General features: G+C 37.7%; 5 protein-coding genes and 1 pseudogene across 8 annotated transcripts; 3 read left to right on the forward strand and 3 right to left on the reverse strand.

Annotated features, from left to right (window-relative positions):
• Positions 1 to 16,566: 16,566 nt before the first annotated feature.
• LOC132151934 (phosphoinositide 3-kinase regulatory subunit 6-like) lies at positions 16,567 to 29,584 on the reverse strand. The gene is made up of 20 exons (XM_059560487.1): positions 29,476 to 29,584; positions 29,233 to 29,334; positions 28,730 to 28,819; positions 28,331 to 28,422; positions 27,767 to 27,835; positions 27,185 to 27,317; positions 26,959 to 27,028; positions 26,000 to 26,183; positions 24,798 to 24,942; positions 24,463 to 24,549; positions 23,021 to 23,474; positions 21,726 to 21,825; positions 21,478 to 21,600; positions 19,517 to 19,624; positions 19,001 to 19,103; positions 18,832 to 18,899; positions 18,514 to 18,604; positions 18,343 to 18,395; positions 17,991 to 18,097; positions 16,567 to 17,388 (listed from the first exon to the last, which is right to left on the reverse strand). The coding sequence occupies exons 2-20, from the start codon at positions 29,276 to 29,278 to the stop codon at positions 17,232 to 17,234; spliced, it is 2,280 nt and encodes a 759-aa protein (XP_059416470.1). The 5' UTR covers positions 29,279 to 29,334; positions 29,476 to 29,584; the 3' UTR covers positions 16,567 to 17,231.
• A 9,115-nt stretch (positions 29,585 to 38,699) lies between these two features.
• LOC132151935 (phosphoinositide 3-kinase regulatory subunit 5-like) lies at positions 38,700 to 60,374 on the reverse strand. Of its 3 annotated transcripts, none has more exons than XM_059560490.1 (18): positions 60,143 to 60,374; positions 50,956 to 51,066; positions 49,675 to 49,775; positions 49,300 to 49,368; positions 48,534 to 48,672; positions 48,112 to 48,181; positions 47,196 to 47,370; positions 46,583 to 46,751; positions 45,529 to 45,597; positions 44,446 to 45,305; positions 43,899 to 44,024; positions 43,502 to 43,633; positions 42,994 to 43,087; positions 42,645 to 42,721; positions 42,457 to 42,550; positions 42,063 to 42,145; positions 41,389 to 41,504; positions 38,700 to 40,311 (listed from the first exon to the last, which is right to left on the reverse strand). In XM_059560490.1, the coding sequence occupies exons 2-18, from the start codon at positions 51,053 to 51,055 to the stop codon at positions 40,164 to 40,166; spliced, it is 2,622 nt and encodes an 873-aa protein (XP_059416473.1). In that variant the 5' UTR covers positions 51,056 to 51,066; positions 60,143 to 60,374; the 3' UTR covers positions 38,700 to 40,163. The 3 variants fall into 3 exon arrangements, with proteins under 3 accessions (XP_059416473.1, XP_059416471.1, XP_059416474.1); XM_059560488.1 differs by lacking the exon at positions 60,143 to 60,374 and adding an exon at positions 53,987 to 54,108; XM_059560491.1 differs by lacking the exon at positions 60,143 to 60,374 and adding an exon at positions 51,297 to 51,529.
• Positions 60,375 to 66,561: 6,187 nt separating this feature from the next.
• Positions 66,562 to 122,509, forward strand: LOC132151936 (netrin-1-like). Its single transcript, XM_059560492.1, has 6 exons — positions 66,562 to 68,048; positions 97,989 to 98,177; positions 106,662 to 106,811; positions 108,595 to 108,648; positions 114,945 to 115,019; positions 119,693 to 122,509. The coding sequence occupies exons 1-6, from the start codon at positions 67,034 to 67,036 to the stop codon at positions 120,019 to 120,021; spliced, it is 1,812 nt and encodes a 603-aa protein (XP_059416475.1). The 5' UTR covers positions 66,562 to 67,033; the 3' UTR covers positions 120,022 to 122,509.
• A 126-nt stretch (positions 122,510 to 122,635) lies between these two features.
• Positions 122,636 to 194,236, reverse strand: LOC132151937 (syntaxin-8-like). The gene is made up of 8 exons (XM_059560493.1): positions 194,088 to 194,236; positions 193,606 to 193,705; positions 193,411 to 193,505; positions 192,487 to 192,597; positions 184,126 to 184,253; positions 183,432 to 183,524; positions 131,106 to 131,207; positions 122,636 to 123,297 (listed from the first exon to the last, which is right to left on the reverse strand). Exons 1-8 carry the CDS (start codon positions 194,102 to 194,104, stop codon positions 123,233 to 123,235), a joined length of 711 nt encoding a protein of 236 aa, XP_059416476.1. The 5' UTR covers positions 194,105 to 194,236; the 3' UTR covers positions 122,636 to 123,232.
• An 11,571-nt stretch (positions 194,237 to 205,807) lies between these two features.
• Positions 205,808 to 210,912, forward strand: LOC132151314 (TBC1 domain family member 24-like). Of its 2 annotated transcripts, XM_059559420.1 has the most exons (7): positions 205,808 to 206,225; positions 207,722 to 208,751; positions 208,892 to 209,044; positions 209,575 to 209,638; positions 209,747 to 209,842; positions 209,973 to 210,201; positions 210,469 to 210,912. In XM_059559420.1, the coding sequence occupies exons 1-7, from the start codon at positions 205,883 to 205,885 to the stop codon at positions 210,639 to 210,641; spliced, it is 2,088 nt and encodes a 695-aa protein (XP_059415403.1). In that variant the 5' UTR covers positions 205,808 to 205,882; the 3' UTR covers positions 210,642 to 210,912. The 2 variants fall into 2 exon arrangements, with proteins under 2 accessions (XP_059415403.1, XP_059415405.1); XM_059559422.1 differs by lacking the exon at positions 210,469 to 210,912 and having other exon boundaries at positions 209,747 to 209,846; positions 209,973 to 210,160.
• Positions 210,913 to 213,851: 2,939 nt separating this feature from the next.
• LOC132152310 (cilia- and flagella-associated protein 52-like) lies at positions 213,852 to 227,491 on the forward strand (annotated as a pseudogene).
• The last annotated feature ends 2,581 nt before the right edge of the window (positions 227,492 to 230,072 follow it).

Genomic DNA, 230,072 nt, shown 5'->3' on the forward strand with positions numbered 1-230,072 from the left:
TATTGAGACAAACAACAAGTTTGCAGTATTGCTAATATGTCAATATTTAGTTTAATTATATTTTATTTTAGAAAGCACAGTGCATTTAGTTTTTGCTTGTTTCGAGATTTGAGTTGAGCAATACACATTTCATGCAAATCATGCACCCATATACATAGTATACCCAACGTACTTTATGTCTTGCCAATCTTCATCATGAATGTTCAATGCCATGCAGCAGAGGAATCATGACAGAGCCATTGTTGAAAGGAAGGCAGGCTACTTTTCGACCAAGGTCTTTTTCCTTGACTTCTTTTCTTCTAAGTCTTCGGCCATTCCCTATGTAGGCAATGTTCAAGAGGTTTGACGGACATGGTTTGTCAAACAGGTCGACAGTGTGTCTCTGTTTTACCACATCGCAAACAACTGTACCATCTCCCCTCCTCTCTTGAACAAAAGCAAAGCTCTCATCTTCCAGAAGGAAACAGCTGTCTCTCCTTTTTGATGAAATGTACATTTGGGGCTTTGCTTTAGGCTGTGCAGTGGAATTCCCCTGGGCATGTTCAATTTCGACCAGGCGTTTGGACACCTGCGTTAAGGGATTTTGGCCAGTCCTGACCAATCTTTTAATCTGCTGCAAATAGTTCTCATATGGAAAACAACATATGTCATTTAAAGAGCACCTGAAACGAGAGACATCTTCATGGATGTGTAACAGGGCATGCACATTGTACACCGTAAATGTTTTTCCATAGAGTGCAGGGCAGCTAGACACAAAGTGCCTCATCAGTTCAGCAGAAAAATCCAAATAGGCAGCTCTTTTCCTCTCATCTGAGTCCAGCATGATGGATACTGCCACGGTCAATGTCACAAAATGAGCATACAGCTGTGAGGAGACTGTATTTTTGAGTACTATGGGTCCCGTGTACAGAAGAAACTGACGGAACTCTGTGGCTTTCCACCTGTCCAACTCCTGAAGGCCACGGGGCTGTCGCGCAAACTCACTGGGCATCTGGCCTCGTAGCAGGTTTAGTTTTTGTGAGATTTCATTTTTCTGTCTCACAGAAAGCCTACACAGTTTTGGGCCTCTAGTCAGATACACCAACAGCCGCCTAACAACACCCAAGCAAACCGTATGCATATAATCCAACACAAAGGCACTGACACAGGGAATCCCAGCAGCTATTAAAGGGCTAGACCCATTTTGATGACGGGAATACTCTAACTGACTAAATCCTTCATCTGTGCGCAAGGTGGATGTCAGCTGATTGAAGACACCTCTTCTTTCAACATACTGACCTTTCACTTGGCACCTCTCACAGCTGTCATATGCAGTATGACCTTTAATGCATTTTAAATATGCTCTTGCCGGTGCATCACAGATAAAGGTACGAACATTTACGGCATACTTTTTCTCACGAAACACCAGGCCATTCTGTTGGAGATTATTGAACTCCTCCAAAAAGTCATGGAGATACGCATCAAGGGGCTCAGGCTTGCTTTCCCCACAGTATAATGCCACAATAAATGGACTGAAATTGCTAAATGTAACCAGTATTGGCCAGAACTGGACTTTACTACTTTTGAAGATTGGTAGTCCATCAATGTTCACATCCAAACTGACTGTACTGTGTTGTTGTCTAAAAGCATCATTTTGAGACAGTACACGGGAAATGCCCCCCTCCAAGCCATAGTAAATATACTGTCCATTGCATTTAGAATGGCTGTCAATGACTTGAGGAGTGGCTAGTAATGTGCGTGCATCTTTGGGGAGTACATGTCCATGATCCCTTAGAATCTGCAACAATTCATTTAGGGACCTATTAGTAATTTGATGTCTTGTACTCCACTCTCGCAAGTCATCGCCGATGTTTCTAACTTGGACCTCTGGTTCGGGGTTCAAAATCTCCACATCTGAGTCACACATTCCGATGTCAGTGTCAAAGTCTGAACCATCAGTGGTCACACTGATGCTGTGGTCATCAGTATTGCTTCCACCATCATCATTGGTTGTTTCCTCTCTGTCATTTGTGGTTACTGCGTCATCAATTGTCACCGCAGTGTCATCGTCAGATTGGAGAAGTTCATTGATGTCTGCTCTACGTTTCCTCCACATTCTTAAATAAGCCATCTTTAACCCTTAAGTTGAAAGTGTCAAAACAAAATTCAGTAAAATTAAATATTTTGCGTGTGCATACACACACACACTGGAGATGATGCCTTGTCCGGTTTTTATATATAAATACGGATCACGTGTTCAGTTACAAATAAGTTAGATAGTATTGGATTGCGGGCTCTCTTTGGCGTTTTTTTTTTTTTTTTCAACAGACAAAAAAAAAATAACTTTTGGGTTTAAAACAACGTGAGAGAGTAAATTATGACAATTAAAATTTTTGGGGGAACTATCCCTTTAATGTTAATAAAACAACAAAACACAAGAGAAAATCTCACTAACAAAGATTTTTATCTTTGCCACTTTGGCCTAAATGTCTGCTATTCTATTTTATTCTTCTACAGGGGTGTATGTCTACCATATGCATACACATTAAGGGTGTCACGATTTTGATTTTTAATCGAAATTGATCGAAATTAAATCACAATCTCGATCATCGAATTAAAAAACGTCCGGTCTACTACAGCTTACTAATACTCTGAGAGTTAAAGGAGAACTCCGGTCAATTTTAACATTGAGCTAATTTTTTTGTACATTTGGAGTGCTGTCAGTACAGAGAACAACGACAAAAATCGGTGTTGCCTACACCGAGTTATTCTATTTTTAAAATTTGCACCCTGTTGACTTCAATGGGGCAAGTACTAAACCTGCTTTTAGCCTCTTAACATCCTTGATGTGTCATTACAAGTGCACAGAAAATGTGAGTGATTCCTTCTGAGTGAACACGAGTGAATCTGACTGCAGTAGATGTGAAAGATATGTATAAAAATTATGTTAAGCCAGCGCAAATACCTGTGTTTACATCCTGTTTTTCGGTTGAAGTCCAAAGTAGTCGATTGCCGAGTTCACGCGCATAGTTTTAGTTACCTATGATCACGCGTGTGAACTCGGCAATCGACAAATGAATTAAATAAAAAATAAGGAACATCCTGGATCTGTTTTTTCGCTCTTCTTTATTCTTTTTTTATGTAATAAGTATCGGATCGGGACTCGGTATCGGCAGATACTCAAAATCAAATGACTCGGACTCGGACTCGAGGGCAAAAAAACCTGATCGGGACATCCCTACTTGTAATGACACATCAAGGATGTTAAGAGGCTAAAAGCAGGTTTAGTACTTGCCCCATTGAAGTCAACAGGGTGCAAATTTTAAAAATAGAATAACTTGGTGTAGGCAGCACCGATTTTTGTCATTGTTCTCTGTATTGACAGCACTCCAAATGTACAAAAAAATGAGCTCAATGTTAGAATTGACCGGAGTTCTCCTTTAACTTAGTTGACATGTAGCTGCTAGTTGAAAAGTTACTAGTTAGTAGACTGTCTAAAGTGGACTATCAAAATAAAGTGTAACCAAAAAAACTTTATGATATTTTGAAAAACACTCACTATTGGTATTACCCTATTATAACAATGTTATACTTACAAAGTCCTTGATGGGACGTTGACTCAAGTGCAACACCGTCAAACAGCGACACGAGGAGCCTTCCTTGGCAACTAAGCTAGCTTAAGTAGCTAGCACGTCCTTTTAGAGGGAAAAAAACATTTGAATTACTTAGCTGAACCAACTTGGACTAACGAAAAAAACTTTATGATATCATTTCTGGAATCACTCACTATTAGTATAACCAATATTTTAACATACTTACAAAGTCCTTGATGGGGACGTAGACTCAAGTGCAACACTGTGAGACAGCGACACGAGGAGCTAGCTTAAGTAGCTAGCGCGTCCATTTATAGGGAAAACAAATTGAATTACTTAACGTTAGCTGAACCGGGACTAACGAAAAAAAACTTTGATAACATTTCGAAAAACACTCACTATTAGTATTACCATATTATAACATAATGTTACTTACAAATTCCTTGATGGGGACGTCGACTCAAGTGCAACACAGTGAGACAGCGGCACGGAGACTAACGTTAAGCGCTCTTAAACGTTCGTCCATTTAGAGGGAAAAAAAACACTTGAATTACTTAGCTGAACCAACTGGGACTAACGAAATAAAAACATTATAATAACATTTCGGGAATCGCTCACTATTAGTATTATCAATAGTATAACATACTTACAAAGTTCTTGATGGGGACGTCAAGTGTAACACGATACAGCTAAAAGCCTTGGTGCAGAATGCGGCGGAGCATGCTGCGCGGACTGCAGTCACATATATCCGTCCGCCACAGAACTGATAAACTTGTATTCCGAGCATGTTTGATCATTATATAAATCATGTTATAAAAGTAAAAAAAAAAAATCAAAGTAATTGACACAGTTTGTATTTTTTATTATCACTATAAAGGTAGAACTATTTTTCACATGGGATCTAGGGAATCTTCTTGAAACCGGAAGGTGTACCCAATAAAACCGCCTTTTCCACCACACTTTTAAGAACAAAAACGAAAGGAAAAAAAAAACACTCTTATCCGAAAAACATCTATGCTTATCACTTTTAAAAATATATAATTTTACTAATTAGCATACACGTCATAAAAAAACACCAAAACAATAAACTATAAAATAAATTGACATTTGTAGGAGTATGGGTGAAATTTATTTTATATTTGGGCTTGCCCATGTTGCTGAAGGGGTCAAGGTGGTCAGAACAGCGCTCTTTTGGAACCCCAGGCCTTTAAAAATAACTTAAGGCCAAATATGTGGAAATTTACCCATCACCCTCAAACAAAGACAATGACAAATGGAAAAAATACAATAAATAAATAACTTTTTCTAGAATAAATAATTTAAAAACTTTAGAATAATAGTCGGACTGGAAGTATTTGTGTCAACGTCTACCATTCCCACTTCCCAAAAATCATGTGGTTATAACTCACATTATCAGTTATTGTTTGGTTTATTCCTCGCCTTGAATTTGAGGGACCAGATCTGTCAATTTGTGCCAACCTGCCTGTATCCTATAGGCCTACCTCTCAGAGATGATCAGATCATAAAAAATCATTAGTCATCCTGCCACTGCTTTCCCCATTGTGACTGACCTGCCTAAGTTTAAAAGAGCAAGGTGACCAAAATAATAAAATTATGTAGAGGGTTGAATGCAATACAATTGTGATATTGACAAGGAACTAGCGTCAACTATGGCGTCGCTCCTACAGTGTTGTGACCGTTTCGGAGTGATATATGATAAGTCTGATTTTGAAGATCTAATTTCAAAATGTTACTGCATATTGTAGTGTTTTTTTGCAAATTCAGTGACTACTCCACACAGCTGATCAACACAGGACCAGTTGACCATGTTCTTGGCCTCCGTCACCTTGACACGAATTAGGGTTACTCATTTTTGGAGGTGCACACCAAAGGAGAAGCTTGTTTATTTTGGAACTGTCTTTCACGTGGATATTTTGGTGGTACATTTTGTAAATTTTTATAAAATATTATGTGAATCCTAACTTTGAATTTAAATGTTTTCATGAATGTAAAAAGAAAATTGATAATTTTTAAATCTGAAAAAATTCTGTTAGCTAAATGTATTCACAAATGTAAATTTTATGCAGCCCTTTTTTTAAAGATTTAAACATGAAATGAAAATATATTTTGAGTATTGAGTTCTATAAGAAAAACTTAAAAGCCATACAGGCTGCGCAGTGTTTAAGGACCTTAATCTGGAATGAAAGACTTTAGGAAATTGGACTGAGGGACTCTGGAAATGTTATAACAATGATGATGGTTGTTTTTTTTAACAGCCTTTTGATTATAGTGGGCAGGCCACAGTGGCCGGCCTTTAACATATTTTCAATCATTAAATCTGGATGTTTACGAATGTTTAGATTGTGGCAAAATTGGATATCTTTATTCACATAATTTGTCGAATAATTCTGGATGTCAACGTACAGATTATAACCATATGAACGTATTTCCTCAACTAGTTCTGGCTGTCAGTGGACGTTTAGATTATGGCCAGATTGAACATCTTTATTCACATTTATGGACCGTTTCTGGATTTTGTTGTAGTTTCAGTCTTTCAATCAATCTTTCAGGCAAAATGACTTCAGAGATCTTTGATGCCAGAAACAATTAGACTTTATTTGAACAAACAAAGCCGAGCGCCTCCTGCAGAAAGGACACTCCAGTTCTGTGGGGTTTCACAGATAATATACCCACATCCCTTCCAAATATGGTCACCTCCTTTAGATTATTTTTGGGTGAGACTTTGTACCAGGTGTCTTTACTGAAATAACATTCTCAGGCCTTGGTTTTCAGGCCTTTGCTACCAAAGTCAACCAAAGTCATACACACAAAGGGAATAAATAATAGTGTACAAATGTAGGCCTATAAGTAAATTGCTTATTTTCTAAATAATAAAATCTTCAACATTGTCAACGGACGTCCAGATTATAGCCTATGAACGTCTGTTCAGTGGACGTTTAGATTATGGCCGGATTGGACATCTTTATTCACGTCATTTATGGACTGTTTCTGGATGTCAACGGACGTCCAGATTATAGCCAGTATGAACGTCTTTTCTGAACTAGTTCTGGCTGTCAGTGGACGTTTAGATTATGGCCAGATTGGACATCTTTATTTGCGTCATTTATGGACTGTTTCTGGATGTCAACGGACGTCCAGATTATAGTCAGAATGAACGTCTTTTCTGAACTAGTTCTGGCTGTCAGTGGACGTTTAGATTATGGCCGGATTGGACATCTTTATTTGCGTCATTTATGGACTGTTTCTGGATGTCAACGGACGTCCAGATTATAGTCAGAATGAACGTCTTTTCTGAACTAGTTCTGGCTGTCAGTGGACGTTTAGATTATGGCCGGATTGGACATCTTTATTTGCGTCATTTATGGACTGTTTCTGGATGTCAACGGACGTCCAGATTATAGTCAGAATGAACGTCTTTTCTGAACTAGTTCTGGCTGTCAGTGGACGTTTAGATTATGGCCGGATTGGACATCTTTATTTGCGTCATTTATGGACTGTTTCTGGATGTCAACGGACGTCCAGATTATAGTCAGTATGAACGTCTTTTCTGAACTACTTCTGGCTGTCAGTGGACGTTTAAATTATGGCCAGATTGGACATAAATTCACAGTGTCATGAATCGACTAATTCTGGCTGTCAATGGACGTTCAAATCATGGCCTGGACGGACGGACGTGATATCAACCTGTTTTGTACGTCCACAGACGTCGCTTGCTCAGTGGGACCAATTTCACTGTTCAACCCAGAGAAATATGTTAATTCCTGGGCAAGACATCATCGCACTGCAAATGACCCTCAGTCACGTCAATGTAAATCTGTAACAAAAAATAGTAAATCTGTTTGGAACGTACTGTAAAAAAAAATGCATAATAGATAAATGTAAATAAAAAAAACGCCAGATTGTAAATGTAGTTTTAAATGTATATATTCCTAATTAACAAAAAAACAATGACTTGTAAATTGATATAAATGTATATGAATTGATATATACCTAATCAACCAAATAAACAATGACTTCTGACATGTTTTTGCCTTTAATTATTTTTTTCTCTGGGGGGGTGTAGTAAACCACTTTTTTTTTTAGGACTACACCACTGGTGCAAATGTGTTAGTGGCTCCACACTGGCCTGCAAGGGCATGGTTTCACACATACACAAGCATATCCACACAAAAGTTGTACACTTGTAAGTGGAAAGTGTTGTGTGACTGGTGTTCTAGCCACACTGTCTTTTGGAAATTGGTCATCCAAATTTCACATTAAAGGTGTATGTGGCAGCATTAGCGGCTCATCGATCTGAGTTTAGTAATTCTTGGCTTGGGTCTGATGGGTTATACCTTCCTGAAAGGAGCTAATTATTTGTGTCCTCCATGTGATGTGAGTCTGATCTGGGATTTTAATATTGTTATCTATTTGTATCAGCCCCTATTGAGCCAATTTCTTAATATTAGAGCGTAATATTAATTGGCTGTCAATTAAAAATTAGTTCTCTTGACCATCACAACAGTGATGGTCAAGAGATGTTAATGTTGACTGAACTCCAAGGTTTATAATTGAGTACTCCCTGTCTGCGCTAAAGTAATGGATTCAGTATGTAAGTGTCTCATTGTTGCCCAATCCAGCATTTCTACCCAAGGTTTTGTCCTTGCATTTTATGAACCAGCCTGTTGTGTTGGCTTTACTGCCAGCAGATCAAACTGAAATACGATTGGATTTATGTCCAGTTAAATCTTTGAGGGCTTGCATTGATAAGACAGCAGACCAATTGTTTGTTTGTTTTAGCGATGTGCGCAGAGGTGCTGCACTTTCCAAATACACTGGGTTACACAAGTAATTTCTCATGTGTATGAGTCTGTGAGGCTGTCTGTGCCTTTATCTGTTAACTGGCACTCTGCTCTACTTCTGCTTTGGCAACATCTTGGGCAGCATTAAAGGAAGTGTCACTTTCTGAAATTTGTGCTGCAGCAATTTGATTGGAGCGGAATCATGAGTGGCAAATCCTTTACATATGTATCTACATAATGTAGTCTTCTCTCCCAGGGTCAGGAAACAGTCCTCCATAAAATGTGCTGCACACTAAATATTTGGGTTGAACTGTTCTGGCACAGTGTTGTAAATAAAACTTAACCACTGATTTCTAGTTGTGTCCTCTTTTGGATGGCCAAACAAATAATTTACACTTTCACAATGAAACAAAAATGGTGCCGGCAGCAACAGCAAGAACCAAAGTTCCTTCTTTCTTTGCGTGAACATTTGGGCGGCGTTATGTAAATCTTCCCACATCGTGTGGGAAGATGTTTTAGAACGAGCTATTTTGGGGGGTGTGGTTGACTCTTAACTTTTATAAAGAATATCTCTTTGGGTTTGAGCCTTACTCTTTACAACTTAACAGATCTTCTTTATGCACTAAAAACGTGTAACACTCCAAAGAGAAACTTCATATGACCCCTTTAATGGGTGGAATGAATCTGTACTTGACTGTCAAAAGAGTTCACTTCCTAACCATATAATTCAGTCCAGAAGGTAAAGCTTATTTGTGTTAATATAATATAGTATAATATGTGCTTTTACCAATTTATCAGCTAGAATTTATCTATTTGAATGCTGACCTATTCAAAATAATAACCAAATATTTCAGAATCCACAAAATAGAGTAAAGGCAGGAGAGGGCAGGGCCAGCAGCCAAAAAAAGTTGTTAATTAGGCTGTAAATATAGTGTTTTATTGTTTTTTTTATTGTTATTATGCATTTTATCACATTAACAAATTAATGTTGTACTAGGTGTTGACATTAAAGTTTGGCAATAAAGTTGCCAGTAAGGACTGGAAGATTGTGATCTATGTGTGTTTGAGTAAGTATATATATGTCACTAGTGTGTCTCTTGAGATCGGGGAGTGAGGTTTACCTGCACAACACTACTCACTGGCCTCCGTTACACTCACCCCCCTAAACCTCACTCGCATCCGGGTCACAGCACCAATGTAACCCCTCTCTCCCGGGTCCTTGCCGCCGCACCTCGCACTCACTCCGAGCGGGCCTCGAACCCAGATCTCTGGCATGGGAGGCAGACGCACTAACAGGAAGGCTAAATGGCTATAGCCACTAGTGTCTGTCGCTAGTGTGTCTCTTGAGATCGGGGTTAACCAAAGTGAACATTAAATCATCATAAACATTACTTTTGTTCTTCCAGCTGTAAAAGAATGACTTACTCTTTGTTTGAGAGATTTTTGGTAGTTTGGATTTAAGAAATTCAGCCATCTCTTTGTCCTCCTCCTGTTCCCTGTATAGCTTAGGTAATCATGGTGAATATGAGGCAATGCATTATGGGAAGTCGTGGCCTAGTGATTAAAGAGTTTGACTCCTAACACTAGGGTTGGGGGTTTGAATCCCTGGCCCGCAATAACACGACTTAGGTGACCTTTAGCAAGGCATCGAACCCCCAACTGCTCCCCGGGTGCCACAGCATAAATGGCTTCCCACTGCTCCGGGTGTGTGTTCACTGCTCTGTGTGTGTGCACTTTGGATGGGTTAAATGCAGAGCACGAATTCTGAGTATAGGTCACCATACTTGGCTGAATGTCATGTCACTTATCATTTACTATTTATGCTTGGTCTTCACATCCTTTAGTTAACACAAGGTTTTCATATTATTGCTGGGAAATGAAATCTAAAAATATGAGTTCATGTATCATATCTCTTTATATGTTCATGGTATTCTCCTGGATTTAAAAAAGACTTCAGCTCAGCAGAAGTAAATGGTTTGCTGATAATTGTTAATATGGAGCTGCAATATTGTTATTATTTCTTTGCACTGATTATATAAATGTACTAAAACTGAAACAATAGATAAAAAACTAATACATAAAATATTTGAAGCTTTTTTGGGGTCAAACGCTTTTATATTATGTTAATATGAGCACTCTGCAATGTCCGAACTGATTAGGCTTGTTGCGATAGTCGGTGTTACCGGTGATACACGGTGTTTAACCCACCTACCGGTCATAGCACTTGACCACCGGCACCGTCCCCATCGTGTTGAAGTTTTAGCCTATAGCAATAAAGCACTTAATTCAGTTAGTGACTACGTGCCTTCGTAATTTAGCGTAAGCGGAACGAGCGCCGCAGTAAAGCAGCAGGTGTCCGATTTCATTTATCATTTGAGGAGAGTGAGGCGAGCTAACTGGCAAAGGATGGCGGAAGATCTGGTTTCAAAGCGAACTGTTGCAATTTAAAATGAAGGTTTTTCATTTATTGTTTCTCATTTAGCCTATTTATAATTTTTTTTTTGTACGGTGTATGCAGTTAATAGGCCTACCTCTTTTTTTTTAACAGCTTAACGTGAGTTTAATTTTTATATTAGTTTTTTTTTTGCACTTAAGTGTCCAGTGATTATTCGGGTAGGCTACCTTATTTAACGAAGTTTTTGATGTTCGTTCGTTTCATATTCGATGGTTGTGCGGTGTTTTTTTTTTTTTTTTGCTGAAAAAGGCAGGCACTTTATTTAACGAATATTTATAATTATTTAACGAGTCTTGTTTGATACTTGCACGATGTGTGCAGTGGTTCGTTTTGTTAATAAATGCACTTTAAAGGTGTTTCATAAGTGCTTTCGTTTAGTTTTTGCATGGTGTGTTAAGTTATTATTCATTTTGCAATAAAGATGTGTGTAATACAAGCGAGTGTCTTATTGTTTTGTGTATTTTTATTAAGAATAAAATAAATTAACCCATGATTAATTCAAACAAATGCTACTGAATTGCCGCTAATTAAAGTGAAATAAAAATTGAGACGTGTGCACGTCTGCACGACCGCATTTTCGGCCTCCCGAAATCCCCGACACGCAACCCCGGTGACACCGGGATTACCGTTTTTTTTACACGTCGATTAACCGGTGGAAAAAATCCGTCACCGCAACATCCCTAGAACTGATTGCACTATATTTTCACCTTTTTTTTCGGCTTACCTTGATATTTTAGTGCAGATGTATACCTAGCCGAATCTGTGGTGGGGGGGGGGGGGGGGATTGAACGAGTCTTTAAACCTGTGTGTATGCCTACTGTGAAATTACCACATCAAACGTGACGTGCTAACATGGATGCAGCTAAGATGCCGCCGGGTTTGCTTCAGGGAATTTTTTTTTTTAAAGAAGCTTCCCAATGGAAACCTCAAGGCAAATAAATAAGTGTATAAACAATTGTGCTATAAATGATAATGGAATAGGATTGAGTAAGATGCAGGGATGTACTAGGATGGAGGGGTAACAAATAAATATAAGGTTATTGCACATTTTTATTGCATAAGCATAAGTGGGGAACATTTAACTTTTCATGAGGTAGATTTCCTGGGGGAAGAAACTGTTCTTGTGCCTGAATGTTCTGGTATTTGCGGCTCTTAGGCGCCGGCCAGATGGCAAAAGTTCAAAGATGGGGTAACTTGGATGTTAGGGGTTCCAGAGTGAATTTCTGAGCCCTTTTCCTCACTCTGAATGTATACAGTTCTTGAAGGGTGGGCAGGGGAGCACCAATAACCCTTTCAGCAGTCCGAACAGTCCTCCGTAGTCTTCTGATGTCTGATTTTGTTGCTGAACCAAACCAGACAGTTATTGAAGTACACGTGCACTGTGCAGACACACCGCTCCTGGAACACACTGATGGACCGCAACCGCGTGAATGCTGGAATCCGTTAACATGGGTGTGTAAAAAAAATACGCAACGCATACGCACTGCAGACGGACTATGTGTGTAACCGGCGTAAGGTTGTTTGCACCCTGTGCAATGTGGAATTAGTTTACAGCTTTCTCAAGCAGTTTGTGATGCATTTTGGAAACAGGAGATGAGCCCCTGGTCTAATGCTAATCTAACCACCTGGCTTGAGAAACCCGTTCTCAAAGACTTAACGTTACTTTTAGTTATTATTTTATTTGGGTAGCACACATATTCTGAATGCCTTCAGCAGAATTCAGATTTAAAGCCATTTTAAAATTAAATAAAATGTAAATATATATATCTATATATAGATCATATATATATATATATATGCAATTTTGCAGCATGGATTTCTCCTTTTTATTAGTTCTTTTATATACCTATTTAACTGCATTTACATTTTATTTAATTTTAGTTATCAATAACAACACTTATTTCTTAATTTTTCCTATGGCAGCAGTAAAATTTAATCTAAATTCTTATTCTGTAGACTTTTTTTTTTTTTAACTGATTAAGAAAAATATGGGATTCCTTTTTTTCCTTTTCTTATTCATCACATGACCTTAATCATCCCCAAACCATCAATAAGTATCTTCAGGTACTGACCTAAGATGACACTAGCACATTTAAATCACAAATGGTTGCCAAAAGAGCTGTTCAAAAAAAATCAATGCCAGTAGAGGCATGTTGCTCCTTTATTTGTAAGTTAACACTGAAGCACTGAGGCTTTTTATGTCAAGTTAGGCATTCATAAAGAAAAATCATTCAAATACATTTTCTCTATTGATTGAGAAAGCAGTACAATTAAAGTGGTACAGTATAGAAAATAACTTGTTAATAACGGTTAGACATGTAATAAAACAAGTAAAGAAACAAAACTATTTAAATAAAATATGTGATGATTCCTTTTACTGCTTTCCGCCATGAATGATTTGTAAAAAACAAATGTTACATGTATGCCTTGTTTTCTGTTCTCTCCATTGTAATCTAGTTTTTCCTGTCTATTATGTCATTCAGTTATCCTGAAACTGTAAACAAAACCACAAGTGTGCTTGAGGTCATCCATTCATTGGTTCATCCATTCAGCTGTACCAGAGTTAGTTTGGAAGCTGACGGAAACTACCTCTTCAGCTGGGTCTTGGTATGGTTGTTTGGTCGTGCGATTGCTGTATTCACACCTGCCCAAAAGGTCCACACCAAGGAGGGAAACAAACTTGAGTTCGATTCAATTGAACCAAACAAGACAGGTGGACTGACTAAAGTTTTGTTCCCTTTTTTCCCCACTCCTCTGTCACCATGGACATTACTGCTGTGACCCTGCTATGCCTGGAGCAGGGTGACTGTCTGCTGGAAGACCACATAAGGGACTTTTTACATTTCGTGTACCTGACTCATTACCCTGATCGCTCGCTCTGTGTTTTTTACCACGCCAGTCTGAGCGAAAGGTTGAAGGCATGTGTTCCAGCGGGCATTCCCAGGGTCACGTCGCTGCTATTGTGGAGCAGTTTGTTTTCTTGGAAGTTTTTCTCCATTTGCCCTGCCGATGAGGACATCTCCAGCCCTACCAGGTATCGCCTAACCCCACCACAGACTGAGAGCCTAAGCCTGCCACAACACGTGAGCCAGCGCAGAAACCCGCGACTGAGCAGCTCTTTGCCCCGAAGCCTGAGTCTCGAGAGTCATCTGACCATGGACATGAGCCGGCAACACTGCACGAGCCTGAGGGAGTGCACGAAGAGATCGAGGGCTAGGAGGGCGCTGAAGGTGAGCTGCTACTGGTCACTGGACATTATATTGAGGAACTAATGGATGTGTTACGTTCATGGATTTCTGTTCCCTTATTTGGTCACCTTCCTTTTCTTGTTTTGGTTAATTGATTATTTCCCACCTGTCTCCAGTTCCCTCATTACCTCCCGTGTGTTTAAATACCCGGTCTGTTCAGTTCCTCCTGGTCCATGATTATCGTATTGTAAATGCTGTTGTTAATGCTGTTATTTTAACCCAACCGGATGTAGTGTTAATGTGTTGTATGTTATCTGTTATTCTCCTTCGTTATCCAGTAAACTCCTCATTTGTTCCAGATCCTCCTCAAGCTCTTTATTCTATACTAGCACACACGCCTACTTGTAACAGAATCACGGACCCAAAACAAAATAATTTATTTAGCGGCGTTTTTTCTTTCTTTTGATTTTATATTTTCCTCCCTCTCCCGGAATGGCCATTCCAGCAGTCCATCTCCTATGCCTGGAGCAACTGGACCATTCGCTGGAGGACCATACCAGGGACTTTCTAGATCTGGCGTGCCTTACCCACTTCTTCTACACCGGCCTGAGCCAGCGAACGGTCTCCGAGAGGATTTTGCTGCTTTCGTGGACTGGGTGCTGGAGAATAATGGATCTTCATGGACCATCTGCACCGCTGAAGAGGATATCTCCAGCCCCACTCCCGACCCAGAGACCAGCCAGCCACCATCACGCCGCACGGAGCCAGAGCCCACCGCAGCCGCAGAACCCGAGCCATTCACGGACAAGAAGCAGGACCTCGAGAGCACGACTTAGGTGTGTGAGCCGGCAACACCGTGCGTCGTGGGAGTCTTAGTGGAGATCGAGGGCATGGAGGAAAGCCCTGCCCACACTTCCGCGACTGAGGGTAAGCTGTATTCGATCTCGGAAAATGATATGGAGCAACTATTGGATCTAATGGGCTGGTCTATGGAGGTAATTCCTGAATCCCCTGTTTCTCCGCTGGTTCCGCCCAGCTCTGAATTTTCCATTTCTCCGCTGGTTCCATCCAGCCCTGAATTTTCTGTTTCTCCGCTGGTTCCGCCCAGCTCTGAATTTTCCGTTTCTGCGCTGGTTCCGCCCAGCCCTAAATTTTCTGTTTCTCCGCTGGTTCTGCCCTGGCTCTTAGCTCCCTCGTCTCCACCGTGGCCTGGCATCCCACCTGCTCCACCGGGCTCCCTCGTCCCTCCGGCTCCACCTTGGTCAGTCATTGACCATCCGCCGCCTCGGGACTCCATTCCTCTGGCTTCACCTCGTCACTCCATCCCTCCGGCTCTGTCAGGCTCCTCCTTCCCTCTGGTTCCACCTCCTTCCTCAGTCACTCCGGCTCCACAGCGGTCTTGCAGGACCTTGCAGGACTACGCTGCTCCATCTTGGGCTCCTCACTCACCGGTGCAATCTCTGCCTGTCGGCCCCCTGGTGTCGTCGGCTCATTATCCACCATGGCTTCTCCCGCCGTCGATGTTTTTCAAGAGGACTTAATACACTGGATTGGGGAGGTAATACACAGTGCTCTTGAGTCTCCTATGTCTCATGTGTCTCTGCTGGTTCCGTCCAGCTGTGAATCTCCTGTGTCTCCACTGGTTCTTACCAGCTCTGAATCTCCTGTGTCTCTGCTGGTTCCGTCCAGCTGTGAATCTCCTGTGCCTCTGCTTGTTCTGCCCAGCCCTGAATCTCCTGCATCTCCGCTGGTTCTACCCAGCTCCTGTTCTCCTGTGTTCCCTCCCAGCCTCACTCTCCCACCTCCTCTCCTCTCAGCCATATCTCCGCTGGTGCCTTTCAGTCCCTCAGCTCACCCTCAGTCAGCTCCATCTGGGCGCTCTGATCCACCTCGGGACTTCCAGTCTCAAACTCCTTCTAGGAGTGAGGATCCCCAGTCAAGAGGACTTAATATACCTTATTTGAATGGACCTATTTGTACATGCTTTACTCTGATGATCTCCATAACTTTTTTCACTATAATAATGCAGCGGATCCAGCGGTTCTCGTTGCTGAGGAAAATAGTGGCAGCAGTTGCATTGATGTTCCTGACTCCTTGACGACATCTTGTGGTCATCATCAACAACAACAACAACAACAACAATTTTTGTGCGGGTTAGGGACCTTCAAGTTTATTTTATGCTTCATCACCATCACAACCATCATCATCAAAATAAATAAATAAATACAAATTTGCAGTTGTGTGAATAAATCTGGGCCCAAGTTTTTTTTTTTCAGTTTGAAAGTGCATTTATTTAACACAATTATTTACAAAATCAAATCACAATATTTACAAAACCAAAGCTTGAATCATTTGTGTAAAAATAGTGCTGTTGTTGTACACATGTAAATCACATAGACAGTAATAAAAATTAAAATCCTTTATGCTTTTTAATTAATTATATATATATATATATATATATATATATATAATTAATATATGTGTTAATATATATATATATATGTGTGTGTGTGTATATATATATATATATATATATATATATATATAATTATTATTATTATTTTTTTTTTTTTTGATGCTATGAAAACTTATTATGGAAGGTCCCAAATGTAAACATGTATAGTGGGATAATAATAAAAGCATAAAACAAAGAATGTATCAAAGAAGTGCAAATCATTAAGGTAATGTCAGTTTTTTCTGAAACACTTGGTCATATGGCATGTATTTTATGTCATACAGACATACTAATCACTGTACATTATTCCTGCATTATACTGTAATAAACAGCTACTCAGTTTTTCTGGTGGAAAATCCAGATGAAGTACTGCAAAATCTGTTGGCAGTGTGTGGAGAATTCTCTCCTTAACATGCACTAAAAGTGCACATATTAAAGAACAGGTTGATTGTTAAAGCAGAAAACAAGTTCAAGTAAATTCTAAGTCTTTGAGAAGCTCAATACCATAACTGTATTAGTGTTAGTAAGTTAGTTGCGTTAACATTACATTTCTTCCTAGATGATCATCTTGTGATTCACAGATAAATGTATTTATTGCAGTAAAACATGCTTGTGAAGTGTCTTTGCTGATCAACTGATCACACTGTGACACTACTGCATAATGCATTATTTAAAAAACAATACACATAACATACTGCAAAAGTCCAGAACTGGCCTTTATATTGACAGCAAGCATCATCCATCCAGATCCTTGATGGTTTAGTCGATTATTCCAGCAAAAGTGTTAATGGCCAGAGTCAGTCCTGTGCTCATGTATTTACTCAGTCCAGCATCACTGTCACCTCCTGCCATGAACTTTGACTTTAAGGATTTTTGAACATAATATCCAGGGTCTCGACATGGAGCAACCTCAATGCTGTGTTAGAAAATATAATACAATGCAAAGAAATTATTTTTTTCAACCAGTATTATTTCTAATCAGTATCACTCTAAGAAAAAGGTGTTATTTATTCTAAGGGTTATTAAAGGTGTTAATTATATCTTAATTATTCTTTAAATCAAGTAAATCTTGGCTTCAAATTGTTTAAGAATGCACAACTATTCAGGCAGTATAGATTTTTTTTTCTTCTTGTGTATATATATATATCTATATTACAAATCAATGCTGTTCTTTTGAACAGTGAAAATAATAAGAAATGTTAATTGAGCACCAAATATATTATAACGATTTCTGCAGGATCATATGACACTGAAGACTGGAGTAACGGCTGCTTACAATTCAGCTTTGCCATCAAAAGAATAAAGGAATATATAGTTATAGTTATTTTTACTACTACTGTACTCTACTACTGTTTTCACTGTATTTCTGATCTAATAAATGCAGCCTTGGTGAGCATATGAGACCTCATTCAAAAATACTAAACAATCTTACCGAGCCCACACTTTTGAATGGTAGAGTAGATAATGATCTTCTTAATTAAAAGTTAACATGAGAGAAAAAACTCCTTGATTTCTCACCTCTCAACATTCATAAATGTTCTCCGAAAGTCTTTGTCCAAACGCACTGTGAAAGGTGATCTGTCTGGTGTCTTCAATTTAAAATTGCATGTTCTGATCTTTGTCTCCTAAAGAAAAAAAATAAAAGAAAAGAAAAAATAAACAGCATAAATATCTTAACTTAATCAGATATAAGTTGTATTTACTTCTTATGACAGCCAAGCTCAAAATACTTCACAGTTAAACATAAACAACATTAAACCAGAAAGTTAAAAAATCATACATACATTATCTATCTATCTAAAAGAATGCAAGAAAGAAAGAAAGAAAAGAAAGGTATGTTGTTTTCTCAGTTTGGCCTAGTCAGACCTACCATGAAACTCTTTGCCTTTGTGTCATTGAAAGTGACCATGAGACAGTTGAGATCTACAAAGTGGGAAGTAAAACACTAATATATTTAAAATTGTTCAGGTTAAAGGTATTGTTAATCTAAATTAATTTAAACGAAAAGAAATACCTTTTTATTCATATAATTTAACTTTACCTTCAGTTTTGTTTTGTGGTATTGCTGAAATCTGAGCACCTGTGGTTCTGAGTGAGAACCCTCTCTCAAACTCCCTGTTGCTTAGCGACACCTAAAAGGAATGTGAAGGGCCATAAGAGGTCAACGATGATTTTCTGGTCACCAAATTTTTAATTCCAGAAAAAAAAAAAAAACACAGAATGTTTCTTTGTGACTAAAGAATGTCACTGACCGGAAAACCGACCAATCAGCAACACCAGTCATTTTGTATGTGACTATTGTACATAAAAGTACTGTATAAATACTCTAATAACAAAAGACAGCAGAAGTGATACTCACTTTTAAGTAGCTAAACGAGATCAGTGACCCACACAGCTCGGCAGGCATCTTCCTCTGTTTAAAAGTGTCTAAGTGAAGAATTTGGGCTGTAAATATTGGCTGAATGAACTGCTGGCATAAATAAAATGTGTCACTGGCTGTTCTTATCACAAATTTTGATAATGAATACCTTTGTGTGTAGCTTGGGCCATTCTGTACTCTGGAAAATCCACTTCCAGGTCTGTGACAAAAACTTCTTCCAAGGCTTCTTTGGACTTGTCAGAAAAGTAAATCTGGAAAAATAGAACAGAGCATAAAAACAAGAGCAGTCTGTTTTTATTTCAGAAAGGTGTTTTGTAGATCTTTTAACAGCTTAATAAGCAACTAAATAACTTGACCTTATTAGCTTGACCTGTAGCTCAATATGGAGTATCAGTATGCTTTTACATCTTTTATGTTTGTTTTGTATATTATATAGTTATTGCAAACTTCAGAGTAACTAGCTAACTAACTAACAACAACAACAAAAGGTTTCTTCTACATGTAAACATACTTTTTTAAAACATACTGATTAAAGTACACCTGAATCTCATGCCATCAGCTGAAAAATAAATAAATAATAATAATAATAATAATAATTGTATAATAATATGTATATATACTGTATATTACTGTATATTACTGTATAAGTGTCATTCATTCTCACCTTAACATAGTAAATGTTGAAGTACACCGGCTGCTGTCCCATGCGCACATAGTATGAGATAATGTCAGCTATGAAAAGGTCAGATTCTTGTGATTTGCCAGTACTGGACTGGAAGATTAAAAATAAGACAAGGCAGAACAATTTTATGTTAATTATAGGTCCTACTGACATCATTCATTGGGAGTGATGACTCTCGAATGTGCACTTGTTCTTCAAATCTTAAAAGCATACATTTTAAAACATCAACTTGCAGATAATATACATTAAGAAATAAAAGGCCACTTAAGTGTACTTAAAGAGAGTGCACCTTCATGACTATGTTTAGTAGCACACTTCAATACAATTTTAAAAAGTGCACTTTGAAATTAAGTCAAAAAGATCATCATTACAAATGTGTAATTACAAATTTGAGTACAAACCCAATTTCTGAAAAGATGGGACGTTTTGCCGAAATGCCATAAAATCAAGAAAAAATGTTATTCTGTCAGGAGAACTATCGTCAAAGATAATTGACAATTTGATGGTATGGTTCTGTTCTGGGCAAGAACTCAAAGAAGATCAGCAATAATCCCCTTAGAGTAAACAGAACAGAACCAACATAAATGTTATGCAGATGTCATTAATATAGATGTCATATCCCTATTGGTAGATGTAGATCAGCTGAAAGTCAGCTGATGTGAGCTTGACTAACGTGACCTGCCAGAACGCTACGCTTGATTTTGTTCATTCTCTTTAAACTCTGTTTAATTTACCAAAGTGCATAGAAAAAAAATTCCAATATTTCACTGCCCAGCTTAATTTTATTTTGTAGCTATAAACAAATTTTGATTTTGATGGCTGCAACACACAGTCCAAAAATGTTGGGACAGAGGCATGTTTAACACTGTGTGACATCAACTTTCCTTTTCATTACAATGTTTAATTGTTTGGGAATTGAGGATACCAGTTGTTAACGTTCTGCAAGCAAAATTTTTGTCTAATCTCATTTGATACTAGACATCAGATGCTCAGTAGTCCATGGTTGTCATTGTCTGATTCTCCTTTTCATGATTGGTCAGACATTTTCCATCTGAGACGGAACTGATCTGCAGGCAGGCAATTCTAGCACATTAACTCTGTGTAGCACATGTAGAATGAGATCTGGCAATGTCTTGATCTAATAACCATGGACTTCTCATGAAAGACATCACCTTGATAGCAGCATGTCTCTGTACAATTCCAATATACACTTCACACATACGCCAGCAACCATGTCGTTTACTCTGCTGCACCCATATACCAGATATGTGCTTTTATATCTATCGCTGATGAAAATCTGGATGGTCCTGAGAAATCAGGACTGAGAAATAGGACTGAGAAATAAGACTGAGAAATTGATGTCCATTTTTTCCAGAAACAAGTTGAAATGTGGACTCATCTGAACACAGCATCTATTTTAATGTTTAGTGATTTAATATACATTTAAATTATGAAACATTTTCATTTAATTGCAATTAAGATGCAATTAAGTAATTGAAAATATTACATTAAGTTTGCACTTTTATTCTTTTGAAGTATAATATTTCTGTAATGTGTACTCTTAAGTATTTTAAAAGTATGTTAAAGTATACTTGTTTTTCACTAGGGGATATCTGTATACTGTATATGCCATGAGCATATGGATTAAACATTTATTCACAAACATCTTAATATATAAAGCAATAAACAGGCTAAGAAATTTGGTGAAAAAAATGAATGTGTAAGCCAAAATGGCAAGAGGAACATGTTTTTCACAATGAACAGTTACTAACTTTGCATATACACAAGGAAATTATTGAGAGAGAGAGAGGAAAAAAAAAAGAAACCTGAAAGAGAAACCTTCAAACTTCCTCATTCCATACTGACTGACATAATCTGCTAAGAACACATTCCCACACTACTTACCCAAGTATGGCTAATAAGATAAATATCTTTTGACATACCGTTCTTGCAAGATCAGGAATCATCTGGCCAAGACTACAGACATTGCATCCATACCATGGATCCACCATTCCAAGATAAGAGCCCAGAGAACAGGTGTTACTGCTTGTAGAGGGCACATTCTCCTAAAACAGATATTGTGTAAGATCATGCATTTTCTTTTTTAAATGAACACAACGCATAAGTATTTACCACAGTACACTTGCTGAAGTTACCATATAAAGGGAAGGAAATGGTCTACCCTTTTTACCTTTACAGGAGAGGCTGTAGATGGCTGGCGAGCAACAGGGATGTAATACATCTGTAGGTTGACTTTCATAGTAAGAAACCGTCTTCTGGCTTCTCGTTTCCTGTAAAGCAAGGCCAAAACATTGCAATCGAAACTTAATTCAATCAGAGCAGAACCTTAAGCACAGTGGTCTGAAAGCATTTATTGATCTGCTTTTCTTAGAATAAGGAAACATACAAAAAAACGTGCTTATTACAGAGAATTAAGAGTATTCTTCTACAGACATACATGAACTGAAATGACTGAAAAGAGAATCCTTATTAAGTGGACTAAATCTTTTATTATAATTTCTTAGAAGAGAAACCCCTAAATTACTCTTATTAAAATAAAAAAAAGTCATTTGGTAAAGCCAATAAAATCATGTGGTGCAGAAAGCATGCAAAAAAGTATAAACAAGAAAACAATATAAAAAGAACCCTAATGACTGTGTCATATTCAATAATTCTATTACAATATCAGATAATTTAATGTTAATGTGATATGTTAAGGTTATAAAATGTCATGAGATGCAACTTCCTAAAATGTAATGACCTTTCTGAATTAATAATTAAGAATATTGGTAATATACAGTACAGACCAAAAGTTTGGACACATCTTCTCATTCAAAGAGTTTTCTTTATTTTCATGACTATGAAAATTGTAGAGTCACACTGAAGGCATCAAGGGCTATTTGATCAAGAAGGAGAGTGATGGGGTGCTGTGCCAGATGACTTGGCCTCCACAGTCACCGGACCTGAACCCAATCGAGATGGTTTAGGGGTGAGCTGGACCGCAGACAGAAGGCAAAAGGGCCAACAAGTGCTAAACATCTCTCGGGGAACTCCTTCAAGACTGTTGGAAGACCATTTCAGATGACTACCTCTTGAAGCTCATCAAGAGAATGCCAAGAGTGTGCAAAGCAGTAATCAAAGCAAAAGGTGGCTACTTTGAAGAACCTAGAATATGACATATTTTCAGTTGTTTCACACTTTTTTGTTATGTATATAATTCCATATATAATTCCACATTAATTCATGGTTTTGATGCCTTGTGTGAATCTACAATTTTCATAGTCATGAAAATAAAGAAAACTTTTTGAATGAGAATGTGTGTCCAAACTTTTGGTCTGTACTGTACATCTTTTAATGTATTCAATCTTTCAGTAATAAATAGTATGTTATTACTTTTTACTTGATGGTTACACCAGATCATAGACACTCTCATTTGTCTTTGAGTCAGTTAATAACAAATATCACAGATGACATAATGTCTCATACCTTAACCAGTAGCATGCCCTGGCTAGCCTCCCCACTGCCCGGTCATCTCCCATCACCACTATTTTAGCAGTGTAGTCCCGTTCTTCCCTGGGCAAGCTGTTACTACTATTTCCTGCTCTCCTCTGCAGTGTGCCACTGCTGCTAGCTGTGCCCGACTCCTCCAGTACATCTTGCATCAAAGCCATGCTGTCTGTGACCGATGGCTTCACCTTTATTCCTCCACGCCGTGAGAGCCGCCCACTGGTAATTTCAGGCTTTAAGGTTCTTCCTCCAGTAAATTCCACGTCACAAGCCTCAGTTCCCTGAATGTCACGCTCTATACCACTGTCTGTCGATATGACCGAGTGCCGTGGCATGTCTGAGTTGAGGTCTGTGGGGAGGTCAGACATATAGAACTCCTCCGAACTGCTTTCACTAAATGATCCGGAACGGATGAATTTGGCCAGTTCTCTCCCTGTGACAGAGAGGATGAAAAGATATGTTGTATTTCAGTGAATAACCTCATCATAGTAACTCTCTTGATTTTAGATGAACTCATGTAAGATCTATTTCTATGTGATCTAACACTGAAAAATCCATTAAATGCTGTAATCTAATGTCTCACTTTTGATTTGAATAAAAGGCACTTTGTAAATGTCGAAGTTACTATAATAAGCACTTTTTATGTTTCCTGAAAGAAGAATATATATTTATTTATTTATTATTATTAATATTATTATTATTTTATTTTTTTTTACTGTGTAGTAATTTTACTAGTATCTTCTTTAGTATATTAGAATGGATCTCAACAATGTCATAAATTATGCTCAGATTCACCATATACCATAGTCTTCAATCATTCAATCAGTGCATTCAATGCAATCAGTAAATCATTGTCAAAGGCTTTAACAGTAGTTTATATGCACACTAACAAATAAAGCAAATCAGTAGCTGGGACAAAAGCATGGAGAATTAAGGACACTCGATTTCACTGTTGGCGCAGTGACTCAAGTACGAATCTACCTTTTTCCAGTATCAAACTTATCCTTTTTCTCCATCTCATATCAGCTTGTTTATATTAATTTAAAGAGAAGAACATATTCAAAAAATGCTAAAAGAAGCACTAACAGGTATTTAATAATGGGAATAAAGTGTTTAACAGGCGTTTAATAGGCCTATAAGTCCTTCCAGGGCCTGTGAAGACACCTAGGTTAGTATAGGGTGGGCTTTTAGGGATAGGGACAAGAAGTGAAACATTCATTTATTATTTGAATAAATAAACACTAAGTAGGTTGATATTATTGAATACTGTTTTATGATGTACTACAATACAATGACGTGCAAATAATTTATGACACTTTTTGCATTAAGCTTAAATAGCATCTAATTAACACTGTTATCTTGCAACGCTATTATTACAAGTAGCCCCTGCCAAAATATTTTAGCAAATGAATCCCACTTACAGAGCTCCTCCTCATCCCACCACAGATGGAAACTCATCTCCGGATTGGGAAGCGGAACATCGCACAGGGAGCCGCTGGACAATAGACCTGAAACCCAAAACTGTCACAATCACACCACAAACAAATCCTGCTGCCTGATCCGGCTACACAAGTTGAATATCAAAAGTGGAGGAAAAAAAAATCTAGGTCTTTTATTAAAGAAATAAAGTTATTTTGGTACAGATGGATTTGCTCAAGAGTGTTTGTTTATGAGATAGTATAGATAAGAATATAAACACCATGCAAAATAGAATAGAATAGAATAGAATAGAATAGAATAGTTTTGTAGTGCATACCTTTCTTGGTGTCACGGAGGATCTGTAAGTATAACTCTTGTAGTTTCTGTCTGATCTGCCCCCGATCACCTCTGTTGCCGTCTGTGCTTTGGTCCACTGTTGCAAGCACTTCATTAAAGTACGACTCCACGTCCTGGTCCGAGTCCTGACATATGCACAGACAAATAATCAGACACACAAACATCTACACAGAAAGCCACATGAAATCACACATGCAGATGCACACACAAACATACAGCCCTAATTCAGGCAGACACATATGGGATGTCCTGTGGATGTCCTGTCCTTGTCCTGTTGCTTTGAGTTTTCTGAAAATAAACTTCAGACAGTTGACGTGTGGACAGAGACAGAGAGATGCTGACCTGCAATAAATACTCGCCCTTTGTCTCCATCATTGTTTAGTCTCAAAACTAAAGTTATAGAATAGCCTCATTAGACAGTTATACACAGGTTAAATATAAGTACAGGTCATTTCTCATTCATTTAAAATAATTAATCCCTTTCTCTTGCATAAACTTTTCAGCAGAGGGACAGTTTTACTAGGTAAGAGCAAAATGACATGTTGCACTATGTCCCAGGGCTCATTTCTGATTTACAGTTGGTTGCTGATTTGAATATTTCACTCTTGACCTATACTTATAGAAACCTGTGATAAATGATGCTGCCTAGAAACACCAATTCTGAGACATAATACAAAAATAATAAGACCTAAACTACCATTCAAAAATTTGGGGCCGGTATGCATTTTATTGTTCGATTGTCTCTTATGCCCACCTTATGCATTTTGATGAATAATAGTAAAAACACCAATGTTCTGAATTTTTTATTACAGTTTTAAAAAGCTGTTTTCTAATTTAATATATTTTAAACTATAATTTATTCCTGTGATGGTAAAGCTAAATTCAGCATTATAACAGCTGAAAAAAATAGTGCATCATTGCATTCTTCTAAATAAAACTTTTTTTTTTTTTTTTTTTTTTGATCCCAAACTTCTTCAGTTGCACCTAAATTATTTTATTTTGTTTGTTTTACCAGATTTGCACAACAAACAATGAAAAAAGGTGCATCATAAAGTTTAAACTCTGTATGCATTATTTACTTCTGTTGAACACAAAAGGAGATAACAGTCAGTTTCAGGATTTGCTAGTGAACTCATTGGTTATGCTAGTCCAAAACTAGCTTTTCTAGATAACATTACTGACCTGCAATGCATCACTGAGAGAGGGCCCGTGACAATCCTCTCCCAGTACCGCCTGAAGACTGTGCTGCACTAAACAGCGCATCAAGCTCAACGGGTTCTGGAACATTCCTTGAGCTTCAATGTCAGCCTTCAGAACAGTGCTGAGAGACTCTGAAAATACTGCAGGATCCGCAAACACAAACACCCTGAACACAGCACACACAGAACACAGCCATCAAAAACTCACAATTATTCACAGAGAGAGAGAGAGAAAACACTGATCTGATTCACTTTTAACTGGGCTGACATGAGGTTTAGTTGATAAAGCTTCCTGCTGACTTTAGCAGCCATATCAACCTTAAAATGTAGACTGGAAGCAATTCATTACCAGTTCAAAACAATCAAAACATATTGATAACGGGCTTCTATATTTGGACGCACAACATATTAAAAAGGTTGATTTCAGAAATAATTACTGTGGTTTTCCCCATCTACTCCTATGTTAAGTTGTGCTGCAGTAGAAAAGGGCACACCTAGACTAACTAAACAAATTAGTTTTGGTTTTTTTCATAAATAACCCTGTCAACAATGTCTTCCTGGTTCCCTTCTATAATTATAGCTTTAGATAAATAGAAAATCCCCATTGTAAAGTATTCCAAAACTGCAAAATCTGGTAGTACAGGTTCAGCAATTCCTAAGCAAATGCTACAGTAATATAAACAGCACTTTAAAAAGAAACATTAGGGTCCTGATTGCTCCAAAAACACAAACGGCACTAGACCTTTTGTATAAATAATCATCTTCACATACAATAGGTGTCCTAGTAGAGAAATCACAGGTGTGTAGTGCATATTTATTTATACAGACATGCTCCACTAATGTTTGACAACCAGAAAATGTGTTATTGGTATTTTTTAAACATTTTTAAATAAGACTTAATTGTACACAACTTTCTGAGATCACAGTGACACACTGACTCACCTCTCCTGCTGAGGGTAGTGTTCATTTTTCAGATTTTGTTCTGATATTATCCTTTTCTGATACAAAAGGCCTATGAGAAAAAAAACAAACAAAAACAATGCAGAGTCAAAGCAGTACAAAGCAGACTCACGACTATCATGTTTTCTTGGCTTCAAGCCAATAGAAATCTAAAACCAGGAGAGATGCTTGTCATGTTTATTTTGAGGAAAGTAACAAGGAATCAAACCTGGAGCAAATCGTTCTGCTTTCATTTGGCCAGCGTAACTAAGACCCACAGTGCAGTACGGCTGAGGCAGAGTCAACAACCTCTTGCAGAAGTCATAAACTCTTTTATAGAGGTAATCGGGTATGTATACAGTCTGCAAAGAAACACAAGGATGTCATGCAGGATGTTAGTGACTTCTACTGTTTTTGTTTATCATACAAAGGGTCCTGGGTTCAGATTTAAATTTCTAAAAATTGTGTTGTATGGCAAAGAGCAGCTTAGAAGATGACAACATTTTCATTTTAAAACAAATGTTGCAGAAAATGCAAACTGATTGAACTGACCAACATTTTTCTGGAAATTATACTTCTCTGTGTATACAAGTGAACAAACCCCCAGACTCCTCCTCCTCTCCAAGATATGTTAACCAAGCGAATGTGGCAATGTCTAAAACAGTGCTTTTCAACTGGTTGCTCTGTTCGGATATATTTTGCTAAATACATTACCACCTGATGAAATGTCTGGATCCTGAGTCTCATCACTAGACTAAAAGTAAAATTAAGGAAAGTTCACAAGTGTAAGAGCAGCCCTCCTTTCTCTTACCTGCATGACAGCATAGATGAGTGTATTTAGCAGAGGAATGAGATGTTCCTTGCAGTCAGTTCTTTCGGCCTATGTATGAAAAGGAGGAAAATCATGTTTATTATCTTTCTATCCATTATTCGCTAATTCATATAAATCTTTCTATAAAACCTCATAGCCTATCTTTGTCCTTTTCGTATTGAAATTATGTTAATCATCATTAATTGTGAGTTAATTAACTGTTATTAAATATTCCATTATAATTAACAGTTTTAACCACTTGAGCTGTTATTTTGATTTTTTGAGAATTAGGCATATGCAATATTGGACCCACCGGTGGGTCCCCAGAGTTGATGTGGTTAACTGTAGTAAATTAACTCTTTTTATATTGACAGTAGCGACAGATAATCATCTGCAGTTTTTCAGGCGAGTACCTTTAAGTAACGTTGTCATAATAAACACTAGGCTTTTAAAAACAGTAAAAGCATTTGGGTCACACTAACTGAACATGCTATTTTTGTCAATCACCGAAATGAGTAATGTTTTATTTTTATTAGCATTATGCCATAGAAACTAGTGACTCACTCTTTCTAGTTCCTTGATGGCCACCCTCACCAAAGCCAGACTCTTGAGAGAATTGCCCTGCACTTTCTTATGTAACGTCCATCTCAGCATCCCTGCAGAATGAACAGAAATGAACAGCTTTTATATCCACCAAACTAGAATATGTAGGCAACCAATTTTGTGCATTGATATAGCTACTTGAAATTGACATCTACTTGTTTACATGCCCTTTATATGTAAGATCAACAAATGGCATAATGATTATATTGCAGATCGTGGTTCTTAAAGAAACCATGTCTTTTATAGCCTGCCTTTTTCTTTACATAGCATGCAAGGAGATTAACTGTATCTGGGTTTGGCCTTCAGGTGTACAGTATGTGTGTTACTTTGTTGTGTGTAATCTGTAGGTGTGAGTCATACCTTTGTTGACAACTGGTTGCTCAGTGTCCACTTCTCTTATAATGGTTAGCAGGCAACGGTAGATTTCCGATTCAACGACAGCATATTCAGCTTTTTAAAAGAGAAGCCAACAACATAGCATTTGAATGCTGCTATAAATCAATTAATATGTGTGTGATACTCTATCATTCAAAAGTTTAGGGTCAGATAGAAAATACTGTTGTCATTAAAGTCACTGAAGATGCAAGTAATGGCTGCTGAAAATTCGGCTTTGCCATCACTGGAATAAATTACACTTTAAAATGTATTAAAATATAAATCAGTTATTTAAAATTGTAATAATATTTCACAATATGTTTGACAGCCTTGGCGAGCATAAGAGATTTCTTATAAAAAAAATGATTGGCACTGTAAATTTTAAAAGTATCAAATGGATAATCAAATGTTAAAATAGTGATTTGTCAAAAAGCACCTTTTGTTATTTATAATTTACCAGAAGTTTCTACAAAAGGTGTAACTCTCACCTGACTCCATAACATTAATACTGCTAGAATTTATCCAGGATGCCATACTGTGGCTTGGTCCTTACATAATGAGTTTAGCGGAAATAATCATCACTGTGACCTCTGACAAAAAGACGAAAAAAAAAGAGAAAGATACAGGACATTGTTACATAAAAATCAAGAGAAAATAAAAAGACACGACTTTGCATTTACAATTTACTAAAGAACATTCAGAAAAGATTAATTCTGTGATCATTTACTTACTCTCATGCTGTTCCATTTCTTTATCTTACAGAACACCATATAACAAAACTTGTGGAACATTCGGGTCCAAACAACATTGGTAATAAATTTCACTGAAGAAAAAAAAAAAATGCACAGAAACATTATTTCAAAATAAATTATTTTGTGTTCCACAGAAGAAAGAAATTCAAATGGGTTGGGAAAGACATTTAAACGTTTTTCTGAAATATCCCTTTAATCTGCTGGTCACATTAATCTGACTCGCTCTTCTATTTTCTTCTTCATGATGCTGAAACTTAATCTCACTTAAATTGCATACAGTATGTTGAGCTTAGAAAACACAGAAGATAATATCAAGTTATTTGGGGCATGGTTATGTGCACTCATGACACTTTTACCCACTACTGATTTCACAAGAAAACCGATATGGTTTATAACTGACCAGCGACACAATGCAACTAACTGCTCCGTTGCTAAGACACTTTTAAGTCACAGAATCTTAGTAACAGAATCTACTTTTAAGTACAGTAACAGAGTACTTTCAAGAAACTAAAGAGAGGAAGGAGAAAAGGAGAGCAAAAAAACAATACCACAAAAATCCAAAAAAGCCAGAACGAGGGCGAAAAACTGCAAACCAGAGAAGTGAAACAAAAGAGACCTTTTCAGTGACCGACATAGCTCGTAATTATACAACTCTCCGATAGTGCTGAACTCAGAATCACATTTCACAGGATACCTCCAGCAAGCTGCAACTGTCTGAATAAAATGTTGAAGTCTAAGAAAAAGAAGTATACTGTCTTACCTTTCGTCCTTGTGAGACTATCAATGGACTACATCATATGGCACATGTATAAAACCTTGTGCTGGCCAAACAGTCAGAGTGAGAGCGGCACACTGTGTTACACTTCCTCTAACTGCTGTGGCTGTTACTGAGGACAACTGCAGCTCTGACTCAAAGCTGAGTGAATGTGAGGGAGGGACAAGGAAGAGAGAGAGAGTTTGACAGAGGCATGACAGAGAGAAGTTTAGCAGGAGGAATGGTGAGAAAGAGACACTGAATGTGTGAAAGAAGTGTGCAGAGTGGACACACTGAAGTGTGAATATGTTTCTTTAACATATCTCTCTAATTCTAAACAAAACCCTGATACAGATTTTGAACGAGTTCAGCATGAGCTTTTTTATCTAGCCAAACAACGTGACTCACACGGATGTGTGGTCTGCATAAGCCTAGTGTTGCAGAACGGCAGAACTAGCATGCAAAGATTAAGCCCCTAATCCTGCACAAAAAGGCTTTCAACAAGTGAAAAGAAACAGGGTCAAGAGCGCTGTATCAGCACCGAAAGCAGCTCGCTGAACCACAGGCTTCCTGTCGCTCACTTGGCCCTCACTCTCAGAGAGACAGTATGACAGGCCTCGACACATATCCTGTCCCAATAAATGTGGGGGTGGACCACACACACAACTGTGATATATTTAGTACCAGTCAAGAGAGAAAACATTATGCTAAGTAACTTTTACGTTCTAACTTTAGGTTCAGTCTTTACTGGGGGTGGGGTGTGTAGCGGGGGGGGGGGGGGGGGGGGGGGATTTTGGGGTGTAAAAACATACAGGCCCAGTTTATAGAAAAGTATTTTTTCTGTAATAATGTTGCTTCATATGGCTTTGGAAAAACTTCCAAATCAATTTTAGGAGTTTACTTGTAATGACTAAAAATGTCATGTGGTGTAACATCAAGTAAACTTAATTTTATATTGTACTTTCTCTCTCAATGTATGTGTACATATTTTAATCGTTTTCTAATCAATATATATATATTTTTTTGTAAAAACTTAATATATAATATTGTTTGTAATATGTCACCACATGAAATATTGCAAGCTGAACTAACCTTTTTTGGTCTTTTGTATCAAGTTCGTGAAGTATGCTACATTTTTTGCACTTTTATCAGCACAGCTTCTAAGTTTGATGGTCTTGACATCTTTATCTAACAGCAGTGTCGCTCTTGTGGTTGATGGATAGGCATGTGAGGTTGCCAGGTCCCTGTAAAATGTCCAACTCAAAGCAGACTCAAAACCCTCCCAAAAGGAATGAAAACTAGCCCAATTTTTCCTCCATCCAATCACTGTTGACAACTACTTATAAAGGGCCCTAAAGTCTTTATTAAAATTTTGCTTATTTTGTTTAAAAATCTTATTTAGATGTAGGCATGTTTACACGTAGAGTGCATATTTAATAAATTAAAATTAAAAAGCTGGCATCATTTACTCAATCTTATGCTGTTCTAAACCTGATTGAGTTTCTTTCTTCTGCTGAAGATATTTTGAACAATACATGTACAAAACAGTTGTTGGTCCCCGTATGTGTATGTATTTATATTTCCATACTATGAAAGTCAACGGGACCAGCAACTGTTACCCATTATTCAAAATATCTTCTTTTCATGTTCAACAAAAGAAAGAAACTAATATATGTTTGGAACAACTTGAGGATGAGTAAATTCTGACAACTTTTGGGTGAACTATCTCTTCAATACTTCTTTCACTCTGATTTAAATTTTTAGCACTTTGCATGCTAAATTGTTTAAAATGTAACATATAAATATGAATTAGATCAATCTGAGATGCTGCCACAGCCATTCATAAAAGCAGCTTTGGAAATAATCATGTTAAATCATAATATGTGGCCTACCTTTATGCCTTTTACTATTGTTTTGTCCATAATTAATCTATGATGCCAATCTCAATTAACACAAATTACTGCCAAAATCATATAACTCCTGGATTTGGAAAGTGACAACAAATGTGCCCCTCATACCATCTTACCTCCACATGCTCATTCAGCAGTCCCTAGGTTGCCATGTATTCATTTAATGGATCAACACAAATTCGTAAAGGCATGTATTTTCATTTTATTTGTTCTACAGATACACACATCTATATTTCTACATATATTTTTCTACTGATAAACTGTTGTGACCTCCTGATTGACTAAAGCTTACACTTTATTTTGATGGTCCGCAACAGACTAATGACTTTGTTTACAAGCAAAAACAACTGAACAAAAATCTTTGTGTAGTAGCAAACTGCACACAAGTTAACTATTGTCTGGTACAAGACAAAATCAAGATAAACTGAAAATGATCACTGTCACTGTCTTTCTTTGCAGCTGTGTGTGTGTGTGTGTGTGTGTGTGTGTGTGTGTGTTTGTGTTTGTGTGTGTGTGTGTGTGTGTGTGTGTGTGTGTGTGTTTGTGTGTGTGTGTGTGTGTGTGTGTGTGTGTGTGTGTGTGTGTGTGTGTGTGTGTGCAGTACCTGTCTATAATTATTGCATACACAGTCAAGCTTAAGTGCTGGGGACTTTTCAGCATCTCAGGAGATAAAAAATTCACAGAACTCATAATAAGATCAGTCCTGCATTGCCTATAGTACTCAACTCAAAAAGCTGACGTATGCAGACAGTTCTTTTGAAAGAGTGGGTTCTTCTGGACTAGAGACACTGAGTTCTAAGTACTGTAACAGGAACAACAACCACTTCCTCTGCATGCTATTTTTAGTTGCTGTACCCAGCTATGTAAGTCCTATGGATTATGCTGTGTATGTTTGGTAAAGTGAAATATAAGATTGCCATTTGTTGTGTTTGGATCTAGCATCTATTATTTTAAAGACATATTTTTGTGACAGGCCTGTTATTTAGCTAAATAATCAAAGGTTATTCATTTTGAAAGTGGCAGGTGAACAGCTAAAACTTGTGATGAACTTGAACACTAAAAGATGAACTTGTGGTGCATGAGTTTGCACTTCCTCCAAGACATATTTTAACTAATTGTACTGCCTCTGGTAACCGATGCGGCTAGTGAAGTCTAAGTCTGAGACCACTAGTGAAATGCTATTATTTAGCAGCTTCTAATTTAATACTGTTGCTTTATAGTGTCAGCAAGTCAATTTGCCTGAAAAGCTGAATTAAAAAAGGTTCCATAAATATCAAAATGTTTTAGTATCTGTCCCTCTTTAATGACAGCAGCACTTGAGCTGGCATGAAATTTGCACTTTTGTGCAAAACCTGATGATGATGTTATCCAACGAGGAAATAATTATTTTCATTTTCTACAAAGGAATCCACACGATTAACATTCATACATTTGCTTCCTTTCTGGTGACCTTAAAACAGTATCTGCAAGTGTCTTTAAAAAATTCCAGGTTTAAAATAGATTTTAATTGCAGAATTTCAGTAGTCTTAGACTGTTTAACCTAACACCCTTTTAAGAACATTTTACATAAATGTGACACCTAATATAAAAGGCCATAATATTATAATTAACAGTTAGATGGCAGACATAAATGAAGAATATTTCATAATTAATTAACATGACTGTAAAGTTAAGACATGAATGCAAAAAAATATATATAAATAAACAGTGGGAAAGAAAACAGGGACTTCCGATTGTGTGTCTCCACTACAAACTTCTCACAAAACAGGATATCTCTCTGAAACACACCTTCAGATGGAAATCCCCACAGGACAGTGGCAGCACCTCCCCATTACACACTTCACTCTCACCAACGGAAGAAGCCTTCCAGTCTGCACGCGCCACATTGGACAATGATCCAATGTGATCTCATGAGAATACGTGTGAATTTTTACGTTAAGTGTGGTTCTATCACAGATACATTTACTTACGTTTTCATACACACAAAAACGTACAACATTGACGTATTTATAGCACTAAAACGTACAAATACTTACGTATTAGCAGCTAAAAAACGTAAATCATCTAATGTAAAGTGTGTCCATATGTTTGCAAGGAACAGATCCAAATTCAGCCCTCTATCAATTGATCTTCATCTTCATTCCCAGCAACACGGAGAGAAGATAGATTCATAATTTCACAGATTAATAAATTAAATTCTGCTCTGTAACTTACGCTATAAAACAATTACCACCAGGAACTCATCGTCACTTGAACTCTTTTTGGTACCGCTTTTGACATTTTCGCAAAAAAAAAAAAAAGTTTGTGATTAACATTACGCTTGTTTGTCTGCTATTCATTTATTTATAACAGTATGTAGTTTAAGGAAATGGTTATGGGTAGGTTTAGAGGTAAGTGTAGGATTAGTGGCTCAAAATATCATTTTAATGCTATATTTTTACTAAAATTTTCATTTTCCTACACATTTCTGTCTATTATGTTTTAATCTTTTTACATTCTGTATAAAATGGGTAGGTTTAGGTTTGGGCTGGGGTTTAGGGATCTTATGTTTATAAAAAAAAATGATAAAAAGGGAAAATATACATATATTTTTATGACATGAAAGATTCGTAAATATTTTATGTTTTATTCGCAGTAAAAATGTAAGTATTTTTATGTTTTGGTGCCATAATTATGTCAGTATTGTAAGATTTAGTACCTTTCAAAATGTACAAAAATGTATTTTTTTTTTTATTTGTGTCTTTTAAAGTTACATATTAATAACTATGTATTAACAATGAGACCAGACAGCAAGATATTTGGAACAGATAACAGACAAACAAATCTGAGGAAAACCTTTTGCAACTCCTTGCATACGTATAATATACTATAAATACCAAAACACAGGAAAGTCCAAACAAAATTTAAAATGCTGCCATCATTGCAAACATCATTGCAAACATCATTGCAAACCTGCATGACTTTTACTCCTTTTTTTTTGCTCATACAGTGGTGTTCATGGTGTGCAATGTTGCCTTATACTTTTTTTTTTTTGACTATTTATTATAGAAAACAAGGCCAAAGCTTTATGATAAGGTCCCATTATTTGACACATAATATTAGTGTTAATTAATATAAACTAACAATTAGCAATACATTTTTAGCAGTATTTATAATTTTTTGTTAACATTTGTTAACAAAATTTAATTGGTAGTTTAGGTTTATTAAATAATATGATCAGATACAACGTTCAGTTTTAATTTTGCATAAGTAAATTTACACTTAATAAGACTAATACATGCTTTAGAAGTATTTTCATTGTTCATGCTTACAAATGCAGTTAACTAATGTTAAATGTGTTTTCCATTTTTGGGGTGAACTGTACCTTTAAGTGTAAACCTAAACAAGACAATAAAAAAGTTATATATTATTATATTGAAATAAACATTAGGCCCCAGAAAGTTGTTTTCCAGTTATGAAGTATTAATTAGTCAGATATCCTGCATTCACTGCTAGACAATATAAGGAAGCGGTCTATGTCTCTGGGCTTGGGAAATGTGTTTGTGTAAGGGGACGGAGGTCTACCTTAAATGATCCTGGCCAAATGCAGTCGAGCCAAAAGCAGATTTATGCACTGACAGGAATATTTAGTAAACCTGCCAAAAGACAAGGCAAGTCTGCAGAAAGAAGTGTGAAGTGGGTCAGTCGCTCAATATTAAAGTCATCGATTGTCTCAGATCATTTAGAGTACTGTATTTTCTGGACTATAAGTCACACTTTTTTTCATAGTTTGGCTGGTCCTGCGACTTATAGTCAGGAGCGACTTATTTATCAAAATTAATTTGACATGAACCAAGAGAAAACATTACCGTCTCCAGCCGCGAGAGAGCGCTCTATTGCTGCTCAGTGCTCCTGTGGTCTACACTGAAAACATAGAGAGCCCTCTCGCGGCTGTAGACGGTAATGTTTTCTCTTGGTTCTAAATAAATGCGACTTATAGTCCAGTGCGACTTTTATATGTTTTTTTCCTCATCATGATGTATTTTTGGATTGATGCGACTTATACTCAGGTGCGACTTATAGTCCCAAAAATATGGTACACAGTGACATGATAGTTGCTAATATAGAATGACCTTGACAAACAAAACCAAATTTTATATATTTGGTTGTGTAGACTTTCCAAGAGAATATGAAAAATATATTGGAAATTTGAAACATTTACTCACCCTCGTGTTGTTTGAAAACCTGTATGAGCTTCTTTTTTCTGAGATATTTTGGAGAATACTGGTAAAATAAATCACTCCAGATGAATTGTACCAGAAAACATATATGAATCACAGTTGCTTGACTAATACAAAACAGCTATTGGTTTATATACTGAGATATTTCATGATGTGTCAGGTTTAACAAAGACTCTGTGACGTAATAAACTCTATTTTTATACACAATGAAGTTGGCCACTCAATAGCAAAAATATGCCTTTGGACAAAACGTCACAGCTTTAGCACAGACATTCCTGACCTGAATAAGAAACAAACCACAGGCATCTGAGGCATGAAGCATGATGCAGGCCTATAAATCCACTAACAAAAACAAGTCTGCTGGTTTCAGTCTTCCTCCCTTCATTCACTTCTACACGTATTTGAAACTGTATAAGCATTAACAATAGCACATGATTTTATCTGCTATATCAAGATTATCACAACTACTTCACATCCAGGTAAGAAATAAACCATGGCAAAAAAAAATGTCACTGAAAGATTTTTTTTAAAATGAATAATTCAGTTGTTTACCAAGTACCAAATCGTTCACTAGTGTCTTCCACACAAGTAATAGAAACCCGGAAACATTGGCTCAAAACATGGGAGGAGACTATTAACGTGGTCTTTTTTTAGCATCAGTGTTATTGTAATTATTTGACCACACAGAGAAAAAAAATCTAACTAGATATTGTTTCTTCCTGAGAACGGGTGTGTGTTACAGCAGCAGGAATTAGAGCACTGAGTAACTTCCCGCAAAAAATTTGGTTCCCCATTCCATTACAGTCCATTCGAAAAGAGTAACATTAACACTAAAACCACACTTTTTTAACAAACAGAATTAAATGAACTGAAACATTGAGACTTGTTTTATGGTACATTTTAAGGTGGTACCTTTACAATATATATAATTTGTGTATATATATATATATATATATATATATATTTTTTTTTTTTTTTGCTATGAAATGACTGAAGCTCTGAAGTCGTATTCACGTAAAGAAAAAATAAATTGGTTCTTGCATGTATAGTATCTGATTATTCCACAACATTTTTCACTGATCATTTTCATTTTTACATATGAAGATGAAGGATAAAAAGAAAATAAGCTTGTTTTTAAGGAGTTCTTATCAGATCAGTTCTGTTTCTTGTATGCAGCCCATGACGCTGACACAACGACAAAAGAACTACCAACTTGGACCTGAAGACTTGAAAGGCAAACTATTCATGTCTGCATTCTTGTATAGAACATAAGCCACAGATATCGATACGTAGATAACGCATCTGAATGTTCCAAACAACATATCAGAAGCTGTTTTTTTTCACATAATCTAACACACAATCAATGTATTGGATTCTCTAATCAATAATATTTATAAGTGCTTTAAATAATATTCTTCTTTTATTTACCATATGCATAATTATCTAACAGGATATAATAATAATCGAAATCCTGTACAAATCAGCTGCTATTGCAGATATAGATATTAATACATGTGAATAAGTATGATTGCAGGTGCACAGTGAACTTGCCCTCTTTGACCTTTCCAGTTTGGAGGATGGCAGCTCATAGAAGCAGCCGCTAAAGAGACATCGATCTATACGATGTCTAATCTAATTTATCCTAAAATGAGCTTCAATATCTTTAAGCAAATTTTGTTCTTGATAGGTTTTGTGATGTACTAGTTTAGTATTATTATTACTTTTAATAAGAACAGACATGCTGACGACTACATGAGGGTTAGGGTGAAGACAGGCATCCAGAGCCAACTATTAAAAATCACTTTAGAATCATTCTATTTATATTTCTTATTGACAAAGAAACTATTTATTCAAGAAGAACTTGGAACATAACTGACATAATCCAAGTTTATATGCTCCTAACACATTTCAAGCTTTTCCTCAATGGTTGTTTTTAATAGGCACAGTCATCTTGTGACATTTTTTAACACTATTTGATAACATCTCGGACAGGCTAATAGTTCATGAATACCGAGCGAAACTGCCCTCCTCAAGGAACATTGTTTTAGCATACAGAGATGTCATTGTTTAGCGATTAGCCTGACATCTGATCATGAGAATGCCTCTACAAAATGCAGAACTATAGTTTCCACTGTAGTGGAAAAACCAAAAGTAAGCATTTAAAGTTTATGCTAAAAGCAATTATTGTCTCATTAAAAAATAACCTCCATGAAATGTGTTAAAATAAGTTGGTGACTAGGGCATACTTTTGAAACTTGCCAAAAATATTATTGTTAGCCATTAAGTAACCATATATACACACTGGCTTGTAAGTAGTAATTTAATTTGAAAGTGTTTTTATTTAATATATATTTTAATTTGACAAGTTACAGTGTACAAACATAAAGCCACTGAATGCACTTTATTAATACAAGCCAGATGGAAAGTACCGCTTTAGTTCTCTGGGATGCCAGGATGACAAAAATGTTAAAAAAAGACATTTTGCATAACAGTGTACAGTACATTTCAGTAGCACTGGTCATTAGTCTGTACCCACAACATTCCTTCCATCAAGTTGTCACAAAACAAAATGTAGTATTATCACAAATAGAATGTATTTACAAAGTTTAACAAATATTATTTAAAAACAATCTGCCCTGAGAAAGAGTAAAATCCCTCAACTTGCTCAAAATATAATTTTTTTTAATAAAAACACATAAATATGTACATTGTACTCCTGTTTCTTAATCATTTTAAATTATATACAACATTAAAGTGTTTCAAAAACAACCAGAGGAGAAAACGATTGTTTCGACAGTAACTCAGATCATTCTAGAGGACAGATATAAACATGTTAGAAAGAAAGAAAGAAATGAAAAGAAAAGATTCAGTTTGTTGCACGTGCAAACTGTGCCAGTATTATGGCACATTTTCTGAACTGTTTGGGGTTTTTTCTGCCAGTGATGTAGGTGTTTATTTTATTCACCACTGTTCAGCCTCCAGCAGCCACAAGATAAAACTCAATAACTAGTTTATAAGGACCTCTGCTGGCAAACAGACCAAACTACAATAAGAGGTATTAAAAGCAGACAGGTTTCAGACTGTTTTAAAGTCACAATACAGCAAACATTTCACCTCAGAGAGGATATACAAATATATACAAAAAAAAATCACAGAATACATTAGATTTTAAGGACTAAAATCTGAGGCACCACTTTGTAAAGGAATGTGTGTGTGTGTGTGTGTGTGTGAGACACATATATATATCCTGAGAATTTCGATTATAGCTACATAAAATAATTATGTCATACATACAAACATATTTTTACATCGTCCACAGTGCTTATTTAAATGGTGGTTAATATGTTCATTAACAAGAGTATTTTGCTGGTTGTATAAAAGCCAGGAAAAGCTCAGTTCCAGATCAATCCAGTAATAACATCCCTCTCAAAGTTCCAAACCTTTAATTAAGGATGACTCAGGTTTTGATTCATAACCTGATTTAGATGTTGGTCATAAGTCCACAAGGATTGTCTCAGCTTGTCCACTGAATTATATTCAGCAGGATGTACCTCAGGCTAAACAGCCAGTTATCCTTATCTCAGAAATTTGAAGCAAACAACACCCACTGTACATACATATGATGCTCACAAGCATAATAAAAGAGCACTTTAACCCAAAAGTGTATCTTAGCTTTTTTTTGCGAGTCGATATGCAGAGTTGTTGTTTACAAGAGGAAGTGGTAAACTATGTAGATGAACGTCTATTAGGCTGGACTCCTAGGGTCAAGCATAGTCTCTAGGTTCAGGGCTGAGGTCCACTGAAAGTGGCAACAGGGAGACAAAGCAGAGAGCAGAAGGTTGACTGCAGAGGCTGAGTCTGAGAGGAGAACGCCCTTCCTTTCGTCCAGTCAGTCAAACTATCCGGTTTATAGCAAACTGATACCTCACACCTGCAAAGAGAAAAGGTTTTGGGTTGTTCAAGTCAGTGTATTCAGTGGAGTTTACATCCTAATAGTAACTGCCAATGGCAGATGCATTGAAAAAAAAAATGACCAGTTGTTGGCTACACAACTGTACTTTTAGAACAAATATTTTCATTGTCTCTTTGACAACTCTATGACAGAATTGACCTTTTTTTTTTCTTTGTGACAAACAGCAGTGGTCACTGAGTAAATTTCAGTCTCATTTACATCTCACAGGAAAGCATGATGACGACATTTCATGATTTTGTTCCTCTTTTTTTGTTTTTGTTTTGCTGGCTTAATGCAAGGAATATTCCACGTTAAAACACAAAATTAAAAAGTACTTAAAAAAAATATTGTGTTCACAAAGGCTGTATTTATTTCATAGTAAAAACAGCAACAATGTGAAATATTAAAATATAAAATAATGGTTTACTATTTTAATGGATTTTTTAAATGTCAATTAAAATGGCGAAGCTGAATTTTCAACAGCCTTCAGTGTCACGTGATCCTTCAGAAATCATTCGCTCATTTGGTGCACAAGGAATGTTTCTTATCAAAGTTGAAAAACAGTTTAATATTGCTTAATATTTTTGTGGAAATAGTGATTTAAACTTTTTCAGTAAATTTGAATAGAAAGTTCAAAAGAAACAGCATTTATTTCAAATAATTATAACAATGTGTTAAATGCACACATTGTTTTTTAAATGCACGGTCACTTTTGATCAATTTAATGTATCCTTGCTGAATAAATGTTAGATATATAACTGAAAAATAATGAATTTACACTGGACAGCAGTGGTAAACAAAGCACACAAATGTATTGATGTATTACTCCAGTAAAAGTGAATGCGATTTTATATGTTCTTGTCAGTCATCTGGTAGAGCATGGTTCTACCAGTGCCAAGGTCATGGGTTCAACTGACACAGAACAGGTGTAAAAACCCGTCTGACTTGTCTGTCAACCACTGCTAGGCAAGAAATAAATATATTTCCTTTTTTGCAAAATATAAACATAACCCCCCCCCCCAAAAAAAAAATTATAAAAGAAAAAAAAACCCATACCTGGTCACACTCTGTAAAATTTTCTTCTCATCTTGGTCCAGACAAACTGCGAAGGTGGTGCTGCAAGTTCCACTAACCTGAACCTTATCCACCTTTACCTGTGTGGTGGTCAGTTGCTGGAATACAAACAACAGTTTTATAGTTTCTGAAAAATACTGCAACTTGAATCACTCAAATGACTTTCATATTCAGAAACATTTGGGCTTAATCTAAGCAATTATATTAACAATGTTATCATCTTTTAAATCGTTCTTGTCACAAGACATATGCATATTTCCATATGAAATTCAGGATTTTCTCTATTCTCCATTTATTTCAAACATCTGTTTAACAAATTTGTAACCAACAGTATTTTTTCTGTTCAAACTATACAAAACAAGATGAAGTACAGTCAGTGTGTGGTGTAACTGAACCGAAGAGCAACCACGGACACTGTAAAAATGAAAGTACGACTGACACCAAAGTGTAAAAACATGAGCCGTATCAAGTAAACTGGTACAGAAACAGGTAAATAAAACCAAAATGTTTGCTCTTGGTAAAAAAATGTGTTGTTTGTCGACTGCTACACATTGCTGCAGAAACCACATGAGAGTACCTGTAGGTGTTTGCGCTAAGTTTGTGTTGGGCTCTTTAAACCGCATCTCAGTTTACTCCCATACTTCCTTCCTGCTCACCTGATTGTAGCCTTTCTTTGATTTAGAGTTTTGTCTCTTCAGCACTTCTGTCATTGTCAAATGAAGGCACTCCATTTTAGAATCTAAACGAGAAAAGATTGATTATAATATTTTGTTAATACCCCTGCGATAATTTTTTCACATTAAGAACATTCACATGGTTCTTTTGAGTTGAGAAGGTTCTATATTTATTCTTTTGAGCGTGTGCAAATATGTTTATGGTGTTAAGTCCCTGTTAAAAAAGCTAATGTTGAATATGTTGATTGTAAATTTAATGCCATCTTCTTGTTTTGTTATTAAAAAAAACATGCAATTTATTACATTTAAATTTAAACAGTTGACAGCCCTAATCTAAATGAGTGCTGTCTATAATAGGATCAAAGTTCTTTTCTACCTAGTTCCTCAAGAGTCCTGCAGGCCTTTAGCAGGTTTATAGAGGTGCAGGACTTCTCTGTCCTCGTCTTCTGACTTCTGCCACTGATACGTATCTTCAGGTAAATTAAAAAAATGAGAGGGGATGAATGAGAAATGCATGCTTGTGCCATCAATAATTCATCAATACACTGGAATGGTTCATCTTACTTGGTTGTAAGTAACTTCAAGTGATAAAGGAACAGCTTCACGGTCTCCATCAATGCCAAATCGCTTACTGGCAGCACCTGAAAAATAAGAACAGATTTGATTTTTTTTGTTTTTCAGAAAACAAGCGAGTCACCATAACAATACAACACAATACAGAACAGGATCTGAAATGTTCCTTCTTCCTTATATATGTACACACACACACACACACACACACACAAGAAAGGAAAATTATACTTGTGATTGCTTCAATATACTCCCCCAACCCACCCCACATGAGATGATGTGAAAAGACCATTCAAAGACAAAACTAATTTGATCTGATGAGCTGGTGTTTGTCTGTACTCACCCATGGCCTTGATGGCTCTTGTACCAGCTGTGTGTCCGAGCTCCAGAGAGTGAATAAACACTTCAGTCCGTCTCTCTCCTCCAGCTAGTGTCAACTACAGCCAAGAGTAAGATTACAACTTTTATGAAACCACTGGATTGCATCATGGCAGTATAAGATGCAAGACAAGTTACAAAACAGTGCAGAAAAGATGAATGAAACACTGGAATCATTAGTTAACACCAAGCAACATCTACAAATTTGTGTAAATTTCACAGAGCTCTGAAATAATTCAGACATCTGTTTTTTTTTTTTTTTGCAGGGAAACTAACAAATCTGAATGAAAGGACACTTTTTAAACACAATCCACAGCACATTGGAGAAAGGAGCCCCATATATTGCCTGACACGCTGTAAGAAATAATACATTTATAACTCAAAAGTCTATGTAACTTTTCTGGTACAGTTTTAAAGTCGATGACTGAAACTGCCACAGATTGAGGAAATGGCATGTTTTATTTTTGATTCACCTCTGCTTGATAGAGCTGAATGAGGGCAGGGCGGGCGGCATGACGACAGTAATAGAGCACCAGGTCAGCAAATATCGGTAAACGCCCCTCACCAGCACCTTCAGACAAGTCCGACTCAATCCTGGATGTTTGCTGTTATGGACAGAACATTTGTACATATGTAATTTGATAAGGACATTTTTTTGGCCATGGTGTGAAAAACACTTTCACACAAGCAAGTTCCTCAAATGAGTGATTTTATGGATTTTGTTTTTTAGTGTGTGCATGTATGCCACATGTGTCAAAAGCTTGCCATATAACAAAAGATTTACTGTTCTTCGTACTGATTGTTTAGATACTGTATGTATGCACTCTCTGTTCATGTGAATGAGTCTGTGTGTGGATATGAAAGAATCACCTGGCACACCACATTAACCGGAAGCTCCAGCAGGCTCAGAGTGTTACGCTCATACCAGGGATCCAGCATTCCCAGGAGATTAGCTATATCATTAGTGCTGTCCTCCGTCCCATTCACACTGAGATCCTGTTGACAAATTAATACCAATGTTTCTGCATCAAAATATTACATAAGTATTTCAAGAACGTCTGGAATAACAATCAATGAGAACAAAATCATCTTTGTTTTGACTTCAAAGTGTGTGTAAGTAATGTAGGTCTATATTAGAGATCTAAAGTTAGCTCAGACCAGCAGCAAGAATCCGCATCCATTAGGTTGTCTTAATTTAAAGATTTTGCCCAAAACCACACTAAAACCCCCCTTCTATCCAGTTTTGCCAGGCTGGGATACATGGATTTGATTTAACTGGTTTGAAATTCAATTAAACAATGCAGCCAAACTGAGCTATGCATGTACAGTGCTGGTGACGACATTTATGTTCAGGCACTAGAGAATACCAGCAAAAACTGAAGTATACTTTAGGCTCAAGTGTTGTGATTTCACTCACAGTGTTAGAGACGGCTGACTTCAGTGGACTCACTGACAATTGCAGAGAAGAACCAGAGTTCCTTGTGGAGAAATTGGCTGGAGTTGTATCCCTTCTTACAGGCACAAAGAAAAACTTCATCCTGAAAGCCTTGGTCAGGTGTGGACAGTCTCCTTCTCTTTTTCTTAGGTTGCCATAGGCACGGGCAACTCTTCCTGCCACATGATCTGCACCAAACACCACCACTCTGAGAATTGTGGCCCCTGGAGGCCCTTCCACATCGTCAGTACTCAGAATGGGTCTTCTTCTATAGCAAACATACTGCAGCTGTGACAGGGGGGGCACTGGGAACCCTATCTCAGAGCTCCGCAGTCGCACTTGCTGTGGCAGAGAATTGGATCTCTTCGAGCGGACAGCTATAACTAATTCTTTAGCCTCAGGGCTGCCCAGGCTTTTAGCTCGACATAGAGAGTTGCCGCGAGGTTTGAAGAGTCGTGAGAGGCGCTTGGAAAGTCGTGCACTTGTTTTGGACTTGGGCACAGACGCTGTGCTCAGACTGTCCTCCTCTGCGTCCTCACAGAAGTCACTGTCGGTGCCTGAAGCTTGAGATGAGGATGAGAGTGTGGAGAGGGGAGAGTATTCGGAGGAAGTGACTGACAGAGTGGAGAACATGGAGTCTTTGGAGGCCGTGGAAAGCGAGGAGACAGTGGAAAAGGTTGAGGCCCGATAGTCAGTGCAACCGTTTAATACAAACCCTTCCTCCATGTCATCATATTCATCATCTTCCACATCAACGTTGTCAACATCATCCTCCTCCATACCCTCAGATGTTTGAGATAAGGTCAATTCAGACTCCATTTCTAGAAGGTCGTTTAGAACATCTAGCAAATAACAAAAAAAAAAAACACAAGATGGAAATCGTGACTCGTGAGAGTGTTATTGTTAGCTGGAGGATTAACTTCCAACTCATGAAACCCCCTCATGACATTTTCCATTAAATGGAAAGCAATCTTCGAATGTTTATAATTCCAAAATAGCCAAACAAATGTTTGAATAAGCCCATGGCAGAAAAGAAATGGGACTGGCTTGGAATCAGAGTCTTACCAAAATTATCCTTGTCCCAATGGAAGGTGTAGCACTTGGCTGCTGGGAGGCCGAGCATCTGAAGAACCCCTAATGGCACAAACACAACAAAGTCTTTGTCATTAATCACTAGCTTACTCCAAACCCAACACACCACTGTTTCCCAAGAGGAAAAATCATGCCTTTAGCTTTATTGCTTCATGTCGGCCATCCATCTTTGTTAAGTTTCTAGGACTTGGTGCCAGGTATTATGTACTACTGCTGCCCAGACAAACAGTGTAGTATGTCACCAAGCAACAACCATGAAACTCTATAAGACATAGACCACCAATTCACATGGCCAAAAGGTTGTTGACAACTAAATATTTCAAAGCCATTGGCTTTAATCGGTTTATAATAGCTTTCATTCTTCTGGGAAACATGGCTACAGGGATTTGATCCCTTTTAGTCAACAAAATATAAGTGAGGTCTGGTGATTAGTGATGGAGCCTGGTTTATACCTGAGGTTTCAAATTAATTTAACAGGTGGTGAATGAACTAGAGCATTGTGCAGGCCAGTCAAGCTCTTCCCCATCAGAATCTGTAAATTGTTTCAATATAGACCTTGATTTGTGAACATGCCCTATTCTACAAAAAAAAAAAATGTCAGCCATATAGTCTATAATGCTTTATATTCCTTGTGTGTATGTATTAACGTATTCTTTTTCATATCACTGATTGCTTGTGAACAGTAATTGATGGTATAATGTAGTAATTGTTAATTTTACTATAAGAATGACACTGATGGTCATTTTGGTCTCCATGAAGCACCGTTTGTCCAAGACAAAATTTGAAGGCCCTATCTAATCTGATATGTACCTCTGGTACTCCTTTTGTAATAAAAATAAAGTCAAAAATATTCAGCCATTTTTTAAGCATTTCAATCATTATTATTCTAAATGGAGCCACCTGGAAGTTTGCTAATACCCCTTTGAGGGTCCTGTCCCTTGGTTGAGAACCACTGATTTAGAAAGTGAAATGGAATTTTAAAAAATATGAATGTGAGTTGGGCTATAAGTAGGAAGTGAGGCTATACCATCTGAAGTCTTGCCATTGGAGGCTGGTATGCCAAGTTTTTCTCGCAGCGCCTCCAGACCACCCTTGGCATGTTCTTGAGCTTTAGCTATATCCGTCATGACTGCTGCAGACTCTAGAAGATCACTCACTGTGGACAGGATCTGTGCCAACTCATCATCACTAAGGCACTGAAAAGGAACCAACTTAGTCACGTATTGTAACCTCTTCAGTTTTTGCAAGTCATTCAAAGTCAGAATTCAATGTTTATCAGTGTTTCAAATGAAGCTACCACTGATTCCAAGTAATCTCACATAATTACAACAAATTTTACCATTTGCAAGCAAAACTATTATAACAACCTCAACCCCTCTTCATTACTCCCACTCAAATTAATCTATTTCTTCCCCATTAGCCACCCATCAACCCACGTATGAGTCATTTTGGTCTCACATCCCGTTATCACCCCACTCCCACCAATCAGATCACACACTTCCTGACACCCACAAAGTGATACAACCACACATCCACACAAACTCAGTATGACGCACAAATGCTCTGTATCAAGGCAAGTTTTTTGGAGCACATTAAAGCAGGAAACATCATCTCAGGCGTCGTGGAACAGTGTGGTGTACCTGTAGAGCACTGCTGATGGTCTGTAGTGGGTATTTAGTTCTGAGCACTGCCTGGAAGCTGTGTTTAATGAGTGTAATGCTACTCTCTCTCTGTGAGACCTCTGCTCCACTGAGCTGCTCCGCCACAGACAGGAACTCAGCAGGCACCTCAGCCGGGTTCATTAACAACACCGTACTGCAACAGAGAAAACAACAGACAACATCACTGTGGTGTAGCAGCAACACAGATAAAACACTTTACTTGTGAAGTTTACATTTGTTATGAATGTCTTTGGTTAGGGTTAAAGCTAAACTTGGCTGAGACAGGACGTCCAGGACTGGAGCTGAAGATCCCTGCTTTTACATTATCATTTTAATAGTTTGGGGTCAATGAGATTCAAATGTTTTTGAAAGAATGCTCACCAATGCAAAAGGACAGCAAAATTGTAATACTGGAAGATATTATTAGAATTTAAAATGACCGTTTCATATAATAAAATGACATTTATTCCTGTGATGGCAAAACTGAATTTTGAGTTACTCAGTATTACATGATCCTTCAGAAATCATAATATTTTGCTGATTTGGTGCTCTAGAAACATTTGTTATTATTATTTCTTATTTACACCTATTATTAATAGGAATTTATTTTGAAATATTGTCTAAAATTAAACAATTCCTTATAATTAAACATGAATAGGTTAATTAAACACTAGGCTAAAGATTGTGTTCATACGACAAATAAATTACAAGCAAACAATTTTATTTGCAATAAATTTGACTGGACCCAACCTATGATGCCAAGTAATCTCATAAGGTAAATTCTGAATATCCAAGAACTGACAAAGGAAGCGAGAGGTGAAAACTGCGATCACAAAGGGCTGAGCAATAACTGACACAACAGGATTTCCTCCTGCTTCTGTGGAAACACACTCACATGATCTTAGAACGCTGACTGGAGGTGGCAAGGCCTTGTTCCTCTCTTACCAACCTGTGGTACGAAATACCTGACACAAGCAAATGCACACGAGAACATTATTTCATCAGATTGCAACATTATGTAACAAAACAAAAATCTTAGTGAAAGCACTGAAGTTAGAGTGGAAGTTAAGTAATCCTTAAGGTACTACTCATGCTCTTAAAACTGATAAACAAGAGCAGCACTTCTTTTGAAAAACAGCTGCAATGCTTCTTGAAACCACTGAGAAGAAGTATGCCACAGTACTTTTCTGTTTAATGCTATGAATAAGTAGATTGGGGCTCAGGTTAACAAGCTGTTCGTTATTAAGGGTCTAAGCTGCATGATGGTGACTGATGAAAGTTTATCCTGTGTTTATTGATGGGAATGTGCTACTGTACCTGGAGCTCTAAGCTCTTGATGTAAAGTAGAGAGCAGGTTACGACACACACTACAGTAGGGTTCAGGCCATGCTAGAAAGTCATGAAACACTTCACAAGCTTCTGTCAGAATCTCTCCTTCAGATGGACAAAGAGGCATCTGCAAAGAGAAAACAGACACATTTGTGATTTCATTAACATTAGCTTCTGGGTGAACGAGATAAGTCTCAAACTGAGAGGCTTAAAGCTATTTTTGTGGGGTTTAAAAGTCCACTGAATGATGCTTTTCAAATTGAAATGAAAATCTGAAAATGTGCATGAATTTCTATAATGTACTACAAAATAAAGCTGTAGATTGGAAATATTGTAAATACATAAAATATATAAAATTTTCGTATTTACATACATTTTTATAGAATTGTATAAACACATAAAATATATAGATATATATATTTCTTCTCCTATCTTAAGTAAGGTTTTAATGTTTTACTTTTTTCAAAACCCTACCACTTTTATTTCCCTATTTGAATAACAAAAATGAAGACGAAAATTTCACACAATTTAATTTCAATTTGATCAGAATTCTTGCAAAAAGAAGAATTATTTGTGAGAATTAACACTGAAGAGCATTCAATATTTGCTAATAGGTGCACACAAATAGTAAATACACTTTCCCTGTCCTCAATATTAGATCAGTAAAATTAGATACACGATTATTAGTTTCTGATTATCAAAGCTTTGGTAAAATTGTTCTTGAATAATCAACCCAGTGTCCATGAAAATGTACCTGCAGAAGTGTGGACTCAAACATGAGAGCCAAGGGGGCCACAAGCTCATACCGACACTCCTGCTGAACCTAAAAGAAGCAGAGAAAGATATACAGCATTACCACTTACCAACAGACAAACTTAAAATACATAATAGAAGATAAACCCTAAAATACATTAAAATACGTTTTTGCTGAACTTAATTTAATTATGTACAAAACCAATAACCAAAAACCTTAGCATAGAACAGATGCAATCTAATCTGTCATAGCCTGCAAAGCCCACAAGGGGGCAGAGTGAGCTCAACACAGAGGGCATTGATCACAAAAGTATCACTTCTAAGCTGTGGGTTTAGCTTTATGTTTAATTAGCGGTATGTCTATATGCGTACTCACCTCCCTGGCTTTTCTGAGAATTTGCTGAAGCAGAATTAGAAAATTTTCTGGGTCCCTCTTAACCAGCTCTTCTAGACTCCAGCGGTTCATACACCAGCCAGCTGCACGAACATGCATAAACATACCAGCATTAGAACCCTAATTGCGAAACTGGGACAAATGTACGTGCCTTATACCTCAAATAAACATGATATCTAGTAAACAAATCCCCGGCCTATGATATGCATGTAACCACTGCACAACCCCAATAACACCAAATGAGTCAAACAGACATTAATGGCGGGAATTAATCTGAACACACACATCAGACATGAAAGGGCTGCTTAAATACACGATAGCTTGAGTATTCCCCTGAAATCCCTGATGTGTAGATGTCAAAGGGTTCCCTGCTTTAAACCATGTTGTGCAGATCTGGTTAGAATTTTGAGAAAGAACATACTGTAGTGTATAATTTAAAAGCAGATCACACTGGTTAGGTGACAGAACTGTGTGTAACCTCAAAACTACACAAATTTAGAATGACGCTGAACTGGATATTTAAGGCAAACTGCAGCTTTACTACTAAAATGATATGCAGTGGTCGATAACAACTGCTTTACTCGAAGGACATCTTAACTTCCTGCCTAATTGAAGGTGTCAAACAATACATTTCCTTTCGAACACTCTTTGAAAATAACACCTTCTCTCTGCATCTATCAACAGTGTCACGCTCTGTACACAAGCAACATTCTAATGCTCATCAGAGTGTGATCTTTTGTTTGTCAGTGCCCTGATTCATAAAAATAACTAAAGCAAATACACAACTACAGTGATAAAGATTCTATATATGACCTTTCCATTTTTTGTTTAAAACCTGAATTTGTGCATATGTACTGTTTGTATTGTTGTTTTAAGAGATTCTGACCTTGCAACACAGTCATGAGGGTCTGCAGGAATCCTCTTTTTAATGTTATTTCCTGTTTTGTGTTATTTCTGCATATTGTTATTACTGAGCATGAATAAATTAATGGATGCATACAAAAACAAAGAGTGTTGCATCACTGACCCATAAGTGTATCATGCATACAGTATAATTACTTGTGTGAATTAACACTGAGAAGCCCATTTCAGAGGCAAATTTCCCTGTCTGCAGCATTAGGTCAATTGAAAACCAATGAGAAAAATGATAAAGGAAAAACACACGTACAAATTGTACAAAACAAAAGTAGAAAATTGAAACGAAAACCAGCAATGCCAAACAAAAGCGTTCCATCGGCAGTAGAGGTCAGTGGGGGGCCTTACCATTCCAGGATTGTGACAGGATTTCTGACGGCCGGAGTCCATCCAGGCATCTCTCCAGAGCGTGCTGGATCCGGTCCTCTGTGCACGAGGTGTGCTGCATCTTGATTGTAACTGTGAAACAAAAGAACTAAATTCATATAAAGGAAGCTGTAAAATTCTACCTGTTACTGAAACAGTGGGTTAAAAATAAAAGATACTAATACACAATGCCTCTTTCATATGATCTGTAAATATGACACTTAAAAACTATTACATAAGATGACAGAACTGCTTGTTCATATTTAAAATCCAATCAGTCAAGAAAAATGTTAACCTATGTTGCTATGCGTGGTTTCAGTCACCCTCTATCTAATAACACAGTTGGTGTAACCTGAATGAAGTCCCATAATGTGTCAATAAAATTCCAGGTAATGTTATCTACACAGACAAACAAATGCTAGTCTCTCTTCAGGGAAGTAAACATACAGCATCCTTTGCATGTCTGTAAATGATATTGAGGTTTAGGAAAATGTTCTGCCTCGTGTCAGAGAATTTCAAGAGAACTATCTGGTTTAGGGATTATTAAGGGGATGCCACAGCTGCTAACTGTTTGTTTTTCTTCCTGATAACATTTCAAGTTCCTGACCTTTACTGCTAGATGTACTGTATGGCACCTGCCACCTAGCAACAAACACCACCACATACAGGTGCATCTCAATCAATGAGGATGTCGTGGAAAAGTTCATTTCAGTAATTCAACTCAAATTGTGAAACTCGTGTATTAAATAAATTCAATGCACACAGACTGAAGGTAGTTTAAGTCTTTGGTTCTTTTAATTGTGATGATTTTGGCTCACATTTAACAAAAACAGAACAGACATAGAGTAACAATATGCAACGCTGAGATCAAGGATAATGGAACAAACATCATAGATAGAATGCATAAATGTGCATACATTATATAAGTTGTAAATCCAAATAGCAATGATAAAGATGTGCATACATTATATAAGTTGTAAATCCAAATAGCAATGATAAAGATGTGCATACATTATATAAGTTGTAAATCCAAATAGCAATAATAAAGATGCGCATATATTATATAAGTTGTAATTCCAAACAGCAAAAAAAAAAAAAAAAAAAAAAAAAAAAAAACAATAATAATAATAATAATACTAAAAGGACGTTACAGTGAGTCACTGACCAAAGTAACTAAGTTTTAAATACTAGTTCTGCTAAAAGTTTGGCTGATATTAGCAGTTTATAAAGTGCAGCTGTGAAAGAGATATAGATAGAATAATTAAAAATATTAAGCCACTTTTAAAACACATTTTTGCATTGCGCTGTTTTTCCATTGTTTTTCTGTGTAAATAACTTTAACGCGTCGTTTTTGTCTCCCCAGTTTTAAATGAAATATATATAAAACTGCATATATATATATATATATATATATATATATATATATATATATATATATATATATATATATATATATATATATATATGCAGTTTGTGGACCACTTGTTATTTTTTTCCCCCTTCAAATTAAGGTCTTTAGGTTATTATATCAGTAAATCAAGCTGAATGTAATGTGTGGCTCATATAGAGATCGGGATCGTTGCGTCACGTTGCAATGCATTGTGGGAATCGTGGTACGGAAATAGATGTACTGTATAGTACGCATTAGGTAATGTTGGTCATTTGGTCATTAATTTGGATTATTTTTGGGAAAATGGTTCAGTATTGCTGTATTGTGAACTGCTGTAATCGGTCTCATGATCGACAGGGCAAATGCCTCGTGAATCATATTAGTTTTCATCATTTTCCTACTTGGAAAAAAAAACACAAGGTGTCTGAAATCACCAAGAGGCATCAGATGGCTTGGATCGCCGCTGTACGGAGGAAAACCATCACCTTCGATAATATTATAATACATAGTTATGATGAGACATGTTGTGTATGGTCTCTCTCTCTCTCTTTCTTTCTCTCTCTCTCTCTCTCTTTCTCTCTCACACACACACACATTACGTTTTCTCTAGTTTTTGGCCAGTAAGGGAGTCAGTTTAGTGTCTGTATTTTTTGTTAAAAAAATTTCTTTTGACCCAATCCTGAACTTAATTTGCTTTTTGATATTTTTGTGCTGACTGTATTTACAAATTTGAACAACTTGTTTAAAAATAAATAAATAAAAAAACTGGAACGAACTTCAAAATAGGAAGTTAAGCGTCTTGTTTTGGTAAACGGTGTGTTGTGTCTGAGGTGAATGTTCGTCAATATACCAGATTACAGAACTACCGGATGAAAACAGTGGATTTTTGCCCGTATGACAGGTGAGTAATTACTCCTGAAGTGTAACAAACCCGCAGACAAGCTTCATAGCTCGCAGAATCTGAGAAGTGTGTGTGTGTCACCACTGATGCTTGGTTAATGTTAACATTTCCTTAGTGAGAACGATTGTTTTCTCCACGTTTAATTTGCAGATCCATTTGTGAACTGCAGGTGAGCCTCCAGTGACTTAAATTTTTTAATTGATCGGAGGTGTAAGCGCTCACTCCACAGACCCAGTAGGAGAAATTATCAGGGAAACTGAGGCTTGGTAAACTTTCATCTGTTCATAGGGATCGATTCCGCCTACAACCTCTTTTTTTTAAGTAGCGTTGTTTGGCTTCATTATTAAGTTTGTCCGTATAGGTATAGGCAACTTTTTTTGTCACGTTCTATAACTTTTTCTGGAGACCGGCTATTATCTTATTACAAACCGGCTTTGCGTTGCCTCTAAAATGGCCGCCGTTACCCACAATGCACCATTCCATGACGTCTACGCCCGAGCTCTATTAGACGCTGTATTATGTTGTTAGTGTCTCTCTCAAAACTTCCCCAATATCAAAACAAAAATCCCCAAAACCATGAAACAAACACACACAGAGATATTAAGTCTGAGTCATTAAACCCAAAACTCAAGCGACCAATAGTATAGATTATACACTAAAGTTAAGCTTTTTGCTTGACAGAGCTTCTTGTAAACAACTTATATACAAGACTCATCACTCACCAAACATCACGTTGCATTAACACGCCGAGCGCGCGGCCCATTGACCATCATGCGTCATCAAGCGAATTAGCATAAACATAAACACATACGATCTGTTGCTTCTACAAACTATTTTAACGGGGAATTAATAGGTCCACGTAGATTTCATCATGAAACAAGCAACGCCAAGATATACCATATCAATTCAAAGTGTTTTATTAATTGTTTTTTTATTTAAAATGTGTTTTGTGAGTTGATGATTCGATTGAAGCTTTTCCGAAAATAAATAAATAAATACATGTTAATATTAATAATAATAAGATTTCAATGTAAGTTTTGATAACTCCATAAGTATATGGTCAGATAATTATTTGGCATATCTTTCAATATTTCAATTTATAAAAAGCAGAACAGTGTTGAAAATATTAAGCTGATTGTTTATCTGATGTCAGGAGCTTTTTCTGATCTAATAAAACAGAGGGGATATCCATGCTAGGTTTGTCAATGTAACTCCTAATCCAATCATTATCCACCACAAGATTTTTCTTCTTCTTCTTTTTTATTTTAATTTTGTATATTTCACTGTGGTCACTAAGGGGGATTTTCTGACGTAACTATAAAGTCTACAAAACCCACATTGGTTCTGTCAGTCATTGAGCAAGTTAAAAACACAAAGGAAAACTCAAACCAAATACAGCAAGTTGCCAAAAATTACACCTAAAGGAGTAATAATAATGGCCTCACTCTGATTAACTCTATAAGGTTATCCTTAAAGTGTTATGCTGGTCACTTGTTTTAAGCACAACAATAGGCCTGCAAGCAAAGTAGTGGAAACAGCCTGATATTAGCCTTAATGACTTTATGGAGCTCTATTATGGCCTTGCCAGGTTGCCTGGAAGGAACTAATTCATCACTGATCTTATGACTGCTGTTTCCATTATAAAGGCGAACAAAAAATCTGATCAGTATTGCAAAACTGTTGAAAACTTTGTTGATATTATATCGACAAAACTAATTTAATAGAAAGTGGCACCAGGTGGCAACAGGTGCCAGGTGCAAATGAAATTACAACCCAGAAGTGAAATGTTGACTCTTTATTTATATCTTAACTTTGCTTTAAATCCTTTATATTTGTACAGCGAGCGTGATTTCACCAAGTACAACACGTTCCTGGATCAACATCCCAATCAACAAATCAGAATTGAGATATAACTTTTCAGGAAATATCTGTTTTAGGCTCACAATCAGGGGTGCTTCTACACCCTTGTCAATCAGTTATCATTTCCCTCTGATTTTAGGAATAAATTATGGGTAGGGTTAGGTTTCGGGGTAGGGATTGGGTCTATATTTTTTAACAATAATGTTGATCCAGGATCATCAATAGATATTGATCCAGGAACATGTCTAACTTGGCAAAACCATGGCGAATGCATTTGTACACAGAGACAGTGGTAGTTAATTCCTCTATCTAATTTCTAAGTTAAACTTACTGCGTAACAACTCCTCATGGAACCATCCTCAGTCAAACCCACTGAAATTCAGTTCGGGTTAAAAAAAAAGAAAAAGAGAAAAAATATACCTTGTGATCTTGTCACATATTTGTATGAATTTTTGAAAAGTTTTGACTCTCCACTAAAATAGTCTCAACACAAAACTTGAATATATGTATTCATGGATTGAGAAGGTGGGTTTGCCTTTTTTACTCTTTATTAAAGCTCCTATTTAAAAACATGACTTCAACATATTTTCTTATTATTATTATTATTATTTTGACTCAAAGACCCCATTTTCACAATATTCCTAACTGTATAGACTAAGAAACTGGGAGTATTGATATTCAATATTCAAAAAAAAAAAATCTATTAAAACGCAGTGGGGTAAAATATGATTTCCTTTGAATTGATCTGTTTTCAACATTTTATATTATTTAATATATTAATAATAATTCATTAATGAAACTATTTTAGACATCCTGCGGCCCCTGTGAAAATTAGATTAGGCCCTTGGTTTAAAGCCACTGTTCTACATCAGTTCTGCATCAATGGTCTGAGTGGCAAAATATAGGAATAAACTGGCGCAAACAAAGTGACCAGCAGCTGTCAGTCAGTCAGACGCCTGTAGACTTTTGTTCATTTTGCAACCTCTGAAAATGTGGAAGTGACATTGTTGACACGTAAAAGGATGTGTTCACATCCTCTTATGTGAGAGGATGATTTCATCTGGGCAACACAAACACAATCCCAGCAAACTTCCTATGTGAAGCAAAGACGCATTTGAGGTGCACAGACTACGAACAAAATCAGTGAAATGCAACCATGGCCTTTACAGTACATTATCCTGAGTCAGCAATGCTGCATTCAAAATTTGCATCCCACTATTTTTATTCTAAAAAAATAGCATTACTTTATCACAATGCCACACACAGTATAAAACCTCAGACTTCCAAAACTGGACACTAAATTCCATATCAAAGACCAGACGTATAAAACCTCAGATCCTAACTGTGTCTGATGAGATGCTCCCTTCATCTCAGCTGATTCAAGTTCACACTGCGACCCGGCATGAAGTTTCATCTCAGCTCCTTCTCCTGAACATATTTCCAACAGCCCTGTACAGGAAGGTTGCTCCCGAGCTTTGCCGAGGAAACAGGTGTTGCTCCATTGTTGTGGTGCGATCGGCCGCTATTATAGACTCCCACACCGCGAGGGGGTCGAAGCTCATTGTGTGGAGTCTCTGATTGATGGGACCAATATCCCCCATGCGCCTTCTCCTCTGAGCCCAGAGTCTTCTCATCCACATCCCTCCCTCCCATAACAATAAGGCCAACCCCCCCGCCGTGATCATTTTAGGAAATAACAGCAGGCGAACAATAGTGACAACATTCAATGGTAAGTGCTTCCTTTTTAAATGTTGCTGCTGACACAGTGGCCCAGTTAAACAGATACAGTAGGATGCAGGGGATCTATCACAGAGCAATATTTACCAGAACCAGGATGCTGATTTTCTCCTGTCTAGGCGGAAATGAGGAACTCTATTCTTTCCTTTTAGCCTCCAATGGTACAGTACCTGTGGGAACTTCACACTCACCTCAATTTCAGCTTATTTTGTGTAAAACAAAATGAAGGTTAAGTGTGTTCTATAAACCAAGGAAACAAGAAACCCTGATAAGCTTGCATGCATAAAAAAAAATCATGCATGAACAGCAATTAAGGACTTTTAATTATTGGTTAATTAGTGGTCTACATTTGTAAATGATTTTTTTTTTTTTTTGTAATAAAAATGTTTCTACATTATTTAACCCCTTAAAAAATATCATATATATATATATATATATATATATATATATATTTATATATATATATATATATATATATATATATATATATATATATTGTTTCCTTGGTGGAAAAAAATTTCTATTTATCAAGTGAAAATATGGATATCCCCATATTGTGAAATTTACAAGTGCCCATGTAAAGATGTAATGCTGTAAATATTTTGAATATCCGAATGTTGCTGTTCTGAAACCATTGTGTTTAAAACTGAATTTCTGTTTTCTGAGTTCATTTCACCATCAATAACTGATATGATGCTGCCAAAAGCATGTCAAGTATTTGATTCTATGCTGTATTTAGCATATAAATGAGTGTGTCATTGGAATATAAATATGTAGAATAAATAAAGCACATTCTATAATTGGAAAGGTGGACATGCAGGTGTGATGAGCTCACAGGTAAAAACAATGAGGAATATGAATTTAAATAGAATATATATGAACCCTGCCGTCATACAAACAGGAAGAGGTTTAATACAAAACAGCTACAGTGTGCCTTCCATCTCAGTCACAACCAACGCTCTGATTACAAAGGAGCCACTTTCACTTCAAATTATGACTCAAACCTAACGATTTCTGAACAAAGATAAGTTGGCTGACAAAATATGGCCTGTTTAAATATGAGCAGTGCTTGATTGTATTTGGTTCTATTTATAGTGAATGTAAAAGCCCTTTTGCACCAAAAAGTGTAATTAATAAACCTCAGGCTGAAGGAAAAGTAAATTCACGTCTGTACAGTAGAACACAGGAGAAGAAGGTTCAACACTCCTCAGCACAAAAAAATGAAGCACAATTGTTAGTTTATCTAAAGTCATTTTTGCTTATTAGTATGTTTGAACTGAATCATCAAAGGTCAGCAGCAAAGACACTGGTTAATAAAATGGGATTAGATAGATTTGCGTTAATATATTTAATTATTACAGGTTTGTGTCATATTCTGAGTTTGCATTTTCCCTTTTTAATTCATTTTGATGAATACTAAATCTGTTTTTCATGTTCACACAGTACACACAACACAATTTCTCCTATTATGGGGACAGGAGACTTGTCAGTCAATAAATGGGAAAAAAAGTACCTGCCATTACGTTTTTTGAAAAGGTAACTCAGATATTTTCTTGTGAATTAAAAAGTAATGCATTACTTTACTAGTTACTTGAAAAAAAGTAATCTGATTACATAACTCGCATTACTTTAATGCATGACCCCCAACACTGAAAATCACTGTGCCTGAAAATGACTTTTGGGAATCTACATTAGCGCTACTTAGGAAGTGCACTGAAATACATTAATATAAGCACAAATATTCTTTGTCCGGTGACATTTTATGGGCTGACCACAGTGTTCAAAAGCAAAAATAAACACACTGATGAACATCACCACTGAAACTTTGATCCAGTTTCATTTCCAGTCTCTAGTTGCACAATCTTCCAGCAGATTTTTAGATCAACTGGAATTCAAAATGAGAGGAACCTCATTTCACTCAGCTGAAAGTTTGTGACAAGGAGTTACAACTTACAGTTGCATCAACTGTGTGATGTTGCTTGCTTGTTTATTTATTTATAGACTGACTGACGGTTTGGTTGATTGTACTATATTGTGCTGAGATATTCACAAGTATGTCCATGTAAAATCTATTTAATCTTTCTGCTAAAATGAACCAATCCTACCATCTCTTGGTTTTAACTAAGCAGAAACATAACGATTAATCTCCCTTAAGTTGCTAACAGACAAACACAAGAATGCCTAAAAAAATGAACTTCCTTATGTACGTATTATTAGAGTTTCTGTCGGATGTTGTTTGTGCATGAAAAGGAGAAGTGCAGTATCTCTCTGCTTAAGAGCTGTTCTATAACACTTGCTCCTGTCAACTATACACTGAAGGCCACTTCTTGCAGAGTGAATATGAACTTGAACTATGCACTATGTTATGGTGGAAATGAAACCAAATATATAATTTGAATATTATAGACATTATTAAAAAGAAAACTAATTTGCAAGTAAAATTCATCTGCCTGTATAAGATATTTGCACATATACTCCATCTTTATTTGGAAATATGTGTCCAATGCATCAACTATTACGAATATATGACAGTAAACGGGTCTTTAACTAAATCCAAACTATATGACTCTGCAGAGAAGGAACATCAGCTGTATTTGTGGGATCGACTGTATTTTGCAACCAGACTACAATCTGCAGACCTCATGTTTATATGTGCATGTATGAAGAAAAGTATTTTCTGTCATGTTAAGTCCACATTATTTTAGGGGCTTTTTGTGAGAACTAGAGCGGCTGCTATAAGTCTGCTGCTTGGATGTGATAAGATCTGTGACTTAGCCACTGTTTTTACATGTGACCGTTCACCACAGAGGAAGCCCATGTGAATGTCTTGCAGTTGTTTGTTAAAAGGTTTCTGTGTACTGTATAAAATTCTAAATCGTTTAACCATGTAAAATAACAGAACACCGATGCTGACAAATAACTGTGTGTATTTCAAAGATTAATATCATTCAACAAATTACAGATTCAGAACGACTATATCGTGCATGCCTCACTGCTCAAAATCTGTGAATAGTAAAGTCTCCACCCGACATCCTCAGCTATGAACATCATCTGTCTTAAAACTGGATTTTATGGAGCATTGCGAGTCTTCACATGTGAACATGTGAGGAAGCAAAACGTTTCTGATTCTAGCTAAAGCAAATCACAAGCTTGCTTTGACCGACCTGCACATCATGTCCACAGACTTGGCCTTGTCATTCTGCGTTTAATTCTTTACCTAGGCTAGATGAGCTCAGATTAAAATGAACACGATACAGGAATACACCACAGGCAGCTCTTACCTGGAGTTCTTATCCTCTTCCCATGATTTATTTGCCTCTTATCAATGTGTGGGCTGAGATGGAACCGATGTCCTTGCAGTGTAATCCTGCGCTTAAGATGAATAGAGGTGGAAATGTCACCACATCCTTCAGCATCAAGTTCTATCAGCCTAGACTGAACAACGGCAGAAACAACAGGAGTAGTCTTCAGCACGCCTGCCGTGCTTTGGTGCGACTAAACAGGAACTCAGAGAGAGAAGGTACAGAAGAACTCAAAGAGGAAGGCATGAGCTACATGTGTTCATGAGTGGGAGGAGGTTTAACTTACACACACAGGCTTTGTTCTTTGACAGACGTCTTAGCTGACATGAATGGCCTTAGTTGGTCTTAGAAATTACGTTTTTTTTTTATTACTGAACATGTAGATATATTCACAAGAGTACCCACACTCCATTATCAAAATCAAAACAATTTAAGGTTTTTACTTTCTTTTTATTTTTATTTTCAAAAGTTAACTAAGGTCCTCGTTAAGTACACACCATTTATTGTGTTGTTTTATTGGTTGATATTGTTCTTAAGCCATTCAAATGATAAAATGACGTATTTTTTGTTTGTTTTTTCAGACTTATCTCTAGTCTAATTGCAGACTCAGCCTTTATACTCAGCATAAGATCAACCCTTAGCTTCCCCAGAGGTCAAAATTTGCATTTTGTACGAAAGAGTGTCTTTCTGTCTGTCACCCTCTGTCTCTTCCTTTCTCAAAACTTAAACATATTAGTCGGCTTATCTGTTAAATAGCCTTCACGATGAGTGGAACTCATTGAATGGTTTGTGAGTAATTCTAAAGAAGGAACTTATGTGTGCTTCCAATCAGAGGGATCAGGCCAGCGCAGGACAGGAAGCTTTGTATAGGCTATAGATATGTAAGGGTAAATCCACAATAGCAAAAGATGTGACTGTGACGGGGGTTGCTTAGTTTATAGGCGACACGGTTTGGATGAGCTTGGTTTAGTGGAAATTAAATACTGCCATCTAGTGGTCAAACTCCGTTAGGTTGCAGTGGATTAGTGTTGTACGAATAATAACCTATTAAACAATGTGTTTAGCACCCACTGGCAGGTGAGCCACGAGCAAATTACAAATATACAAATTAAGAGAAGACAGCACACTGTGTAATAATTTCATACTTCATTGTAGATGTTTTGATAAGAATGTGGACTCCCTCACTCTCTGATCCTGCTACTGCCTACATCTTCAATGGAAGTAGGGGAGAGTGGGGTAAGTTGAGCCAGTGGGTAAGTTGAGCCACCCCTTGTTTCTTGGCAGCTATACACTTTTACTGTCAGGGTGACCATGTATTTTGGAAGCACCCATCATTTCTGCCAGACTGTGAAAAGGAGAAACAGATGGGAATGGAAGGCACCCATTTACTTTAAAAACTGTTATTGGCTTCTCAAAGTTATAACAATGCAATGGTTGTTACATCAAAGAAAATTGATCCAGGTCTAAAAATATTTATGATACAGATTTAGCAACATATAAAACCATGCAAATCATTTAGATAAATATTAGTTTGAACTAGTTAGCAACAGTAGCTATTTTTTCCAAAATGGCCTATGAGGCAAAGTGAGCCAGCATTTTAACTTACCCCACCATAAAGCACTGTAGTTAAGTTAAATCTCTTAAGTATAAACTGGGATTTTAATGTGATATTACTGGTTTAGTTTATCATATATGCATATTTTGTAGTTTATTTGATAAGGACAGTGTATAGGTGCACCAAATCCTTCTCCGATAAGAACCACAGAATGTTTTTCATCACATTATAAACAGATATATCTTTCCACCTGTAGTAACTAATGGCCAACAAACTCTCTGTTTAGTCTATTTTTAGGAAGCTACAACTTTAGTGTCCAACATGTTGTTTCAGAAATGCATCAATTTAATATTGAAATTTAAACTTAAATTGGTTGGTTTTATGTTGTTAAAGTTAACTTCATGAAAAGAAATATGGCTGTTTGAAAAAGGAAATTATTAAATTAGTTTTTTCAACTATTATTTATTTCACATTGGTTTGAGTCAGATTTGGTCAGTTGGTCATTTTACACCCAGATGGGGCATCTTACCCACTGACTCGACTCGGGTCAACTTACCCCAAACCACAGGCAAACTGAGTGGGAACACTTTTGTTTATAAGAAACCATATTTTTAGAACCCTTTGTCATAGATACATTCTGAACATCTAAAATAATAGGAATACTTTCATTAGGATAGATACTTTCATTATATTTCTGCATCATTTTAACTGGCTAATCTTACCCCATTCTCCCCTATAAGACATGTAACTTAATATTTTACAGCACAAATCTATATTATATACTAATAAACAACTCGTTTAGAACATTTATATAATTTTTTTTACTATTTATAGGCCTACTATTAATATGGTTTTAATAAAATGTGTTATAGATTACTAGTATCAAGACAAGTGATTATAATGGGAAATATACTTACAGTAAATACAAGAATTAAAGTGTCAAACAGCTAAATATTCTATATGATGTTTTACCTGCTGTCTTGCTGGAGCTTTGTATTCATGTTTGCCAGGGTAAACTGCCTTTAGCAGCCTCCCTTTGCTCCTTCTCTCTGTCTGTCTTCTTTTTTCCGAAGGCTTTTTTTTTCTACAAAGTGTGCCATCAACAGTGGATTTTTTGTTATTTATAATAGATCTGATCGGGTACAATAATTTGATTAGTCATTCTAATTGTAACACCATGGATATTTTGTTATCACTTTTCAAATACAGAGAGCAAATAATTAACGCCAGAAATACAAAAACAAACTACCAAATTACTAATTCAGCGAATCATCCACTGACTATAATGTGGATTGTAATGTATCTACCTGTTAAATGCAACGGTAACTGTGGTCTCCACTCCAGAGAGCAGCACACACACAGATGTGAGCTGAACAATTCTGAGTTAAAATCAGGACTGGTGCCAGAGGGGCTGGTGGGGCAGGCTTGAGGGTCATGGGCAGCTTTTACTTCTAAAACCATCTTAAAGCAATTTAAGTACAAGTAAGACTATTATTCAACACTTCCTTTGACAACAGTTTCCTCCGTGTCTCCCCGCATCACTCAAACTGTCTATGCTCTTCTGTGTCAGCCGCGCCACAAGGATGCGCTGTTTTCTTTCAAATCAAAGCATACATAACCATAGAAACAGTGCATCTTTGTGGCGCGGCTGACACAGAAGAGGCAGTTTGAGTGATGTGGGGAGACAAAAGGAGACTGTTGACAAAGGAATTGTTGAATAAAGTTGTTTGTTTTCTTCGCTTACAAGCAGTATTCTCATTGCTTCATAATGTTACGGTTGAACCACTGATGGCAGATGGACTATTCTTATGATGTTTTTCATACTTTACTGGACCTTGACAGTGTTACAGTCTATGGGACAGTCTTATACCTCCCTTTTTTATTTCAAAATATCTAAAATTGTGTTCCGAAGACGAAGTATTTATGGGTTTGGAACCACATGGGGGTAAGTGATTAATGACAAAATTTTCATTTTGGGGTGGAGTATCTCTTTAAGAATCATGAGTCGTGGCTAGCATGATTGTGCTTCAGTGTCAAATTAATTTATCCCAAATGTAGCCTATACTTATTCAATCCACTAAAATAAGATAGTACAAATAAAATGAGAAAATATTAATTATTTTATTTTATTTGTAGCTCAGACAAAGTCATGATTGGCTCTTGTCTGGAGGGTGGGGGAGAAGCAAATTGTAATATTAATTTAATAATAAAAGTAACTTTATATTAATAGGCCTAATAATCATAAGAATGTAACAAGCCCGCATTCATTTAAAATGGCAAATTATATGTAGCCTAACTAAATTGTATAAAATTGTTTTATTCAGAAATGCCATGTTTGGGATTTTTATTATTATTATCTGTTAATTCGTTATTTAAATTAAGAGGGAACAGGTGCAGTTAATCGCCGTCGTCAGTCACAAAATGTATAGCTAAAGATCCGTAAAGAGGACGACTGGCAACAGCTGGTCTCAAATCCTTTAGATACCGCGCACCAAACGACTTTGAACATCGACTGAAAACACTGACTGAGCTCAAATTACATAATCGGCCTGACAGTAGGCTAGTGTTTCCCGGATTCACAGAATGAATGGTGAACCGGTGCGCGCGTGGAACTGAAAGTCTTACCGTTACTTGCGGACTGATGGACGGGCTTTCTCTCTCTCTTCAGTGCAAGTTTTTATAAGTCTTTTTATAGAATTATGATTGCTGCTGTTTTCCAAAAATTTTCTAACACACAGTTGCAAATTACAGCCCAACGTTGGTGAACGCACGAATTCATGCGCAACATGCCCGAAACAGCCTAACAATGGGCAAACACTGCTGTCAGCCAAACTCATTAAGAATTATGCAAAAACACATTTTATTTATTTTCGCTATTTGATATGTTATTAATAGTTCTCTAATTGTGTTAAAATTGATTCAACAGTAATTATATATAAAAAATTGTAGAATAAACTGGTGGTGGGGGGGGGGGGGGGGGGTCTCTTTGATCTCTTTTAAAATAAAACCTTGGTTTAATTTACATTCACACAGATAATCTAATTTTCAGACTTCAGCTAAAACGCATTCTGACACCCATGCTATGTGTGTCTTTCATCACCCTGTTCAGTCTGCGTCTCGCTCGAATCAGCCATGTACATTCAGACGGTGCTGTACGAAAGTCTCTAATATAGATAACCAGTGAATTTGAATGTCCGTTTGATTAATTAATTTATCAGATGGTTGGCCTAAAGCTGATTGTTATTCCTGAAATGTTTGGAGGCGGTAGTTGGAGCATTTAATGTCCTTCCCTTATGAAAATTAACCATGGTTTTACTACAAATAAAACCAAAAAAACATGGTTACTATAGTTAAACCATGGTAACCACAAATTAACCATGGTTTTGCTAAATTAACCATAGTTTAACCATGGTATTTGTAGTAAATTTGTGGTTATACAAATGGTAGCCAACACGCCAAAAAACCATGGGTTACTACAGTTTTACTATAGTAAAACCATGGTTATTTTTCGTAAGGGTTTGTTATAGACCTATGTGAGAAAATGTTGTATTTAAATAAATAAACACTCTTTATCCACACTCAGGGTGAGAATTACCGGAAGTGGCTCGAAAGAGTCTAACCCGTCATATGAAAAGAGTTAACTGTATCTTCTGTCTGCTTACAGTTCTATTTCAAAGGTACGTTATACAACTCTGTTTAATATGACGAATCCTCACTCCAAATTCTTTAATCGTCTACGCCCCCAACCCTCCTCTCTATCTCTAAAAACGAAGTTGAGTATAGTATTAATAACAAAATAACCATGATGATGATTTTTCCAGAGCATGGAATTTTCCGGCGCCAAAAGTATCGTTCTTCTTTTTAGGTTACTAAGCAACGTTATACTGTTCGTGTGCTTTCCACTGAATCAGTAGACAATGAAAATGATCATCAGATATTGACAAATATTATTGTTAATATTGTCATTGCTTTCTTTTTGTATAACAATGTATTATATACATATATATATCGCAAAATTGTTTTTATTTCTAAATAAAAATATGAATAAAACATAATAGGCCTACTTTTATATTTAGGCTATGTACACTGTAGGCTACATATCATAAAATATGATATACAGCAAATAAGCTGTTATGGTTATAACCAAAAGTGGTTTGTTGTCGCGGTCTGCCTTTAATAAGAGGAAACTTATTCAATTGGTTGGGCTACTAATGAATTGGTTGCTAATCATTTCTATTAATCAAACACGTAAATCAATTAAGGAAGTCGTTTACTTTGGATGCTTTTTAAAATAAAGAGGCACTAACCGAGAACCTTTATCACAAAAAAAAAACTCATTAAAGACTAAATAAATTTTCGAACACCCAATGACCAAATAATAATGATAAATTCATATTTTATGCAAGTCTTCCTGAAATAAGCATTAATATTATTGAACTCGACTTACTGAATCTAATGCTGCTATAAAAAATTGCATTATTTTTATATTTTCTCTAAAGACTCTCTACCCTTTATTTTATAAATGAAATAAATGATACGAGACCATTTTAGCGCAAGACACGGAATGTGTTTAAGTAGCCTAACTAAATGATAAATTACACTTCTGTTGTATTCTGTTCAAACCTGTCTGCTCTGGTTTTATTGATAATCTACCAGTGGATGTCGTTGTTCTCTCGAGTGTCACTGCTGGAAATGAATGAGCTCAAACCTCCGAGTAAAAAGACGTCCGGCTCTTTCTCCATAGAGCAGAGAGAGAGAGAGAGAGAGAGAGAGAGAGAGAGAGAGAGAGAGAGAGAGAGAGAGAGAGAGAGAGAGAGAGAGAGAGAGAGAGAGAGAGTCTCACTAGAGCTCAAACTAACGGGATCTTCTTATATCATCTACATGCGCAGAGACTGAAGAACCAGACAAGTGAAAGCGCGTGTCCAATACTACTCACGGAAAAAGAGAGCCAGCACGAACTGAGATTGTTTTGTGACTTTTCTGCTTTTGTTTAACTGTTTGACGGAGGTTGAGTGACCTGTGTGGGATTTCTTCAATTGCGATTTTCTTTAATTGAGAAATCATATTTAGCCTACTGTCGGACCTTCCGTGATGGTTTAGATCCAGGAGTTTGTCCATATAGGCTACTGGAGTCAGATTTAGATTCGCATTAGTTTCTACTTTGGCACCGGTTTGACCGCGGTGCCATACCGGCTTGTGGATTGATCACGATCAGACTGTCAGCTGATTTCTCGTTTGCAAAGAGTGAACGCATCTTCTCTCATAAGGACACGGCTCTGTTTCAGCACAGGAGAGACCGAGGAAGGCGCGTGACGATGCTGAGGGTCTCGGATGCTTTGGTCACTTTGGTGACCCTCTACTGTGTATTCAAAGGGACTGTCGGGGGATACGGCATGAGCATGTTCGCCGCTCAGACTTCCCCACCGGATCCGTGTTACGAAGAGAACGGTCTCCCCAGAAGATGCATCCCCGATTTCGTGAACGCGGCGTTCGGGAAGGAAGTGCGCGCGTCCAGCACCTGCGGGAAAACACCGAGTCGGTACTGTGTGGTGACTGAGAAAGGGGATGAAAGGCACAGAAACTGCCACACGTGCGACACGTCGGACCCAAAGAGATATCACCCACCTGCTTACCTGACCGACCTGAACAATCCTCATAATCTCACATGCTGGCAGTCGGACAATTACATCCAGTATCCTCAAAACGTCACTTTAACATTATCTCTGGACAAGAAATTCGAGGTTACCTACGTGAGTCTGCAGTTCTGCTCACCAAGACCAGAGTCCATGGCTATATTTAAATCAATGGACTATGGAAAGTCTTGGGTGCCTTTCCAGTACTACTCGACCCAGTGTAGAAAGATGTACAACAAGCCCAGCAAAGCCTCGATCACTAAGCAAAACGAGCAAGAGGCCATCTGCACAGATTCACACACCGACATGCACCCTCTCTCCGGCGGGTTGATCGCGTTCAGCACCCTGGACGGGCGACCCTCTGCGCACGACTTTGACAATTCACCCGTACTTCAGGACTGGGTGACTGCCACTGACATTAGGGTGACTTTCAGCCGACTGCACACTTTCGGAGACGAAAACGAGGATGACTCGGAGCTGGCCAGAGATTCTTATTTTTACGCCGTGTCAGACCTGCAGGTCGGAGGCAGATGTAAGTGTAATGGCCACGCGTCACGGTGCGTCAAAGACCGGGATGAAAACCTAGTGTGCGAGTGCAAGCACAATACAGCCGGACCAGAGTGTGACAGATGCAAACCTTTTCACTATGACCGACCCTGGCAGCGCGCAACCGCCAGAGAAGCCAACGAGTGTGTCGGTAGGTCCAACATTTTTTTTCTTTATCATTTTTGGAAAGCGCGACTACATATCATCAAAGGCACATCGTTGATCTTTCTTCGCACATACAATTTGTTTGAGATGAGTTCGAAACCATCCATGACTGCCAAGTGAAGAGTGGGGGTGTTTTCTTTTTAAATGCAAGCGTTTCGCATCTAGCGAAGGGAACTTTAAGGACCAATACAGTACGCTATAACGAAATAAGTATGGGAAATTCAAGCATTGATATGGAAAATTAAACAAAGCAAAAAAAAAAATTATATTTTTTAAAACTTGAAATAATGGTTTAAGAGGTAAGCATCAATCAGATTTTTTTTTTTACCAAGCAGCTTTTATCGAGCAGCTTAAAGTTGGAACAAATGTCTCAGGGACATATTTAATGAATCTATAGCTTCACTTGAATGTCTGTTCTGCAAACGATTTTATGCATTATTGAATAAAAGTTTAGGTAAAAAAATGTAATATGAGAGTTTAGAAACTTATTTCGGCTCACATGTTTCATGTACGTTGCATTTTATCAAAAAATATTAATAATAATAATAATTGAACAAAATAGTGTAGCCTAATCTTTTGTCCAACACAGCTGGTTAAGATGCGTGTTAATGTATGTTAATGTATAATGATTATTATTATTACATTAGTTTATATTCGGCATCATAATGTAGCCTATAATGAAAAAAAAAAAAAAATCGGAAAAAATGGGAACATGTGTCTGAACCGAGAAAGATAAAAAGTATAGGCTATATTTTGTCGCCTCCGGTTTTGGCCCGTGCGCTCACTTCCATCTATGTCATTAAAATTAAAATTTTCAGACATTCAGTAGGCCTAATTAATAATACTTTCTTTATTATGATGATTATTATTATTATTATTATTACTTTCTCTCTTTATTCGCGTGATATTGCAAACAAAATACAAATAAAAGACTAAAATAAAATATTATCGAATGAAGTTATATCAAACAGAGCTGGTATGACTGACAAATATTTATTTACATATCATTATTGTTGTTGTTATAATTTATTTTATTGCCGATTTGTAAAAATAATAATAATCATAATAAATTGTCATACACATATATGTGAAATACACAATATCACTACATGAAAAACTTAGCTGGGGGAACATGAATATTTAGCCTATTGCTTACGCCAGAGGTACAGAAATAAATCCCATGGCGCTTAATTTAATGGGCTAGGAACCTCATTCATAAACGAAATGAACTGCCATAATTTGCACTGAATTGTCTGGCCATTCTTAAGATGCCTAAACCTAGCTGAATCACTCTAAAGCACACTGTCCAGCGGTCGGATAGATAATATAACTCTCTGGGTTATTAAAAGTCCTTATGGGTGCAGCTGATGCATATAATTCCTGTTGATTCCTTCAAATAAAATGGCATTAACACTGTCCTTGTCAGTATTTCTGTGATTTCACTTACACTGTATTAAATTGAATATCTGAAAGAAAAAAGCATGCACCTCTGTGGGTGAAACTGTCTGCATCTTAAAACATGATAAAGAATTAATATCAATATTAATAGCAGAATGACTTCAGGAGTCTGGGGGTGCACTGTCATTTAGACATGCAAATAATGTCTGGCTCTGAATCATAACTATAAATAAAAAGAACCTGATAATCATCAGGTTAATCATCACGTCATTAATCACACATTTTGTAGCTAATTTTGCCTGTCCAGCTAGTTTTTTTTAATGACTCTTTTGACCCATCTTAGAAAAAAAAGAGCTCGTTCTTTTTCTCTTCTATCTGTTCACTGTAAATGTAAATAAACCAGTTTAAATGCCACTGTGGCACAGGAGAAATAAATTGCTCCCCTGTATCCTTGACACTTTATTTTTACCGGGCCTGCATGTGTGAGTCTTGCATGGGGCACAAAAGATCCTCACTCACAGCATCCATCTTGCTGTCAGCAGGCCGACGCTTTTGCCGAACATTCCTCGGCTGTGTGTTTCCTGAGCGCAGTGCCATCATATCTAGTGCAGAAATAAAAAGAAAGAGCGAGAGAATGAAAAGAAGTGAAGAAGTGAAAAGAGAGGAGTGAAGGGGTGGGCAACGTCAAAGCAAACAGAGCTTAAACAGGAGAAGAAAGAGCCGTGTGACACCTCTGAGCAAGGGCAGAACCCAAGGGAAAATCTTTGTGTGTGTGAGAGAGAGAGAGGCCGAAATGCAACCAAACTCCTATGGAAACACTATGGAAACCTCTCATTCATAACCAAAACTGAAATATGAAAATGTATGTTGTAAATGATCTGACTGAGGGCTTGGTCATCTTTCAGCACTACTGTATGTAGGAGAAACATTCCAGCTTGGATATTTCCATATATTGTGTCTTTGTTGGTCCTAATATGTGTTCATTTACTAGACCAAACTCTTACTAAAAGGATATTTCACCAAGGAGCTTGAGTTGAGCTGTGATGCTGTGCTATGAATTTCACTTACTAAATATGATAAGAATAAATATAGTATAGATGGATTTGAAACTGAGATAATAAGGGAGGTTTTAAAGTGAGTGAAACATAGGATAAGAAATAGTGTTGAGAGAGAGTGTTTAATAGATAGCGATCAATAACCGGGAATGCAAAGAGACCTAGGTATCACTTGAACTGCACTTAACTGATTGGATCTTTGAGTGGAAAAGGACCCCTATAAAGCCCTGAGTGCCCTGTTAATGTGGCCTTATGATATTGATCAGCTTATGCCATTGAGAGGCATAATTCTTTAATGCATTGAGCCACAGTCTGAAGCCTGTCAAAAATACAAATTGATGAGAGGAAGGCCACCCAATGAAATGTGGAATGTCACTCCATACTTGGAGAGAAAAAGAATCATGGAAATCATTACATTCCATAAAAATCCTTTTCAAGTCGAGGCACAGTTGTTTGTATCACTTTATAGCAATACAAGATCATTTTAAAGCAACTTCACAGCAAGCAATAAACAGGAAAGGAACAGTGTTAATGTAAATGTAAAGTTCATCAGCTATGAAACAACTTCAATTTCAGCTGTTAAGCATGTCTATAAAAGACAATAACACAATTATTCAGATCAGTTTAGTTCAGTTTTGATTCAGTTTGTAACAATGTCCGTGTTCATCAATTATATAACAAATTGAATTTGGCTATACAGCAGCTCTACAAAAGGCAATAGTGTATTTATCCAGTTCAAGTCAGTTCATCCTTTTTCCGATTCAGTTCAGCAAGTGTTTAGGTTGCAACGTTTTTATTTTCTTGCTACATATTTTGCATTTTTATTTTCTACTGCATTCTTGTCATGAAGTGCACATGGTTTACATGCACCTTAAAAATGTAATTTCCACTGGACTGAAACAACAGTTTGCCATTTAAAAATGTCATTAGTCCTGAAATCATACCAGTGTGTTTTGTGCAAGGTCATATTAACAGACCTGAATAAAGCAGCTGTAGCTTGGCTTCGTCCAGTATGTGGGTTACAGTTTGCCTTGCAAGTGTACACCCAGGGTGAAAAACAGATTCAATTTTGCATTGTGTTAAATTATAACTGAGCATGTAAACATACTTATAGAAGAGGATTTCTTACAAGTTCTGCTGGAGCATGATAGATGAGGCAGCAAAAATGAACGGTTTAGTAAAGAGAAGGAGATGTTTAAGAGGAATGTAATCTTGATGACAGAAGGATGTGTTGAATCTCAGACTGTGGTTTTACATGTATTAGAGATGTTTCCCTGTCCTTTATTGTTGGAAGTAAAGCAAATCGCTTCTCTTTTATTTCCCACATGTGCTTGTTTCTCTGTCACAAAGTTAAGTTTAACTCCCTCTAGCATCCCTATCACATGCCAAACCACAACATGATTCTGCCATTTTGAACATATTGTCTCACATAGTTACTGCATGATCGCCTTGTACATTAAATGTGGACTTGGAAGTGTTTTAGAGCTCTCTTGGGCCTGAATCTGAAATTCTTGAATGGCAGTGCAGGTCAGTATGCTCAACTCATGAATTGGTTGACCCCATCGGGCTAATCTCCCAGGACATTTTATTCACGATTTAGAAGAAAATTAAGTACTGTTTGTTTGCTCTTCTTAAATGTATGTTCTTAAATGAATAGTTCACTCAGAAACTGTAATTCTGCCATCATTTACTTTCCTTCGTATTGTTTTTAAATATGACTGTCTTTTTTTTCTGCAGGACAAAAAACTAAATTTGAAGAAAGTTTTACTTGTTTTGCCCATACAAAAAAGTGACTGGAGTTTCAAGTTCTACAACTAGTGTAACCCATGCTCCAGTGGTTTAATACAATCACTTGCTGAACATGACTGAAACTTAAAGAGTTAGTTGACCCAAAAGTGACAATTTTGACACTTCAAAAAGTTCATAAAGAGACTGTAAACATATCAATATGTAGGCTATTGAGTGGTTTAATCCAAGTCTTGTAAAGAGACATGATTGCTTTATATGATGAACTGAACTTTTATTCAAATACTGATCAATACCTATACATAGAACAATTTATGGTAAACGGAAACCTAAGCTTGTGTTTTAAAAATGAACAAAAGTCTTGAACGTGAGGGAGCGTAAATGAGAGGAACCTTAAATTTTGGATAGAGATCCACTCTTAAATAATATCAAATCATTAATCAACTCATTTTAGTCGTACCCAAATCAAATGTAGCAACACGTCAGTTACATCAAACCTCACTGGTACTTGTGTCATGACGTTAAGTCAGGTGACATAGAGGAACCACTGAGGCTGAATGTTACTGACACATCGCCATTTGATTTGGACTCAGACATGCATTAAATCACTGGAGCCTAACAGTTGTGCACCCCACTGAATTTCATTGTATGGACAAAAACTGAAAAAATCTTCAAACATCTTTTTTTTTTCCTTCTTCCATGTTTGTGTTCAGCAGAGAAAATCATACTAGTTACATGCTGTACAACAAATATAAATATAATTTTCATTTTTGGGTGAACAATATTTCATATTAAAAAGTGATTTTAACATATAAATCCTTTAGTTCAGTAGTACAGAAGGGTGATGAATTTGTTTCTCAAATATCATCTTAGTATAGTAATCTTAGTGTTTGTGTGTTTGTCTATGCCAGAAACAGTAAAAGGCGCTAGTTAATGTTTTAGCTGCCACGTGGCTTTTATAAATCAGCGTCTCTAATCTTCAAAGCTGCTGATGGATCAAATAGTCCCACCTATGAAGCAAAAGAGGGTGAGATGTGAGATGAGAAAACCTGACTGAGCTTTTGCACTTTGCTCTGCTACCTCACTATTCTACCTCACTACTGTTCAAAGGCAAAGAATTGCCATCGTAGGCTTCCAGCGGTTAATTTCTCTAATCCAGTGACTGCATTTCCCAGCACGCTTATCAGTGTTTACTGGTGTTCATTCTTGTTTTGTAAACCACAGACGAACAAGACCTTCTCATACGCATGTGATTCTTGTGGAGGAATTTAGAAAATAATAGTCATCATCTGCAGATGCATCGAACAAATACAGAAAACACCTAGAAGTTCTGAACCACCTGTTTGTGATTTTATAACATGAATGTTTTCCACTAGAAAGTGAGCAAGTTCATTAGCTCTTTCATGTTACTCCATACCGGCTGGCAGCTTTTTTAGACTTTTTCTGACATGAAGGCTGATCAAAAACAATGTTTCTGAGAATTTGGACTCGGACTGTGATGCACAATCACAGCCTCTTCAGGAGAACCAGAGAGATAAGTGTACATTTGCTGGCTGTTGTAAACCTGTTGGGCAGGCTGTGTGTTTTTGAGAAGGCCCAGACCTCCTGGCGAGATCAGTGCTGGCGGAAAGCCCACGTTTGGGGCTCTGCTGCAGGGGGGTGAGTATATTTCCAGAGGACAGCCTGGCTCTAGAGCCGAAATCTCTGCAGCAAACTCAACCTGATGCCTGCCAGGTTCCAGCGCACTGGGCCCAAACCAGCCATCTGCATCTCGTTTAACTAGACGCCACCACACACACACACCCGGGCTCGGAAACATGAGCATTAGGACACATATCGCGCTCACGTGGGATGGTACAGTATGTGTATGATAATGCTGCTTTGAATTCAAAGGAGTGGATATGTTCAGTATGCCTCTCCATTGGGATGCTTAGAATTGATGGAGCAGTACTGTGCCCAGTTTGTGAGAGTATCCTATTAAAGTGTCTGACATCATTTTTTTTTTTTTTATCATTTAATTTTAGAATGCTAGAATGTCAAGTTTTAAAAAAAAATAACTGGACACCAATGCTGATTTTAAATGGGAGTCAAAACAATTTATTCATCAGTCTAAAAATGTTTAACAATGTCCAAAGTTCTGTCTTCCCATCTTACCACATGTGGTCAGAGCGCCTGAGCATTGTTTTGAAATACAATGATGTGCTTGTTATGCAAGGACACATTGACATATTCAGGCGAATATATGAAAAGTTTATATCGACAGGATAGAAATATTTCAGGCAGAATGATGGCACATGAACAGAGAATAGCAAGCCACGCTCATTTCAAGAGCTAAAGCCTGCTGGGACTGGCATTTAAAGCATTTTTTTTCATGACTCAATTCCAACTCTGAAGTGCAATAAGCTTTATATTTTATGTTCCTATTGTTGCTATTTTATCAACCAGCTGAGTTGGACTTGGTTGATTGTTTGTTCAAATATGACACCTGATAATTCTCACATATTGAAGATAAAATCATCAAGAGCAGTGAAATGACACACTGAAGAAGGCTTTCATTCTGTGATGAAATTCTGAAATTTCTGGAGTAACTAAAATGTCATTCAGAGTCATGCAAATGTACCAAACAACTGCATTTTTTTATTTTGTTTGTTGGGTGTGGAACAATATCTGCACTGCTTATTCCCACAGGGGACTGAAAAGAGAATAAAAAGCGATCTTAAAAAAAACAAAAAAAAAAAACATGCACAGTACAAATACACTGCACAGGACTCTCTTACATTCAAGGCAAAAAAATGGCATGGTTAAGACTTTATATTGGCCATCTCAGTGGACATTCTCAGCTTCCCTCAGGTAAAACATTAATTTTTGAGGCTTTTGGATGATAATACTTGTCTGATACATAATGGAACACAGATTCCTTTTACAAACCCAAGAAAAGAAAACCTTGAGCTCGTTTCTGAAAGGAGACTTTAAAAGTTTCATAGATGGAGATATGTTCTTTTGAGTGTTTTGGTGGAAGCTGGTTTGCTTCTGCTCCCGCTCTCCTTCTCCTACACACTCTACAGCTTCCCATAACTTATTATGACTCCATTTTAAAATTTCAGACAGGTTCATGTTATCTCTTCGCAGATTCAAAGTGGTTTCTTAGGGACATGGGGAATGTCATCCCTTATTCTCCTCATTGTTAGTGTGATACAGAAATAAAGCAGTCTCCCCATCACTGACGGGAACCAGCTGAGGATAAATTGGCTGACTTTAACAACACAAACTTTGTATCTCCTGCCTAGAAGTCTGATAGCATTCAAAGACAGTTACTCAGATTTGAGATTTGTTTACTAAAAGGAATAAGATTAAAAAAAGGAGGAGGAATGGGACAGAGAATATACCTTGTGGTGCCCACATGAGCATCAAACATGCTGCTAACCACCGGGTCACACTCCAACATAACCACTTTTTACACTATTCAATCAATAACGTAATTGCAACCATTGCAATAGGTGTGTCTTATTCATTTCTAGCTGGTTCTTGGCTGTGAATTTTAGTACTATAAGGATAGCTTTCTCATATAGCATGCAATTGTGTGATTTATTGGCTATTTCTGCATGAGCCTTGAGGGGAAGACACAGATGACTTCACTCTTGATGGCATTAACACCTCTCTTAAATCACAGCGCTGCAGTGCTGTTCAGACTCACCCTTGTTGATACCTGTTTCCTCAGTCAGCGCCAGTCGGCGTTGTTTATAGTATGGCACAGAAGAGGATTGTCTGCTTGCCGATTGATGTCTAGCCCTCGAAGCGAAGAAACAGCGAAATGAATTAATTGAGTCTTTTATTCTGTAGTGAAAGCTTGTGTCAGCCTCTCTCAGCCGTGGTTTGGCAAAACACAGGAATAAATGAGGGATGTTAAGAAGATTCAGTGAGACAGATGATTGTGAGCAATTGAGCAATTTTTCTTTTCTGCACGAAGTAACAGTAAAGTTTTACCTTTTACAGCTGGAAATTAAAATGTATAGTTTGATTGTTATTGATTGTATATATTAGTATATATTGAGTTATTTTATTACAAATCTACTGGCAGTTATTTTGAAAGTAATTCTGTTATATGTATTTAGGTCCTACTACGTCATTTACAGTATATTTTTATACGTATGTACTTCACACTCTGTCACTATAGACCTGTCATAGTGACACTGAAGAACGAAATCAATGACAGGTAACGTGTACTCACAAGAAAGAAATTTTCTTAGCTCTATCACCACAGTCTGTCAGAAGAAACATCAGACGGATATTTTCCATTTAGTCTGCCAGGAGAATGTTACAGTCAGGTATGAGACAGCTGAATAGAGCATGAGTGAAGAGCTCTTCACAAACATCTCTACCTCTCTAAAACCAAATTCTTGTGATCCGAGAAAGAGAATGTCCTTTACTGAAGATGCATTTTCTCATGTTCTGTTTGAGGTCCGGGAAAACATGAATCACTTTTTAATAGACTGAAAATATGCACTACTATACACACATCAATTTTGGGCTCTGTAAGGTTTTTTTATTTATTTTCTTTTATGTTTTTGTTTTTGAAATCAGTCTATTATTTGACCAAAAACACAGTAAAGTGTTAAAGTACATTGTGTAATATTATTACAATTTAAACTGACTGTTTTTCTATTAAAAATCATTTATTCCTGTGATGGCAAAGTGGAATTTTCAGCAGCCAGCATCATAGTCCTGTCACACGATCCTTCTTAAATGATTTGGTAACATTTATTTATGTGTATGCGCATGTATGAATATATGTATTTATTTATTTAGTAAGTAAGAACAACAACAACAACAAAAACATACAAACAGTTGTACTGCATAATTTTTGTGGAAAACATGATTGTCTTTACTGTCATGACAGATAAATGTATGCGTTTTTGCTGAATAAAAATTTGAAATTCTTACAAAATAGGAAAAAAGAAAAGAAAATATATATTTTTTCTGTAATCTGTTCTTGTTGAGGTCATATTGACCAATGAACATTATTAAAATTGTCCAATTTCTTAAAAGTCAATGCTTTCATTGTGCCAAAAAGGAGGGAAAAATACCAGTTTACTAGGTTTTGATTACATCAGATGAACATAAGAATAAGAATTTGATGAAACAATAAGATTAATTTGGTATCTACAAGTATATTTTTGTCTTTTATAGTTCTTACTGTCCATTTTTTTTTAACATAAGCAGTTGCATCAATGACAGCGTCTGGAAGGAGGTATTCCTTGCTCTTTCCTTATGAGGTGAAACGCAGGTCTTCTGCCGCCCTAGATTCATGGCCCTCATGTTGGCGGCTGTTTTGAAGCCAGTTAAAGTGTCAGTACACTGTTAACACAGATCATAAACAGAGCTGTAAACAGTGCAGAAACACTGACACATTCCATGTGCACTGCTCAGCCGTTCCTCTCGCCGTCTGTTCTCCTCGATGAGTTAAACACCGTTGCCCGGGGTATAGGTTCAGAATTGATGACCTCAGCTCAGGGTGGTTTCTGTGTGAAGGGCAAGTGTTAGGGCTGGATTCTGAGCCAAGCCAAACATACAGTGAAGACAAAAAGGAAATGAGAAGAGAAAGATAGAGGTTGTTCAAATGTGGTACAGTTCAAGCATGAAGTAAAAATATGTAAAAATACCCTGGTATATAATGTAACCAAGATACAATTACACCTCTGGTTTGGTTAATATAAATTTGAGTTCTCAAAGTCTCAAAGTTTATTGTTATGTAAAAAGAATAATATACATTTGAAAATTGGCCTATTATTATTATTATTTTTATTTATTTTTCTCTAATCAAATCAATACATAGTAAGCAGATTTGACTGACACTTTAGGTAAGCATGTGCTCTTTAAGAAAGGTGATTTTTATCCAATATAGTAATGCATCTGTTGTCAGGGCCTGTATCCTCGTGGTTAGTGGTTTGTGGTCATTTGCCGATCCAAAACCTCTCTTTCCACCCAATGCTTTCCTGTGAACTCTAATTTGTCCAATCAAATTAGAGCAAAACCTAACTGCTTATAATGTTTGATTAGCTTGTCCTGCTCACCTGCATGCTAACTATTCATGTCTGATAGCACTTCTAGAGAATAAAGGAGCAACATAGAGCTGGCAGTACCCACAGATCTGCATCTCTCTCGCTCCTTGTTTCTATTTTACCACCTGAGGAGCAACCCTTGGCACTTAAGGCTTGATGGGTTCAGTAGGTCTGTCGACAGGACCACCAGCGGTGAGCATGAGCGCATCGTCCCCGAGGCAACAGTTCCCACAGCAACTGGCTCTCTGTGATTAATTGCTGTATGAAATGACATGTTTTTAGCCATACACTTTGTCCCAGACCTCCTAGCCAGACCCCCTCACACACCCCAGCAGAGCTTCTGCCCTATCTCAGAGGAAAGTTATGAAGTATGTAGTAGTGTTAAATATACTAAAGGATTTAAGGTAAACACTAACTAATGACAGGTTTTATAAGGTGCTGTGGCAAATATTGAGATAGCACAGGAGAGACTAGAAGATGTTGTGACTATGCAAGTTTGATAAATGAGATACCTCTATTTGCATTTATATAGAAGGAAGGAGCCAAAATCCTGCGGACCCTCTTTTGAGAGATGGTGAGCTTTGGTCTGAGGTAAACCGAGCTCTTCTCGCCTCATTTGAAGCAAATTTGTCTTTATTTACCCAATCTGTGGTACTTGAACATGACCATGTTTTGAATTGTAACTGTTTGTGGTTTGGAACTGCAGAGGCTTGTTCAAGATTCAACTGTACACAGAGCCATTGCTTAAGGGTATTGACTCAGATTAATACTCGACACTGTGAATGTATGTACTGGCATCAGAATGCTTAAACAAGGCTGATAGGTAAGTTTAGATAAGATTTAAGAAAAACCTAGAAAACAGAATGAATCTGGTGCTTTGGACCAAGCTTTAGAGTATTCAGTCCAATACTACACAAAATACCAATCCAGGTTCATTGAAAAAACATGCCTGAGGCCACGTTTCTGCAAAATTATGATATTATTACATAGCTTTTTGCATGTTTTGATATGCAAAGTGAAATGTCCAGTGAGTGGCACTAAAAGCATGTTCAGTTGTATCAGAAACAGATGGATGTGAATCTTGTTGTTTCGTGGTATGGATCAGAATTGAAATGTCTGTAGTCTTGTTGAAAATAACGTACAGCGTACACTAAACCCTACCATAAACCGGATCAATTGTTTTACTAAAAGCAAATGTGAGACAAAAATGCTTTTTCTGAAGGAACCATGGGACATTATCTTGTTTCTGCAAGTCTTTTAAGCCCCTTTAAATTGACTTTTGTTTCGCTGGACTCATACTAGATTTGCATTACAAGTGTTGTATCAGGTGGGTGACTACGTCATGGTTATGTAATGCAGATGTCAAAATGTATTAGTTTACATCATGATCTATGGTAAAAGCATTGTGAGGTCTTAACATAGTACTATATAATTGTAATAATTATTTATTAATCAATACTCTGCATCTGTCATCATAATTTGTTTACTGACACTAGTAATTTTAGCTGAAAACTGTTAAATATACTTTAAAATATATAATACACAAAGCAATCAGATATTTAGGAATTCAATAAGTTGAATTTCTGACAATGTCAATGATTTTTGGGAATGTTAATGAGCACAATTTATTGTTAATGAGCACAAGTTAAAGACTTTTTTTGTGAGATAGGGTTTGCCAGGTCATCTGAATTAACCAGACTTGATCCCACTTTAATCCAGGATTCCCAAAGTCTGTGAAAAAAGGCCATGCTGTGGTCAGATAGTGCATCTGCCCCCTGACCTCTTTGAACACCAGGCTGTGAGAAAGTAATGGGGAAATCCAGGGATGTGGTAATGAGTTTGCAATGTACAGTACATGGTGTTGCTGTTGTGGATATGGATCTGGACCTAGTCGAAATAAAGTGCAAAATCTTGCAAAAATAGCATTAAATGGTGAAACAGAATAGAATTAAAGGTTACTTCATCATATAAAAAAATGTCCACACTAATATGCAGATATGATCATCTTACTGTTTTCTTCCTCTTAAGAGATTAATTTTTAGAATCAATAATAGATTCATTTTGTTGAGCACATTTACCTAAATGCATTCATTGATCAAGTTCTATTCTCATTCAACATTAATTACAGAAAAAGCATTTCATGCCCAATACAGTGTATTATTGTAATTGGATTTAGTGAAATATATTCAAATTATATTCTGAATAACTAAAACATTCATTCAGCTATTCTGTTCTGGTTGCTCTGCATATTTTGCTATATTTTAGTAATTTAGTTATTCATTTTTGTGAGGCTCTTGTGTACTGTTATTGTTGCCATCTGTTTATTGATTTATGTCTGCTTGACAAATTGCAACTGGCTGTTATCTCATACGACTCAAAATTACTTTCTTATGGGCATGCACAATTGAAATGACATCTTCTGTTACAGTTCAATTAAACGATAAGCTGTCTATATTGCAAATATGACTTTATTTTTTGATCATGAGAATATTTTTGTACATCTCTTATTTCTTTATTTAAAATCAGTTTCAATATTTGTATTGGTCTTTCTTATTTTTATTATTATTTATTTTTTACAGAATATTATGTTATCTGATATTTACCTTAGAATTTAAGCTACAGTTCAAAGTTACTTCAATAAAACAATTCTAAATATACAGCATAATATTTGATGAAATGAAGAAATGTGAGAAGGATTCTGACGTGGGGGGAAAAACTCATTTTTGCTCAAGCGTGACTACTTGGGTATATTTTTGTTCTTCATTAAAATGTGGAAAATCAAATAAACCAAAACAGTTTTTTTTTTCTCTGATAAGGAAATTGAGGTATCACAAGCTGTTTGTGTTATGACTTGATATTCCAAGATTCTATTTCTGTCCGGAAATAAAATTGTGAAGAGGTCATACTCTACTAGTGATAATTTCTTTCTTTCTTTTTTTAAAAAGACCACCACGTACTGTGTGTGGTAAAACATAGGATAGTGGTTAGACAAGGCTAGAGCAGTTATGCTTTTTCAACCAGACTATGGGGCTCCTTTTCTGGCCTCAATAGACAGTTATTCCAATCACAGCAGATATCACTGGGCAGTCAGTTCAGTTCATCTTAGATGTGTTGGTGCTTCTTTTCCAGATCTTTTCACTGAAGCTCCATATGTTATACTGTTCAGTGGACAGGCTCTGGCTTTGGATAAAAGACATGTTTTGGATGATCAGTCCGATAGCCCTCTTTATTTATTTCCTCCTGTGTGTTAGGGCTGGAGGGAGTCCAGCAGTATAACCGTAAGCTCTGCTCCAAACGTTCCTCCGAATTTTTCTATGCTAGTTTGATAAGTGTAACGGTAATGTGACAGCATACTCCAACATGGAACGTTATTTTTAAACTATTTAGATGGGATGTGGACATCTAAGGTGCAGACTTGAGACTGTTTAATTTCAGAATTTGGTTAGTTTGTTTAGCAAGCATATAGCAGTGGTGAATCCAAGGCGAGACCAATACATGAAGGAGTTTTTCAGGCTCAATATCAAAATGCTGATTTGTCTTTAAAGAAAACAAAAAACTGGTTTAAAGTGAGACACTTAATAATTAAGACTAAAATAAGACTATTCTATTGCCATTGTTAGACTGTAACTGTTTTTTTCTCTATAAAGAGAATAAAATACATATTAGTCGTGTTAATTATACTAATGTACCATGTGCATAATGCAAATGTGCTACTGTACTGTATGTTGAAACAAATTAATGAACTGAATAAAAAGAGCAACTCTTTAGGAAATGACCCCTAAAGTAGCTGGTGGCTCCAGTTGATCTCTTTTCCTCGTGGTCAAGATCAGTAGAGATGTTTACTGCCCGGGGCACAGCTGCATTTTGAGAGTGTGATAAGGATCACAACGCCTGATGCTTTTCACAGCTGCCTGGCCCTGCCACGCTACCTCCTCCCTGATCTCCCTCTGCCCGCACTCCTCCCGCGGCCTCACGGTAAACGTTTATTTATCGGTTGAGAGAGTGAGCTGTTTCCACAGGATAGCCCTGGCTGAGATACAGTATCTGGTTTCCATAGTAATGGTTGGGAAATGGAGGGATTGCAAAGTCTTGAAAACAAACAGAGTGAGGACAAAAAAAGAAGAGAGGAGTTAGATGAAGGAGAATGGTAACAGCAGCCATGTTTGCAGTTTTTTATGAGCCTAGTGTAGACAGTTGGTCGGAAATTGCACCTCAGCTTTGTTTTTCTTGGTTACTCTAACTGGACACACATATAGATATGTCACTCTTATGAACTTTTATTACGTCTACAGAGATTTGTTTTGTTCTTAGTAATATTCTGAAGTCTGTTCTGTCCATTGGACTGGAGTAATTTACATCTAGTTAGACTTAAGTAGATCTTTAGTCAGTATTTCAGTTTATTTTTAAATGTGGTTAAACTGCACTGCTGCATGCATTGAGATTTATGGTAAACTAAATAATACCTTAATTTTATTTCTATATAAACCTTAACTTCATGCATTTAAATATATTTGTAATGACATGTTTGTAATGATGAAGGTGCAATTTAATACATTTAAAATATATTAACTTTTAATATAATAACACATAACACTATTTTTTGTTTTGTTTTCCCCCCTGTGCTTATGTCTTATTCAACACGTGAAAATAACTGTACTGATTTAAAACATGACAAACGATTATTAAAACATAATGATTTGTTATTTTTACTAAAGTAAAACTTTGAATTTAACATTATTATAAAGTACACTTTGAAGAGTGTGCTTAAGTGTGTGTATAGTCATGAAAGTGCACTCTCATTAAGTACTTACTGTATATGGATTTTTATTTTATTATATTATCTGCAAGTTAATTTTTAAAGAGATTTAAAGTATGCTACAAATGCACATTTGATAATATTAAGCCCTCTTTCACTGTCGGGGAAGTTATGATGCACAAGAACATGGTGAAAATTTAGTAAGTGTGAATTCATTAAATCTTGTGTGTTAATGTTGACTACATGATTTTTACCTGATGTACTACACTGAAGTGAAACACAGGCAATAGATCTGAGACAATTCAACCTCTATAGAATATGATTTTCCTTAAAACATATTTAAAGTGACATTATCTCATCTCTCTCTTGCTTATCTACAGCTCAGGGGACTAACAGAGCTTACCTATAGAGATAGCAGAGCTTACCTTTGACCTCACTTGTGTCTGGGCTTTAATGAAGTAATATGCATAGGAAATGGAATCAAGAAACACAACTGAAATCGTTTACATTTTTGTGCAACTTTTTGTATGAAGCAAGTCAACAAATTCTGTGTTCCTGAACACACCATCACCGTGGCTTTTATTTTAGGTAGCTCACGTTGCTTAAGGCTACCTTTTTTCCCAGTGTTGTCTGCTCAAGAGACATCAAAATCTCATTAAGCCTTGTGGTGCAGTAATTATCATTTAATGACAGTTACAGTGGCACCGCCTGCACCTTCTGCCGTTATCAGCGAGAGGCCCCTGCATTATCCAATCCTTTGCCAGATAATAAAACCTGCACCTGCCTCTGCAGCTCACAGTTTGGTTTTGCTAATGGCTCTCAGCAGGTGGATATCTGGACAGAATGTGTCTTGTGTTTCTGTCTTTGACAACAGGTGGAAAGTTTTTTCCCCTCTCTGCTCTTTTTGAGTTATTATAAGTGTTTCAAGGTAACAGACCAAGTGGTTTTCCTCCATGCAGTATATACTGGAATGCCAGTTGGAACTGGGACAGTATAATGGGCATTTTTGTTTTTGTGGTAATTATGGTTATGGAACCTGTACAGTAACAATAACTAAATTCATTCATTGTCTGAAGTCATTTAAGTGGAACAAACCAGCTGATGAAATATGTTTAAATTTCTGACTTGGGCGATAGTTATTGTTGGATAAACTAATTTCCCCTAAAGAAAGTAATTACAATCACTGTGGCATTTGCCAGGCTCCCAATTTTCCCTTTTTACCCAGAGTTAAATACACTTGGAAACTTTAGATAATGATGTTTAATTGTGGTTATCATTGTGCTGCGGCACTTATAAGGGTTAAAGCAGGTTATGGTGCACTTTGTTTATCGTTTACTGAAAATTAACATAGAAAATGACCTTGTTAGACTTGGAAAATATGTTAGAAAAATGATTTAACAGCTTTGTGATTTGGTTTGACCATCTGTCTTGTGGAAGATATCTTGAGGGAAAGCGTGGCCGGTGGCAATGGAGGTGCTTTCTTCACACGCAATTAGCCACTCTGAAAGCTCATGCTGAGTGTCTGATGACTTTAACATGCTGAAAAATTCTGGTTACACCACAACGAGCTTTTCAAGAAAGCCGCTAAGTGATTCTGGAGTCGTAGAGAGCGAATAGCGGCATCCAAAACAATGGCGGAGGAGTGAGGACAACGGTTAGAAAAAGAACAATAAACATGTCATAGCAGGATGAATCGGCAACCTGGGCTTTAGATTTACAGTTTTAGGGACTTCCTGTCTGCTTCCCGCTCACACTGGGAGAGACGGTGTGCAGAACATGTGGCGGGGAGGAGAAAAAACACAGCCTGCTGTTGATGAAGGTTTGGACAACTGCCCATTTGAGGATTTATTAGCACGTCTGAGAACAATGGAAATGGATGGAAGACAAGTTAGACTCGTTATATTTGTATTCTGGCTGTGATGTGTTTCTACCGTCCTGGGCAATGCACCTAGACCTTGGCGGGTGCGTGTATATGTGGTCTATGTGTTCATTTATCATCTTTAGATGGAAATTTTACCTTAATTTTCAGAATTCAAATGGAGGAGGAGACCAATCAAATCAAATATTTCCCAATGAACACTTGGTTTGGGGTAAAATCTCCCATGAGAATCCTTCCACTAATTAACGTCCTGTTAAAACACTCACACAGGTCAATGCACTGAGAGAGCTGATCCTTGAAAAATGTTTGAAGTGCTCCCCCTCTCACTGGCTGATGGACACTGGGGTCATTTCCAGGCAATCTGTCCTGATCGGCCAACAGATTTCCCATGGTCTATCCAGCATCTCAAACCCTTTCTCTCCCCTGTTCCACTGCAGTCCCTGCTTGCCCAACTGAGGTCATTTTCATGCTCTATAAATTGTATTGAAAAATCTGCTGCAGTGGAGTTGTATTCCAATAAAACAGCGTGAATGCTTGTTAACTTCGAGCGAGGACGGTAAATCGGAGAGGTGACACGCGCTAATGACATCTGCTCCAGAGGATTTGACCTCCCTGAGACCTTCCCACCATATTGGTGTGAATGAACTCTGAGAAGGTATGTGTGTGGGGGCGTAAATGAAAAAGAGAGGCTTAAAGTCCTGATGTGACAGCCACAATGTAATTACTAACGAGGCTAATAGAGGGAGAAAAGGTCAGATAGTAAATCGCATAGAATAGAGACAAAAGCAATATTACCATCCTATCTGTGCTCGTAGACTGGGAATAATCAGTGAAAAATATCACATTTAGCTCTAAACTTGTTAATATGTGATTTCGTGGGCTTAATGATTCTAAAAAGTGTCAATTCCAAATGTGGTATCCCAGAAGCCATTTCCAGAAAATGCCAGAGATGTTTGAGTTATAGGGAACTTGCACAGCTATGGAGATTCTACAGCGGGTGGTAAACTGGATGTAGACTCGCAGAGTTGCTGCCCAAGACAACAGTCGACTTCTCATGGATAGGCTTTCATTCCTTTGGCGTCATCTGTGTTACAAACTTTGCGAATCATCCTTAAATCCGGAGGGTGTGGAAACATAACCGATCCGATTCCTCCTCCATTTGGGTTGAGTCACCACTGTTTGTAGGGATGGATTTTCCTTTCTTTAGTGTAAAAGGCTCTGTCTCAAAGTACTTCTATGGCGAAACATTTTGGAAAAAAGTTGTTTCATGTGTGGAGAAAGCTTACATTATGTGCAGCAGCTCTGTTTCCGCCAAAGATGAATTTAGTTCATTTAAAAAAAAATAAAAAATTCTGAAAGCATATTTGTGTATAAAGCATCCCTCCTATTCCATGTCCAAGAGAATGGAAATTGTAGGCACTGGGAAAGCAATTTTTATCTAATGTAATGCAGTATATTAAGGCTTAGAGTGCACAGACAAAACGCTTGATTGACAGCAGATGCCTTATGTCTGGTTAAGGTTATTTGATGATAATCTTTGGCACTTGCATGTCAGAATGTCCAGAGAAGCTTAACAAGTCACTTGATTTTTATTTTTTTTTGATGATGATGATGGCAATATGTAATAGATTCTTTGTTTTAAACATTTTGAAAACTTAATTGTTGTTTAATTATTTTTTTTTTATCCAACATCCCAAAACCTTGTTCATAAAATGGATGGAAACACATTTAAGCCTGTGATTTGACATAAAGTATCAATTAAGGAACAGTGACAGCAATACAATATGACTCAGGAGGGCTTTCCTTGGCCTGAGGGGAAGAATTAACACTGTAATCTTCAAACATGGTTATTTTCTCATAAAACTGCCACACCAACAGCTCTGCAACATTATCGATGACTTCAGTGACTAATTTGACAAGATAATGTCTTCATAAAGAGATCCCCTTTCCACACAGTGCCAATAGAGCTGTGCATGTTTAATGCGGTGGCTCAGATTTCCCACATTCCAAACGAATGTGATAGCTGTGTCAAGGAATTGAGCAATCACAGAACTAAGCCCAAAAAGACACTTTAGTGTTTTAATGCTGGGTGCCTTTTGACATCATTCTATTTTGGCTGGAAGTTTTTGCAGGTTCTCTGTTGGCTGGTTTTACTCAATGGTCTACGGTACCATTACAGTTACACAATAACCTTTTCAGAGAGGAGGATGAATATATTATTGTTGTTGGCAATATAACAGGACTGCTGCTAAGTTGATTTTATTTAATGCCTCAGATCTTGCAGTGACTGGCCTTAAGTGTTGCTGCTCATGATCGTAGCTCAAGATGATTTTTACGATGTTTAAAGCATTGAACCAAGACAGACCAGGTAATCAAGTACATTTCCTTTTAACATTTACCTTGAACAATGGAATCATGTTCAGCGTCACGCTTCACCCATTAGCAACTATCTAATGGAATATATAGCAATTTTTTTCATCATTTGTAACCTGCTTATGTGGCAAAAAATGGTTCAGATACTGAATAGATCTTTAGAGGAGAAAGCTTGTTTGCCAGATGTGGGGCACATGTGCAGTGGAATGGCAGCATTGTGGTGTTTAAACGCTGCGTTCTGTGCTGTCGTAGCCCGAAAGCTGGATCTTTTCTCATCTTTGTGTGTCTGGCTTTGCGCAGTCTGGGGAATCTACATAAATCCCAGAAGGGATCCTGGGATGAATAGAGGTGGCCGTTTCAGTCTGCTTCTGTATAATTCTTACAACGCGAATCACACAAAACAGACATCTTCGAAAGTTCATTCAAGGCAAAGAAACAAACCGGAACATTCTCTCGTGTTTATCTCTTTTGTTTATGTCTTGCCGTTCTCTCTCTTTTCCCCTTTTCCGTCCTCGCAGAATCTTTATCTCTCTGCTATTGTCGGCTTTCTTTCTCTTTGTCCACACACACAAACACACACACTCATACAAAAGGCCTTCATTAGCAAGGAAATAGATGCACTCTTCTTTTTAACACACTATTTATTCCTGCATCACAGCGTGTCGTTGGCGTATTTCTTCTGATGCAAGTGATGGTACACGCTTTGGAACAGCTGATCACCCCTAACGAGGGGGCAAGCTGGTCATTAAATGGGTGCTTATAATGGAAAGTGGAGGTCTTTGTTGTGGTTGTAAAACCCTTAGGAGCCTTTAGACCTGAAACCCTTTTTAGTTTCAAAGTTTTCAGAGTCATCTAATTAAGATCTTCATAACAAAAGAATAGACAGAAAGAAAGAGAAGTGAGTGAGATAAGGATAGAGGGAACATTATACAGAATGAATAAAGAGCCTCTGACACTTACATTATTATATCAGTAACAGAAAGGAAGGTTCTGTACTGCACATACTGGATCAGCTGAAAATAAAATTACTATCAAGTAAACTAAGCATTGCCAACATGACCATAAGATGCATTTTAAAGTGGATGAAAAATACTAAGTTTAGAAGGAAGTCATGTTTCTATTGCCACCCTTGGCATTCTTATTGAAGACTAAACTAAGCTTTAAAACAGCAACAAACTACAGAAAAAAGGTGTCTCTGTATTACTGTGATGATTTTCTTATTAATACCCCTGCCTATCATATTCACAGCTGTTTCCAGTCACTGCTGGAAATGGAAAGACTAATTACAAAGTAAAAAACTCACCCACTCAGACATAACCACTTTTGCTGATGTATAAAATGAGCTTCAAGTTAACTTGAAATGAGCTGAATTTGTGTAAGCGCATCTCATGCTTGCAATCATACACCGTAAAAAGAGTTAACTGCAATTGTGACATTAAAGAGATTATTCTACAATAGCTTACCTATAAATATAGTTTTCTTGGTTAAATCTGATTTATTCAGCTTGATTCAGTGGGTTTAAATAATATTTGCCATATTTGCCAAGACTTGAATACCATGAGAACATTTAGACTTTGCCTCATAAAGTAAATTTTTAGGTTGACATTTTTCAATATATATATATATATAATTGATTTATTGCTGATAAGGGATTAGAGACTTTTAGACTTAGAATTAGAGAGGAGACCTTTCCTCTTTATTTTCGCTCACCTCATCTTTTTGGCGGTTGTAAGACTTTGATATGATATGTTAAGCCAGCGGCTGGAAGCGTATTAAAGCATATGTTTTTGTATGCACTGTGGTTTCAAAGAGGGAGCCACTCCAAAACTTCCCAAATCCACATATTCTTAAATTCACTGCCAAAACCGATCATGTTTTATTACTAACCAACAGCAGTCATGCACAGCAGTGCTCTTGGGCTCCCGTGTGGATGAATATATAATTAGGAAGAACCGGAGAGACACACAAGTCATAATCCAAGCGTTCTTCAGCCAGTGATGAATAATGCAGCAGATATCATCCCAGGAGTTGGCCTGAAATTAAAGGTTATGTGGTGTGGTTGTCAATAAAAATATTCACATTTACAGCTTATTCGTTTAAAGGTCAGAGTGCTACTGATCTGGGAGTTGATGTTGATGAACATATAGGTCAAACCCAATTAGAACTACTTGTAAAGTTCATGCCATAATTTAACAAGCGGCATACAGATACATGTTTTTTGCCTATATTTTGTTTTGTTTGTGTCTTAATAAACAGGGTACATATGCTTCCTGAAATTCCTTAAAATCTGTTCATTTACTGTAACACCACAAATTCTTTCTCTTCTTCTTCTTCTTAATTTTTGTTTGTAGTTCTACATCACCAAGAGCAAACAGATCAAAATTAATCATAACATTATGACCACCTATTTTTGTCTGTTTTAACTGTTTTGGGTGCGTGGGCATATGAGAGTTTTGTTCGTGTTGAGTGATTCTCTGTTTGACGGCACTCACATTTGTCTTGAATTAGGACTCAAAGGACTTGAGTCAGATCTGTTTGACTCTGGGGTTCACATACAGGTGGAAACAAAAGCTTCAGCGCTCTTCAGCTCTCTCAGCATGCTGGCTGGAGAAGAGATGCACTGCCTGAAATGTGCGTCCTGTTAAAAGTATACTGTTGACATATGGGACGTGATCCCCCCGCTGTTATTCTCCAGTGTGTCCACACCAGTTCATCTGATCAAAGACTCAGCTGGTAATATGCTTTTTTCCTGGCTGCCTCAACTGCTCTAACATTTTATTTGTTAATTTCATGCCAAGGTGATAGTTTGGAAATCTAATACTCGTTCACTCCGGAATTGGAGGAGAGGAGAGGTGGGAACTCACTCTCTAAACGTGATTTGTAAAGGTTTTCATTTTTTCAAGACTCATTAAAAGCATTCCAGATTTGAGTCATGAGTCGGCTAATAGCTGTTTATATTTTTAAGAGGTATTTTTAATGTTTACATTTTGCTTCACAAAGGTGCAGACAGCTGTCTACATAAAGAATAAATAATCTCAGACAGGTATGTTTCTTGTCGACAAAATGACAGTGTGACTGACAAAATGTCAGGGGCTTGGGAAAAATCCAGTACTGCTTTTAATTCACCTTGATATATTCGTATATATTGTGAACTATTGTGCAATAAGATTTTATAGTTTTACATGATATTTTATGACTCAATATACCTACTTAATTAAATTTTCTGGGTATATATTTGAAGCACATTAGAGTAGAGTTTCATGAGTGAGATTTTCTCCATATATTGTTCTACTCTAAGTTTCCTACAGCAGTTATATGAAGGCATGGTCTGCATCAACAACATATTGTTGTGATCTTTAATAATAATGGTATAGTGTTCAATTCCATTCTGTTGTTATTAAACTTTAAATATGAAAATGTAATTGTAAAAAAAAAAAAAACACAGCAATATTAATGAAGTGATTTATGAGGTTTTCTGGCTGCTGTCATAACCCTAACCCTAATGAATTAATCATTTCCCAATGAAAGAGTTTTCAACAACCCTAACCCTATGTGAATCAGATAATATGTTCCGGTGTGGTCTTTTCATTTTTTTATATGAGAGCAGCAAATGAAACTGACACAAACAAAATATATAACCATCACCAAGCAATATGTCAACAATGCATTCATATAGCAGCAGCTAGAGAGCCTCAAAAGTCAGAACTACAAATACAGTGGACATAAAAAGAGGTGAAGATAAATCTTACTATAATTATGCAACTTTATTGATCCACGTGCTGTCTTTTATAGTATAAGTTTATAGTAATGTTAATGGCAATAGTCTGTTCAGTTTAGAAATACAATTAGATCAATCAATGAGGCATTATTTATTTATTTATTTTTATCTGTGCAAATATGGATAAGTGATTGCAAGTTACATGTACACTTCAAGGAATAATTCACCCCAAAATGAAAATTCTGTCATCATTTACTCACCCTCATGTTGTTCCAAATCTATATGACTTTCTATATTTCATGAAACACAAAAGGAGAAAATTGCTATTACTACAAATGGGATTTGGAGCTTTAAGCTTCAAAAAGGACACAAAAGCATCATAAAGGAATCATAAAAGTCTTTGATAGAAGTTGTATAACAACTATATTCCAAATCCTTTAAAATCATATAATATAATTTATATTAATATAATATAATTTTATATAATTTAAACTATGAGAAACTATAAACAACAGGACTGATATTAAGATTTTCAGTGAAGAATGATTTACATTTTAGCCTGTTTCTCCCGCCAAACTATTATAATTATTACAATATAATATATAATATTTGAATGGACAACTTTATAAAAATTTTCTTCAAAATTTCTACTTTTTTTGTTTCACTTTCAGAAACTGATTTGAATTAATTCATTCCATATGCCATCAATTCATTCATTTCTCTCAGTTCAAACCACTGAATATCTTTGGCTGACCACAGAACCACAATGCAAACATTCATCATTGTCTCAGTGATGAAGAAAACGCATATGCTCCTTGGGGAAACTGTTTTACCAGTGTTGATTTAAGGCCCAGAGCAAAAGACTTGAACTGATGCAACATCCGAAAAACGCATGTGCAGGCACACACAGGCACTCTTACATTCCACTTATACACACACACACTTCATGTCATACAACCACCTAAGCACACTCCCCACACTTAACTTTGCTGAAACCAAAACATGACTGATGTGGTGATATCTAATATTTTCTCATTAAGTCTTACGGGGCTTGGGGGCCTAATTGCATTACACACAAAGATTAAAACTAAACTAGACATGGATGGGTCCTTTTCCATGTTTGTTTAAAAGCAGAGTAAGGATAGCACCCCTCCGCATAGCTTCTTCTTTGATTGGCCGGTGTTAGGTGTTGGTATTGAGTCTGGTGGCATCGTCCCCCGTTAACGGAAAGGTCTCACGCCCTGGGGTTCATGACATATGACGGGTGATTTTTGACACTGAAGGTCAGGACTCACACCTGAGATGGTGTCGGAGCTGACAGACATCAAGTTTCTCTCCTGAAGAATGTATGAGCTGTGAGTGGATTCTTTAACTCTTAAGTCACGGAATGTGGGTTTGTTTTTACCCCCATTTGATTTAGTGCACCACCATTTTGGTAATGCTTCACCAAGCATGTTGTTTCATTCATTCATAAAAATTGAAAAAAGTGTACAATAGTGTAATCACCCCCTTATTCTGCTTGATTCAAACTTTTTATTTTGTCTTTTTTCAAGTCTGTGCTTGGATCAGTTTTTAAATCAAATGTATTACAGTAAGCTGAAAATCATTGAAATCTGATATGTTCTACTCTCTTTTCACCCTTTACTCAAATTGTTAAACAACAGCTGTAATCTCTGAATTAAGGGGTGACGTCTTTTTATCTTCGCTCTGTCTGACAGGCTCAGTGAAAAAAGGCCAATAGTGTTGAGTGTTGGACTGATATCCCTGATAACTGAGGAGAATTACCAATGGCCTCTAGTCTGACACTGTTTATACAGCAAGCTTTTACAAAGAGTGTAAGAGTTCGCATTCATTTCCTCACTTATTGGAATGTTCAGACAGTTCAGGAAAAGAAGACTAAATAGTTTAGTTTAGTTTAGTTTAGTTTAGTTTAGTTTATTAATTTATAGAGCACATTTCAAAACAACAGAAGTTGCAAACAAAGTGCAGTACAGAGGTAAGACAAAAATTAAAACAATACTAAAACAGAATTAACACACAGGATCAAAACCTTGAAAACGTAAAAATTTAAACACCATCATTCAAAATATCAAGAATACAGATACGTTTTTAATGAAGGGGAGGGAGGATCTAATACAGAGGAGGAGACTGTTCCACAATGCCACTGATAAGGCCCGGTCACCTTTAGTTTTGTAACTTGAGCGAGGAACAGAGAGAAGTAGTTGATTGGAAGAACATAAGGATCTTTAAGCATTGTACGGGACAAGAAGATCACTAATATACTGAGGGGCAAGACCATGTAAAGCTTTACAAACAAAAAGCAAAGTTTTCAAATCAATCTGGGACCTAACCAGTGGAGAGAGGCAAGCACAGGAGTTATGTGCTGACAGTTTTTAGTGCCAATCAAAAGCCTGACTGCTGCGTTTTGAACAATCTGCAGATGATTTACAGTTGAATTAGGCAAACCAAGGTATAAAGAGTTGCAATAATCTGACTTTGAGGAAATAAAAGCATGAATAACAGTTCCAAGATCATTCTTAGATAGCATAATCTCTTTTAGCAATAGATCTTAGCTGAAAGAAACTACTTTTAACAATAGCAATAATCTGCTTATCGAAACTCAAATTAGAATAAAAAATAACACCAAGATTTTCGACGCAGTCATGAACATTTGAGGATGAAGACCCAAAATGATTAACTATGATGTAAATACTATGATTTAACTGTAGGAAGTTCATGTCCATCCAACATTTTATGTCACACAGGCCAGACAAAGAACCATTATTATTTTTAATAGGAAAGTAGAGCTGAGTCTCATCAGCATAAAAGTGGTAAGATATATTGTGTCTGTATATATTATGACCAAGTGGAAGCATATATAATGCAAACAAAAGAGGGCCCAGGATGGAGCCCTGGGGTACACCGTGATGTATTGGGGCCTAAAATAGCCAAAACAACTCTGGATAATTTGTGAGTTCACTAACGTTTGTTGAAATAAGGTCAAGTTAACAAAAATATAATCCTAAATACACTCACACCTAATAAATGAAGTTATTCACACCTATGCCAACTAATCAAGCACTAAGTGAGTGTTTGAGGAAATTATCATATTTGCAGAGGAAGGAAATGAGTGGTCATCAGAATTGTACACAACAGATTTCAACACTAATAATAATAATAATAATAAATGTTCCATCGCCAGCAAATCTGCATATTAGAATGATTTCTGAAGGATCATGTGACTGGAATAATGATGCTGAAAATTCAGCTTTGCCAACACAGGATTAATAGCTTTTCTTTTTTTAAATATATTCTAATAGAAAAAAAAGAAAAAAAGTTGTTGTAAAAATATTTCACAATATTACAGTTTTTGCTGTATTTTGGATCAAATGAATGCAGCCTTGATTAGCAGAAGAGACTTCTTTTAAAAACATAAAAAAAATCTTACTGATCTAAAACCTTTGAACTGTAGTTTGTGTGTGTTTTCTTATTTTGAAATTTATTATAACTATAATATAACTAACTTGATATTTGTTAGCAAAATTTCCATGGTCACAAATAAAATGTGGGGGAAAAAGTGCTAACAAAAAACAAGCACAACAAAATCAAGATTCTAATACCGTCTTTTAAGAAAATTCTTAAGTCAGTAAAAAACCAATTAGCTGCACTCAAAAGCTATCACTTTACACTCTTTCCTCATGGCTGAACGTGTTTATCAACCTCTCAGTGAGCTGAGCCAAACTAAAGAGGGGACAGAGACAAAACGCATCTGGTTTGGCTTTCTCCTCAAACCAGCCAATCAGAAGAGTCATCTACCCTCCTTATCTCTGCCTGGGGTTTATCGGCTAAGTAGATGTGTACCTGCAAGTGTGAATAGCTTGTTTTGTTGGCTTCACTGATGAGGTTTTTCATCCTCTGCAAGTATTCTGCATTCACCAGCCTTGTAGGACATCTAGGTAATCTTTCATTCTGTTAAGACAGATACTGTTCTATTCTGTGGTTAGGAAGTACCACCAGAGGGATGAGCTTTTCCTCCCCTCTCCAAAAGCTGCCGTAATCTTGTTCCGTCCCATAAGGCAACATTTAAATTATGATCATGCTTTTAAGGCAGATTAAATGTAAAGATTAATGAGTCTGAAAGCACTTCAAAGATACGGGGAAACATGCAGGACGAACAAGGTGTGAGAGTGGGTGTCAAAGGTCTAAATGAGCAGATCTCAAGCTGTAGAAGTGAAACAAAATGTGTTTGACAGTGAGTTGATTGTGAGGGACGGCATAATGTAAAGCCGCTTTGTATTTGCTCCCATTGAGAGGCAAACACCCTGAATCGTGCTTGCCTGTAAAAGAGCAGGTGTGAGGACACCGTATGCTGTGTGTGTGTTTGTGTGTCACAACAATCAAAATCTCTATCATGAGGAAACCAGATGAGGTACTGAAACAGCTTTTCCCAGCTGCACTATGTGTGTTGAGGAAGCAGTGTGAGCCAAATACTACGAATAGACTCCCATGTTGACAGCGCAATTTCCTTTTAGTGGAGCTCTTTTATAGGTGCATACTATAGTGATGCTACAACAGTGTTCTCCAGCAGTTATGCTCATGAAATGCACATATATATATATATATATATATATATATATATATATATATATATATATATATATATATATATATATATATATATATAAAATCAAATTAAATTGATAGTCTAAAACTAAAACCAGTAAATAATAAATTAAACCAAATATTGGTTAATTTAACCTTTTAATAAGATGCATTGATTCTTGGTAGCAAATTACAATCTAAGAAAGTGCATGCTGCCCAAACCATATAAAACATAACTTCTTTTAGCACAGATTGTTTTAAATAAAGGAAGAACGAATACAGCTGAAAGGTTTTCGGGTGATGTCATTGTAGTAACAGATTTTTCTCATTACTTCGGTAAAACATACTGTTGTGATTAGTTTACTCAGTTTTATGTCCGTCCAATAGCAATATAAGGAATTGTTGTGCCTTGAAAAGTAATAAAATGTTCAAATGTGGTACAATATTTATATATTTTTTTAATTTTCAGAGAAAACAAGTTGGATTTTCTGTTTATCAATAAGTTCAGAAAGTCTGTTGAAATTTAAAGAAGCTGGGAGCTGAACAGTGGATTGCACTTGCCTTATTAGCAAAAGTGAATAATCCATACCTGGAGGGTAGGAAGGATCAGTTTCCACTGGGATTCAATATTATGCCTGTTTGAGAGCAAACTAGCCATGCATGGAGTAAGTTTGAAGAGGAGAGACTTCTAGAACAGGCCAAATTATCATTTTTTATGTCCTGAAGGCATCTCAAAAGACCAAGTCCAAGTTTAATTTTCTTTTTATTTTGCCCTTTTCGGGCAGCAAGTGGAAAATCTGTGGAGATGAGCCAAGAGCATTTAGGGTGATACTAAATGTGAATATTTTAATTAAACGAAGTGTAAAAAAAAAAAAAAAAAAAAAAAAAAAAAATAGACTAAATAAATAAAAACCTTGAAAGCCATTGTTGTAGTTTCAGTCTTGCTATAGTGACTGCAATTGCTTTTGTTAGTTGTTATGCCCTCTCATCAAAATGCTTATTTTTTCATGACGTTTCCTAGCATACATAAGACCAAATAAACACTCTGCTGAAGTTGCTCAGAGAATGTGCATTAGCTATGTCTTGCCAACAGTTGTCTGCACTTGAAAAGCCCAAAGCATTTTGGTAGGACCGTAGGAGGGTTGGGATTTAACGCTGAATAATACATAAGGAGGAGCCACACCAATGTCTCACCCAGACTTAATGAAAGAGAACATTTCTGCACACAAATCAGTCATGAATAAACATCAGATAGTAATTAAACTTGGTGACAGAAACTTAGTTCATTAGCAAACAAGCAGGAGCAGAGCTTCCTGTGCATGGTGGGGAATGGGAATGGAATGGTAATTGGAGGCCTTGTCTGATATTGTTTGGCATCATTGGGAAAGAGCAGGCCTGGTCAGAGACAAAGCTCAGAAGCTGACCTCATTATCAGAAGTTAATTTCCTGGCAATTCATTTGCTGCAGTTGGTAAAGACATAACTGTCAAACTGAGGCCTGGATCTCTACTGCATAATGATTAAGGAACTTCTCTTAATTTCTTGATTTAGATGGTCTCATGACTTTCAAAAGTTGCACGTGAAGTGCCTACAGTTGGTACACATAAATATTACAGAAACATTTGTATAATTTACTTTTTTATGTTTAATAGAGCTCTGTGTGTCTAAATCATAATAGCTTACCCAGAAAATAATGTTTCTGAAAATGTGCATGTGGTGTGGTAAAATTAGTTCATCTAAATTTTATAATAATATTTATGTGTTTGGATATTGGATATACACTACCACTCAAAAGTTGGGGCCAGTATGATTATTATTATTTATTTATTTTTAAGAAATTAATACTTTTATTCAGCAAGGATGCATTAAATTGGTCCAAAGTTCCAATAAAGACATTTTCAATGTTACAAAAGATTTAAATTTCAAATAAATGCTGTGCTTTTGAAATTTCTATTTAACAAAGAATCAAAAGCAGCACACATATTTGAACACTGAAATTATGCAAAATGGTCCTTAACCAAAATCAGCATCTTAGAATGATTTCTTAAGGATCATGTGACATTGAAGACTGGAGTAATGGCTGCTGAAAATTCAGCTTTGCCATCACAAATGGACATTAATTAGTATATTAATTATATGTTATCAATAAAAATATATTTTTAATTCATGTAGCATGATTAGCTCAAACCAAATGGAAAAAAGGGACAAAAGCCAAACCAGGACATGCGATTACTTGGTGTTTGGATGTTCTTCTGTACTTGGCTTGAAATGTTTGAGAACCGCTCTGACAGAGGATATGCTGTTTAAAAAAAATCTTCTGTTTTTTTTTTCTTTTCCGCAGCCTGCAATTGTAACCTCCATGCGAGGCGCTGTCGTTTCAACATGGAGCTTTACAAACTCTCTGGGAGGAAAAGCGGAGGAGTCTGTCTGAACTGTCGCCACAATACGGCAGGTCGCCACTGCCACTACTGCAAGGAGGGCTACTACAGAGACATGTCTAAGCCCATCTCTCACAGAAAAGCCTGCAAAGGTATGAAGGGTACTGAATCTACACACCATGGGCAAAAAGGGTGACTGGGTTTGGTCTCAAGGGCCCAAAGTCTCCAACTTATTACTTGACGCATCCTTAGGAAAGCAGAAAACGTTAAGGCTAAGTGATTAGCCGGCTGTTTTCTACACAAAGAAATTCACATAGTAGCACAAAGGAACCAATTAGATGAGCCGGTGACTATTCTTAATGCATTACCCCTCAAATGAAGGAGTCAGCAGGTCCGAAGAAAGAATTCTCACATTCCTGTGCTCCTCCACCCCCATGAGTCTCTGTCAGCATGCAGCCCAAGGACAGGGATGTGGGTAGGGGAGGGGTGGAGGAGGAAGGTTACATCTTTCTGAGTTATTGGGATTCATTTGGGGGATGGTTTGACAATAGAAGTCAAACAAACAGAGCAGAGGTGTGAACTGATGCTTGTTACAGGTCAGATGAGTGAGAGGAATTGAGGTTAGGGGGAGGACGGACAGGAAGAGAAGATACGCAGGAGGGAATAAGCGAGCAGCTTTCCACAGGTGTGCAACTGCCTGGCGACAGCACACTTACCTGGGAGCTGTCCAGAAGAAAAGAGAAAAAAAGGACAGGCTATTCTCACTTAACTTTGCCGCAGGGCAAGAGGACAGGAGCAAAAGCTTTGTGCAAACAAGCCCACCGTCACACCTTAGCATATCCTCATAACAAGGTCCATTCTGCTGCTGTCCGTGACGGCTTAGGATCATTTACTTCCAGCTTTAGCTCTGGGTAAAATATTAGGTCTTTGCTGAAAGTTAAAGGCTCTGTTTTCCCAAACAGATAAATAGGTAAATAAATAAAAGCATCCATCAAACTGACAAAGAAAGCAGTGGGGAATATTTTTGCATCATGTGAGAATGTTAGACTTCAAGGCATGCATGAGTTCTCATTTACAACATCCACACAACAAAGCTATTAACCCTATTCCCGCTGTTATATAGAAGCAGTTCAGGTTGTAAAGATTATGATTTACTGTATATATAGTTTTAGACATATATGAGATTTAACACAGTTAATTTTGTGGCATACTTTGTTTTGAATTTACACTTTTTTAATGAAATTTTAGACATGGAATATACCCATATTTGTGGAATATTTCGTAGTTTTGAAATATTTTTAATATATTTATAAAATTTTATGGCATATTTTTAAACCAATTTAATTGTTTTGTGGTGTATTTTATATATTAGTATAAACTATAGTATAAACAGCAGATTTTTAAATAAAATAGCACCTTACCTGGTTGATTTAAACATACAGTTTACAACTGATTTAGGCACACATTTTTCATGCAAAATCAAACATATTTAATTAATGTAAAAAAGTTTTGTTTTTTTTTGTTCACATTCCACCTGATGAATATGAAAAAGATTAATGTGCATATAATAATATTCTCTGCATGGAAAGGCATTACAAGAATGCATAACCTAACCAACATATGCATTTTACCACACTCCAAACTGACATTTACCCCTCTCTGGGCTCTCGTCTGATTCTCCTGTCGATGTGGAATGCAAACAGACATTCATCATCCGACTGTGTGTTCCGCTAACCCCCATGCTATGTGTCTTAGTGAGGGAAGAGAACTTCTTTTTGTTTTCACTTCCTTTCTCCTGTGGACAAGACTTGATTCTTTCAGCATCCCATTACTCTCTCCGGTGAGGTTTGCTCTGTTGGGATATGTTGGCTGGTCCAATGATGCATTTGAGAATTTTGTACACACTTTCATAATACAGTGTGCAAAAGGAAAAGTCTGAAAATGCCAAAGGTCAGCTGTGAGCTTGAATATGTTGTTTTAAAGTGAAATATTTCGAGATAGAAATTCTTATCAGATTCACAGGATGTGACAGTCAAGCTGGCATTAGATCACTCTTCTGTTTCATTTTTTTCTGCTTTCGAAAGGCTTCTGTAGTTAAAATCAAGGGTGAATAATCCTGCAGGTCTCTGATGACCCTGGGCCTCTTTTCCAAAGTTTTATTAAAATGATCTGCTTTGCTTGGAAAATTAATGAACTCTTCTGTTTCCCTGAGATTTGAGACAGAGGCCATGGAGGATTTCCCAGGCACTTGGAATTACGGTCAACAAACCAAATGGAATTCACTAATGGTTCAAGGAAAACTTTGAAAAGAATAACAGACTAAAAATAGCCATAATACCCTTTTGATTGTTAAAGAATTAGTAATAAACCTTTCAAAATTTTCATGTACTACTATGAATGGATGAAATATTGGGGACAAATCAATTCTGGATTAAAATGCATCATTGTGACCCACAACCATTGAGAACTTTTTTTTTTTTTAATGCATAAACTTCATTGTAAAGGAGATTTACAGCAATTCTTCCAAACTTTTTGATTAACTGAAAATTCCCAGTGCTGAATGCTTGCTGTTGCTTTCATCTGTTTGCATGCTTTTGTCAGTCTCTGTACATTTCTCAATGCTTTCATTCTTTCGCAACAGTCATCCATATTTCTTCTGTTTTTGGTCAAGTCATTTATCTTCAGGTTCAACTGCCTAATCAGGCTTTGGTGTTAGTTTATGCTAGGAACATTTATCAGCACTGCTAGCATCATCACAATAGGCACAAGCTCAGTATTAGTGTTTATATATAGGCTATATATTTATATATTTGAGTATTCTAATATTTTACTTGGATATTTATGTGGGTTCACTCTGGGTCTCCTACTCTTGATGTTTAAACACAGGAAAACACTGGCACTTTTCAAATGAGAGAGAGAGACCTCATGTTAATCTCAGCTGACTACATCAAATCAAAAGTTGCTTCATTTTAAATTGTTCTGAAAACACAGTTAGAGCCCCTAATGTAATTACAATCAAACACTGTCCAAGTTATACAGCTGTATTAGGTTACATCAAAACAGATGTACAAACAAGGATGTGTGGTAATTATAGAAAGGTGACAAATGATATGAAGCATGATATTTAATTCCCGCCAAAGAAAACATTTTCACAAGCTAAATATGTGAAGTATCGCAAGTTAATGGAAATAGGTGCAAGTATGTTGTAATATAAAGCAGCCAACTCCTCTCATGCTCATTAATTTGATGAGTTCACCGCATGCTTTCTCTTTTCCTTTTGACAAGTCCTCACACTCTTAATCAGAGCAATGAAATAGTGGCAACTATAACTATAACAATTTACTTCAGGAGAAACAATTACAGTATGTTCTGCTCTTGTACAGAGCTTCAAAACAGAGGCTCCCTGTTTCATGTTCAATTTTCATGTTTCAATGTTCAATGTTCACCCAAACTTGTTCTTAACATTTACTCACCCTCATGTCATTCTATATGACTTTATTTCTGATGTGGAACACGAAAGAAGATATTTTTTAAGTATGTCGGTAACCAAACCATGTGTTTTATACCCACAAATGACTGGTAGAACCACCCAAGGTGAACTAAACTAAATAAAAATGTCAAACATCTAATTTATTTTGGTCTCACTTTATATTAAGGTCCAATTCTCGCTATTACCAAACCAGTAACTAAAAATGTTGCCTTAATAAATTCCTAGTTTTCTGCTTTTTAATAGTTAGTGAGATAATTTTATGTATTGGGTAGGATTAGAGATGTAGAATATGGTCATGCAGAATATGTGCTTTATAAGTACTAATAAACAGCCATTTTGTTAAAGGGTTAGTTCACCCAGATAGCAAAATGATGTAATTAATAACTTACCCTCATGTCGTTCCAAACCCGTTATCTTTGGAACACAGTTTAAGATATTTTAGATTTAGTCCGAGAGCTCTCAGTCCGTCCATTGAAACTGTGTGTACGGTATACTGTCCATGTCCAGAAAGGTAAGAAAAACATCATCAAAGTAGTCCATGTGACATCAGAGGGTCAGTTAGAATTTTTTGAAGCATCGAAAATACATTTTGGTCCAAAAATAGCAAAAACTACGACTTTATTCAGCATTGTCTTCTCTTCCGTGTCTGTTGTGAGAGAAAGTTCAAAACAAAGCAGTCTGGATATCTGGTTCGCGAACGAATCATTCAGTTCACCAAATCGAACTGAATCGTTTTAAACAGTTCCCATCTCTAATACGCATTAATCCACAAATGACTTAAGCTGTTAACTTTTTTAATGTGGCTGACACTCCCTCTGAGTTCAAACAAACCAATATCCCGGAGTAATTAATGTACTCAAACAGTACACTGACTGAACTGCTGTGAAGAGAGAACTGAAGATGAACACCGAGCCGAGCCAGATAACGAACAACACATAAGACATGGAAGAGAAGACAATGCTGAATAAAGTCGTTGTTTTTACTATTTTTGGACCAAAATGTATTTTCGATGCTTCAAAAAATTCTAACCGACCCTATGATGCCACATGGACTACTTTGATGATGTTTTTCTTACCTTTCTGGACATGGACAGTAGACCGTACACACAGCTTCAATGGAGGGACTGAGAGCTCTCGGACTAAATCTAAAATATCTTAAACTGTGTTCCGAAGATAAACGGAGGTCTTACGGGTTTGGAACGACATGAGGGTAAGTTATTAATTACATAATTTTGCTATCTGGGTGAACTAACCCTTTAATAAGCATGCTAACAAGCAACTAGTCAATAGTGAGTTATGATCCCTGTACTAAAGTGTTACTTATTTTATATTTACTGTAAATTCATATATATATATATATATATATATATATATATATATAAACACTTGTTCAATTGGACAACTTGAACATTTCCTTTAAAATTCATAAAGAATGATGTGAAGAGTCTGCCCCACTCTGCTTCTGATGAAACTACAACCATCTGATTTGTGGCTTCACCCTTCATAAACCACACTGTAAACACATAAAGTGAAGGCAGCTTTGCTTTGCAAGGTGCATCTTGTTTTACTCTTTAAGTTGTTTGTTCCATAAGATTCATTTATTCTTAGGAAACATGTGCTTCATCATTTCTCCTGCCCACTGGAGTGAGCGGCTCCTTTGAAGATTTGATTTGTTAAATGAGCCATTTCGTTTTAATACAGTAAACCACACTTAGATCATGTAAGTGTGTGGCGCTCCGCAAACTGTCAGCCACACCAGACCGTCGTCACCCCATTGGGTGGGCTGTTAATAGATCAGACATTTTTGGTTAGCTTGGAATCTTGGTTCAGTATTATATGAATGTTTCAGTTTATATGGATTGCTACGAACTAGCAAGCTAAAGAGAATGACATCAGTCTCTTATGGGATCCCAGGCAGCAAAACTTTAGCCAGTCAATCTAACTGTGCCTTCAATGTGTGGTTGCCATGGGTTTATATACAAATAGACAAAATAAAAGGCTCATTTTCTCCCCATCCTCATTAGGGTTCTGGCAAAAGCTAAGGAAGTTAGTACTGAGTTTGCTAGTAGAGATTAAGCTTGCAGTGAGAGCTGTGTAGTGTCTCTGGTCACACTATTAAGCCTTCCACTTGAACATGTGTCTTGCATTGTCACAAAACTGTACTATTATTAACCACAAATAACCTCTTTTTTTGGGGATTTGAAAATATTGTTTTACATTACCTCACTTTTCTCATTAAATTTCCAAAAAACTACTACTTTTGCGGCTGGCTTCAATTAGAAGAGAATGTAGTGCATAAAAAGGACAACTTGGCAAAACGTTTGTTGACAAGAAGACTTGGAGTGACATTCATAATTTCATCAAATGATAATGCTAATGGCTGCTATTGCGAAAAAAGAAGAAGAAGAAAAACAAGAATATTTGTCTCAAAACTCCCTAACATGAATTTAAGCAAAAACAGACACTCAAAAGATATCAGAAAAACACTCAGTGGTGTTTATAGTAAAGTTGCTCTCATTTTCTCTTCCCTTTATTAGCTTCAGAGCAGAAACTAAGCATTACAAAACTGAGCCTGGGCTGAGCTGGCCATCCTCCAACAACACACAAATTACCCCACCGACTCTCAACGTGATGTTTTTAATGGAGGAGAGGAGCTCAGACTTCAAACAGCAGCTTTATGGTAAACTATTGGCAGGGATCTAAACTTCTCACATTGTGCAATCTGCTCTAGTAAAGCTGCCGTGTGCAGATCTCTTTCAAAATGGAATAAATGCTCTCATCAAGCACTTCATTTTTGGCCTTTACTCTTTATTTTGTTTTTCGATAAATGTACACAAAGGTATATATTATATGTGTATAAATATACAGAATGTTCCAATAATGCTCTAAAAATTACACAAAAAACATCATGTAAGTCCATACTTGTATTATTGTTTCGAAATGTGGAAGTGGAGTGACCAGGATATTCTATAAAAAGTCAACTTTTGCTTTCCACGGGAAAAAAAGAAGGTCATACAGGTTTGAAATGACATTATGGTGAATAAATAACAAAAAAATGTAATGTATTTGGTACTTTTCAAGTTTTCTATGAAATCAGAACAACAACAAAAAAAACCTTCTGGTTTGTATATTAATAAACTCTTAGTTTGGTACTTATTTTACCAGGGACATGGCAGTGTTGAGAGTGAGTGAATGAGGAGGATAGGAAACAGTAGATCCATATCTACTCCAGGAATCTGGTGTAGTGCCACCACTTCACTGCTAAGTGGACAACCACTTAAACACTCTCCAGACAGGCTCTTATCAGACAGCAGAAGCTCAAACATTTGAGAGACATACACCTGCACTCCATGTGTTTTACGTTATTTACTTGTTGGCCCAGTCTATCTGATTTGGGCAGTTGTTGGGAAGATGCCATTCTCTCCAAGAAAAAGTATTTTCTGTAAAGTACCATTGTACTGTAACAATTTTTTTAAGGCTTAAGTTGCAATACATTTTTAAGGTAATCAATATTATGCCAGATATTCTGTCCAGTAAACCTAACTTTTACCGAACCTATAATTGCTTGAGCAGGCAACCACTGCAACGAGATCAATGAGTCATGAGTACCCTCAATTAATGATCCGGTTACAAAGTTTCATATTATATTATATATATATATATATATTGCAGCCGAAACCTCAGTATTTAGTTCTTTTTACGACTCTTGATCATCCATTTCCACAAAGAGAGAAAATCATTTCTGAAAATGACCTGCGCCACATTTAAGGGTGTGAAGCTGTTTCATTTATTAAGAATTAGTCAGCTGAGCTGTTTATTGAATCTTTAGGGCGTTTTAATGCACATTTATAATGAGGAAAAAAATGTGGCAATTTTCTGCATAATGGAATCTCTGAAGACAAGACATAAACTTGGCTTTAATGACAAGAGAGTGACAAGAGACAGACATGTAGGGAGTAGCTGTCTCTCTGCAGCGTTCCAACCGTGGGACTGGAACCTCACTTCACTGTTCTTAGCACAGGCTATAAAGAAATAAAGAAAGCACAACTCTCTGTGCTTCATTACTCATACATATATAGAGCCAATTTACTCATTTAATGTGTTAAACATTTGACAGTGTATCACTTCTACAGTGCTGGGGGGGGGGGGGGGGGGGGGTTTAAATAAGTAGCATTGGACTCTGCAAATGTAGCTTTAATGTAACCACCCATGGTGGGAATTTAAGAAAACGTACTTGAAAGGAGTTTTGACACAAAGGCAATACAATCAGTTCACAAGCTTTAAGAAGCAGAGAGAGACGCTGAGCCATATGTTAGAGAAAGACCTCCCAAGAGGAAGGAAATGTGACAGACATTATTGGCAAAAGCACAATATTCTGATGAAAGCACATGTTATGGAAACATATTTTAAGGAAATGTGTTTTTTTTTACAGATATTTATTTTGATATAGATATTTAGATATTTTTGCCACTTTGAATATTTATCGTAATACAGTGGTTCCAAAGGAATTGTAAAAGGAATCATTTCTTTCAACATAATTCACAAGAAAAATAATATATATTGTGTTAATAAAAGACACAAAAAAAAGAGTGACAGTTTTTGGTTAGAAAATATTAGCAAAAAATTACTAGTTGATGTGACACCTGTGTGAACTCTAGAAAAATCACACATAAAAAATAACTTAAATGTGAAGTCAAATCTGAAAAAAGGTTTGATATTTTTTTAGTTTGATATTTTTAGCGAGTATGGTGACATTTTTAAGGTAGACTTGAGTGTCCAAAACTGTCCAGATACATTTAGGTGCTGTTCAGAGAGACTTTATCTTGATGCGCCCTGTCTTTATGTGCTTATGGTCAGAGTTAAATGCATACCAAGGAAAATATTCTCAAGCCATTCTTTCTGTAAGATCACTGACTATCATACCAAGGTTTTGTGTTTTGAATTTGTATGTGTATGTGCATGCTCTTGTCACGAGACTGGTCACCACTTTCACAAAACACACAATGTCAACTGCTTCACCAATCTTCCCCCTCTTATTTCCCCAGACTTGGGCACTTAAAGCTACTTTTATAGTTTATCTGTGCTTTTGTATGTATGTACTGTTTGTATGTGCTTTTCTTTTATCTCTTTTCTTCTGTTCCTCACAGCCTGTGATTGCCATCCTGTGGGGGCCGCGGGCAAAACCTGTAACCAAACCACAGGCCAATGCCCCTGTAAAGACGGTGTGACGGGTATCACATGCAACCGTTGTGCTAAAGGCTACCAGCAGAGCCGATCACCCATTGCCCCCTGCATAAGTATGTGGATCACTCAATGTCAAGATCTCTATTTTTTTCCACTTCAATCCCCAATGAGCCATAATGCACTTACAAAGGTTTCTGTCCATGGAATGCTTGAAATACTGAGCTGAAACTCTTTTAAAGGACTGTAGGATCTATTTTTTATGGTCAAACATGAAAATCTGTAATGAAGTCACAGTGGAAAGACTTTGAAACCATGTCTTGTTAAGGTCATTCCACAGGATTCTCACCTGCCATTCTTTAAAGAGTCTTAAAGCAACACTAAGTCAACTTTGGCGATCTAGCGATTAATAAACAGAACTGCATGCATCCATTTTGAAAACAGAAAAAGTTAAATAGTGTTGCTATAAGATTGCTTTTAAAGATTGCAAAAGTAAGTTAAAAGTATATTCACTGCATGGTCATGAATGAAGCAAACATATAATTTGGATTTGGAGTCAAACTGTTTAATTGGTGCTTTTATCGACGAAACAACACTTGGATATTAAAACCTTTGGAAGAAAAGAAATAGCGCTGAAGAATTAATTTTTTCCCGGGGAGTTTAGCAGAGTAAATTCAATTTATAACTTTTTGGAATCATAGGCAGTATCTTTGATTTTCCTGCGAAAGTCACAAGAACTGATGTGTGAAACTGGAAAAGGTGGACACTGTGGTAATTAAACTGAAAATATTTAGTTTCTCTCATAATTGTGAAAAAAATTTTTTCAATAGCCCATATCATTTAAGCAGTATCTGAATCAATGCCAAGCTCAGTTTAACATGAGGAAGTCTTGGTTACACATAGCCTACTATTATGTCATCTTATTCTGAAGACCATAAATCAATAGGATTAAAATATTTATAACTCGTTCCCATGTCTAATCTAATGGTAATTCTTTATTGAACTCTACATTAAAGCACTTGATATGGTGTGTGTGCTTTTGTCCAAAGCCTAAAAGATTAAATACTGGGTTTTGAATTATTTTAAGATTTGATAAGTCATCCAAAATAAATAACATTACAGAGTGATATCATTATTTAAGCCTTGTTTACTGGCCAAAACACCATAAAAGTAACAACAACAAAAAACATATTTTGGCTCCGTGCAATTTCATAGGGTCACAGTTCAACAAGAGCAAAAAAACATTTTTGAACCCCACCACGCGATGAAGATCATTCATGATTTATTTTATTAATTTCTTTTTAAATTCTTTTTTTAAATCAGAAGACTTGATTCTTTCTTCCTTCAAATGGCTCTTTTTTTGTATACTTGTCCACCAGCTCACAGGGCACATGAGCACTCTTATCACCTTCTTCATATTTCTCTTAGTATGCTCAAACTGTTTCAGTCCTCTTTTTGTTCTGTCCTCATGGCAGTAACTGCCTTTTCTTCTTGAATATTTATGTTCCAATATAGCAAAAGACCATTCTTATTTTATTTTTTTTACCACTTTTATGAATGCAATCACTTCGTTGAAAAGGTCTTTCATTACACATGGTTTTACTGAGTGTAAACTTCCCTCCATTCATAAAAAAATCATGGAAGAAAGAATGAAAGAATCAAGTCTTGGACATGTATCTCACTGTATTTCATAACGGCAAAAGAGGGATGGATTTCTAATGTTAAACCAGTATCTTCAGAGTTTAAATGATTCAAATTAGTAGCAATAAATTGTCTGTATAATCTAATATTTATTTTTATATTGATCCTAAATTGTATTTATTGTTTAATTTTAATTTAACTTATGTTTATGTATTTATTTATTTTGTTAACTGTGCTCTCTTTTTTTTTTCGGAACAGAAATTCCTATTGCTCCACCAACTACTACTGCAAGCAGCACAGAGGGACCTTCAGGTTAGTTAACTGATCTTAGTCTCTTATGAAAAAAATATTGTTAAAGCAAGAATACATCTGATGTCAGACACTACAGTAGATCTTAGACTGAATTGCTCACTATTCAAAAAATGCTAGCGGTTTATAAAGGTTCCTTTTGAATCATGTTTGGATAGGCCACTTATATGTGTCTTATAGTGATGACTGAGAACTCATTTTTATTGGGGGCTCAGTCTTTATTGATTTACTGATTGTAAGAATTATTATTATTATTATTTTTTTTTTGAGTAGGGTTTGATTCACCCTTAACTAATTATGGAAGAGGGATTGCAGAAAGTCTTTTTAGGGGCATCTATTTTTACAGTTACATCCCTAGACATGTTCGTTCTTGCCGCAGATGTTTTATAAATATGTCTAAAAGTAAACAGAATGTCAGACTTAACTTCCATGCCTGCCAAACTTGGCATCAGACAGTAAAACACTGTCTGCAAATATACAAATGCTGCCCTAAAATTTCTTGCAGTTACGAACTGTCTCCTGATCAGATGTTTAATTTCCTACGTTGTCTTCCCTGAGCCATCAGTTTCCTTTTTCTTTTCTTTTTTACATCGAGAGTGAACATGCTTTAGTTTGCCCGTATGGACAAGATTTTGTTGATTTTGTCATTCTCACAGACAGAGGAATTCTGGCGTGCTAGAAAACTTTGCAGCTGTTGGTTGATCGCCGTAGACCTCTAATGCTTTACTGACAGATAAGATTGACAGCAGAGCTGCTGGTATTCTCTCTGTCGTGGACCTCATTTAATTCTTCTCTGGGATATTTTCTCTACCCCCACATTTTTCTTCTACCATCTTTTTATCCTCTCTAAATTTTTTTGTCCTAAAATACCTACTCACTCTCACTAGCCCATCTGAAACCAATTCTGTGTTTCATGGTAGTTTGGCTCTTGTCAAATGTCAGAACTGCACTGTGAAAATGGGCTTTCTTTAACGGACTATCAATGATTTGAGATAGAGGTTGTTATGACCCATGCAAAATAAACAAATAGGCAAAGCGGAGGGAAAGACATGCAAGCTGCATTATGCCGGTCTCTGTTTTTGAAGATCAGAAAGAGTGCAGAACAATTATTAAAGGGATCATATGACATTGCTAAAAAGAACATTATATTGTGTATTTGCTGTAATAAAAAAAAACAAAAAAAACAAAAAAAAACAAACATTATTTTACATATACTGCACATTATTGTTCTTACTCTATGTCCTGTCTTTCTGAAAGGCGTCGGTTTTTACAAAACTCATCGTTCTGAAAAGCACAGTGTGCTCTGATTGGCCAGTTATCCAGTGCGTTGTGATTGGACGAATACCTCAAGTGTGTGAAGGAAATGTCACGCCCCTTACCATACTCTGATGCCTTGTCCCAGTGCGATGAGACAAAACCAATAAAACCCATTTGAAACAAGGCATTTGTTGCGTCCAGTGGGGACATAATTATGGATTATAATGACTTATATTGTCTTTCTACACATTGCGTTGCATCATGCCATGTAAACACAAAACCATGTCTGCATTGTGATTGGAGAAACGATAAAGAACAAGCGCTACTCTACACTGCTTAAAACTCGCATTTGAATCATCAGTAGCAAATCTATATAATCATATCTATTTCAAAAATATGAAAACGTACTTACAGTCAGCATTATTTGTCAGAACACTGGCATTGTAGGCTGCTCTAAAATGCATTGCATACATCTGAATATTTGGGTTGAACTGTTCTCGAACAGTGTTGTAAATACAACGTAACCACTGATTTCTAGTTGTGTCCTCTTTTGGAAGACCAAAGAAAATATTTTTACTTTCACAACGAAACACACAGCGTCTCCACGACATGGCGGCAATGGCAATAATACTACAGCGAGTATAAAAGTTAAGCTTTCTTTCTTTGTGTGAACATTTGGGCAGTGTTATGCAAATCTTCCCACACAGTGATGTAGACATGTGGGGGCATGTTTAAACGAGGCGTTTTAGGAGGGCGTGGACGAGTCTTAACTTTTAAATAGAATATCTCTTTGGGTTTGAGAGTTTAGTCTTTGCAACTTTAGGGATCTTATCTATTCACAAACAGCTTGTAACACCCAAAGAGAAAGGAAAACTTGAAATTGCATCATATGACCCCTTAAAAAAACGATATACTATATAATTTGTTTATATGTAATATTAACATAAAAATAATGATTTATTCGTTTGTTTTATCACCACCAGTTGTCACATTTTAGCTGTTTTTTTATTTATGGAAATACTAAAATGATGCAGCTATCATGTTTGTTTGCTTGCTTGTTGTTTCTGTACGACTAAAATTAGAAATAATTTCTAAAGTTTAGTTCAAACTATAAAGGTGAAATTAATTCAATTGTCAGACAATTTATAAAATATACCCTTTCTTATCACTTAATGGAATATGTTTGCCCAGTTATATTTCAAAATCAACATATTTTTAAAAACGTAATTTATTTGCAAAGATGGCATGACCTTTAATTCAGTCAGCAGGGGCGCTGCTGATTTTGACCACTTAAACGCTCGACCCATCTGGTTTTGAGAGTTAACCCTCCATGAAAAAAACAGCATTCCAAATCAAGCTGATGGAGAGGTGGAGCACAGGACAGACATATATGAGTGCCCCCATCAAAATGGATGCTGCAGACCACCCACACATTTTTCTATGGGACCGCATATATTATACCTTCACTCCAGGCCCAAAGCACACCTCGGGATAGCGCAATACAGCAGAAAAATATGACCTCATCCAATAGATGATTGCAAACAGATATGCTTATCAGGGCACCTCCACCCTTCTCTTTAGCAGTTGCCCACTCAGACGGAGAAAGACTGCGAATGAGAGAGAGAACCTGTATGTTCTTGTACAGAAGGGTGGGGCAGGCAGCTGTATAGCAGGTGTCTATGAGAATGAAACAGGGGAATGGCAAGAGGACAGAAGAAAAGTCGAGGGAGGAGACGAGAAGAAGGATATTAATATGTCTTCAACACTGCCACATGGAGGGGAGGAATGCATTGCGAATACCTCCGATTGCTCGGCTCAGACAAAACACATATTGTGTGGCAAGGTCATGCATGGTGTGAGTCACCACTCCCAAGACCCCCGCATAATCCCTCAGACACACACTCATCTACGACTGACTGATGTCTCTACAAACCTGCATTAGGAGATCAGCGCCTGTTGTTTTATTTGCATGGATGTGTAGATGTTCAGATGTTTTACCGTGGGGACCGCTGAAAAAATATATATCACATAACCAGTTAAAAGGATAAGTCTGTATTTACTCACCGTCATGATGTTTCAAATGTATATTATCGTATAAAAAAAAGTTTGAATAATAAAATGAAAGTGATTAGGAACCGTCAAACTCCAAAAATGGCAAAAAGCATTATGACTACTGTATGTGCATTATAATAGATTTGTTTGTAAATAGTTTTGCATGGAAAAACAAAACAGAAATTTATCACTGAAATCAAATTGCATTCACTGAAAACTGGCCTTTATATCCCTGAATGGTATATTCGTACCTTAACTATGAGACAGTAGTTTTACCCGATGCCATGCTATTTTTTCTGACAGGAAAGAAAGATAGTCGTACAGTGACACAGGGATGAGTAAATAATGACAGAATTTTCATTTTTAGGTGAACTATCCCTTTAAAAATGTCACCCTTTTAAGACCGAATGGTCCTCATAGAATTCAACGAGGCTCCTAGTGATCATGAAAGGAATGAACAAAAAAGGGGAGAGAAAGATTGGAATTGGAGAGAGACAGAAAGAGAGTGAATAGTGTTGAATCAGTGTCTCATCAGGAATGCAAAGCTCTCGTCTAATTTAAAGCTGGCCTGTCCTCTCTCCGATTTCGCATTGTCAGATTTCGAGTGTTGTCGCTGGTCCCCACACATTTCCAGGCTTCATTTACAGTAATGAAGTTGATTTCTACTCATTCTCTCCCTATCAAAGCGATGCTACCGTGACCAAAACAAACCCTGATTTAAAACTGCACGCACTGTCTGGTCTGTTTCTTTAAACCATTGTCAGAGTTCGAAGACAGCTATTTTTCTCTCAAAGTCCTGAATAGAATTTAAAGAACGAGAAGGATATTTTGAGAGGTTGGAAGGAGAAAAAAAAGCAGTTCCCTTTGGAACAGACCCAGCTTGCCCATAGAGTCCCTGCCCCAGTGGGAGCTTGGGGCTCTGGCTATAATCTAATTACATGCTTTATTTGCAGCAATTTGTTTCTCAATCAGTCTCATTCGCACAGAGAAAGCCTTCCCCCTGTGCGCTCATTCACACCACATTTTTACAGTTCCCAGACCTGAGATGCACCCGTTAGCATTGTCCATCCCATCAGAGGTCCGACTGGAAGTAGACCTCAGGTCAGCTTTAGGCTTCTTTTTGCTAACAACAGAGTACAGTGTCTGGCCGTCCTCAAGCGCCAAAAGACCCAGCAGGTTAGATTGTCAGTGTTAGATGTCAAGGCTTTTCAGAAGTGCTGAGTGACGCTGAATAGCACAGACTCATTAGGCGAAAAGTTGTTCTCCGCTGAATCTCCAGACCAACAACTTCCCTCGACATCTAGCGACGGAGAGAATTCCCCAAATGTTTCCCCACAGGGGTCCCCACAGTCAGCGTGTAACCGGTGCCCTCCACTCATTCTTCAGTGTCAAACAAGCTTCACATTCAAACTTACACGCAGCTTTCTTTTAGTCACTGGCACCGCTAAGAGCGCCACTGGACGTGGTGCCAAAATCTCTCGTACACAGCTTTCGCTTGAAAAGACGGCAGGAAAAACATCCATTAAGGTGACACTGGTCTCTGTGGGAGCATCATGACGGGACGGCAAGCTAACCCTACTTCCCCTAACTCAAGAGGGGGCACAATGAGAACATTTGTCCTTGTTGCGGGGGACGAGATGTTTAAATAGGAATCTCAGGGTGCTCATCACCTCCTTAAAGGAGAGCTAATGAGAAATGATGGCTTTCAAAGGGAAGTATCGTGATGGCATTAAACAGGGTTATAGGAAAACAAAGCAGTTGCTCTATAGTCTTCATTTAAATGCAAATGAGGATGCCACACTATGGACTCTCAATTTCATTTCGGTTACAGATTCTCTGCCATTTCCAATCTACAGTGTGCACGCTTTGACTCGCCCAACCCCACCTCGGAGTCCCTCGTGCAACCACTTCGGTGCAACTACTTTCACGGGCATTCTTTGCTGATTCCTTCGTTGCCCGGGCAACCTCATTCACACGGAGAGAATAGCGAGTCCAAAAGAAAGTAAAAGGCAGGCATGGAGCGAGGGTCGGCCGAAACAATGAAGTTTGTTCATATGCAGGCGAGCTGAAAGGGTTTTTTTCTCCCCCTCCTCTGTCTTCTCATTCCATCCATCCACTAAAGAAGGCCATGACAGTGTGTGGGGCGTAAGGGGAACGGCAAGAGAAATCTTCTCTATTTAAACATCTGCATGCTGGAAAGAGTTTTTAGTTTTTTAATTAATTAATCATGTCCGTGTACAGCAACTGAAGGTGCAACTTGCTTTCGGTTGAATTCTTTATCTAGATTTGCCAAAAGTCCTGCAATCTGAACCAAGTCTCTTGCGCTTCTTGACTGAAACGCCACATTTCTTCTTTATTTTTAAACACAACAAGCTTTTTAAATGCTTTATGCACTGCTAATTTCCCCCCTGACCTCCCTTTATCCTCGGACAACCCTTGCTCCCCCTTAACTGCCACCTCCCTGAGTGCTGAACCAATAAATGCCAAAGGTTGAAATGGTCTTTAGGGGTTGCGGTGGGGGAGGGCGGCATTAGGGCAGACGTACAGGGTGAGTTGACAGGACCGGGAGGGAAGAGTCGTGATTCAAAAAACCCTAATCAGGCCCATCATGGCACTGACAGTGGAGACAAGGGTGAGAAATTAGCATGGAGCTGAAAAAGATTTTTTTTTTTTTGCTGGGTGGCACAATACGCTTGGCCTCAGAAGGCTCCCATCAGAGCATGGGAGGGTCCAGACATCCAGAGAGCAGAACGAGAGGGACCTTTTGTCTCCTGCTTTTCTAAGGAGCAAAAGACACTTGAGGCTGAATGCCTCACAAGCACTATTACAGCCTCACAATGAAACTGGGCAGATGGGTGTCACAACAGGCCGGGGCGTTAGGATAGATGTGTAGTTTGCAGAAGTGTCTCTTTTTTGACAATGTTCCCTCTTTTACATTCTTTAATTGTGCTGTTTTGCCCTTCCTTTCTTCTCTCAACTTCCAATTTTAGACTGTGAATCCTACTGCAAGGCTTCCAAAGGCAAGCTGAAGATCAATATGAAGAAGTACTGCAAGAAAGATTACGGTGAGTGAGAAAAGTGCGCTCCCACATTTATGCAGGTGGCTCAAATCCTTGCCCTCCAAAACATTTTTATTCTTCGTCCAAAGCCCAATTCCCTTGAGCCCCTTCAGTGTTGGTATATTGTAGTGATGGCTTACTTAGGGCTTTCAAGAAGAAAGTCAAAGGATCAAACAGGAGGAAAGGCTATCAGTGAGGGGTTTAGTGGAGGCTGCGTTGACGGACAGCCCAGCAGGTATTTGAGCCCAAAGCGGATCAAGCTATGGCAGTGTGACGGGCAGAAGGGACTGGAGTGCTCACAGATATCCTCATTAAGGGAAGCGCATGTCCCTGTCCTGCATTCCTTGGGGCAGCAGGCCCTCTCTTGTCCATGAAAAGGAGCAGATGTGCAGCCCCTCTCCTACAGAGGTGGGCCGTTTCATCAGTCAAGCGAGACCCCGTGGAACTTAAAGAGCTTAGCAGATTTAATGACAGCCAGAGCATTTCAACAGCTCTTTTGATTCATTTCAGGCAGCATAGGTAATTTATTGATGGGGAATAAAACACGATATAGATGATATGAGTATAGGTATAATTGTAATATTTATGTTATCTTTGTATTAATGTTTGTTTCCTATGGTTTAATTTTTTTTTTATTATTTTCAAGAAAAGTTTGAATGTTAATGACTTAAATGAAATATGTAATATTTTACTCACACACTGAATAGATGCGAGGGTACACATATTAATCGTAAATATATCTTCAATATGAGAAGTTTTTACAGATATTGTATTTTATGAATTTATAAATATCATGTTTTTTTTAAAATGTTAGCATATGACACTTTACAAACTGAACTAAGCTCATAATAATAATAATAATAATAATAATAATAAAGAAATCTGATATTCTTAGAGACTTAATATAATTTTGTTCAACATTATTTTGTTTTTCAAGCATTAATAAGCATCGTAGCTTCCCCCCCCCCAAAAAAAATAACAAAACAAGCCAAAAAAAAGAAAGAAAAAAAGAAAATGCATTTTGATAAGACCTTTGTTGTGTTACATTATGTTACAGTATGTTTATAACAGAAATTCATTATGATATCAGGAAAGTTGTATCACCCTGATGCTTTTTACTTTATGCTGTCCAAAATATCTAAATTATTTTAAATTTAGAAAAAAAAAAAAAAAACATCATAGAAGAGGCTTCATGGACAGGCTGTGTACTTGTAAAAATGCGATGTGATAAATGCAACAATAATTGAAAACTGCATTTCACCTAAAGACGTGATTTGATACATAAAAGGAACTGTAGCCTTGAAGAACACTTTTATATATTAAAAATATTATATAGTAAGTGTTTATGCTCAATAGACCTCTCAAAAAAATCAGTTACACTGGAGGTAAAAACACAGGGGATCCCTGCAGTGTAGAGAAGAGGTCTGGCACACATTGGAAGCTGCATCTTACGTGATGAATACTCAATGCCATCACCTCCTGCAGACCGGCTTTACATGTTCTCCTTTCTACACCACCATAACTCATTTAAGACTCATTTAAGAATTTATCCAGATAATATGGTCCCCTGCTGACTTCAATTTACAGTTGTTCTCAGTTATGGAGAGCTGGCCAGCTCCCTCTTTACACAAAAGTGAACAATCTAGGATAAACTCCCACATTCTGAGCATTAAACCTAATCCACTTTCCTTCTGCCTTCTCAAGCATCAGGGGGGCTTTATGCTATAGCAGCATGGGGGGAAATGGCTGGAAATGGTATTGAACTTGAAGATGGGAGTCATTTAACAGACTTATAGTGAATCGGGCCCTTCGTGGCATGATATTTACAGCCTCGTGCCTCACTGCCACATTACCCATAAAACACCACATGAATCCTGAGTACAGCTTGGCCTCCACAGGCTGTGACATGTTCCAGTCACTGGAATGACTTCCACCTATCCAAATGGTGACAGTGACATAAAGGTTTATGCATTCGATTTCATTTGTTGGTGTAAGTAAAGGAATTAAAAAAAAAATCTGTCAACATTTACAATACTCACCCTTCAATGAATTTTTGTAGAACACAAAAGGTGAAAGACCCGTTCACACCAAGCACGATAACTATAAAGATAACTATAAAGATATAGTTCTAAAAATCGTTCTCAATATTAAAGAATAGCAGAGTCCACACTATAACTATAACGATAAAGGCATAGAGAAACGGTATTGTTGGAATCATTTTCAGAACGATTTTTTCCAGCTGATGAACGATACAAACATTGACATCCAATCAGAATCCATCCTGCTATAACGAGCTCGACGATTTAAAGCTGCAGATGCACGTGTGCTCAGAATAAACAGACGATATTGTTCGCTGGTGTGGACGCTAATAACGTTATCTTTATAGTTATATTTATAGTTATCGTTCTTGGTGTGAACGGGGCTTTAAAAACAAAAATCACTCAAAGTGTTTCTCTGTTCTATATTTTAGGCTTTCTGAAGTCATATAACAATTTAGAGTGGGAAACTGATAAACATTTGGTCTTTTCTGGTAACCTTCCTCTCCAGTAAGCTGTGAACTAGGGTTGCGCAATTAATCAAATTTCTAATCGCGATTACAATTATGGATGCCACAACTGTAATCGTTCAAAGCAGTAATTAATCTTTCAAAGTCCACTTGTTATTTTGCACGCTTAAGATATGTTTTTTCTTTCTACGTTATCTTAAGGGTTTTTCCATTGTTTTAGTATAACATTATAATACCATTCATATTTTAACTTTAAATTATAAAAAAATAAACCAATCCGATCTGAGGCTTAATGCTATAGAAAAGCACTAAAGTTTTTTCAGTTAGAGTGTTTTCAGCTTGTTTATTTTCATATAAAAATACAGCATGCAGTTCAATCAATGGTATAAACATCATTCAGTGTTAATTGTAATTAATTGTAAATAGTAATTGATAATCGCAATTACAATTTCAAGGGAATAATCAACAATTATGATTTTTCTCATAATCGTGCAGCCCCTGTGTGAACTGCTGTGAATCACTGAGGAAGTGAGCTTGAGAGACAGAAGGTGCTTTTCTAGAACAATTCATGCAGAACGGTCGTGTGAACTGCATTAAGCATTTTGTTGAAAAGATCTGAGCCAAAAGAATGAGCAGCTCATGAGTTGCACATTGCTGTGTCTCTTAGGAACAAGCTGAGGAGAGCTAGACTGGATATCAAGAATTTTTATGAAGTATTTAAATTTCATTTACTTCCACAAAGCAATTGTTCGGCATCAGACGATTTTAAATATTATTAACAGTTCAGATGAACCACTTTAAATCACTCATTTACATTCATTATATGGAAGAGAACTGCAAGAATATTCTTCAAAAATCTGTGTTCCATAGTAGAAACAAAGTCATACAGTTACAGAAGCATTTAGTTTGTTCTAATCTCTTTTTTTTGGGGGGGGGGGGGGGGGGGGGGTTCCTGGCACCTGATACAAATGAGAAGTTGAAACTTAGTCTAGTAGTAAGCTGTGTGGTGCAAGTTATAAACTGATATCTGTAAATGTGAAAAGGGATCCTTGTAATGGTAATTAAGGAAACTTGTGGAAAAACATTAATTCTAACCATAAAATAAAAGTATGCAAAGAGACAGATAAATAGATAAATGCATCACCTGCAATTAACTTGCATGATACAGCCTCAGTCTGTCTAGTGCAAAGAATTACGCAGACCAAATTAAATCTGCCTGTTTTGCAGGGTTTTTTTTGTCATAGTCTCCTTACAAAGCACCTTGAAGGCTATTAATAATGAAAGGGGAACAGCATGAGTCTACAGGCAGTTTAAGCAGATTTTGAGGATTCACACTTCCGAGGAATCTCAAATCTCAAATCTCGAATCTGTGGCGAGGTTTGAGTTACATGATTTATTTGAAAGCACTTTAAACTGAAGGTTGACCTGCATTGCTGAGGCAACTGAGACGATACAAACGACTTAATCAGAATCAGAGCCAGACTCTGAACATGCAGGAGAACTATCATTTCAGTCGTGGCTGCTCGTTTAGGCACACGGCACATTTTACGATACAGTGTATTTTTGCAGTAAAGATTTTAGGATAAAATTTACATGTGCAGTGGAGACTAAAAATGTAAAACAAAGGCAGTAACAAAAAAGAGATTGAAAGTGAAAAAGAGGAATTAGTTCAGACTTATAGATCTAGGTCACTAATCAAGACCTAATACTAAAGAATTCTGAAATGAATTGGCCTTATTCAGTTGCTGATAATATATTTTGTAATATAATTATTTGCATTAAATTGTATTAAATAAAAATTGTATTAAATAAAAAATTAAAGAGAAACACTAGTTGTCTCAGGCATCATTATGTATATTAAAGTACATGTACAATTGTATATGTTGTGCAAATGGCCAAATGTAATTTAATTATAAGTATTTTTTTGGTCAATTTACAGAAATAATTTCAGGGTTCCTGCTATATTACAAGTGAGTTTTAAAAAGTACCAAAATAATTTGATGTATTTTCTCAATTCATATTTATAAAATTTTGAACGTTTTCATTTGAATTAAATGAAGTAATTTTAAACACACGGGACACTGCTGAAACCGCTTAAAATAAAATGTCGCCCAATTGAATTAATACAGGAAAAGTAGCTAATTCTGTTTTGCATTTTCTGTTATCCTACCAGCTGTTCAGGTCCACATCCTAAAGGCAGAAAAAGCCGGCGAGTGGTGGAAGTTCACCGTCAACATCATCTCGGTCTACAAACAGGGTGAAAGCCGAATCCGCAGAGGAGATCAGTTTTTGTGGGTCAGAGCAAAGGATGTTGCCTGCAAGTGCCCGAAGATCAAGCCTGGAAAAAAGTACCTGCTGCTGGGCAACGATGAGGATTCCCCTGGACAAAGCGGTGTGGTGGCAGACAAGGGCAGTCTGGTCATTCAGTGGAGGGACACTTGGGCTCGAAGACTACGGAAGTTCCAGCAGCGGGAGAAGAAAGGCAAATGCAAGAAAGCATAGTGAGGGGGGAAAGGAAAGAGGTTGCCATCAAGAGCTGGACAGAGAAACAACAGACGAGTGGCGGATGAAAAGATGATAAGGGAAAGGAAGAGAAGAAACAAGAGTGACTGAACATCGCTGCTTTGAATAAAGGCATGAAGAGAATTTGAACTTTTTTTTTTTTTTTTAAATAGGAACGTGTGAAGGAGTTCACGATGCAGTTTTAAATTCTTCTTTGTTTCCTTCAAGATTTGTTTGCTGTTTGCCAATTTTGCACCTGTGTCCAGCATAAAGAAAGGTATTTTATGTTAAATGGCTTTCGGATCAATTTTGGACCGTTTCAGTCTGGTTGAGAATCAGATTAAGCCATATTTAATATTTCTAAAAACAACCTGGGGATTGAGGAATGATACATCAAAAATCAAAAAAACATTTTTAGTGCAAAATAAATAAAAAGTAATGCATGCCTCTTCATTACAAAAATAAAACCTTTTAATTAATGAGCTTTAGCGTTTAAAAATGTATCTGCTCTAACTTATGCATAATGCATAATGGCATCTGAGATGCCAACATTTCAGAAATTTCAATGGAATTTCAGGAATTTTTAATATGACAGATATCAAAACTAATTTGCTCTTCTTAAGCCAATTAAAAATAATCTTTTTTTTTCAAGGTCTGAAAAGTATCACTTTGTAACATCCTGCATAAAAAACACAATTTTATGCATACATTTGTGCATATTGTTATTCTAATTATTCATTCAATTATTGTTGCAATTCTCGATGAGCGAATGGAACCGAATGAAAAGGACAACATAGAAAAGCTCTTGTACAGTGTAACACGTATATTTCAAATAACACTACTAATCTTTGAAGACTGGTGCTGCTGGGTTTTAGCCAGATCATGACAGGCGCTGAAACTGTCCCAGCAAATGTACAACAAAAGCAAATCAAGGTTTCTGTTCAATGTACATGTTTCTGACTGCCTTTTTGTTGGTGGTGGCCCAAAGTTTGCTAAATCAAAGGTTAAAGAACCATCTAACAATTGCTGAAAAGAAGCTTTGTACATTTTTTAAGTAGTGCCCTTTCTCGTCAACAGAGACAAATATTTGGTAGAATTATAATTATTCTTTTATATTTTTATTTTCTGTTTAAGTCGTGAGTCATGCCACATTTCTTCACACAAATCTGCACCCATAAGTGTTGAAAACTGATTTAAGATCTATAAAAATGTAATAGCATGCTTGCATAATTCCTAAATCTATTAGCATGCATTTACAATTATTTTTGAACTTGGAATAAAACCGCCATGTATATTTTTGTATAAGACATGATGACTGAGGCAGATCATCATTTGATGCTCTGATTCAGTTGTTTATGGTCCAGACATGGATGATGGCATCCTTTTGTTAAAACGAGTCCACTGTATAAACAGGCCTTTCCGTAAGTCCTGAAAGTGTTGGTAGAATGGTGTGTACAGTTAATATTTTTCCTTGTGTGTAAACGGTATTTAGAAGTGTACGAATTACCTTTAACTAGTATTCATTAACTAGCATTTAGTTTTGTAAAGCAACAGCATCTCTTCTTTAAAATGTCCATGTTCATTAGGGTCTGTGAATGTAGGAATGCATGTACAGTAATGTTTCACTACAATAGAAAATTCTCTTCACTGTGAGAAATGCTGCTCATACACACACACACACACACACTTCTTGTTAATAATGAGTCTAATATTGAGCTGGATGTTCTGTACAGCTTTTGCACTGATCTTTGAGCGTCACTTGACGTTTTCTTGTGTGGTCAGTACTTCACAGATCAGTCAAAAAGTAAACTGCAAACTGACTGTTTCAGCATCTAATAAAAAGAGAGTGCGAGAGAGAGAAATAGATTTGATGAACAGTTTACGTGTGCAGTACTTATCATCTTTACTCAATGATTACTTCTTGTAAATGTACACAATGTTTGACAAACAGATATTTATACATATGCTGTATTTACCGGTAATATTCGTAATACCACATGTAAATGTATTTTGTTTGGCACTCAGTATCTTAGTGCGCACTCATTTTTATTTCAAGGTATTCCAATGATGTAAATTTATGTTCAGTTTTGACTTGTCGCAGCAGTGGAAAGATGGCTCCTGTATTTGACATTACCAGCAGACATTACATACATTGCTTCTTGTTCATATTATGAATTGTAAATTTAGCTATGGCAAATACAAGACGTCTGCAATATTGTTTTACAATGCATACTAATATATTATGGTTATTATAAAAAAATATTTAATGACAAATTGTGATTTTTTTTTTTTAATTTTTATGTCTTTATAATTGTTTTTTTTTTTTTTTTTTTTATACAGTTTGTGGTTGTTTAGATGGTTGAGATTAAAATCCAAAGGGGAAAATAACTACTGAACACCATCCTGGTAGAACTACATTCAGCATTCATTTGGAATAAAATCTCAAAACATTATTAGTGTGCCTTTGCATTTTTGCCCATGCATATAATTGTAGATTTAATAAAGTCTCATCAGCACTAACATTTTTGACAACAAATATAAGATTTTACAAGATTTTACTCCATGCCACCACCAAAAAAAGAAGAAGAAAAAAAAAAAAAACAACCGAGCCATGCTGTGTTAACTACATTTATTAGAATTTCTAACCGTCACATTTCCAGGCTTAAAACTATTTACAGAAAAGTGTTAATGAACAAAAAAAAAAAAAAAAAAAATACAACAAAAAAAAATTAATTCCCTTCGAAAGAAGAAAATTCATTTGAATTATACTGTATGTACATATAATTTTGTATTGCTTTGTGAATCACAGGCCTTGTTTCCAAGATGGATATGGATAATTTTCTTCACTGCCAACTAAAGAATTTAAATAAGTTTTCCCCCCTTGGAGCATCTCGAGCTCATGGTTATATTCATAGTATTCCAAACTTCTCAAAGCACTTTTCTATTTTTCTTTCTATTCTGAATCCTACTTTGATCATTATCTGAGGAGCAAGACATTTTAGTTCTTCATAGTGGTCAATTTCTTGGCTTTAACCCAGTCATTATTTTCATAAATGTAAAAGAGGACAGGAGAGGGGTTTAGAGATGTGTGTTCATATATACAGCCTGCTTGAAAGCGGAGTATCTCGCGTTCACCTCAGACGGCTTTTCTAACAGTCTCTGCAGTCCGTGTTCTGTATGTGCCGTCTTCTCTTCATAAACATACTCCTCATTAAGTCTGCCAAGAAGCCACGACAACGATGGCGATGAGGAGAAGAACAATCACCACCAGCATTCCTGATTCAAAAACACACACAAAACATTTGAATGAACAAACAGCTTCACGCTCTGTGAGTAGAAGATGCCAACAGTTCTGTGTGCACATTTAAATTCATCATTTGCATTGCAAAAACACGACTGATCTTTAGCACATGTGCATCCCTTACCAGCTGCAATCCAAAAACGTAAAAAAAAAAAAAAATCTGTTGTTTATCCTCTGCGACTACAATCTGTTTTTCAGAGAAACAATGTAATCTAAATTTTTGACTTGTTTCAAAAATGCCTAGCTATAATTGAAATGGTTTATTCATTTTATCCCATTCAGTATTTGCATTTTTCAATGATCACTCATTAAAATAAACACAGTAATGACTCCTAGATGGGGATTCTCAGCCCTGTGTTTGCATCAAACTCAAGATCAACACTAACCGATGGTGAGAATGACAAAGGAAATGTGGTGAAACTTTCAAGCGATGCATCTGCCTTTCATTAATCCTTCCGATAGTCAGATTTCTCATATACTCCGTGTCACTAAAAGAATTCCATGAAGGTGTCGGAGAGGATGTCTCATCTCCTGTGAGTCACTGACATCAGCCAGAACATTCTTACATGTGTTACAGATCGGCTTCTACAAAGCTGATAGTTCAGACTCTAAAATGAGACGCGTTTGAAGTTGTGAAATGCCAATAAAACCACAACTATGAACCGTGACTGAACATTTTACATTGTTGCCATTTATAAGCCATGCCTACAGTTAAACAGTTAGGCTTCTAACAAAAGCCTTTTATAATTATTGAATTTAATGATATATGGGCGTGTTTTATTAGCTCTTTAATAAAATTATACTCTGTTTGGGTGCTGTCCACTGCCTTTCATTCCCTGGGAGGTATCAACACTGGTTAGGACTTCTATAATATACACAGTCTCATTTTAACTGTCATTATACTTAATGGAAGGGTGATTCTTTAATATAATCTGATATTTTGAAATTGTTAAAACAATTTTTCAATCAATGTTAAAATATTTATCCCGTCTTGACTTCATATCCTCAACCAAGCCTATAGTATAACACAAATGAAGTAGGCCTATCAGTTTAAACAGTAAAAATTATTATTATTATTATTATTATTTTAAATTAAAATGTACAAATAATGACTGGTTTGCTAATGACTTCTTATATAGTATCTATACCCCAGATTGTGATGTAAAAATCTTAAAATTACATTTCTGATTTTTTTTTTTTTTGACTTTTTCTAAAATGTTTGGCATGACAGAAACTTTAGAAATAGCAGTGTTATTAATCAAAAACAAAACACTGTAAATATAAATAACAAATTAACTGAAAATATTAAATGCTGATATGAAAAAAAAGCTATTAAAATTATGAATTTAACGTAACATTTTATAATAACTGATGAACTCAAAACTTGTTATAACACATTTAATAAAATGATCAATTTGGGGAAATTATACCTTTCTTATTCTTAATTCATTTACAGGTACTGTATTAAAATGTATCCTTTAAAACTAGAACACAATATATATATATATATATATATATATATATATATATATATATATATATATATACCTTTAAAATCAGTTCCTCTATTTTCATTTCCCTATACATTTTTTCAATAAACAGCATTTGTTAATTTTTCTTTTTTACTATGCTTGTCTCAAGTGTATCTAACTTCAGTGCTCCCTTTGTTTATGCACGCTCTCTTACAGCAGACGCGCCATCATCTGTCACGTCATTTCAAAACATGCTTATCTCGGCTAATCAGGCAGGATTTTTGCACTGTTCGTCATGGACACTGGCTTGTACTGTATTTGCAGCCGGATTCAGAACTTTAGTTTACATTTCTCTCATAGTTTGGCTCGGTGGATGTGTGTTCCCACTGGAGATCAGAGCGCCAGCTGGCCTGCAATCAGGCAGAGGGCAAAAGGAAGCTGTGCTGAACTACCTTACACTTGTGTTATGAAATAGCAACCTACCAAAGCCTGCTGCGGGTATAGTGCGAGTTAGAAAATCATTTTGACTGTGACTAGGAACAATGTCAGATTTTTAGTGAACAGACCCATATCCCACTGGACAATTTCACATTTATTTAACAGAAAACTGGCAAGAGAAGTGAAATATCAAACATCAAAAAAGAAAAAGAAAAAAAAAAGGTACTTTAATTTCCATTGAGCTTGTAAACCCATAGAAAGACATTTTACAACATAGGGGAAAAAGTTTTACTCTCTAATGAACATGATATTTTCTGTATAAAATGTCAAATGGCGAAATCTCATTCAGATTTAAAGCAGCCTAAACCAACATTCTCACTGTCCAGACTTCTGTGCTTTAAAGTGAGCTTCACACCCAGGCTTGTCTGTTTGCTCCTCTTTTTCACCTCTGCAAAACTGCCAAAGTCCTATAAGTAATCAAATAAGCTCTGTAACCCAATCACGCTGCCCCAATGACAACAATAATATTTGCTAGACAAATAGATTGCTGTGCACAGAGGGCAGAAGACCTGTGTGGCCACCCAGGGAGCAGAACAAAGGACACACATTCTTCCCAAGTGTCCTTTATTTATTTAAAATCAAAGCCGAGGGAAAAAGAGAGATCTGTGAGGATCTAAGGCTGCGTTTACAGGACAACGATGTAGTCAAAAATGAAAAAGTTTTTCACTTGCATTTTTTAAAAGTTTCACTTATACACAACGTTTTCAAAATGATTTGCATTTTCAAATATCCACTTCATTACCTATGCCAGGCCAGTAGTTGGGAGGTGAGGATTATATGTTGTATATGATGTGTCTCCACTGTTATATTGGTGTAGTAAATCCACACTATGCTAAAGAAGCGTTAGCAAACTCTTGAGCAGCAACAGCAGTACCATGTACTCTGCCACTGTTGTTTATGTTTGTTCGCACTTGCCTTTAAAATCGACACGTACTGCACATGTCTACATACCGAACGCATATTATGCACGCGCATGACGTCACCATTTTAAAAGATTCCCGTTTTGGGTGTTTACATGGAAACGATAACGGTGGGCATTTTCAAAAACTTGCATTTTGAAACCCATTTCAATAAATATAAAAGTTTTCAGTCCCCAAAACGCTGCTGTCGAGTATATGAACAGGCGAAACACATACAATTTTCCCAGTTTTGCCTGAAAACATTGTTGTGTAAACAGCCCCCAAACTTCAGCTCTTCATAACCAGGGGCCTGAACACTGAACAAAACATAAGATGGGCCTGAACTTTATTTTACTCAATAATTCTCTGACCAGATCATTTTCATCTGCCTGTCAATGCTGTTCCTAATAGCCCTTTTTTTCTTTTTCGTCTTTCCAAAGAGGATGGTTGTAAAGTATTTGGCTGTAGAATTTAAACAAATTAAAAACTAATTACACAAATGAAATAACATCAGACTTCATACATTACAATATGATGACTCGTTCGGACAATTTTTAATTTGTAATTTTTTTTTGCATTTGACTGCAGTACTAAAGTCCACATTTCTGATGTAAAAATGTTTTGCTTGTATTCTAAGCTGAAGCCATATGGTCTATATCTATACACTAACATTCAAATGTTTAGGGTATAGATATAACACACCAAAACCTTGGAATAAACAGGAATAAACTAATCTCAAATAGACAATAGAAAGAAAATTAGTAGACACTTACAGATACAACAGAACAACTGATCCTCTTCTAGGACATTCAGCATAAAGCCAACCATACAGTCCGAAAAACAAGACAAATACAGCAGAGACATAATGTATAAACCTTGTGTGGCCACAGGAGACAATGATCAGACGATCATAGAAAGATTTAAAAAATGTTGAGGCATGTTATTTTTCAACATTTTCTGTCCACAAGACAAAGAAAAGTGTCAAACAGAGTTGGGAAACGTGAGTAGCGAAGTGAGTCAGGGAACACAAGCTGAAAGACAAAAAAAAGAAAGAAAAAAAAGTGGGGTACGGACGACAAGGCAGTGAGGAATTTTTCCATTCATCAACCCCTCCTTCACCCCCCTCACAGAATACATGAATATGGTTAAGTGTTAAAAGCAGACGCGGGACGAGAAGAAGAGGGGTAGAGAAATAAAGGAGCGAGAAAGTGAAGCAATGCAAAACTCTACAAATTTGGCCTCAAGCTCTGGGATCTGCAAACAAAGTCCTCTGGACAAACAAATGGAATTATGTGTGACATTAGAGGAGCAGGACCAATCGCAGCAATGCATTTATTTCCCAGAAAAAGTCAAGATGGATCTTTATAGGACAATTAGGAGTGATGTAGTCAAACTTGCTCCCACTGTAGAGAAGTTAATGGTTTTATTATACACACCCTTCACATGCAAATGAACATAAAAAATAATTCACGATCAATTCCACATCTTCTATAAAGAGCAAATTTAATAAATAACGCCTTGAAAATTTGAGCTACAGAAAATTCCTGTAAATAAAAGTTCTTCTGTCAACAGTAATGACAAAATGAAAATTATGCCATGTTCAGGAGTATAAACAGTGACACCAAAAAGGTTTGTAGAGAGAGTAGATTTGTGGAACATCTTGCGTCCCCCAAAGACACCAGCATTACAGGGTTAGCTCACCCAAAATTGAGCATATGCCAACATTTACTCACCATCATGTTGCTTCAAATAATTATGACATACTCTCCTCCATGGAACAAAACAGGAGATGAATCATGACTTGATTACTTCTGCGGAAAATTGGGATCTTTAGCAGAATGTTTAAGCTGCTCTTTGAATACTATACAATATATATAGAATACTGTGAACAGGAGCTGTCAAGATCCAGAAAAAAAAGAAATGCAAACAGCTACAGTATGTACAGTAAGGCTTGGAAGCCATATGAAAGCTGTGTGTGTAAAATTTCAGTTATTCAAAAAATATTTTATAAATAAAATCCTGTGCTACAGTTCAGACGCATCAGGTTTGACAACCCCTGATCACTGTTCACTTTTGCAGGGAAGAAAAGAGCAACTTAATACTAACATGAAGGTGAGTAAATAATCAAAGGATTTTTGGGGGGAGTATTCCTTTAATGAAGAGCTTAATGAAGACAGATATTTTGTGTCTGCTGCTCGAGTATGCAGACATGCTTCAACATTTACCACTTGTGAAATTATTTAAGCGTTCCTGGCATGGTTGGCATGCACAAAACTTGAGAAATCTGAACGGCTGCAGTCATTGATTTAATTAAAGGAACAATTCACCCGTGAATGAAATTTCTGTCATTATTTCATTGTTGTTCCAAACACATATACAAGGCAATTTAAATACTGTGCTGGTCGTTCTTTTTCCTCCATTTACAATAAATGCAGACTGGAGCTTTCGAAGCTTCAAAAAGAAATAAATGATATATAATAACTCCTCCTCTAAACAGAATCCTGGGTTATCTTGCTTCACGTTTCACAATGCTCCTTATTTACCCGGAGTTAACAAATAATCCGGAATGTTCATAAACCCTGGCTTAACGTACTTATTTGCATATTCGAGACAAATGCAGCACACATCTGGCTCACATAAAGGCTCTAGCATTGCACATCCTCATATCATATACTGCTGACTGTACTGTCAAGTTTTTCCTGAATGGATTTTTCTGCCTATAAATAGAAGAATGAATCAGTCTCTTTGTCACTCCAATTGACACATTTTCTGTCACCTTTTGGCATTTTCCCCCACAAACACGGACTGTGAAGACACACAGTGTTTCTGTGACTGTCCAAAGCATGTGAATGTGAGGTACGTGGTTGGGTGTCTGTTGCTAAGCACCTAGCCATAACATTCTAACACTGCTTCTAAATTACAAGTGTGAAACGTACCTTTACCTGGGGTTAAAAGCAGGGTTTAGAATGATGATAACCCAGGGTTAAGTGCAGTGTGAAAAGCCCTTCGGAGCAGGGCTTGGTGGTATATCAAGTTTCAATATTTTTATAAACAATATAGAATGAAGCAATACAGCTTATATCGATACAGAGTAGTTAAATGTTACTATTTACTTTCCAAATTGAACTGAAACAAATGGAGCACAAACAGATAGAGTGCAATAGAATAGGAGTGCACTAATTCTGAATAAATTATACAGTTTGTTAAAATATTTATATAATATATGTACCATATGTAGAATTTTAAACCTGCAAGTGTATTTTATAATAGCTGTAAATGTAAAGGGACATTCGAAATGGGGCAAAAATCTATCAAATATATGCTAGACATAAATCAAATGTAGGTGAGTTATTCTCACTTACGTATTTTTCGGACTATAAGTCGCACCTCAGTATAAGTCGCATCAGTCCAAAAATATGTCATGGTAAGGAAAAAAACATATATAAGTCGCACTGGACTATAAGTCGCATTTATTTAGAACCAAGAGAAAACATTACCGTCTACAGCTGCCAGAGGGCGCTCTATGTTTTCAGGGGTAGACTACAGGAGCACTGAGCAGCATAGAGCGCCCTCTTGCGGCTGTAGACGGTAATGTTTTCTATTGGTTAATTTCTCTCGGTTCATGTCAAATTAATTTTGATAAATAAGTCGCACCTGACTATAAGTCGTAGGACCAGCCAAACTATGAAAAAAAGTGCGACTTATAGTCCGGAAAATACGGTAAGTGAATGTATCTTCTTTTTACCGGTGACATTTAGTCTGTGCTTTTTTGTCATTTATTTTAATTTTCTATTTATTGATTTTAATGCTTTTAATGCTTAAAGTTATAACAGAATGTAAAGTGATTTGAACCTGCTTTTGTTTTTGCAAATACTATATAGCATAGCCAATGTGGTTACAGCCACTATATTTCTTTTCATAGACTTCAATATGCACATTGTTTGTGGGACTGGTAGGATGTTACTTTTTACTCTTTACTTTTTTTTTCTTGCAAAGAGAACAATTTAAAAACCTAGTTATGTATATTGTATTTCGCCATTCAGCATTAAAAATCTCGTGTTCATATATGTTCATATCCTTACATGTTCAATAATGTTTTTTTTTGTTGTTGTTGTTCATATTGCCCAGCCCCCTTCTGAGTTCATGAGATTCATGGGAAAGTCTCCAAACTCAAATTAGAATCTCTCTCATAATTCATCCACCAAGGATAACTAGGGTGTCAAAATGTCAAGGATGTCAAAATTGTGAATAAATAATTTTCTGTCAGCTCCTTAAAGAAGCAATGTAATGGAAGAGGCAACAGATATTTTCTCCTGTACTGTGAAATACATCTGATTGAAACAGATTTAAAAAAAAAAGTAAAGTTAGCATATAGTATTTAAGCTGCATGGACCATTTTCATCATGGTTTTTTTTTTTTTTTTACATTTTGGAGCATGACAGCCCCAGCCCCCTTTCATTATCTTAAAAAGAGCACTCATGATGTTCTTAAAACACCTTTTTTGGGTGTTTTATCCCTTTAACAACAGACTAACAAATTGACACCACAGAAGAAAGTACTCTGAAGTATAGAGATGTTAAATACTGTAATTTCTTGCAGAACTTTCCAGAAATATGTTTAAATGACCTCTCTAAATGTCTAGCCTGATCTCACCTTTACTGCCACTCCAATAACAAACACACAGATCTGACACAGACCATAAGATGAAGATCTGAATTTGCCATATACATGCAGTAGGCTTAAATCCTTTCAGTTCTGCAGATCACACTAGAAGCAATAGGGAGGAGAGAAGGGACAGAGAGAGAGATAGATAGCCAAAAATCTGAATGATGGACAGGCTTATTGTTGCCGAGCTCTTGAAGCTGAGTACATAAACCCAGTGCTACAGTTGCTCTACTGAGGCAGAACACTCACCACAGGAAGCAGACTTGGTGTCCAACAGCTTGACTCTGTGCGTCTCGTTTTTGATGCGGCCGTCCGTCTTGTCCACAAGCTGAGCAAGGTCATCAATGATCTCTGAAACACACAACAAACCAAGTCAGTACACAAGCTTATCATTCGTAATTACTTCCAAGACTTGCAAATGCAATATAAAACATCAAAAATTGTTTAGTACATGATCCTAGAGAGAGAAAGAGTGCAACACACGCCATGTGAAAGTATTCTCCTGCCATCATTTTGTGGTGAGTGGGAGCGATTTATAGTGGCCAGAAATGTGTGGTTTGTGTCAGCTAGTAGCTGTGGCTAAACCGCACACCATCTGAGGCCTTCCTGACTGTATTAGTAAGTCTATGTTTGCTGACATCTGTGGAACTACTGCTAAAATAAAGCCACAAGTGGCAATAACTTGTGTCCAAGCAGTTTGGACCAAAATTGGAAAATTTGAAAGAACAGACCGTGTGGATACAACTATTGTGGATCAAGACCTTTGATCACAGTTGCACAGTTTTAGGTTTTTCTTAAGTTATAGCGCCCCCTAGTTCCATAAAAATTGGTAAAATTTGGCATCTTTAGAATGCTGTAAAGTTCAAGATGGCATTAAACCAAGAAAAATGTGAACCACATTTTTTACTTTCTTGATCAAACACTTGCATCCTTTGACTATGTGTAACAAATGTTTACTTTGCGAAGATCTTATTCAGTCATTAGCAGTCTCATCAAAACATGAACTTGTAAATATAAAAATAAAGACTTGTTTTTGTGAAATTATTTGATAAATCTGTTAACATTTACCATCTCTAGACAATATAAAATGTCTTAGAAATCAGGGCTGAGTTTGAGAAAAAAAAAAAGAAAGAAAAAAAACAACTTTTTTCTAGGTAAATACTTTTAAAATGTATTTAAGATATTACGTTCCATTAAACCATTTAATTCAGAGCAAGGGTTCAGAGGAAATAAATATATTTTTATTTGAGTCCAAGTAGTATTAGAGTTATTGCAAAAGTGTAAATTTGCTTATTATAGTGTGCATAGTATATATATGCACACAGTATACACTGTACTACTGATTTTGGGGTCTCTGCGATTTATGGTCTCTGACAAACTGTTTTACAGCAAAAATAAAATAGAAATAAACACAGAGAAAGAAGAAAATCCGTACAAACACAACTGATTCCAACAGCTTTGTTGCTTGGACCTCCAATTAGTACTTAAATTAAACTACTAAAGCAATCAAACAAAAACAGTTTCAGATTTCCTGGAAGTAGTAGGATGAAGTAGGGAAGTTTATAATCCACTTTCTCTATCTGGGAGAAAATGTAACAGATCTGGAGAAATACAGACACAGTCTCACTCTTTCTGATGAATGCTACACTTCCACACTCACTGTGCTTTTTAGAATTGTATTCATGTGAAAGTAGAAAGAGACAGGAGAGTACACAATATGTCACAAATATGACATTTAACAAACTAGATTTTACTGAAACTAAAACTGGACATTCAATTAAGAATACCTGTAATCAACCAGTAAAAAAAAAGTATAGAAAAATTCTACAATTCAAAGTTTGCATTATACTGTAATATTACCCATCACTAGACATGTGCTACTGTATTAGAATAACTAACCATCTGAATCATGATTTGCAGAGTTAATCTTTTTTTTAATCTAAAAATTAGCTTTCCTCTGAATCTATGTGCTTAGGCTATTTTATTGAGAAACAGAACATTTTATGGACAAACAATCACCTTAATATTGTTTAGTTTTAATAGCTATCACCTACATGCAACATGGGATACAAACTTGTATGAGCAATTTCAGTAAACACTAGAGGCAAAGTGGAACATGAGAGGAGCAACATGTAGAATTATCTTAAAAACATATAAATGTGCATGATGCAGTGTGCTGAGTTCAGAGCTTTGACTAAGTTTGCAGAGAATCCTTTGAGACTTTCCAAACCCATTTTTAAGTCTAAATCTATTATGCGCATTGGTACATTAACTTTGTATCACACACTTGAGAAGACTACCATCTGAACGGAATCTTCTCATTTTCTTTCAGAAGCTGAAATGAGCAGACCATAAACTGCAAAGGGAAAAAATGCAGCATGTGACAAAATGAAAAGAAAAAAGTTAACTTAAGCACAAAATACCATGGATCATTACAGAATATGTCCAATACAATATGATTTAATAGGAAGTTAATTGGCCGTTTGGCTTTGGTGCATATCTAGCTGTGTGGCTTCCCTCCGCTTTCCTCTAAAAACACCAACCTTGCTGAAAGGCTCTTTCCAGAGTAGAGAGAATGAGTGAAAGAAATAAAGCAGACAGCGAGAAATAAAAGGAAAGAATGAACCGGAAAGAAAAAGAGATTAATGAGAAAGTGGTTAAAGATAAAAAGAAAGAACAAAAAAAAAGCAGAGAGAGTGAACAGGTTGACCTGTATGTGGACTTTGAGGTAGAGCAGAACACACACTTGAACAGAAACCACGACTGTAAAAACGAGGAGCTTACTGACAGATTTTCAATACCTAGCAGCAGTGAGCTGGATGTAATTTAGTAGAAACGGGAAGTTGTTCGTTTTGCTTCTGCTTGCTGCCATCAGCCTGCCAACTCAAATAAGCCTTGCTCCACTGTGCAACAAGCTGTTTTGATGAAGCCTGATGAAGAAGAATCTCCAACACATTTCAGACTCTGATACAGAAGCCAAAACAGCCGTCACTCACAGCATTACTGTTATTGGTGGAAAGAATGGAAGGACCAAATGTTTTATATATATATATATATATATATATATATATATATATAAATGCGACATGTCAGCTGATAGGTACAAAAAGATATAAATCAAGAACTAATACGAAGCCAAAAAACACCAACGGAAACAAAATACTATTAAGACCCGCAGATCATATTTGGAAATATTTGGAAATGCATTTTAACATGGGTGAATGTGCGGTCAAAGCAGACTTTGGTGTTCCATTCATTTCCATTAATCTTAACACGTGTGAATAAGGAGGACGGAAACACTAGCATATGTGTAGAAGTTACATGCTTCACAATGTAACAATTTTTAAGATTGTTTACTCTGAACTGTACAATTGTATAGTGAACAGATGTTCGACCAATAGACAGTCGCACAGATTGGCTCCAAGCAAAGAATAAGTGAAAGTTATATCATTTAATTTAAAATGTATTTTACATTACATTTATTATATTTCTTAATTATACTTTTTTTTTTTTTTATAAAGTTAATTATATCTAGATTGGAGGCATTTCCACAAGGATGGGGGAGCGCACACTGATGACCGCAGTGGTCTGGCCAGAGCCGTGGTTGGATGGAGGTGCAGGTTTCCTGGCTATGCTACAGACCAGGAACAGGTTCATGATTATTAATCTGGCAGCTCTAGGAAGAGATCTGAACACATTTCTGAAGGATGAAATGCAGTTTGGCAGCAGAGCTTTGATCACAGTCAAAAATGACAGATGCAGTCGGAGGTTGTTTTTCACTTTTCTTTTTCATAATAATTTATTAAAAGAATGTTCCAAGTTCAATGCAAGTTAAGCTCTGTTAACAGCTGTATAGCTACTAGTATATACTAGAACTGCAACTTACGATTATTTTTTTCTTTCGACTAATCTAACGATTATTTTTTTTGATTTGTCGACTACTCTAATGATTATTTTTATTAAAATAAATTATTAATCTAGTGTTCTTTTTTGATTAGCTAATGAATCCTTTGGATTACTTTACAAAAAAAAGCACAACTTCTTATATGATATTTCAACCTTTATTCATTTTTGTTCCCCCAAAAATACTTAAATGTGGTTGTTGTACTTAAAAGGTTTTACAGTATACAAAAATAAAGCAGCAAAGAAAATTATTTTACTATGGTAAATATGAGTTAACGATAGCGTTTATAATTAAACCACAGTAGCCACAAATTTACAGTGGTCTGAGATGTCATGAAATGTTCTTTAGCATCACAAACCATAAAATGTAGTCAGGGTTCTGCTATGGTTTATTTTCATAATGGGTAAACACAGGTCACAAGTTAACACGATCACATTTCCTTGATTCAGCAGCTGCACGATGTGCTGCCGAGAGTCCTGTCTTGAATCCTGAGATCTGAAGCTGATTCGGTGTGGATCGGTAGCTCGGTGGTTCGTAACTGTTGTCTCGCCGCGCGCCGTCTTTTAACGCTTGTTCGAAACCCACACCAACACAGACTTACTTTATTTTTTTGTTTATCTTACTTACTTCAGCCACTACGGGTGATCATACCAATAAATTGTAATCCTTACAAGAATATCAGAATCATGCAATGAGCAAGTCTGCGTTTATTAGACACTTTATAATATCACATCAGTTTGTGCTTTAAGAATCGCCGAATCTGCTGCGGTCGTTCCATCACATCTGCAGCAGAGACCTGAACCAGGAAGTTGGTCACCAGAAAACACGGTAACCAGTTAAACCATAACACCGGAGAGCACCAGTATGTTTTCCTATTGTTTTTTTGATAGAATGCAACTTTCTCCATTCCTAGGAGCAGAAGCTGCCATTACGCGAGATGTAAACAGTGTGACGCGTCGACGCATTTCACGCACGTCGACGTATTTTTGTAGTCGACGTAATCAATGACGTCGACGCATCATTGCAGCACTAGTATATACAAATACTAGTCTATAATATAACAGTAGTATATTTTTTTAAACAGACAAAAGCCAAACATTTTATTAGCTCATGACTGAACCCATGACCATTGCTGTTGCTAATGCCATCCTCTATAACTACACAACTGAACATCTCTACTTCTACTCTAATGAGAAGGTTCTACTCTTATGAACTCTCATAAACACAAAGGAGAGCTGTGGTGGATGTCAAGATTTTCAGTCAATACTGACATTGATTTAGTATGTTTCTCTGGCTGCACTACCACGTTTATAATGCTTTTTATGTTTCACACGCAAAAAATAAACAAATAAATAAATCAGTTTAGAACAATGTGATGGTAAAATAGATTTTTGGATTGAACCCATAACATTCCTCAAAGGACACTATTTACTTGAGCCAAGACCGTCAAAGCTGCACACCCATGTTGATTCAGGCATAATTACCTCAGAAGCAAAGAACGGTGTCACATATGGCTTAACTTGAAGCCATGCGTGTGGTAAGAGAAAATTAGCATGTCCACCAGGGGGTCCAGAGACCACAAATGCGGACAAAGCAACGAAAATCACGTAGATAAAGAAAAGCATCAACTGGAGGAGACATAAAGCAGATTAATGCAGGAGAAGAGACACATAATGACAGACAAAGTATTCAATAGTGTCAAAGAAAAACAGACTTTACAAACAGAAGCAAATGCCCCAAACATAAGGTAAGATTTAGTTTCAGTCTCATAACAGTTCAGTAACCCTTTACTGGCAGCAGTGGACTCGTGGGAAAACAGGCCAGCCTGCCGGTGCCCCTCACACAAGCCTGTCATTCCAGTGACATAATTCTCCATTTCCGAACTCAGTGTTTGTGCAGATATATGACAGCTGCCTTTTCTGGCTTAGGCTGCAACTATCAGCCATATAATAAAGCGGAGTCTGTTCCAAGCAAGGGTTGTTTATTTAAATTGCTATTATACTGAATAAACCTCTAAACCCACATTACGGAGCACGGACAATGTGTATTCACACACACACAAACTCAAATAGAGTGTGCAAGAAATGAAAATGTGTGTGGGTCAATGACAAATAAACGTGTTTGCATTAAAGAAAAAGGAAAACCTATTTTAAAAATCTAGTTTAAAATAGTTCTTAGAAATGTACTTTGCTTGTTAGTTTCAAAGGGATTTGAAAAAAAATATATACTGCACTATTTTCAAGAAAAGAAAATGTAATGACTTTAAACCATCAATTTAATTTTTTTGTACTTTTTTTATGCAGTAAATACATGGCCGTATATACATCTGAATCATTTACAAAAATGTTTTATAATGAAATATAAAATCCAAATAATATTTTTCAAAAAAGGTCGAATTTCCTGATATTTTTGGGGATCCATACCATATGACTTCTCTGTGAATGACTGCATTTTTTTTTTCATGTACTTTTGTACAAATTAGTAGATCTGTTAAAAAAAAAAAGAATGTCATGTCATTGACCCATTAATTAATTCTCAGTTGTTAAGTCAAATATATTTAGTATATATATAAATATATTCACAATACACATTGTTTCAAAGCAGCTTTACAGAAAATTGTGAATCCGATGTTCATAAAACTTTATTTTGGCTTCTTGGTAAAGTGATATTTTGTATCATCCAGTACAAAACACAAAGCAATAGAGAAGGCATTATAAGAAATATACATTTAGATAAAGCTCCCATCATCACTCGACTTAAACTGCACTTGTCTCATATAAAGATGCGACTACGTTCTATGCTAGACCTAAAACAATACTTACTATAAGATGTTCGTTCATGACTGTTGGATGCATTCATGAGGGATAGAAGTGTAAAATTTGGCCCACAAACACCACCAAATTTTTGAGGATATCCTAATGTCCACACTACACGTGATGCTGTAAAAACGTGAGCCCTCAGAGAGAGACACCAATCATACACAGATGTTCTTGCATATGACCTCATGTATGCTTTTTCTTTCTCACCATCCCGCCATCATCTCAAACACTTTTGGCCGCCCCACCTCCAGACCCATTAGAGCAAGCGTCTTTCTCTAAACAACTGGTCATGATTAGCTTTCATTTGCTGCCAGATGCTTTACACAAGAACAAACCAAAGCAGTTAACAGGTCCATTTCCGTACCTGCTTGTAATGTGGAATGGGACACTTCCGATTCTGGGAATAATAGAGATGAGTGATTTGCTTTTGGACCTGAGCCGCCTTTCCAGACGCTAACTGCCAATCGCTTGAAAAAGTCACTGCAAATCCTTCTGAGAGGCGGTCTGCAAAGGAAGGGTGGATGTTGACCATCCGTGTCCTGTCCTCTCTGCCAGCTCTCTCCCACTCTGTCTGTCTCTCTCAGCTTACAGCAAACAATTCCAGTTTTTCCATGTTCCTGCTCAATTCCCAAACCAGTGACTAACTGGAGAGAATCCTCTGCATTCAAATCTGTTTTCTATAAATTAGTCTCTGTTATCAGAACATGTCTCACGCTATGGGTTGATCTCGTGCCTCACTTAGAGTACAAGCAGAAAGTATTATAGGTGTTCCCTACTGTTAAAAGAGTTTCCTACAATAAATGCTGAGTTGTGGCTGCTCTCATCTTACAGGTGTCGTTTAAACATCACAGGAAGGTGAAATCAAATGTATTGCGCCTTTTGATAATTACACAATATACAACCATTACTCCAAAATCAATATACATCAGTATACACAAATGCAGTCCATTTCAAAACTAAATTTTCGGTTTTAGCCTTAATTGTTTTGAAGGGGCAAAATGATGTAATTATCGCTTCCCAGATAACACATTTGGACTATTTCTGTGTTTATTTTGTTCACACAATAAGGACATTTAGAGAGCTGGCTTGTCGTCAAAGAACTTTACTATGACTGGTTTAATTTATCATGAGATCGCAACACAGCTTAATTTTGGTAAAAAGAAAAATTATTTAAATGAACCACTAGTAATATGGAACTATAATTGATAATATACTAATATGCACCTGAATAATTTTTGAAGTTTGCAGAATGTCAATAAGATTTTTACAGTGTTGGAAGTATAAGCAAATGGAGAATGTGTATTCTTTTTCCGTGTTACATGACATTTGCATCATCCAGTGGACTTTTGACAGCTCCAGGGCTATTGTTAAATCTACTTCCACATTCTTTAATTCCCGCCCACAGATAGTTGGATCAACAGAGGCTTGGTGCCAAATCATAAGTGTATTATGGATGTTTACATTTAGGCAAAAGGGAACACCATAGGACACTGGCCAATCCATCAAGGTGTTTTTAACTTTAAATCATTGCTTCTGGCTAAAATAAGAGTTCCCTATCCATAATATTTGCTTTACAAGATGTCATTTGACAGACTGGAGTCACATCAATTACTAGTGGATTTCTGTGATGTCTTTATCAGCTGTTGGAACAATTTCTTGGTGCCACCTGCTGACTTAAAGCAGCCTGCAGAATCATCCATTGAATGAATACTTTAATACTTTTGGTGAGCAGATTCAAAAGAATCACATCACTAAAAGGAATCCAATCTACTGCTGTGAGCAGTACAAGATCTGTCTGCTCATGTGTCTGGGTCACAGGAAAACATTTCTATGGGGCTGGGATCTATCACAGCTCTATGGGAGAAATGTACCCCTCTCACACGGCATACTCTGCCCGGGAGCCTGTCATGAAAAATATGTCACCCTGAGAAATTCGTACCCCCCTTTTTCTGCAAAGCCGCCGCTGCCGCAGAAGAGCCTGCTGGGCTGCATGGCTGTGGGGGCACAGGCTTGTCTTCAGTAAAGAGATCCAGACAGCCATGCTGTCCACACCAATGTGGATGACAGTGCAAAACATTCAGTTCTTCAGCCCAATAGTCACTGAACACCTCCAACATAGCTAATGAATGAAGACACAAATTAATCGAACTAAAAGCATTGATTTATCTCTTGTAAACAGAGCATAAATGCACAGCAGACTGGCATTGTGCTTTCAAACTGACATTGTATCTGCTGAATAACATACTTGTGGCTGTGTAAAAACCATAAAGTGACTTCCGGAGTATTTCCTTGAAAAACAGCCATAAATTGTAAGATGATTATCAGGAACTGACAATTGGAAATTATTTCTTTTTTTCTTTTTCCATAAAATTGAATTTACATGAAAACATGGACCATATTTCCATCCAAATGTTAAGGGACAAATAGGACTTTTGATCATCTTTGAAAACCTCCAAAAGGTTCATAAGAAGACCCTAAAAGTAAGCTATTTGGATCCAGCGGTTTAATCCAAGTCTTCTAAATCTGAACACAATTACTTGATATGATAAAAGATTTCATTTATGCTTTTATTCACAAATAATCACTGATAAATTCAGATATAATACTGTATGAGCAAATCAAATGAAAGGAAGCTCAAACATGCTTGCTTGACCAGTGAGATTTCTACTTGTGTCACAATTAGGCCACTAATGAGGTTTGTTCTTGACCATCAAACAAGAGCAGTCGAGTTGCTGTTGACCATTTTTTATGTGCTCTATTTATTTGTTGCTATCGGGTTAAAGACTTTTATTAAACTGCTCAACTGATATTGATTAGTTTTAGACGTCTTTATGAACTTTTGGTTCACTTTCATAAGTTGAAAGATGTTTTGGTGGAATAGACTCTTTCAGAAATATGTTTTCATTCAAATATTTTATTTGTGTTTCAAAGAATAACAAAAGTCTTATAGGTTTGAACCAACGTAGAGTTGAACACACTCTATGTGGCAAAAACAGCCTTAGCACCAAAATATAAAGCACTGCTTAAGCTGACAGTGTGACTACTGTATTTTGTTAATATGTGTGCTGCTTTGATATAATAATATGAATTTGTGCTAAGTGATGTAAAGAAAGCCTAAGAGGTAATACAGACGGGAGCACTGCGTTTTTTTTCCTACCACTGACATCCACTAAATAGGTGAGTAACCTGTGTCAACCACTGTGATGAGAGGAATTGTTGTAGAACAGGCAAATTTTCTCTAAGGAATGAGTTGTGAAAGAGGACTATAAATACAAGGGGGCTGTAGTGTGATGGATGTATGTTTGCATGGATGTGTATTCCTGCATGAGTGTGTTAGTGAAGGAATCCTTCCCACTGCTCTGTTTAAAGTTCTGCTTGTTTTTCCTTGCTGGTTCAGTCACTACTGGGGCAGCGTGTTAATTCTCTGCAACTAACTGGGGTAATTTCTCCTCCTGGGGTGCGACAGTGAGCGTTCGCTGCCACCACAATTCCTCACAACTGTTACCATTTGGCCCTAAAGCAGAACAGAGTTTAGGGGCCTGTCTCAGCCAACAACAACATACAATATTGGCATCTCACTCTTCCCACATGCACCACACTCTCCATTTGATAATATAATGCAGGCAATCACATCCCGTTTCCTCATTGTTTTATCCTTGATATAAACACTCTCTCAGAGCTAGGATTAGTTGGACTGTACTTCACGTTGAGAGTTTACGAGTTTATAAACGGATGCTAAGCCGAAAAAGGTTTGCTGAGTTTCGGCCAATAAGAAAATACACACTTGGTTTTAGCTTGAAGGAGCTAAGAAAAGATGTTTGTGTCATTTTGACACATGCAATGAAATTATAACAAACACATTTAGATCTCCTCCGAAGGGTCATAAAACAACAAAATAAGCTTTACGTCTATGTATGTACAATTTAAATGATCATTTATAACCATAATCCAAAACATCATCATCTAACCTCTTTGTATGTAGATCAGTAACAAATAAGAGTTTCCAAAAAAAAATGTTTATCTATGTTTTTTATCTACTTTAAAATCCATGTGCCAAATTCCACTTGTATTCAATGTTGGTTTAATATGACTTGTATTGAAAATCTTAATTTTTAACAAAATGTTAAATGCCTCTAAAATGCCATTTATTCTAAACATGAAGTTAAAGGTAAAAACATATTTTATTTGTACATTCAATACATAAATTAAGAGTGTACATATCTTAATCACTATATCATTCCGTTTTTGGAAATCACATCACAAGATATTTTATAACTTGAACTCAATATTTAAAGTTGACAAGTTAACATTTTATTTGAAATTTTAGGAAACTTATTTACCTTGACACAGTTGTGATGGCCTTATTACTCTTTAATACTCTTTACAATGCAACTTTTTCCCCTGTATGTTAACAGAAGTTTTTTTTGTATTGTTTTTTTTTTTAAATCCAATAAAATATTATACCAAACTCCGTATGGTTTTATTTTCTTTGTAATTATGCTTTCCCGCCCTTTATGATTCAGGAAATAATATTTTTACCTTAAAATTTTTAATCTTGAGTAATCGCATGATTGTCTGCGATTAATCGCAATTAATCGCATTGTTATGCATAAAACTTATTATGCATTCAAAAGTAGTGTATTGTGCACATTTTTCATTTAAAAGTACTGCTATATGAACAAAAGTGTATTAACATTTGGATGGCAAACACTGTAATCAAATAAGGTTCCTTTTTTCAGCAGTATTCCTTTTACATAGAAGCAGTTAAAATATTTATTGTAAATCTTAACTTATAACATCAATGTAATTAAATATAAAACGAGCTATTTGTCACTGCCAGGACATTGACGTTTTTATAGAAAATATTTTATAGTTTGCTATAGAAAGAAATGTTATACTCAGAGTCCAGAGCCTTGATCATAACATTAACAGGCATCTTAAAAGTAGAGACAGTGCAGTGCGGGACAACACTTGATGGGTGGGTAGAGACTTCTGTGTGCGGGAGATTAATTAGGGTGTGCTCACACTAGGCAATCTTAACCCCTGAAGCCTGGTTCATTTCTCTAGTGTGATCGCTCCGTTTAGCAGTCCCGGCTCGGTTCGAAGAGGTGGGCCAGAGCTCGGTTCAGTTATATATTACATCAGTCAGTGTGAGCACTAACTGCACCATTGTGCAGATCCTCTGATACATGCTGCATGATTGCATGAATATTTCTGAGTAGCGAAAGCGATTGATGTGTAAAGCAATATATTGTGAGAGGGACATGTGTTGTGTGTGTGAATCACAACAAAAACACAATTCATGAATCCAGCATTCTGTTCAGAGGAGATGAGTGTGGGAAATGCTGCCTCGAGACCAGAAATTGAAAACAATGAAGCATTCACATTAAAACTGAAATGAACTGGTGTTAAAGGAAGAGTCCAGATCTGGATAAGCAGCCTGGGAGGTGTCCGCCTATCACTACTGCATCTGGATCAACCTGCTGAGGTCTTTTTGATGAGAATTGTTTTAGATTTTCTGTCAGGGAAAAAAAATGTCTGTCTGGAAAATATATGTGGAATAAACAACCTTAAAGCTGGCCAAAGCACTGTTTGGAGATTGATAGAGCCTTTAGTCAATGAGCTTGACAAAGAGGTAGTGGTCTTTGACAGTTCTTTCTGTGTGTTCATAAATACAGCTGTATACTGACACAATCTAAGTTGTGAAAAGGAGAAAAGAAAAAGAAAGATCAAGACGGACACATTGTACAAATTAGTCTCGCCACTGGCTGGGGTTCACTGAGCCCTCTAAATCAGGCGAGTTTGTGCTCTTCACCATTCCACCTAAAGATTCATTGTTATATGGGCACAAGAGTGGACGGTGAGTGGGTGATTTAGTGATTATCAAAGGAAGAGCTCTCTTTTAAAGGTGGGACTTCAAAGTCAGATCGCAACTGAAAAGCGTGATGTCGTGTGAAGACAGGAAATTTTAGCTGTCAAATTAAGAGAAAACTGAATAGGTTAGTGTAGATTTACTGAAACAAAGGTCAGAAGTCTAGGAAACAAATCCATCAGTCAGATTTGAGCAACCAATCAGTGGTCAGACAAAGAAAAATTGGTGCGTTATGATTGTTGCTGCTAATTGAAGCTGGGCAAAATGCTGTAAAATGCACAAAGGCATTCCTCAAACGTGCTGAAGTTTGATGTTTGAACTTCAAAAGCATGTGATCCAGATTTTTGCTCAACCCAAGTGAAGGGAGGTACAGTACTGGCAAAGCAGTTGGACATGATCAGTATTTTGTGATGTAATAAACCTATGACTCACAAACTCATAAAACGCATGAAGAAAACAATCTCTCTTTCAAATATCTCTTCAAAATGTTTCCCGGAAAATTAGAGCAGGATTGCTCAACCCAAAGCTCGAGGTACAGTACCAAGGCTGAAGAATCCAGAGTTTCATCTACACACATAAACACACACATATAATACAAAGCGGCTCTCGTTTGTACCACAGCATGATGTTGTGGTTGCCAGGTTCAATTCAAAGCCTCAATGGCAGGTACCACCGAACAATGTGAGCATAATTTTAATGAGAGTAGCTGCTGTACAAAACAAGAACGTGGATGAATATAAGCACATCATGACGGGAACTGGCAACCAGTGGTGATTGATGACATCCACACGGGCTTAATGCGAAACAGGGATCTTATATTTTAACACATTTTCATGACAACTTTAGTTATTTGAAGGGTAAATGACTGACACCTCGGTGAACCTCAATGTTATTTAATGCTTCCCCCACACCTGCATTCTAAATGAAACCGATTTATAAAGATGACCACAAGATATTAATTAGCGTGAATGTGATACCAGGTGAACCACAGTTGAGGGCTGGCTCGCCAACAGAAACGCTGACTTTAAGACTAGCTAAATTGAAGAGTTCGTTTATGTGCTGCTCCTATAAGGCAAGCACAGTTTAGATCTGTAAAAAATGCCTTCTTCCCTTTTTGCTTTTACAGGTGCACATCCATTTTTTGCAGCTGCAGCACTCTTGACCAAAGAAATACAATCATATATGTGTTTCTATGACTGTATTCAGTATCTGCAGTATAATAGAAACAAGGAATTGGTCACGATTTGCCACAACGACATCTTCCGAGGTACAATCTGTACAATTATTAATTTACATTTTAGACACTTGAACTCAAGTAGCTCCACTCACAAGCACCAACATCTGAGGTACTACGTTAGTGGTCTACTGTACTGCCCACTGGTGGTCGTGGTCTTCTTCACACTTCCTTTATGTAGACCCAGCTTGATAGTCGCTTAAATGCTGTTTCAAGCTGTCTGTGAAGTTTACCGAGAACCTATGGGGTCCATAATGTCCACATTTTCCAAATGCAATGAGGCATGCAAAAAATCAGATGAATCCGAGCCAAGAGTTTCTTCAGTTATTTTTTTCATTAGATATGATGAGAGTCTGCAAGGATACAAACTGCACTGCAACGCAAGATACAATGCACTGACCAACAATATCAGTCTGCATGTGCACATAGAACAGCAATCAAATAATATTGCAGACATAACATAAAAACACATCCTGTAAGAACAGTCTGAGAAATGTCTATTTTATTGAAAAAATGGATTGGACTGTGTGCTATTTATTCAGTAATAAGGAAAGAAAAAACAACAATTCACTGAATTCAAGAGCCCCTTACTGATAGGTATATTCAATGATCGACTAATCTACTTAAATTATATAAAGTCTTTAAATTCTGAGAGCTTTAAATTTGGGCTTGACATTTCTCAGCAGATATTTAATCAACTTTCAACAAATATTAATAGCCCAAATGAATGAATAAGAATTGAATTAATTGAAAGATAAACTCTGATTCTGTCTGTCTGTCCAAAAAAAAAACAGTCTACATGTATAGACCTGTTAAAAAAATACATCATTGTGTTATAAGAGATTTAAAAAGTTTAAGATAACAATATGGCACAAAAAGCTAACAGGGAAAGAATCACAATGCAAGGTTCAAAAGCAATAATGGTAAGCCTTGGTGTGGTTTAGGACGCTGATCAAAGGTGGAGCTTTTAAATCTGAGGGACCTCTTCCTGACTCAGCGTTCCTGTGATTCACATACTAATAATGCAGAGGTTCATTTGCGAAGGTAAAACATGAATCTCTTACTCCTGTTATCTGTGCCATTGAATCTCATCAGCCTGATCTGTTTAACTTGCTGATTTCAGAAACTATGGGTCGATAGATAAAACATTAAACAGCTCTGGCAGACAAAAGCTCTCCTTTTTGAATCACTTCAAAAGCTGTCCTGTGGAAACCACACAAGATATGATCGCGAGCAAACCACGCTCTCTCAAAAGATGGCTGTGGTTATGAGGGCCCTCTACAGCTGCCCTCAGTGTAGACAGTGTCAGGTGGGTTACGGTGTTGCCGTTGGCAAGTGAGACCAGTTTGAACAGCTGTGCTAATAGAACGCAATGTCAGCCAAAGATGGAGGTACTATAAAAGGAGGATGAAAGACAACATCGGCTCCTTTGTTCTATTCTCACAGTATAAAATGTAAAATCAGTTCTTCCACCTGTATAATCAGTGAGGTGGGACTGTTCCACAAAGAGCCAATGTAGCATATGTTGCAAACTGTCCACAAGCTAGAAGAACTGTGGCATGAATTATGCTTAATATGAATATGTGGCATGAAGCTTACGTTTAATATGGTGGACACATAATAGAGTGATTATAAACTGTGGTTGGTTTTGGAAAAAAGTAAGAGCTAGGCATTCGGTTAGGATTGATTGCGCACTTCACAGCTATTAGTTCATTTCAAGTATAACCTCAATTCAAATCCACAAGAGCGAGCTACTGAGTTGTTAATTATACCGCTTGAGGGCCTTCAGCACAGATCAGAATACCCATATTTTAATATTCTCCAATCTCCACCTTGGCACTACAGTTTACAAAAGTTTGACAAGGCTGTTGACAAATGTTTGATGTTTGTGAAGAGAATAAACAATGCAATATAAAAACGTTTGTGGTATAAGCAGACTGGTTGTACACCACTCATCAATTGCTCTGTAGCAGTAACTGAGTCAAAGACAACAGAACTGAAATTCAGTCATATGTGCTCACTCAAAACTGTAAGACTTCTGTAAGATGCGTGTGCAAACCAAATGCCATCACCAGCAGGCTGACACCAGCAAGTAATGCAGTTTAAAATAAGCTGACATTACAAAGCATAATGATACCAATTTCTGCACACGAGTCCCTCCCTCTGTTGTAAACAACAATGGCATTAGTTCAAGCATGATTTCTCTACAGTGCATACCCCATCATGTGATAGAATGCTTGAGCTCTAGGACTGTTCGTTTGGAACAGCAGAAAAAGATCATCTTCAGACCAACTCCTAGACCACCAACACCTCACACAGACAGTGTCTAACAATTTGCCAGCAAGTCCCCTACTTAATCATTTACCAGTGAAGCAATATCTGTTTAAGACATTGCAGGCAATGAGAAAATAGTCTTTGCTTTAAAGCAGCACTATGTAACTTGTTCAGTGTTCAAAATGTGCTAAATATTTATAATGAGCGAGTACATCATGAGTTCATCTTCCAAACTGTGTTTTGTCTTATCACAAATCACTATGGTACACTTATCATAAGTGCTTATATTTGGACTATTGTAGCCTGCTTGGGTTGTCACCGCTGCAGAATAACACGTACCTGGGTGAATCGCTATAGATATAATCTTACAGAAGTAGCTACGGTTAGAATGTTCTTCTGCAAGATGCGTGCAGTTCTGTTTATTAACCGCTAGAGCGCCGAAAGTTACATAGTGCTGCTTTAAGGTAATTCTGTTTTCTGGATGTCTACAATAATATTATTAGGTCAAAAGCCACTAGGTGCACCAGTGGTGCAAGGACCCTCTTGGAATTGTTCTGTGTATTCTTCTACTCCAAACGCATTTTTGAGGGCCTAAACATGTTCCAAAACTCCCAAAACTTTGCACCAGTGTCAGAATTAGCCTTTCGCCGGCCCCTCCCCCAAAACGGCCATCGTCCAATCACACATCATAGCAACCGTTACTATGTGAGGCAGTTCCGACAAACTTTGACTCCAAGCAAGATGGTGAAGCGGTGCGCCCACGGCGTTTGTAAATCGGACACTAGAATAGAGCTGTAATCGGGCCTTAAAAGTTAGGCCAGACAGGACCCGAGCCCGACAGATTTCGGCCAGAGCCAGACAAGTACATTTTGATTGACAGCTTTTTAAAAGCCCGAACCCGTTTACAGCCCGACATTATTCAAATGTACGCACGCACACAGCTCTTTTGCCTTTTGTCAAGAATGAGTCATTTATACATGTTTGAACATAATTTATACATGACTAACGTAATAGGCAACTAAGATAAGTCCTCCGTGACATCGTAACATCTCAGAACTCTAAATAGCCCAAGGAATAGACTCATTTATCCTATAAATAGGCCAACGCACCAATAAAAATGAGTCTTTCTTAAAAATTTTAATTAAGATAAATTCTAAATTAAGATGGGTATTTGGCAATAACGAAATTAATTAAGATAAAGACTCTGCCTTATTTGCTTCGCCATAGCAGCTGAAATTTAATAATAGAATAATGCCAACATTAGCCTATATAGGCTAGCCTATGTCTACATTATGCATTTAAGACTCAATTAGTATTAAGTTATCATTTTTAAAACCTTTACTCACCAAGATAATAATAAAAATAGCTACTCCCAATAGACAATAATAGCATAACATATGAAAGAGAACTTTCCCGGCAGTGCAAGAGCATGACTGGTACACAAGGCTGTGCTGGTTGCATTTGAGGTACAGGTCATGGTGTTTCTCAGATTTTGCTTTTTTTCCCTCCACTGCATACTGTAACCCCTTTTGCCTCGATCTGGAGGATATCGCGGAGGTATTACTCCAAAAAAGGTCACTGACACGCACAGGTATACCTCTTCCCGTCATGGCAATCTGTCGCGCTGGTCGTGTTTGACCATTTGTTTGTCGGAAGTAGCAACAGTAACTAAGGGGGGCGGGGCTCGGCGAAAGGCTAATTGGAGAAAGTTTACATCTGATATGGGTTTCAGAATTAGGTGTGGCAAAATGGGTTGATAGAGCCACCTATGAAATTTCACCTGCTACATTTCATGTATGTGTAAAAAATTTGGGACATGCATGTAACGTCCCAATACCTACAAAAAAGTTTCTACTGGAACAAAGTCCTTAATGCAACACGAAGTCAGCCATTTTGAATTTGCTCTTCGATTTGTGCAGTTTTTGCCATTTTCAAGCCATGTAATTTAACAAACTCCTGCTACAGTTTTAATTGGATCATCTTCAAATTTGGTGAGTGGGTGAGCCCTGGCAGCCTGGCAAAGTTGTTTTGCAATGGAACAGGAAGTTGCTGTAATTCAGCCAAACAATGTCCAATCTGCCCCAAAATTCACATGTTTGATAGTAGTCCTGTACTGATCACGTAAACCTGACATGTCTTCAGTCATTTCTGACTGGGGAATTTTACATTTATACAATTTTTTAATTGTAGCTAAACCAGAATGGTATGAAACTTGACTTTTATGGCACTTGGTATGTGAACACAAAAAAAAAAAAAAAAAAAATTTGAGGGCATGATTCAAAAAAGTGGTCGTAAAACAATATTTACACTCATGGTCTTCGGTAAAAAATGACTGACGATAGGAAATGAATGGAAATGAAATTAAAAAAAAAAGATAATTTTTGTGTGTACAATCTACAAATCCCCCACAGTGGAGAATGAAATTGGTGAATGAAATTGGTGAAACTCTAGAGTGCAAAATCAACACACCAACTCACACATGCACGGACACACATACACACCTATGAACTGGTGTGACTGTAACACTGCAACCATGTAAAATAAAATCAATAATTAGACTACAATGCAGTAAAAAAGTTACATTCTAAAAAGGGGATACATTCTAAAACATCAAGAGTGTAAAACGGATACATCCACTCACACACACTTACTGACACACACTCACAGATACACACATACAGAATTATACATACAGGTGCTGGTCATATAATTAGAATATCATCAAAAAGTTGATTTCACTAATTCCATTCAAAAAGTGAAACTTGTAAATATATTCATTCATTACACACAGACTGATATATTTCAAATGTATATTTCTTTTAATTTTGATGATTATAAATGACAAATAAGGAAAATCCCATATTCAGTATCAGAAAATTTGAATATTGTGAAAAGGTTCAATATTGAAGACACCGGGTGCCACACTCTAATCAGCTAATTAACTCAAAACACCTGTAAAGGCCTTTAAATGGTCTCTCAATCTAGTTCTGCAGGCTACACAATCATGGGGAAGGCTGCTGACTTGACAGTTTTCCAAAAGACGACCACTGACACCTTGCACAAGGAGGGCAAGACACAAAAGGTCATTGCAAAAGAGGCTGGCTGTTCACAGAGCTCTGTGTCCAAGCACATTAATAGAGAGGCGAAGGGAAGGAAAAGATGTATTAGAAAAAAAGTGTACAAGCAATAGGGATAACCACACCCTGAAGAGGATTGTGAAACAAAAAACATTAAAAAATGTGGGGGAGATTCACAAAGAGTGGACTGCAGCTGGAGTCAGTGCTTCAAAAACCACTATGCACAGACGTATGCAAGACATGGGTTTCAGCTGTCGCATTCCTTGTGTCAAGCCACTCTTGAACAACAGACAGAGTCAGAAGCGTCTAAAGACAAAAAGGACTGGACTGCTGCTGAGTGGGCCAAAGTTATGTTCTCTGATGAAAATAAATTTTGCATTTCCTTTGGAAATCAGGGTCCCAGAGTCTGGAGGAAGAGAGGAGAGGCACACAATCCACGTTGCTTGAGGCCAATGTAAAGTTTCCACAGTCAGTGATGGTTTGGGGTGCCACGTCATTTGCTGGTGTTGTGTTTTCTGAGCTCCAAGGTCAACGCAGCCATAAAACAGGAAGTTTTAGAGCACTTCATGCTTCCTGCTGCTGACCAACTTTATGGAGATGCAGATTTCATTTTCCAACAGGACCTGGCACCTGCACACAGTGCAAAACTACCAGTTCTTAATTGGCCAGCAAACTAGCCTGACTTTAACCCCATAGAAAATCTATGGGGTACTGTGAAGAGGAAGATGTGATATGCCAGACCCAACAATGCAGAAGAGCTGAAGACTATCTACTATCCACTATCAGAGCAACCTGGGCTCTCATAACACCTGAGCAGTGCCACAGACTGATCGACTCGCCGCATTGCTACAGTAATACTTGCATTAGGTGTTGTGATCCGTGCCCAAGCGTGTTAAACCCCCAAAGCGCGGTTCGCTTGACTAGTGTGAGCGCTCCATGCCACACTTGGGCGCGGTTCGTTTAGCCGGCCCTGGCCCGATTGGAAAAGGTGGGCCAGGGCACGGTTTGGTTGGGCTCGGGCCAGCGCAGATGCTACAGAACACAGTTAGATGACTAGCTGTATAAGATTGTGTGCTACGCTAATATATTTCTTCACAGTCATTACTGGCTTGTAATTTTAAATCCATAATATTATAAATTGACAGTTTATTGATGGTCTGTGGTTTCATACGGTTGTATTTTTTAAAGATTTCATATTATTTTAAGGTGAGCTTAAATGGTGCACTTCTATGAAAATCACACAGCATCAGTGTTACATCAATAAGAAAAAGCATAATTTCATACATATTGTTAATAGCAGTTGTTCATAATAAATTATGTATGAACTTAATACATGACCTAGATTATTTATTTTGCAAAATCTTGTCATTTTAATAAATATTACATGGAATTTATTGAAAATTGTTTCTGCTCCCATTAAGCTCAGTGTGTTCTTTTTAAGCCCTTCCACATTGAACGTCTATGTAAATACTTCATAAACAGACTTTAAATATTAACTGATGGTTGTCACTTTCAGTTAAGTTAATTGATTTTCTATGGATTCTGTCAACTCAAATCTACAGACTGAATCTGACCTTTGGCAACTACTGTGCACTTCTCCAGACTGTAAATCGGTGGAAAATCGGGGCATATTTATTGTGTAGTGTATTCCAGCCTTAAGAGACGATAGACAAGCTGACATCCATTTAATAAGAGGCTTCATAATGATATTAGTTTCTGTGTTCCTCCCCATTCATTAAATGTTGGTAAATGTATTGGTTTGTTTTATTTGATTTTTGAATTTGTGTTACTTAGCTGGACGTGGACTAGTCTAGATGTTGCAATACACTTAATTGACACTTCACTGTGAACATATAACTGATCAAATCAAATGCCTTGCTGCTTGATTATTGTGTTCTGTTTTTATGTGATTAACTTTTTGGACATTAAAAAATGTTTATCAATTATTCTTTAAAAAGGTTGTCTAAAATAAACAATAATTTTTTTTTATAAAATATGATGTGAGCTTAATGGGAACAGGGGTGATCTTAAAGGGAACAAACATGTACATTCAGACATTTTTCATTTAATGATAACTTAAAATGTTTTTGTCATTTAAAATAAAATTAAATATTTGTATGTGAGAGATTAATATTTTATTTTACATTACATTTAATCATTTAGCAGATGCTTTTATCCAAAGCGACTTACAAATGAGAACAATAGAAGCAATCAGACCAACAAGAGAACAACAACAGTATACAAGTGCCATGACAAGTCTCAGCTAGTCAGGTACAGAACACGTAGCCAGGTTGGTTGTTTCTTTTTTTTAAGAATATGATAGACAAGAAAAGAAAAGGTAAGTGCTAGTATTAGTTGTTTAAGTGCCGGCGAAAAAGATGAGTCTTTAGATGTTTTTTGAAAATGAGTAAAGACTCAGCTGTTCGAATTGAGAACGGGAGGTCATTCCACCATCTGGGCACAGTTCAGGAAAAGGTCCGTGAGAGTGATTTTGAACCTCTTTGGGATGGCAACACAAGGCGTTGTTCACTTGCAGAGCGCAAACATCTAGAGGGCACATAAGGCTTGATAGTACATGCAGGAAGGCCTGCCAGGAGAGCATTACAATAGTCCAGTCTGGAGAGAACAAGAGCTTGGACAAGAAGTTGGGTGGCTTGCTCTGACAAGAAGGGTCTAATCTTCCTAATGTTGTATAAGGCAAATCTGCAGGATCAATTCGTTGTAGCAATATGGTCTGTGAAGCCTAACTGATGATCCATCACAACTCTTAGGTTTCTGGCTGTCCTGGAAGGAGTTATGGTTGACGAACTCAGCTGTATAGAGAAGTTGTGATGAAACGATGGGTTAGCTGGAACCACCAGCAGTTCTGTCTTAGTAAGTTTGAGCTGAAGGCGATGGTCATTCATCCAGCTAGAAATGTCACTCAGACAGGCTGAAATGCGAGAAACAACCGTCGGGTCATCTGGTTGGAATGAGAAGTAGAGTTGAGGGTCATCAGCCTAGCAGTGATTAGAAAAGCCATTCTTCTGAATGTCAGATCCTAATGACATCATGTAGATGGTGAAGAGAAGTGGTCCAAGTACTGAGCCTTGAGGAACCCCAGTAGCAAGTTGTTGTGACTTAGAAACTTCACCCCTCCAAGACACCCTAAAGGATCTATCAGAAAGGTACTGAGGATTGGGAAGCTGTTCTTGCCAGTCGCAGGGCTTCAGTAACCAAGAGCAGGGCAGTCTCAGTTGAGTGGCTGCTTTTGAAGCCAGATTGGTTGCTGTCCAGGAGGTTGTTCTGTACAAGGAACATAGAGAGCTGGTTGAACACAGCTCGCTCAAGTGTCTTTGCAATGAATGGAAGAAGGGACACCGGTCTGTAGTTTTCTAGAAGTGCTGGATTTAGAGATGGTTTCTTCAGCAGTGGGCTTACCCGAGTCTGCTTAAATGCTGAGGGAAATGTTGCAGAGTGAAGAGAGGAGTTGATAATGTAAGTGAAGGTATGACTGAAGAAGAAATCGCTTGAAGGAGGTGAGTGGGGATCAGATCAAGTGGACAAGTAGTAGGATGATTGGACAGGATAAGTTTGGAACATCCGTCTCTGAGAGTGGAGAGAAGGAGGAGAGAGGGTGTGCATTGGTCATTGTGAAGTTATCCTCAGTCTGTGATGTGGAGAATTGGTCACTGATGCTTCTTGTCTTATTAGCCGTCAGCCATATCACCCTGGAGCCCAAGACTGGTTTCCCACTGAAGCTAAGCAGGGCTGAGCCTGGTCAGTACCTGGATGGGAGATCTCCTGTGAAAACTAGGTTGCTGCTGGAAGAGGTGCTAGTGAGGCCAGCAGGGGGTGCTCACCCTGTGGTCTGTGTGGGTCCTAGCGCCCCAGTGTAGTGATGGGGACACTATACTGTCAACAAGCACCGTCCTTCGGATGAGACGTTAAACCGAGGTCCTGACTCTCTGTGGTCATTAAAAATCACAGGATGTCTTTCGAAAAGAGTAGAGGTGTGACTTAGGCATTCTGGCTAAATTCGCCCATTGGCCTCCGACAATCATGGCCTCCTAACAATCCCCATATCAGCAGATTGGCTTCATCACTCTGTCTCCTCTCCACAATAAGCTGGTGTGTGGTGGGCATTCAGGCGCAATATGGCTGCCGTCGCATCATCCAGGTGGATGCTGCACACTGGTGGTGGATGAGGAGATACCCCCTGACTATGTAAAGCGCTTTGAGTGCCTAGAAAAGCGCTATATAAATTTAATGAATTATTATTATTATTATTATTATTATTTGTGAAGAAAACGGCAAAGTCGTCTGCTGTAAGAGTCGATGGAGGAGAAGGTGGAGGCGGATTAAGAAGAGAAGAGAACATTTTGAGAACAGTTGTTAATTTTGTTGTGGTGGTATGATGTTTTAGCAGTGAAGACATTTGGACATTTGCAGAGAAGGAAAAGAGGAAAGACTAAAACACACTGAGGTCTGTAGAGTTTCTTGATTTATGCCATTTCCTCTCTGCAGCCCTGAGTTTAGAGCGATGTTCACGGAGAACATCGGACAGCCAGAGGGCAGATGGGCTGGTGCGTGCTGGTCTAGACGACAGTGGGCAAAAGTTGTCCAAGCAAGAGGTAAGAGTGGAGCAAAGAGTGTCAGTAGCACTGTTCGTGTCCAGAGCTGAAAACTGAGAGAGCGAAGGAAGTGAGGATGAAACCACAGAGGATAGGCGAGATGGATAGAGTGAGCGTAGGTTCCGTCGAAAGGTGACCTGTGTTGGAGTGTGTGCCGCTTCAGGAGTAAGTGCTAGGTTAGCGGTAATGAAGAAGTGGTCTGAGGTGTGCAGTGGAAAAACTAAAGAGTTGTCCACGGAGCAACAATGAGGTCCAGTTGGTTGCCTGATTTGTGAGTCGCTGTAGTAGACACTCGCTTGAGATCAAATGAGGCGAGCAAAATGTTGAGGTAAAGACACCAAACTTTGTACATATATTGTTCTCATAAAGCCGGACTACTTTCTATTCGACAGTCATTAGCTATGACCAACAGGAAGTTGGCTATTTTGATTTGAATGTGGATTTTTTTGAAAAAGCGAGCCGTTAATTAATGCATACTTCTCTCAGGATAATCATGCAACTCACACCAAACTTTATCAACATGATGCTAATATATTGAAAGTGCTAAATTGCATAGAGATTTTGGATATCATGAACAGTGTTGCCATGGTGACTCTTCAAAACTTTTTATACATGAAGAACAAGTCGTTCTTAGGAAACATGCTTACTTTCATAAATAGTTTTATAATGCTCAGGGGCCAAAAACAAATTAAAAACTATAAGACATTTCAGTCACCAAATGGAGTCAGATGATAATAAATCTTAAGCTTGATCCTTTCCTGCTCAGTTCAATTAGTTAAAATGACAACAAAACAAGTTAATACATACTGTACTGTACAGGTGTTATAGTTTTATATAATTATTTCACAAATGATTATATAACACTAAAATCCAGGCTAAAATCCTTATCGATTAATCCTTATACATAAAAAAGTTTTAGTAACACATCACAATCTCAATCACAAGGTCTCATTTGTTAACATTAGTTCACGCATTAAGCGACATGAACTAACAATGAACAATATATTCTATAGCATTTCTTAATCTTTTTTAAATGTTAGTTAATAAAATAAAATAAAAGTTCATGTTTGCATGTTTGTGATGACATACTGTACTGTAAATGAACAAAAAGGCACAGGGGTTCAAAAGAATCAAGTGAGTGTAATACCAGACCAACACTGTAGAGAACAATCTAATGCAGGCTTGGATCGCAGCAAATGTGCCCAGTGTGAAAGTCCCCTTAATTGTACTACCTCCCTTGATAGTCCCTTTAATTGTACTACCTCCCTCATGTTCATGTTAATTCACAGTAAATTAACTAATGTCAACAGATATAACTTTACATTTTAAAAATGTATTAGTAAGTTTTGAACTTAATATTAACTTAACATCAATAAACGCTATTATTGTTCCTGTTAACTAATACAGTTAATGTTGACAAATTAAAACTTATTTTAAATCTACTTCTGTTTAGATTCTCTTGATGTTATAATGTAGCCATTTCATTGCTGTAGCCCTGTCATAGGGTTACTGTAAATGCATGTGCCCACTGTGCATCATCCCATCATTGCTAATTGCAGCTATATTTTAATAGTGCATTTCAGGGGAAAATAAACGTTTGAAATTATAAAAAAAATATTTGTTGCTTTTAATTTCTAAATTAAAACTCATTTTGATATTTTTTTGTGGGAAAATAAGTCCCCCTTTTGTTGAAAACAGTTTAAAAGTTTTTCAAGACCATATTAACAATACGCATTCAAATATTGCATTTGTTAGAACATGGCATTTTAAGCTACTTTAAAAAAAAAAAGTTAATTCTTGTATTACTGTAATACTATTTCCACTCCATCTTGATCTTTGCATGGCAAAAGTTATCTGACCCAAAATACAGACCCCAGAGTATATAGATTTAAACAAGAATGGAAGGAAAGCCCTTTTGTGCTTTATCCTGAGGTGCAACATCTCATAAAACCTTTACCAAAAGTTTCCCTACACAGGCTCAGAGTGTGTTTAAAGTGTGGATGGACTAAGGATCTTCTAAACCTTCAAGCTTCCTCTAGCTCTGAATGGGAACCACATGTTGCTGCACCGTACAGTTGTTACCTTCTCACTCTAAGGACTGCCCTGTGGCATAAGTTAACCTTCTTTCCCCTTTGACCACCATCACAGATACATACTCCAAACCCATGTGGTTAACAAGTTAGCAATTCTGCACTAACAGAGCTCCGATTTGCGCTTGCTGTCACGCACAATGACAGTCATGGCAGAATGGTGTGTGAACAGATAAAATATGATACAAGGGAATCCTTTCACCCTTAAAAGGTGTGGTATGGAGGGGGGTTTGCAAAGAGAACTGCCAGCTGAAATTGCAGCCTCCCCATCACATTGCAAACTCACTTTCCTCACTCATGTGGAGAGAGCTCCAGGGAAATAGGGAAATATTACTGCCTGCATGAAGACCTTAAGAGAAGTTTACAGGCAGACCATACACATTCCTGCAGGCTTAGGCAACACCGCTTTAAAAGTAATACTGAAGAGTTGAGAACGTGTGTGTGTGTGTGTGTGTGTGAAGGAGTGATATTTTTACCCTTTTAAGAGATCTACCAAGTCACAAAAACATGGCAGGTGGCTCAACACATCTCGGGCAAGTAAGATTTAGCTCCACCATTAAGTAATCACCTAAAAGGTTCAATCTAAATTAGATCCCATATATCTCCATAGACCCCATTGACTGCAAGGAGTTTAATCACTTCACAGTTTCAAGGATAAGCGTGATACTCATACAGAGGTCCACATCTGCACGTTCCATTCAGTTTGATTTGTTTCGTACACTAATATTACAAAAAAATAAATAAAAAGAAACAAAAAGAAAAGAAAAAGAAAGTAGATGACTCCTTGGATCTGCTATTTCTTTCATCTTACATATTTTATTATTTAATGTAATATCTCATTAGTTTGCATTTTGCCCTTGCCAAATCTATAAATGAGTGTAAGCAACAAAACCTGGAAATGCCAGACAATCTGGATGTCATTGTTTGAGCATAGACTTTCCATCAGAATGAAATCATTGTGGACATCTGGATATGATCTGAAGTTACAAGGGGGGGACTCCCATAACCTGATAGCATCTAATCCACAGGAAAGGTAAGGCGGTAAGGCAGCAATGCAGAAGATTCCATTTCTTTAATTTCATTCCCACCCTGGGTTGGCTCGTTCTATAATGTTCGTTCATTATCAAGGAATAAGTTGTGTTTACTTTAGTGAAATTCTGTGGCCAAAAAGGTTCCACTCTCCATTGTTAATAGTGTAGAGATATTTGAAGCATAGTTCATAAAGTCACTTGCACTTCTTATTTTCTTGTTTGCGTATTAAAGAGGTCAGCATTTGTGATTGGATGAATCCAGATCGCAACATGCACGCAATTCATGCAGTGCTGCGCTTTCGTTCCTCCATAAAAGCCCAATTTCCTGTGCAAATCAGTAAAATCGTGTAACATGACATTTGCAAAATGTGACATGTTTGATTTATCGAAGTATATTTATTCATGTTTTTAAAAGCGTGGAAGAGAACTTGCACTGCTTCTCAGGAAGAGATATGTCCTCAGAGATGGAACAGAACATGGACATGTAAAGTCATCTTTTAGCTCAAGGTGCGCACTTAAATTGTCAAATACAAGCAAAAATGTGTCGAAATGCTGCGCTTGGTGAATATTCAAGCATACCTTCGTCTGTCATATAATAAATGGATGTAAAAAGTTGAGAATGAAAATACGCGTGTAACAGTAATTTGGATCCCTGCGGCTCTTAAAGTGACAGCGGGCTAAGTTTTATTTTACATTTGATTATTCATTTCTGTAATTGGCTGTACCACGGTACATGAAACTTTTTATATGAACTGCAATAAATACAAAACTAGAGCCAAACTTAAACTAAAACGAGACATTAATAATAAATAGTATAGTGAATAAATTAAATAATCATAAAAAAAAAAAAAAAATTAAAGCACAGTTTGTTTCATTTGCATCTTTTTATTCTATTGTATTTGTTCTTTCCTTTTTTATTACTGACAGTTTAATGATTTTCAATCATTTTGAGGACTTTTTGTTTGTTTGTTTGAAATTCCGCTGGTGTCTACAATGTACAGTCGTGGCCAAAAGTTTTGAGAATTACATAAATATTAGTTTTCAAAAAGTTTGCTGCTAAACTGCTTTTAGATCTTTGTTTCAGTTGTTTCTGTGATGTACTGAAATATAATTACAAGCACTTCATACGTTTCAAAGGCTTTTATCGACAATTACATGACATTTATGCAAAGAGTCAGTATTTGCAGTGTTGGCCCTTCTTTTTCCATGGACCCAAAATTTCAACATTCTGGTCCCCGAGCCACTTAGTTATCACTTTTGCCTTATGGCACGGTGCTCCATCGTGCTGGAAAATGCATTGTTCTTCACCAAACTGTTGTTGGATTGTTGGAAGAAGTTGCTGTTGGAGGGTGTTTTGGTACCATACTTTATTCATGGCTGTGTTTTTGGGCAGAATTGTGAGTGAGCCCACTCCCTTGGATGAGAAGCAACCCCACACATGAATGGTGTCAGGATGCTTTACTGTTGGCATGACACAGGACTGATGGTAGCGCTCACCTTTTCTTCTCCGGACAAGTCTTTTTCCAGATGCCCCAAACAATCGGAAAGGGGCTTCATCGGAGAATATGACTTTGCCCCAGTCCTCAGCAGTCCATTCACTATACTTTTTGCAGAAGATCAATCTGTCCCTGATGTTTTTTTTGGAGAGAAGTGGCTTCTTTGCTGCCCTTCTTGACACCAGGCCATCTTCCAAAAGTCTTCGCCTCACCTCACGTGCAGATGCGCTCACACCTGCCTGCTGCCATTCCTGAGCAAGCTCTGCACTGGTGGCACTCTGATCCCGCAGCTGAATCCTCTTTAGAAGACGATCCTGGCGCTTGCTGGACTTTCTTGGACGCCCTGAAACCTTCTTTACAAGAATTGAACCTCTTTCCTTGAAGTTCTTGATGATCCTATAAATTGTTGATTTAGGTGCAATCTTAGTAGCCACAATATCCTTGCCTGTGAAGCCATTTTTATGCAGGCAATGATGGCTGAACGCGTTTCTTTGCAGGTCACCATGGTTAACAATGGAAGAACAATGATTTCAAGCATCAACCTCCTTTTAACATGTCAAGTCTGCCATTCTAACCCAATCAGTCTGACATAATGATCTCCAGCCTTGTGCTCGTCAACATTCTCACCTGAGTTAACATGACGATTACTGAAATGATCTCAGCAGGTCCTTTAATGAAAGCAATGAAATGCAGTGGAAAGGTTTTTTTGGGATTAAGTTAATTTTCATGGCAAATAAGGACTATGCAATTCATCTGATCACTCTTCATAACATTCTGGGGTATATGCAAATTGCTATTAAAAAAACTTAAGCAGCAACTTTTCCAATTTCCAATATTTATGTAATTCTCAAAACTTTTGGCCACGACTGTAGATGTCATACCAACATTATTTACAGGAAATACATATTTGATATGTATCACATAGTTTTGGTCACATGGCCCCCTCATAATCATGTTAAATAATCGTGATTACAATATTGACCAAAATGATCGGGATTATAATCAAGCAGCCCTATAAAAAAAAATAAGTCTCTTCTTTATTCAAGTTTGCACTTGACATTTATTTGCTTGACATTTTTTATTTCACCATTGATGTTAAAACTAAACATTTCATGTGAAAGTTTCTGTGATTGTACAAAGTACATGAATATTTAATGAGGCTCTGGACTACCATTAAAGTTTCATTACACGGTATCTCAATTTTAATACGCTGAATTCCTCTGTGTTGTGAAAACAACATGTGCTCAATCTGTCGTCTCCTCCAATACACTGTAGAAAACTATCGAGTTCTGCGTCTCGCCATCATTCATAACACATGAGTGCACGGACATCAATTCACGTCTGTAAATGCAACTTCCTTCCTTTTCAAAACAAAGACATTTGTTCAGACCCAAAGCATATTTTTCTCAAAACAAATCTGTCTTGTGTCTTGACATGCAAAAAGTACCTAGAATGCTGCGAGAGGTGTAAAACGTTCAGCGCTCATTTTGGTCACAGAATTTGCAGAGCTCTAGATCACTTCTTCCTGTCGTCTGGGAATTGCTGCCACCGATGTTTAATGTGGGGCCACGCAGTTAACGACTGTCACAAGCACACATTCATGCCAGATGTATCGCGCCATATCAAAGCCAAGATCCACTAAGCAATACCGAGACCCGGGCGATGGAAATACAGATTAGATGCTTTATGGCGTCTATAAAAAAACTAAAGAATGAAATCTGAAATCGGCACTCTCAGCCTCTTAAAAAGGTCTTTTAGCTTCCACTACGACCTTGTGGCTTAAATTTTGAAGGTAACTGTGAGGGTTCCTCTGCTCAAAGAATATATTTGCTATGCTTGGTCCATGAATGTGAGATCAGCTTTCTGCATGCTGTCCACGTGGAAGGTTTTACAGTGGAGGAACGTGTATAATGTTTTGAGTGTTAAAGAACACAGAATTTGTAAAGTTGTGCAAGGGAAAGATTCACTTCGCTGACTGACTTGGCTATGCAGTTTCCCTTCTTCTCCAACAGTATCCCACTTGAAATAATTAAGTGTTTTTAACTTTTTTTTTTCTCTCAAAGAGCCCCTAATATTTTATGATCTCCATACAAGAGACCCTAATTCGAAAAATAAATTTTTATGTATTAACCAACATTTTACACTGCGTGTGAAAGAAATTGTTACAGTAGTAAAGCCAAGGAAATTATTAAATTTTTATCAAAAAAATAAAATAAATGCTGACTTTATATTTTAAGTGTGTTATTTGGGTGTCTATATTAGGTGTGTCTAATCCCACCACTATAAACATGTATAAAAACTTTTTTTTTTTTTTTTGCATAAAGCTTTAACAATAAATATTAATCCAGGGCATTAACTTTGACAGCAATAAAAAAATAAACATATTTTTCCCTTGAATTTACGCATATCTCCTAGATCCCTCTTATGACCAACTGGGGGTTTTCAGACCCCAGTTTGAAAACCCATATCATTTGGAATCAATAAAAGGAAATCAGTGCACTATACAAAGGCAAAGTGCACAATAGATATAACATAAGCAGAATGAAAATGTAATATGGATAAACATAAATAGAATACACTCATTTGTAATAAAGTAATTGCTTTTTAACTATTACTTATTTAAAATAAATTTGATCAATACTTGTACTGAATTAATTTTAATAATTATAGTTGCCATATTGGGTTAATTATTCACAATGAATTATGAAATATCACTATGAAGGATGAGTGCTAGCTTACACCTTGGCCTAAGGGAGGTAGTACAATTAAGGGGACTTTCACACTGGGCACATTTGCTGCGATCCAAGCCTGCATTAGATTGTTCCCCACAGTGTTGGTCTGGTATCACACTCACTTGGTTCTTTTGAACCCCTGTGCCTTTTTGTTCATTTACAGTACAGTATGTCATCACAAACATGCAAAGTGCATGATAGAAAACAGAACATGGGTGAATATATTGTGTGTTTTTATTTTTATTATTAGTAATTTGGTGGTGCAGAAAAGTGAACGACACTTGTGTTACGAACGATACAGACTGTTTTGAGGAGTCAGCTGATTGCGAGCCACTCATTTGCTGATCTGACTACACGCTTTATACGCGAATACACTGCATGCTCACTATTGCTCGTATGCAAGGTAAATCATCACCACTGACATCCCATACACGTGTTTTGTTGAACTAATAACATCGTCATCAGCCAAAACACATGCACCTGTTACTTTCATTCCTAATTATGTGCGCACCACAGTCTGAGTTGCTTTCACATTCACGCAAATGGCGCCAAAGTTCCATTCCAACCGAACTCAGACCACCTTTTTCAGGTAGTCTCAGGTTTCGGGTCTGCGTGACAGCTTTCACATTACCATTTTTTCATGCAAACCGCATCCTTTTTTGAACTAAACTGCCAGTGTGAAAGCCCCCTAAGTTGGAACTAAAAATTAAGTTGGAATCATTTGGAACAACAATGCCTAAGGGAGAAGCTCAATAGGTTTTGAAACAGACAACATTAAGTTCATCTGCATGAGGAAACACTTAAGCAGTCATTTCAGTTTACAGCTTTACCATATAACCACAACTGGCAGCAACCGTGAGTCCTGACCCTCAGCATCTCATGAAATTAAATGTCTTGTGTGTTGAGAGAGATAACCATAATGAACATTTTCAGACACTGCATAATCAGCACTGGCGATCATAATTTGGTTAAGGAGATTCCCCATTTTCATGTAAAGCGTACCCAGAAAAGCACTATATAAATGTTATTAATTATTATAATAAATCTAGAGCTCTATTTCATGTGAATTTAGGTTGTGGCAAGTTTCTGTTTCCAAGATGACTGTCATCGTTATCTTTGTCAGTCTGTCTCATATCTCTGTCAGGATGACAAAATGACAAACTCATATTTATTTTAACTGCGTGTGATCAGAATTTCCCTTCTTCAACAAAAACTTCTATGCTGTATTGTTTCATGTGGGATAGCCATAGAAAAAGATCTTAGTGAATGAATCAAACCATGGAGAATAAAGAGAGCTGTGATTGATGATGCTACCTTTACACAAGTCGTCAGACGTCCCAAACATGCTCTATTCATGGGTCTCTGTTGGGAGGCCTGGTTCGGGCCCCCTAATCTTATTGTAAGTCACTCTGTACAGGCTGACACTGAGGCCAAGCAGAGGAGTGAGAAAGTAGGGATGAAGAGAGAATGAGATGAGACATGATGGATAGAGGCTTGCCCCAGAGATGCAGATGGAGAAACCTTCCCACTGTCTCGCCTCTGTTTCTTTATCACTCCATCAAGTCAGAATGGCAACAGGAGCCAGCAACGACAACATCCTTCGACTTTTTAAAGTTCTATAGCTTTGGAACTCACAGTCTGATACGCTGCCCTTTGTGCACATGTCAGATCTGTCAGAGCTGGAAAAAGTAATATGACTTTAATAGGAATGTTAAAAAAACAAGTAGTAAAAAACATGGAGATGATATGAAGCCTTTAAATATAGAAAATCAAGTATTCAAAAGCCTGAAACCAATAAAATACAGCTGCAAAATAATTCAGTTCCTGTCTGTTTTGTTTCTGTTACCAAGTTACAAAGCACAAGTTAGTTACTGCACCCTGGATTTATATATACAGTCTTTTAAAAACTACTGATAGTATTTGTGCAGTGTAAAAGATATCAGACTACTAAAGGTCTCCTGATGCCAGGAATATAGCTGAAGCCATTTTCCACATGCCAACCATTACAGCGGTGTGAGATGCTGTATCCTTCAAAAGAAAACAAAAATGTATGGATATATTCCAATTAAAAAATACAAATACAAATAAAACATTTAGTCATAGTTATATTTTTAATGTGATTAATAAATACTTTTGTTCAGCATGGATGCATTAAATTGACCAAAGATCACAGTAAAAGTTTTTAAATGGTTAATACAATAAAATACAATAATAAATGGTAAATACTAGAATAAATACATAATAAAAATAATAAATACAATAAAAAAATACAACTTTATTTTTTATATGCAAATGTACTATGACATTCTAGGCTGATCAATATTTTTTTTTAAGTTGACCCATATCTAAAATAAGGTTCGGGGTGTAAAATGTGTAAATTTGAAACCAAACCACACATAGCGTTGCTAAAACATTACAGGCTATACCATGGTCATGTTCCATTGAAAAAGTACTGAGAACAGAGCTGAACACAGTATTATTTAATGTATAAGAACATATTACATGTAACTTGATGTTACATATGAAATGTTCTACCATTCCTGTTTTATACAGATAAATGAAGAATTCAAGAGAATAACCACTGTAAGTCTTAAAGCCACCTTTATGGCTAAACATGACATGTGCCCCAAAACTGATGGACCTGGCCTTATCAAAGGCAGGAGCTAAAGGTGAAAGAATCAGAAAGATCAGGGACATGCTTCTCAAGGTATTGTAAATTATTAAGATCATCACACTAGAATAATTTAGATTTGTGTTTTAAATATCAAGTTGTTGTCATTCACCTGTTCAGATTAAAGTATATTTATTTACTGTTGGCACTTTCTCTTTATTCTTTTTCATTTTTATTAAATAGCACAAAACAATTGAAGTACGGAGAGAAGTAGCTATCCGGTGCCTTGTTGTCTATTTAGGAGAGAAAGAAGAGGACCTTTTCAAGGAGTTTGCTGTGAGTATTACAACATCTTGAAAATAAAATTAAATCTTCACTTTGCACAGTGTAAACACACAGGGCAACAATGTGCTCCTGCACTGCTCTCTTTCAGTTCAAATTGTTGGTATATTACACTGGCCACACACTGGGTCTACCCAGGTCAGTGATATCATAGCGATGGGCTATTTAGTTTAATAAAGAGATGTATGGAAAAAGACGTATGGCTGTAGCTTTTCACTTAAACATTTGAATTATTTCATAAAACCTACTATTATTTTTTATGATAAAATATTTTTGATCGTTACTTATTGATGCAACCTATTTTGGCCATTTGAGTAACTAGGTGCATGGTCATTAAAATAAAATAAAATAAAAGTTAAAATAGAGTTAAAGTTAAAATAGAACAAAGTTTCCAGTGATTAAATGAATTAAGTAAGATTAACTTTAAAAATCAGCAATAATAATCCAATTCATTAGCTCTAACATACTATCTATATTTTCTCTTGCTTTACAAGAAAACAAGAGTTTGAGGAAGACTTTGACCACAAGACGGCAACTATTGTGGTTGAGGGCATCAAAATCCTGAATGGAATGGATTTCTCAAGGTGCTGTGCTCTGCTGATGGGCATAATATATGAGTTACCCAAGGAACTTAAATATACCTGTGAAGTGTTTCAGAAGCTGTTTCTTGAACTTGATGGACTTAAACCCAGAGCAAAAGTAATGTGTCTGAAGAACAGTATTTTCAGAAATCTCTACTTGTTCCAGAGGAAATTTTGTCCACTTTTTTTTTTTTTAACTGTAGGCTGATCTTTGTGTTATATTTCATACTGCTTGAAAAACCAAGGTTAATATATGAGTGTCAGTAGCATTCTGTGTTGGAATTAATTCATTGTGATGGCATAACTGAGTATTCATATAAATGTTTTAAAGGCATATCTGTAGGGCCAGTTTGTTTATAATTTGTGGGGAGCACACAATTTTGTTTAGTAAATTTTGCAAAGTGCAAAATTTTTAAACTCAATTTTTGAAACTGCGGTTCAAAATTAAAATAAAAAGTTAACTAACAAAATTGTTGTTGAATGAATTAATTACTTACAAGCAACTAAATGAATGAACAAAAACATGAAGAAAACAAGCTAAACAATTAAAGCAACTTAATTTTTTATAGGTTGTGAACTTGAAAACTTGCATTTATAAAGTATGGTAATTAAGTACATAACACTGAATTTATTTTTACATTTTTGTAAAAAAAAATAGTTGGAACAACTTAATTTTTTCAAGTACTCAATTTAAAAAATAGAGTTTATGCTACTTAAAAATACCTCTGTCTAAAGAGTAAAAGGTAATTTGTCTAACTCAATATAGTTTGTTGGCTGAACGTAATGTTATTAGAAGTTGTAATAACACAAATATATTGATGCAAACTGTTGTGTTGATTTTTTGTTTGCTTGAACTACACAATATTTTTTTGAGTCTATATTCCTGGCATCAGGAGACCTTTAGTAGTCTGATATCTTTTACACTGCACAAATAGTTTTAATTTCTTTCCAAATGCTGTTTCAGTGACAACCATTTCATATGTACTGTATACAATAATGACATATTAGACAAATCAATGGGATACTCTAGAATAACTCACTCTGCTCTTGGACTTCCAGCTCAGTTTTTATCTGTATGACTGTTTTATGACTTCTGGCATTCTCTCTATCTGCAGTAGATCTGCCCTGCACAGAGCCTGTCTGCTTCCTCTATCGACAGCACCACAGACAGAGACTATATGCTCTAGAGTATAAATGTGACATATCTATTAGTGCAAAGACTGGTCGTTATATGTGAAATACACAGGAAAAGCCCTCATAACATCAGTTTATAAATCACACTGCATTCAGTTCCTCCACAAACAATATTCATGATAGTTCCACCCTAAAGGATTCATCAAAAGTCTTTGCAGTCAATCACCACAACCTGATGGTTTTTGAGTTTCCCAACTTGTCTCCACAGAAGGGCTGTTTCTTTCTATACAACTCACTTTAGTAAAAATACTGGCAAAAGATAAGATAAGATAAGTGAAGTGACATTCAGCCAAGTATGGTGACCCATACTCAGAATTTGTGCTCTGCATTTAACCCATCCGAAATGCACACACACAGAGCAGTGAACACACACACACACTGTGAGCACACACCCAGAGCAGTGGGCAGCCATTTATGCTGCGGCGCCCGGGGAGCAGTTGGGGGTTCGATGCCTTGCTCAAGGGCACCTAAGTCGTGGTATTGAGGGTGGAGAGAGAACCGTACATGCACTCCCCCCACCCACAATTCCTGCCGGCCCGGGACTCGAACTCACAACCTTTCGATTGGGAGTCCGACTCTCTAACCATTAGGCCACGACTTCCCCTTAAAATAGAGTCTGTTCAGATGTAAAACTGAGATGAGGGTTGTTAGCTAAATTAGAAAAAGCCAGTGAGTGTGAAGACCATAAGATAAATATTTAGCACATGACTGCATTTTCTTCAGATGGGTTTATTTATAAAATAAAAGGAGAGGTTAAGGTGGGTAACAAACCAAGCAGCAGTAATTAGGCCTTACAGAAGGACACACTGAGATCCTTATAAAGATGGAATCTCCATATATACTTAATATTAACGGAACATTGCTATAATTCCTCTTTACTTCATTCATTGTAACAGAGTTCAGATTCTTAGATTCTTAAAATTAATCATGTAAATTAACTTGGCTGTTTCACTGCCCAGGTTGACCACCCTAAGAAAAAAGGGAGAGCAAAATGCATAAATATTCCTTACCCAAAGACCAATGAATGTTTAAACGGCAAATAACAGAAACTTTTGGTATGCCATCATGACCCTTGTATTGCCAGTAACATGAGGCACGTTGTACTGACCCAGCAAACTTCAACTTCATTTGCCCTCTAAGAAAAAAGGCTCTTTTGCAGTGCACAGTCATCACAAATAACCGCACTAATTCACCCGCCGATGACACGCGCTGATGTCATAGTTCCAGGCCAAATAGCTGAGAAACATCCACACCAATAAACTCAAACAATGTTGACTTTCAACACAAAAAAGTTACACTTTGTTGATATAGGACTTTTTTTGTAAAACACACAGGAATAATTGCTGCCATGTTGTATTTGGAAGCTAAATTCAGTCCGTTTTCTTGGGGTTTTGCAGTTAGACAGTATAGTGTTAAACATGTATAGAGTTCATTCCATAAAGCATTTTTTATGTGAATGTAAGGGGTGATTGGCTAATCTGCAAATAATAAGATGAAAAAAAGTCATTTGCTTGGAATTAAATGATCATGAGTAAATAATGACAGAATTTTCTAAATATTTAGATAAATTAACCATTTAAATGCAATAATTATCTTTTAAATACATGCATTTTGTCCCTAAAATAGCTCAGTACAAGTCAAATGAACAGGGAACGTAGACTCCCTTTTGACTTTCCGGCTCTGGTTAAATGGTCAGCACCAGGATATGAGGATGTCTGAACCAGGCCAGTTTTGCCAGTATGTTGACAGTACTCAAGAGTCAGCAGGAAGCTTCAGAGTCATGTTAACTACTGACCACCTTTCACAGCCCGGGCCGTAAAAGGAGATCAGTGCTTCCTCTCACTTCCTTCATCAAATGTTTAATCTATTTACAGTAAAACACTGTTACAGAACTAGTGTTTTTGGGAGGGAAAACATTTATTCAAAGAAAAAAAGAACATGCAAGAGGACAATAGGGTTATACGGCAACAGGAAGAAGCTTTTTTGTAAAAGCGATCCATTTTCTCCTGTGTCTTTTTAGGGCATTAAACTATCTTTTTACATTGTCGATTATGTCATATAATACAAGACTGTAATGGAGCAGCTAAAACATGCAGTTGGAACAGTGATGCCTTATTCTGGATATATAGTCATTTTCAGATGATCACTCTCAAATAATGCACACCAAAAAAAAAACTATCATCTTTCTATAGAAAACAGAGCTGTGGATTTTTATAGGCGCTACCTCATGTAGTTAAAAGAGAAACAGTGAATACATTTCACAAGTCCAGATCAGAGGAAACTTGAGATGTAAGCACAAATCTACCCAATGCAATTAAATTCTCCGATGAAGACCTAGGGTTGTTCCACTACAGCTAGATAGCACCATTAATAATCAGCTGACCTTCTGAATTCCTTACTGTGGTATCTGGGGAATTGACTGCAATTTAAGTGTGTGTGTGTGTGTGTGTGTGTGTGTGTGTGTGTGAGAGAGAGACAGTAAGAGCCAAAACATGTCCTCAGTAGCATATGTATTATAAGGAAAGGAACAAAAGAAGAGGCATAAAGAGTCACTTGTCGTAAAACTAGCAGTCAATAACTCAATATTATTATTCAAATATCAATAACATGGCTAATATGGTAAATTTATTCACTATATCTGATGATTTATAAGATTATCTCTGCTTTCATACAAATAATGCATTTAAAAAAATTAATTGCCAATTTTACAGGCTTTTCAATGATTAAATGTGCTTTACTACGCTTCATTTCTTAAAAGTAGTCAGAAACATGTCAAATAAAATTGTAGCATGCTTACATAAAATGATTACAGTAGCCATCACAACAGTAGCTCGTGGATCATGTTAGATCTCATCTTTAATCATACTGATTATCGCTCTGAAGGATGAATTTAATTTGCATAAACGGAGACTGGACCTATTCTAGATTAATCTTCATATAACCTTGAATGGTGTTTTAATTTTTTTTTATACAAATATTCTGATCCTCTTCAAGGACCACCTTCCTGAACTATAAAAGCAACAATATATTTTGCTTAAAAAATTTCTATTTTTTGTATATAAAATACATAAAATGTTTTATAAAGAAAATGTATATAAAAAAATTGCATTGCATTATGACTATCCAATAACTTTTCAGGACCTCCTTTAGACCACAAAACAACGGTCACACTTTGAGATATTAATACGAGGAGGTGGCAATAGGGGTCCTGGGGTATCTGGTACCATAATGTCAAATTGACATATGTGGTGTATGGCGACCCATACTTTGTTTTTGTGCTCTGAATTTAACCCATCCAAGTGCGCACACACACACACACACACACACACACACACACACCATGAACACACACCCAGCGCAGTGGGCAGCCATATTGCTGCGGTGCCCGGGGAGCAGTTGAGGGTTCTGTGCCTTGCTTAAGGGTCTCACCTCATTCGTGGTTTTTAGCGTGGAAGAGAGCACTGGTTATTCACTCCATTCACCAACAATTCCTGTCTGACTTGAGATTTGAACCCTTCAGGTTACAAGTTCAACTCTCTAACCATTAGGCCACAACTGGCCATTTTGGTAATGGCTATCGCCGGCAGGGGAACACAGTTGCCATACATGGAGGCATTTGGTCCGCAATGAATTTCAGATATCTGACAGCTGTCAGGGATTGTGCTATTGGTATAAATGGGCTTAAGTGTCCCAAGAAAACATCATAGCATAACTGGCCTATGTGCATTCAGTTGCCCTAACCCCTGACACACTAGGAATCTTGATTTGTCAGACCTGACCACTTCAATCTTCCAATCATCCAAGGTCCAATCTTGATGATCTTGGACACTAATGTACGCAGGCACATATTCAGAAAGCTGTGATGAAATGTTTGCTGTGACACATTGCCCTGGTCACTACTGTTGTAGCTCCAGTCGCTGTGAGCAATAACTATTCAGTTGCCAGGCATTCTCTTGCTCTAGGCTAGGCTAGATTATTGGTCATAACATAATGGCTCATCGGTGTTAATAATCAACGTTATCCTATGACCAATTCATACATATTTTACAAGGTGGCTAATTTGTTTGTATTTGTATGACCTCACTCGCACGATGTTGTACCATCTGTCTAGACCCCAGTGACGGGTAGGTTTAGGGGCGGGGTTAGTTGTAGGTAATTCGTACAAATTTGTACAAGTTGTGCAACTCATAAAATACGTACGATTTAGCACAAATGGTATGAATTTGTATGAATTAGCCACCTCGTAAAATAAGTATGAATTGCTGTGAGATCGGGCTGAAATAATTAATACCTTATGTAACCTGGTAGGTTTGACAGAGCTTGAATATAGATCTTGCAAAATCTTTTTTTTTTTTTTTTCAGTTAGGTTAGGGAGTCCCCAAGATCCCAGTTTGAAAACCTCCCATCTCAGTTTCAAATCTAGAACTCAAAATCCCACATTTTGTTCTGTTACAGAGTCAAATTACAACAAATTTAATTGGGATAATTTTTTCAATTATGCTTGTCAATCTGTCAGACTTCACACAGCATTCAGATAATGTTCCAGCTGTACTAATTTTTAATTGCTTGTCAACATACAAATGTGTCTGACAGATGTTTTTTGCAATTCATACCATTAGCACTTTGGTTAGGCACTCTATCAAGTTTAAAAGTAGTCAAAAAAATACTTTGTATGACCCCTAAGTTATATTGAGTTAGTTCTATTTTGACATCTCACAATTGAAACGGATCAGTCCTGTGTTTTTATGAAGACCATGGAACCACCTGCTGAATGAAATTGTCTTGAGGAACAAACGTCCTACAGAAGGATATAAAAATACTTGAAGAGTCACATTTTTGCCAAGGAACACTGTGATGTCCATTGTGACCAAATGGAAAATGCATGGCAGAATCCAAACATTATTAAGATCAGGCCATCTACCAAATCGACTAATCAAGGCCAGAAGGTCAATTGCCAAAGAAATGATCAGAAGCCTGCTACAATGCTGACAGAACTGCAGAGTTCTTTGGATGAAATGGGGGAAACTATGTAGACATCAACAATTCTTTCACCACTTCATTTTTTCTGCCTCTCTTCATGAGAATGGCTACAAGAATGCCAATTTTGAAAAATGCCGACATTACATCATGGCTAAGGTTTGCTAAAAACCATGTGATGAAACTTTTATGCCACTCCAAACCTTCTGGAAAAATGTTGTGGTTTAATTAGTCCATGGTCGAGTCGATTCACCTACAGCAAAGGAGACTGTTTGGCACAAACCAAATATGGCTCAAGACCAAGGCATCACCATCTCTTCCATCAAGTATGGTAACGGCAGCATCATGCTCTGGGGGTGCTTTTCAGCAGGAGCAACTGGAAACCTTGTTGGCCGCAAGACCCACATGGATAAAGCCAAGTACAGGTAAATGCTTGGAGAAAAGCTGTTTGAGTCAGACAGAGATCTGCATTTAGAGTAAAGATTCATTTTCCAGTGCAACAATAATCAAGCACACACAGCTAAACTATAAAAGGATGGCTTGGAAATAAGAAAATAGCAGTTCTGCAGACTTCAAACCAAAAAGAGCAGCCCAGACTTCAAACCAACCTAGAATGATCAGGAAAATATATTGTGCAAATTGAGTTAAAAATTCTAATACTGAAAGCTTATAGAATTACTGAAACTTAGTTTTTTGTTTAATATAGAACAACCATGAAGTGCCCAAGACTAAATAAAAGCACAGACTTTCAACCAGAGCTCCAAACTGTGACTAAATTGGTCAAATTTGCGACGATGAATATTAAATAGCAATATATTTACGTTATCACTTAAAAAAATTGCACGTAATGCCTTTTTCCTGATTGTTTTGTGATCACATTTTTTGTTATGTTCGCACATTAAATGTGCATCAAAATTTAGTGGAAAAAAAGTTTCAAACAGTCCTCATCTCTGCCGTGCAGCAGCGCTGACAAACACCTGCTAAACGCAGCTCAGTTAAGCATCGCAAGTGAGAGAGAAATGATGGAGGCTTGAAAAGAAAGTGCAGAAGAACAGCATTCTCATTTGTAACCATTAATAATATGGCTTCTTCTTAAAGGAACACTCCGACTTTTTGGGACTTTAGCTTATTCACAGTATCCCCCAGAGCTAGATAAGTCCATACATACCTTTTTCATTTCTGTGCGTTCTGTAAGTGTTATTTGACGCACCCACCGCTAGCCTAGCTTAGCACAAAGACTGGATGTAAATGGATACTGGTAGCATAGTAATCCCAATAAGTGACAAAATAATGCAAACATTTTCCTATTTACATGTTGTGATCTTTATAGTCACCGCGTGTACAAATAACAAGGCTATATGAGACAGAGGGCATTTTTAATCGTATAAATACTGGGAACTATATTCTCACTAGGCGTAGGAGCACAGCTAACACTTGGGCGGAGTGATTAGCGCAGCACCCGAGACGCGCCGTGGTGAGGAGAAGAGAGTTCACTCAGAGTTGGAGTAATAGAGTCAGCAATTACTAGATAGTAGATTTATAGTGTACAATCATGGGTGTTCGCTGTATTGTAAAGAACTGCGACAATAAACAGGGGAGACCAGGTATTATTATGATGTTTCATAGAATTCCAACCACAAACGCTGACCTGATGAATCGATGGCTACTTGCTCTGGAAATAGATCCAAACACACCTGTAAACACCATCACAAAGTATTTCGTTTGCTCTGAACATTTTACTGTAGACGACTATTTTGAAAAAATCCAAGTTGCCACACGGACCATGAAACATGTGCTAAAGGATACAGCCATCCCATCGATAATAAAGACAGGACAAATTGGATCACCTGTTGCTGCGGTAAGTGTTCCGTTATGTTTTGAGATGACTAACATTAGCCATACTGTAACAGTGCCATGCTAATGTAATATAACCTTAGTAGTGACACTATTACGTGAATAGGGGGTCCGTGTGTCCGTGTATCCCCTTTATTGCTATTATTGTGACACACTGTATGCAATGGCTATACTACAATTTCATTGAACTATGAATGATCATTATAACAAAATCACTTACTTGGTGGACAGCTGACCATTAGGTTCACTCGGCATGGGGCGTTTCTTCCAGTTGATCTTGTCACAATGGGAAAAAAAAGACAACTGACGGGTGTATTAGGGCAGAGGAATCTTCCGTGGTAGTGACGCAAATATTTTGATTGTCATCAAGCCTTGACATTGATGGCAATACCCGGTCCCATTCATTAAAACAAAGGCACTTGGTTTCTGTCGGCATAGGTTGGCATGTTCTACATTTACACCACCAGTCCGTGTTCGTTCTGATTCTCCCTTCGTCTTACAGCTTCCAAAGTTTGTTACTCCTCGTCTGTGTATTCTGGCTCAAAACTATATGGTTCTGGATCTTGGTTTGATACACAGTAAAAAATTCCTCTGAGTCTGACAATTCCTCAAAGTCAGCCATGATCACGTGTCACGTCTAGCTAGTTAGTCACGTTTGTTTTGTTTACGGTCTCGTTTGCTGCGCTAATCACTCCGCCCAAGTAGCCACTCAACCCAAGTAACGTTAGCTGTGCTCCTACGCCTAGTGAGAATATAGTTCCCAGTATTTATACGATTAAAAATGCTCTCTGTCTCATATAGCCTTGTTATTTGTACACGCTGTGACTATACAGATCACAACATGTAAATAGGAAAATGTTTGCATTATTTTGTCACTTATTGGGATTACTATGCTACCAGTATCCATTTACATCCAGTCTTTGTGCTAAGCTACGCTAGCGGTGGGTGCGTCAAATAACACTTACAGAACGCACAGAAATGAAAAAGGTATGTATGGACTTATCTAACTCTGGGGGATACTGTGAATAAGCTAAAGTCCCAAAAAGTCGGAGTGTTCCTTTAACAAGATCTTAATGCGTGGACTTCATTATCTGAAGTGCACTTGTCATCCAGTAATCACAAAAAGCTTTGTGCTTTGTGACTTTATAATTAACAAAGTATCAGCTTTAAAATTATTCCAAATTCATAATGAAAGTAAAACAATAAATTCAGTTTTGGAGTTCTTTAATGTGGCAGGCGCGATTGCGAGACAGTGCCTCAGTTCAAGCAGCACATGAACCTATTATACCTTTCTCTTTACTACTAGAGTACATAATGACAAATTAAAATCAAAAGGTGGGCTATTTTATAAGAGAGTGTAAAGCTTATAAACATTGCAACGTATTATTCATTCCCTTCAATAACCATTCGTTATCAATCAGTCAGCTAGAAAAATAACTATAAAGAGGAGCTTTTTGCTATACCTATGCGCTATTGCATTTTAACATTTTTACTTAACATGTTGTCTACATTACTGAAGTGACATTCAGCCAAGTATGTTGACCCATACTCCGAATTCGTGCTCTGCATTTAACCCATCCAAAATGCACACACAGCAGTGAACACACACAAACACTGTGAACACACACCCGGAGCAGTGGGCAGCCATTTTTGCTGCGGCGCACAGGGAGCAGTTGAGGGTTCAGTGCCTTGCTCAAGGGCACCTAAGTCATGGTATTGCCAGCGCGAGACTCGAACCCACAACCCTAGGGTTAGGAGTCCAAAAGCATAGACATCTTGAGGGGTCCTTGAAAACCCACACTGACAAGCTGCGTAAATGTACGTTCATTATCAGCATTGATTTGCACAGCTTGTTAGTTAACAATGGCTCCGTGTATTAAAGGGACTGTAAGTAGGAATTACTCCAATCTAGTGGTGCAATTGTATTTTGCATTCAAACTAATTTTGCTCTCCAGCGCCTCGCTTTTTCAAATGCGCGTTGCATCTACAGTAGGCGATATGTACCAAAAAGCTTTTGACAGGATGTCTTCTAATAGCACTTCGTTTTGGCGACGATGTTTTCTTCTCCTGTGGCGCGGCATATGTATGGTCCATAATAAGAATGCAATCCAGACTTTTAAACTTGCCGGTGCAGTTTCAAGCGCCTCTCACTGCTCTGCACCTGCGTTTCTGGCTCTGACCGAAAACGCGTTGGCTTAGTACTTTTTGTCCCTCTCTGCTATTATAGTTTTGCAAGATGGCAGAACTACATGGAAGCCTCCGTCGACCTACCCGTCCCATGTATATAAAGATAATAAATTCTTCATTTACGAGGATTAGTTTAAACATTGGCATAGGTATTTGTACACCATTGAGGGCATATTTATGAATAAAAATATTGATTTTAGATAATAAAATACCTAAAAAGTTACTTATTGTCCCTTTAACAGCTGCTCTATGTGAGATCACGCACCTGATGGTATTTACCGCTGATTAGATAACCGGCTTTACTGACTAGATACGCATTAACCATCGGTCGATATATATCGGTGCACCCCTAGTCTACATTATTCAACTCCTATACAATTGCATTACTAATTAAGAAACTCAAACTGAGTGTGTGAAAGACACACACTCTTAAAAATAAAGGTGCTTAAAAGGTTATTCACAGAACCATTTTTGGTTCCACAAAGAACCCTTCAGTCAAAGGTTCTTTAAAGAACCATCTCTTTCTGACCTTTTTATAATCTGAACAGCATTCTTTCACCACAAAGAACTTTTTGTGAAATGTTAAGGTTCTTCAGATGTTAAAGGTTCTTTATGAAACTATTTAGACAAAAAAGGCTCTTCTATGTCATTGTGAAGCACCTTTATTTTTAAGAGTGTAAGACAACATTTACAGGACGAGCCCAAAATACACTCAGTGGCCAAGTGATGCTTATGGTCCATGATATTAGTACAGATTCTGTGTAATAAACAATGCGTGACTGTATATTTCAAGTTGGAAAATACATTTAGTTCCCACTTAAAGTGAACCTTAGTTCCCAGGTCATCTACAAGATGGTTTAAAATGCTGATGAAGTCAAGAAAAGATGAGACATAAACACATGACAGTATGATTGAAATGTTAAAATGTAAATAAAATAAAAGAAATAAAATAATAATAAAATAAATAAAACACATTTATTCTGTGGCACCTAAAAAAAATTATTTGGCGCCTGTTATTTCTTATAGGAGCCAATGTTTCCTTAAGCAATTTATTTTGTTTGGAGCTCTGAAACATTTCACTAGAGCTGTGAATTCTGAAACTGAACTACTTACAGTTTTTGGTGATTAATCATCCCTAAATGTAGATTAGAACATAAAGAAGTATATTTTAAATGTATAAATATAGAAATATTTGTTTAAAGGGTTACTCCACCCAAAAATGAAAATTTTGTCATTAAATCACTTAACCCCATGTCGTTCCAAACCCGTAAAAGTTTAGTTTGTCTTCAGAACACAATTTAAGTTATTTTGAATGAAAACAAGGAGGCTTGTAACTGTCCCATTGACTGCCAAGTAAATTACACTGTCAAGATCCAGAAAAGTATGAGAGACATCGTCAGAATAGTCCATCAGCTGTCAGTGGTTCAACAGTAAATGTTAAGAAGCGATGAGAATAATTTTTGTATGCGAAGATGAACAAAGCTTTTATGGGTAACAAACGACATGGGGGTAAGTGATTAATGACAAAAAAAATCTTTTTGGGGTGGAGTATCCCTTTAAATGGCATCTTTTAATGAAGTACAATATCACCAATGTCAATACTTATAAAATGTCAAAATTCATGTAGTATATTCCAGCCTTTAATCAGATGAATTCATCAAGATGTTACTAATGTGTTTAAACTTATGACTTTACTGTTACCGAATAGAGAAAAAAATATTTGAATATTATGAATATGAATTAATAATTTGGAGAAGTAACGACATTAATGCTTTTTGTAAACACTGTTCAGGTGCTGTATAAACTATTTAAAGTGCATTTGGAGCACAAAGTTACAGCACTTTGAAAGGAACCCCTTCTGCTGAGTCACTCTCTGTGCCTTGAGATAGAATACTCAAGACCTTCTGTGACAGGTCTTCATTAGGCTTTTTTCTAAAAGAAAGCAGGATTTTAATGGACATGTGGGAGAGGTGTTTTATCTGCACGTAAAATACTCTTGCAGATTAAATCCAGGGAAGGTTTGTTGGACTGTAGAGCCATAACTATCAGCTCTTAAAAGTGAGCCTACGAAACAGAGACTACCCAATATCAATTACTGCTCTCAAAACTCCTGTTCTAGAAACTACTGATGTAGCTGCACTCTTTAGAAAAAGAAGAGGAAAAAAATTAGGTCCCATTCAAATAATTTTTTTCACTCCTATGTTTAGTTGGGGTAAGCAAGAAGCAAACTAAATCAATCACGCTGAGCCCTGAATAGACTGAGACGGGGCAGAGACAGTGAAAAGCAGCCAAGTGCCTGCAATTCCCAGCATTAGTCTCCACCAGAAGGTCACCATGATGATGAAACTGAGATTTGTTTAGGCTATGTAAAACTGTATATAACTTATCTCTGGACGCACATACAAAATATTTCCTCTTTTTCCAGGTCAAATTAATTGATCATCTCTATTTAATAAAAGTGCCAAATGTGACCTTTGAAACATTTTGAATCAAACAACCCTTTGAGTTTTTTCAGTTGCTCAAGCAGACAAGAAAGGGTAGTAACACTGGAAGTGGTCCATAGTAATTACGCAGCCCCCTGAAAAAGTATTGCGGGTAACCTTCTCTATGCCAACAAAAGCAACAGGGAGGAGGTGATCTTGCATCAGGATTTCTTTTTTAGACACAAGTTACATGGACATAAACTTTACTTTGACTGAGATGTTTGTTCATTAAGTTGATGTAAATGATAAGATTGACTAATTCAAAGTAGGTGTTCTTTTGTAATTTCCGTTCATCAATTAATCAATACATTTTTTTTAACACACATCACAGTTTCTACAATAATATTAAGTGGCACAACTGTTTTCAAATTTGAGTCTACAAATGAAAAATAGCATTTTTTGGCTAATTTACACCCATATTTATAATAAAAAAAATAATAATAATTCCTTACATTTATATAGCGCTTTTCTGGGCACTCAAAGTGCTTTACATAGAAGGGGGTAATCTCCTCAACCACCACCAGTGTACAATATCCACCTGGATGATGCGACGGCAGCCATACTGCGCCAGAACGCCTACCACACACCAGCTTATTGGTGGAGAGGAGACAGAGTGATGAAGCCAATCAGTGTATGGGGATGGTTAGGAGGCCATGATGGTCAGACGCCAATGGGCGAATTTGGCCAGGATGTCTGAATTACGCCCCTACTCTTTTTTCATAGGACATCCTGGGAGTATGTACATTATTAATGTGCATTGCCCTTGTAAACAAATAAACTAAACTTAAAAAAAAAAAAATTCTTGAATACCAAATCCTGAAAAAACATACTCTTGTTAGTTTCGTAACCTTGGTTCCCTGACATACGGAAATGAGTACTGTGGGACTTATGGGGAACCAACACAATCCTGCCATGCCATGAGAGAGGAACAACTGATATGAACTAGCCTTGAGCAAAAAAGGCTCAGAGGGACCAATAATGTGCAGGGTGAGCCCTGCAGGAGGCAAGAGAGCTGAACTTAGTGAAGTCAGCCCAGCCTTCAGATAATCATTCCAATGGTCGTATGTACAGTCTAAACACTACTAATGGGGCCAAGGTTTACAAGTTTCTGAAGAGTCAGAAAAAGTCTGAGTCTTAGACTGCCTAGACAGGTGTGTGCTACTTTAAGCAGATCAAATCTGGGCCTGCAAGGCCGGAACATCCAATTTATAGAACTTGGCAAAGGTGGACGGTGAGGCCCTGCTGGCCGCCGCACCGTGAGTGGCCGGGGCAGATGGAGCATCCTGGATCACGTCAGGAAATGGACAACTAGGTTGTTCCGGCCAATCAACTGTCCGGTTGTATTAGCTTGAGAAGCTGCTATAGCTGCCACATAGACTTTGAGGACGGAAGGGGAGCGGTATTGTCCAACAGCTCTTGTAAGTAGGACAATATCACCTAAATATCACAGGTTTCGCACCAGACAGAGAAAATCAACCACTTAAGGGCATAGTGGTGACTCCTATATGGGGCTCTATCCTGTGAAATAATATTCAGGATGCTCTTTGTGAGATCTACTGATTCCCATTGAGGGCCTATAGGTGCAGTGCCCACAGCTCAGGCTGGGGGTGTCAAATTATCCTGTTCGCCTGAGAGAGGAAGTCCTGTCTCAAGGGAATGGGCCATGGACCTGCTGTCCGCAGCTGAGACAGCTCTGAGATCCAGAGATTGTTCTTCCAGAGCAGGGTCACCAGGAGCACTCTCTGTCTGTGCTACTGACTCACCGGATTACATAGGCCAATCTGCCTCGTTCTTCAAAAAATAAGTTTGTCAGTGAGAGTAGTCTTTTGAGGCAAAGACATCGACCTCTGCCTTGCCAAAGATCTCCCAGATTTTGTGAACCATCTGTGGGTGGAGTATCCACTCCTCTGAGGAGACACTGCTCCGAGATACCATGTGGTGTCCCTTCAGGACTGGCAGGAAGGCCTGAACAACACGACATACTGCCGTGAGTTCAAGGCAGTTGATGTGTAGCTGACCTTCCGCATTGGTCCAGGAGGCGAAGGTCTGCCATCGCACAGAGCTTCCCAACCTGTGTTGGATGTGTCTGTCGAGACAACTTTCCTTCTGTAAACCATTGCTTGAACCACTGTATGTCCTTCCAATGGACCAGGAAAATTTGCTCTCGTTTTGAAAATGTTTGTTTTTTCTCGCTATCACAGTGGCTATGAGTGTAAGAGGGCATTGATAGAGGGTGTTTTGGGGGTGGGGGCCTGCCAAGAGGAGGAATATGCTCATCCAGCAAGGGCTGAAGTTGTCCTGCAGGGTTTGGAAGGGTGAGCAACCTTACATGGCACAGCCCACCAGAGCCTACCGATATGGGGGGCATCTGGCTATATATGCGCGTGCATTTGCCATAAGATCCTCAGATTTCTTCTCCTTCAGTGACGACTCTGATCTTATCACTACGAGTTTCGAAGCCTTCGCCATGAACAAGCCTCGCAGTCGATCAAGACCCCCTCTCTGCTTGACTGACTTCGCCACTTTTCATCTGCCTTCGGCGTCTGCAGCAGTGTGGTCTTCCAGTTCCCTGCCGCTATCCGGCAATTATAAGAGAAAATTTCTAAGAGCGAATTTCCGGCATAGTTCCAAATGCTGTGCCGCTACTGTTCCTCATGCAGGGATCCCCTGTTCACCGCTGATCATCACAGTGAGTGCGTTTCATGCTTGGGCACTGCCCACGCTGAAGATTCACTGAGAGAGATGGAATGTCCTTATTGTGAGGATATGAGTCTCTTCATATGAGGATATGCCGGAAGAGCCCACCTGCAGCCACCTGGATGAATGCTTCTTGCCGGGGTGCCATTCAACCCCATTGACAACAAGCCTCTCCATTATTCCCTGAAGTGCAGGAAAAGAACTTCAGATCATTGCGTGACCCCTACTCGGCCAGCCTGCATGCCTCTCTTCGTCTCAGAAGGCAACTCTCACTGCCCAATGTACTTTTCAAAGGACAAGGATGCATTGGCCTACAACTGGCCCAACCTCCTCCTTTATGCTTTTCCCCCGATTGTCCCGACCCAACAGGTAATCAGGCGAATCAAGGAGCAGAAACACAAGGTTCTGTTGGTGGTCCAGCTCTGGAGGACCCAACACTGGTTCGTAGAGCGGTCTCAGCTGTTACTAGCAGCCCCAGGAGACCTCTCTCAGGCGAACAGAACGATATGGCACCCCCAGCAAGAGCTGTGAGCTCTGTACCTCTGGCCTCTCGATGGGAGCCTGAGGACCTCCATGAGAGCGTGCTAAACACATTATTGTTCACCTGTTGTATGGCCCGCGGCTCAGATCCAACTTCCTGCGATATATCTCTGATATTGTCCTTCCTGCAGGAGCTGCTAGACAAGGGTTGTTTCCCTTTCATGCTCAGAGCAGAGACTTTCAAAATGGATAATTAATGCCATCAAGCAAGCATACTCTTCTTTGGGACTTCAGAGTCCCCTGGGAGTAAGAGCCCACTCAACAAGAGGCACTGCCCCTTCCTGGGCTTGGTCTAGCGGAGTTTCCATTGCAGAAATTTGTGCAGCGGGCGGATGGGCCTCGCAGTCCACACTTACCAGATTTTATAACCTGGATGTCCCGGCCTTACAAGCTCTGGTCCTTTCTGCTTGAATTGATTTATTTTGGCAAAACCAGTACTAAATCAGGTATTTGCCTCTCTGTACACTCTTGGCCCCGAGTGGGTTCCGAGGCCGTATGATCTTTTCTTGGAATGATTACTTAGTGCCGGGCCGACCTTCCTGCAATTACTTGGTCCCTCTGGGCCCTGGTGCTCAAGGCAAGTTTGACCTTAAGTCGTTCCTCTAGCATAGCATGGCGGGATTGTACTGGTTCCCCAAAGCATCTTAAGCAGACGCAGTACAGCTGAAGTATCGATAGGCAGCTTTGCTGTCAAAGTTTGCTGTTTGTCTTTAATACACTGCACGAACAAATGGCCGTGCAGTTACACAACGTGATTGAAAAAGGCTCCAGTATTTGGAGAAAAAGGAGTTTTCCCCAAAACAGGGGAAGTTACTAAGTAAAATTTTATTACATTTTGATCAAAGAAATACAGCCTGGGTGAACAAAAGCATTTTCTAAAAACTTTTCAACTAATTCAACTTATCTCTATCTGTCAGCTTTCAGGATCACAAAATAATGTTTTAACATCTTTTAAACATCACAAAGTGCAGAATGACTACTATTTGACAGAGAGGAAATGGCTGGCCCTTTGCCGGAGTTTAACTGACAGGTGATCTGACCAATCATAACACAAATTCTGCCATTTTGTCTGACAACAAACCAGACAGGAGAGTAGATTAAAGTCGGTGGACTATAACTTGAAAAATGGTGTGTATTGACATTTTTGCATCCCCAAAACGGCAGTTATAGTTTGATTTTTTTTTTTTAAGACAACATTTGAAAGCTGAGTTTCATTTTTTGTTCTATGCCAAAAGTAACCTGCTCTGTCTTGTCTGTCGTCACGTTGTCAGTTTCCTCTTTGTATCGCAGAGAAAAATGCATTTTTCATAGCATGAGAACATGATGTGTGGTGTGAAAGTGCCATGTCTTGTTGGATGTAGCATTACAAAGAAAGGGGGAGGGTCTTTGTGAAGAGTCAATTAACACTACATAAGTGAATGCAGTAAGAAAAAAATAATTGCCGCTCAGGTTTATCTGGTTCTATAAATTGCTGTAACCTCTATCTGTTTCCCCACTCTAGCATGTCTCACTTTACCAGCTTGGCTAGACTGATTGAAGAACAGTTTGGGAAAATTCAAAAGCAGCTGCAGCCTTCAGATGAGGTCAAAGACTACTGATCTGAACTCAGTCTCCTCCATGTGACTTTGACTAAATGCACTATGTAACTCCTCCATGTTCTCACATTCCAACTGATATCTCTATGCAAAGGACAAAGGTCTCATGTTTTGAACATATCTCTCTGACAAATTGCAGCAGGAAGGAGTTAAAAACATGACCAGGTGACAATGGGTTTTCAAGTAGCCTGTTCCGAATTTTCCACTTTAACCCCAGCTCATTTTAGAGCCAATGACATCATATGTAGTGTAGCGAGAGAGCAGTGTGACAAAGTAAAACCAAGCTGACCGCAAATTAAATGTTATTCACAGAAAAACATCTGAATGTTCAGCCAGAGCTGTCACATATAGGCTACTGTGCTTTTTTCTTACCGTTATGTTCATCTAGCTCATTGCCGATCTCCTGACCCATCTGTTTTTGTCTACTTATAACTGCAGCCAGAGCATCCAGGCCAGCATCCTGAGCTTAAGAGAAAGACGCATGAGAATAGAGACATATTTAAACAGAACTGTACAAAAGAAAATTATCCATAAATTATGGTTTAACATCCTCATATTTGATGTTCCTGTGGTTTACATCTTGCAAATCATGAGGCTTTGAAGGACAAACTAAGAGCTCACCTCATGTGGGTCAGAAAAACAATAGAAAAGTACATAAATTCCATCTAAATGAGCCTCATAGACAGAGAAAACCATTGGCAGCAGGGTGTTGGCATCTGTGACATTTAAATGACATATAGTGTGATCTGATGTCACATTTGACAGAGGCAGCTGCCACAGTGAGCCACAAGGTACTTTGGCTGTAACCTTGAAGCTAAAAGTATAACTAGGGTAGACAAAACGGCTCCTGCTTTTTCCCAAAACTCCTACCAGGCACTATTCTCAAATGAGGAGCAGATTTCATAATAGGGGTGAACATTAAAAAAGGGCTTCTAGAAATGTCTCACCCCATCAGGAGCTAAATGATCATCTTGACAGCAGAGATGGGTGGCCAGTTAGCAACAATGTCAAGTGTCACATCAGTTATAAGACAGAAAGAATTGCAGTAATCTCAGATGCAATATACCTTCGATAATCTGCTGCTGTTGGTGTTTGATTTCTCCAAAGCCGAGTCCTCTGGTTTCCTCGGACTCATTTACCAGCCATGGGTTCACGGCAGGCCCCGACCCATGTCCACCTGTCATCAGACTTGACCTGGAGATGAGGATTGGCACAAAAAATACACAATGTATCAATTTAATTTATTACACAGATAAATTAAATAAATGTACCTAAAAATGTATCATATTGTGCACTTAATAATTTTTATGAGATAATCCACTGCATTTCCACGATTCACTAACAAAGGTTGTTACGCAAAATAAATGTATAATATAAAACTATTGACTAATAGCCTTTGGTTAGAAGTATAAAAATTAAGTGTTAAATATACACTTTATTCAATCAAAAATAGTTAAAACAGCAACTTTATTAAATTGTATTACAGCTAAAAAGTAATTGTTTTCTATTTTAATATATTTTATATTTAAAACGTAATTTATTCCTGTAAGGGCAAAGCGGAACACTCAGAACCCATTACTTTAGGCTTTAGTATTACATGATCCTTCAGAAATCATTTTAATATGCTGATTTGCATAAGAAACATTGGTCAAGGTCCAGTTCTCACTATTAACTAACTTTTTATTAACTAACACTTAGCTACGAATTTTGCCTCAATAAACTCCTAATTACTGCTTATTTATAGTTAGTAAGGTAGTTGTTAAGTTTAGGTATTGGGTAGAGTTAAGGATGTATAATATGGTCATGTAGAATATGTGCTTTATAAGTACTAATAAACAGCCAATATGCTTGTAATATGCATGCGGATAAGCAACTAGTTAATAATAAGAATTGCCCCTATACTAAACCAAATATTATCAAACTTTACAATATTTTTGAGGAAACTTTGATCTTTTTTCAGGATTCTTTGATGAATCAGAAATTCCAAAAGAGCAGCATTTGTCTGAACTCTTTTATACCAGTGTATAACTCTGTATTTTCACTTTTAATCAATTTACAAATAAATACACTGAATAAAAGTATTATTTTCTTAGAATAGTAAATAAATCTTAACGATTCCAAACTTTTGATAAAATACTTAAGAAACAAAGTCTAGGAGGCCTAACATCATTCTTCATAGGAATGGGCTTGCTTGTCTTAAATTGTTTTACCTGGAATTAGCTTAATAATTTCATTTATTTTATTTATTTTTTACTCTAAATTAAATTATGCTTATGTCTGATGGCTTCAACAGAAGTATAGACCACAGATTAATAACCTTGGAGCTCATGGCAGGTCTATTTTGAAAGGTTTATACAACGTTTTTTTTTTTTTTTTTTTTTTATGGAAATAAAAGAATTGACAGAAACCAAAGGAAACCGAGTGCACTTATTTTCCAATAGTAGTAAAATTACAAAACTCATGACCTCTTTTAGCTTATTGTTTTAATACAACTCAAAAACATATGTACTTGTGTTTATGCATTCAGCAGTCATCACTGTAATACACAAAGTCAACTTTCTCATTACATACACACACAGTAACAAGATTACATGCACAGTGTAATATTATATATTATATATTATTCCATATGCACTGTCAATCAACAGCTACATGCACACATCAGATGGACACACATCATTTACTTTACAAACGTAAATAAACTTCTAAGCATGTCCGTGAGTTGTTCAAGAGTCACAGACTCTCTCTACCAAACTCACATCTGTAGCGCTCATGTGCCTTCAGAATAAATAACCTTTCTATTTTTTACTTCTAAAATAGCAAACAACATCCCCTACGTTGGCCCTTGTAAGATCAGAAAACCTCTGTTTATTTGTTCATATGGGTTCCACTTGAGTGAGAGTGAGTTTTCAAGCCCTATGTTACAAGGACACAAAGCATATCAACCGCCTCTGGCTTTTATACAAGCTTTCAAAGTGGCATGCCAAACTGAAAAGTGGCCTGTTATCCAGTGGAGACACTGCATTGTGCTTTTGCACTTTACTTTGATTAATGTACGAAACCTGGTCCCCCTGAGGCTCCTGGACAGCGCGCAGAGAGAAGTGAAGTTTAAAGACTCTCTGGAAAAGCTATCAGTGCTCAGCATTGCGCAGAGAGTTATGATCCGGTCACTTGCTCGCACGGGTGTCCTGCTTCCTTTGGTTCAGAGCCTATATCCAAAGTAGTATCAAGTAGTATGAATAACTAAAGCTGAGAATGTCCATCACAAATACACCCATGGCTCTGATTACAAATCATATGATCTTTTTCACTTTCACGTCTGGATGGAACAACTGTCCTGATTTCATAATGAAGACAAAAGCTTAATTACAAGAATTAAATTCTAAAACACATGAAACATTCTAAAACATTCTATGTCACACCTCTGTGTATCAATTTGCACTGGCTTCCAATAGCTGCTCATATAAAATTCAAGGCATTGATGTTTGCCTACAAAACTAGCACTGACTCTGCACCCATTTACCTAAATTTGTTACTTCAGACTTATGTGCCCTCTAGAAGCTTGCGTTCTGCAAGTGAACGTCGCTTGATTGTGCCATCCCAAAGAAGCACAAAGTCAATTTTACGGACTTTTAAATTAAATGTTCCCTCCTGGTGGAATGACCTCCCCAACTCTATCCGGACAGTCCTTAGCCATCTTCAAGAATCGGCTTAAAAAACATCTCTTCCATCTTTATTTGACCCTCTAACTTTAACACTCACTATTCTAATTCTATTCTTAAAAAAAAATCTAACTACCTTTCTAATCTTTTTAAATTCTATTTTCTTTTCATTAATTATGCAATTGTATGTGTGTGTGTGTGTGTATGTGTAAAGACCTCTAACACTAGCTTGCTCTATTCTTTTTGTTATTCTATCTGTTGTCTTTATATTATTTAAAATCCCATGCTAGGTGTACTGTGTTAACCTAACTGAGACTTGTTATAGCACTTATATATCATTGCTCTTTTTGTTGTTTTTGATTGCTTCCACTGTCCTCATCTGTAAGTCGCTTTGGATAAAAGCGTCTGCTAAATGAATACATGTAAATGTAAATGTAAAACCATATTAACTAGTTTGGAACAATATTTCAGTGTTTACTGACACTTCACTGCTTAATTAATATTTTGAAAAAATAACAATTATCAAACTCCAAGTCATGTGATTGCGACCAACATAATAATATATATATATATATATATATATATATATATATATATATATATATATATATATATACACACATACATATATATACATACATACATATATATATATATATATATATATAATAATATTATTATTATTATATATATATATACAGTACAGACCAAAAGTTTGGACACACCTTCTCATTCAAAGAGTTTTCTTTATTTTCATGACTATGAAAATTGTAGAGTCACACTGAAGGCATCAAGGGCTATTTGACCAAGAAGGAGAGTGATGGGATGCTGCGCCAGATGACTTGGCCTCCACAGTCACCGGACCTGAACCCAATCGAGATGGTTTAGGGGTAAGCTGGACCGCAGACAGAAGGCAAAAGGGCCAACAAGTGCTAAGCATCTCTCGGGGAACTCCTTCAAGATTGTTGGAAGACCATTTCAGGTGACTACCTCCTGAAGCTCATCAAGAGAATGCCAAGAGTGTGCAAAGCAGTAATCAAAGCAAAAGGTGGCTACTTTGAAGAACCTAGAATATGACATATTTTCAGTTGTTTCACACTTTTTTGTTATGTATATAATTCCATATATAATCCACATTAATTCGTAGTTTTGATGCCTTCAGTGTGAATCTACAATTTTCATAGTCATGAAAATAAAGAAAACTCTTTGAATGAGAAGGTGTGTGACTGCTGCAGACCTTCACAACTCTTTTAAATGTTTAAATAATTTGATATTTTTTAATAACTCAAGGTTAGTTAAGGCTATAAATTGTAATATGATGCAACAAAGATATTTATTAATTAATAAGTAATAATAATTTTATAAAACATTTTACACACACACACACACATATATATATATATATAGTACAGACCAAAAGTTTGGAAACATTACTATTTTTAATGTTTTTGAAAGAAGTTTCTTCTGCTCATCAAGCCTGCATTTATTTGATCAAAAATACAGGAAAAACAGTAATATTGTGAAATATTATTACAACTTAAAATAATAGTTTTCTATTTGAATATACTTTAAAAAAATAATTTATTCCTGTGATGCAAAGCTGAATTTTCAGCATCATTACTCCAGCCTTCAGTGTCACATGTAACATCCAGTCTATCACATGATCATTAGAAATCATTCTAATATTCTGATTTTTTTACTTTTTATTCATCAAAGTATCCCAAAAAAGTATCACATGTTCTGAAAAAATATTAAGCAGCAGAACTGTTTCCAACTTTGATAATGAATCATCATATTAGAATAATTTCTAAAGGATAGTGTGATAATGATCCTAAAAATTCAGCTTTGCATCACAGAAATAAATGATAATTTAAAGTATAATAAATTTAAAAACAATTATTTTAAATTGTGATAATATATCACAATATAACATTTGTTTCTGTATTTTTGATCAAATAAATGCAGGCTTGATGAGCAGAAGAAACTTCTTTCAAAAACATTAAAAATAGTAATGTACTGTAATATATATTATATATATATATATACTTAAAAGCTCATAACACTTTATGTGTAAACCTAAATTTTAGAGTAATTAAATTGAAACTTTTGCTCAAAATGCCATATGTCCAACATTTATACAAAGAATACACATGTGGATTAAACTATATTTTTAAAGAGATTTTTTTTTTATGAGTGGGCACTCAGATATGTCATTGGTCATGTCAATGTCATTGGTCATATAGTCACCTACAGTATATAAAGGATTTATGACCATTTTTTATACTGAGAATGTTTGCTTTCAGGAATATGCAGTTGTTCATGCAGGTTAAGATGAATTGCATGCATGTCAAAAAAAGGTATTTGAGTCAAACTCAAATGACTTCCTCTCACTTCAAGCGCTAGTTTTTGACAATGGCTCTTCTCTTCCAGTTAGTTCAGCATCAGCGGAGCTTCACTTGGGTTCAGAGAGGTCGCTAACCTCTGAATAGCCTTCAGCTGAATCTGTTCCTCTCATTTTTATCCTTCCTCACAACGAGGAAGTTTACTTCTCACATGCTTGGTGAGCTAGATCGCTTTCTTCTCAATCTCTCCATTCACCCATCTAACTAAACTGCAAAACTACTAAGGCAGTCACAAAGTCCCTTTGAAGCGTTGTCTTTATCCAAATCCAAGCTGATATTAATCCTCTGGCAAAAGAGACAAGTGGTCAGTGGCGGATCCTAATCTTTCTGACATGTTTGGCAACTCGTAGCTTGCGCCAGCCCCTCTCCACTTCCTCCACTCCATCTCGGCGGCGTGAGGATTAACACTTGTCCAATTAACCTCCCGCAGAGCCCGCAGCCTTAATCAGAAGAGGAATCACACTGGAGCAAGACCTGGAGACAGACCTAGTCTCTTAGAGGCCCTATTTAACTAATTACAACTTTGTGCATTACGATCAAATATAAAAGAGAGGAAACTGGGGGAGGAGGGTAAGGGCAACAGGTCGGGAACTCTGAATCTTCAAATGAGCGACATGTCATTTTGTGCATGATTAAAGGTTAATCTTCCACAAAGGGGAAAAAAAAGTGAAAAGCTATTTCAGCTTATTGAAGCAAAGCTAACACCCCAATGGCAGACAAAGACCACACAGTGAGATGAATCCAGGCCCTAAAAATCCTGCCAGGCTAACACCCTCATAAAAAGTTCTTTGGTATTTAAAAAACTTGATCAAATGACTGTAATTTATAAGCGCTCTTTAGCTAAATGTGTCCACAGCGTAACAGTGTGATGTGAACGGGGACAATAAAGATAAACATTCAGCCCTCCCATGTCAAGGAATTAAAAGATTGAGTCCACAAAGATGGATAGAAAAAGAAGGGATCAAGCCTATAAATTATTTTTCAAAGTCTCCTAATTTTATCAATTAAAGATAGCAACTAAATAATTCTTCTAAGCCTTTAACACCTACTGAATCATAAAGGCCCGATCTATCGAACCTGATTAGGTTTGCTGTAAAACAAGCCTCTGTATTAGTCTGTATCAGTGTTATTTTTAATATTTATTTATATAAAATGACAGTATTTATTAATATTTTAAATAACAATGAATAACAATCATGAACACGTTTTTAGATTTACAGTCTTATAAAAACAAATTATTTTAAAGACATAGTTCATCTAGAATGTAAAAAGTTTTAGTTGACATTTACAACAACATTGGCCTGTATTAAACTGAGTGATGAGAAATGAAGTGTAATCCAGACAAAAAAAAAAGTGATTTTTGTATTAGCAGGTTGTTTTGCCTTCCTATCCTATAACCTTGATCGTGAAGGTCAACTCAGAATAATGACCATCTCATTTCTCTAAGGAAGTTCGGCTCCTGAGCTGTCGTTTCGATTAACAGTCATAAGCACACAGAAGATTGGTGGTGACACATTAAGTCTCTGATTGGTGTATTTTGGAGAGAGGATGTGAGCGCAGTGGAGAGTAGGGAAGTGTAAACAGTCTGGATGGTGGAAGTTCAACACTCAGCTCTGATCAGCAGAGCAGTAAAGCTGAACTGGAGCCCTCAGAGAGTGTGCACAGACTTCCGTTTTAGCACAGGTCGCACCATTTCTGGCCATTTCTCAACACTGGGACATTACTGCAGGGCAAAGAAGGAAACATGGCAAGCAAGGGCCTCTATGGTATGGTAGACTAACTAGGCACAGAATTCATGGTTTCTGTACTGTTGTTCTGCATAAACGTCAAATTAAATTGAAAGTCAAACTATGCAGGCCTTAATAATAAGGATGGCCTGATGGACTGGAGCCAGTTGACTCAGTCACTTGGAACAGTCACTTCCTCTTTCAAACAACTGCTGTGTTGACACTGAAAATGAATTGATCTTGAACATCCACTATGCCTTGCAATCATAAACATTTGGGTTTCAGAGATGCATTCTACACTGTTGTTGCAAATCCTGCTGATTTGTCACCAAAATATTATCATTGTAAGAAATTAAACCTTTTATTCAGCAAGGCTGCATTAAGTTATTCGAAAGTGAGGGTAAAGTTACAGTACTGTTTTCAACATTGATAATAATTCGAATGCATTCTGAAGGATCATGGGACTTTGGAGACTCGAATAATGGCTGGCGGAAATTCATCTTTGCCAGAGGAATAATTAAAATGTATTAAAACAAAACTGCAATAATTATGTTTTTATTGTACTTTTTTCTAATCAATAAAGCCACGGTGAGTGCTTTTAAAAGGGACTTTCAAAACAACAACAATAAAAATCTTATCAACTCTAAAATTTAACATTTTAATTTAGAAACCGCCACTCACTAGCCTCAAACAAATAAATACAGTGGGTATAGAAAAGAATCACCCCCTTTAAAATAATCTAATTTTGTTGATTTGCAGCCTGAAATGAAGATGGACAGTTTTTGTTTTATCCAGTTGCATTTACTCTGTGCAACTTATACATTCCTAGAGAGCAACAACATGTCAGAAAAACAAAAACAAATACAGAATCACTGAGTTGGAAAAAGGATCACCCCACTCCTAACAATGACTTGCAAACTCAATCAGGTGCAGCTAGTCACCTTCGCAATGGCAAACAAAGCCATTTGACTTTCAACTGTGATCAGATGTGCTCATTTTGAAATCCCACTTAAAATCTATAAAATTACTTGAAGACTGCAGTCCACAAACGATCCCCATCACATTTAACTGAACTTGAGCATTTTTGCAAAGAAGAGTTGGAAAAAATATTGCAAAGTCTAGATGTGCAAAGTTAGTAGAGACATATTCCAAAAGAATGCAGGCTGTGGTTAAAGCAAAAGGTGTTTCAACAAAATACTGACACAAGGCGGGGAATCTTTTTCCAATTCAGTGATTCTGTTTTTTTGTTGTTGTTTTACATGTTGGTGTTATATATTTCACTTGGATGTCAGTAGTAAATTCAGCTGGATAAAACAAAAACTGTTTGTCTTCATTTCAAGCTGCAAAGCAACAAAATGTGATTATTTTAAAATCACTTAAAATCAACTTTTTTCCACTTCTAAAAAATGAGTTATATTTTCAAAAGGTTGATGCTAATAACGTTATATTAAACAAAACTGCTAAAAATTTAATTAGAATCTCATACAATATGTACTCAATTTCTGTGTTGCATTTTAATAAATAAATGTTGCAAATATAATATATAACAAACCCTGTAGTATATCTGTCTATGACTTATTTTTATCCATACAACTTCCAACTGTAAAAATGTTCAGTGGTCACAGATTGGATGTACCTTGCTGGCTCAGCTTCTGAGATGTCTCTGTTGAAAGAGGCGTTCAGTCTGGTTTCTCTGGTAGCGAGATCATCAACAAGGTTCTGTCTTCTGTCCGCTTCAGCCTGCATTCTAACATTATTCATTAAGGCTTTAAAATGACACATTTATGACTGCATAATTATATCACAGAACAAGATGCTGAATCATCCATCCAAACATTCATTTTAATTTTTATTTATTGCAGTTGCAAGGCCATAACTTCCACATTCAACACCAAACACACTACTTCAGACCATATAGTTATTGGTTTGTAAACACTGCCCCCTACAGGTGCTCGTTTGATGTTACACCTTTTTTCTCTTTATTAAGGGAAGTTCACCCTAAAATTAAGATTATTATTTTGTTTAACCACCCTAATGTAATTTAAACTTGTATGCTTATAGTTATATTGTGGAATATGAAAGAAAAATTTGGCAGATTTTCTGCTAGTTAAGTTTAACTTAAAAACCAGTGTGATTCCTGAACCATATCAACTGGTTTATTTGTTCACAAGTTCTTAACTTACAAGCTCACTGGAGGACAGGATTATCGGCAAATGATAAATTCAGTTTGGTCTTTTCCTCATCATACGAATAGAATGAAATACTTTCTTTGTCTACTCTAGAGGTTGAAACATGCTTTGAACTGTTAAAAAAGTTTGAAATGCTGTGTTCCACAAAGAAACTAAAAGCATGTGGGTCTTTAATAATTTAGAGAATTTTTAGCCTCAAGACTGCTGCAAAAATGTAAGACATTCATTTGATGTAAAATATGAAACACTAAATATGACAATAATGTTGATTTTTTTTTTTCTTACCTCTCCAAATCTTTGGATTCCACTCTTTTTTTGTGAACCATTAAATTAGTATTAAGTGATTTTTTGTTTTTTTCTGGAAAGGATACACATGCCGTTGAGCAGAAGCTCGAATCAGTGTCTCCCTGAGCTGTGCTATATTCTGTTTGAGCTTCTGTAATGATGCTCTCAGGGTCATGTTGAGCTACAAGCACAGATAAACAACAAACAACAAGAGCATAATGATCACTGACACAGATGGCTTAACTTTATTGTACAACATATTATATAAACCCTGTCTTTACCTTGGCTGTATTTCCTCCAGTCCTCTGCTGTCTGTTTCTTTCATGGATGTTTTCTGCAATTTCTTGAGCCAGCCGACAAGTTGCATCATAATTTTGTAACCTAAATAATATTAAACAAAATAAAAATTTAAGTTTGGTAAAGCAGTTTTACATCTGTTTTTTAATAATACCAACAGTTTTCCAGTGATTTAAATCACAAGATTGTCATCAACAAAATCATGTGACAGATCTCAGCAAACCGGCCTGACAACATTTATACCAGCTGTTCAGCGAGTTAAAAAAACATATATATGTACACAAAACCATGTACTAAAGTATAGGGTGTGACGAGCAAAAAAAGAAAATTAATAAAGCTATAAATTTAGTCTGAGCTTATCTGGCTGAATACAAATCTATTAAACTAAACAACAAATAAGGTTTGCTAAACTCAGCAACACAGAACAGTAAACCTCCCATATCTATAAACAATTTAAAATGCATACCACAAATCCTGAGACATATTGCGGAACTTTCGTTTCGATTATAAATAGCGTTTCAGAAGAAACTCAGAAAAAAATCAACAGCAACATAAACGGGACGGTGCTAGTTCCTGTTTGGCAGTGACGTCAGACGGTGGCCTCGAATAGACATACTGAGGGACAAATTACTCAGGACTAGGCTGCCTCTCAAATAAATTAATAAGCAGACGTAAAAGTTCGGTTTGATTGGAATTTGTGTTATTTTATGAGAAGAAAAAGACAATGAAGTCAGAAAACGTGAATTCATAGGCTACCTGACGAAACCCTCCTGAAATCTTTCATTAATTTTACCTGAATTTACCTGATCAATAGCTAAACGTTATTACTACACAAATATCACCTATTAATTATAGTAAGGTAGACAACGAGCTACAACCTCATTTTCCTTAAAACAAGCCTTGCACTGGACACTGGAATATTCAATGACTTCATTGTTGTTAGAAAAAAATAGTCAAAAATAGAAATAACTTCACTGTAACACACTGTCACATTTTGTAATTTTGGAAAATTGTCTTTTTGCATAATGTTTATGATTTTTATTTAAAATATTCAATAACTTCACTGCACTGTCACCAAATTCAGTTCCCACATCACTGCTCTCCTGATGGCTATGGGCTACTACAACACTTGTAAAAATTGTATTGTATAATTTTTATGATTTTTCTTTTTTTATTATGAAAAATTGTTGGTGAGGGGGGGTGCAATAACTTAACTTTTATGCAGTGTTCAATAATGAAAAGTATTCTATTCTGTAGCATATAGGAAAAATATTCAATAATTTCAGTGTAATAAATTGTAGCTCATTACCTAATTACAGTTAAAAAGAGGTCTTGTTTGTGTAGTAACATTTAGCTCATGAGTTATTGATCCAGGAAATTAAATTCTGTGAATATATGTTGTCGCCAACTTTACTGAACTGTTAAAGTTTACTGAACTGTTTATTTTGGCTGCATTAATGGCACTAGTTCCAAACAAAACAAAAGCAAAACTGCACCAAACAACACTGGTGTTTTATTCCTAAATTAATCCATTCTTAACAAAAACACAAATCGCTCTTACATACATACAGTCACTTTTCGTTCGTTTGGGGTTTGAGGTTCATTCCTCTATAAATCAGTTTGGGAGAGACTGAAAAAAGATGGTCCCTTGCCACATCTAACGATGAAACCTATAGAGAGAGTTTTTGATTCAGTAGATCAGTAGTTGGATGATTCTTAGATGATTTTTAATGATAATTTTATGTTCCTGAGATAGGCTATTAAAAGGTTACAATTCCTTTAAGATGTATCCAATAGGCTGGTGATTATGTTAGACTTCTAATCATTTCAAACTATTTATATTAATAATAATTGATAACTTTTGTAAAGATTATCCTCTTTGATTTGAAAAAAAAAATGTAATTGGTGAAGAGGTGAGGCGTTTCCCAAAAATCATAAAATATTTAATCATAAAAATGTTTATAAGTTAGCAAAAGACTCAGACACATTACTACACATGCAACACAAATAGATCTTCTCAGTTTATTAGAGACAATGGGACAGTCAATAAATGATGTTAATGAATGTTGATTATTGTACACTATCCAAAAATAAAAAATAATGTTGAAAAAAAACTTATCTACAAACAATACTGCATTAAGTCTACTTGGAGAACAATTAATTGCAGTATAGAGATGCTATATTCTTAATATTGAGACTGATTTCACAATGATTTTCTCTATCTGTCGAAGTTGACAGCCATACTTTCTAGCCGCGAGGAGCAATCGAGACAAGATAGATTCTTTTGCCAACGCTTGTCATAATATAATAATTGGCAAAACAAAAGACTAAAAGGCCTGAGAGTAAAACTGAATAACATCTGAACTGAGGGCCACTTTTTTTAATTGAAGATGTTGCATGTGAATGCTCATTTACCGATCTCATTTGATGTTTTTACCATGCAAAAACATTCCATTTTAGCATAATTTCAAGGTACATTAAAATATTAAGAACATCAAAAAGTTTATTGCATGAAAATGTCATTCAACAAAAAGAAACACTGGGAAATACAGTCTAAAAACTGCATACCAATTTACTTGTTCTCTCTTAATAGTTAGACCTGTGCTGAAGGTTTCACTAGGCTCAATGCAGACAAACATTTACCACACCTGTCTGTAAAGCTTGATGGCACTGAATATAGAATTGGTCTTAGTTGACGTTAGTTTAAAGGATGGTCTTCTGAATGCCTATATGAGAATATGAATGATAATGTGTGTTGTCTTTACATTGTCTACATTAAAAAAATATTGACAAATGTTTTTAATTATAATGTTGGAATTGCTGTATTTTATTATTAAAGCATTAATTATGTTTTTAAGATGAAACTCTGTCAGAATTAACCCACAAAGCAACTGTCAGTCCTGTGATCCCTGTCTTGTATTTTCTTCCCCCATGTGCCTTCCATTACTGTCACACACCTGGACTTATTTTGTGTGTTTTTTCCCCTGTGACCCAGTTTCTGTCTTCCGTGTGTGGTTTTGATTAGTTCCCAGGTGTGTCTAGTCATTTCCCCATGTGTTCCATGTCCCTGTTAATTTAGTCATGCCATCCACCTGTGTTTCCCCAATTATCCCTTCTATAAAAGCCTTGTCCTTTCAGTTCTGTTTGGTCGGGTCTACTCGTCTAAATGTCAACTTGTCACCTGTTACTTGCCACTTGCCTCTTGCCACCTGTTATTTACGACTTACCTTGTTTATGTTTTATTTAATAAATCCTTGTTTCGTTTATCCCTCGGCTCCGTGTTCCTTCCAGCAGCATAAGCCGTGACAGAAGACCCGACCTAAAAAGTTTAAGAACTGCGTGTTTTCCCTCCGTTTTGTTTTCCGTTTTTTCACAGTCTTTTTGTTTCCGTAGTGTGTCATGGATCCCCTCTATCGCCCCGAATACCTCCTCCTCCTGCTGGAGCAGGAGGGACTGTCTCTCGAGGACCATACCAGACGGTTTCTCTGGATAGCTAATGCCACCAGCTACCCGGACCACGCGCTCTGCACCTTTTATCACGCCAGCCTGAACTCCAGGTGCAGAGCATTGTCGCCCGAAGATGGTCCTCGGGAGGATTTCGCCGCTTTCATAGAGTGGAATCTGGTGAGAAATGGGTCACCTCTCACGGTCGGCCCAGTGGAGGATCTCGCCAGGTCCACTCTGGACCCAGAGCCCAGCCTACAATCTCCCCACGGTACGAGGCATAAGCCCGAGCCCACCGATGACGGAGAGCCAGAGAGTTACCCGTCAGACCAGGTGCGAGAGCCGGCGACACTGCCCACCACGAGGGAGCAAAATGTGGAGCGCCAAATGGGTCAAAATGAGGGGGTTTCCAATTCACCTATGCCAGATCCTCTGTTAAGCCCAGGAAGGGCTCCTGATCTTCCGTTAAGCCCAGGACGGGCTCCTGATCCTCCTGTAAGCCCAGGACGGGCTCCTGATCCTCTGTTAAGCCCAGGAAGGGCTCCTGATCTTCCGTTAAGCCCAGGACGGGCTCCTGATCCTCTGTTAAGCCCAGGAAGGGCTCCTGATCTTCCGTTAAGCCCAGGACGGGCTCCTGATCCTCCTGTAAGCCCAGGATGGGCTCCTGATCCTCTGTTAAGCCCAGAAAGGGCTCCTGATTCCCCGTTAAGCCCAGGACGGGCTCCTGTTCCCCCGTTAAGCCCAGGACGGGCTCCTGTTCCCCCGTTAAGCCCAGGACGGGCTCCTGATCCTCCTTTAAGCCCAGGACGGGCTCCTGATCCTCCGTTAAGCCCAGGACGGGCTCCTGTTCCCCCGTTAAGCCCAGGACGGGCTCCTGTTCCCCCGTTAAGCCCAGGACGGGCTCCTGATCCTCTGTTAAGCCCAGGACGGGCTCCTGAATCCCCGTTAAGCCCAGGACGGGCTCCTGAACCCCCGTTAAGCCCAGGAAGGGCTCCTGATCTTCCGTTAAGCCCAGGACGGGCTCCTGATCCCCCGTTAAGCCGAGGACAAGCTCCTGAACCCCCGTTAAGCCCAGGACGGGCTCCTGAACCCCCGTTAAGCCCAGGACGGGCTCCTGATCCTCCGTTAAGCCCAGGACGGGCTCCTGATCCTCCGTTAAGCCCAGGAAGGGCTCCAGCCCCAGAGCTTACTCCAATGCCTGCTCCTCCAAAATTCCCACCCTCCCACCCACTCCTGCCTCCTCCTCCGCTGTCGTCTGGCTGCCCCTCTGCTCGCCCTCAGCCTACCATCATTGTGGTGCGAGCTCAGCGGGACCGCCATCCTCCAGCGACGCCTTGGTCGGCGTCTCCCTCACCTCCGCCTCCAGCCTCTGAGGCCTGGACTCCGCCTCGTCCCGTTGACCCGTCGGCTCCACCATGGCTCCTAGCTCCTTCCTCTCCGCCGTGGCCCGGCAGTCCGCAGGCTCTGCCTGGCTCCCTCGTCCCTCCGGCTCCGCCTTGGTCTGGCGTCGTCCATCATATGCCTCGGGACTCCACTCCTCCGGCTTCGCCTCATCCCTCCGTCCCTCCGGCTCCGTCAGGCTCCTTCATCCCCTCGGCTACACCTCAGTCCTCGGTCACTCTGGCCTCACCGCGGCCTTCCGGATCCACATCGCCGCGTCAGTCACCAGAGCCATCAGTTCCGCCTAGGACCTCCGGGTCCTCCCCGTCACCCTGGCTCTTCGGCTCTCCGTCTCCGCCTCGGGCTCCTCCTCCACTTGCTCCGTTGCCGTGGGTCGAGTCCCTGGAGTCAGTGACCATTCCTCCTCCATGGCTCCTTCCACCGTCGGCCCCACCTTGGGCCGTTATGGCTGTGGCCTGGGTCCTGCTGGGTACCTCCTGCTTCACATCCTTCCTGTCTCCTCCCTGGCTCCTCCCTCCGTCATCTCCTCCCTGGCTCCTTCCTCTGTGGTCCCTGTCTGCTGGCCCCCTCCTGGGAGGCTGTCCTCCACCGAAACCTCCTCCCAAGTTCCCACCCACGCCTCCCTTTGTTGTTTCTACGGTGCGAGGACGCACCTACCGGGAGGGGGGAGTACTGTCACACACCTGGACTTATTTTGTGTGTTTTTTCCCCTGTGACCCAGTTTCTGTCTTCCGTGTGTGGTTTTGATTAGTTCCCAGGTGTGTCTAGTCATTTCCCCATGTGTTCCATGTCCCTGTTAATTTAGTCATGCCATCCACCTGTGTTTCCCCAATTATCCCTTCTATAAAAGCCTTTTCCTTTCAGTTCTGTTTGGTCGGGTCTACTCGTCTAAATGTCAACTTGTCACCTGTTACTTGCCACTTGCCTCTTGCCACCTGTTATTAACGACTTACCTTGTTTATGTTTTATTTAATAAATCCTTGTTTCGTTTATCCCTCGGCTCCGTGTTCCTTCCAGCAGCATAAGCCGTGACAATTACCTAGTTTCTCCTGTGGTAATTACTGTATGTTCATGGATTCCAGGTGTTCCCCATTTCGTTCAGAGTATTCTAGCCCTGTGTTTTCCTATCTCCTACGTCCGATATTATACGTCTAACCCCAATGCTACGTGTGTGTTCCTGCCCATTCCATGTGTGTTTCTATTTTGATTTAATAAAGGGCTCGAGCCCCTGAGTCCGCTCCAAGGACGGCTCCAGCTCCAGAGTCCACTTCAGGGTCGGCTCCAGCCCCTGAGTCTGCTTTAGTGTCGGCTCCAGCTCCAGTCCAGGGTTATATGGATCCGTCCATAGAGGTTGGGATGAGTGGCGAGGCCTGGACCCCTGAACTGTCTCCAGGCATGGCTCCCCGAGTTGCCGAGTTGAAATATACTGCATCTGCCAACAGTAAACAGTTCTGAGGAAATATTTTAACATCCAAAGAATTTCTATTCTGTATCCTTATGAATAAAATCGTTTATTTTATGCAAAAACATCAGACTTTTCCATCACGCGAAAAGACTGAGACACTCGTTAAAAGTGATTCATACCTCGCGCCATGTTGCTCTGCATAAAATTGAACGATATACAGCACAATAACGATTTTCTAGATAAAATAAAATGTATACAAACCTGTATTTTACTGATGAATGCATCAATTCGATGGTGCTTAGAACTGCTCTAAGAGAAGTAAATCCATGCGAAACTCAACCACTGGGTAAGATCTAAGTAATAAAAAACATTGGGATTTTACTTTTGACCTAGAAGCTGAGTAACACAAAAACTACCGTATTTTCCGCACTAAAAGGCACACTTAAAAGCCTTAAATTTTCTCAAAAAACGACAGTGCGCCTTATAATCCGGAGCACCTTATATATGGATCAAGGCGCTCTGTCAAAATGTTGACATTCCCTTTAGCACAGCTCCAACTAGTGGATGCACAACGCAAACCCAGTCAAACGTTTGACTGCAGTATCTTCTATTCTATGCGCTTTATAATCCGGTGCGCCCTATATCTGAAAACAGTTCTAAAATAGGCCATTCATTGAAGGTGCGCCTTATAATCCGGTGTGCCTTATAGTGCGGAAAATATGGTACCCAAACATTGAAAAAATAACCAAAAATAAATAAATAAAATAAAATGACCCAAAAAGTTCAACCCAGCATTTGGGTTAAAATAATAACACACTATTTTTTAGAGCATATGCTCCCGGATTCAGTAAATCAATTGATAAATCAATCTTTATAATTAATAGCATGTTTTAATCTCTTCCATCACCAACACTTTGTTTTAATCTCTTTCATCACACACTTTTTAATATAGTCAAGGCTATTCCAAATTCTTTAGTGTATTTTAATTTAAAAATATCATAATAATAAAAAATGTTATAAAACAGACAACTATATATATATATATATATATATATATATATATATATATATATATATATATATATATATGTGTGTGTGTGTGACGAAGAGGCTGAGGTTGGATCCATCTGCAGTATTTTATTAACACAGGTAAGCCAGCAGAGATAGACAGTCATATAACTCAAGGAGACCAGGCAAGGCCAGTATAAATTACACAAAACAGCACACAGATAAGGGCAATCCAAGAATCGTAACTCAAACAGGCGTGGGTCAAAGGGCTGGCAGCTTAGGTTCACAAACGAGATTAGAGTCCAAGTCAAAATCACAAGAACAACCACGAGAAACAAGTTAGAGGCAGAGTTTGGGTAAATCAAGACTTCACAAATGAACGATAAGCAGAGCAGTCCAGATAAAGGGGAGCTGAGGGTACACAGGTGATAATCATGCAATGATAAGGAGATTAATCAGGAGATAATGAGCAGAGGTGGGTAATAGGAAAAGCAGTCCTAATACGCAGGAGAGAGGGATCTGGTGAAACCAGGAGGAGGTTTTCAATGGGGGGAGTCTGCACAGGAGCGACCTCCTCCCGGCTCCTCTCTCTCCTGGGGGCGACAGCGGGTCTGAAAAGGGACACATGAAATGTGGGTGAGATCTTGTAGTGAGCAGGGAGAGCCAAACGAAAAGAAACTGGTGTTATCTGACGCAGAATCTTAAATGGCCCGACGAAATGAGGAGATAGTTTCCTGCTCGGGAGCTTGAGACGGAGATCTCGTGCAGAGAGCCACACCCACTGGCCGGGTCGGTACCTGGGACCCCCATGCCTCCTCCGATCTGCCTGATGCTGGTAACGGCGAATGGCGCGCTGCAAGTGAACATGAGCAGCATCCCAGGTAGCCTCGCTGCGCCAGAGCCATGCATCTACTGCTGGGAGGTCGGATGGCTCCCCGGCCCACGGGAAGAGGGGAGGCTTGAAACCTAAAACACATTGAAAAGGTGTTAGACCAGTGGCAGGCTTTAACAGGGAATTCTGGGCATATTCTGCCCAGGCCAGAAAGCGACTCCAGTCCTGCTGATTCTGGTGGCAGTAAGTTCTTAGAAATCGAATCAAATCCTGGTTTAGACGTTCAGCCTGCCCATTGGCCTAGGGATGGTAACCAGAAGTTAAACTGACATTGATATTGAGTTTGGAACACAACTCTCTCCAAACACGGAAGGTAAACTGGGGCCCGCGGTCAGTGACAATGTCTTCGGGCAGACCAAAGAGACGGAACACTTGGTTGAGAAGAGTCTCGGCTGTCTGTAAGGCCGTGGGCAGGCCAGTCAGGGGTATAAAATGGCAGGACTTAGAGACGCGGTCCACCACGGAGAGGATGGTTGTAAACCCCTGGGATGGAGGCAGATCCGTAACAAAATCCACTGCGATGTGCGACCAGGGACGCTGTGGTACTGGCAGAGGTTGTAATAATCCAGCGGGTTTGAGATGGGAGGATTTCACAGTGTTACAAATGGAGCATTGATGAATAAACTTTATGACATCAGACTGGAGGGAAGCCCACCAAAAGCGATTGGAAACCAACTGTATGGTGGCCGCGATACCAGGATGACCCGCGCTAGGTGTGCAGTGAACCCACTGAAGCACACGGTGGCGGAGCCCGGACAGAACAAAGAGCCGGTCAGCGGGACATTCTGGCGGAGCGGGATGATTACTTAGAGACGCCGTGATCTCAGAGATTATGTCCCACTGGACAGGAGCCACGATTATGTCCCACGGGACAGGGCGTGCGCTTTGCCGTTCTGGGAGCCCAGCCTGTAGGTGATCTTAAAATCGAATCATGAAAAGAACAGAGACCAGCGAGCCTGGCGAGCATTCAGACGCTTAGCTGACCTGATGTACTCCAGATTCCTGTGATCAGTGAGCACTGTAAAAGGCTGATGAGCTCCCTCCAGCCAGTGCCTCCACTCCTCAAAGGCGGTCTTCATGGCCAGGAGTTCGCGATCACCCACGTCATAATTGCGTTCTGCAGAGTTGAGCTTGCGAGAGTAGAAGGCACACGGGAACATTTTCGCAGGGTTACCATAACGCAGAGACAGCACAGCCCCCACTCCTGTGTTAGATGCATCCACTTCAATGATAAACTCCCTCTCAGGATCCGGGTGATGGAGAATAGGAGCAGAAGTGAATCTCTCCTTGAGCTGAGCAAAGGCCGCAGCACTATCCGTTGTCCACTTAAAATATTTACCCCCTCCTCGAAGCAGAGATGTGAGGGGAGATGCAATCACACTGAATTTGCGGATGAATCTGCGGTAAAAGTTTGCGAAGCCCAAAAAGCGTTGCAGCTCCTTAACAGAGGAAGGTTGGGGCCACTTCACCACGGCTTTGACCTTGCTGTCATTCATCAAAACCCCGTCCGCACTGATAATATAGCCCAGAAAGGAGATACGTGTCTGGTGGAACTCGCACTTGGAAAGCTTGGCATAGAGCTGGTTATCAATCAGGCGCTTGAGGACCGCACGAACATCTTGGACATGCTCCTCAAGGGAATCAGAATAAATCAAAATGTCATCAATGTAGACAATAACTCTCTGATGTAACATGTCCCGGAAAATGTCATTTATAAAGGCTTGAAAAACTGAAGGACTGTTTGACAGGCCGAAAGACATTACCCGATATTCGTAGTGCCCGGATGTAGTAGAAAACGCAGTTTTCCACTCGTCACCACTCCGTATGCGAATCAGGTTGTATGCGTTCCTTAAGTCCAGCTTGGTAAAGTAGCGGGCAGTATGAAGCATCTCCAGGGCTGCTGGGACTAACGGGAGAGGATAGCGGTACTTCACTGTCACTTCATTAAGACCAAGATAGTCTATGCACGGCCGAAGGCCCGCATCCTTCTTCTTAACGAAAAAGAATCTGGTGGAAGCCGGAGATGTAGAGGTAGTAATGAAACCTTTAGCCAGCTGTTCGTCAATGTACGCCCTCATGGCTTCGGTTTCAGGTTGTGACAGCAGGTAAACTCTTCCGCGTGGAGGTAGAGCCCCAGGCAAAAGCTCAATGGCACAGTCGCCAGTACGGTGAGCCGGAAGATGAGAGGCCTCGGTTTCGCTGAAAGCCAGAGCTAGATCGTGGTATTCGGGGGGAATCCTCTGAAAATCCACTCCATTGAGGGAAGGGCTGTGGAGTTCAGAACCTGGGACAGCAGCCATACAGTTGATCTGACAGAATGCGGACCACCGGGATATTTTTCCGTCTGACCAGAAAATCTGGGGGTTATGTCTCTCTAGCCATGGAAGCCCCAAGATTATAGGATGCCCAGGCGAGTGAATCGTGAAGAATTGGATAATTTCAGAATGCTGTGTCCCAAAGCTGAGCGTGAGGGGTTGCGTGGTGTATTGCACCTCTCCAGACGGTCACACCAGACTCACATGCGAGGAGAGAAACATGATGAGTTTTGGCAAATGCAAGGTCGATAAAATTTCCAGCAGCTCCAGAATCAATCAAGGCTTCTACGTTTAAAGTTTGTCCATTAAACTTCAAAGAACTATCCACAGAGAATAATTTAGAAGAGTGATTAGAACTCACCGCAGCAGAATTCTTGAGCGCTGGATTAACCGCACAGGTAGCTCTCGTAGGTAGGCCGGTGAGTAGGGAGCATATGAAGGAAACGCGGCTCTCATCAGTGGAGTAGGACTGTGTCTGCTGGTTAAAATACAAGCTGCACTGCAACAAAAATCCCTTACAGGCAGAAGGTGAGCCATCAAACTTCTCGGGAAGGGATAATTTAGGCTGGTTTGTATTGTTACTCATGGCAGGTGTAACGGGAGCAGGTGCAGCGGGACTCGGAGCTTGATTCTCATCCGTGCTCGGCGAGGATAGGGCTCGGACAGATCTCACGAGCTCCTCGGTGAGAGCTGTTAATTTGACCAGCTGTTGCTGATGGGCGGCCAGCACATTAGCTTGAGAGGATACCTCAGAGGCCAGTCGATGGAAATCTGCTGGATCCTGCTTTGGTAAAGTCTTCTGTGACGAAGAGGCTGAGGCGGTTGGATCCATCTGCAGTATTTTATTAACACAGAAGAAATTTTATGTTCATCGTCTGAGAAAGTCTTCATTTGGTGGGAAACAGTGGAGTCCCCACAAGGTCAGCCTGTTACTGATGGGTCCTGCCAGGTCAAATGAGCCAGCACCCATTCCTGCTGGGTCCCCCCCACCAAAATAAATGTGAATGAATCTTTGCCTGCCAGGACCCCACTAGGAGACACCATATTGACAGGCATACTGTCTTGACATCTTTTTTTTCCCTTCATTTGATTATTGTGAAGTTATCTAAATGTGCAGTCACACCTAAAATAAAGCAGCACAATGTTTATAAGATAAACCTTAACCAGTGTGTTAACATGTAACATTCTAACAAAACGAGCAGGTTTAGCACCTCATTTAACCATTTTGTTTCATATCCAAACATATATGTGTCTGAATAAATAACAGTGTGTTGAAAACAGAACTGACTTTTAGAATTTCCTGGAAAAACAGGCATTAAAAAGTGTCAGGTATAAACATTCTGTGGCACTTCAAGAAGACAGATTTTCTCTGTTTCTAACCACAGAGGGTGTGTGTGTGTGTGTGTGTGTGTGTGCAAGTGAGTTATATATCATTAAACATTATTACATGTTAAGCATTGTCCAAAAACTTCTTACATTTTAATAAATGGCACAGAAAAACTACAATATCTTTATTTGCTGTTTGATGTTGAATATAATTGTTGTCCTGTTATATCATTGGTTTTTATTACAAGTGTTCATACTAAAGTGCTTATATTCTCAGGTGATTGCAAAAAAATAACAGAGGGCGTCTGAAATGTTCTACTGTGTATACTTGCACTACATCTACCTGGGCAGGTCACCTGACAGTTACATCATCTGAACAAAACCCAGCTGTCTCAGGGCATCACAAAGAGGACAACAAACCTACTGTGAACTTAACTTTGTAAGTCTCTTTGAAATGAGCAGTTGGGGCCATGCTCCAGGTTACTTCAAATATTGCATGTGCCCATTTTGGCTCTGCTAATGTGAATGTCCGGAATGTGGAGGATGGCGATAATTCACAGTATGAAGATCAGGCAAACTGTGGCAGACCCCGTTCCCGATCTCTTTACAGCTCTGAGGAGACAAAATGCTCAACAGGAAACACTGACAAGGACAGAAGTCACATAAGACCACGTTCAAGATCATTCTATGTTTGTGACACTGCTGATGCAGGAACGGGTGACGATGGCAAAAGAAACACTAAAATCACTGGAAAACCTCTGATCAAAAGTCCTGAAGGCAACTCAGGCAAATGGGCCAGCGAGGAACTTCCAGGTGCGTGAGTGAGATCTTTTCACCTTTTAAAAATGTCACCTTTAAGGTACTTGGACAGCATTGATAAAATCATAAAAATGCACAAATGCTTGTACAACACTTCTGAGGGCTTAATTGTAGCTACAATAAATAATTAATAATATTACAATTAATAATAATAATAATTTTAATAATCAGCAATTAATTAACCTAATCTTAAAATGCACTTCTGACTGTACTCTAATGCATATCATTTTCTGGCTGAAAATGATAAGCTCATACTTTGTAAAATGACTTTTAAAAGGAAAGATAATTGTAATGATAAATTTAACTGCATTTACTGTAAATAGTTTTACACACATTTTAAATGGATATGTGAATAATAATTAAACAGACAAACCACCAATGAAATTAATCTTTTAAAATATGTATTTGTATAAACTTAAAGTGAATATAGTCAGAAAAACGTACTACTACTGTGTACAGGATCACGTCACAACAGTCTTATTAAATTATTAGTGTATTATTATAACTATGTTTCTTTCTTTCTTTCTTTCTTTCTTTTAAATTTATGTTGAGTAATCTAAATTCCAGAGTGATTTGCTCTCTTCCATCCTGTGAAGCGATTCTGTACATTCATGACAGAAGTCTATCCATATATGTAATTTCTACACAGGTGTTATCACCTCAATTAAATATAACTTCATCATTTGAAAATATGGTTTAATTACCTAATATATGATTTTTTAAACTGTTAAAAGGCATTTACATTTCAAGTATTATTATTATTATTGGTAATATAGGTAATAAACAGTAATGCAGAAGTTGTGGGTTCTAGTCTCAGTTCTGGCAGGAATTATTGGTGGAGGGAGTGAATGAACAGTGCTCTCTTCCACCCTTAATACAATGACTGAGGTGAGACCCTTAAAAAAGGCACTGAACCCCCAACTGCTCCACAGGCACCGCAGCAAAAAAATGGCTGCTCTGCGTGTGTGTTCACGGTGTGTGTCTTCTCTACTGTGTGTGTGCACTTGGAAGGGTTAAATACAGAGCACAAATTCCGAGTATGGGTCCCCACATTTGGCCACACGTCACTTCACTTCACTTTTATTATTACTTTTAGAAGTTGTATTTAGTATAATATAAAAATAGCAGAAATTAGTAGAAATGTACAATAAAACATCCAATATCAGCTGATACAGGCCAACAAAATCTCTAATATGATCTGATAAGCTGATTCCCCAAAGATGATATTTTTTTCTTTGTGTGAACAACATTATAATAATCTAAAGAACTTTTTTCCACCATAAAGAACCTTTAGTGCAAAGGAAAGTTTCTTCATGGAACCACAGATGCCAATAAAGAACCTTTATTTTTTAAGAGTGTAAGAGTGACAAATGTATTTATAATACAGGGTTTAACTTCCTCTATGGTTTGGAACATAAGTTATAATATTATTATCATTCAAGTCATGCTTCAGTCATTGTTTTTATTTATTTTTTTCAACATTTTAACAGGAAATAAAGAAAGTTTAAAGGGTGTATCCATGATGACCATTTCTAAGGTGGATAACTGGGAGATAAGCTCTTCTTCTGGGATGAAATACAGTCAGTATGTAGACTGGGAAAAGATCGACCCAGAAGCGGCCATCTGTTATAGGAAGATCCTCTCAAGTGATCATTATGAACTCAAAGCAATGGGCCGTACAGGATTCTGGTCCATGCCTCATACTCTCAGATCCAAGGCTTACCAGCACATCATCCACAGCATCGAGAGCACATCCACCTCCGCTGATATGGACACCTACCATGGCTTAGTTGGGAAGATTTTTGGGGAATTTCAAACAAGCACACACCCTTTCCCAAAGTTTATGGAGAATGGGGAAATTCCCAGATACTGCCTTAATAAAGCAGGTCTGAATTCAGTTAAAAGAATTCTCATTTGTATAAACCACCATTTTCCTGATGTCAGCTTCTGTCCCATTCTGTCCGCTCTGGTGTCGCTTCTCTTACACTTCAGTGAGGATGAAGCACAGTGTTTCCACAGTATTAGTTCCCTGCTGTCCTACACAGACCCTAAAAAGCGTTATATTGATCGGACTTTCCTCACTTCACATGCCTCATGCATGATCTTTGGCGACTTTGCCAATAAATACTGCAGGGGAATCTGGAAGCTAATAGCCAGCTCTCACCAGAACCTATTTGAGTTCTACTCTGACTGGATCATGTGGATCTTCGCAGATCTACCTTTCACATACGCCATCAGAGTGCTGGATGTCTATCTAATGGAGGGCTACAAAGTTTTATATCGTGTAGCTCTTGCTCTACTCAGTCTTTATAAGGTCTCCATGTCTTCACGAGGGCCCCATGATGTCGATGACTTCAGACAGGACATGAAGAGTTTTGTGCAGAATGTGGGACGGCACAGTACTATTGACTCTCTATTTCAGAGGGCTTTCAGTATACAGTTGCCCACACGCAAAGAGCTGACTTATCTCTTCAATGCCAACAAGGATGCACTTATTCATAAGGACATCCACAATAAGAGGTGAAGGTTTTGTGAAGTCATTTTTTTTGTGTTCTCTGTAATAAATAATTAGTTCTTTACAAAAATGTTCTGTATTCCTGTTATAACTGTATTTTTGATATCGATAAAACTGCAACAACTATCCTTTTTGTCCCCCTAAGCTCATTCCAAGATATGGAATTTCGGGCCTTCAGCTCCTCTGTAGTGACTGAAACAGAGATGAGGGTGGTCTGGGCCTGGATTCCAGAGCGATTTGCTTTATTCAGTCCTGTGCAGCTATTCGCTACAAATGTTCATGGCAGAAGTCTCTCCTCGTAAGTTATTATAATTCTACAGAGGCACAATTACATGAATAATACTATCAATATACAGTAACCTCGTCATTTAAAATATGTGTTAATTAGCTAAAATTGTTGTTTTGGTTAAACATACATATAGATAATAGCAATTATACTTATAAATAATTTTCAGCATCATTACTCCAGTCTTCAGTGTCACAAAATCCTTCAGAAATCATTCTAATATGCTGATTTGGGGCTCAAGAAACAGTTCTGATTATTATCACAGTTGAAAACAGATGTGCTGTTAATGTTTTTGTGTAAACTATGATACACTTTTTTCAGAATTCTTTGATAAAAATAAGATTAAAAATAACAATGTCTTAACTGTCACTTTTGACATGCACCCTTGCTGAGTAAAAGTAAAAAAAATTTAAAGTATTTACCCCAAACTTTTGAGCAGTGTACATGTTTAAAATATTGTGCTTCCTATTCAGAAATATCAACAATAAATAAAAGTATATGTATTATATAAATTGTATAGTATCTTTTTTTCCCCCTCCTAGGTTTTATTCCAGAGTTGAGGGGCACGATCCAACTGTTTTACTGTTGAAAACTGCAGATGAGGAGGTATGTATGCATGCAATATTTTTATACAAAATCTTACAGAATATATAATGAAATTGCAGTATTTTGTTACATTTTGATTCGCTTATGCTTGGCCTCATATCAACACAGATTTGTGGGGCTTTCTTGTCATCTGACTGGGCTCAGAAGAATTGTGATGAAAAGGGATGTAAGTTCTTTGGCACTGGAGAGTGTTTTGTTTTCACTGTGAGTAAGTCTACATTTCCCATATGATTCAATTGATTTGTTGAGCTTTAAATTGCATGCTACACTGGACAATATATTATTTGAGGTACATAACAAATATACAAATAATTTAATCGAATCAAATTTTCAGCTTCGACCAGGAGTGGAACCGTATCAGCGTACAGTGTTGCAGATCTCTGGGATGTCTGACAAATGTGATTTCTCTCATCAGAAACAAACTTTCTCCACTAGTTCTCTGATAAGCACTCATGTGGACAGACCCACTGGAGTCTCTCAGAATCAAAGATGCAAGTTTGCATCATTCTGCACAGATTCAAACATCAAATTCATGGCAGGAGATGATGAGACACTTTTTATTGGTGAGCCGTATTCAATTTAGAAAAAATTCAGCATGTAATTCAGGGCTCAGTTATCCCCTATTGCTATTATAAACAACATGGCTGCCTCTCAGGCTAATATTTGCATGCCCTGAATACACATTTCACCTGCAAATGTGCTGGAACGCTGCCTACAGTATGTATCAACAATACTTGGAAAGACAGTCTCTTCCTTAATTTAGACTAAATGTTGTGTATAGGCTACACTCCTTTACTTACGGCTCTTCATTTGTGGTCTCTATCCTGCAGGTGGTGATGGTGGGCACGCTCTGCATCTGCAGGCTGACCTGTCAGCTGGCTGTACTGAACACTGTGATACGTTTGAGAGTCCACCTCTCTGCAGGGGATGCTTCAAGATCCAGTCTCTAGAGGTGTGGGGAATCCAGCACTCTTTGTCTGTTCCATCGCTTCTTTCACAGTGAAGACTGTGGAGGAAATGTGTTCACTGTCCACATATATCGAAGGTCACACTACCAAATGTCATTAAGCCTCGAGCCAAAGCTAAGGACATTAAAGCAGTTTTTTGACTGCTGTGTAGGACTACAATTGTTGTGCTACTGCAGTATGAACAGAATAAAAACCTGTAGATTTAATGTAGCTGTAGACTTATGTGATTAGATTATTTTAATGTTTGTACTCCTATTGTTGACAGTATTTCTGGAATAAATAAAGTTTGTAAAGGGAGTATTCAAACAGCAGTTTATTGAATATTATTAAACAACATTAAAATAGAGAACTTTTACACCAGAGAAATGCAAGAGAAATGAAATCATGGCGGTGGTAAATTAAGTGAACATGTAAAGCAATGTGTAAATATTTAAATTAAAGGTAAGTAAAATAAATAATTGTTGCATGAAGTCAGTTAATCTACCCAGGTAAGTTTAAGCAAACACTGTTTTTTTAGGCTAGAGAAGATGGACTGGGTTTTAGCTGTGCTTATTACCATTGTAATTTAGACTGTTAATCTTGCTCTTGAGCAGGTTTTATTCTGGGTAAATCAAAACTGACCCAATCAGCTGTAGGCAAAACTTACATGACAAGGTGGTTAACTGCCCCTAAAGGTCCACTGTTCTGAATATTTTTGCTCCAACCAAAATCAAACACACCCCAAAAAATTTTTTATCAAAGGTTTCAAGTTTACTAAAATTTCAGGTAGGTGTGTTTGATCAGGGTTGGAGTTAAACTCTGAGGAGCAGTGGTTCTCCATGGGCCAGAGTTGTCCACCCTTGCCACTCCCCTATCTCTTTCTCCCAAGCCATTAAGCGTGAAAGGTGGTATTTATGCATTTTATATTCGAGATATATATTTCTATATTATGCCCTTAACACATTACACACAAACAATTATGGTCTCCAAATATGAAACTTTTAATTTAAGTATAAATAAAAGATTAGATTTTTTTTCTTAAATGACCAATTTTACATGTTTTCATTTAAGCTCTTTCATAACATAAATTAAGTATTAAGTAAAAAAAAATAGCTTTTGTTACTGATGAAAAAATTATACTTTTTACATTACACATTATTTTAATCGTGATACCTATTCTAAAATATAATATGTTAAATATTATCATCATTAATAACAATAAAACTAAATACATTTCGCTGCATCATGCTGAAACAATTCCTATTGGTTGTTTTACTTTATTGCTTTAATCATGAATGGTTAATCTGGCTGTCATTCAGGAAACTGGACAATGAAATGGTTCGTGCCTTTTCTAAATTTTAAAATATGACCATTATCGTCTTTCTGTGAGCGAGGTAGTGATGGGAAGTTCAGATCATTTTACCGACTCGGACCTCTGAGTCTCGTTCAGCAAAATGAACGAATCTAATGCAAAAACAAACAAACAGTTTTCAGTTTCAGTTTCCTGTTTAATCTCTCACTTATATGTTGCTTGATCATTAATATTCAACACACGATCCTAGTACGGCTGATAGATTAAATGTTACAATGGCTTTCCATAGATGGTGAAACAATGTCGCGATTTCAACGGTGAATCAATGTCACAATATCAACGTTGATCCAATTTGCCAAATCGAAAACGTTGCTTCAACCATGGTGCCTGACGTTGTTTCAACGATGAAATGCCGCCTGGGACTTAAAGGGATAGTTCACCCAAAAATCTAAATTATGTCATTAATAACTCACCCTCATGTCGTTCCAAACCCGTGAGACCCCAGTTTATTTTCGGAACACAGTTTAAGATATTTTAGATTTAGTCCGAGAGCTCTCAGTCCCTCCATTGAAGCTGTGTGTACGGTATACTATCCATGTCCAGAAAGGTAAGAAAAACATCATCAAAGTAGTCCATGTGACATCAGAGGGTCAGTTAGAATTTTTTGAAGCATCGAAAATACATTTTGGTCCAAAAATAGAGAAAACTACAAATTTATTCAGCATTGTCTTCTCTTCTGTGTCTGTTGTGAGAGAGTTCAAAACAAAGCACCGAGGCGAGCCAGATAATGAGCGAAAGATTGACTCGTTCTCGAGTCAAGAACCATTTCAGACACGTCCGATTCGAGAACTGAGGAGCTGATGATACTGCGCATGTGTGATTCAGCGTGAAGCAGACTGACACACAGAGCGTCTGAACTGAACTGATTCTTTTGGTGATTGATTCTGAACTGATTCTGTGCTAGTGTTATGAGCGCGGGTAAACCGAAGGCTTGAATCAAGGGCAATCATCGCCAGTGAACCGGATTTCACAAACTGCTTTGTTTTGAACTCTCTCTCACAACAGACACGGAATATGCTGAAAAAAGTCGTAGTTTTTGCTATTTTTGGACCAAAATGTATTTTCGATGCTTCAAAAAATTCTAACTGACCCTCTGATGTCACATGGATTACTTTGATGATGTTTTTCTTACCTTTCTGGACATGGACAGTATACCGTTCACATAGCTTCAATGGAGGGACTGAGAGCTCTCGGACTAAATCTGAAATATCTTAAACAGTGTTCCAAAGATAAACGGAGGTCTTACTGGTTTGGAACGACATGAGGGTGAGTTATTAATGACATCATTTGGATTTTTGGGTGAACTATCCCTTTAAGAGCATTAAAATGTAGTAGGCTCCTTTCTTGTACTCAAGTAAATTTTGAATTACTTTTACTTGAGTTAAAGTAAGAAAGTACGAGATTTCTAATGTAATTAAGTATTAAATTGTATTTAATATTAAATGTAGTGTTAATATTCTACTTCACTATTGTCCGCCTCTGAGTAAAACTCTGCTTAATTTTCGTAAGAGATTCCTCTTCTTTCGGAATTAACTTTTACACACCTTCGTCTCTTCCTGGGATCGCTTCATCAGTTGACCCTCACAGATTTTTCTAATATATCTTTAAATCTGTCAGCATCACAAAGTGGTGCCTTCAAAAACAGTGCACTAGATAAGAATTGCTTTAGCCTGTATCACAGCAAGAATATCCTGGGAAGACTTTTTATAACCGATCGGACAGGACCAAATCGCTAAACCGTTTAAATGAATCGATTCAGTGAAATGAACTCTCCTACGCTACCAAGAAACGAATCCAAAAACACAGCTTCTGTTGCTTGAAAAAGTGTGTTTGGCTCCAGAAGCCAAAAGCCTTTTCTTCTCATTTTAACTCTGAGTAGAAAGTGGTATAAAAAATGACAGAAGACCCACAAGAAGTCCCTCAACTCGCATTAGAGGCTGTCATTGGCTTTAATGGTAAGGTAAAGTGTGAACCTCATCGAATTTGATTGTTTGCTCTATAAAATCAATACAGTACTCACGGTATTTGCTAATATGGATGTAATTCAATAGTACCACAATCTGACATTACATTGTTTATACCAGTGTTTTCTGGACTCAAAGTGCACCCTGACAAAAAAGATCTGATTTATCCTCTAGGGTGCACTGTTATTATCAAGAATGTGAGAAGTGGGAAACAAACTTTCCTCTATGGGCACACAAACAACGTCTCTGGCATTTCTGTGTCCACAAGTGGACACTATTGCTTCAGGATAGGTCACATTCAAGGTGAGCTGGTGCAATAAAGTAGAAAACGCTATTGACACATAGATTAATAACATCACGTGCTTTATTTTTGATGTCAGGTACAGTTCTACTGCTGATACTAAGATGACATTTCTGATATTTCCCATATTTTGATATGTCTTACCTCTAGTCTAAACAATGACTATATTTAACAATATCTATATTTATATTTCTATATTTCTATATTTAGGGGCCAAGCACCAAAGGTGCGTAGGCACCTATTGTATCCGTTAGGATTCTTATTATTATTCTGCTTCTTCTTCCGCCGCAAGTCTATGGCAGCCCATAGAACCACTTGCGGGAAAGTTGTGCAATTTGGCACACTCATAGAGGACAATATCAACATTAACAACGGCACGTTTAGAGACTCTGACTCCAACTCTCTAGCTCCACCACCATGCTAATAACTTTTGAACCGTAAGCCACAAAAGTACAATTATTTTTCCTCTGAATCCTTGGCACATGCCAAGTCGAAAGAACACCAAAATTAAAAAATCACAAGGTTTAGTTTTTTTTGATGTATTTTATTGTTCGTATAACCTACTTTTTCGAACTCGTCCTAGACGGTTAGTCCAATTTTCAAGAAAATTGGCTCAGATCACTTTCAGACCATGCTGGCAAAAAGTTATGGAATTCAAGTTGATTCATCCAACCGGTCTCAAATGACACGTGAACACATTTGACGAAAAGCACGCAACAATACATGTGAGGCTATATCTCGACAACGGTTTGGCATACTGAGACCAAACTTGGTGCATGTTATAATAACCATGACCTGAGACTACCTGCAGTGTTTCGATGCAGCACCACCTGGTGGTCGGGAGATATGAAAAAATCATATTTTTGCTTATAACCAGAGGTGGGTAGTAACGAGTTACATTTACTTCGTTACATTTACTTGAGTAATTTTTTGGGGTAACTAATACTTTTCGGAGTATATTTAAAGATGGGTACTTTATACTCTTACTTGAGTAAATTTTTGGGGAAACAATCTTTACTTTTACTTCGTTACTGTGGGCGACGCTCCTCTCGTTACTTTATCTTAATGTAATAAATGTTATAAATGCTTCAGTTTATTCCAAACGCGCCGTCTACTTTTCTCTGGACAATGAGCGATGCCCATTCGCGAATGATTCATTCTTTTGAGTCAATTCTGATCAAAGGCTTGATCAAACCAATTGGCAAACGAGTGAATTGGTTCATGAATCAGTTTGAATGAGTCGTTCAGTTCCCTGCTGCACGCGCTGAGCGTCTGAAGTGGTTCACTCGGAGTTGTAACGTTTAACATCAGCAGCGTTGAAAACGTGGCTGGAACTGCACTGAATTGAAAGCAAATCTGCAAAGGCTATTATTTGCTTGCGATGGAGATCCTTATTAGATGAACACCGCGTGTGCTGTCTACTGTTTAACAGGTAATAACTTGGGCTACATTCGATTAGCTACAGTACACGATACCACTGTGACATTAGTTTGTTGTACGTGTGTGGCTTATAACAGAGGGGAGTCAAGTTGAATGCAGCTTCCAAAAGACAAAAAATAGCCGATTAAGATTTTATTATTAATACAATCACACCGGTGCGAGTACGTTCAGCAAGTCATATCATCAGCTGCTAAATTCAGATCTGTGATTGCTTGCTGGCGCTGAGCCAGAGATAGATGTGTTTTACAGCATTATAACGAATCACACATGATTCTTTTGAGCTTATTAAAGCATTGGCCAATCAGAGGTGTTCCGATGAGTCATCGCTAAAATGCCGGTGCTTCCTTCACTCGCTCACTGACTGAATACCTCTTTCTGGCGAATTCTCTTGTCAGAAACAACGAAGTGCAGATGTGTGTACGAATCTTTAATTAAGATATTGATTTCACAGTGTTAACAGTTTCAGTGATTTTAATGGGAGTTTCTGAGAGTGATTGAAATCTAGACTGTCAGTGAAAATTATCTTTAATAATGTAAATGTTATTTGCTCTCTTTCTGAACAATGAAAGATTAGTAGCAATATTTATATCACATTAACTTTCAATGTTAAATTCACATTTAATATAAAGTCAGTCGTATTAAAAAAATGTTTGGCATGACACCTATATCTGTTACTTAAGTAAACAGACAGGGTTTTATAATAAATTACATAAATTGGAGTAAAGGCTGATGAAATATATACATTTATACACACACACATACATTACATACATTTTATCTATATATCTAAATAAAAATAGGCTCAGTATATATGACCCAAAGTAACTAGTAACTACTTGAGTAGATTTTTTATCCGATACTCTTTTACTCTTACTCAAGTAACTATTCAAGACTAGTACTTTTACTTTTACTTGAGTAAATATTTCTAGAAGTACTTTTACTTTTACTTGAGTACAGTTTTTGGGTACTCTACCCACCTCTGCTTATAACTTCTGAATGGTATGGCCAAAAATACCACTTTAGATTCTCTTTAGACTAGACTTTTAGTCTCTTTAGATTCAGTGAGTCATGTCGAGTCGAACGATATCCAATTTTTCCTTGTCAGCCATTTTAGACGTCGGCCATTTTGAATTATGATTTAAAATGCTGTATCTTTTGAACGTAGCATCGTATCACTACGAAAATAATTAAAAAAATATTCAGCTCCATGCCCTGAAGGTACTCAAAAAGTTTGGTGGCAGCGCCACCTTGTGTTCAAGAGTTATAATGAAATATAAAAAAAATGCTAATAACTTTTTAATGCATTAGCATATATGAATGAAACTGGTCTCAAAATATTCCCTGGTTTATGCCGACAACATAGATACCAAATATGCCAGATTAAGCTGAACTTTCGGTCCGCCATTTTGATTTATGTTGAATACCTACTTTTTTGTACTTCTCATCAACCGTTGGTCCGAGTTTCACCAAAATTGAATCAAATCATCTTCAGACTGTGCTGACAAAAAGTTAAGGATTTCGTGTCAATAGATGCAACCGTTTTTGTACAGCGCCTCTATGAACTTTAAGCACTGTGTCAAAATGACTCTAAAGCTATATATATTCAAAGCTATGACATACTGACACCAAACTTTGTATGTGCAAGAGTCACCTCACACTGACCATTCCACACTAATTTGGTAACAGTGCCACCTATTGGTCACAAGTGATAAGCCAATAAATCATATTACTAGTTGTTGTGTTTATTGTTTTCAAGCCATTTTGCCTACAATAATCTTAAAACGGTTTTAATTACTCATTCCTGCCGTTCGTCTGAAGCTTGCTCCTGTAGTGCTTGGCCCCGTAATTGCTGCTTGCAGCTATATTTATATTTTATTTTTAAATCAAATTCTTCAATAGAAAATATTTTCCTAGCATGTTTGCTTTGTGGTTTTAGTATCGTAGTGTTGAACGTTGAGAGTGAGGAAGCTATATGTGGCAATCCTGCTTCAGCACAGAGTGCTGGCCACTGCCTCACCATCAAATACACCAACCTGAAAGATGAAAACTTTGTCTCTGTTGGGAAGTAAGTCCAATTTTATGGTAATCGTTTATGCAAGAAACATTTCCTTTTTGATCTTAAACTTTCGAATACAAAGTCTCTTATGCTCAAATTTGCATTACAATACAGTAAATACAATAAAAACCAATTAAAAACTTTGATTGCGAAGCTGAAACATATACAGTAGACCATACCCTCTGTTGGAGGCCTTTTTGTGCATACAAAAGTCTCCCTTGATTATATCAATTAATGGCAGAATCAATGTTTGAAAAAAATATGATATTTTCCACACACACACCTAAACAAAAATAAATAAATGCCCTGTAAATACCTGTCTTATATTTTCGGTGAAGAATCAAACATGCCTTTTGCACAATAGTGAAATCTATGAAATATTTATATAATATAATACATGTACTGTATTTTAGAGTCAGAAATAAGTAGATAAATATATACGACAAATATATGTAGTGTGTTTGAAATAAAGTGCTTTTCACTTTCTGCAAATGTTAATTCAGTATATTTTCATGGTGTTTTTTCAAGTGGAACTCTGCGTGTGTGGGAGCTTGATTTGCCCAACAGAAAGATCCGACTTTAGAAATCTCCGGAGGGAATTTCAAAACCATTTAGTGTAAAACAACCCTTATTTCCTCTTCTTCTATTTTTTTTTTTTATCTTTAATCTTTTGCTCTTTGTTTTCCTCCTTTGTTGTTTATTATTTCTCTCTTCCTTCCTCTCATTCAGTGACTAATAATGGTTAACTAATCATTTGTAACAGGAGTGTTCAGTTGGAGGGTGAGGTGACATCAGTGACCCTGCGTGGGTTCTACATTGGGACAGAAGCAGCACAGATCTACAGTTTAGACTACACTGACTTAAAACCAGAGCTCATTGCTACAAATCATACCAGTGCTGCAAAGGATGTGGTCTTCCCTTTGTGAGTGGTACAACTTCAGTGCTTTGTGAGTACCTTCCTTCTGCCACTTGAGGGAGACATAAGCTTTATATTGGAGTCCTTAGTAAAACCCTTCATCTATTTGTGCAAATCTTCTCCATTCATCTCTCTTTTACTCTTACACAGGAATCTAAGAGCTATTTGCCACCTGTTCACAGTATTATATATGTGTGTGGCATGCTGAATCCTAATTATATATATATATATATATATATATATATATATATATATATATATATATATATATATATATATATATATATATATATATATATATATATATATATATATATATATATATATATATATATATATATATATATATATATATATATATATATATATATATATATATATATATATATATATTGCGCTATCAAGTGCAATATTGGGGGTTCGATTCCCCCGGAAACACGATAGGTAAAAATTGATAGCCTGAATGCACTGTAAGTCGCTTTGGATAAAAGCGTCTGCTAAATGCATAAATTTAATTTAATATATATATATATGTGTGTATATATATAACTTTATACTTAATATTTATTATATAAATATATTATACTTTTTATATGTGAATTAGTATTTTCTAGTTCTTATAATTTATAATGCCCACAGTATGGGAGAGACTGCTATAATAGCAGCGAACAATGACTGCACAAGGATTGTCAGTGGAGGGGGAGGACAGGTACAGCAGATCAGATGCACATCAAAAACTCACTTTTGAGAGTTGTGCTGCTGATTTAGAATAAACAGTATACATAACTGTACATAATCCCACTTACCAAATAGCCTATGTCTTGATAAATATATGGTTGTGAAATATTGATTTGAGATTAAATGTATTTATTTTTTGAGAAAATTGTTTTTAAGTTTTGTATTGTATAAGTTTTGGGTCAGTTTTTTATTTACAGTACTTTTCGATACTTTTATGGAGCCAGGATGGTTTAAATTGATTTAAAAAGTTACAATAAAGACATTCATAATGATACAAAATGTTTCCAATAAAAAAAAATAAAAAAAAACATAAAAATGTAAATAAGAAATGTTTCAGCATATTAGAATGATTTCTGAGGGATAATTCAGGAAGATTCTGCAATGAAAAAAATACCTTTTAAAATATATTGAAATTATAGAAAATATCATAGGAAAAAAGTTATTTTAAATTGTTATAATATGGCACGCTGTTTTTTACTGTATTTGTGATTAAAAAATACTAAAATAAAAACATTTTTTAAAAAGTCTCAAACATTTGAACTGTAGCATACTGAACATAAGAAATTAGTTGCCTTGGATAATGGTCAAATATACAGTTTAGCATTCATCATACAACCATATTTGTTCACAGAATGGCACAGTTGGCCAGTCGGTATCACATTTTACAGAGCAATGTAAAAAGTAGAGTTTTTTTTTTTTTTTGCAGACTAAATGTATGCCTTGACATCTCATTGTGTCTGGGAGATATTCCAGATATCATATCGGCTCATTGAGATCATGAAGGAGCACAAAGCCACAGTTACCTGCATTCAAATCAAGAGTGATGACAAGGAGTGTGTGACGGCCAGCTCTGATGGAGCTTGCATCATCTGGGACCTGGTGTAAGTTTGAAGAGCATCAAGTCATAAATATTTAATGTGGACATACTGAGTGAAAGGTCTTGCCCACAAGTTATTCCTCGGTGCCCAAGCTTGTCATGTGTTAAAAAGTGAAATAAACCACCCTCACATGAACCAAGCATGCAAAGTGCAGATTTGCTTTGTGAAAAACATTTGGTTTGATGTAACCTTTAACCATATGTGTTCTTCTCACTTCCCATCCAGGAGGTTTGTGAGGAATCAAATGGTGTTGTCCAACACACTGTTCATTGTTGTATGTTAGCACCCTGAGGATCATCAACAGTGGCACTGACAGAAAGGTACAGACTAGACAGATCTAGACTGATGTACTGGCATGTGTTTGTGAAAAATGTGGCTAGAAGGAAAGAGTGACAGATAGGTGAGAGAGTAGACAGATAAAAAATAGATAGATACTGTGTGCAGAACAACAAGCTGACAGAAAACTCTCTCAGTCTACTGTGGATGTAGTAGAATCTGCTCATTCTACTTCGTGCCAAATAGTCCATCTGCTATTCTTAGGGCACAGCATCGGTGCCCATTTAAAGACCACGGTTTATTAGCATGCGTGTACTAAACACCACACAGAAGCAGAGGAAAGAATGAAGAAATAATTCTACTATCTGTAGAAAAGAGTCAAGATTTTAGAGCATGGAGCTGTTCTGTTTTATTTCAAGACCTTATATTTTTGGCAAGTACCACAATTTATTCTCAACAATGCTATTAAAGGACAGTGTGCAACATTTTGATTAAAACGTTGCTGCAGTTGGACAAAGAACAAACCTGTTTGGTTTAAATTTACCATCTAATAACAGTACCAAATGTACCATCTAATACTCCAGACTGTAGCCAAATAAACACAAATGTGAGTCCATTGTTGTCCAGGAAAAGCAGCCAAATCCAGCACCGTAGGTACAGTACTTGAAAAGACACAATGCTGGGGTCATGTCGGATACCCAGTGCTGGCGCAAAGCCTGCTGGGAAAAAGCCATCTCAATGAGGCGTTCCAGACCTGCTCTGTCTGTTGTTCTAACGGTGTTCAAAACTTATTAGATTTACTCTGTCATAAAGTAAATCATTACTCTTTTTTTTTCTTTTGTTTTCAGCACAGTATCATAAGTATGAGGTTTGATACTTTAATGATGAGCCAGAGACGTTCGGATAAAAATGCAGCGCTTTATTAAAGAATGGTCAAACAGGCAGAAATCAGGAATGGCGTCAGGTGTTGTCAGGGATAACCAGAGTCGAAACCAGAAACAAGCAGAGATCGGGGCAGGCAGCAGAGAATCAGAGTCGGAGTAATCAGTCCAAAGATCAAACACGGGTATGACAAACACAGGGAAAAATGCTCGGAAATGTTAGACAGGCTAAACAAGACTTCGCAGCGAGTGAGTGTGCTGCTTTTATGTGTGTGTAAATGAGGTGCAGGTGTGGCAAGGAAATTGGCTGATGAATGAGGTGCAGGTGTGGCAGGGTGATTGTGATGCAGTGACTCATGGGGAATGTAGTTCGGGTGTGGTGCAACAGTATGAGAGGTGCTAGTGTCCAAGTGACATCTGGTGGTTGATGGGTGGAATGGCCCTGAGTGGAGTGCCCTCTACTGAAGTTCATGGGCACTCCATCTAATGATCATGACATAGCCAGAGCAGAGGACCACCACAGCCGAGCAGACGGGACAGAAGCCCACCAGGGCAGAGCAGAGGACCACCACAGTGGAGTCGATGGCACAGGAGAGCAAGTCTGCTCAGGTGGGACTGAAACAGAGAACATAAACAGGTTAATAGCGGCCTCCGTGGCCGTGATGAGATGGTAGCTGGCCTCCGTGGCTATGACAGGGCAGGCGGTGAGTTCATGGAGGACCTCTGTGGCCATGACAGGACAGACAGAGATTTGGTGGATGGTCTCCGTAGCCCTGACCGGAATGAATGAGAGCTCATAGATGGCCTTCATGGCCATGACAGGATAGGACGAGAGCTCTGAGATGTGACGAGGCTCTGGTAGATCTGTGGTGATTTGACTGGGTTCATGAAGATCAACTGTGACTTGACTGTGCTCATGAAGATCGTTGGTGACTTGACTTAGTTCACAGAGGTTAATGGTGACTTGACCGTGCTCATGAAGATCATTGGTGACTTGACCGTGCTCATGAAGATCATTGGTGACTTGACCGTGCTCATGAAGACCAACGGTGACTTGACCGTGCTCATGAAGACCAACTGTGACTTGACCGTGCTCATGAAGACCAACTGTGACTTGACCGTGCTCATGAAGACCAACTGTGACTTGACCATGCTCATGAAGACCAACTGTGACTTGACCGTGCTCATGAAGACCAACTGTGACTTGACCGTGCTCATGAAGATCGTTGGGGACTTTACCGTGCTCATGAAGATCGTTGGGGACTTTACCGTGCTCATGAAGATCGTTGGGGACTTGACCGTGCTCATGAAGATCGTTGGGGACTTGACCGTGCTCATGAAGATCGTTGGGGACTTGACCGTGCTCATGAAGATCGTTGGGGACTTGACCGTGCTCATGAAGACCAACTGTGACTTGACCGTGCTCATGAAGACCAACTGTGACTTGACCGTGCTCATGAAGACCAACTGTGACTTGACCGTGCTCATGAAGATCGTTGGGGACTTGACAGTGCTCATGAAGATCGTTGGGGACTTGACCGTTCTCATGAAGATCGTTGGGGACTTGACCGTGCTCATGAAGATCGTTGGGGACTTGACCGTGCTCATGAAGATCGTTGGGGACTTGATAGTGCTCATGAAGATTGTTGGGGACTTGACCGTGCTCATGAAGATCAACTGTGACTTGACTTAGTTCACGGAGGTTAATGGTGACTTGACTTGGTTCCTGAGGATCAACTGTGACTTGACTTGGTTCCTGAGGATCAACTGTGACTTGACTTGGTCAAGTCAACTGTGACTTGACTTGGTTCCTGAGGATCAACTGTGACTTGACTTGGTTCCTGAGGATCAACGGTGACTTGACTTGGTTCCTGTGGATCAACGGTGACTTGACTTGGTTCCTGAGGATCAACGGTGACTTGACTTGGTTCCTGAGGATCAACGGTGACTTGACTTGGTTCCTGAGGATCAACGGTGACTTGACTTGGTTCCTGAGGATCAACGGTGACTTGACTTGGTTCCTGAGGATCAACGGTGACTTGACTTGGTTCCTGAGGATCAACGGTGACTTGACTCGGTTCCTGAGGATCAACGGTGACTTGACTCGGTTCCTGAGGATCAACGGTGACTTGACTCGGTTCCTGAGGATCAGCTGTGACTTGACTCGGTTCCTGAGGATCAACGGTGACTTGACTCGGTTCCTGAGGATCAACGGTGACTTGACTCGGTTCCTGAGGATCAACGGTGACTTGACTTGGTTCCTGAGGATCTACTGTGACTTGACTTAACTCACGGAGGTTAATGGGGACCTGACTCTGGAAAGTCGACGGGGACCTGACCTGACTCTGGAAGATCAACCGAGGCTGCCATCTTGCGCAGCGGCGCTGGGCTGGTGGCCATCTTGTGCAGCGGTGCTGGGCTGGCAGCCATCTTGTGCAGAAGCTCTGGTACAGGGACCACCGAACGGATAGGAGATGGATACCTTGCAGAAGAGACCTCCTCAACTGTAAAGGGAGAGCCACAAAACTGCAATACAAAGTCAATAAACTGTCCCAGGGTCCAGCTAGCGTCTTCTTCTGGTAAACTTAAGCTTATCTTAGCGTCAAGACCACTCCAGAAACAGTCCTTTACCAGATCCTCATCCCCAGGCAAAAGGTGACTATACTGAATGAATTCCTCCACAAAGAGCTCAATTGGTCGGCCATCTTGAAAAATGGAACATAGCACACCTACAGGGTTGAATGAACTTTTAGCTGGCTCCATACCTGGTCTGGGGTTCAACAAAGCTGCTGGATCCTGGTTTGGCGAAGTCTTCTGTAATGATGAGCCAGAGACGTTTGGATCCAAATGCAACACTTTATTAAACAATGGTCAAATAGGCAGAAATCAGGAATGGCGTCAGGGATAACCTGAGTCAAAACCAGAAACAAGCAGAGATCGGGGCAGGCAGCAGAGAATCAGAGTCGGAGTAATCAGTCCAAAGATCAAACACTGCTCATGAAGATCAACTGTGACTTGACTTAGTTCACGGAGGTTAATGGTGACTTGACTTGGTTCCTGAGGATCAACTGTGACTTGACTTGGTTCCTGAGGATCAACTGTGACTTGACTTGGTTCCTGAGGATCAACGGTGACTTGACTTGGTTCCTGAGGATCAACGGTGACTTGACTTGGTTCCTGAGGATCAACGGTGACTTGACTTGGTTCCTGAGGATCAACGGTGACTTGACTTGGTTCCTGAGGATCAACGGTGACTTGACTTGGTTCCGGAGGATCAACGGTGACTTGACTTGGTTCCTGAGGATCAACGGTGACTTGACTTGGTTCCTGAGGATCAACGGTGACTTGACTTGGTTCCTGAGGATCAACGGAGACTTGACTTGGTTCCTGAGGATCAACGGTGACTTGACTTGGTTCCTGAGGATCAACGGTGACTTGACTTGGTTCCTGAGGATCAACGGTGACTTGACTTGGTTCCTGAGGATCAACGGTGACTTGACTTGGTTCCTGAGGATCAACGGTGACTTGACTCGGTTCCTGAGGATCAACGGTGACTTGACTCGGTTCCTGAGGATCAACGGTGACTTGACTCGGTTCCTGAGGATCAACGGTGACTTGACTCGGTTCCTGAGGATCAACGGTGACTTGACTTGGTTCCTGAGGATCAACGGTGACTTGACTCGGTTCCTGAGGATCAACGGTGACTTGACTCGGTTCCTGAGGATCAACGGTGACTTGACTCGGTTCCTGAGGATCAGCTGTGACTTGACTCGGTTCCTGAGGATCAACGGTGGCTTGACTCGGTTCCTGAGGATCAACGGTGACTTGACTCGGTTCCTGAGGATCAACGGTGACTTGACTCGGTTCCTGAGGATCAACGGTGACTTGACTTGGTTCCTGAGGATCAACTGTGACTTGACTTGGTTCCTGAGGATCAACTGTGACTTGACTTAACTCACGGAGGTTAATGGGGACCTGACTCTGGAAAGTCGACGGGGACCTGACCTGACTCTGGAAAGTCGACGGGGACCTGACCTGACTCTGGAAAGTCGACGGGGACCTGACCTGACTCTGGAAGATCAACCGTGGCTGCCATCTTGCACAGCGGCGCTGGGCTGGTGGCCATCTTGTGCAGCGGCGCTGGGCTGGCAGCCATCTTGTGCAGAAGCTCTGGTACAGGGACCACCGAACGGATAGGAGATCGATACCTTGCAGAAGTGACCTCCTCAACTGTAAAGGGAGAGCCACAAAACTGCAATACAAAGTCAATAAACTGTCCCAGGGTCCAGCTAGGGTCTTCTTCTGGTAAACTTAAGCTTATCTTAGCGTCAAGACCACTCCAGAAACAGTCCTTTACTAGATCCTCATCCCCAGGCAAAAGGTGACTATACTGAATGAATTCCTCCACAAAGAGCTCAATTGGTCGGCCATCTTGAAAAATGGAGCATAGCACACCTACAGGGTTGAATGAACTTTTAGCTGGCTCCATACCTGGTCTGGGGTTCAACAAAGCTGCTGGATCCTGGTTTGGCGAAGTCTTCTGTAATGATGAGCCAGAGACGTTTGGATCCAAATGCAACACTTTATTAAACAATGGTCAAATAGGCAGAAATCAGGAATGGCGTCAGGGATAACCTGAGTCGAAACCAGAAACAAGCAGAGATCGGGGCAGGCAGCAGAGAATCAGAGTCGGAGTAATCAGTCCAAAGATCAAACACGGGTATGACAAACACAGGGAGAAACGCTCGGAAATGTTAGACAGGCTAAACAAGACTTCACAGTGAGTGAGTGTGCTGCTTTTATGTGTGTGTAAATGAGGTGCAGGTGTGGCAAGGAAATTCGCTGATGAATGAAGTGCAGGTGTGGCAGGGTGATTGTGATGCAGTGACTCATGGGGAATGTAGTTCGGGTGTGGTGCAACAGTATGAGAGGTGCTAGTGTCCAAGTGACATCTGGTGGTTGATGGGTGGAATGGTCCCGAGTGGAGTGCCCTCTACTGAAGTTCATGGGCACTCCATCTAATGATCGTGACAGATACATTCTGACAGTATATTTTAATGAATAACAATAATTTCTTTGTTTCTTTTTTTTTCTTTTTTTTAATGAATAATCCAATTATCAAAAAAATGGAAATCCATGTCACAACAGTGAAAATCTCAATTACTGCTGAAATGCAATTAGTGGTCACCAGGAATTAGATTTATGTAATATCTGTTGTACACAGGTTCAGATGCCACAACCCAAGCGCAAAAACAACTGAAGGCTTAGAGCCATTTGTTTTTTCTTCTGTTGCACTATAACAAATTACATCTTGATATTTCTGTTGTAATTACGTCAGTTCTTTGATGTAATTACCTGAGTGCATGAATTACATTGTCTTATTTTTAATTATTCGAATTGTTGCTGTCTTATCAGAATTGCCATCCTTCTTAGACCAGAATAGGACTTTTGAAATGCAATCTTTACTGTTGAACAGATTGGCGACTCGGAGGTTTGTGATGGTCCTTGTCTGGAGCTATAAATGGCATGCACATTTCTGAGGATGGAAAATATTTTGTGACTGATAGGTACCTTCAGTAATCTTCACAGAGTTAATTCACAAAGTCATTCTTCTGTCATATGGTGGATGTAACAGAAACAACAGGTGGCACGATAAACAAACAGATTTATAACAGTGCCGAAAAGTATAATTTGTGAAATATTCGGATAAATGTCTGCTCACCAGGTCTAAATAAACACTTGCAGAATTCAAACTGATTCCAACAGTTATTTTTAAATGAGTTTCACAGTTTTAGTTGATGAGTTGCTTATCAAACATTTCTGTTTTTAGTGCTTATTCATGTCGCTTTCTGCATTTATAATGCTAAACATCAAATCTGTCAACATCAAATAATGACAAGTTACCGAAGCTCTGGGACTATTCTGATGGAGAAGTGACCCATGTTGGCATCGGGCACAGTGGAAGCATCACAAATGTGAGGATTTGTCACAACAGCAGATATAGGTATTTTCAGCACCACTGCCGATGGAGCTATCCTACAGTGTGAAGATACCCACAAACCTCATAAGAACCCTAATCAGTGAAGAATGCATATAATGCAGTTCAGATATAAAAATTTTTTTAAACAATTTTGTTATAAAACTTACATTTGTCCTTTTTTTAGGTTTAGGAAGCCACAAAATTGATGTTACAATGTCTGTGACATATTTAGGAGCAAATACATTTACAGTGAATGGCCCTTTGGATTTATTTAGTATATTAAAAAAAATAATATTCCAAACTACAGGAAAATCCCAAGACAAATGGTTACAATTCCTTTCTTTTTCTTGCAAATAATTGTATTGAAAATGAAGTTCTGTATTCTTTCAAGATTTAAAGGTACCATCAAACAGTCCAATTACAGTCATTTCATTGAAATAAAGCAGCCTAGAGCCCCAGTTTCTGAGGACTTTTTGTCAACTGCACTGTCACCTAATACTGTATATCACCTGAGAATCTCCAGAGAGCTGGCAGTGGAGGTTTGGAGAAGTACAGAATGGTGTGTGAACCTAGCATCTGGATGTGCCTGTCCCATATTTCCTCTCAGCAAAGAGGAACAAACTCAATAATGAATATCTTAACCCCTAACACTAAGGATCTTCGGCCACATACATTTTTCAGAAAATGTTGCTCTACTTATTTTATTTGGTATGGCCTACACCACAGATGACAAAGAGCAGACCATCCGATGACCTTGTTGTTGTTGATTTAAAGACATACAGTAACAAAGACAGTGGGCTATCCATTCAAAATTGATCTCAGTAGTCATATAAACTGTGTGTGTAAAATGGTGTGTGGTAAAAAAAAAGCTACCTATCAGAGGATAAACCTGCACAGGTTGTCTGATAAGATGACATATCGAAGAGTGTCAATAAATAAATGTTGGTATTATTAGATTATATTGGATTAGATTAGATTAGATTAGATTAGATTAGATTAGATTCAACTTTATTGTCATTATGCAGAGTACAAGTACAGAGCTAATGAAATACAGTTAGCATCTAACCAGAAGTGCAAGAATATAGTGATTTATATACATAAAAGTGCAGAGTAAGTGAAGCTATGATATACAGAATGTACAGTGGAGTTGCTATATACAGTATTGAGCAGAGTATGTACAGAATATAAATAGGAATGCAAATGTAGGGATTGTATGTACATTATGAACAGAGCAATGTAGGATTATATATACATTATGAACAGCAGCATTGTGAGAACAGTGAATATAAATACAGTTGGATGAGTGTGTAAAAGTATTGTTAAACAATGTATTATAGTATATACAGAATAACAGTAGTGCAATTATGTTTTTATAGAAATAGTTTACTGTGCTTTGTACAGTAACAGCTTTAGACAGTTTACAGTAATGGCTAGAACAGTGTGCAGTTTGTGCAAAATATGATTAGTGCAAATGCATGTGTGTAAAGTACTGTGACCAGTGCAGTCAAAGAGCAGGTGCAGGTTAGATTGGTGGGGTGGCGTTCAGAAGTGTCACAGCCTCGGGGAAGAAGCTCTTCTTGAGCCTACTAGTGCGAGAGCGTAGACTCCTGTAACGCCTGCCGGATGGAAGGAGGGTGAAAAGTCCATGGTTAGGGTGAGAGGCATCCTTAATGATGTTCCTTGCCCTGCCCAGACAGCGCTTCTGATAAATGTTCTCGATGGATGTTAACTGGGTGCCGGTGATCCGTTGAGCAGTTTTCACCACCCGCTGGAGTGCTTTGCGGTCAGATGCAGAGAAATTGCTGTACCATACTGAGATGCAGTTCGTGGGTATGCTCTCAATGGTACAGCGCTAGAATTCAGCAAGGATCCTGGAACTCAGGTGAACTTTCTTAAGGCTCCGTAAGAAGTAGAGGCGCTGCTGTGCCTTTTTGACCAGTGTGGAGGTGTTATGGGACCAGGTGAGGTCATCAGAGATGTGGATGCCAAGAAACTTGAAACTCGACACACGCTCCACTACAGCTCCGTTGATGTAGATGGGTGTGTGTGCATGACTCCTAGTCCACCTGAAGTCCACAATCATCTCCTTAGTCTTCTGGGTGTTTAGTTCCAGGTTGTTGGTGGCACACCACACAGCCAGGTGCTGGACCTCATCCCTGTAGGCTGACTCATCGTCATCCTTGATCAGACCGATCACCGTGGTGTCATCTGCAAATTTTATTATGGTGTTGGAGCCATGAACAGGAAAGCAGTCATGGGTGAATAGGGAGTACAGGAGAGGGCTAAGTACACAGCCCTGTGGCACGCCGGTGTTCAGGGTGATGATGGAGGATGAGAGGTTATCTAACTTAACAGCCTGAGGTCTGTTCGTCAGAAAGTCTAGAATCCAGTTGCAGATTGTTGTGCTGAATCCAAGCTGGCTGAGCTTGGAGATCAGCTCGGAGGGGATTACTGTATTAAATGCAGAACTGAAGTCTATGAACAGCATTCTCACATGTGTGTTTTGACTGTCCAGGTGGGTGAGGGCAGAGTGAAGTGCTGTTGAGATGGCGTCCTCTGTTGACCTATTGTGGCGATAGGCAAATTGGAATGGGTCTAGTGAAGCAGGGAGACAGGATTTTAAGTGGGATGCAACCAGTTTCTCAAAGCACTTGGCAATGATGGGGGTGAGTGCAACAGGACGGA

Source organism: Carassius carassius, chromosome 10 (assembly GCF_963082965.1).
Source record: "Carassius carassius chromosome 10, fCarCar2.1, whole genome shotgun sequence".
Taxonomy (NCBI): Eukaryota; Metazoa; Chordata; class Actinopteri; order Cypriniformes; family Cyprinidae; genus Carassius; species Carassius carassius.

Bases quoted from the DNA above. Each gene is read 5' to 3' on its own strand.
- LOC132151936 (XM_059560492.1), top strand. From the start codon at position 67,034: ATGCTGAGGGTCTCGGATGCTTTGGTCACTTTGGTGACCCTCTACTGT. The intron at 106,812-108,594 runs GTATGTGGATCA...TTTTCGGAACAG, and splicing joins ACCCATTGCCCCCTGCATAA to AAATTCCTATTGCTCCACCA. The intron at 108,649-114,944 runs GTTAGTTAACTG...TTCCAATTTTAG, and splicing joins CAGCACAGAGGGACCTTCAG to ACTGTGAATCCTACTGCAAG.
- LOC132151937 (XM_059560493.1), bottom strand. The intron at 192,598-193,410 runs GTATCCTTTCCA...GAATAATGTTAG, and splicing joins GCTTCTGCTCAACGGCATGT to AATGCAGGCTGAAGCGGACA. The intron at 123,298-131,105 runs GTGAGTGTTCTG...TTTTTGAATCAG, and splicing joins CACCAAGTCTGCTTCCTGTG to GAATGCTGGTGGTGATTGTT.
- LOC132151314 (XM_059559420.1), top strand. From the start codon at position 205,883: ATGCTCCAGGTTACTTCAAATATTGCATGTGCCCATTTTGGCTCTGCT. The intron at 209,045-209,574 runs GTAAGTTATTAT...TCCCCCTCCTAG, and splicing joins CATGGCAGAAGTCTCTCCTC to GTTTTATTCCAGAGTTGAGG. The intron at 209,843-209,972 runs GTGAGTAAGTCT...TCAAATTTTCAG, and splicing joins GAGAGTGTTTTGTTTTCACT to CTTCGACCAGGAGTGGAACC.
- LOC132151935 (XM_059560488.1), bottom strand. The intron at 48,673-49,299 runs GTACATTTTCAT...TTCTCTTTGCAG, and splicing joins TTGAGTCCACACTTCTGCAG to ATGCCTCTTTGTCCATCTGA. The intron at 45,306-45,528 runs GTAAGACTCTGA...GTTATTTGCTAG, and splicing joins TTGGGACAAGGATAATTTTG to ATGTTCTAAACGACCTTCTA.
- LOC132151934 (XM_059560487.1), bottom strand. From the start codon at position 29,278: ATGGCATCCTGGATAAATTCTAGCAGTATTAATGTTATGGAGTCAG. The intron at 27,029-27,184 runs GTTTGATTCCTT...TTTTTCTCATAG, and splicing joins AGCAGAACGATTTGCTCCAG to GCCTTTTGTATCAGAAAAGG. The intron at 18,098-18,342 runs GTAGGTCTGACT...TTTTTTCTTTAG, and splicing joins CAAAGGCAAAGAGTTTCATG to GAGACAAAGATCAGAACATG.